This window comes from Tinamus guttatus, unplaced genomic scaffold (assembly GCF_059628265.1).
Source record: "Tinamus guttatus ecotype Peru unplaced genomic scaffold, ASM5962826v1 Tinamus_guttatus_pri_ptg000223l, whole genome shotgun sequence".
Taxonomy (NCBI): Eukaryota; Metazoa; Chordata; class Aves; order Tinamiformes; family Tinamidae; genus Tinamus; species Tinamus guttatus.
This window is the reverse complement of record NW_028288757.1, coordinates 1,482,986-1,743,390: the sequence shown is the minus strand read 5'-3', so window position 1 is coordinate 1,743,390 and position 260,405 is coordinate 1,482,986. Positions and strand designations below refer to the sequence as shown.

Genomic DNA, 260,405 nt, shown 5'->3' with positions numbered 1-260,405 from the left:
GCTGCCTTGCGGGTGTCTGGATGCTTCATTCCCAGGGGAGGCCAGCGTGATGATTGCCGGCAGGGATGGAAACCGGCTGGGAGCCGCAGGGAGCCGGGAGCGGGGCAAGGAGTGGGGGCCCTGGAGCTGCTCATGGGTCGGAGTGAAAGCCTCTGTGCCCAGCGTTGTTGGGGTGGATTTGGATCTTGCCAAGGAAAGCAGGAGCGGGGAGGGTTTCTCCTGCAAGGGACACACAACCAGGGACACACGGGAGCACCTGGCACCAGGGCTATTGCAGGGGCACGTGCCCTCCTTTGGGCAATGTGCTCCCGGGGTTCCCAGGGCTCCCGGGATGCTGGGAGGTGCCCGGCAGCGGGGCTGGATCCCGCGTGGGCACCGTGGCAACCACAGCGGCACCGCGGTTGCCCGGTGCGGCCACAGGTGAGTGCGGAAAACCCGGTCTCCATTGGCACGTCCTGGGGGTATCGCGGCACGGGCTGGGGCCAGGATCACCCACGGGGGCTGCCCGTGGTCCCCCCATCCGCGCAGGGCAGGGGGTGATCCCAGCACCCAGGGGGTGATCCCAGCGCCCTGCCGGAGGCAGCGGGGCCCGTGGCCCGGGGGGCTCTGCGCGCGCCGGGGGCGCCTGGTCCCGCTCGAATTTCTATGGAAACCCGGGTACTGAACGGGTGGGAATAGCTCGAGCCATCTGTTCTCTGCCTGCTTCTAAACTCGATGAGGGGAACATGTTTCGCGGTGACATCACTGCGAGCACTGCTGCTCCTCGCCGTGCAGCCATCTGTGACTGCTCCCCCGGCGCCAAACGGGCGAGCGGGCGCTCAGCGCTGGGCAGGGGGACGCGGCCGCAGCCTTGAGATGTGTTTGAGACCTGCTGACCCAAACACATCGTCTCCTTAACCACGGTTCATTTTTCCCCTTCCAAACCAGGCCTGTCCCTGCAGAGGGTCTTTCATTCCTGACTCTTGGTGTTTGCAGAGCAAACGGCTGGATTAGCTGGGAAAGATGAAGGGCTCGAAGGTAAGTGCAGACCGGAGCTTGCCCAGCAGCAGGACCTGCCGTGGGGACAGAAGTGCCTGTCCCCAGGACAGCGCATGGGGAAGAGACTTTCTGCCTCTGCCTTCTCCCAGCGAGTGGTCGCGCTGCTCTGGAGACCGATGCCGATCCCCCATCGTGGGGATGAGACTGTCCCGTAATGTGGGTTGTGGGGGAGCAAGGGCTGGGGATACGAGCTAGCTCAGGACACAGGTGCCCTGATGTGATTCGAGCTGCTGTGGCCTCAGCACCACCAGCTGGGCCGTTTTCCAGCTAGGAGCTGCCTTCCCGGTGCACATTCCTGCTCAGCCGGTGTCACCCGCAAGGGCCTCCTTCAATGAGCTGGAGCCGGGGATGCCTCGGACCTCTCTGGTCACTTGGGTCACGATTGCCTGTGTCCAGCTGCACTCTGTGTTTTCTTAAGTGATCAGACTCTCCCTCTGCAGTGGTGGAGAGGGTCCTCGTTGAAGAAGATGGCTTCGGACTTCAGCGCAAAGGAGAAGGAGAAGATGGCTGAGGCAGAGCTCAGGAAGCTGCAGCAGCGGTTCCAGATACTGGCGGAAAGCAGGAAATCTTTTGGAGCCAACCTGAAGCACCAAATATGCATCCAGGAGTGAGTGCAGCCTCAGCCGGCCTCCCTGCGACCGGGAGGTCCCTCCAAGCTGAGATCTTCAGGGCACTCTGACACGGAGACGGGAAGGGGTAAGAACCTGCCCTGGCTGTGCAGGCAGAATGTGCTAAATGTCATTTGTTGTTATCTACAGGAAAGAAATAAATTCACTGAAGCAAGAACACAAAGAGATGTCACTAATGCTGAGCCATATCAAGTCCCCAAGAAATGTGATGCTGGATGACAGAAATCGTGCGGAGTTTAAATTCCTTTTGCAGACCAGAGATCACTATGATGCTCTGATCAGAGCCAGAAAAGACATGTTAGCTGACCTGGACAAAAAGGTAAGAGCATCTGAGCCATTCCCCGAGCGAACACCACGGGGTGCTCTGAGCAGCCCTGTCACGGTGTCACCACAGCCTGGACGTTCAGTTTGCAGCCAAAGAGGAAAAGCAGCCCCACGTAAATGCACCTCATGGAGCATTTCCTAAGGGTCACCTCCCCCTGTCACACATCTTGGTAAATCTCACCCGAGTAATAGCAAGGCCGTCGGTCGGGTTTCTTGCACAAGCAGCAGCACGGGTGTTCTCCAACGGGGTTAAAGAGGGTTTGGGATTGTGCTCTGGGATTAACCTATGGCTATAGAAACCATAGTTTCTATAACTATGAACTCATTAATGACATGATTTCTACAGCCCGGGTCAACCAGAAGGTATTTTCTCTGGCTAAGTGTTCTGACATGAGTCTGGACTGTAAGACTAGAGATTGTGCTTTAAATGTGTGTGTGTGTGTGTGCAGATAATGGAAATGGAAAAAAAGATCGCAAGACAAAACCTGATAGCGGTGAAGGTGAAGCAAGCAAATAGCGGCAAATGGCTGCAAAAGCAGATTCAGACACTGGAGATGCGTCTAAATCACGTAAGCAAACGTTTTGCAGAGCTTTGTAAACCACGCGGGGTGCCAGGCTGGGGCCTGCGTGCAAAATGCTTCTTGAGGAGGATAAAAGATGGTTGTGCAAATGCATTTGGTCCACACAAGCTGCCCCAAGGGTTCAGCTTGGTGCCCTGGCCTGAGTGCTTCCCGAGTACCTCAAAGGCTCCTTCAAGCCAGGTGACCCAAATGCAGTGTTTACACCATGCTGAGAAGCCCGAAGGTCTGCACCTGTTTGGTGATAAAACAGAACTTTGAATCACCGTTTTAGTGATAAAACAGAAGCTTGAATCCAGCCTCGCTTTGGACGATGCTAGCTCCAGCTCTCTGCCACCATCGTCCTTGCCTGGGGGGCCCTCCCCTGTCTTGGGGATGGGGATAGCACAAGTCCTACTGAGGACCTTTTGGGCTGTTTGTCCTGGTTGTGGTCATGGTTTTTCATCAGGGGCCTGAGCTCTCTAGTCCTGTTCCCCCACAAACCTTCTGCGTCCCTCTTGCCAGGTCACTGTGCATTTCGACACCATCCTGACCACCAACAGCAAGCTCCGAAGAGAGGTTGAAAACTTGCGAATCCAGAAAGCCATTCTGGACAACTTCTCCTCCAACCTTAACAAGAGGCTGGATCAACAGAACAGAAGGATGAACACTGTCATCGAGCGGTCCACACAAGCCTACGAGCAGCGGTACGGGGCCTCCTTAGCCCTTCATGGTAAAGCCAGCAGCAAAGGGTGACTTCAGAGAGAAGAGGGTTCATCACCTTCTTGTCTAGAGTGGGTGCTGTGAAAAGGTCTGTCCTGGTCAAAGGAGAGACACTTGCACCTCTGGGGAGCTGTGCCTGGAGCAGAGCTCACTGCTGTGCCCAGTTTTGCTGGGTCAGGCACAGCCGTACACGGGGGTAATCTTGAATTTATATTTATTTATTTATTTGTAAGCTGTGCTGCTTTCTACCTGGTGGTCTCTGGGGTGGCAACAACTGCAGCAGCCAAACCGTGGGGACCCCAGGTCCTCTAGGCCCAGCCTGTGACGCAGGAGCTGTCTCGAGTTGTGCTCTGTGGCATTTTTGCTCAGTCTGTGTCCATGGATGCCTGGAGGAAGGATGGATTTGCAGGTGTGAGCGGTGTGTAACTGCTCTGTGTGCGCAGGGCGGAGGCCCTGGCAAGGACTTCTGCCATGAAGGAAAGGCACTGCAAAGACACCGTGCAGTACAACATCGAGCTGCAGGAGCGCGAGCGTATTCTGGAGCAGGAGACCAAGCTGAAAAACTTCATGCTCATCAAGTTTATGGATCGCTCTGAATTGGAGGAAAAGGCGAAAAAGGAAGAAGGTATCACGTGAGAGAAACCGCGTGCAGCTGCAGGAGCCCGTGGGGATGGCGGGGGGCTGAATGCAGAAGTTGGCAGCACCCAGTGCAGGGGCCCATGGCTCCGGTAAGGGGAGAACCTGCACTAGGGGCTACGAGGAGGAGAAGGACGAACAGCCCTAACGTGACACCACCCAGCACTGTGTGTCTCGAGGGGAGGCAGGGAACTGGCCCCACGTGCACCTTAAGGAAGACTACGGTTCTTCTTCCTCAGCTTTAGGTGCTTTTCCCTCGCAGGGAGCGACTCCCCCGTGTTTTTCTCATTCCCATGCAGACCTTGAGCTCCTTGAGGAGTTTCCAGGGGAAGCAGCTGCCCCGAGCGCCCCCGGGTCGGGCTCTGCCCCGGGCCTGCCGCGGGGGAGAGGTGCAGCCCCGCGTGTCTCTGTCCCGCAGCCCTCAAGGCCGTGCGACGGGCCAAGCGGCGGCGGGGCGAGAGCTTCGAGAGCCGCGAGGTGGCCTACAGGCGCCTGCTGGAGCTGGCCGAGAACGGGGACATCGACCAGCTCGTGAAGGGCTTCATCGAAAAGGAGGAGAAGAATTTCGCCTATTTCAGCTACGCCACCGAGCTGAACAACGAGATGGAGAGGCTGCAGAGGAAGATCAAGGACCTCCAGGTCTGCTCCCGCGCTGCTCTGAGGCTCCTGTGTCTCCTTTTTCTCGCTTAGTGTCATTGGGTTGGGGTAGGCTTTGCCTCTCCTGCGTGTCCAGCACCACCAGTCACACCAGGGCCCAGCTCACAGGCCACCGCACCGGGGAGAATGCAGAAATGTAACTCGGGGGGACAGAAAACGGCTTTCAGAGCCAAAAATGTCGCAATGCTGCCACCGTGCACCCGGCAGACACATTGCAAGGGGAGCTCCGGGATGGGGAGGCCTCTCCAGCCCCTCCGGGTGGGCTCTGGAGCGAGAGGAAACGTCCTGGGGACCAGGACCTGCCCTCGGGGCCTGGGGACGACGGCTCCCGGAGGGACCGTGCTGGTGTCCCTGCTCCCAGGGCACCCGTCCCCAGGCAGGAGGACCTGCTGGAGGGGACTCACTGCTGCAAAAGCAGCCGCGTTGGGAGGGTCTGGGCCAGCTTTCCAAGCAGGCGCCCGATCCCAGGGCAGCGCAAAGGGAGAGCTTGGAGCCTCCGCCTCACATTTAGCCTCTGCCTCCCGCTGTGCTCGTGTCTCTGCAGAGCGAAATTACGCTCCTTGAGACGGACCAGGAAAACGCAGAGAACAGTGACCTTCACGTCCTGAAGGAGCTGGAGGTAGGGAGGGCTTTTGCAGTCCTCTTCCCTGCGAAATCCCAGTGCGTGGTGACAGGATCCCTGCAGGGCTCCTGCCAACCCCGGTCTTTCGGAGCCGGGGGCCTGGGCTGTGCCATGGGAAGCCCCTTCGGCTGTGCCCTATAGGGATGGGAACATCCCAACCCCTAGGGAATCTCCAACATCCAGCCTGGAGCTGGCCAGTCTGGATGGGGGGAGCAGGCAGAGGTTTCTCAGAACACCTCGTGAAACATTCGCTGATAGGAAAAGCTGAGGAAAACCACTGAGGAAGCCAACCAGTACGAGAAGAGCTGCAAAGAGAGCAGCAAAACCCTTGGCCAGCTCAAATCTGCCGTGGAGTTCCTGTTCAAAGAGATGAACTGCGATGCCACAAAGATAAAGGAGCAGCTGGGCGAGACGGGGGAGATCACGGATCTGAACCTGCGGCAGTTCTTCGGTGCGTCCGGCACCTTCCCCGCCGCGTGGAGCGGGCTTTTCCCCACTCAATGGGAAGCGGGGGGCCAGCTCACATGGAGCTCACCTGATGGTACAAACAGCTTGGTGGGTCCCCAAGGCCTCATGTTGGCTCTGGGGAGGGATCTGGCGCTACAGGGAGGTCTTGGACTCTCATTCCTGGCGCAACACGTTGCGTGGTGGTCAAAGGACCGACTCTGGACTCATGTCAATGTTGTGCCTGCTGGAGCCCTGTTCAGTTTGCATCAGGCCCATGCCCAGTATACGGGCTCAAGGCAGAGGTGGCCAGAAACCTGGGTCAGTGCAGGGAGTCCATAGTGGGGCCCTGTGGGATGTCCGCTGCCCTCCCCATGCAGATATCATAGAGAAGAAGACCAACGAGCTGCTGCTGCTGGCGTCGCAGCTGCGCTACGCGGAGGCGGAGGCCGAGGGCGAGCAGTACGCGCTGCCCTTCACCAACCCGCTCCTGGGCGGCACCGGGCTCGTCCGCACCATGGAGCGCGCCCGGCTCTGCCCGCCGCCCCCCGGCTTCGACCGCGCCGCCGAGAACACCGAGGCCTGTGAGTCCCGGGACGGTGGGAGGGGCATGGCAGGGCAGCCGGCCAATCCGCAACAGCCGCCTCGCGCCCCTGGCCAATCCCCGCCTGCCGCCTGTCCTGGCATGGCCAGCCCCGCCCCGATGGGTATATAAGGCTGGTGGCCCGGGCGCTGTGGTCACTGTGGGGCGGCCATTTTGTTGGGGCAGTTGAGGAGCCACTGGAGCACGGGCGCCTGCGCGAGCTGATTCTTGAGAGCCAAGAGGAGCAGAACAACGCCGGGGACAAGGGCAGGAAGGCCAAGGGTGACGCCAGTGCGTGAAAGACGGAGGTGCTGAATTAAACTGAGACCTTCCTTCGCTCCTGTTCTCCTCCTGTGCTTGGGTAGTGCCCATCTCACTGCAACTTGCCTTTCCCTTCCCCTCTCCCTGTGTTCTTTGCGGGCGTCAGTGCTTCCCCGGATGATCTAGTGGCAGTGACAACTGCTCTGCCATAGCAGTGCAGACCACAGCTCCCCAGCATCACTGAGAAGCTCCACAGGCCAGGGAGGAAGGGGTTGTTGAGCTGATAAGAGCTGGGGTGGCCCCCATTCCACTTTACCCTGGTCAGGCTGAGGCTGGAGCCAGAATAAATCAACACTGGGTTTGCTTAGCATGCTTGACATATGCAATGCACCCCAAATGGCCTTGGAGAGGGTTGTAGGCGAACTGTAGAGAGCCCTGAGGGCCAGGTACCCCAGCCTCATGGTCATTTCTCCTCCCTGCACAACCCAGTGTGTGCTCAGCACAAGGGAGCTGCTGCAGTCCCTGGTGCTTTCAGTGGCTGCTAGGAGGGAGATGGGGCCCGTGGTGGGGGGCTCAGAGTCCCCATCCTGCTTCCCGCCTGCTCCCATGGCCTCGGGGAGGGTGTGCTGGGGATGAAGGCGCTTGCTGGGTGTTCCGGAAAGCCAACAGCTTCCTGCTGCCTTGCAGAAGGGGATAAACCTGCCTGGTCTTGTGCAGGTGGGTCCAAGTGGATGCTAGTCCTAGCCCAAGGCGCAAGGGCAGTAGCTGGGTGTGCACAGGGCATTTGGGACACCGGCAGAACAGGGCACACAGGGGTGGTGGAAGCGGGGCCCAGAGCCTGGGGAACAGCGGTGCTGGGACAGCCAGATCCCACGGCAGCCAGCAGGAGCAGGGCCCTTGTAGCCTCCTCTGGACCCGGGAAGGCAAACACCATGCACGGACACTGCCCACCAGTGCCCACGCAAACCCAAGCACTGCTCACACCAGCATTTCCTCTCACCAAAATGCAGTTTAATGTTTTGCTGATTGCGTTTGGACTCCCCGAGATGGAGAGCTGGGCCAGGGTGGGATCAAGGAGAGGAGCTGGTGATGGAGGGGACAAAGAGACCCCGGTATGACACAGGGAGGGGTGATCCCATGATGCCGGCCCCTGTGCGGAGGGTGTGAGCGGGCTAGTCCTTCTCTTCACCGTGGGTAATGACGTGGACGAGGTTTTTGTAATCGAGGTTACCGGAGACGTCTGGAGGGAAGGCTGCGAACATCTGATCAATCTGCAGGAAAGGGCCGGAGGTGAAAACGTGGCACGGGAGGGAGAAGAGCTGGGGGGCCACCTAACCCCCCTGGGAAAGAAACCCCGGGTCTCTGCCCTGCTGAGCTCAGGGCTGCCGGGTGAGTGGTGGCTGGTGGACCCTGGCAGCCCCCTCATAGCTCCGTGGCCAGAGGGTTCCTTGGGGATGTGACTTTGCTCTGCCACCCACCATGGGGACAGCTGGACCGTGAAACAGGAGAGAGGACCCGGGAGAGGAGGGGAGGTGAAGCCAGCACAGCTTGGATGTGGCATAGAGGGGGCTGGAGGCTGGAAACATGGGAAAGGGTGGGAAGAAACTTGTACCTCTTCCTGGGAAAACCTCTCGCCCTGCGTCATCAGCATTTCCTTGATGCTGCAGATGAGAGGGGATATTGTGAGTGTGAGTGTGCGGGAGGCCTCTGTGCAAGCCGCCTCCCTCATCTCCCCAGCACCTCTGCACTTACTAGGCTGATTTCAGGCCTTTCCCCTCCGGATCGAACACCTTGAACGCGTTCAGGATGGTCTCCTCTGGGTCAGCACCTGTGGGTGACAACACCCCGTCTGTTACCATCGGTGGAGGAAGAAGCCAGGCAGAGCCTTCTGCTTCCCGCAGCCTCCTGCACGAAATCCCGGGGGCCGGATGGTCAGGAGAGTCGGCTCCCGCGGAGCCGGGAATACCAGACTCCCACACTGGCCGGAACCTTAAGTGTCGAGGCACGGGGAGGAGCAGATGCACGGTCGTGGCGTGCCCGCGGAGCCGGCTGTGTCGCCACCGCGCTGGCATCCGGCACATATCTAATCTCCGGGTGTATTTATAGCGCTGCAGGCCTGGGACGCGGGGCCGTGGGGCCTCCGGGCGCCCCGCGGGGAGCCTGCGCGCTCGCCTTGCAGGGCGGCTGGGTCAAAGTCACGCCGTACCGGTGCCCTTGCGGGGGACCATTTGGTGCCACCGCTAGCATCAGCAGGCTGAGAGCCGCCGCAGGCTCTGCTCTTCCTTGAGGACAGCAGCACTGCAGCCTTTTGCTTGTTTTAAATACTGGAGAAACTGAGGTGCATAGGCTTGCTCATAACCCCCAGCCCATGAGTTTCTCACCCTTGAGTTTCTCTCCAAACATGGTCAGGAACACAGTAAAGTTAATTGGTCCAGGCGCCTCCTTTATCATCTCGTCAATCTCCTCGTTTTTCACGTTCAGGCGCCCTAGGGGAGAGCAGTGTTGGGTGAGCCGGGGCAGCGCTGGGTGCAGACCTCCAGGGTCTGCTCCATGCATCCAGGGGCTGGAGGTGCAGGAGGGAAGTGGATCCTTGGAGGACTTTCCTCTGCTTCACTCCTCCCTGGAAAGCGCTTGTCCGGCGGCTCTCAAAGCCACCGGTGCTCAGGGACCCCCAAGGGACCTGGTCACTGCCGTGATCGTCAGGAGCTGGATTCATTCCTGGCTCCACGTGTCGGACACAGCAGGGCTGAGCGCCTGTGTCCTTGTGCCTGGGGGTGTCTGTTTTTGCCTGCCCCTGCACCCGTCACTGGTCCGTGCTGGCCTCACTGCTGGGAAAGCCAACCCTGCAACTGCACAACCCTCCATAAATCCTGAAAATCCCACTAAAGCCTTGAGTCCCAGGGATGCCATGGAACAGGTAGAACATGGTGCTTTTTAGCACGAGGGAACAAAAGCACCACGGGGCTCTGAGAGAGCCACGAGCTGGTGTTCTCTGTACAAACAGGCTGAAACAGCCTCTGCTGCAGGAGCTGCTCTGGTTCCCCATGTGAACAATCTGCTCATCTAAGAGTGATTCTGGATCAGGAGGTTTTCAGCAAAACACACACAAGATCCGCTTTAACTGGGGCTGCTTAAACGGAGACTCCCGGGGGGTTTCTCAGTCAATAGCTTTGCTGGCATCAAAGCTTTGGGGAGAGGAGCTTCCTAAAAGGGGACTCACCAAGCGCAGCGAAGGTGTCTCTCAGATCCGCCTTGTCGATGAAGCCGTCGCGGTTCTGATCCATGATGGTGAATGCCTGGGGAGAACGGGAGGAGGACAGGGAATGCAGGGATGGGGGCCACGTGCCAGCCCTTGAGAAGGCTTCAGTGCCCCCCTCTTCACCCCATGGCCTTTGGGGGGCACAGACCCGCACAGGACCCATGAGCTCCTGGTGCTGCGGGCGCGAGGGAGCGGGGAGATGCGTCCCTGCTCTCCGGGTGCTGCCGGCTCCACTGTCCTAGGAAGCTTTGCAGTAATTCCCCATTTAACAATGTCTCCAAATGGTTATTCTCACTTTTAAACTAAAGCAGCTTGAAAACGGGCACGCCGCCTCCCGTCACACACTGGCCATCACCAGTGGCAAAGCGCCGAGGCAGGAGCTGAAGGTCAAGCTGTGTCAAGGACCCTTGGTCATTTCTGCAAAATCCACCTACCTCTTTGAATTCCTGGATCTGGGCCTGCTCGAACATAGAGAAGACGTTGGAATTAGCACCCTCGATCCTCTTCTTGGCTTTCTTGGGTGCCTGCAAGGATTCGAGTATGTAGCACTAACTCACTGTCTTTTTATAGTGTGGAATAAAAGCCTGAAACTCTCCTACTCTCAGTCCTCCGTCCTCCGTGGTCGCTGCAAGCGGCACCCGCTGTGCCTCGTCCCGTGTGATCACGGGTGACGCTGGGGACGCTGCGGGGTTCGTGCGGGTTTCTGCCTACGCTGCCCCTCCATCCTTGCTCCCCTGATGAATTTTGCCAAATAGGTGACAGGAAAGCCGAGCAGGGGGATCGCAAGCAAAGCAAAATGCTTTTTTGCTCATTAAAAAATCTGTCTCCTACTGCACTGAAGCTTGAAACAACCTGACCTGAGCAGTGTTTTGGGGAGGAGGTGAGGATGACCCGCTCCCCGTGAGGCCTCCGCGTCTCCCTGCCTTTCACCCGCCGCTTCTCCCTTCCAGCCGAGCCCTGCTGCCAAGAGGAAGCAGCGGGAGAGTTTGGGGGGACAAAACTACCCCCTCATGGCAGAGTGGAAGGAGAAGGAAAATGGTGGCGTTTGGAACCTGGAGTGGTTTGTCCCAGGTAGGCAGCTCTGCTCCCTGCCACCGGCACGGCCGCCCGCGCTGCTCCCGCTGCTCCGGGCAGGGAGGAGCAGGGATGCTGCCGCCGTGTCCGGGAGCTCCCCAGCTTGCTCAGCCCTTCTCCAGAGCAGGAAGGGTCCTGGCCCGGGATCTCTGGAGCCTCCATGGCTCCCTGCCCGTTAAAACTATCCCGTCAAAGAACTCTAACCCCATGGATGCTGCCTCCTCCCTTGGCAGGCTCGGGACTCACCATGACTCCGCTCGGCCGCTGCTGCTGCTGCAGGAGGAATCTCGGAGGCAGTCCCTCCCTTCTCCCCCGGCCGAAACAATAAATACGGCCCCTTCCAGTTTAAAAATAACCCCATGCCCACTTTTGGCTGTGATAGGTAAGTCGGCCGCCCCCAACTCTCTTGTCTCTGGCTTCCTCCGTCCCTCTCCCGCTAATCTGGGAGAGCAGCTTGTTGTTGTCAGCGGCCGACGTGACATGTGAGCCACAGAGGGTTTCAAGGTTACCGACGCGCCCGGCGGCTCCCACACGGGAGATGCCGGCGCGGGCCGGGCTGGAGCGCTCCCACCTGCGTTTGTCACTCCGTGGGCAGCGCCGTGGCGAGGGGGATTCGGCCCCGGGCCGTTTCCTGCACCCCCAGGCCCGCGGCGGAGCTGGTGCCAACGTGTTGAGATGCCCCATGGGGTGAGCAGAGCCCCAGCGTGGCCGGGCGCCTTCAGAAACCTCTTTGGCCACGGCTGGGGTTGCTTGGCCGCTGGTGACGAAGAGCCCCGCGGCCGGGGTGCAATGGGACCCCGCGCTGGCGATGCTCCAAGAGCTACAAGAGTCACCGTCCCCATCCAAAGGGAACAGTCCTGGTGGTGCCGCAGCTCGCTCGGAGGCCAGGCCACAGCACCATGCCGGGGAGAGGCCGGGCCCTATCCGGAGGCGGGTGCTGCGGCCCACCCGTGTCCTCGGCCGTGTGTCACCCCCCGCTGAGGCTCCTGTCCCCCGGCTGAGCCCAGCGCTTGCTCACACCACACACGAGACGTTAACTCTTCCCTGGCGGGCCCTGGCCAACGGCGCCGGCTCCGTCCTGCAGCGCCTGGGCAGCCTCGTCGGAGGCTGCGTTTGCGCCCGGGAGCTGCTGCACCCTGCGGAGCGGAGCCGCCTGCACCTGGCCAAGTGCTGTTTGTCCGCAGTGTTTTTAGCCTGTTAATTTTATTTCTCTGGGCACCAACGTCCTCTGTGCACCCGGGCAGGCCGCAACATCATCCTCCCGGTGCGCTGGGTGGGCCGTGCGCGCCAGGCCGGGCCAGCTGCGCTCCTTAGCAGCGGCTGCTGCTTCACGAGGCCGGCGGTTTGGCAGGCGAGAGCCGGGACGCGCTTGGGAACAAAAGGGGCCGACGGCCTCATGCCAGTGCTGCTGAAACCAGATCCCCTGGCACCAAGATGCCGCTGCCCTTGCTCGCCCGGAGGACATCGCTGTGGTCTGTGCTGCCCGGCACCGCGGCTCCCGCTGGCCGCGCGCCTGGGCCGGCGCCGGGGGAAGCCGGGTGGCCCCGGGTCCCCTCGCTGCCCGCGGGGACGCGGGCGGGTGCCGAGCCAGGGGCCTGGTGACGCGGCCGCGACCTCTGCACCAAGCGCAGCTGAATTCATCGCCCGGCCGAGCCCAATTACCTTAATTTGTGGCATTAGGGAAAAATCCATAAGCATCAGGGCAGCGATGCGGAGCAGTTTAACGGGATTGGAGCCGCTGGCACTGCCCGGGCGCTGCCGGGAGCCGGGAGAATTCCCCCAAATATCCCCCGGGGCGGAAGCACCGTTTCCACCCGCGCAGCACCCGGCAGCGGGTCCTGCCGGGCTGGGGCACGTGGGGCTCCCACTGCAAGTGCCACAGGGCGCCTGGCCGCGCGCAGGGTGCAGATGGCTCCGTGCGGATCCGCCGGCACGCGGAGCGCGGTGCATCTGCTCGCTGCCACGCATAATCCTCGTGCTGCTGCAGGGGCCGCATCCGGAGCCCGCTCCGAGGACCAGGCTGCAAGCCGGGGCTGGAGGCGCCTTCCTGGCAGGCCCTGTCCTTCCCTGCTGCTGATATTCAGGGACTTGTCGGCATCCAGGAAAAAACAAGTGCTTAAAATATATCTGTCCATCTCTGTGCATGTGTCGTGTTTATGCAGAGCTCCGTAGTGGACAAAAGAGCTCTCGGGAAGCGGCGGCGGCACGTGAATGGATGTCAGGGAATAACGTATGTGTCTGTGCAACGGTGAAATCAAGCATCGTTCCCTCTTATCTGCTCCAGAACCGCTGTTTTACATGAAAAAGCCTCTCTAATTAATAGGACAGCCCCTCTTGAGCTCCATTTAAAAAAAAAAAAGAGTCAAAAGGATTTGATTAACCCCCGCTCTTCCCAAGGCGCGTGCCGGCGCGGAGCCAGCCGGGCTCGGCCTGGCCGCGGCCGATAACGTCCGCCTTTCGTGCGATGCATCCCGGCACTGCCACTTCCCAGGGGGCTCCCATGGGATTCCTGGCATTGCTGCAGCCCGGCAGGACACGGCACCACTCGGGACGGGGTGACACCAGCCCCTGCAACGCCACTTCCCAGCCCTTGCGCTTTCCTTATGAATACATTTTGCTCCAATGGATATTTTTTCCGCTATCAGATCCATTTGACTAAACTAATACATATGTATATGCGCTGATACATTCCCATTCAAACTCATGTAAATTTTCTTTGACCAATACATTTTCCTGGGAAATCAATGCATTTTAACACAGGATAATATTTATGAAATTGAATTTTTTATTGAAGCTAATGCAATTCCCTTCTATTTTATGCATTTTTATTAAACTAATGCATTTTAAATTAAACTGTTGTATATTAACTAGAATGGCTCTTGGTACTTACAGTAAAATAATATATGTTTCCTGAAATCAATACATATTCCAAACCTAGGATTTTCCAGTTAACAAGGCTATATCAAATATAACAAATGCATGTAGCTACTTAATTTGATGCTTATATACCCTGGCCGGTGTATTTGTTTATTGGTAATGATTATTTTTAAAAGGCAAAAGCTTGTTCAAGGGAGAAAGATGGATTTCTGTGCAGCTTGGAGCCGCAGGTTGGGGCTGGTGGAGACTGGTGGGGACCAGTGCTTGGTATCGAGGTGTCTTGGAGGCCACATCTCCCCGTGATGGCTTCTGTCATGTAGGGGTTTGGGCACCTCTGTGACCCGTTCCTTGGGGCTCGTCCTTGCTCGGCAGGGTGGCCGCTGTCGCGCCATGTGCAGGATGTGGCCCCAGCCATCCCAGCCTCCGGCGCGGCGGCATCGATGGGCAAAGCCATAAATAGCAGCATTACATGCCGTGCGCGCACCGGCCGGCGCCACAGTGGAGGTAATTTCGGCAAAGCAATAAAAAAGGAAAATTAATTAAAGAGGCTGTACTAATTGTAGCAGGAATGTGCCCGGCAATAAGCAGCCGTGGCAGGAAAGTGGCCAGAGGAGTGGGAGGCACCTACCCCGTGTACCCCGCTGTGGGGACTGGCACCGTGCACGGGGGCACAGGGAGCTGAGCCCGGGCACAGTTTGGTGCACACTCCGCTTCAGAGCACAGTGGCACCCAGGGGGTCACCGTGTCTCCTGTGTCACACTTGCTCCCCCAGCAGTCCCGGCGCCGTCCCACGGGGCAGTCTCCGGTAAATCCATCCCCCATGTCCCCGTGTCCCCCCCGGTTCCTCCCGGTGCCCCCCTCTGCCCGGGGTCCCTGTGTCCCTCTGGCCCGAGCTGGCGCTGCAGCTCCCGGCGGCGGCCGCCAGGTGGCGTCGTCGTCGCGGGCGCTGCGCGGCGCGGGCGCTGCCCGGGCCTGGGGCGGGAGGGACAGGGACAGGGATTGGGAGAGGGATTGGGAAAGGGATTGGGAGAAGGGTTGGGAGAGGGGCAGGGAGAGGGACACGAGGGAGGGGGACAGTGGCCCTGTCACTGTATCGCCCGCTGTAACGGGCTTCAGCGTTAACATGTACAAGCTGAAATCATCAATGGGAAGGCGGAAAAGGCACCAAAGTCAATCCCCATCCCGCCGGAGCAGCCGTGGAGGCCGGGGGAAGCGGCTGGGCCCGGCTTCGCTTCCTGCTCCAGGTCAGCTGCCCCATCCTGCCCGAGGCCGCCCGGGAAGGTGGCAGAGAGCCAGGCTGGGACTAACCTGCCCGCGGCTCCCTGCGCTCTGCGCAGGCCCCGCCGCTGCCCCCTCCTCTTCCTCGCAGCTCCCATCGATTCCCTAACGATTTGACCCAAGAGTAACGCGCGGCCAAAGGCCCCGGTGCTGTTTGCTCAGCGAAGACGCCAAGTTGCTTTTGGATCCAATCTACGAGCCAGGCTACAAGTGACAGGGGACACGGGCTCGCTGGCCTCATGACGTGCTCCCATGCTCACGGGTTTCCTTAGGGAACAGTCTGAACAGGAATGCTAAAATGCTCCAAGCCTCTTCAGATGCGGGTCTTGGACTCATTGAATCACTTAAAAGCCTCACAAGCTAGAAACAACCCGGATTATTGATTTTTTTTCCCCTCATTTTTTCCATCCTCTCCCTCCTGGCCACTGGTCGCGGGGCCAATTCCTGCTCAGGCCAAAGGTGCCGGGCACAATGGTGGGGTAAAATCTGACAAAGTTTATCTGCTGCTTCCAAACACTGCTTTTTGCTTTGCCAAGTATACAAATATATATATATATATATATATAAAATGGATAAATATATATTTATATATATATATAAAAATGGATAAAACATATATCTAAGGATCTAGATATAACTATAAAGCTGTATGTATCTCCACGCAGGCTCCCAGAGAGATGGTTAACGAGGATCCCAGCAGCACTTAAACTTTTATTATTAATAATTTCGGTAAGAAGGGGGTACCAGGCGGGTTCCCCGGAGAGCCGAGGCGGATCCGCGGGGCTGGGACCTCGAGGAGCCGCCGCTGGGGCCGGTACCCGGGGGAGCCGGGGCCGGTACCCGGGGGAACCGCGGCCGGGGCTGGTACTCGGGGGAACCGGGGACGGTCCCCGGGGGAGCCGGGGCCGGTACCCCGAGGAGCCTCCGTCGGGGCCGGTCCCCGGGGGAGCCGCGGCCGCCGCCGCCCCGCGGGGCGGGCCCGGGAGGAGGGCGGCGGGCGGGCGCGGAGGGCGGCGCGGCGGCGGCTCCCGCCCCCGTCCGGCGGCGGCTCCCGCCCCGCCGCTGCCCGGCGCGTGGAGGCGGCGGCGGCGGCGGCGCTGCCCGCAGCGGCCCCGCGTCGCCGGGGCTCCCCCAAGATGGCGGCCGAGGTGGGATCGCGGCTCCGCGGCCGGACGCGCTTCGGTCTCCGCCGTCTCCAGGTCGGTGGCGCCGCGCGGGGCCCCGGGGACGGCGCGGGGGGGTAGAGGGGGGGTGTCCGGCTCCCCCCGTTCCCTCCCCTCGCTCCCTCCCTCCCCTCCCCATCGATAGGTATCAGCGATCGATCCGCCGCCGCCGCCGCTCTTTGTTCGGCCGAGCCCGGCGCGGAGCGGCTCCATGGAGCCCCCCGGCGCCGCCAAGGTGACAGCGGGGCCCCGGGGTGGGGGGACGCGGCCGCCAAGTTTCCTCCCGCTGCCCCGAGCCGCAGGTGCCGGCGGGGAGGGCGCGGGGAGCCGAGGGGCTCGGGGGGGGGGGTGTCACCGCGGTCCCTCTTGTCGCCGCGGCCCCCCTTGTCGCCCTTTGTGGCCGGGGTGCTCGCGGTGAGTCCTTTGTTAGCGACGGTCCGGGGGGAAAACGGTGGGTAAATGGAGAAAAAAAAATACGGGGGAAAAAAAAATATATATATATATATATAAAGGGGAGGCGGGTGTTTGCAGTTGGTGACCTCAAGCAGGCACCTGTGTCGCGGGGAGGTGGGTGGCGAGCGCGGTGCTCCCCCCGCGGTGCCACATTGCGGGATGCAGCGCGGCCGGGATGGGCTGCAAGAGCCGGAGCGCTCGTCTGCGCGGGCACGGAGTGGGCTTATCCCTGTGGGAGAGTGCGGAGTTTCCAAAAAAAAAAGAAAAAAAGGAGAGAAAAACGCAATTTGGCGTGTTTCGGAGGGGGTCAACAACTGGCAAGGCGCTTGCGAGGCTGCAGCAACAGTTCCCGGGGCCGCTAAGCAGATTACGGGCTGCATCTGCGATACCCAGCCCTAAAAGTGGTGCAGGTAGCGGGCTGCTCATTTACGGCATTGTGGCTGGGAAGGGATTAGCGGGCTAAGCGCTTCGGATACAAAAACATTCCTTGGTGCATCACGCTAATGACTTCCCCCCTCCCCTGCATGCAGGGACCTTGATTTAAAGGAAAATATTGGCGGCTACTTTTGGGTAGGGGGAAGAGCTTGGGGAGTTTGCCGAAGCGCGGAGCCGGGAAGCGAGCAGAGGTGAGCGGGGGCTTCGGCCGGCCAGCGGGTCTGCCGGGAAGGTGACCTTGTGCCAGCTCGGTCTGGTACCCCCATTAAATAAAAACATAAGGGGGAGACACAACAATCTTTATTATTCCTCCAAGAGCCTGTTTTTCTTTTATTTCTTCATTTTCTTGACGTATCCACGGGCCAGGAGCCCGAGCAGCCCCGCTGAACGGCGCCGTACGTAAAGCACGCAGCTGCTGCGATGCTCGGGAGCACTTTGATCAAAATGGCATTGAGCCCTTTCCCAGCAAAATAGTCTCGGAAATGAGCAGAGATAAAATTCTATCGGAGATAATGCCGGGCATATTTCACTTGGTTATGAGATTGTTTTATTGTGTACATTACTAATGCTGTATTTTTTTACAGCTTTCTTGTGTATAATAGCCATAACGAGGCTCATACCTTTATGTTTTTTTTTTTTGGTTTTAATTTGCCAGTGTTTTATTACGTTCGCTTTACCATTGTATGGATTATCCCCTCTGCATCCTGCCTGCCTTCCTAATCTCTCCGTTCTGCATTAAAACGGCAAAAATTGAGAAGAGTTGCGAGCTGATGATTTGGGCTAATAAATGCAAGCGCCAGCGAAAGGGAGGGAGACCCATTATTGCCATCTTTTTTATGAACGTCTTCACATTTCATTATGCGGATCAGCGTCGGCTCCGTGGAGTCGAGCGGGGTTCGTTTTCCCTGCCGGAATGCGGAGCAGGGAACAGGGCAGGAGCCTGCGCTCCTGCCGCTCGCTGCGTTTGCTGGAATGTTTTCCCTGTGCAAAGTTTAGAGAAGGGTGGGGGGAGTAAAAAAGACGTGGATGTGATTAAAATATTATAACCTTATGATATTCTGAAGTGCATAAATTTTACATATCAGCTACGGAGGGAGTTTAGACATCCATTAAATGATATGACAGCTTGACTTATCTAAATGTGCTATCATTTAACAATGTGTCAAAATTCTTCTTTATATAGATGACAGCAGTAAATAAGCTATCAGTCCTCTTGGCTGCAGCTTAATTCCTCAAGCTTGGACTAATAAAGGGAACCGTGTTGCTGCGGCAGAGCCCGTGGGCTGGGGAACTTGGGGGCTCTGAGCAGGGGGGTTTCACTCCTCGCATCCCTGGATCCCGCATGTGGCTTTGGAGTGGGGAGATCCATGGGGTTCTCCTGTTGGCTCTGCCTCGGTAGCGTCTCCCCAACCAGGATTTTTAGCATTTTCCAGCCCTGCTTTGCCAAGGGGAGGTTGGTGGCGGTGCTGGTGGTACCGTGCCTGGGGTGGCTCCTGTTCCTGGAGTCTCTCCGGCTGCCGGAGCAGGGAAGACGGAGCGCCGGTTTGTGGATCTAGCTGCAGCGAGAAGGTCCTCCTGCCCCGCTGTCCTTGTCACCCCTCACCAGCCACTATGCTGGCTCTATGGGGTGCTCAACCACTTTCCCTGGAGCCAGAGGAGAGGGATGAGGCTGCCTGGTGGGAGAGGGTTCCCCTGGAGAGGTTTTCCCGGGCGCACGTTGCCACGTGTGCGTCTCCTGCTGCGTCTCCCGCCGTGTTGAGCCGCGGCGCTGCAGATGGGTCGGTGCGTTGGGACCACCGAAGGTTTTTGCACAAGCTCTCCCGTCTTCCCCATGGTGCAAGGGGGGATGATAGGGAGTGCACTCCGTAGCTTCGGAAGCATGTGGGAAATGCTGGCGGCTGCTGCCTGGGACCTCCGAGCACCATGAGACGCAGAGCGGGTTGCAGGGCTGGTGCTGGTGACTGGTGGTGGACGTGTCCCGTGTTCCCGTGTTCCCGGGCGCCTCGGCTCCCGCACATGCGGCAGGGCCGGCCGGGAGCTGGGACGTGTGCTGGAAACCATCATTTCTCCAAGCAGGGAGCAAGGATCAGGGAGGCCTGGCTCTTTGCAGCTCTCTTCTGGTGGGTTATCTGGTGCCTAATGGGCACCTGCTCCTGCCGAGGGGTTTCCAATGGTACCGTCATGCTTGGAGCATCCTGTGCTGCCCCCTTCCTCCAAGCAGTGCTGTGGTTTAAATACCCCTGTGTTTTACATAAATACCCCTGTGTTTTACATAAATACCCCTGTGTTTTACATAAACACCCCTATGTTTTACCTAAAGGAGAGGCTGTGGGGGGCCATTCCTGGTCCCACCTGCTGTTGGATGTCAGACATCGCTGGAGAACGTCAGGCCGTGAAGTTCCTCAGTGCAACGTGGGCTTTTTCTTTCTTTCCTCTGGTTGAATAATTGAGACGCTGCCAGACGAGAGGAGAACTGCAGAAAATGAGAGTTTATCTTTAGCTCTGCAGCTCTCACTTTAGAAACCGGTGACCCCAATTCCAGCCTGAAGAGTGACTCCTTCCCTAATTAATAAATCCATTAATTAATTGTGTGCATGCTGCAGCCCATTAGAGATGTGCGTGCTGGCCTCCTGATCCAGTTTAGTGGATTGTCCCTGTGGCCTCAGAGCGGGGAGGGGAAAAAAGGCACCGTGACCAAGAGGGAAACAGGGGACATGGATGAAAATATAATTTGCACCGGTGGGACAGGAGTGAAGGACGTTGCCCTTGCAGCCCCCTGGCACGGCCAACGGCACGCTCGGCTTTGCCACATCCGCTTTATTCCTTTATTTGCGCGTTGTTCCTGCTGGAAAGGGGCGATTGCAGAGCGGGCTCATGGAGTCCGGAGGAGGAGGATCCCCGGGCCCCCCGCGGCACTGGACCCCGGGGCCGCGTTGGAGCATCCCGGTGTCGCCGAGGCGGGATCAGCCGGGCTCGACGGGGTCAGCCGGGCTCGGCGGCGCTCCGTGCCGCACGCTAAAGCGGTTGGTGCTCCGCGTTGTTATTTACGAGCAGCTTTAGCGAGCAGCTCGGCGCCAGCCCGAGCGCCCTTCGGGAGCGCAGCTCCCCTCGGCGCGCGCCGCGCTCGCGCTGCCTCTCCCTCCATATGCTGCGCGGTAGCTGCTCCCGTCAGTTAATTTTTCTCGCTGTCTGCAGAGACTCCCAACAAAACCGCGGGCAGAAGCGTCGTGCGTCGCGGGCCCCGAGCTGCTCTGCTCGCTGCCGAGCGCGGTTAGAAGAATCGCTGCTTTTAAAGGGCGATGGGGCGGCCTTGCTCGTCTCCGAGCAGCCCATCCTCATCCTCTGCTTCACCCTCCGGGTGTTTTTCGCTGGCCAAAGGCCAAGGCAAAGTGTTGAGAGCTGCCTTCGGGTCCCCATGGGTGGCCCTGGGTCTCGGTGGGGACTTTGCAAGCCCCAAGGGAGAGCTCAAGCAGTGGCAGTGAGCCAGGAAGGCAGAACGTCGTGGGTCTGGCCGCATCTCTTTAAATTGATTTTTGTCAAAACTTAATTTGGGGGCTCATTTTTATCCCAACCTCTTCCACCCCCTGCTTGCATTTGGGTGAATTATCCCCTCAGCTGCTGATGCAAAGTTACAAATGGGAAATGTGAGGCTGTCGAGGAGCTGAGGGTGCCGCCTCTGGAGCACAGGCTCGGTTTCAATGGGATTAATCCCGGGTTTGCACGCAGCAGCGTCCTTCCCGCCGGCGCCGTGCCGGAGAGCGGATCTGCTGCACGGCCCTGCTATTACCAGCCTAGAAGATTCCCCCTCAGATTGGAAAAGGAGCGTCGGAGGCATCCAGCCCTCCCCAAAGGCTCACGGAGCTGCTCCGAACGTTTTGTACCATCCTGCTCCCATTATAGAAAGATGTAATTCCCCAACTTGGGAGATAATAAGCAGGTATTGACTTCTGCTGGGGTCATTATCAAGATTTATTCAGTCAATATGGCTCCTTGGGTCAATAAATCTTGAGGTTGATAAAGGAGCCATATATACTTGCAGACTTTATTAAAAAGTTTTCCCCTTCCGTAACACTTTCCTGTGTATGTAGCACTAGGATCTATGACCGAGCTTGCTTTAATTACTTTTTTTGTGTGTGCGTGCCCATTTTCCTGCAGTTCTTGGTGCATCTTGCAGAGGTGGCAAAAACCAAGAGGGAGCCTCTGGCCCAGTCCATTTTGCCGGGATTTGCAGCCTTTCCAAGACTTTATTCCCCTTGGCGATGGCTGGAGGGGCTGACGGGAGCCGGGGATCCCGCAGCAAGGGCAGGGTGCAAGGGGAGCTTTAGCTTTACCTGGATATTTAACATTATTTGGGTTAGTTGGGGCTCCCTGGGAGCTGCTCAGGAGCATCCCCAACATCGGCTCAGTTCCCTGCCCAGCGCAATGGAAAGGGGGAATTTCCCTTAGCTTGAGCATCCCGATTTTCCGCACACAAGCGCTTGCATCCGCACGAGCGCCGACGGCTTCCAAAACAGTTTCGGTGCATAAATATTCTTTTGCCTCGTTCAGTGCAGCGCTTAATGATACCCCAAAGCCCAAAGGGGACCCCGGAGCACGGGCTGCGCTGCGGTTTAAGTGACTCCGCCGCTAACGCGGGGCCGTTTTAATATGAATTGGCCGGGGCGCGCGTGCTCGGCGGCTCCCCTGCGCCGCGGCGCGCGCGAGGAGGAAATAACCAATTTGAACCCCGGGTAAATATTGGCCCGGCGGGAGCTGCTCCGTGCGTCAGCCGTTGCCTTTGGAAACGCTCCCGCTCCGTGTGCACCGGGACCCGGCGCTGCTTGGGCTCCGCCGGGACGAGGGCGTTTTGTCCGATGGGCTCCGGGAGCTCATCCGAAGCAGCTCCCCATTTCCCCCGAATCCCGGCAGGCTCTTGGCTTCGGCACAGCCGAGGCTGGAGCATCGGGCACCCATTGGACTGTGCAAGGTGCATGCAGAACCCCCTGGTTTTCCTGGTTTTCCAGGAAAAGGCGGGGCTGCCAGTGGGATTGGCTCTGGCACCTACCCCATTAGCAAAGCCGGCCATGGAAATCCAGGGAAAAGCAGCCCTTCCTTTTAATTCCCCACCAGGAACCTGCAACGTTCCCGGAGCCACGACGCCTCCCGTCACTGCGCTCTCCTTTCAAATAACAGCAGCTAATTAACATTATTCTTTAATTATTGCCTTTATCAACAAGGGGTCTGGTTTATACCAGCAGGATCTGCGCTCAGCCTCGTGCTATCCATGCGGATGCTCCGGTTCCTGTTGCTCCCGAAATGAATTTGATGTCATCTGCCCGTTGTCACTTAATGGGGACACTTGGGTAATGATGGCACGTTCTCGCCCTGTTAGCAGCACTGCGAGCGTGTAATTTAGCCCCTTAGGCAACGGTACTTTTGAAATCTCTGGATAGTTTTGAACTCTCTGTTCTTAATTAAATATGCAATTTTTCACGGTAACCAGGTTAATTCTTTTGTGTTGTGTTGTAATACTGTTAGGAATTTTCATAGTTCTTATTAAACATTATTCAGGCATTGTGGATTCCATAATTAAAAAAAAAATTGAAAAGAACAAAGCTTGATTCACTTCTTCCTTTTCCCTGGTTAATTTATCAAATGAATTTTGCAAATTTTTCCCTTTGTCCCCAGCCGGCGCGCCAAGTGTTTTAAAGGGGAAGGATTTAATTGCTCTGTGGGGATTGGCTGGTTATGAAGGATTTGGCTGTTTGATTAGGAAACCCTACGGGGAGCGGTTTAATGTGGCGCGATCTTAAAACGCGCCTGATTGCCGGGCTCTCCGAGGATGCCTCCGCCTTGGGAACGCGGCGCCGGCTGCGCGGATTGCGCCGAGCGGAGGGGCCGGCCGCGCTCCGCGCTGATCCCATGGGAGTCTCTGCCCCGGAGCGAACAGCGGAGGTGCCTTTTCACTGCAAACCTGCTTTATTTTCCCTCTTTTTTTTTTTTTTGCATGCAACCTCTGCATGTTTTCCCTCTCTCTTTGCATGCAGCCTTTGACATTCCCCGCTTTATGTGCACCCTTCGCATGTTTTCGTGCAACCTTTGCATGCGACTTTTGCATGTTCCCCCCTCTTTGCATGCAACCTCTGCATGTTTTCCCTCTCTCTTTGCCTGCAGCCTTTGACATTCCCCGCTTTACGTGCACCCTTCGCATGTTTTCATGCAACCTTTGCATGCAACTTTTGCATGTTCCCCCCTCTTTGCATGCCACCTCTGCATGTTTTCCCTCTCTCTTTGCATGCAGCCTTTGCACATTCCCTGTTTTGCGTGCAACCTTCTCATGTTTTCATGCAATCTTTGCATGCAACCTTTGCATGTTTTCATGCAACCTTTGCATGTTCCCCCCCGCTTTGCATGCAACCTCTGCATGTTTCCCCTGCCTTTGCATCCAACATGCAACCTTGGTGTGTTTTTCCCCCGCTCTTTGCACGGGCCCCGGTTCCTGGCACCGGAGCGTCGCGGCGGGCGCTTCGTTGGGTTCCTCGCCGGGAGGACACGGCGTTTGCGTCTCCGTATGAGGGATCCTGGGCCCGAGCGGCTCCGCGGGCCGGGGTTAAAGCGCTGCTGGACTTGGTGTAGGCGGCAAAGTCAGTATCTGGCTCTGCTGATGCTGCGGCCCTAATACCTGAATTTCTGGATAAAACAAGTGCTTTTCCTAATTACACAAGGTGTTGGAAAACCTGGATCCGGGAGACAGGGAGGAAACGGTATTTTATAGCCTTGGCTTGAGTGTCACCTCGTCCCCATGCACGTGGCACCTCCATCCCTTGGGATCCGTCTGTGGGGACAGGCTGCAGGGTGACATCCAGCGCTGGCATCGCCTCGATCCCGATTAAAAGAGAAATCCTAGATGTTCCCCGCCTTTCCCCGCTCTTTGCATTCGATGCGGCGCCGTCGGAGCCGTTTTGGCGCACGGAGCGGGTCCCGCGACCCCGGCCAGGCGCCGGCCGGGCCGTAAATCCCTGCAGCCGCCGCCTCCGGAATAATTTACGGTCGCGGTGCCCAGCCGGGGCCGGGTCGGCAGGGTTGGCGGGTTAATAACAGGTTTGGTTTTTGTTGTCAGCAGCTGCCTTGATAACATATGAAAGAATCCTATTCCCTTGATTAGATTTTGAAATGGATCAATTTTTAATCAGCAGAACATCTGACCCACTCGATACGGGCAGCGCGGGGCTCGCTGCCTTCGCGCCGCTCTTTGCTTTTACCCGCACGCGGATCCCCGCCGGCTCCTGCCCCTTCCTCCTTGTCGCCCCCAAAATAGGTTGTCACTAAATCCATGATTCCCCTTATGAGATAAGAGCCCCCGCTAACGGCTCGGTTTTTAGCTATCCGTTGCTATCGATGGGAAAATATTTACTTCCCCGTGGCAGAATTTGGCTGAAAAGCTGTAAAACGGCAGGTGAGATCACATGGGGATGGGAGCCATCGCCACGCTTAATTCCAGCTCAGATTCCTGCCTCTTAAAAGCCACGTGGATACCGGGTGGGGAGCTGGGCACGTGCTGGTTTTGCAGAATTTCTGTTGGATTTTTTTTGGAGGGGAAACCAAAAGGGTCCCATGGACTTGTCCGCCCGTGTCGCTCCCTTTGCGTGGAATAATTTTTCTCCGAAGTGGAATTCGGTGCGTCAGAATCGTCCCCTGCAGCGAGCGCGACGCCGGGAAAATTAAACTCCGCTTCCCTCCCTCTCTTTTAATAACGGAAAAGGTAAAAGTCTCATAAATACAACTTTGCAAGCAGCGTCGCGAGATTAAAGCCTGCTCGGCGGCTGCTCCGCGCGCGCCGCGGGGACGCTCCCTTGCTGGCGGATGTTGATCCAGATGGGAAGTCGGTTTTCATGGCAATTTGCATAGTTTTACCCGGGGTGCTCGGAGACTTCCCTTCTAAAACTCGTGCCTCCTGGCAGCCTCCTTAACCTAAATAAATATTTTCCCCTTGGCCACAGATCAATTAGGATCGCAGCTATGTAGGGCCTTGCTGGCCGTGTATATGTTATATATGTATTTTTCCTTAAGATTTGCCTTGCCTTAAAGCTGCTGGAAGGCCCTTCCTGCCCCTCGTGCTGTCCCAGGGGTGACTGATGTGCCACAGACTGGGATGAGCCGCGTGGTCCTGGGGCGCACATGGGATCTCCCCTTTGGAAAGGGATTTCTCCTGCCAGCTTTTCCCTGGAAAACCGCAGCAGCCGGAGCAGGGTCTTCCCGGGAAATCTCCCGAGCTCCTGCGGAGCAAGGAGCCTGAGCTGAACGATGGGAGCTTTATGGTGCTGATAGCGGACGGGCTCGGACCCGGCACTCCCTCTTTTTGGCTAATAAATGAAAATCTGAGTCCTGACACACCGCAAGGCGCTTTTTACTGTTATCACCAGCGTGGGGTGATTTTTTGGTGACAAATACCCCATAATGGATAATCCTGGTGTGCTGCTTGAGAAGGATATGAAGGAGAAGAGCGTGAGGCTGCGGAGGTTCCCTTTGCTCCATAGGGCTTCCTAGAAACCGTGGTGCTCTCCCATCATCTGCACCGATTCCTCATTGAAATGCCCTATTTTTTTTATTTTTAAAGTAGCCGCAATTGATAATTTAGCTTTGGCTAAAGCAACCTCAGAGCTTTTATTTCTCAGAGGCCAAACATTGACGTTGTGTGAAATGGGAGCTTTGAGAGGGCTTTGCATGGAACTTAGCTTCCTGAAAAATTTATTTACTGCGACTGTGATCTGCAGGAGCGAATTGATGCTTATCTGTAGCAGTTCTAGCTGGAAATAATAAAAAAAAATGCATAACTGCAGTTTCTTCAGAAGTCTTGAAAGGCCTTTTAAATAAGTGTCTAATAGTGGGCTCTCGGTAGCAAGCAGCCGCTTGATAGACAGCGTGCAGTGTATTATTAACTATAAGCAGGCTTAATCTTTTCCTCATGTTTTAGGGAACGCTTTGTAACCTCGTGGCCAAGGAATTCATGAGCGCCAGGTAGCTGGAGCCGGCGGAATCGCGGCGGCCGCGCGATCGATAGCGCCGGGAGGCGGCGAGGCGGGACCGCCGCTCCGGAGGCAGCATCCCGGCCCTTCCCGGTGCTCCTACCCGCTGGCACAGCTGGATGGAGACCCCGTGGCCACCGTGGCTGCCCAGAGGGGCAGCGCGTGGCCCGGCTCCGTGTGCGCGGTCGGGTCGCTCCGAGCGGGATGAGCGGGAGCCCGGGGCAGGCGCTGCCTGTTGCAAAGCCCTGGCTCTGCTACCGCCTCGGATCGCTCCGGGGATGGGATCTGCCATCCCGCTCCATGGTTGGGAGCCGGTGGTGCTGCCCGTGTGGCACCCGTTGCTGGCGGATCCAAACTCCGGGATGTTTCAAAGCGCCGAATTGCAGCCTCATCTGCTAGGATGTAAACGTGTCTCAGGAGCGGCTATACGATCCGGAAGACAAAAAAACAGAGTTAATGATGTAAATATGTGCTGATCCTAACCCAGCTCCTCGGCTTGCAAGGCTCAAGGTGGACAAGACCAAGGAGCTTCTGGATTTTCTCTGTTGGGAGAAGCCAACCTGCTCCGTGGCACAGAGGGCTCTGGAGCCACCGCCAGCCCCTGGGATAACCCCATCCGTGAAGGATCCGCACCCTGGGACGGAGCTGCATCCTCCAGGACACGTCTTGGAGCTGCACGTGGACCTTGCGGAGCGACGGACACCCCCACGCTCACCGGGATGTCTCAATTACCCGAATGGCCCCGGGCGGCCGGGAGCAGTTGTTCAATTTTCCTCTTGCGTTTGACCTCAGCTCGTCTTCTTGCAGAGTTTTCCATTTCCCTGCTGAAAATGTAAACCGGTACCTAAAAAGGAAACCATTTCCTTCGGCTTTTCTACCTTGTTTGCTCCTAAAATGTGTTTTAAGGGCCTCCCTGCCCCGCCAGTGGGACGTGAAGCAGGATGGAAGGAAGGTCTCCTATCTCGGCACGTGGCCACGTGGGTTTTGGTTTCGGGGCCCGGCTAATCTGCGCTTGTGTTTTTCCACTTGCCCTACCCGGCTCCGTCGGCTCCTCCGAGCTCCGACCCGGAGTCGGGAATCGATAGATGGTGAAGGTGATAAGTGGCTTTGCTAAAAACCAATTTTGGAAGGAGCCTTTGCAAGGAGGGAGCGGAGCAGCTTCGTGTCCTGGCCCCAAGCCGCCTGCTTTGGGTGGGAGCACCTTGCTTGGCCGGCCTGGATTCACCCGTGAAAAATCCCACGGCACTGGGATCCCCAGGGATCTGCAGCATCCGCAGCATGTTGGTTCTCAGCATGTTGCCTTGGATTTGAAGCAGAGATGGATATTGTTTCCCTAAAAAAGGAAAAAAGAACAAATTTCCGTTGTTATTTTTTGATTTCTCAGTTTGCTTCAAGCTCATTTTTGGTGTTTTTTGCCGCCCCGTTGTTCATTCCTGCATCGTTATGCAGCGACGCTCCCCAGGCGCATCGGGAGCCGCGGCTCTGACTGAAACCCCCTTATTATTTAATTTATGTTTTAATCACAGGGGGAGCTGCTCCCGAATGCTGATTGATGGGAGCTGCTCCTGGCTCCCGGTCTCCCTCTTTGTGCTGGCGTGACACAGTCTGACGCTTTGACACGCGGCGTCACCCGCCTCCCCGCCGCTCTGATCCGGTGTCAGTCTGTTTCCAGTGGTACAAACAGGCGCCACTTTGATCCGGAGGAGATGAGGGAGGTTCAGTCGGTGCGATGGAGCAACTGCTCTTAATGCTTTCAAACATTAAGGGAAAAAAGAAGAAATAAAACACACAATAACAGAGAGGTTAAGTATGAAGTAGTTGGAGTAACAGGCAGACAGTGGTGGAATGATGTGGCCAATATCGGTGCATTCTCCTAAAGGAGAGATTTATCTTTTGGGAGAGGTTCAGGGTTGTTCCCAATATTTCAATAGGGGATGTTTTCAGGAAAACCCTGTTCTGGTGAAGGAGGACCCTGTTGTTCCAAGTGTGCCATTTTCTTAGGAAAACCAAGCAAACCAACTTCGTATCCTCGGCAGGGCCACTGCAACGAGCGTCTCGGCGAGTAGCCGGCCTTCCAGGACCCTTTCCAGAGCCTTTTTCCATGCGAGAGACGGGGCTGTTCATTGGCATCCCTTAAAATACCTGGAAAATCCTGGCGGGGCGACCCCAAATCTACCTCTCCGTGGTCCAACTTGTTGCTCGCGGGCAGCGGGGCTGGCGCTGGATCGCGCAGCCAGGGCTGAGCATCCCGGATCCTCTCGCCTGCTCTTTTGGGGCAGAATGCCAGGGATTTTCTCCAGGGTTTCGGTGGTGCCGCCCCTCCGCAGCCGCATCCTGCTCCGCGGCGCTGCCTCCTCGGCATCCGTCCCTGCGCCGGCCGCATCCCGGCGTCGCCGCCGCTGAAGCCTCCGTGTTCGTCTGCGGCGGCTCCGGAGGTGCCAGCACCGCAGGAGAGGCAGGGCCTGCCCTGATGGATGCCCTCCTCCATCCGCAGAGAACAGGGGATTTGGGAACACAAAACTCGTTTTTTAGATGCTTCTCAAGCAAATCATGGTAGTTTGGTGAGAAGAAATCCAAAAAGGCGCCGCGGCGTTGGCCGAGGTACGAGCGGTTACGGCGTTTCATCCAAGGCGGCTCGGAGAGCTGCACGCTCCGCTGCGGAGCGCCCGGAGCGCGCGCTCCAGATTAAAACTCACATTTCATTTTTATACACTGTGCTTAATCCAATAATGATTTCATGTTACAAACGGCAATAATATCTTTCAGCATAGTTAATCAGAATAGACTTAATGCTGTCACTATTTATTAACCTTTGTTGAAAAGCAAGAAGTTTTCATACTAATCTGCGATTGTTGCTCATGTCAGAGTCTATCAAGCGCGGAGCGGCTCCGGCGTTCCTTAAAGCGGGCGAATTCCGGCGCGACGCTCGGCGCACCGCGGTGCCCGGCGCGGTGCCTGGTGGCCCTGGTGTCTTGTCCCCAAGTCCCCCGCGTGGGTCTGGGCAGTGTCACAGGGCTCGGGGATGCAAACGGGGCTGGTTTTGGTGTCTTGGGAGATGTCCTGGATGGCCCTGGGTGAGGCAGGATCCCAGCGGGATGTTCGGCATCGGCCCCTGCAGCAGGATTGGGACCGTGAGATGGATTGGGACCGTGAGATGGATTGGGATTTGGATTGGGATCGTGGGGCAGCTGCCCGGGTTTGACCTCCGGGATCAACCCAGGGGCTCTGGAGCACTTTATTCCTCGGCACGCGGGAGGACGTGCGTTCCCGAGGCTCGCCCGTGATGAAAGGTCATTGCATGAAGGAATTTCAGCATTCGATATTCTCCTGTTTGTCTCCCGTCGCAAAGCCGGTGTTGGAATTGGCTTGTAGGAGCACCTGGAATTAATGAGCCGGCGTGGTGCTGTGCAGAAATCAATGTTTCCTGCATTAATTGCACCGTGTTGGAGCTTTGTCTTTTTAGTCTGAGTTATGGAGTTACAGCCAGAGATGTCTCTCTCCGGCAGCTGCCTGAGGTCCCTCGGGAAAAGGGCCCTGCGGGATGCCCGGCTGTATCCGTGCGGGATGCCTGGTGATATCCATGCGGGATGCCTGGCCAGGAGGCCGAGCAGAGCCGCTGGAGCAGCCTCTTCCCCCTTTTTTAAAAAAATACTCCAAATCCCCATAAAAATAACCCCCCAAACCTCCCTCTTTCTCTCCGCTTTCCTCCTGGCCACCGCATCCTTGGAAGCTCGTGCGGGTTGTGTCTGCGGGAAGCGCACAGGCTCTGGAGTGTCTCGAGGTGGCTTTTTTGGTGGCTTTTGGGGACAGGGTGCCAGTGAGCGCGGGGGAACGAGCCGCGTGATTATGCCCCATTGCAATCGCCCCAGGAGGAAAAATGGGAGGATTTGGGGGCAGCAATGAGAACATGGAAGTTTGAATTCCCAGAGATGGGATCGTGTTCCTGGGCCTGCCTGGAGCAGCTCTGGAACAAACTTGAGCCCCTTGGGCATCGCACGGAGTTGGGAAAGACGGGAGGGAAACAGAGTTTGGAGTCTCTTGATGAGTGGCTTGCGATGGCTCGTGGCTTTTTGGCAGTTATTTGCACCCTCTGCCCCAGCACATTCAGTTACACTGGGGACAGGTTTCCCCCAGACCCTCCATTCCCGCTCCTTCGGGAGAGCCGCCATTCCCGCTCTTCCGTATTTCCAGGATCAACTCACATCCAGTATTTCTGCCGGGTTATTTTGGTCCCTTGAACAGGTGCAGTTATTTTACATGCAGACACTCGGAATCCAACTTTGCTAATATTATTAAAGCACAAACAGGGTACTTATATTTTTAGCAAATTGTTCTTTGCCGTATTGATTTACACGTCGTGTAGCCCTTGTATGAAGAACTACCAGAAATCCGCACACATTTGTCATCGGAAATAGCGGCAAACTTTTGTTCGCCACCAACGCGAAGCCTCAGCTGCAAAATTGAGAGCAAAACGTAAAGAGCATTTTCTGTAAAGAGCTCGGGGTTCCTTGCAGTGAGCCCATTGATCCGTGTGGGAGGCAGGGTTGGGATAAATTGGCGAAACGGAAAAACTTGGGATAAATTTTAATGAAGGGGAGTTTGGCTTTGCTGGCCTTACTGGTGAATGTGGGTGCTACTTCCTCCTGGCTGGAAGAATTAAAGTCTGAATTTCATGTTTGGGATTTTTTCCTCTGGGCTTTCCCGCTTTGGGCTGAGGGGCGGCCGGAGCAGCCGGTTATTTGTGATCCTGCTGGGACGGAGCCCGGGAAAGCCAAGTTTGTGCAGAATAGTTTGTTTGGTTCATATTTTTGTGAGCATTGATCATTTTTTAAAAAGTAAAAATAATAATAAAAAAAATTCCCCCTCCCCATTTCTGCCGGGCATGTGCAATGCAGAGGGCTGGGGTTCCAGGACTGGAATCTTGTGCTAAATTTAGCCATTTAAAAGAAGATTACGGACTATCCACTTGGGACTTTTAAAAAGGCTTTCACAATAACTCTTGGAAGCTTGATGCCTTTAATCCTTAACTTTAATTTAAAATAAAGAAATCTTTTCAACTGCCTCCTTCCCTTCCCCCTCTCCCATTATTCCAGGCTAAGGTTCTTTGCAGCTTGCTTATGGAGCAAGGATGTGCTAAGCTGTTTTAATTTCTTATGAAGATTTTTCCCCCCTTTTTTAATAAGAAAATCAAGTCAACACTCAGGAGTCCACGCAGCAGTTTACCGCGGGAGGAGGAATTAATCAGTCTATGGAGTTCAAACCGTACAAAGAGGGAGAAGAAACCCCGGCTGATCAAACACGAGGCTCTTGGCGGCGCCGCCAAGATAAAAAGCCTCTCCCTCCGCAAGCCCCTCCGCTCGCGGCAGCCGCTGGGGTCAAGATTTTTTTGTCATGGAAAAGCTCGAGATAATTAACGTTGTTGAAAGAGGCCGATGCGCCCGGCGCCCGGCAGGCTGGCCCCGCGGCCGGGAACGGGAACGGGAGCGGGAACGGGAGCGGAGCCGCCGCGGGAGCCGCCGGCCGAGCCGGGCGATGAGGAGGAGCCGGGGATAAAATGGGCGCCTGGATATGGGAGCGCGGCTGCCGCCCGCGTGTGCAGTTGGATGGACCACGGCCCCAGACGTGCTCGGCACGCGCTTGCGGCGTTCCCGGCGCTTGCGGCATTCCTGGCGCTTGTGGCGTTCCTGGCGCTTGCGGCATTCCCGGCGCTTGCAGCGTTCCCAGCGCTAGTGGCATTCCCGGCGCTTGCAGCGTTCCCAGTGCTAGTGGCATTCCCAGTGCTTGCGGTGTTCCCAGCGCTTGCAGCATTCCCAGCGCTTGTGGTGTTCCCGGCGCTTGCGGCCTTCTCAGCACTTGTGGCATTCCCGGCGCTTGCGGTGTTCCCAGCACTTGTGGCGTTCCCGGCTCTTGTGGCATTCCCGGCGCTTGCAGCATTCCCAGGGTTTGCTGCATTCCTGGTGCTTGCTGCATCCTCAGGGCTTGCTGCGTTCCTGTTGCGGCACTGTGTTGTGTTCCTGGTGCTTGTGGCGCTTGCAGCATTCCCGGCGCTTGCAGTATTCCCGGCACTTGCGCATTCCCAGTGTTTGCTGCGTTCCTGATGCTTGCAGCATTCCCAGCGCTTGCGGCATTCCCGGCACTTGTTGTGTTCCTGGTGCTTGTGGCACTTGTTGTGTTGCTGGTGCTTGCGGCATTCCCGGCACTTGTTGTGTTCCTGGTGCTTACGGCATTCCCGGCAATTGCGGCATTCCCAGTGATTGTTACATTCCTGATGTTTGCAGCATTCCCAGCGCTTGCGGCATTCCTGGCACTTGTTGTGTTCCTGGTGCTTGTGGCATTCCCGGTGCTTGCCGTATTCACGGTTCTTGCTGCATCGCTTGGTGCTTGCGGCATTCCCAGCACTTGTGGCATTCCCAGTGTTTGCTGCGTTTCTGGTGTTTGCAGCATTCCCAGCACTTGTTGTGTTCCTGGTGCTTGCCGCATTCCCGGCGCTTGCCGCATCCCCTCGTGTTTGCCTTATTCCCAGCACTTGCTGCATTCCTGGCGCTTGCGGCATTCCCGGTACTTGCCGTGTCACCTCCTGCCAGTGCTCTGGGGTTTAGTGGGTGGTAAAGGGCTGGATGGCTCCGTGACGGGAGCAGTGGCTGCCGAGTGCTGCCGATTGGGGAATTTTCGGAGTCTTTGGCTGCTCTGCACTCCTGTCTGGCTATTCCCTGCTGTATGATCTTGTGTGTCCCCAAACGGAGGTTTTGGGTCCATTTTCCATGGCCATGGGAGCAGCGCTGGGGCCCTCAGCCCAGGAACAGCAGACAAGGGCATCCCAGGGATGCAGCACCAAGGGAAAACTGTAGGAAAAGAGTCACAAAAAGGAGGGTTTTGGGGCCTCCTGCTTCTGTGGGCCCTGGTCTGAGGGGGACGAGTGTTCAGGGGTCCCGGGGGGCCAGGGGTCACCCAGGGGGCTGCATGGAGCCTGTTCCCACGTGCTCCGTGTTCCCGCACGCTCCGTCTCCCTGCGCTCCGTCTCCCCGCACCAGCAGCGCTTGGCGGCTCCTGCTCCGCAGCTGCAGGATTGCGGAGCGGCTTCCCGGCGGCTCGTGCGCCTCTTCCATGAAGGCCGTGACAAGCCGGGATCACGGGACAGGCTCCCACATGGAGCACCGATGCGGGATGCATTAATTACCAGCGTTAATGACGGGGGAGAGACTTCAGGAGGCTTCACCTGATGGTTTGGAGCCTCTAACGTGGAATAACCCCAGGAAGCGGCAGCTCCTGGTGCTTCCCATCCAAGAGGCTGAGCCCAAGGACGCGGGATGGCATCTTGGGAGCCTCCCAGTCCTCCCGACGGGACCGCGCACGGTCACCGCCTGCTCACGTCAGGTTAATTATTCCTATTCCTTCCTTTCCAATTGCTCAGGGACATTTCTGTCCTTTCCCAGCCCCTCATGGAAGGAGCCGAGACGGCTGAGCGGATATTCCCGGCTCCGGCTGCCTCTCCATTCCGGTTATTCACTATGGAGCTGTGCAGTGATCGCTCATGGACAGGGCCTGTCAGCTCCCCGAGACACGCGCGCATTTTGGTAGTTGTCAGAAGGGTTTTTTTTTCCTTTTTCCCTTCATGAAAATATTAAAAAGCCATTTTGGTTTGGAAACCTAATTTTAATTTAGTTAGGTTTTAATTTAATTTAGTTTCTAAATTCATTTTCTGACAGAACTCAATTTTTCAGCCGTAATTTGATGCCGTCAGTGGCCATAACATTTAACGGCCTCCCGATAAATTGCTGGGATTGCTTCAGGATGATTTACGGAATCGGGGCTGATCCGGTGCTTGGGAAAAGCCACCATGTCACCCTGCGACGACCACTGCTTTTACCCAAAGAAAGATGGGGAAAAACCTTAATTTCCTTCCTGAAATTAAGAGTTGCAGGAGGGAAGGAGCTCGTTTGAGGCCGATGCTGCTTGGGGGTCTGGAAGCCCCTTCTTCCCGACCCCACAATCAGGGCAGAGCCCTGTGCAAAATCCAGTGCAATTGCATAAAACACCATTCCCATTTAATCCATCTATCTAAGTGTTCCATCTAATTACGGTATTAGAGAAGTCTTCCGACCATGTATTGAGCATTATAAATGGGGATAAAATGATTCTGGTAATGGCTTAATAAAACAGGTGAGGTAGTCGGGTCTGGCCGCTTACATCCTTGGATGGGGGCCAGATTGACTTGGCAGAAGGAAAAACCCCCTCGGTGCCTGTGTTGTTCCACTTTGGAGAGCGTATCCATTAGGAGGCTTTGATTTTTGTCCCGTTTTTTGGCTTAATGAGCACCAGCTATTGGCTCATTTCATTACTTAGGAAGGGGTGAGGGGATGCAGGAACCCTGGAGCTGGTGGCGGGTGGAATTGGGGCGTTTTCTTCCAGAAATGGCCAACTTTGCTCCCTGGAGCCATGAAAATCCTGTGGTTCCTGTGGCTCCCAGCAGCTAATCGGCGTTTTCCCTGTGGCTTGTGCAATGGATGGGAGCTCTCAGCGTGCTGGGATTTGGGGCAGGAAAGGAGGGTTTTGTAGCCCGTGGTCCGGGGATGCAGCGCTCGGCTCTTCCTGGATGGCTGCCTCCTTGGAGGAGCTTCCCAGCTTCTCCAGCCCTATTCCCGCGGGAGCGAGGCCTCCTGCGCGGCGCCATGTCCGTCGCTCCCTGTACCTTCCGATTCCGGAGGTCAATCTTAACCAGATCACGGGAGCTGGAGGCATTTCAGGGAGAGGAACTTCTGCAAACTTCCATGGAAATGGGCTGCCGGAGGGAGAATTGCCCTCCATGGCGAGCAGGGGTGAGATACTGGAGAATCCACTGGGAAGGCGGCGCCTGGGGCTCCCGCAGCCTCGGAGGAGCCGACGGGAAAACCCTCCATGCCAAGACCTGGAGAGAAACCACCAAATCCAGGCGTTTTGGGTCCCTGCCACGTCCTTGGCTGGGGCAGAGGGTCTGGATGCCAGCAAGGTCCGGCTCTCCGGGAGAGCTGCCGATCCCGGCCGGCGTCCCCCGGGTTGTCATGGCGACTAACGCATGGGACCCCGGAGACCGGCCGGGAATTAATGGCAGCCCGGGATAAAGGATTCCTGTCGTGGCGCGGCTGATGGATTGCATTGATGTGCCATTTGTCATACTGTAATTGTTCTGGCAAATGTAATACCCACTAGTATAAACATTGTGCTGCTTTGCTAATAAAACCGAAAATAGGAAGAGAAAGGATGATCCAGTGCCGCGCTCGCTTAAAGAGACAGCGCCGCGATCCATGCGCCTGCTCCTCGGAATCCCATCCGGCAGCTTTGATCCGGCTGGGAATGCGCACGGGGCGATGCAAGCAGCTGAACACCCGGCTGGCTCCGGACCCTGCGTTGGCCTCCGTCGGGGTCTCATCCGTGGCCAGGCTTTCCATGCCGGGTGCTGAGGAGAGGGAAATTTATTCATTTATCCGCCCTTTTCCAGCGGGCAGAATCCTCTGGCCATCGCGTTGTGTTGGGAAGCACCAAGGCGCATTGGCCAGGGTGCTCCCTGCTTCCCTCCCATCCTTCCGGGAAGCCCAAATCCCGGTGTTTTCCCTCTTTGACTGACTCTCCTGCCAATGCCAAGCACGGCACCAGCCCCGGCTTTGCCACCGAATCCCTGGCTTATGGCTGACCTGATCCATAGCAAAAAAACCCCAAACAAGATAAACACCCTTTCCATGTTTGCAGTCATATGTAATTTTTATCTCTTGACCTTTAAACGTAAGCAGCAGTAAAATGAAGAACTATGGCAGTCATTTAACACCCTGCCTGTACTAACTGGTTTCTGCCTGTGAGCCGTGGTTTTAAATTGGCTAATGCAGAATACTTGCAGAGCTAATAATAATTCAGATTACTCCTGTCAGCTATTCCGGTTTCATGGGTAATTTAGTAGTTGAATAAATTTTTAAAAAAATTCATTCGTTCCCATGCACTGTTATGAATCAGGAGATGGTTTACCATTGGCAGCAGTAACTGTAAGAAGATTTAAATTGCTACTGAAAAGGATTTGAGTGAAGGTAATGTTTTATAATGTTCTAAGCCATATGCACTACTTTCAGGCCTCATCAGTTTTACATTGATTCCTAGTGAAGTGTTTAATTGCATCATGAATGCAATATAATTCAGTTCTTTTTGCTAATATGGGATATATCTCAAAGTGATCTACAGCGCTGATGGGAGGCGCGGGCTCTCCGTGGGATTTGGGGAGAGGCGCGTGCGTGGCCGGAGCGCTTTTCCCGGGATAGCTGCCCGGCTCCGGGCTGGCGCGTGTTGAGGGGCTCTCCGGAGGCGCCTGCATGGGCATGGGCAGGTACGTGGAGCTTCCCTGTTTGGGAGTGTGGCCATGGATCTTCGGCGGGCGCAGGGTTTTATCCGTGCGGATGTTTGTTGGGGTGGATTTTGCACCGGGCCTCGGTGCGATCCGGCGCACTCCGAGCTCCCATCTGCGCTTAGAAGGGGATGTTGGGAGACTTCGGCATCCCTGGACGCTCCGGGATGTGGCTTTCCCAGCTTTCCCAGCTCCCTCGCCGTCTCCATGGCTCACTCCTTCCCGGAGCTGCTGCTTCCTGCGCCCCGCGGGGGATTAAACCGAAGGCATTTCCGTGATAACGTGCAGGCCTCCCTAAAAGAGCTAATTCCTGCCGCAGCCCCGGCAAGGCTGTCCTTGGAGCGATGGTGCCGGATAACGGCCGCATTCCCGAGCCGGCAGCGTAGCCGGAGGCGGCTCCTGGCCCCGCTCCGCGTCCACACCAGCCCTTTGCATGCGGTGCCCTCCCTCCTCCTCCTCCTCCTCCTTGGCCGCTCGCTCTATTCTTTGCTCATTGCAAGTTAATTGGGTAATTAAGGCTTGGGGCTGGATGGCTCCGACGGGTTCACGGCGGGTCAGCGCGCGCCGGGTCGCCGCTTCCCGGCTCCGTTGCAGGAGAGCCAGATGCTCCCGCGCCGCCCCCACCTTCCCTCCATCCCGCCTTCCCGCCGTCCCTCATTCCCTCCTTCCCTCCATCCCTCATTCCCTCCTTCCATCTTTCCCTCCATTCCTCCATCCCTCCTGCGACTCCACTGCTGCTCGAGCTGCCTCGGGCACCCTCTGTCTTTGCCCCTCTCCCCTTTCCCGGTGCCGTCTCCTCTCTCTCCCCAGTGCTCCTGTTTCTGGGGATGCCGGAAGGTTTCCTGCCATTCCCGCGGCTCCGAGGATGCCACATCCGTGCTCACGGACCCAGCCCCGTGCTACAAAACCCAACTCCCTGTTCCCAGCAAAGTCAAACAGGGTCTGCAGGAAATCCCTGTCCCGGGAGCGTCGCACGGAGCGTTTCAGCACAGGGTTTTGCTGCCCATGGGCTCCTGCTCGGCTGAGCACGGCTGCATCTCGCTGCACCTTCCAGCTGCAGGGCTGGTTCTGCACTGAGCCTTGCAAAGCCAGCAATGCCGGCATCCCGCATCCCGCATCCCGCCCGGAGCAGCGCCGGATCCCCGGTGCCGCAGGCGGCAGCAGGATGCGGCCCCGCGCTCGGAGCATTCCCGCCGCCGGGATGCATTCCAGTTGCATGGGCTAATGTGATATCAAAGTCACTAACGCGATTACGCTTATATATCATATTAGGGAAAATGAATACTAATTCAATACAAACTCCTAATTCAGTAGAACAGAAAATTGCTGAGAGAATAGAAAACTGCTGAGCGTGGTGGCGCGGCGCTCCGGGCACGCGCGGCTGCTCGGGAGGCTCCGGGGGTTTTGCAGGGCTTCTCCGTGGCCCCGTGGGCAGGAGCCGCTCCAGATCGCCGGCGCTGTGTGCGCTGCTCTTCCCTGTGCCGTGTCCGGAGGACATCGGGACAGACGGACCGGCTGGGCAGCCAGAACCAGCTCTTGGCTTCCGAATCCAAGGCTCCCAGCGCAAAATTGGGAGGTTTTAGGTGGAATTTGCAAAAATGAAAAAAAAAAAAGAAAGAAGTGGAAGGGCTGGAAAATTGTTCCAGGCGAGTGGATTGGGTGGAGGATTTTGCAGGATGTTTCCTTGCCGACATGGGCATCCCATGCGTCTCCAGGCTGGATCCGGAGCCCTGGGTGAGCTCCTGGGCTCCCCCTCGCTCCGGGGCTTTCGGAATGGGTCTGTCCCTGTTCCATGGGGTCCCTGCAGCCCCGTGTGTCACCAGCGCCTGCATGAGCAGCCTCAGGTTGCGCTTTGGGGCTCTCATTGCTCCTTTTTGGGCCAAGGTGGCTGCATGGGGACCGTTTGCTCCATGATGCCTCCACGGGTCGGACCCGTTGGCTTTTCCCTCCCGAGCGGACACGCGGTACCCAAAGTGCCCGGCTATTTTTGGAGCCCGGTGCCGGGCCCGGAGAGGCCGTCAGCGGCACTCGCGTCGCTCCTGCGCTAACGCGGCCGCGGCCGAGTCTTATTGTATTAGCAATTTCCCATCAGATCATGTCATATTAGTATTGTATTGTATTAGTATTTGTTTCCTCTAATGTGATGTGAAAGTTGCTAATATGATAAGACTCCTGCATTGTATTAGTGAAAACAAATATTAATATGATAGGATGGAAAATAGCTAATAAGAAACTAAGTTGCTAATCCGACGTGATGGATCTCCTCAAGGAATTGGTTGCAGCTTTCCTGTACTTTTCCAGAGCCACCTTCAACCGTGTGCGGAGGGGAAACGGGAGCGTTGGGGCAATGGGCTCATTGTTCTGCTCCCTTCCAAGCTTTGGGGCTTGGAAATGGCTCCAGGTGGGCCCGAATCCCGGAGCCGGGTGCTCCGGAGGCTGCCGTCGGCTCTGCAGGCCCTTCCCGCCCTCAGATTTTCCAGAGCGAATCCCTTGGTGCCGAGTCCTCCATGGAAAACCGCTCACCATGTTCCCTCAGCGCTTGCAAAAGTGACCTGTGAATACGGCGGGACCTAGTGAACAATTTCCTAATTTCTATCTTTATTTTCAAGCTGCCCAAGCAAAATATCAATTTTTGACATGGAGAGACAGGGGAGGTGAAGCAGAACGGAATAAAAATAAGCATTAAACAATTATTGGAATATGGGGCTTATTTAAAAATCAGCAGGACTGAGTGAATGAGCCTCAAATGAGCCGGGAGAAGCTGCCGGGCTGCTCCGGCCACGCTGCTCTTCCCAGCGAATCCGGGTTCTGCTTGTCCCCAGCGGCACCTGGACCGCCCTTCCCAACCTTAATTTTGTGTCGTTCCAAAAATGCCTGAGTTTTATCGACCAAAGCGATGCAGATCACGGGGGTAGCAGGTTGCCGGGGGAGTCGCTGGCTTCCCGCGCCGGGACCGTGGGGATGGAAACTTCCCGGGTGCTCCCAGAAGTTTCCGCACGGCCTCTCTGTAACGTGATCAATTCCTGCAGCTCCCTAGTGCAGCAGCAGCGTTTATGGAATGTCTTTTATGGAGCAGCAGAGTTTTCTCACAAATCGCATCCGTTCCCATTCCTGGGGGACCCCTTGGAAGCAGGAACCCGCTTCCTTTCCGCGGAGGAAGTTTAGCCATTCCTCAGTGGGAGCCGCTTGCCTCCCCATGGAAAATTGACACATTTATTGAATATTCAACATCGGAATTTATCGAATATTCAACATCGTCCGCCTTCCCGGGTGCCTCTCCCACTTGGACCCGCTCACCCTCAGCTCCCATTCCTGGAAATTTCCTTTTATTTAAAATCAGAGAAATCACCTCGCTGCCAGGCAGAGGCCGGGCTGTGTGAGGATGCTCCACGTTAACACCAGGTAGTTGAGCTGATTAGCAGGAGGGCCAATAAAGCAAGTTTTTTTTTTCATTTATCACTATTACTAAGTGCTCCTGTAAATCAATTAAATATCTGCTGGTAATTCTGCTCCTCCTTGGGCGCTGGGGTAGAGAAACAGCCGCCACGGGGGCTTGGTGCAATGGGGAGCTCCCCAGCGCAGCGTCCGGGCGGTTTTGAGCCAGGGTCTCTTCTCCTCCTCCTTTTCTCCCATCCAAAAGGTTTGGTTTCAAGGAGCACTTGCAGAATTTGTGAGAATTTTGTGGCTTTGGTGAGCAATTTCTCGCCGAGCAGAGCAGGATCAGTAGCTCGTGGACAGGACGCGCTTCATCTGCCGGGGGAATTCCTGATTTTCCAACATGGGCAGAGCACAAATAGCCATAAGGAGAGCTGGCCTGAAATTCCAAACACCAACAACCTGGTCTATCATGTCTCTGGAAGACGAAGGCTCTAGAAATTGATTCCTTCTGTTTGGTTGGTTGGTGTTTTTTTTTTTTTTTAATTTTGGATTTGTAGGATTTATTTCTTGGGATTTATTCTCCCACCCCAGGAACAGCCTGACTGGTGCATTCCTAGGGCTCTGGTTCCCGGGACCGGTTGCTTCTCTGCATGGCGGGTCCTTTCCTCCTTCCTGGCTGTGACTCCAGCTCCATCCCTAGATTCTCACTTAGAATCCAGGGTTGGAAATCAGGGTCCTTAGAGCTGAGATGCCCTGAGATTGTTGTAAACGGGAGATGGAAAAATGACCTGCTGGCTGCTGCCAGCTCCACTTTCTGCTATTTTTCTCCCCAGTTTTGTTTCTCCCTTTTGCATCCTTGCACAAAACGGTGGTTTAGGAGTGCTGCGATGTGACGCGCTTGTGCTTCTCTTTCCCCAATCCGCTTGGATTGGCCGGAGCCTCCCGGCACAAGGAGGTTTGGAGATCAGGAAAGGGGCAGCTCAGCTGGGCCTGGGGGGGACATTTGCAGCGTGTGGGACCCGTCCTCCTCCTGGGGACCCTGGGTGTCCCAGCACCCGTGGGAGCCCCTGTCCATGGTTGGGGATGCAGGAGGCAGCAGCGGCGCCGCGCGCAGCGAGGCCCCGCGTTACGGGCAAGGGAAAGCGCTTGAGATGCTTAGAGGGAATAAACAGCTTTTAATGAAGTTACATTGCCGCATAATGGGTATCATAAAACTGCCTGCACAGCGCAGGGTCCCAGGATGGCTTTTAGCATCGATGCGCCGGCGGCCGCGGGGCCCGCGCGGAGCAGGGGCCGCGCGGCCGGCGGGGTGGTCTGTCAGAGCCGCTTTGCACATCGCCGAGAACACGGGAGCTTCATTGCAGCAAAACAGATGTTCATCTTGTTTCTCTATCGGCTGTTTGATGAGAAATTTATTGCTCTTCTGCTGGGCTGGAGCTCCCGCGCTGCGGAGTCTATTAGCCGGCGCGGAGCTGGCGGGGAGCCAGCGGAGCCGCGTTTTGATGAAACCCATGAAAGCTCCGCTTGGAAGGCGCCAGCAATAATGCACCGGCTAGACTCTGCTGATTGGGCGATTGATTGCCCTGATTTGATTTATTGATCGATCCCCTCAAATTTGGCGTCCGAGAAGCTGAACTAATCTTTAACTGCTGCGAACATCTCTGCCTGCTGGAGAATTAGGGCTGATAAGGAATGTATGAAAGGAATCGGAGCTTATCTCCATGGCGCAGCGGCCCCGCGCCGCGGCGGCCGCGCGCGCCGGGATGTGTGCAGAACACAATCCCCGGGCAGAGCCGCGCCGATCCATACATTGATGGGATTCAAAGCCTCCAGCATCGATTACCGCTATAGCAAACAGCGGCGCGCGGAATGTCTGATTATTTTTAGACAAAGATTCTGTGCTCTCAGCAGCAATTTTGCTGATGCTGTCACTGTGTCAGATGTCTGTTGTTGATTGCAATTAGATGCAATACAAAAAAAAAAAGGCGGGGGGGAATTTTTAAACTATCTCTCTGCCTATAGTTTTATTTCCACTTATTAAATCCCCTCCTTTGTTTGCCTCCGCCTAATGTCTGCAGCTGGATGAAATATTGCATTACCAGAAGAGATCTCTTATATTCAGGCGGGTATAATCACTTTACAGATCATTGGATTATAGCTGATATGGTTCAGATAATCCTGGGGAAATGTGGGACATTTGCTCTGCCTTGTCTGAGCGCGCCCTGGTTTGGGAGGTTTTCAAGGAGCCGCAAGCCTCCGAGGGGTCTAATTCCATTAAAACACTAATGAATCCCCCCTGGCGTCATCCAGGCTGCCCGGCGCGGCGCGTGCGGGGCCCAGCGCGGCCTCGGGCCTCCCTCCTCCAGCAGCTTTTGGAGCTGCAGCAGCTCCATTAGCTCTAAGGAAGGAGGATCTCCTTGCGGAAGGCTGGTTTTGGGAAAAACACCGGGAACCGGCGGAGGAACGGGCCGCCGCGGAGCAGGGATGTGTTGCTGGCAGCTGGTGTTTTCTTTCTTTGGGAAATCTGATATATCGATTAGCTTTCTTCAGCACAGCAGCAATAAAGGGAATAATGGCCGGGCCGGTGCCGCCGGCGGCTCCTCCCCGGGTCAGAGCCGGGAAGCCGGAGGCGCCTCCGGCTCCTGCTCCCTTTCCTGGCAGGGCCGGGGCCGCGCGGCCTTGGCTGGGCACCCTGCGGCCTTCATCCTCCTCCTCCTCTTCCTCCTCGCATCAGGATCCCCGTCAGGTCCCCACAGTGCAGCCTTCCTCTTCCTCCTCCTCCTCTCTGCACCAGGATCCCTGTCCGGTCCCCATGGTGAGGCCCAGGCCATGGAAAAGACACAGAAAAGGGAGGGAGAAGACGAAGCAGTTTCCATTAGAGGGTTCCGTTAAGCACAGGCGGCGGCTGCTGCTTTCCAAGCGCAGCCGGACCCGCATCTCCGCCAGGTCCCCATTTCCCGTAGGAAATTTCCCATGGAGAAATTCCCCACAGAGAATTTCCTCGGAACTGCTGCCGCTGCCCCAAGCGCGCTTCGCAGAGCGGCAGGGAGATCTTCACGGGGAAAAGAAAGAAAAGAAAAAAAGTGACAGATGATGGCGCTGGGAAGATGTTTTTAAAAGGCGAAACAATTTGCAATAATTAGAAATTTATAAAATGTCTTTAAACATGGTGGTAGTGGGGATAAGAAAACACTTGCTGCAATGTAATCAGTTATTAGCAGCTGATCGTTTATCTCGCCGGGTAGTTGCTGCGGATAGAGGCGCCACGTAATAAAAGGGCTCTTGATTAACTAATTTGAATATCTTTTGAGCACAAATCCCGCGTTCTCGTCGCTGCCCATTGTAATGGAGCCGTACATCTGCGCGAGGAACATGCCGTGCCTATGGAAATGAACGGGGCCGCGTCCCTCCTTGTCCCCACGTCCCTCCCGTGGCCCTGGCCTCCTCGGGCACTCGCTCAGTAGCCACCGGGCCAGCAAAAGACGAGGGCGAGGGAGCCGTTTAGCTGCTTGCGAGCAGCCACCCGCGCCGTGCATCAGATAGCATCGCTTGGGCATGTAGATATTTATATATATATATACGTGTTTTTTTTTTTAATGCAGCCTTTTCCTATCTGCCGGGGGCTGGAAGTCGGACGCGCGTCTCGAATCTCGGCCCTCATGGAGATCCCATTACGGCCGCTCTGATAAGGCGCCGTCGACCCGATTCCATTTCAGATTAGGAGCTCGCGGCGACGCGCGGCGCTCTGCCCGCTGCCAGGGGCGTCTCGGCATCTCCCGCCAGGAAAACATACCCCAAAGTGCCAAAACAGCCCCAAAATGAGTGGGTGTCGCTGAGCCCTGGTGCTTTTACTCACTGACGCGTGGGGCCGTGGCTGCCTTTTACAGGTAATTAAACGCGGCTCGGCGAGGACTATGGCATTAATATTGATGCTAAAGTTTTTAATAAAATATAGGTAGAGAGACAGAGAAAGAGGTATCGATTCCTCAGGGCTTTCTGTTTTTTCATTTTTCCCTTTCTCCCATTTTATTGCAGCAGGAAGGGTTGACGTTTGGGCCCGCGTCCTGCACTGGTGACGTGGGTGAGCGCGGACGGGTACGCGAGCAGGGAGAGCTATTGGGAAACGCATCTCCTGGGATCCATTCCTGGGGCTGCCTCCTCTTCCTCATCCTCTGGGCTGCTGGAAAGGCAGGAAAATGTGCAGGAAAATGGAGCAAAACTGCCCATGGGACCAGGACGCACTATGCCTGCGTGTTCATAACGCCTCGTGTTTCCCTCCCTGCTTCTCTGTATGCACCCAGGTTTGGCTACTTTCTTGCTGACACATATATATTTTTATATATATCCCAGTGCAATATTTATATGGTCCAATAAGAGGCGTCGAGCTGGCCCCTCATCCGGCTGCCATCGCCGCCGGCAAAGCCCCATGCGCCCGAAGCCGCCTTGCCGGCAGGAGCAGGCACCAATTTATCAAAAAGCAATTAATAGTGGGGCTTTTGCAGCCCTCCCCGCTCCGATTTTACGGCTTGCGCCTCTGGCCGCGGACGGAGGGGCCGTAATTAGCCTCCGTGTCGGCAGATAAATCCTAATGAGGTTTGCGCGGCGGGAGCCGGCGCGGGGCCGTGTCTCCCCGCCAGACAAAGGCCTCCCCGGGTTGCCGCGTTTTATGGCACCGGCGTCATTTTTTACCTTTTCTTTTACCTTTTCTTTTCTTTTAACCTATTTTATGTTGTTTTTTACAGATGGTGGGCCCCAGGGGGCAATTCCCTGGAGAGGGAGCAGTGGGAATGGGATTGGGCACAGGAATGGCACCACTCCCCCACACACCCTGACGGGATGTACCTGGCTGCTGCTTCCACTGATTTTTTTTCCCCTTTTATCCCAATTTTCCCCTTTTATCCAAATTTTCCCCCTTTTATCACATTTTCCCCCCTTTTATCCCATTTTTCCCCACCTCAGCCCCGTCCCACAGCTCTTTCCCCCTGCGGGAAGGAACCATCTGTGATTTACCGGGGGTCCTGACAAGGTCGCTTTACTTATCCCCGGCGCCTCCGTTTCTCCCAATCCCACCCAAATTAAAAAGCCATATATATATCTTAAAAATCTTATTTATGAGTGCTCGGGCGCGAGCGAGGCGGCGCTGGCCGCCTTCCCTTGGCGCTGATGGATGCGAGCTGGCAGCCGAGGGGCTCCCAATAAAATCTGGCAACACAATATGCTGCGCGCGACTATTTTGACACGCGGCGTGCGATGTTTTTTTACAGTTCGGGAGCAGCTTATGGCGCTGCTCCTTTCGGAGCGGAGCGGAGGAGGCGGCTTCGGGATCTGCTCCGCTCGCCTCTGCTTTCGCCACGAACCCCTGGCTTCTTCCCATTATAGTTATTCCTATATAGTTCTATATATTCAATATAGTTATTCCTATAACCCCCCACGCCATCAACATGGGCAACGTGCCAGAGCTGCATGCAGCAGAGGGGAGTCATTCTGGGGAGTTATATTGGTACCATTTTAAAAATAAATGTGCCGAAACCTACGTTTTTTTTTTCTTTCTTTCTTTTTATTATTTTCATCCCATTTTTTCCTTTTTTTTTGTCTTTCCTTCCTTCCTTTTTCTCCTTTTCCCCCCTTTATTTTCACCCAGACCGCCCAGTGCCCGTGTTGCCCGTGTCCCCTTGGTGGCTTTTTCCATACGCGTTTGCTCCCTGCAGTGGCTTTTGCACCAAGGCACCGAGAAACTGCAACCCGGTGAATATATATATATATAAAATATATATGTACACATAGTGTAAAGCCCTTTAGCTCAGGTCCTCAGGGCTTCATCCACCACTGATGCACCCTGAGCCCGTGGAAGGTCTCAGCAGGGCTTTGGCCACCTTGGATTCGCATCCCTGCAGAAACACAGCGGTGTAAGGCAGGAATTGCACCTCAGGATGCCTCTTCTGCCTCTTTTTTATTTATTTCCCCCCTTTTTTTTAAATCTCTGTCTTCTGGGGGTTGCTTTTCGTGTTCCTCTAATGTGCTTGGATTGAAACCCCCAGAGAGATGTAGGTACTCGGAGCTTGCCGGCAGCGACACATTAGAATCTGTCATCTGCTGCGCATTACCTTATTTTAAATCTGTCTCTTTGGAGCCACGTAACTGCATAAGAAAATATTAAAGTAAACAATAACTGGATTTACACAAATGCGCCTGATTTCCATATTTTTCATCACTTCATTTTATTACCGAGTTTACTGATATGCTCATTTATTTATAGGGCAATCCAGTATTGATTCATTCCAATGCACTATGCATAAACACATAAAAGAGAGTGATAACAATAGGAATACATTCCCGGTCTTTTAAATACTGCCTTTTTTCCCGTTAGTTTCCATTAGATCCGCGCCAAGGCTGAGAGCCGGGCGCTGCGGACACAGATCCTGGTCCAGGGCATCCCTGTGCTCCCTCCATCCGCTCCAGGCTGCCTTTTCCAGGAGGTTTTGGGAGGATTTAGCCTGGAAAAGGAATTCTGCTCCCTTGCGTTGAGGTTTCTCAGTGGTTTTGGTCCGAGCACCATCTCACCCAGCTGCTCTTTGGGTGCGCGCTGGAGGCAGCAGGACTTTCATTTCTGGACCTGCCAGCAGGAGATTTGCCCCTTTTTGCCCCATTCTGGGGGAGTTTCCAGCGAGAGGAGCCAATTTCCAGCTCTTTTTTGGGGCTGCATCCCGAGCCATCCTGTAAAACAGGAGCAGGTCGGAGGGGCAGTGAGGGCAACTGCCTGGAAGACCCCCGTTTCTGCTGTTTCTCTCCTTTTTCTTTTTTTCTTCTTTTTTTTTTCTTCTTTTTCCCCCTTTTTTTCTTCCTTTCGTGTTTTTAACTTTTTTTCTTTTTCTTTACGCCCTACTTTGCGCTCCCCATCAATATTCAGCAGGGAGAGCACAGAGCTACATCATCCTTGGAGCCACGGGAAGGAGCCCATAAAACCGCAGTGATGGATGGCGAGAGTTCCCCCTCCGCGCCGTCTCGAAAATGGGAAGCAGGCAAAAAAATACAAATATATCACCTCAAAATATTAACCTGTGCCAGCACGGATGAGCTTCTCTAGGCATTTCTGCTCTCGTTTCCACAAGGAACTTGTGGACGTTTAGGATGCTGTAGCCTTCACCTCTAATTTCTTCCTTTGGGAAGGGGCCGGGTGGGAGAAATGGGATAAAAACAGCTTTGGTTTTTCGTCCTGATTAGATAAAGGGCAGTTTATTTTGCAGAAAGCCGCCCGTGATGGCAGCTTGATGGCAACAGCTTGAAGTGGCCCAAGTTTGAATATCCTTGCACGCGGAGAAAAGAGCAGCGCCAAAGCCCTGCTAATTACAAAAGTTGCTTTATGAAAGATAATTCAAAGCAATAATTTAGCAAACATAATCAAGTAGCGCAGATGGGGATTTTGATGAATAGTTTGCAACATGCAATTAGCAGCTCTTGCAGTTACATATCATTAACCCTCAGAGCACAAAAATTATTTTCTCATTATTAGATGAAAAGGTAAAATTAAGCTGACTAGACAGTAAAGGAACAAACTACAATTAATTACCTTCATTTATTACAGTCATTATTTTAAACTTATTTTTTCCCCCTTTTTCTCTGATAGATAGATGAAAACATCTAAATTAAAAGTTTTGTTAGGCTAAATGGGAGGTGAAGCTTTGCGCTCCCGGCCGGCCGCTCCGCCGGGGGCACGTGGCCGGAGCAAGGGAAAAATGGGATCAAACTGCACCCTTGGGAATCCAGGAGCTGCTTGGACATCTGAGCCCAGGTGTTTTGGGGAAAACATGTCCCTTTCCTGCACCCGGCATTGCCTTTTCCCGTTTTTTTTTTCCTTTTTCCCTTGCTCCAAGCTATGGGCTCTGGGCAGCCGCCCGCCCTCCAGTCCAGCTGGCGCGTCTCTCCCAGATGGGTTACAGGTGCCAAATGTTGGGAGAAGCTGGAAAAACAAATTATGAGGAAAAAAAAATAACGTTTGAACCTGTCACTTAAAAAGGCAAAAAAAAAAAAAAAAAAAGGTGGTAAAAAGGGTAAAATCATCTTAGGAGGTTTTCATTGGCCAGGGCAAGATGGCCCTGGGCCAAGGAAAAGCTGCCAGCTCTTCCAGGGGTGGCACAAGGGGAATTCCTTGGAAAACAGGCAAAAAATAAAAGGCAAAAAAACCCCAAATCTCATGAGCTTAACATCCTCTGACTCCGACATCAGGAACTTTGCCAAAGCGTCATTGAACTTGTCAGGAAGTATTACAACAAAATTAAGAACTAGCAGCAATTTTCTCTCATTCGGGATCATGTGCTTTATAAAGTAAATTATTAATGCATTTTTTTTTCCCTCAGTTTAGCAGTTATTTGCAGCGGCCGCGGCAGATTTCTCATTAGAAATAACATCATCTAAAGAACGGTATCGATTCATAGTGTGGGGTTTTTTTTGTTTGTTTCTTTTTTTTTAATCTCGGAATCGCCAACGTGAACAACATATTTATTCGCCGTTGCCTTTAACTAGGGATCTCGCGCTTTATTTTCGTATTATTGATCCTCTGCAGGCGAGTGGCTTTTTGGCCGCGCGAGGGGGACGGACCCGGGTGCGTGGGTGACGCTGGCTGCACAGTCACGCTTTTCCATAGCTTTGCAAAGCCAAGGAATACTCCTCTGGAAAAAAATAGGGATATCTCGCCTGCGTGGTGCCCTCCAAGGGGTTTTTCCGCCCCAGGGGCTGCTCAGAGCCCTCGATCCTGGATGGCATCGGGATGGAGCCACTGGCTGCTCCTGCAGCTCTGCCGTCCTCCTCCTTCTTCCCAGACTTCTTTATTCATGAGCAAAAAGAGAGGAAAATAGCAAAGCCTGGAGGTTTTTTTCCCCCAGCAGTTATTTTTTTCATCGGTTTTCTTCAACGTTTGGGGTCTCGGCTGCCGCTTTCTCCCTTGGCAGCTGTTCCTCGCCTTTCTAAAAAGCGCTCATTTGGGTTTGACTGTTTTCCCGAGTATTTAGATGGAAATAACCCGCTACTTATCCAGCACTTGATCTCGCGCGCGGGAGAAGAGCCCCGCGGCGCGCGGAGCCGCGCGATGGGCCGGGCCGGGGCGGCCGAGCCGCCGGCGCCGCTGCGTCCTGCCGCCTTTGTGTCAATCCTCATAATATTCCTGCTTCCAAACGTTTCCAAAGTTGGCTGCGGAAGGTATAATCACGGCGCGGAGGCCAGGCTGACAATAGTAATTAATTAGGCTATTACGCATGCCGCGGTGATAATTGCTTTGCTGGAAAGTCACCAGCCATGAACGAGCCCCGGCGCGGAGCCGCAATCCATCACGGCGAGCCGCCCCGGCGCCGCTGCTCACCTTGGGCCGCCCCGGCGCCGCGGCCCGCGGGACCCTCCTCTCCCCAGGCCTTAATTTGGGGTGGAATCCGCTGCTCCCGGGGGTTTGTGCAGCACACGGGGACGCACGAGGGCATTTTGGGGGTCCCCGAGCGGCGCGCTCCGTGTCGAGCGCGTCGTGGCCAACCTCGGCCCTCGCTCGCTCCGCACCGCGGAAAGGCCGCTGGAAGTCTCCAATCCTCCATTTGCGAGGCCGTCCTGCTGCTAAAACACCCGCCGGGGCCCACAGCTTTCCCAAGGCCTTCGCGCCCTCTCTTTATCACTGCTATTTTTTTAAAGCACCCAAAACCGAGTGTTTTGGGGGAGATGCTGCACAAAGCCCCCGGGTGCCGCCAGCGCGAGGAGGAGGAGGAAGGAGGCTTGTGGCCTCCGCGATGTCCTGATCTTTGTGCTCCGGCGCGTGCGGGAAGGCGGGTTGCTCAGGTGGCTGCTGAATTACAAATGAGCCGTTTGCTTTTGTTTTGAATGACAAGCGATTGCGGCGCCGCCGGAGCGGGGAGGCTTTTCCAGCGAGGAGGAGGAGGAGGAGGAGGAAGGCGGGAGCGGGCGGCTGCCCTCTCCCTTGCAGCCGCACGACATGGCGGGCGCTGCCCCGAGTGCTTCGTAGCCCCTCGGTTACCTCGGGTTGCCCGGACCAGCTCTTGTGCCGACGCTCATAGCGGCTCCGGCCACGTCCCCCGCGGCAAAACGCAGCACGGGAGGAAAACCCGCCCGGATGCACCGGTGCGTGCGGAAAAATGCACGGGAGTAAATGAGTCGTGCTCAGGAGCGTCCGCGAGCGTCCGCGAGCGTCCCCGCGGCCGGCCTGGGAGCCGCTGCGGCCCCGCGAGCACGAGAAGCGGCAAAACTCTTATTTCTTATTTAAGCACTGGCATTAAATTATAATTTTCATTTACTCAGAGCGCATCAATGATTTAGAGCGGCGTGACATTGCAGGCGCGCTAGGAACGGAGCCAAAGGCAGCGTGCGCCCGGCCCCGCGCTTCCCAACGGAGCCGGCCGAAGCCGGAGGTGCTTCCACATGGCAAACGGTGCCGGCCTTGCATCCTGCCCTGCATGCAGCAGAGCCTCATCCGCCTCAGGAAAACCGGGATGGCAATGGGATGCACCGCGGGCAGGAATCCGCGCGCTCGCGACGCGCTCCGGCGGAGCGTTTCCCGGCTCGGCAACCTTTGGTTCTCCCGCCGCGTGTTGTCCCGCAGAGGAAGCGCGCGAAGGGCAGCGCCGGGCGACCCCGCTCCTCACCGCCGCCTCCTCTGCTCTCCCCGCAGGCCATCGCGCTCGGTGACAGCGGCACGGCGGCCGCCGCGGCTTCCCGGAGCCCTCGCGAGCAGCTGGTGGCAGCGGCAGGTAAGGAGCGCGCCGGCGCGCGGGCCGCGTGACGCCGAGCTCGCCCACGCCGCCGCCGAGGAGCACCGCGCGCCGCCGAGCGTCCGCCGCCGTCCCGGCCCTGCCTCCGGCGCTGGCATCGCCGCCGCTCGCTCGCGCATGCTGCTCTGGCAGCACCAGCCGACCAGACGAGTGGGAGCAGCTTTGGCCGTCGCTGTGCGTCAGCCCCTGAGCCAAATGCATCTTGACATTAGGAAAGGAATACATTTGCTCAGCCCTTGTACTAACACTGCAGCTATCCCCAGTTGTCTTTTTGACGGTAAGTTCACTGGAGCGGCTCGGCTCCGTCCTCCGGCGAGGCCGCGCGTGGCTCGGGGCGGCTTCCCGCGCGCTTCCCGCACACTTCCCGCACACTTCCCGCGCGCTTCCCGCGTGTTTCCCGCACCGCTCATGGATCCCACGACTCGGAGCCCCCCGAGCGTGGGGCAGACACGGGCAGCCCTGGTGCGGGGCCCGCGGTGCCGGCTGAGCGCGGGGAGGCGCGAGCCACCGCGCACAAGGGCTCCTGCAGGGCCCCTAATTCATTTTCCAGACGTTTAGGAATAACAAAATGTTTTAATGATTTCTTAGGGGATTTAGGGCGAATGTTATTTTCGTCCTCATTAAATTTTATCCTGTGCTGCGAGAACCAAATGTCAGCTCTGCTCCCCCAGCCCGGTTACCCACCCTCTTCCTCCTCCTCCTCCTCATTGTGGCGGGCGCCCTGGCGATGCTGCCCTGCTCATGCACACTCGTGCACACTCGTGCACACTCGTGCACGCTCGCACCCCGGTACACACATGTATCCGCACTGCGCTCCCGTGCGAGCTCCCTGTGCGCTCCCCTTCCCCCTTCCCTTGCTCCCGCTCTTCCCAACCATCCCGGATTGCTCCTGTCCCATTACGGCTGCTCCCCCGTGCCCGCGGGTCCCGCGCGGGGCGCGCTCGGCTGGCGCTCCTTGGCGAGCGCCGCAGAACTCCTGATTCGACGTTTTTTTCCCCTTTGAATGGCTGCTGTCAACACAAATCTCGGGCCGCGCCGGCAGCGGAGCCTGATTGCTCAGCAAGTATTTTGATAAGCGAGCCGCCTGCGCGCCTCTAATTACGGGAGAAACCCGTAAATCTCGGCGATATTGTTCCCACAGATGTGGCGCGAGGCGGGGCGAGGGGGGAAGCAGTAAAATGCGTTAAAAGCATAATTAATGTCACCGGCGTCGGGGGTGATTTGATTTAAGCCCCACTTCGCCTCGTGGAGGGCTGCGGAGGGCCCTGGTGGGTGGGTCGGGATGGGGGACACGGGGGGTGTCCCCACGGCTCCCGCTGTGCGCGGGGACGGGATGCCGGGATGGGGACCAGGCTGTCGAGGGCGCCGCGTCCCGGTGAACCCCATGGGGCTGGGATGGTCCCGCAGCGCCACGGCCGCCTCCAAAGCACGTGCAATATCGCCGGCTAGTGGTAAGACATTTCATAGATGCATTTTTATACATATATTTTAAATATATCGATGTATATACGCACACACTTTATGTGTTAATATAGAGGAGAGAGCGTAACACGGAGAGATGCAGAGCCCAAGCAAAGCCACTGCTGCCCATGAGGGTGTTGGCACCAAGGGTGCTTTATTGCTGGTTATTCCTGGTGCCAACGGGATTGGGGCCGTTTGGCCAGCACCCCAGGGTGCTGCCATCCCTATGGAGGCGGGTGCCCATCCCCGTGCACCTCCAGCCGCGGCCCCACGCACGGCGTTTAATTACCCGTGTCGTTAGCTCGGCTCGCGTGGTTACCACCATTATTAATGGCTGTAAAATCAGCCCGCGATCACAACCCTCCTCCAGGCGGACCAGCCAAGCGGGAATCCGGGAAGAGCAGGGAGAAATTGTGGAAGGTGCCTGGAATCACCTTGCCAAGAGCTGCCTTCCCACCCCGCTCGGAGCGCGGGCAGCCGCTGGGCTCATTTTTTTATTCCTCTTTTTCCAGCATTACCTTTTTCCCCGCCGGACTCGTGCTGCCCACGTGAGCCGCGCGCCGGCTCCGACCCACTTCCCTGGTTAGCTCGCTTCGCCCCTGGAGAATTGGATTCTATTTTCTTTCCTCTTGAAAAAAAGAAAAAAGAAAAACCCCAAACCTATATTAACCTGGCTCAATAGGAGGCATTTTCCTGAACTTATTAAAAAATCCAGACTTGTAAATTAATTTGTTCGTGTTGTACAATGGCAGTGCAGATGGACTCATTAGCATGCACACAACAAATAATTATAGATGAATTTTTAGCTGGCCTGCTTAATGGGCTTGCTGGGTTAATTATGTCAATGTATAATTACAGCAGCCCTGGGAGACATAACGGCGCACCCCGCCGCGCCGCGCGGGCTAATGACGGGGTAACGCGGCAGAGCAGCTCTGCATCAGGGGACACCGGCCTCATGGGGTGGCCACCGAGCTCATAGGGTGACCACCAGGGTCCTGGGGTTGCCCCTGGGGTCCCAAGGTGGCCACCACTACGGTGGTTCTGTTGTGGTCACCAGGGTCCCGGGGTGGCCACCAGGGTGCTGATGTGACCACGGGGGTCCTGGGGTGGCCACCAGGGTGCTGGGGTGACTAGCAAGGTGCTGGGGTGGTCCCTGGGGTCCCAAGGTGGCCACCATCATGATGGTCTGGTTGCGACCACTGGGGTTGTGGGGTGGCTACTGGGGTCCCAGGGCATTGGGGATGTCAGGATGGTCACTATGGTCCTGGGATGGCTGATGATGTGGAGGTCCCAGTGTGGCTGCTCTGCTGGTCCTGTGGTGGCCACTGCCACAACAGTCTTGGGGTGGCCACTGGGCTGACAGGGCGGCCACCACCACACGAGTCTCAGGGTGGCCACTGGAGTCCAGGGCTGTCAGGGTGGCCACAGGGTGTCAGGGTGGCCACTGCAGGTCCCAAAGTGACCACCACCATGAGGATCCCAGAATGACGACTGGTCCGTAGGGACCTGGGGTGATTTTGGCCCGGCAAGGGCAGGTGGGCAAGGGCCGTCCGTGCTCATCCCGGCCCCTCACCAGCTCCCTGCTCCTTCCCGCAGACCCCGCGCCGGTGCTGGAGGCCGCGCGGAGCTTGGAGGATCGGCTGCAGCAGCTCCAGCGCCTCGAGCCCCCCCGGGACCACGGACGCCAGTGGAAGAAGCACCCGGAGCCTGTCAGCACCCAAGGTACCTCCCGCAGCTCCAGTGGGGCCTGGACGCTGCGTCCAAATGCGCTGCATCCCAACGCGTTGCATCCCAACGTGCTGCATCCCAATGTGTTACATCCCAACACGTTGCATCCCAATGCGCTGCATCGCAACGCGCTGCATCCCAACGCGCTGCATCCCAGTGCGATGCATCCCAGCGCGCTGCATCCCAACGCACTGCATCCCAACGCACTGCATCCCGACGTGCTGCATCCCAATGTGTTACATCCCAACGCGTTGCCTCCCAACACGTTGCACCCCAACGTGCTGCATCCCAACGCACTGCATCCCAACGCGATGCATCCCAGTGCGCATCATCCTGCTGGTCTCACAGCTGTTTTGGGGCACCCATCTGGCCCTGCTTTCCCCCCTTTCCTTATCTCATGCCGCATCCGTGAGATTCCTTCCCCCACAGAGCAGCGGGAGGGAGCGTCCCCGGCCCGGCTCGCTGCGCCGGACGACAGCAGCCCCGCCGGCACCAAGAGCAAAGCAGCCTTCGCGGAAACCTCCCTGCAGAGACATGAGGTGGAAAAGCAGAAGTACGTGAGTACGGTCGGGGACAGAGTCGCACTTGGGAGGAGACCCAGGTCTGGCTACCTGCACATCCTGCCTCAAAGCCGGCCCGCAGCTCGCGGCAGCCCCGCGCTCCGAGCGTCCCTCTGTCCCCCCGCACTTGCCAGGGGGTTGTTGGGTGTCTCGGAGGCAGGACGGGTCCGGGGGCTGCCTGGGCAGTTGCGTCCAGGTGGGTGGATGAACCTCATTAAAGGCTCTGTTGATTTCTCTGCCGCTGCCTTTGCCGGAGCTTCATTGTCATTCCTTAACACGCCGCAGCCGCAAGCAGGCGCGCAGTCTTTAAACCCTAAATTACACATCCCTCCGAGGAAGTTCCTGGCAAGTGCGAGCTATAAATAATGTAGAACTTTCCCCTGATTGCTTCCCCCCTCCAATTAATCAAAATTGCCGTTCTCCCTTGGAGAGATCCCAATACGCGCTTCCCATCCCAGTTACAAGAAGCCCCGTGTCGTCCTGGGGACACAGGATGTCCCTGTGTGTGTGTCGGGGAATGAGAACGCCACCAGGGAGCTCTCGGTGGCATGGAGGGAAGGCTGCATTGGAGAATGGGGTGAAAAAGAGGGAATTGCAAGCCGGGGAGGCGAGCGGGCCCGGCGCGGGGCCCAGCAGCCGTCCCCATGCGCTGACGCGTTCTTGGTGCAGGGGGCTGCAGGAGGCTCAGCTCACCTTGGCTGCTCGCCTGGGGGAAGCCGAGGAGAAGATCAAAGTGCTGCACTCAGGTAGGGGCGGCCGCGCGCGCCGACCCGCCGGCCCCGCCGCCGCCGCCGCGCTCACCCGCGCTCTCCCCCGCGCAGCGCTGAAGGCCACGCAGACGGAGCTGCTGGAGCTGCGATGCAAATACGACGAGGAAGCTGCCTCCAAGTAAGCGGCGGCCAAGCCCCGGGCGCTCTCCCGTGCCGAGGATTCCGGCGGGAAGCGCGCGGAGCCGGAGCGCGCGGCGCCGCCGCGGCTCACGCCTTTTGCTTTGCGGCGGCAGGGCAGACGAAGTGGCCATGATCATGACGAACCTGGAGAAAGCCAACCAGGTGAGGAGAGCGTGGCCACCACGTCCCAGCCAGCGCCGAGCCGCGTCCCTGCTTCCCCTTGCTGGGCTCAGCCGCGACCCTGGGGCCCCACGGAGCTGCAGCCACCCCCAAATCAGGCTGCTCCTGGTGTCTCTCCCCCAAAATAGTCTGGAGCTCTGCTTGGGATGGTGCCACCAGGGCCAGACTCCTGCTTGGCTTTGCCAAATGGCAAAGCCCTATGGAGAGGTGACCTGCTGTGCTTTGCAGTGCAGGACCTGCTCTGCACCAGCCCCGTAGAGCATCCCATGGTCCCCACGAACCCCTCACCTCTCCCTGATCATAGAATCATAAAATCATAGAATGCTTAAGGTTGGAAGGGACCTCTAGAGGTCATCTAGTCCAACCCCCAGCACACGCAGGGTCACCTAGAGCACGTGGCACAGGGCTGTGTCCAAGCGGGTTTGGAAGATCTCCGGAGAAGGACACTCCCTTATATCTCTTATATACTCCCTTATATCTCTTATATATACACACACACCAGTATGTATATAGATATATGTTTATATATACCTTATGTATATATGTATGTATATATAAATTCCACGAGGCCATTTTTTGGCTGCTGGCTTTTGCACGTTTAATGCCTCCAGCCTCTGCCTTGGGTGCAGGAGGACCTGCCAGAGCCCTGCGCCCACCCGTGCTGCTCTCAGGCACCATCATTTCTACCCGTTTCCACTTCCATTCGTTCACTTCCCTGTTAATCCCGAAGCCGCAGGCGCGTGGGGGCGACGGCAGCGGGGCCGTGCCGGGGTGACGCGCGGCTCCGTGCTCTCTTGCAGCGCGCGGAGGCGGCGCAGCGCGAGGTGGAGAGCCTGCGGGAGCAGCTGGCCGCCGTCAACAGCTCCCTGCGCCTGGCCTGCTGCTCCCCGGCCGGGGCCGCTGGGGTGAGGACCCCCCCGTGGCATTCACGAGCCCCCCTGGCATTTCGGGGTGCAGCCGGGACCCTGAGCAGCGGCTGTGCCCTTGCACGGCGCCCCGTGTCCCCAGGGTGCCGCGGCGCTGACCGTGTCCCCTCTCCCGGCAGGACAAAGTGAACTATTCCCTGTGCTCAGGCTCGAGGCTGGAGGCAGCTCTGGCCGCCAAGGACCGGGAGATCCTGCGGCTGCTCAAGGACGTGCAGCACCTGCAGAGCTCGCTGCAGGAGCTGGAGGAGTCCTCGGCCAACCACATCGCCGAGCTCGAGGGGCAGCTGGCTGCCAAGAACGAAGCCATCGAGGTGAGCGCCCTTGGAAGCCCGGGATGCGCTTCGGAGGCTGGTGGCACCTGCGGATGGGGCTGCACGAGCCATTGCTGGGGCCTTTGCCCATCACCTGAGTGCTGCGGACAGGCAGAGATGGGGCTCGCAGACGGATGGTGGCCAGTGGCGCGAGGGGAACAGGCAGGTGATGGGGACACAGAACTATGCTGACCCCCATGTTGCTCTGCAGAAGCTGGAGGAGAAACTGCAGGCCCAGGCAGACTATGAGGAGATCAAAACGGAGCTGAGGTAGGGCCCGCTGGGCGCCAACTCCATCCCTGCAGCATCCTGTGGCCTCACAACGCGGTGCCCAGCCAGGTCCCCGGTGGTGCAGAGCACCTGCACCTTGGTTGATCTGGTGGCTGCCAGCACGGACACCCCATTGTTTGACATGGCCACTTCCCAGTCCACCTAAATGCTCTCTTTTCTCTCCCAGCATCTTGAAAGCCATGAAGGTGGCCTCAGCGAGCTGCAGCGTTCCCCAGGCAAGTGCGGCTCCAGCCCGTGTCCGTCCTGCGCACGTGCCAGCTCGGCCTGGCCACCCGCTCCCTAACCCCTTCCCAATGCAATTCCCTCCTTCCAGAGCATATCAAAGCCAGAGGAGTCTCTTCTCCTGGGCAAGGAGGCCTTCTATCCCTCTCAGAAATTCCTGCTGGAGAAGCCCAGCCTGCTGGCCAGCACTGGTAGGGCAGCAGCCGTCGCCTGGCGGCTTTTCCATTTGCGCTTCCTTTCGTGCTGGTTGGGCTCCTTCTCGGATGCTCCCCTTGCTTGCTCCCTCCTGCGCGCAGCCGAAGGCCAGGACTCCGCGGTGCCACGAGCGCCTCCGGACACCCGGTGCGGGACACGCCGCTATAGAGCCTCGCTATGTCTCTCCTTGCTCTCTAGAGGAGGACCCCTCCGAAGACGAGGCCGTGAGGGAGCCCCTGGGCCTGGAGCCGCCGTTCCCGTCCCCGCAGCCGCTCCCGCACGCGCCGGCCGAGGAGCGCGCGGCCTCGCCGGCGCCCGGCCCGGCCCCCGAGGGCCCGCGCACCTTCTCGCCCTTCCCCGGGGACGCCGCGCTGCCCAAGGCGGCCGGCTACAAGAGCGAGAGCGCCGGCGGGCCGCCCTTGGGCTGCTCGGCCGGCAGGGCGAGCGGCGCCGGCAGCCCCGGCGGCGAGCAGGGCGAGAGCGGCGCCGACGAGGAGCAGCTGGACACGGCCGAAATCGCCTTCCAGGTGAAGGAGCAGCTGCTGAAGCACAACATCGGGCAGCGCGTCTTCGGGCACTACGTGCTGGGGCTGTCGCAGGGCTCCGTCAGCGAGATCCTGGCGCGGCCCAAGCCCTGGCGCAAGCTGACGGTGAAGGGCAAGGAGCCGTTCATCAAGATGAAGCAGTTCCTGGCCGACGAGCAGAACGTGCTGGCCCTGAGGACCATCCAGGTGCGCCAGAGAGGTGAGTGGCCCTGGGGAAGCTGGGGCATGAGCCGCTTGCTCAGACCTCTGTCTGTTCCCTTGCCCCAAAGCTGCCTCCTTTCCACACCTGGAGCTCCTGTGCAGCTCTTTGGCACAGGCTGTTCCCCCTCTGGAAAGCTTTGCACATCCAAGCAAAGTACCAGGACCCTGTGCCAGCGTTAGCCCTTCATCCAGAGGGCATGGAGCCGGGAGCCCTGTGATCCAGGTGGTCTCTCCCCAGCTGGAGACGCGGAGGCGAAAGGTGCCAGCGGAGCTACCTGGGCTCCCGTCACTCTGGCTGGTGACTAATCGGGAGTGACATTTTTCTTAAAACCAACATTCCTAAAAATAACTGAACACGAGCAGCAGTAAATGCTTCCTGACATACGAGCGGAGCTTGTAATACCAGCGCCGGTGACAGCTCTGTTATGGGACCTCTTTGATCAGGTAGCATCACGCCGCGGATCAGGACGCCAGAAACCGGCTCTGACGACGCCATCAAGAACATCCTGGAGCAGGCGAAGAAGGAGATCGAGTCGCAGAAGGGAGGTAGGGGCAACCGCGCTGTGATGGGAGGCCCTGGAGGCCCCCATCACCCCGTTTGCACCGTTGACTCTGCTCTAGGGACCTAGGGACACCCGTACACAACGTTTGGGGATCATAGTGGCAAGAAATGTGAAATTCTGAGTGCTGTAATTGCTATGGGGCCTCCCTGACTTCACGTGGCTGCTTCTGAAGGGGCCCCTTTGCCATCGGGTCTTGCAGAAACTTCGTCCCTCGCTCCTCCCTTCCCCCCTCCCGAATCAGATGATTAAACGGGAACGCGTGATCCATATGGCACGAGGAATCATTAAACCAGCTGTGCGCACAGTCAATTACAAGGAATGAAATACATTAAAACAGGTAGTCTGCTGAGAAAGCAGAATCCCTGAGAATGAAATTAGAGAGGAATGGTGCAAAAACAGTCAGGGAAAACAAACGTGTTTGTGTATTGCCGTCGTTGGTAATAGGATTTGCCTTGCAAGCGTTAGAACAGCTTTCCGGTGCCGTATGCGGCGTTCTGAGCGTTGGCTTTGTCGTGGCTGCTGCCCGCACGGCCCAGCCGATTCCCACGTGCGAAGCTGCAGAGCGGAGCAGCGACCGCACCGTTAGCAAGACCCAATAAAATGCCCGTCCTCCTGCACTTTGAACTGCAGCAACGTTTTAAAACAACGCCCTAAAGAGAAGGAAGGAAAGCTGCTGTACTTAGGGGAGTGTTTGGGGACAAAGATGAGAGTCCGTGCCATGCCAACAGCTGTGCTGGCAGCAGGCTCATGCCGGCCCCACCAGTGGCCCGGGATGAATTTTCACAGGCAGCCTGGAAATGCCCGTTCTTTCCAGCTAGGTGTGAACCTCCCGCCAGGCTGCAATGATTTACATGGGTATCATGCTAAGCAGGAGCTGTTCCGTTAATAAGTAAAGGCAGAGGAAGGAAATGCAGTTAGGAGCCCGTCTTGCTTGAGTTTAGGGGGCTTAAAAAAAAGCCACGAGCAAAACAACCCCCCGAGCGCTCTGCAAAGCCTCTGCCCTGCTCCCCGTGCTGCCTGCGCCCTCACTCCCGCTCTCCTCTTTTTCCCAGGCGAGCCCAAAACCGCCTCGGCGCCTCCGGCGGTCTCCAACGGCTCCGGCGGCCCCGGCTCCGAGGACGCCATCAAGAGCATCCTGGAGCAGGCGCGGCGGGAGATGCAGGCGCAGCAGCAGGCGCTGCTGGAGATGGAGGCGGGCGCCGCGCGCGCCGGGGCCTCGCCGCCCGCCGAGCGCGCCACGCTGGCCGCCGTCAGCCAGAACATCGTGCAGGCCTACATCAAGCAGGAGGAGGGCGCCGGGGCCGCGCAGCCGCCCCTCGCCGTCCTCTCGCCCGCCGCCTTCGTGCAGAGCATCATCCGCAAGGTCAAGTCGGAGATCGGCGACGCCGGCTCCTACTTCGACCAGCACTGGGCGGCCGAGAGGAGCCTGCTGAGCCGGCCCTACGGCGCCGTGTCGCCTTCGCTCTCCTCCTCCTCCTCGAGCTACTCCAGCATGGCCAACGGGCGGCCTTGGCCACGAGGGGAGCCCGGGGAGAGCGGCCCCAACGACGAGGAGCCGGCGGCGGCGGAGGACGAGCCGCACAAGGCCACGGAGATGAAGTCGGAGGGGGCCGGCGCGGAGCCTCCGGCCGCCGGCCGCCTCTCCTACTACCCGGCGTACGTGCCGCGCACCCTGAAGCCCACGGTGCCGCCGCTGACGCCGGAGCAGTACGAGCTGTACATGTACCGCGAGGTGGACACGCTGGAGCTCACCCGGCAGGTCAAGGAGAAGCTGGCCAAGAACGGCATCTGCCAGAGGATCTTCGGGGAGAAGGTACCGGCTTGGGGTCCGCGCCGGGGGGCTCGTCCCGGCGTATCCCTCTGACCGAGCTCTCTGCCGTCCCCAGGTGCTGGGCCTGTCGCAGGGCAGCGTGAGCGACATGCTGTCGCGGCCCAAGCCGTGGAGCAAGCTGACGCAGAAGGGCCGGGAGCCCTTCATCCGCATGCAGCTCTGGCTCACGGACCAGCTGGGCCAGGGCCTCAGCCAGCAGCCCCCGGCCTCGCAGGGTAAGTCCCGCCACCCTCCCGGCATCCCGCTCTCCGGACACATCCAACTCGATTGGAACCCCGCTCCGTTAGGATATGAGACGGGATGAGGATGTGCACGCATCCTGCAAGTGTTAGTTTGCCAGAAATGGGATTTCGAAAGTCATCTAGTTATGTAAAAAAAAAAAAGGAAAAAACCCCACAACAAAATCCTTGGCTATGTGCCTAGAATAAAGAAGTAACTATTTGGGGTTTTTTATGTTGTGTTTTTTCTCTTTAATTATTCCGCCTTCACCTCCTGCTCTGCAATAGCGGCCTCAGGGATTCTGCTTGCTCCCCTTAGGAAAGGCAGAGCCGCCCGTGGGCTGCGCAGGGGCCAAACGCTGGCACTGCTGGTTGCCGAACGCCGAGTTTGTCCCTGTCCTCGGCCGCTGCCTTCACGTCTCCTGTCCCCCAGCTGGGAGTTTTCCCTAAACCCGGAGCCCCTGGGTGCCGGCGCCGCAGCCGGAGCGGGCGATGCGGAGGCCGGGGTGGGCAGACCGCTGCGTGCTGCGTTTTGGCGCTTGTAAACAGCTGTGCAAGCAAAACTGCGAGCAAAACGGTCACTAGGGACGTGGCTTTGGAGGAACCCTGTGCTGGGGCTCGCAGGGAGGTTGTGGGGGCGGAGCGGAACGCTGGGGTCTCAGGGTCACTGCTCGCGTTGGACTCCCCGTGGTGACGCTGGCGGCAGCCTCACGGGCGCTGCTGACGCCTGCTCTCCCGTGGTGCTTCACAGGCAGCCCCGCGGAGGCCCAGGCGTCCCCATCGCCGCCACCCAGCCCCTCGGAGCAAGACAAGGGCCCCCACGAGCCCCTCACCCTGGCCCTGGAGAGCAGCAAGGAAAACCAGCAGCCCGAGAGCCGCTCGGCGCCTGTGCTCGGCGGCAAGGTCTACCCCAACAGCCAAGGGCCCGTGGGCATCCAGGAGATCGTGGCCATGTCCCCCGAGCTGGACACCTACTCCATCACCAAGAAGGTCAAGGAGGTGTTGACGGACAACAACCTAGGTGCGCACTGCCGCGGGCTTGGCACGGCCCGGTGACAGGCTTTGTCACCCCCTCGGGGACACCTGCCCGTGCGCGCTCGCCGGGTTGTCCGTGCCCGGTGCCATCTCCACCGTGGGGGCAGACGGGCTCCGCCAGAGCCCCGCGGCTCCGGCCCCACTCTAACCATCTTTGCTTCTCCTCTGCCAGGCCAGCGGCTGTTCGGGGAGAGCATCCTGGGCCTGACGCAGGGCTCGGTGTCCGATCTCCTCTCCAGGCCCAAACCGTGGCACAAGCTGAGCCTGAAGGGGAGGGAGCCCTTCGTCCGCATGCAGCTCTGGCTCAACGACCCCCACAACGTCGAGAAGCTCCGCGACATGAAGAAGCTGGAGAAGAAAGGTGAGCGCCGGGACCGCTCGGGGTGCTCCGCGCTGCATCCGCCGCCACGGGGCGGCCGGGCCGCAGGCTCCCAGGAGTGCCGCACCGTCCCCTCTCCCGCAGCCTACCTGAAACGGCGCTACGGGCTCCTCGGCGCCGGCTCGGACAGCGAGTCGCCCGGCGCGCGCTCCGAGTGCGCCAGCCCCGGCCTCCCGCCGCAGGACCTCAGCCTGCTGCAGATCAAGAAGCCCCGCGTGGTGCTGGCGCCGGAGGAGAAGGAGGCCTTGAAGAAGGCCTACCAGCTGGAGCCCTACCCCTCGCAGCAGACCATCGAGCTGCTCTCCTTCCAGCTCAACCTCAAGACCAACACGGTCATCAACTGGTTCCACAACTACCGGTACGGGCTGCGCACGGCTGTTGCGTTACGGGGCTCTAGCACCTTTCCAGATCCCCTGTAGCCCCCCTTGCCCAGTCACACATCCCAGAGCCACTTCAGAGGCTCAGCGGGCACAGGAGATGGCCCAAAAACTGGTGTGTGGCTTTGCCATCGGATACCCATAGGAGATGCTCGAGAGGGCCCCTACCTCCTGCATCTTCCTCCTGCAATGCAACCTGGTGCCACTTTACTGCTGCCCATGGGCGCAGTGAGAGGCTTTGGGGCCTTTCCAGATATATAAAACAGCCTAAAAAGGCCCATAACTGCACGTGTCAAGTCTGCTTAGCCTCAAGCTCTCCTGGGGCAGCCCAAAGTAGCTGGTAAATATTTATTGGAGCCGGCCCTGGTTTCTTTCGTGAAGTAACCGCTCATCGGAAAGACTCAGGGGAGTGAGGGGGAGGTCTCAGAAAATCTGCTTTTTTGGTGAAAATGGGACTGAGGTTTCTAACTCAAACAATTTCTGCAGCCTTTTCCTGTGCAGGGGGTTGTTTTTAATGTTGCAGGAAAGCTGCTCCTGTTCTCAGTCCGTACTGCAGCCACCAAAATAAGTGTTTGAAAGGACAAAAAAAATATGTTAAAAAAAAAGCAATTTAGAAGTAGTACAAAATATTTATAGAACTGGGTCAGTTGGAAGGCTGCAAATTGGAAACAGCTCAAAGTGCTGCAAAAACCTTTCCCCGTTGGCTGACCCGAGGTGTTTTCCAGACCCTGCTGTGGGTTCCGAAGCCTTTCCAAGAGCTCGAGCTGGCGTTGGCATCGGAAGGGATCTCCTGGGGCTGGGAAAGGGGGGCGCTGGGGGCTCAGGTCATCACCCAGCACCTCCGTTGCTCCCTGCAGGTCACGGATGCGCCGGGAGATGCTGGTGGAGGGCACCCAGGACAACGACACGGACGCGGAGACCAGCGGCCGCCCCGACTCGGAGGGCGAGGAGCGGAAGGCGGCGCCGGGAGAGGACGAGGCCCGCGAGCCGCCGCGAGCCGTGAAGGAGGAGCGCGCCGAGGCCGAGCCGGGCGGCCGCCCCCAGCAGCGCCCGCGCCAGCGCCGCCGGGACTCGTGCGGCCCGGCCGAGCCGGACGCCGCGCACGGCGCCGGGGGCCTCCCACGGGACCCCAACGCGGCCTCCTCGGAGTCGTCGCGCGGCAGCCTCGAGCTCCCGCTGCACTCGCCCTCGGCGGCCTCCTCGCCCGGCCTCGCCGCCTCCGTGTCGCCGGGGCCCTGCTCCGCCGGGGCCGCGTCGCCAGCGCTGCCGCCCGGCGCCCCGGCCCCCGGCGCCCGCCTCAGCACCAGCGTCCAGCGGCGCCACGAGAAGATGGCCAACCTCAACAACATCATCCACCGCCTCGAGCGCGCCGCCAACCGCGACGAGGCCCTCGAGTGGGAGTTCTGACCGCCCCGCGGAGCGTACGCCCACCCACATACATATACACACATCACATATATATATATATATAAGTATATATATATATTTTATTAAATGCACCGCGCACAGAGAGGCGAAAGGCGACCCAACCTGCTTGGTGGACGAGGAGGAGGAAGGGGAGCGCAACCCGCACCTATGGGAATGGGGGGTCCGGAGACCCCCACTACCAAGCGCCCCCGAGCTTTGTTTTAAATGTGAAAAACTGGGAACAATTTTAGAAAAAAAGAAAAAAGAAACAAAAATATTTATAGACCTCTTTTAGATATTTTAATAAAAGGATACTTTGGAATTTATTAACAGCCTAAGCTGCTTTGATATTAAAGATAGCTATAAAATCAAGATGATGTAGCAGTCGTGTCATTAAATGTACACTGAAGTCTTGTAGTTTGCCACTGGATGAGATTAAAAAAAAAACTAAACTAAAAAAAGAACAAAAAAACAGAAAAGACTTATTGAACAAAGCCATCACGAAGCACTATGAGACTGACCAAATTTGATAGACTTTTGAGGAGTGTTTTTCCACGTCCGTCTGCAAGACGCTGCATTCCTCGGAGCCCATCCGGAGACTGCGCCCTAGTCCGCGAAGACTCTAAACTGGAGCCGGCGGAGCGCGCGCCGCGCGGGGGATCCGTCCTTGCAGCCTGTGCGACGCGCGCGGGTGTTGGACGTGTGTCTGCCGTAGCCTTCTCGAACAAGACGGAGCTGCCCTGCGGAGCGGGAGCGCCAGAGCGACCCACGCCGGCGCCGTAGCCCTGCTCCGAGCGATCCCGGTGCGGAGACGTGTGGGAACGCCGCGGTTTTCCGGAGCCGGTCCGGGCGGCGGGCGCGATGCCTCGGGCGATGCCGCCGCTCCGCGCTCTTCATGTGGTGTGAGGGGAAGAGCGAAGGAGAAGCAGCCCCTGCCCCTCGGGCGCTGCTGCTTGGGGACGAGCGCTCAGGAACTGCGAAGCCGCCGGGGCCACGGGCGAAGCCGCTTCCCACCGCGGTTTCTCCACGTTGGAACCAGCTTTGGGGCTGAGGCGCTCTTATTTTTAGCCCCGCAGCTTAGGGAAGTGGAAGAGCACCCAGGGAGGAGGAGGAGGAGGAGGAGGAGGAGGGAGGTGCATCCTCCCGTGCCTTGCAAAGAGGCCGGGGCCGGCTGCTCCCTGCACCTTCCCCTTCGCTCCTTCCCTGGCTGCATTTTGGGAAGCACCAAGACGCGGCGGCCGCCCTCCCGCCCAGGCTATGCATTGACCAGTTTGCCACCGTATGCATTTTTATCAGAAGAGAAGGTATTTTTATATTTTGGTGGTAGCTAACGAGCAGCTCCAGTCGCGAAACCCGGGCACGGACCCGTGCGCCGGCACCGCCGGCCGCCCCGTCCCACCGGGCGCTACCCGCAGCGTTAGCGGACGGGGATCCGTCCAGCACTTAGGCCAGTCTCTGGAGCACGGAAACCCCGTCATGCCGAACGGAGCGGGATGTGCCGGGCACTTCTGGGGAGGCTCCCTACTGTACTTAAAAAGTTTCTATGCGATCGATGAACTTTGTTAACCAATTTTGGAAGGAACGAGTTCTGTAAAGAGCCACAAAATACAGATGTTGGGTAACGGCGCCTCTCGGGCTCTGTTTTGTCCGTGGATGCTCTGTGCTTGCCCTGTGCCATCCCAGCCACATCCCTGATGCAAATCCCACAGGAAAACCTGCTTGGCATTGCCCGGAATGTGCCAGCCCTGGGGCTCGGCTTGTCCTTGACCCCAGAGCATGGGAGCAGGGACTCACCCAGCAGCTCCATCACTAATTCCAGGTGGGAATTAGTGATCCCATGGGCTGCATAGCAGTTTATACCCAATTGTCAGCGAACCTGCTGGGTAGGATTTATTTTCCAGGGCTGTGGCAATGCCTGGAGCCTCCCACCCGGTAGCAGCAGCCCTTGCACAACCCCATGTGCAGCCAGCAGCGAAGAAAAATACCTGACTGCAAGGGCTGGGGTTACTGGGGAGAAAAACAAAACAAAAGGCCTGGCCAACAAAATAATATACATATAGAGACAGATAGACAGATAGATAGATAGATAGATAGATAGATAGATCGATCGATAGATAGATAGATAACTTAAAAACTGCAATTTCCAGTTTGATCCAAGGGCATGGAAGGGTTAACCCATATCTGCCTTTTTTTTTTTTAATCAGCGAGTGATTTTAACACCGATAAAAACGGTTGGGGAAGTAAAAGAGAAGCGGCCGCGCAAGCCCCCCCACAGCGCAAACGTGACGCTTGGTGCTACATGAATCATCCATCACCCAGCGTGACGCACAGGTTCCTGCGGCCGGCCGCGCTTCCCTGAGGGAGCGGCGCCGGAGCCGGCCTCACCGGGAATGTGCGGCCTCACCGGGAATGTGCGGCCTTGCCGGGAATGTGCGGCCTCGTTGGGAACACGCGGCCTCGCTGGGAGCACCGGCTGCTGTGCCGGCGCTCAGGAAGGGCTGCGCTCACAGATACTCTCATCTTTCAAACCACATCCTGCTGGAGCGGCGCGATCCCAGCCGGAGCGGCACGCTCGGCGCTCGCCTCTGCCCCGGGCTCTGTCCCCCGTGAGGGATGTGTCAGCCCCTGTCCTCAAACGTTGTATCCTGGGGCTGGTCCCCACACTGTGACCAGCGGGTGTACCCAGGGAGGCCAAGCCGCAGAGCCAGGGTGAGGAAGACGAGGAGGCCGAAGGTGGCACCGTGGATGACCCCGGGATGGCAATGGGAGGGACACGGTGCCTGGGGCTCGTCTGCCCCTCAGGGCCGCTGGCCCTGCCGCCTCTCCAGCCATTCCCGCCGCAGCCGGGCCACCTCGGAGCTGTAGCGCTCGTGGAGCCGGGAGAAGGCGGACGCCTCCACGGCGCTTCCGGATGGCTCCCTGCTGGATGCCCGGCGCCGCAGCGGCACCGGCGGCAGCCTGGGACTGGCCTCAGCCTCACAGCCGCTATCCCGGCGCGGGACGGCGCCGCGGGGCAGCGGGTCGGTGCCTGGCACGATGTTCCACACAGCACAGCCGTTCTCCCTCGGCGCCCGCCGCTCCGGTTCCCGCTCCGGCGCCCGCTCCCGTTCCCGCTCCGGCGCCTGCTCCAGTGCCCGCTCTGGTTCCCGCTCCGGCGCCTGCTCCGGTTCCCGCTCCGGCGCCCGCTCCGGTTCCCGCTCCGGCGCCCGCTCCGCATTGCCGCTCCACTGCACGCGGGCCAGCTGCTGCTCCAGCTCGCGCACCACGAGGCGCATGTAGTCGAAGCTGGCGCGCGACAGCGCCTTCACCCAGGCCTCCATGGCCGCGTGGCTCTCGGCCGCCAGCACGTAGGTGCGGGACTTGGCGCCGCCGAAGCGGATGGCGAAGGCGAACTCCTCGCGCGAGTCGCAGAGCTCCACGGTGCAGCCCTCGAGCACGATGACGCCCACGGGCTCGCGGCTCTCGCGCTCCTCGAAGTAGAAGAGCATGTTGCCCTTGAGCACGAACCAGCGGCGGTGGTAGGCGGCGTGCCGCTCGCCCCGCTTGTAGAGGAAGCCGGCGCTGTCGGCCGGGGAGTCGCACGTGGCGTAGAACGCCAGGCTGCGCTCGTTCAGCTTCATGGTCCTGCGGCGGGTGCTGCCCGCAGTGGCGGAGAGGCCACCGCTGTCCCCCTAGATGAGTCCAATGTCACCTCGGGCTGGCGCCTACCTGGCACTGCGTGACGCGGCCTCCGGCTCTTGCTCCAGGCTCCGGCAGCGCGAGCGTCAGCGGCAGCTCGTGGGTACCGGGGCCACCTGGGGGGCCGCGATGGCCATGGCCGAGGCGGCTCGGGTGTCCCCTGGCCGGGTGTCCCTGCTCCACGCAGCTGCGCAGCTCTCAGGGCTCCTGAAGGACACAGGACACGACGGGGGGGGGTCATTTTCCTACGCGGTGACACGAGCGCAGCCGCGCGCGGCGGCTCCGGGGCTCCCGGCGCCTCCGGGGCAGCGCGTTGCGGAGCGGGGCCGGGGGCCGAACGGGAGCAGCGCGGTACCGGAACCGGCACCGAACGGGGCGGCTCCCGCCGCGGTCTCACCTTGTGACCCGGGCGGCCCCGCTCCGCTTCAGTTCCGCTGCTGCTCCGGTCCGGCCCCGGTCCCGGTCCCGACCCGCTCCCGCCTGGCCCCGCTCCCGACCCCGGCCCTCCGGCCGCTGTCGCCGGCGGCTCCGCTCGGCCCGGCTCGGCCCGGCCCCCGGGCGGGGCGCTGTCCCGGCGCCACCGCCTCCCGCACCGCCCATCACCGCGGCCTCGCCCCCTCCGCCGGGCTCCGCTGGCCCCTCTGCCCCGCAGCCTGAACCCCCTGCCCGGGGCCACCCCCTCGGCCCCGAGCCCGCGGCTTCGTCACCGCCGATGTCCCTAGAAAGGGTCGTGCGCGGCCACCACGCAGGGACAGCCGGGGCAGAGGGAGCCGCCGTCCTTGTCCGGGGAGAAAATCCCCCTGCAGCTCCAAGGGCTGAGAGCCCCACATTGCTGCAGAGGGGAAGGACAAGGGGAGGTGGCCGGACAAGGTGATGATGACTCCGGCTGCCTCTGAGGGTGACGAGGGTGCCGAGCGCGGGGCGTTGTGCAACGGCCTGGGCTGCGCGGACCCGTCCCTCCCTGCTTGTCCCATCCAGGCCAGGGGTGACATGGGGGCTGCTTCGCTCAGCCCCTGCGTTCCCTCCTCCTCCTCACCCCTGAGTGCGCTTTCCCACCACGGCTCCGGCTCCGCCAATCTCTGCTGGTGGCAGCGGCGCCCGACGGCAGCGGGTTCCCTTATCACCTGCCGACCTTCTCCCTGGGGCTGCCGGGAGGGACTGGGAACGGCACCGAATCCGTTGCCTCTTTATCTTCCCTCTGTGTCCAAGGCTGCAAGGAGAGGTCTCCGGGCTTCCCCACGCGCTGCTTATCTGGCCAGCTTTGCCCAGGGAGCCCTTTCACATGGATAGATTAGGAGGAGCAAGGGCTGGAGGGAGAAGCAGGAGCTTTTATTAGAGCAGCTGTGATAACCAGGAAAAAAAACATGGATGTGGTCCCAGGTCAGGGTTTCTTGGCTGGGACGCAGGGGCCTCATGGCAGCTCAAGAAAAGGCTGTTCCTCCATTGCAGCCTCCTTGGCCCCAGCGTCCTGGCCACTTCCCCACTTCGGAGGCCACTTTGGAAAATTGCTCCTGTTCCTTGGAGACCTTGAGAAAATCCCCCGCTCCTGCTGCTTCCCCATTGCACTCCCTGGGCACAGTCGTGTGCTCTTGCATGGGCTCCAAAACTTCCCCTGCGGAGCAGCACGGAGTTGTTCTCATCCCTCCCTGCCACCCAGCATGTCCCTGCGGGCCCAAGCGTGTGGCACGGCCTCAGCACCCATCCCCTCCAGAGCCACTGGCAGCTCCGGGGTCTGGATCCCATCCCCAGCCTCCCTGCCTCAGTTTCCCCAGGCAGGCACTGTCCTCGCGGTGGGGGTGGATCAACCACCAGATCGATCTGCATCCATGTGGAGCTTGCCTGGAAAGCAGGGAAAAAAGAAGGAAAGGGGCCTACACGGAGAACAGGTCCCTCCCCCCAGTGCTCTGGGCTGCGCTGGGCCTCCGCTTCCTGCTTTTCCTGGATGACGGGTGCCTTAGTGGCGCTTACGCAGCAGCCGGTGCTCGAGGTGCATGAGGGGATCTCTGAGTCACGGGAAGAGCCATCACTTGCTGTCCCTGCACAAGCCCGGTGGGCTCCATGCGCCAAGCACCCGCATCCCGGGACAGAAGGAGGGGGATCTGACCGTGCTGCCCTGGAACCTCCAGGAGGGCTCACGAGTTGTGTCCTCCAATCGCCACCTTGCAAAGGAGTTTTTACGCTCCCAATACGGAGCCCCCATCCTGGGATGTTCCGAACTGGAGCAGGGCTGCCCCTTGGTGGGTGCACTGTCACCCACTCTAGGCACCCTGGTGAGGTCGTGCAGCCGAGCAGTGCCGCAGCGTCCCAAGGTGTGCGGAAGCGTGCGGAAGCGTGCCAGGAGCGCGCAGAGCTGCCCAGGCCATGCAGTGTTGCCGGTGCCCAGGAGATGGCAGCTGGAGCCCAGCGATGGCCTGGGCAGGGGCACCTCCTTCCCTGGCAGCTTCTGGCGAGGGGGACCCTGTGCCCCGGACCCACCAGGCTGAGGCCATGGGCAAAGCTGCACCTGGGTTTGGGGCATGTCCCACTCGGTGCCGGCCCTCGCGGCAGCCCCTTCCTGGAGCCCATCAGGATGTGGAGCTCAGCCTGGGGATGAGCCAGGGGCCAAGGACAGGGCTGAGCACGAGCGGCCTCGTGACAGGTGCTGGCACCGCGCCGCCTTTCGGTTTCAGTCTTTCCTAGCAACAAGGGGAGGGATGGGGTAGGGATGGGACTGATGGGACACGGGGAGTGCGCTGAGTCTGGGATGAGCGCCCCAATGGACCTCACCCGCTTGGCAAAGTTGAGCAGTGCAAGGGCCGGAGGAGGCCCCAGAGCTGCTCCCAGGCCACCAGCAAAGCGGGAGGATGTGAGAGGCCGGAGGCGACGCTGCAGCCCGCGATCCAGCCCGCTGCGGGAGGAAGGCGTAGGGGAAATTCATCATCTCATCGCTTCCCACAGCTTGGCTGGGTGGGCTGCTGCAGCCCTGCCACGTTGGGACCCCCTGGCACCCCTCCAGGGGACATCGGAGCCCAGAGACCCATCGGCAGAGCCAGCAGGGCCGGGGCCGCACGGGCCAGCTCCGAGTGTCCAGGCTGGAGCCCCACACAACAAGGGCCAGTGGGACCCCCCGGAACCCACTCGGGACACCTTGCGAGGGCTCCCGCCGAACCAACGCGGCCCCGGCGGCGGCGGGACGGGACGGGACGGGACGGGACGCACGGACCCATCCGGGCGCGCGCCCGGGAGCGCGCGGCGGGGCGGCCGCGCAGATAAGATAAAGGCGCCGCGCGGGCGCGGAGCTGCCGGCGGGGGCGGCGCGAGCCCCGGAGCGGCCGCTCCGCCCCCGCCGTGTCCCCCCCACCCCCCCGGTCCCGCGCAGCCTCCGCCCCCGCCCGCGCAGCCGCCGCCGCCGCTTCTTTACATAAGCGCCGGGCCGGGGTCCGCGCCCCGCGCCCCGGCTGCGCTCGGCGGAAATGCGGAGCCGCCCGCGCCCCTGCGCTGCCTCCTGAGCCGCCTCCGCGCTCGGGCCGCCCCGTCTCGTCTCGTTTCGTCTCGTCTCGTCGCGTCTTGGCCCGTCCCGTCGCGGCGCTCGGTGCGCCCGGGCTCGGCGCTCGCCGCGCACCCACCATGGGCGAGCGGCGCGCGGCCGCCTTCTCGTGCAGGTAACGGCGGGACCCCCGGGACCCCCCCTGCCCCGAGAACCTCCCCCTGTCCCGGGAACCACCGGCCCCGCTGCTGCAAAGCGAAAGCGGCGGCGGGTCCGGCCGGGGCGGCGGCCGGCGCTCGCGCTGGGACGGGACCCCCGTTCCCCGGGACCCGCCCTCATCCCGGGACCTCCCTTCCCTGGCACCCGGTTCCCCCGGACCCCCTGTCCTGGCACCCGCTACCCCTCACCCCTTCTCTGGCACCTCCTTTCCCCACTTCCACCCCCTTTCCTGTCTGTCTCTCCCCTCCCCGGACTCCTTTTCCTGCCTGCGCCGTCGTTCCCCCGCCCGGACTCCCAGGCCCCGCTGTTCTGGGCTCCTGCTCCCTCCTGCGCCACTTTCTCGCCTTTCCTCCCGGGGCTTCCTTCTTCCTACACCCCCTGTCCTGGGGGTCCCAGTCGCCCTCCGGGGCTCTGTATCATGATTACCTACTTGCCCCCCAGCACTTACTTCCCTGAGGACCCGTTTCCCCCTTGGGGACCTGCTGTCCTAGGTACCCTGTGAGCCAGGTCCCCATCGGGGGCTTCCCGTCCTGGGAACCCCCTTCCTCCCAGCACCCTTGTGACTCCCCATCGCAGGGACCCTGTTCCCCCCGGCACTCCCTATCATAGTGCTCCTATGGAACCTGTCCCCCCATCCCCTCCTTATCCTGGAGACCCCCCACCCAGGGGTGCTGGATGCATGGAGCCGCCCTGCCCCTTTGGCATGGGGGGGACATTCACCTGCCCCAGCAGCCCCTGTCCAGGGATGTCACCCGCCTTGCGGGCTGTGCCTCACGTGTCACCCCCCTCCCCTTGCACCAAAGAGCAGTGCCAGCCACGGGCCGGTCACATCCTGCCAAGCGGCTCCGCTGGCTCTCTGCTCCCTGGGCACTTCGCCAGCTCACGGGCAGCAGAGAGGCCCCAAACACAAAGCTGCTGCGTCGGCGGCCTCCCCATGGGGTGACGAGCCCCGTGCCAACCCCTGTGCCAACCCCTGTGCCAAGCGCCGCAGGGTCATCCCCCGAAGGAGCCATCCTGCTGGCTCCGGCAGTGGGAATAACGTGGTCGTGGCTGGGATTTACTGTCAAGGAAACGAGGGAGAGCTGTGGAGCTGGGATTTCGCTCTTGCAAATTGATTCCAGATGTGGCGGCATCGCGGGCCGGGGGCTTGGGGCGCGCGGCACCGTGGCCATGGAGGCAGTGGTGGGTGCCTGGGGATGCTCCTCTCCGCGTGTCCCGGGTGCTGTTGGGCTGTGCCAGCCGCGTTTGGAGGCCTGCGGAGCTGCTGGGAGGTTTTTACTCTGGTTTGTTTGGAGGAGGTTGGAGCCTCGGGTTTCTTCTCAGCCTGCCCCCTCTTTGTGCGAGGACAAAGCGCTCCTTGTCCCCCCCCTCCCAGTGCTTCCTTTTTCTGCTTTCGCTTTTATGCATTTATCGTCTCCATAAAGATCCCTTTTCGTTTCCCTGGAGCCGCTGTATCGCTCCGGAGCGGTTTCCCGGTGCAGGGGGCTGAGGGGGGGCCTCGCAGCTCGCTTAGCGCAAGCGAAACCCGCCGCTTCCTCCCCGCCGCTCCGCACGAGAGCCGGCCTCTCCCGCCAAGTCAGCCCGTGGCGTGAAGGCGCCTGGACAAATCCCAGCAGCGGAGTCGAAGCGAAAGCGCAAGCCCTTCGCTCCGGCAGGGCCGCGCGGTGCCGCCGCGCTCGGCGCCGAGGAAGGGCCCCGCGCGGCCGGGACACGGCGCGGGGTGGCAGGTGGTCCCTCGTGGCCTGGTTGCGTCCCCCGGGAAGAGCCGAGGTCCCTGCCTCGCTCCAGACCCTGTCCTCTCCCGCATGGACACAGCGGTGATGGATTTAATGCAGTGCAGCAGCCTCAGCCTGCGGAGCCTGTTGGAAGGGACCCCCAAGCACAGGGTGTTCAGGTGCAGAACTGGTGCCAGACGCTGCGGTGATGGGCACTCACTCCTGGGGTGATAGGCTTGTGCCAGGGGGTTTGTGTCCTCAGAGGAGCCAGGCTGGATGCTGCGGCTCAGCCCAGTTGGTTCCCGTGGGACAAGTAAATGCGGAGTTTCCATCCGGCCCGGGATCTGCATGGGAAGTGGAGCCAGAGGATTCCTGTGCCGTAAAGCGGCGTCGCGCTGGCCACATTCCTGGTGTCTGTGGGGTGGCCCTGGCCATGCATGGCCTGTGCGTGGGGGGCTCCAAGAACAAGTTTGGGATGAGCCACTTGTGGGGCTAGGTGGTCAAGCTGGAGGTGTGAGTGTATTGAGCTGGAAAGGGGGCCTAGGGGAAGAAACCATCCCCAAATCCTTGGCTTTTGACGCTTTTCTAATTCTTAAAATTGCAACTTTTGTGAGCTGTGTTGGGGGAGGTCTCAGACCTGCTTTGCTGCCACTTCTTGAAGCTGCAGGCTCAATTCAAGCTGCTTGAGCAGGGAAAAAAAGGGAGGAAAAATCCCCAAATGTGCTGGGGATTGCAGGCAGCGGCTATAGGAGCCGCTGGAGAACCCAGCTGGGCGGCTGCCGGAGCCCAGGTTGGCACAAAACCCCAGCGTGGCCCGACTTAGAGCAACCCCTGAACGTGTGGGTGCTGCAGGTGGGGCAGGTTATCAGCCGAATAACCCTCCTCGCCTCTCGTTAATTTGCGTCATTAACGCTGTGCGTGATGGCTCTGGCCATGCCGCGCTCCGCAGCTGCTCGGTCACACCCGCTCCGGGATAGTCGGCATCCCCAGGCTTGTTTTTCCTTGTCCTTCTTCTTGTTTCCCCCTCTTTTTCTTCTCTGCGCTGGAGCAAAGTGGCAGCAGTTTTGCCAGAGCCAGGACATGGAGTCGGTGAGCAGCGCGCTGGCTCCGGCTCCAGAGGCAGCGATAAAACCCCCGGGGCTTTCCAAGGGTGCGGAGCTGCTCCCAAAGGACAGCGCCCGACGGGACTGCAGCTCCCGGGCTCCCATTCCCTGCACGTTCCCACGGCTGTTCCCGCTTCTCCTGCGCTCCAGGACCACAAAGTGGCCCTGCAGTTGCTGTTATGTCCATCTGTCTGGGCTGCATCCAGGGTGTTGGTCCCTCCTGTGGCTTCAGGATGGGCACGGTGGAATGCACGGAGCGGTAGCAGATCCCACCCCGAGCTCCTTCCTTGGAACTCCCTTTACAAAAGAGCCTGGAGGGGGATTTTTTAATGGATTTGCGCTTGGTAAAGGGGAAAGAAGAAGGGAAACGGGAGCCTGGCGATGCCGCGGGAGGATCCGCTCGTGCGCTCGCCGCACGCAAATCAGGTTTCCCGCTGGCGCCGGCAGCTCCTGCTCTCCCCACGCCGCCGCCGGAGCCGCTTTCGTTTTCGGCTCGGCCGAGCCCCAGCCCCGCTTGGCTCGCGCAGATAAAAGGGGAGCCCAAAACACGGAGCGGGAGCCGGAGCGTGCGGCGGGACGCACCATGTCCCACGCAGGTCCTGCTCCGGGCAGCCGACTCCCTGGGCGCAATTCCAAAAACTGCTGCAGTTTGTATGTTTTTCCCCTGCCTTTTTCTGGTGCTATTTTGCATGTTTCTGGCTTTGCAGACCGTGCGCCTGGCATGTCCCTCCCATCATCCTGTGTCCAGGTCCCCTTCACCAGCACCACTCGCTTGGCCAGGCAGGGAAGCATTTAATTAAATCCCTTGGGATTTGCTCCTTGCACGAGCCCAGACCTGTCGGATCAAAGCACGCGGGCAGCCAGCAATCCCGCAGGGAAGTGGCGCTGGGGCAGCGGGAAGCTCACGGCTCCGGCGCCGTTGCTAGCGCAGCATCCAAAACCATCCCGAAATCCACGGGGGCGGCAGCGGCTCCCGGCTCGGCTGCAGGTGCGCGCGGCCCACGCTCCGGATAACGCTCCCCGTGCTCGCCCTGCCAGCTTGCTTCCCGCCGGGAAGCTCGGGATGGCTGCAGGGAGGGAGGCCGGGGCTCGGCGAGCGCCGGCTCTGCTCCCGGGACGGCTCCGCTCGCCGCAGCTGGAGCGGATGAGCTGCGGCCGGCAGCTCTTTGGCTGCTCCGGATCTCTCTTGGCTGCGCGCTGGAGCTCCCACGGGGATCGTCCGGGAGCGCGAGGCATTTGGAAGGCGTCCCGGCCTGGAAGCAGCTGCCGGCTGCGGTTCGGCAGCGCGATGCGTCCAAAGAGGAGGACGGGCCCCGTGCCCGGCGGCCGTTCCCGCTGGCCGGAGCGCGCGGTTGGAAGGGATTTCTGCTGCTGGCTCCGAGGCTGCGGCCAGGCGGGAGGATGGGATCCTTGTGGGAGATGCTGCTTGCTGAGAGGGAATAGGGGGCTGGTCCGACGGCGGGGCCAATTCCGGCCTCTCCCGCGTTGCTCCTGCTTCCGAGGTCAAAAAAACACGAGCATCGAATGCGCTGCAGTGCCAAAACCTTCCTGGCCACATCCTGGCGGTTCCAGCGAGCGCCTCACGCAGGGCCGGATCCGGCGGCCATCGGAAGCGGAGCGAGCGCGTTTCCCGCGGTGCCGAGGCAGCCGGGAGCCCCTTGCCATCCCTGTTGCTCCCTGGGGATCCTTCCCGGTGTGCCCGGTTCCCGCGGGAGCGCCGGCGTCCCTCCGGCCGTGCCGGAGCCGCAGGAAGCGGCAGCGCGCGCGGGGTGCTGAGTCACGCGCGGGCTGGCGGCGTCGATAGACGCCGGGGCCCTGCGGGGGGGCTCGCGCCCGGCACCACGGCCCGGCCCGACCCCAGATAACATCTCCCAGTCTAGAAACTTCTGTGGACGTAATAGGAAGCCCGGCGGAGATAGAGGTCTGGCTTCCCCACGGAGCCGGCTCTTATCGTCGCCCCGTGTGCGAGTGCCCGGCGCTGGCCAAATCTCCTCGCTCGCCTCCTCCCTCACCCGGGATTTATGTTATTTGTAATTATTATTTTTATTCTTTTCCCTCCCCATCCCCCCCAAAACACCAGGCACGCGCTCGCTGTTCCTGCGCGGGCCGCGCGCTCGGGGAGGCCGCGGCGGATCCGGCCCGGGAAGGATGTTTCCTGCCCGAGTGGCGTGCGCGGCGCCGATAAAGGCCGCGCGGGGCGCAAGGTAGGGCGGTAAACAGGGGCCGCGCCGCCGTATTCCCGGCCTTTCCCGGCCGCGCGCCTCGGGAAGCCGCCAGCGGAGCGCGCCGGGGTCGTCCCCTCCGTGCGCCTCCCGCTGCCTCGTGCCCTGCCGGTGTTCCCGGGATGCAGCGTCCCCTTCCCGCTGCTGCCAAAGCCGCTTCTCCATGAGCCCCTTGGGACCGGTTGCTCTGCCCGCTGTGGATATTGGTCACGCACGTGTGTCCCCTCCGTGTCCCTGCAAAGCTCTATCAGCTCCATGGATCCAGGCCCTGGGAGGAAAAGCCGCGAGCGCTGCTGAGCCCTGGCCAAGGGAAAGCGGATGCAGCCGGGCCGGCGCTCCCGCGGGAGCTGCCAGCAGGAAGCCCGGCCGCTCCGTGGGGAAATGGGGGCACGGGGACCAGGATCCTTGGAGCGTGGGGGTGAGGATGCTCGGAGCAGCTACCCGCACCGTGATTCTGGTGCCAGGCTGCTTGCTGGCCGTCGGGATGCAGCCAGCGCCAACATCAACATCCAGCTGCTCCCTGTGTCCATGGTGCAGGGAATGAGCTGCGGCAGGAGCAAAATGCTGCAGGGATCACCCAGGAAAGGGGATCAGCACCTTGGGCACTGCAGGGTGGGATCTGGGATGGTGCTGGTGGGTTGGGGACAGCAGGACGAGGCCTGTGGATGCTGACGCGGCGCTCGGTGTCTTGCAGCGGCGGCGCCGAGCGTGTGCGATGAGCGGGCAGGCCGTGCCGGCAGCGCGTCCCCGGGGCTGGAGCGAGTTCTGCGAGCTGCACGCCATCAGCACCGCCAAGGAGCTGGCGCGCCACTACGTGCGCTTCGCCCGCGAGCACCCGCAGCACGAGCCGCTGGCCGCCGAGAGCTTCTCGGTGCACTTCACCGTGCTCTTCCAGCACTACTTCTGCCACGAGGTGAAGGAGGGCGGCGCGCAGCACCCGGCGCCCGCCCGCGACTACCGCGAAGCGCCGCGCCGCGTCGCGGCCGCCGCGGCCAGCAAGGAGCCCGAGCGCGACGCCGATGCCGGCGGCGCCGTGCGCAAGGCGCGGAGCTCGGAGGAGCTGCCCGGCTCCGCGCGGAGGCCCTTCTCGCTGAGCCAGCTGCGGCGGAGCTGGCGCGGCCTCTTCCGCCGGCGCGCGGCGGAGCCGCCGGGCCCCGAGGCGGGCGGCAAGCGCGCGGGCGCCGTGCGCAAGGAGGGGCTGCTGCGCTACGGGCTGCTCGACGAGACCTCGCTGGACAGCGGCGCCCGCTGGCAGCGCTGCCGCCTGCTGCTGCGCCGCGGCGAGACGCCCCTCGACGACGGCTACGTCCTGGAGCTCTTCGACCCGCCCAAGGTGAGCGGGAAGCGAGCGGGAACGGGGCCGCGCGCGCGGGACGGGATCCGCAGGCCCTTGGGCAGCTCGTGCGTCCCTCTTGCTTTGCGCCAGCGCGGGGAGGAGGGCGCACGGCGCCGGGTGCCTTTTGCTCGCTCAGCGGCGACGCTGCAGCAAGCAGGCAGCCCCTGCAGCTGGAACGGCACCGTGGCTCCTGCACGGACGTGGTCGTGTGCTTGGAAATCCCTTCTGGATGATTTTCCTCTCCCTCCTGCCCCGCATGCAGCTCTGCAACTCCGTGTGCGCTGAGCCTGGTTGCACGGCGGCTGCTGGCTCGCTTGGAACCGCCTGCTGCTTTTGCTCCTGGTGCCTCGCTGCTATCCCTGCCATGTGCTCCTGTCTGCACCAGGCAGGGAAAAATCGGAAGCTGGGGAGATCCTGGAGCATTTTGCAAGGTTTTTTTACAGTCTTGCTCTTTTGGGCGGTGCAGGACCAGCCAGGTGGGCACTCACAGCCACATCGTGCTGGGATGCTCCGGGATGGAGCGAACTGCCCTGCGTTCCCCATTGAGTTGGGTTGGGGATGGGAATCCTCCCTGCCTGGAGCACTGGCAATTGGTGGGGATGCAGAGGTGGTTTAATTGGGAATCTCTTAGGAGGCAGGTCAAAATAGGGGTAAATCCAGTGGATTTGTATACATTTTATACGTACATAGTTGCATTTATTTTCCCTCCGCTCACCCTCCCAGCGTGGCTGCAGGTTTCTCTTTTCTCGTTTTTGCTTGCATGCAAAGAGAGGTTTCTTTTTTCCCCCTGTGGTTTGGGTTCCCTGCGCCGAGCGCGGCCGCGAGCCCCGAGCGCGTTCCGCGGAGCCGGCCCCGCGGCGCTCCTCGGTGTTCGGGAAGCGGCGCCGCTCGCGCTTCCCCTTCCCTTCGGCAGAGGTGCGAGGCCGACTCCGGCTCCCCTCCCGACGGAGGGGAGCGCTCGGCCTGGGGCTCCGTTTTGGCCCCCGTCATGTTGCATTTCTCACGGCCAAGCCCCGCGAGCGCTGGGATTTGCAGCGGAAACATCCGCGGCCGTTTCTGCCCGCCAGATGTTCCCGCAGGAAGCGGGAGGCCGTCGGGATTCCAAGGGAGGCCGCGACGGGGCCCGTGGCCTCCTGCGCGCTCGGGGCCGGCGCCGCCGCTCACGGCCCTGCAGCCCCGCACCGGGGCGAGCGGAGTTTTTATCTCAGCGCGCTCAGCACTGCGACTTCCTCTTTTCTTTTTCTTTTATATACATATATATAGATATATATGTAACTTTTTTCCCCTTTCCTTTCACCTGAAGCGCGTTTCCGAGAAGCGCGGCTCCACGCGCAGGGTCGGCAGGCGCCGTTCTTCGACGGCACCGCCCGGCTGCTCCAGATTTCAGTGGTGATTTTCTAATTCTATTTTTTTTCCTCTCTCTTTTTTAAGTGTTTCAGGGCAGGCAGCGCCGGGGAGGGGGAGGGCTGGGAGACAAAAGGTTATTTGTCATTTATTAACCGCAACTTTTTCCATCCTTGGTCATGCACGGAAAAAACACTTTTCGCAGCCTAACCGCAGCCCCGGCGCAAATTGCTGAAGAGCGGAGGGAAGCGCCGGGCTCGGGACGGGCGCGCGGCTCCGGTCCCGCTGCGCTCCCGGCCGGCTCTTCCCACGGGAGCCGGGGTCCTTCCGCACCCGGAATAGCCATAACTCCTCACTTGGGCTTCCCCCAGCTCCTCCGGATGAGACTTGCCGCCCAGGCAGACCCTTCCCATTTATTGATCCGTTTATTTATCAGTTTATTTATCCGTTTATAGACAAACACGCCCCTCCTGCAGCGACGCGAGGAGGAAATGCCGATTTGGGGGCGCCGGGCGCCACGGGAAGCCGCCACCCGCCGGCGGGTTTGGGCTTGTCTCTTTTTTTTGCCTTTTATTTTTTGCTTTTCTAAATCTTTTTTTTTTTTTTTTTTTTTTTTCCTGTTCTGGCTCGGTCCAGGATGTGGTTGTTTCGGGGCTGAGCGCCTCTCGCGAGGGTAAATATTTAGGCGAGCGCACGGGGGGCACCGGAGCCGTTCGGAGCAGCGGCAGCGCCACGAGCAGCTCCGCTCCGGCACCAAATCCCTACGTTTTGCAGGGATTTTCTCTGCCTATGACCGTGGAGCCACCAGCTGCATCCCATTTTCCAACTGGGAGCAGCCCCACGGCTCGAGGGCGCCTCGGCCCCGGCTCCGCTCGCTTGCCACAACCTTGTTTACTTTCCGTGCTCTTTATTTATTCCTGGAAATTATTAGGGCAGTTCCTGCTGGAAGTGAGCCCGGCTGGGACTGAAGCGGAGGGTGAACTTGCCTGCTCAGAGCCCCGGCCCTTGAGATGTCATTTGTGACACCAAACCCAAGCGGGGTAGCAGGGTGCCCCAATATCCCAGCACTAAAATTCCCCAAAATCGGTGCTTTTTGGCTCCATGTTTGAGGCTGGAGCATCCCATCCCGCATCCCTGCTCACTGTCCCCACCGCGGCCTCGGCGCCCCGGGGCTGTGTTTTCTTTCCTTCTTTTAAATGCATTTATTTAGCGCGCCGCAGCCGCTGGTGCTGCGGACAGAGGGGCTTTGTGCCCCACCGTGCACAATCCCCCGCTTCAGAGCCGCACAAGGGCGCCCGTTGTGGCCGCCGAGCCCCTTCCCACGGGGAGCCGAGCTGCTTTCCCGGGGCTGGTTTCCTCTCCGGTATCACCATTCCTGTGGGAGCTCCGCTCTCGGCATGCCGGACCAAGGCAGGAATCCTCCTCCACCCTCCTCACCCGAGCCCATGGCAAATATATAACCCTAGGGAGGCAGTCTTGCCATCATTATGTTTCAGAGTAAACAGCCCCCATGTGCTGCATCCCATGTGCAGCAAGACAGGCCGCACTCCCGCCTAGCTGGGCGCAGGGGTTTCTTTTGGGGTGCTTGCTCAGCACCGAGGGCGCGAAGGTGGCAGGACACCCCGTGTGCCCCTCCTCAGCCCGGGAATCCATGGAAATCCCTGTCCCAGCAAGGGAGAGGAAACCAGGGAGGAAGAGGCTCCGGGGACGGATGAATTAAAGGAAGAGAGACGGGGCGGTGCTCCCGGGAGGCTGTGACGAAGGAGGCTGCAAAGCCGAGAAGCCTCCAAGGGGCCGCGGTGCGGCAGAGCCCTGGGCTCTCCCATGCTTTTTCCCATGTATTCCTGGCAAGCTCTTCCACCTTCCTGCACGGCTCAGAGTAGCGCATGGTGCCTCGTGGCCAAAGGGAACTCCCTGTGCTCCTTCCCAGGCTGTTTCCGCTGGATTAATCCCTGCTTTTCCATGCGCAGCCCCCGCTGTTGGCTCAGCCGGAGCGCGTGGCCGGGCCGGGGCCGCTCGGCGCGTGCTCTGCGTTACCAAGAAATCCCTTTCCGAGCAGCGAGGCCGGGCGGGCTGCGGCGGGCGCCTTCCGCGCGCCCCGGCTCCCTATCGCGCTGCTGCATCGCTTCCTTCGCGCCCCGGCAGCGCCGCGGACCAGCCCGGGCAGCGCCGGCCGCTTCGGCGAAGCCGGTGCCGTTCCTGGAATTCCCGCCCCCTTCCGCCGCGCGCTCCCGGGAAAGCCGGAGGCCGGGCTGTGCGTGCTCAGCCGCCGCGGTCGCTCCGGCACGCGGCACCGGCCGCTTCCAAGAAATCGGCTTCGGCGCAACGCGGTGCCGATAAGGGCTGCGCCGGCGCGGGCGCTTCCGGCCCCGGAGCGCAGCGGGAGCGAGCGGGAGCGAGCGCTGCGGGCAGGGAGAGCAGAACCCCCCGGCCGGGCCCGGGCGGCCTCCGGCGCCGCTCCGGAGCCCGCGGGACGCGGAGGGCTGCGCGCGGAAGCGCTGGCTCAGCGTTTCGCCGGGCGCCTGCGTCAGAGCCGGGCAGGATGCACGTGCCCCGGGCAGCATCCTGCTCGCTCCCGGCGCATTGCGAGCGAAGCCGCCGCAGCCTGAGGGAGCGTTGCGGATCCGCCGGCGCCGAGCGGCTCCGAGGCCCCGTCCGTGCTCAGGCGCCGCGCGTCCCCTCTCCGCAGGCGTCCAGGCCCCGGCTGCGCGCCGCCTGCTCCGCCGTGCGCGAGGTGCGCCGCTGCACGCGCCTCGAGATGCCCGACAACCTGCACACCTTCGTCCTCAAGGTAGGAGCCGCGGCCAGAGCTCCCCGCATGGCGCTGGGAGGCTCCGGAGCGGGGCGGGAGCCGGTGGGATGGGTGCGGATGGACGCCCGCCGCCATCCCCATATCCCGCCGCTCCTCTTCGCCGCCGGCAGGTCCACAACGCCACCGACGTGCTCTTCGAGGCCGGGGACGAGCAGCAGCTCTGCGCCTGGACGGCCGAGATCCGCGCGTGCGCCTGTGCCCCCCGAGGGTGAGCAGCCCCATTGCGCCACGACCCCCCCATGCGGGGGGTCCCTCTGTGCCAGGGATCCCCCCGGCTCAGCCTGGCTTGTCCCTGTCCCCCTCAGGTCCGACGTGGGCGACCCGGAGCCCCTCTCCAGCCAGCGCCTGGATGGAGCCTCGTCCGTGGCCGCCGCCGGCAGCACCGACTCGCTGGAGCCAGGTGAGGCCGAGCGGTCCCCGCGGCGATGGGGACGGGGAAGGTGGCCGGGTGCTCACGGGTCTCCCCGCCGCAGGGCCGCCGGCGGAGGCGCCGGGCGGGCGCGCGGAGCCGCTGCTCGCCGCCTTCCCCTGGTTCCACGGCCCCATCTCGCGCGTGCGGGCGGCGCAGCTGGTGCAGCTGGGCGGCGCGCGCGGCCACGGCGTCTTCCTGGTGCGGCAGAGCGAGACGCGCCGCGGCGAGTACGTCCTCACCTTCAACTTCCAGGGACGCGCCAAGGTACCGCCGGGGCCGCCCGCGGGGTCCCCGGGACGGCGGAGCCGCCCGCCCGTCCCCGTCGCGCTGATGTCCCCCCCGTGCCGCCCCCGCAGCACCTGCGGCTGTCGCTGACGGAGCGGGGCCAGTGCCGCGTGCAGCACCTGCGCTTCCCGTCCGTGCTGGAGATGCTGCACCACTTCCAACGGTATCCCATCCCCCTGGAGTGCGGCGCGGCCTGCGACGTCCGCCTGGCCAGCTACGTCCTCGGCGTGCCCCAGGCGCACGGTAGGGGCTCGGGAAGGGGAAGCGCCCGGGCGAGGAGGCTCCCGGGCTTCCTCTTTCGCGAAAGGAGAAGTCTCTTCCCGCACCGGCTGCTTCCCGCTGCCTCGGGCTCGTCCCTGCTGCCACCATCCCCGCCGCTGCAAATACCCCCTGCAACCACTCAGTGACCCTTGCAGCTGCTTCTCCCTTGCAGCCAGTTCCCCTCTGCAGCCAGAACTTCCCCAGCAGCCAATATCCCTCCTGCAGCCACCCTTTCCCATGCTGCAAATATTGCTCCCTGCTGCAGACATCCCCCTGCAAATACTTTTCCTTGCAGCCAATTTCCCATTGCAGCCAATATTTCCCCCTGCCGACAATATTTCTCCTCGCAGTCTCCCCCCCTACAGCCATTGTTTCCTCCTTGCTGCAAATATTTCCCCTTGCAACCAGTATTTTGTCCTGCAGCTGCTATTTTCTGCTGCTGCAAATATTTCCCCTTGCAGCCAGTATTTCCCCATCCCCGCAGCTACTTTTCCCTTGCAGCCAATATTGCCCCACAGCCAATATTTCCCTCGCTGCATCCATTATTTCCCCCCTGCAGCTGCTTTTCCCTTGCAGCCACTTTCCCCTTGTTGCACGTATTCCTTCCCTGCTGCCAGCATTTCCCAGCTAGGCAAAATCCAGCTCTTTTTCCCAGGCATTTTTCCCCACATTGGCCCAATCCCTGCTTGCTAACCCCCTCCTGCACCTCTGCCTTCTCCCGCAGCGTCCAGCAGCACCGTCCCTCTCACCCTGCCCATTCCCGGCTGGAGCTGCGACACGGGGCCGGTGTCCGGCTGTCCCCACGGCATCGACGAGCCGGAGCTGATGGAGCCGCCGGAGCCGATGGAGCCGCCGGAGCCGGAGCAGATCTTCCACCTGGTGCCGCTGCCGCCGGAGCCGCCGCCGCTGCCGCCCGGGGCCCGGGCGCAGGACGGGGACGTGGAGGCGGCCGGGCCGGGCCGGGGCCGCGTCCGCGCCGTGGACAACCAGTACACGCCGCTGTGACCGCGGCACCGAGCCCAGCGGCACCGAACCCGGGTCAGAACCCGGCGGCACCAAGTCCAGGTCGGATCCCGGAGGCGCGCGCAGCACGGACTGTGACTATTTGTCTTCCTTCTGGGTAGGGATTTTATTATTTTTTTCAAGGAAGGGGCTCATTTTTCACTCCAGTACGGGTGTGCTCCCTCTGGTCGGCCTGTTAAAGGGCCTTTTTAAATTGTATTTTTACAATTTTTTTGTTGTTCTTATTGAAGCTTTCTCGTTACTGTTTACACGTGCGGTGCCCGTGGCCTCCTCCCGCCTGCCCTGGATGGGCTGGATCCCGGGAGAGGAGCCGGGCTCCGGGGCTGCACCCACGTCACTGGGGCAGGGGGAAAAAGGATGAGAAAGAAGGGCAAAAACAACCCCAAAAAAGGCTTAGAGAGCCCTTGTCCCGTGGCTGATGTGGGGCTGGGGCTCCCTTCCCACTGGAGCTGCGCTCCTGGGCACACCGAGCTCCAGCACCTGCCAGGCTTTGGGCTTTACCTTTTTTTTAGATAAGGAGAAAACTGGCTTTTCTTGCCTTTTTTTTTTTTTTTTTTTTAGTAATGAAAACCAGCACCATCGCAGTAACTCCCTGCACCAGCAATAACCGCCCCCCCCAACCTCTACCCCCAATTAGCATCGCTAATTAAGAGGTGAACACTAACGTGTCCCTGGGGACCAACACGCCCAGCTGAAGCCTGACCCTTCGTCACCACAGAAACTCCACCCTGCTGATGGAGGTTTTCTTTCATTTTGTTTTTTTAATGCATAAGTCAAATGGAGATTTTTTTTTTTCCCTGCAAATTATTATTTTTAACACCACGGGGGGGGGGGGTTGATTCTTAGAGCACCCCCCCGCTCTTGTGCTTGTCTCAACCCCTCCCTGGCTCGTAGCAAGGTGAGATACGGAGCTATGCAGAGGGACAAGGAGAGGGGTTGGGGGTCCCTGCTCCTGCACTGCCCCTCCAGCCAGCTGGGCTCAGCAACAGCCTCACGTTGCTTTGCAAAAATCCCCCCCAAAACCTGCTGCCCCCCCCAAGTGGGGGACCCTTATGAACTGCCTCTTCTTGTGCCTTACTGGGGGTGCTGGTGACGGCCAGCGCTGGTGGCAGCCCAAAGCTGCCGTTCTGGTGCTTGAGTGTTTTCAAGCTGCCACCGTCGCTCCCGTTATTCTATTCCAGCGGTGCCGCCTCCTCCTCAACCCTCCCTGCCAAATTAACCCAACAGGGCCGGCTCCCGCTTCCCCCAGCCCCGCACAGGCCCCGGGAGCAAAGCGCCTCCAAAGGAGGTTTTTTTGCTTCCAGTTACTTGAAGGAGGAAATGCCTGAGCTCAGGACTTGGTGATTCAGATTTTAGAGCGAGCGGGGTGGATGTGACACCCCGGCCGTGTCTCTGCTGCCAGCGGGTAGCCCGGGACGGGCGAATCCTCCCTCCAGGCCGGGCGCAGACACAACGTTCCCTCCTCATCTGGCTCAGGAAAGCCCAGCTTTGCTGCGCCCTTGCACGTCCCTTGCTGAGGACGGGCGCCGAGGAACCTCGTGACGCCAGTGCCAAGCACCGTCGAGCCCCTTTCCAGCCACTGCCGCCTCATCCCAGCCCCGGGAGCGGGATGGGAACAGGTCACCCAGCGCCACCGTCACCTCTGCGGTCACCGCACCGGCGCAGCGTTACCTTAACGAGCCTGCAAACCCTCGGAATCTCCACTAACAGCCTTGGATTCAGCATTCCAGCCTTTGATTCCAGCTGGCTCTGCCCCAACAGACCCCAAACCTTTGCCACCACCAGCCGTGGACTGGACTGCACTTCCCACACTGTCTTCACCAGGCAGATCCAACCCAGTCGGAGCGGAGCGTATTCCTTGGAAGTTCTACTTTTCACCTGCACAGAAAAGTTCTTCTTGTATAGTAGGTTTTCTACATATTGTTTCTGTATGTACTGTACATGTAACTTATTCTTGAATAATGCAATTTTACCATAATATAAAAGGAAAAAAAAAGATCTGCTCTTAATAAACTGTTTCTAGAATATTTAGCCTGGGTGTCTCTTGCTGCTTTAATAGATTCTGGATTAGCTGCTGCTAAGAGCCAGAAACCATCTAGGAGGTGAATGAGCCTCGTGAACAAGCTGATCTTTCAGCAGACACAGAGCAGGGCTTGCTCGAAGGCGCTGGTGCTGTTTGTAAAGGTCTTATGTCCCCTACTGCCCACCGGGATTTATTTGTAAAAAATCCATCACTACAGGGTGATAGTCCAAGGAAAGACTAAGAAGTTACTGATGATACTTGCATTCCCCAGCGTTTTCTCTCCATGCCACAAAATAACTGTTAACTGTTGCCCACGAGAACTCACATATACAGGAGTGACTTGCCTTTCAAATGCAACTAAAATTGAACTCGGCTCTTCTTTTTGCTGATTTTGGGTGCCTGCACCGTGCAGAAGGGGGAGGAAGACCTCGGTATTTTATAGGCAGTGAGGACTATCCAAAGGATGGGATAGGCTCTTCTTCTCCCCTATGGTTTTCCATCGTTTCCCCTGTCGTTCCATTAAGTTAGCAATGCTGATCCCATTGGCTTCCTTTCCCCTGCAGCACTGCTGACTTGGGCAGTTTTATCATCGTCACCGTCAAGGCCAGCACGTGAACACGTGAGAATACAAGAAATAGTTAAAATCCTTCCCGATTTTCCATCTTGAAACCTGTCGCTTACTTTTGCAATGGTCCTGCAGGTCAAACACCCCCGATTCAGTTTCACTGGAGGCAGAAAAAAAGCAAAAAAGACCCAAAAAAGCCCCTACCCAACCCACAAAGCAACAAAATAAAAACAGAGCGACGCACTCTAAATAAAGAATTCCTTCCAATGTGGATCATAAGCTGGAAAACACATTAGAGAAAGCTGCTGGTAACACAAGACACAAACACTAAGCGGATCAGTTTTTAAAACTTTTTTTATTTTTTAATTTTTTTTTAGTTTTTATTTTATATTATCTACAAAGTAAAAGTTTTCTTAACTTAAAAGTTACATCACTGTCTCACGATAGTGATCATCTCATCAAACGTGATTTATAAATAATAATTCATCAGTTTGACGATTAGAATTTTTTTTTTTTTACTGAACCTGTTTCAAGTTTAGTTAGAAGTAAAAGGGATCTCCAAGTCTTGATTTTTAGTGATAATAGCAGCAAGAATCACTCTTGTTACTTCTTTTGCTAGCTGATGAGTTCATAACTTTGAAGGGTCATTAAAAAATAAATAACTTCCAGTTTTCAGCAAGCAGAGTTGGGGCATTTGCAGGACTCAGATACAGTGCATGGAATTATGGAATAGCCCACAAGTTCCTAAATGCCTCTACTCAGTCCGAATCTCTCCCACTGCAAGATGAACTGTTAGCATTCCTAGTGGATGTTACAAGAAATCAATTTTTTTTAAACAAAATAAAATGAAATTCTAGTTTTCTGTGCTTCCAGTTGGCAGAAGCAGTAGAAGGAGGGTATTTGGCCTATAAAAGGTATCCAGCCTTTCAGTTATTCCAGATGAGCCTTACAACTGCTGTTGGTGGTGGGCTTGTACTGTAAAAAAAAAGTTCAAATGTAAATAATAAATTGGCAAGCCACACAACAGTTTGCTAGTAAAGTGGTCACAGGACAACTACTGAGCTGAAATTCCTTTTTTTTTTTTCCTTTTAAAAAAAAAGAAAGAAAGAAAGAAAAAACAAAACAACCCCCTGCATACTAAGATGCCCTTTGTTTGCTTGCTTTATTTTCCTAGCCCCTCAGAAAGCATCCTTGTTCTCCTCACACATCCCCCAGGACACAAAATGAGGTATCTAGTTCCCTACAAGAGTTCAGAGGCTGTTCAGAAAAAAAAATAAAAATAAAAATAAAAATACAGACACCTAGGTACGAATTAAATTTAACATGGAAAGTCATATAGCCTCTACTTTTCCCCAAAATAAAGCTGCAGAATGTTGCTCTGAATTAAAGAACAGACTTCAAATGCCATTTTACTTCAGCTCTCGGAAGTCTAACGGCCCTACCCCTTTGGGGGTGTTTCCATTCCTATCTTCAAGACCAACCGCTTCCAATTTGGTGAAACCCCGGATCATTAAACACGGCCACGCAGTCCAACCCCCACGGCCAAACCTGGAAAGGCAGAGCCAGGCCAGGGCCTGCACATTTGGGGAATTCTGCTAGACCAGGTCTTTGCTAAATCAGCTCAATCCTGTACGTAGAGCTGGGCCTGCACTGGGGCTGGCACTGCCTAAACGCTCCCTGCAGAACAAGCTGTTTTCTGCAGAGTGCTGCTGCTAAAGGACATTTTCGGGGTTTTTTTTTTGCTGTTCTCCTTTTCCCCACATCTGGCTGACACACGACCTGGCTCGGTTAAGGTGCAGGTCTCCCGGGCACACACTCCTCACCTGAAGGGTGCGTCATATAGGGGAAATGTGTTGTTGTCGAGACGGGAATGGGCTGTAGTGCACTTTGAGCGATGGCCGCTTGGGGACCACTGGGTGGCTGTGTCGTCATTAGCATCATTGGAGCATGGGCAGTTGGGTGAGAAGGAACCATTCCTGACTGTACATGAGCCTGCAACAAAGAGCTCTTTAGTATCGAATGGTCACAAGGAGGCATCACTCCTGGCCACATGACTAGCAAGTTTTCTCCAGCTGTACCAGTAAATCCAGAGATTTACTCCATTTTAACTAGCTCAGCTAAAGAGTAAAAATAGGGATTAAGTCAGTGATCTTAATGCAAAAATAATAATTTAAAAAAAGAAAAAGCTCAACTCGCTACAGCTGGCTCTAAGTAACATTCTCACCTCTAACAATTTCGACAGCGGGCACAGAGGCTACCAGCATTAAACGGTGGGATTAAAAACAAAACAAAAGAAAAAAGGCCCAGCAACAAATCTTCAAAACGTTATTGTTAGTAACAGAGATCAAAGCACTTCCTATGCAGAGACGCTCTGGCGAGATATGAACTTCACACGCACCGAGTCTGGCCTCCCCTTCTCATTTATTCCACAGTTCCACCCTTCCACGGCTGCCTGCCCTAGAAACCACTCTCTGCAGTGACCTGTGCCCATATTATCTTTCATCTAAGCAGTTACTCCAAGATGAGTGATTTCATCCCTTGATGTTGTCAGGGCAGCTTTGTTCTGCTTCCAGTTAAGCTCATCACATTTGGGTCCTTGTGTAATCGAAGCAATCATAGGCAAGTCTCGGGGGAAGGAGGAGATTAATCTTTACGATGGCTGATCAGCTTCTGGTAAACAAGTTCAGAATCTGGTCAGTCGGCTTCCTCAGCTCAGAAAAACAAGAGTTTACGATTGTGGAGATTGTCAATATTTTGTTTTAAAATCCAGCAAGTACTGGTTTCTTAAAAGCACAAAACATTAAGGAATCCAAGAGCTGTCAAGTGGGTCTGTCTTGGAAAGAAAATGCGGTTGCTCTAAAGGGTTGATTTATCCTCCTGCCCTGTCCCGTTAGCAGAGCACTACAGTGCACTAATTGCAGCCTAGCAGGTCTCACATGTCAGTAAAGACAAGTAGCAGGTAGCAGCTACAATTTTATTTCTTGAAGACAAAAGGGCAGTCTTTTATTTGACTCATCACAGACATTCCTGAATTTTTTAATCAGACTCAGGATTAATTATTAATATCATTCAAGATAGCTTTTTAAGACAGGAACTGCAATTCAAATCTTACTCTTGTTCTAGAAAAAGTTTAAAAGATAACGCTGTGAAACAGAAATATCTTTGAGGATCAGCACCATTTTCACTTTGATGAACCTGCTATTACAGCAGCCATAAGTATAAAGCAGCAGCTGTTCATATAGCAGCTGTATTCGATATAAAAATTTCTGCTGCGGCTCAAAGCTTCGCAGATTGGGAGCTGACAGTACTTTGCAATGATTTTTAAAATACTGTTTCTCAAGTGAGATATCTAACAGCTCGAGATCCATCTGATAACCTCAGGGGAAAGTCAATTGATCCCCTGTGTTGGCCTAACAAATTCCTACATGATGAGAATTCACAATGGTGTTCAGCAGTTGGAAATCACACTGCTGAAAAGCTATTAAATGCAGTGATTAGTTTCCCCACAATGGAATAATTACATACATTTAAAATTTCTTTAAGAACTGTAGTTATTCCTTCATTAGAGATTTTTAGGAAACTTCTTCCTTTCAAGAAGTCAGTTAGTATGGTATAAATATCATGGATTATATACTGTAGTTTTCATCCTAAAAAAATTTACAGCAGAAGAGACTGCGTAAGTCAAAAATCAAGGGTTAAAGCAAGCTTTGCCTGCGACTGCTAAAAAATCCTGGCTAGGCAGCCTTTCTAAAACTTGTATTGCATTTGCTTTAGCAAGGTTTGCTTGCGAAGTGCTTGACACACGAAGGAAAACACTGGCAGCATCGTCCAGTGCAGGCCTGGGTATTTCATGTGCAGTTTTACCTCCAAGCTGACCTTGGAAGCAACAGTGCTCCAGGTGCAGGACTTAACCTGTCACTGACGAAAGAGCTTCCAGCAGGACCCTTCCAAGGGGTCCCATGCTGGAATTTCAAGGCATCCCAAGCAGCTATGCAACCTAGGCATTCACAGCAGTACCATCACACCAGGTCACAGCAAGAGCTCGCTTAAATCTAGTATCTTGCTTCTGGCAAGAAAACAGAGCCCGAGAGGATGTGGCAAGATGCCACAATAGCAGTATATAAGTTTAGACATCCTCTCTTTGCCCTCCAACAGGGGGGGAAAAAAAGCAGAGAAATGAAAAGCCTAACAAATAAAAAGCTAAAACTTCAACATCAGTAAAGCAATTCTTAAACAACAGTTAATTCATTTGATTAACTGAGCGTCCCAAGGACCAAAGCAAAGACTTTTATCAGAATTCATTAAGGGACTGGACACCTATTAGGCTAACATCCCTAATTAGAGTTAGTGACAATATCCCAAACTATTGTCAACCTGTATGAGAAGACAAAAGCCAGACACCAGGTGCTTGGTTCTAAGAAATTGTGCAGACAAATTACTCAACTGTCCACTCATTGACAAAACTCACTACATCTGTGAGATTTAGTACCACATTAGAAAACCTTTTAAACATTGCTTTATGTGGGGCTCTTGATTAATAATGTGCTTTCCTTTCCTCAGTGAGCTGACTACAAGAGAGCAGTTAGGAGTAGTGGGATTCTGATCCTGAAGCAAGGATTGTGGTGAAGTTGTCCACCAAACATCAGGAATTTCCTGTCCATTTCGAACCCGACACACACACACATTCAGACTTTTCTTTCTCAGCAAGGATTGCCCTGCACCTATCTGAATTGAATCCCATTTATCTCCCACTACCCTGCTGCCCTGATACTCACTCCCTAGTATTCCTTTGCAATATCCTTTACTGGATGTACCTGTATAATTTTGAATAAAACGCAGAGTCTAACACAGCCACCAGAACTAGCAACTCAGCCTTCCTCAACTCAGCTCTCACCTCCAAGCCTTCTCAGTGTGATCACGCAGCAAACCTGATCGGTGAACTGATCTGACTGAAAAATAGCCTAAAACAGGGGCGAGGGGCACACATTAGCAGAATCAGGTCCCCGGTCTGGTTTGCTGCATGACCAAATAGTTCTGCGAGCGGAATGGTGGGGCAGGACAAGGACGGGAGGGAGGAACTGGGCAGAGAGCTCAATTTTTTTTAGCAGCAGTGCTAGCTTCAGAGGTCTTCATTAAACTGCAGCTGTAGATGTACTGAGTGGAAGCTGAGGCCCCCATATCTTGTAAAACTCTAGAAAAAAGGCAATGTACAGACAGAAATCTAAAAAAACATAACAGGTAATTTGTGCCGAGAGGTGACAGAATGGAAATCCCTTCAGCAGGCCCGACTGTCCTATCTTTGTGGCATTAAGACATTTAGTCTTGAAGGTTGTTAAACTGTGTTTACCTGGGGGACATGGGCCATGTGTGGCGGATTGGTATATGCAGGTTGAACATGGGAGGGATGGATGGTGAAGACTGTTTGTTGTGCTGTAGGAAAACTATTTTGTGGAGACTGCGTATTGGAGCCTGGCGTCATGGAAGGTGGGGTTGGAGCTAGACCTGCATGGTAAATCGCCGACTGCTGCTGGGGGTTTGCCAGGTGGAGTGCCTGAGCAGCCTGATGCTGATGATGCTGCAAAAAAGATTAAAAAAAAAAACCCAGTAAGATGAAGGCTTTGGTCTAGAAAAGGTATACATTCTTAGACAAGTTTGCAGAATAAAAGGCTTGCAAAACTGCTCTTGATATTGACTACCTTAAATGGCAGATACAAGTATTATCACACCTACGGGAATGATGAAACTCATTTTTTGCCCTTGCACTAAGAAGTCGTATGAACAGAGGCCTGGAAAATGGATATATTCACTATAATGTAGGAGCCAGCTATAAACAGGAAGGAGAACCTGCAACCTGGGGGTGGGACACACTTAACCACTACATTTACAGCAGTCCATAATCCTTTCTAGCGACTAACACCTGCTAGCTTCCTTAAACTAGACCATGAGCCGACTACCTTTTGACTTCTAGGCACTGCAAATGGAGAAAAATGAAATATCATTTTACTCTCTCCCTTCTAGGGAACAGAAGGAGGATCTAGACAGCTCCTAAAAGAAGTCTGCCATGGAGAATTTGTTCAGACAACTCAGTTTTATGATTTTTCCTCTTAAGACCCATCTATCAATGCAAAGTAACAGATTGACACAATGCCTTCTAGGGAAGGGGCCAAGTAAAGTTTCCAAACATTCCCTCTCGAGGTACCTGCACGGGGCTAGGAGCAGGGTGGCTTCCAGCATGTTGGCTTTGCTGCTGGCCAGTCGGTGTGGCAGAAGGCTGCGGATGCGGAGGATGCGGATGCAGGGTAGCATTAGGGTGGGCATACTGCTGAGCAAGTGAGCCAGTGGAAACTAGGATGAAAAAGAAAAACGTTCAATAACTTGCACAGAATACGCACCAAATCATCTGCTCTTGAAGATTTCACTCCATCATACCGTAAATCTATTCCCTCCCCCGTCTAAAAAATAACATTTATCTTAAAATTGCTGAGTATCTTACCTTGTTTTCATGTAGTTTGTTTTTTCAGGAAAGTATAAATAACCATAATTAGACAGTTCATCTTCCCTAGTCTGACAATGTAACAGATACTTCTTATATAAGAGCAATATTTCAACTTTTGTTTAGTCAAACAGACAAGTTTAAAATATCAAATTTATCATTTCCACACAATTTAGTTTTTCCTGAAGTATACCTTAAAAAGGTGTTACAAGCCATTTTTATTTCCACCATCCAAAAAATTCTTTGGCCTTATACCTGGCTAACCTCACCATGCTACTCTTCTGGAAATTGCTCACAGCACTGTCAGTGTAAGGTATACACACTACATGCATAGGTAGGAGCTATAGGGTCAGCATATACCCAAAAATCTAAGAAAACTAAGGCTTCCTGAGACCAAGTTTTTGCTGAAGCCAGCATCTTATCCTAAACTACCATATCTTTCTCCTCAAAACCAATTACAGATTCTTTTCTGGATCACCACCATCCACTGAGCTTCTCGACATTGCTATGAAATTCTTCATTCCTTGAAACAGTAGCAAATTAGATATGAAATTCCATAAAAGGAAAAACAAAACAATAACAACGACGACAACAACAAACCCAACACACACACAAAACCACAACAACACGAAACTTTCACACAAGTGAAACCACATCTGTCGCTACAGCCGTATCGGTCTCCAACAACAAACTAACTTCAACGCATCCTCCTTGAGGAGTCTGCCCTGTTTTGCTTCAGAAATGCTCAAACTAAATTGCTTTTTTGATTTTTTTCTGAATGAATATAAGAAAATACGAAAAGCCACAAGAAAAGAAAGACTGCTCTCAAACTCCAAGCATTTCACTAGAGAGCGAGATGCTGAGGAAACAAAGCTGCACTGTCTATTCCCCTACATTGCTCTTAGATCTTGGGTAACATCCAATCCACAGCTGGCAAATCCACCTGTGCAGGTGGTAACACGCGCTGCACTCTGCAGTATCCCGGCTGTCAAAACTGAGGCCAGTTCTGCTGCCCACAGGGATGAAAGGGAAACAAAGCAACCATCAACCTGCTCCTCAACCTGTGCCGTGCGACTGCTGCTTACTCCTCCAAGTAATTTCTGACTAAATTTAATTAATTTTTACTATCAGGGTTACAGCATTCTTACAGGGTTTGTTACACAAGAGAGCTTGATGGCCATATGCAGAGCCTCTCTGCAGCATGTCTTTACAGGTAATTTTTTTTTGAGGTGGGCTGGTTACAATGTTTTTTTTCCCTTTTCTATTTTTTTGGTCTGAGTAAATCATCTGGAAAGCAAGCACAGGGTTTGAGAGGGAAAGAAAAAAGGGAGGTAAAAGGAGAAACTTTAAGGGTAACTGCTACCCTGCAGACACCTCCCCTGGGTATCTGTGGCTAGTGACATGCAGCATCTCTGCACATAACTGTTGGCTGCAGGTTCTGAAGATTTTCACCGTGCTGGACTACAGTGTTCCAATTACAAGAGATCTGCCCGAGTGTATAAAGGATAAAAAAAAAAAAAAAGCAAGAGATGAACAGAGAAAATGGCCAAAAAAGGAGCTGCATCTGAAAGCACATTGGCATTCAGCACGAGGACATGCAGCCACGTGGTGCTCTGCTAACTGGCCTTGCTACATTACTACTCTATGCACATATTGGTTTTCCTCCAGTTTGGCTTGCTGTGAAGCTTACACTCCTAGAAAACAGTCAAGCTCACACACGGAATCTTTTCACTTAGCTGAGCCCTATACACATGAGCCTTCTGCATTAATCCTTCTAATTTAATTTAATGCCACCTTGAAAGCTCTACGAACTCTTCAGTGAGCAAAGGGTCTAACAGGGACGTGCCACTCCAGCTCCACGTAGTTCTGCAGAGGATCTTCCTATGTGCTTGCAAACCTAAATCCTTTCAGACTGAGTCTTAGTTTGAGCCTATCATACTTTACATGATAAACCCTCACGTTCAGCATTTCTCATGGGGAGAATTTTTTCGAAATTTAGCCTTCAATGTTTTCTATTTTCTTTTGCAAGATTACGTATCTTTTGCCACAGCACTTGGCTTTTCATATCACTATTAAAACTTATTTTGCAGCAGCATCCCCAACAAGTTCCTATTCAGACACGTGTCAAGCATTATTCCTCGCTACAAAGACTAGGTGAAAACGATCGGTGGAAACACAGACCATTTTTGCAGCAGAAGTTCATAGTTTCATCGAGTGGTGGAATTCCTCAACCTCACGGTTGTACAGCACTGAAGGAGGCCAGGAGCACGATCTTCACCAAAGCAAAGACACGTGAGGACGGAAGGACATGCAGGTTTGCCAGGGGCTCGCTGCAGACATCTGCCTTCCTCGGCTCTCGTGGCAGTGCCAGCCACTGCCCTGGCTCTACGCTTACTTCAGCTTCTCCATTCAAGAGGTTTTTAAACGAACATGACATTAATTGCAGGTTGTAAGAGATCCAAGGCCTCCCACATCCTGCCACACTACTTGGTAAGAGCCCCGGATACGTGGTGCTCCCTTAAACCATTGGTGCAATTTCTCTTGCATTTCTTTACAGCTAAGAGAAAAATAAAATTATTCTGAAGTAGATACATTATGCAATAAGACTTCACAATGAAGAATTTCTCTCTTAAGAAACTAAAACCCAGAAATAGTACCCCTCTTCCCCCCCTTTTTTTTTCTCCCTGTGGTATCAGCTCCTCCACAACCTAGACTGGCATTTAAAGGAATTTTTCAAGAAAAATTTAAATTAGAAATTCAGAATTTTCATTTCCATAACCTAGACTGCTGCAATAAGCTCTAACTTGATGCCAGTTCAGATGCTGCTGCAAACTATGTTTTAACAGTAACATTTAAAATGCCTTTTAGAAGATGTTATCTGCAGACTTATCCCAGATAATACAGATATTGTAAGGCAGTCAAGGAGGCTTCAGGAAGAGCTGGAGCAAGTTTGAAATTAAGTGCACAGACTCTGTCAGCTTAAAACCAAAGTTCAAATTTAACTCTGGAGGTTTACAAGGTTCCCCATGTTTACCTAGTGTAGTTAAGAGCTCAAGGCAAATAAGTAAAATCTGATGGATTAGCCTGCCCGTGAAAGGGGTCTTGCAAAACAGTCAGGAGAAACTCACCCACTTAGCCACAACTCCAACACTTTCACTGTAACTCTTCCAGGAATTTTCTTTTCTCCTGCTCATCAAAACAGCTACTCATATCAAGTAGGAAACGAGACAAGACAGGGTGAGAGGGGAGGAAATAAAAATCACAAATTATCCAGTTTTCCTCAACGTGTCAGCACTTCAGAGATTGCCCTGATGGCCACTTAGTATCCAGGAAAGAGCTGAGCAAGCCCTAGGAAGGGACATAAAAGCTCTGCAAGGCTCGTAGGTCTAAGTCATGACAGCTCATCTGAACTCCAGGGAAAACACACCACTTCTCACCCTCTACGCCGTGGGTTTCTCTTCCCAGAAACACTCCCCGGGCTAACTTGCTTCACTCCAGCACCTTCTCATCAAGCAGTTTACTGACACGAGATATTAACTGAACTAGCCACTGACCTTGGGAGGATACACAGCGAAGACAAGCAATTCGGTAATGCAGTGAGCAAAAACAGGTGCATTTGATTACCAAGTTCAGCTCTACAGAAGTGCAACCCTGACCGTCCTTCTGAGAGGTAAACGAAAAGAAGTCACCTATCAACCTCACAGCTGACATGAAGAGGTCAGAGCAGCAGAAATCAGGTAGCTCTCTCAGTTACAAGGGCACATGCAGAAATCGTATCGTGTAATTTCATATTTTCCCTGGTAGAAACTTCAGTGCTGGTCAATGGCCATAGCGGTCAACACCCAAACATCAAAGCACTGAAAGTTTATTCTCAGGAACCGACCACAGAACAAACCTGAATTTAAGACTATTGCCAGACCCAGTAAGATGGTGAGGATAACTACATTTAAAAGACCTGAATGGTAGGAAGCAAAGAAATAGCAATGTTTCTTTCATATTACAAACATTTGCAGAAGTCATTTTATACATGTAGAGTGGACTTCATTTAAAAGAATATCCACTAAAGGAACGAGTTTATTCAGATTATTTCAGTGCACCAAACCTGAGCATAGCACAGGCCGACCTCCTTCTACAGTGGTTCACACAAATGCTTTTCTGTACAAGAAACACACAGGAAGTTCGTTCCAGATTTTGGAAGGACAAGGGGTAGTTCTCATATCCCTCTTGCAGGAGGTAGCTCAAGAAGGAGAGAAGGAAGCCTGGCACAGGTTGCACGGAATCACAGACACAGCAACGGGTCTCACTGCAGGACAGGAGCCAAGGCCAAACAGAGACAACCTGGAACTGCAGCCTCTTTCCCTACAGCTTGATGACACCTATAGATCATCCTGTAACTACCTTCCCACTCAAAGCCTGACCAAAAGCAGCTTCCTCAAAGCAAAGCTCTGGGTAAATAGCAACGTAAAGGGCAGAATTTTTAATTATTCACCTCTCCTGGTACTCACATGCAACTGAAGCCTGGATTAGCACCTAGAGTATGGAGCACAACAGCCCCTCTCACGTTTCTAAACCCACCTGCAACTCAGTTCCTTCCAGGGGCTCCGAACTCGGGCCACAGCTTCCTAATGAGACTACACCTAAGATATTTTTCCTTTCAGGATATTGACTAACTTGCAGGCTTAAAATCTCATTTGAGCTATGAAAGATAGGAAGCAAGGCAGCTCACCTAGCTTTTAAGCAGAGATTATCCACACAGAGCACTAATCTCTGAATGTGGAGGAGCGACAAGGTAGTCAAGTTAAAGACTATTTACTATGCAAAAATGCATTTAAACATCTGACAAATCACCTTTTGTGGCAACCTAATTCCATTCAACAGCTTCATTCCCCTGTCCATTGATAGGAACCTTCCTGTGTTTTCTATATACTGGTTTGGTGCAAGGAAACTTGTTCCCTCAACACGTCCCATTCCTTTAACATCTATTCTTCAGAAAGTGCTTTTCTGTACAATCAAAATTAGTACAAAAAACCCAACTCACTGGCAAAGTAGAAAGAAGGGCCTGTCTCCTTGCTGTATGGTATTTTGGGACATGCTGAATTTGGGAAATAGAAAGGTAAATTAGCCTCTTGCCACGTGCATACTTCTCGTCTTCTGGATAGGTCAGCATCTGCTTTTTGTTTTTGTTTTTGGTATTTTTTTGAAGATTGTAGATTCATGCAGTTTTTTTTTTATTTATTTACTTAGATGCTATTAGAGCTGGATATTTAGTTTTACAACAGGGTGATGATGAAACCACTTGAGTCTCAGGTAAGCCTTCCTTCTGAATTGTGACTTCAGCTCTCAATTTAGTATTAACACAAAAATAAAGTCTATGTCAATTAACGATCTATTACAGTCCACTGTAATGAGAAAGTTAAAATATAGTTACATTAAAACACAAATTGGCCCCTTGCTTTTTCACTATACCACTGGCATTCTTAACAGTTCCAAGACACCTTTGGTGACTGGTTCACTCTTAGTCCCTGGAGAATCCTTGGAAGTTTATATTATATCCACCATTGTACTATCGGGGTAATAGAATTTACTCTACTGCTGAGACAGAAACCAGATAAAGTTAGAGACAATACCAGACCAGTAAAACATATGCAGAAGGGAAAAGGGAAGGGAAAGTAGGGACAGGAATGAGAACATAAAAACAAGAAATGCATCTGTGTAAAACCAGGGTCTGGTTTTGCAGAAGTTTGCTTTTAAACACAACAGTTTTTCAGAGGACTCCAGTTATCCAAAACACAGGCAATTTAGCTAGACGGTAAAACTCTTAGGAGTTAATTGTCACAGGAATACATCCACCTGCAGCTTAGGTACCCACATTTGCCACTGACACCACAAGACAGACTCGTAGCTTTATGCTACACACATTGAGCAGCCTAACTGCAAACCCCGGGCAGTCAATTCTAGCAGCCCAGGGATGCCAGGACGATGGAGACCCCGCAGAGCCAGCACCTCAGAGAGACACAGGGGCTCAGGATGTCAAACTCCAAAACCAGCGTGTAGTTTAGCAGGGTGAGAATGACAGATGAGCATTAAGGTATTTGTACACGACAGGTAAAGGTGCGCGCTCCGCTCGGCTCCGGCAGCACGTGCGTTTCAAACTTCCCAGGATTAAGACATTTAAATGGGTCACATCTCCAGAGGTTACAAGCTGAAGTGTATAACAGACGGTCTTAATGTCTGGCTGGTAGACAGGATGAAAGATAGTTGTTTGAATACTGTACTTCCCAACTGTGTTTTTATGGGGGAAAAAACCCAACAATTTAAACATTCCTCTGTCATATGCTTAGACACCATGTTAGTGGCAACACAGCTTAGCTACCCTGCTGCTCTCTTGAGCTCTTGTTAACTCCAGTTTGTGAAACAGAAGCAGGACATACAAGGACTGACAAAGAAACCCCAGAGGTGCAGAAATATCCTGTTAAACAGTATTAGACAAACATTTTGGTTTTGTTTTTAACTGAATAGTTGCATATCAACAAGTGTAAGTCACTAAATTTTTTGGACTGAGATCTTTCTTCATAAGACCCGAAGGAAAACAAAAAATATATACTTTCAGCAGTCAGGAAAATTCACTTAATGGATAAACAGGCATGTTTCTTCATTGACAAGTAATTCCTATTTGCCACAGATTTTTACTTCACTCAAACCATTGATGAAGATGGAGTTTCAGATCTCACCAGAAAATATTTCACACCTTAAGAACACTAAGCAACTCCCCCAACCCTCTCATCTCAGTGTGGTTGTCCTTGCAGACATCTTCTTTCTACCACATGCATAGAAAAAAAAAACGGAGTGAATTTTGCAAGAGTTATCTCAAAGAAAGTACCAGCACGTTGAAGGCTAAGAGTATTGTAACCCACTTAATACTGACAACCGTGGAAAAAAAAGAAAAAAAATCAGATCACAATTTTAAAGAGCAAAAAAAGGAATCGGAGAACTCGATCGAGCAAATGCTCTAGAAATCAAAAGCAGCAATGGCTGTTGTTTCTCACTCCATATTTTCTATCAGTCTTAAAAGAGGACCAGATCAGATTCAGAATCAATGTGTGTTGGTATATTTAACTCAGAGATGCTGTGGGCAAATGTAAGATTCCCCAAACACTGAATGTAAGTTGTAGATATGTTTCACATTACTGTTCAAAGCTATCTAATACCACCCAGTGAGACTATGAATGAGCCCCGTAAGTTGCCCTTTAGCAATCTGCTCCATGAGCAGCATGGAGTCATCACCTTAAGCAATTCTACATCTTTTTCCAAGCAGGAACATATTGATAAATGGAAGCTGAAGTAATACATTATAGATGGATATATTTTTGTGGAAAAGCAACCAGTCTAGGCAAGGTCTTCAAGAATTCTGCACGTGGAAGACTTGCAAAAATGTGAATTGAGACTGTGCTGCACTACAGCACAGTCATGCGGTGTGTGGCTAACTGAAAATCTCACAGGTTAAGGCACTGTTGGGCCAATTCTTGTTAGACCAGGCAGTAAACATGCCTGCACATGGCAAGAACACACTCTCACCCCATGAGTGACACATACAGAGTTGTTCATGATGCTGCACCAGTATCCAACTGGTTTGAGCGATTTCTACAAGAATTTCTAGGACTTGATCATTTACTTGAAAGAAGGGGAAACATCTAGAAGAGTCACCAAGCAGCTGTTGAAAGGAACACAGGAGCATGTGCAATTTCTGTCAAATGAAGCGCTCTTGGAAAAACAGCATTTAATCATGTGGAAAGAAATACCAAACGATTTTTCCAAGTTTGACTCGGCTTCTATAGTGTGCAGTGGTAGGTAGTCACATACCTACAACAGACCAGCTGCAAAACCAACACAAAAATGCACAAAATAAGAACAGTCATAAATTAGAGCACCAGTGGAAAAGCGCTGTACAGAGATTTGATCAAAGCCAACCAAGGGAAGAGGCTTCAGCACTACAAAACCCACAGGGTATGGAAGATAAGGATGGTGCACAACGGGATATTGCTAAGTCGTCACACACATCCATTTTGAATGAGATCTCAGAGATTATCTCATACCTGGTTTTATTTCAATTAGGATTTGAGAGGAAAGTTTTCACCAAAAAAGGTCTGAAAGCCTTTGATCGTTCACTTTATCTGAATTCTATTTAATCTGGTGAAAAAGCAATTGGAAGATCTGTTTACACGAACACCTCATGCACAAGAGTTGAAAGGATCAAAGTAATACAATTAGCTGGACCTGTGGGTGAAAGAGACTTAAGCTCTGCAAGTAACTTCCATTTCAGCTTTATTACAAACGAGCTGAAATGTTCTTCCTCCAAGTGCCCAAAAATGTTTAATATCTGTTATTATTTTTGTTTCTTAACTATGTTTATCATACCACTGCAGAGGTCTGACAGGAGGATGTTTTCAGATGAGTAAGACACAGACTTGGTTAAATCAGAATCAATTCTGTACTAAACTTCAGATAGATTCTTAGGCTTGCAAGTTTTCATGATACATAATGGGCATCCATTAAGTAAAACTAAGCACCGTAAAACATACAAAGATGTCTAAAGGTACAGAAAATCTTTTATTAGATTCTAAGTCAATAATATATGTGACCGAATAAAAGTCTTCCTCAGATGCTATAACAAGTATCGAAATGCCATGTTTTCAAGAAACCATCTGCTATTTTGACATTTTATGACAATTTCCAAATCTTTTAGCAGCCTTGGATCTACCTGCTTCAAAGCATGTTATGCAGCAAGTTTTTTTTTTTTTTTTTTTCTTTCCTCTGAATTGGGTATTGATTTACCATACATTTATAGTGCTTTAGTGTTCTTCATCATATTATACTTTGTCACAAGGTAACCCATATATTCAGGATTTCACTGTAAGTGAAATATGCCCATCTGGTAATGCTGGAGACTTGTTGTCAAAGTCAGAGCAATTACATGAGTTGTTTCATACGCTTATTTTCTTGACTTACCAAAAGAGAAAGGTAAGCAATACAAGTTTTATTTTGCTTAAACAGCAGCTTTCATACTGTTAATAATGCTAGTAGTATCATAAAGACAGTATTTCATTAGTTGTCAGAACTAAAGTCAAGTTTTGAAACTGAGACCATAGCCTTGCAATAAAACCAGTCCTAATTATAATCAAGGAACAATCAAGGGATGTTGTATCAAGGGCATCAAGAGAACTTGAACAAACTTCTTTCAGCAGATATTCTTTAGCAGCTTCCCAGGTTGAAATTTCATCTTGGTCACTGGCATCTTACTGAAATCAGCATACTTGAGTTTTCATTTTAACCAGGTGGCTCAGTTTTCAATGATCTGCTCATCATATGATTTATAAACCACATCTACTGGTGTAATCTGAATGATACCCATGTTTGAAGCTTGAGATTAAAGATATCCCTGTGCAATTTAACAACTTAAAAAGTTACATATAACACAAAACGTTTCCTACCATACATAGCATGCGTCTGTTCATGCGCACCATACTGTGTTGCAGAAGAAGATACTAAACCAGGCTGTGCATGTGTTGGTGGTGCCATCATTCTAGCGTTGCCCTGTATTACAGGGCTATAAACATGAGGGTGCTGCATTCAACAGAAATAAGAAAAAAAGCAGACAGTTAATTGAAGGACTGATACAAAGAAAATCATCTGATCAAAACAGTAATTACATATGTAGAGACAGAGTGAGCTTCCTTTACTAAAATGCAAAGTGAACTAAAGATTTTCATCATTAACACAATTGTTCCTAAAGACATAAGGGCTAGAAACCAATAAAAAAGCAACAGTGTGATTAATTTCTGCCACTCTAATTATGTAGCAAGCTTATATACATAATTATATACCCATTCAACTATATATGTACATTCAAAAGCCTTTAAGTAACAGGGGTAAACCAAACAGTTAATTTTTAGAGGGCAGGAATTGGGAGATTCCCTGTCTGTGATCTGAAAGGAATCATTTCTGTCCTTTTAACAGAGTAATAATAAACCAATAGTTTCAGTACCAGTTTACCAAGAGGAAGCACCAGCTCCCAAACTGACTTTACCCTTTGTCCCAGGCTTTAAACCCATGACATCAAGACCAAGTATTCTCCAGAACACATTAACTGCTCATTGTGGCTTACTGGAGGCAGAAGACTGTATTTAGAACTGAGCCATTTACTTATTTCTGCTTTGACTAAGCACACAAACCAAAGAGATGCTTACCTGAGACTGGTAGTGTGGCACATGCTGCACAAGAGGCTGATTAGGAAACTGCTGGGGACTATATGCAACATACTGGGTCGAATAAGCTGGTGGCGTAGCTACAATTGGCGGGCCTGCGGCCGAGGCAGGATGCATCATGGTGCTCTGATGATGCTGGTCTTGCCGTTGCTGGGGCATATTTGGTACTACAAAGCAAAGAGGACCTCACGTTAGAAACACAGGGTGAAGGGCAAGGGTCCTCCTGAAAGATTTTGCATTAAATGCGACTGTGACAAAGTGGAACTTTTGCATTCTCCGCCTTTAACCACTGTACTGGAGTTCTACTGCAAAGGAACTGCATGAAAAGGGGCTCTCCTGTTTAGCTTTGTGCATGACCTGCTTTTTCATGATGTAGGGAAGGGATGAAGGGAGAGAAAGACTGACAAGAAGCAAGAACAGAAGAGAGAGGTTTTATCGGAATACCTACATTAATCAAATTTGATCCTGCCCTCGTCAAAGGGCTTAATTTACCCTCTAGGGCAACTGTTCCATTGACTGGAGAGCTGAGTCTATGAAAGTTACTTGTGCTCATGGCTGTGGAGAGCAGAATAAAAGCCTCTGTGCAGCCACAGATTTAGGCATTCACCTCCTGAGCTCTGTGCTGTGCCTCGGGATAGCAGAAAGTAACTTCGAATCATCGTCAACACAGAAGGGGACAAACCATCCTATAGGAGAAAAAGGACTAGGAAAAAAATAGACGGAAGGAAAGAGAGCAGAGCACTGCAACGTGGAACTACCTGAGCTACCCTGAGAAGAAGGCAAACCAAAAAGTCCCACAACGAGGCACTCAGACTGATTTAACCTATTAAGTAACAGAGCAGGATAGTTCAAGGAAAACTCCACCTTGCTGCAGTGAAACAACAACTAAAAGCTAAAGTAACTCAAGCACCTGTAAGCGCCACTGCAGTGTGCAATGCAGACAGACCCCTTAGAGAGAGGAAAAGAGGGCAACATTGAAGGTGTCACTAAATTCACTCCATAATTATATTCACATTGCAAATCAGCAATAGAAAAAAAGCAAAACAAAACACCTGAACAGTAGTGAACAGCACTGAACCCAAACACATGTAGTTCCTTCACAGCCTTGCTGTGCACAGGATGGATATGCAGAAAACTGTACTGAAACTTTCAGGAGACCTGCCTCACCAAGCAAATGAGAATGTTTATCAATATACATTTGATAAAAATAATCAATATTACCAACCAAAAGACTTCATGAATCAGGCTACTGGATTGTTAGGGTATTTTAAAACAGAAATACATTACAGTTTTTTGTCTTCCCTACATTCATAAAGGCTGCTTGTTAACAGCAGCATAGCTGCTCTTTCAATCCATTTCCTCCCGTGACTGGAGCTGCAGGACTGAACTGATCATCACAAACCGCTGCGCAGAACTGCAAGAAAGCATGTGCTGTGCAGAACTAGTGTGATCTGAAGCAGGACTAGGGAAACAAGCCCAGCATTTTTCTGCTGCTTCGCTTCCCTGCAGCGCTCGGAGCGCATGTCAACACACCCACACACATACGGGTTCTCATCCCACAGCCACACGTGTCACCCCCTAGAAACCCAATAGCTGGACTAACAAATACCACATTTGTGTCACAGAAAAGATGCAGAAGAAAGAACGGGAATCAGCAACAAGCCCTTTTCAAAACAGAGTGAAGCACTCTTTCTGAAGAAATACAAATTGTTTTTGCTGACAAAAATGCTCTGTTAAGGCATCATTCAGGGCTCTGCTGCAAACTAGTACAGAAAGGTCCTTTCTGAACAATACTATGGTATTTAGGAAATATAGGAGACACTCAACTTACTCAAATGTTCCAAGTAACAGAAACAATTTCCAGTTTATTAAATCCAATTCCAAAATAGGCAACTTTCCATTACCAAACTTAATGATGTTTTGACTTAATTAGCCAATCTAGAAACACCTTGATATTTCCATTTACTTTCTTTTATTGAAATAGCATTTTAGGTATCAGCTGAAAACAAACTAGCACAAAACAGGCAATATACAAGCAATTGTTATTTTATTCATGCTGCATGCAGACTAAGAACCAAACAGGCAGTATTATTCTCACCTTTACCTGCTCTATATGTCTTGGCTTGGTTCACAGGCATGGGCGTCATGGGAATAGGATACAGAGGCTGAAACAGAAGGAAGAATTTAAGTTATGATATTCCTTTAAAAATTGTGTAATGAGGGAGAACTATGTCCTAGTGTATTTTACCCTGAGCCTAGAAATAAAAAAAAAAAAAAAGAGAGCCTGTAATGATATGAGAAGTGATTATTTCTTCCTGTAACTTTACAGCCATAATTAGATACAAGCTTTACAGATACGATAATTAGAGCTCTCTTCTATAGAAGTGTCTATTATGAAATTAATCTCAATAAAAATTATCTTATCCTAGTTTTCAAGCTGTAATTGAAAGGTCCAGAGGAAGAAACAGTAAAGCTTGAAGATCACCAGAACGTTTTAGGCAATTCACACAAAGGTAATGCTTTATGATAAAATATTTAACAGCTCAGCTCTTCACCAGTGTCATACACACTAACAGAAAAATTTGCCATTGCTAATCAAGTGAATAACATTCTGGCATATTCTATGTTAACATTAGGGATGCATCTACAATTTGCAGATGTTCACTGGCTGTTTTAGAGTTTTATTATAACATTTGTTATAACAAGTTTCACACCAGTATCTTGCAGATTCCTCCAGTTCAGGAGGAATTCTTGCAGCCTTTTTCAAGCTGACAACTACATTACTAAAGAAATCCCCCTGTGTGTCCAAGAGGTGTTAACCAACACAGTAAGAGAATGAAGTTAACAAAAGTTTTATCCCTCTCTTCCTGGCAAAACTGTACCACACAGGTAGGACTGTTAGCCACATCTCTTTAATACCAGCAGCAATTTTCTCCAGGACAAGGAAAAATAAGCTTTACAGATTTTAGACATGGTGACAACTATGTCACAGCTAACCTACCTATGATATTTTCTTGCATCATCATGATTAAGTCTGCATGTACAGACAACTAGGACCATGTGGTTTGCAACATCCTTTCTCAAGTAATGACTGGATATGTTACTTCAAGCAATATATTAAGTCAGACAGCTTTACAGCAGAGTTAGGTTTAAAATCCTGGTAATCCCTACAACTAGAAATTAATGGGAAACAGCCAGAAGCAAAGGACAGAAAAAACGTTGCTTAAAACTTTAAGAGTAAGCTCTTAAACTTTGCAGACTGCAGAGTAAGTCTGCACAGATTAACAAGTGTGAGAAGAGCTGCTAGATTTTACAAGTATTTAAATTCTTGTTAACATCTAGGTTGAGGGACCGTTAGGAAAAGCTAGTATTTACATAGCTAGAACTTAACAACAATGTAATCATGCCGGTCTTTACAACAGTAATATAAACTGTACTGGCTCATTGTTTTAACTTGGTCGCCTACATCTCCTTGACTCACTAGCAACAGTGTAAGCAAGTTTCTGTTACACGCTGCACTTTACCTGCACGCCTGGGCTCACTGGAACCGGGTACATCATATTTGGTGCAAAACAAACAGGCTGAGTGTACACTGGAGTTGGTTGCTGATGACCCACCATGGAGGGACTAGGCTGAGCTTGTGGACGAGGTGAGGTTGGTGTAGTAGAAGGCTTCGGCTACAAACAGAGTTCAGCAATGCATTTGCAGAACTAGCTTGAATATACCCCCCAAAACCTCCCCGCCACCCCTAGTCCCCTTGAAGTATTTGCCTAGGTCTGAATCTGACCAGGGAGCTCACTGGTCTCTGTGGTTCTGCTGAAGTTATTGCCTTGCCTGACTTCTAAATGTGATTAGAATTAGGCTTGGATACCAGTGCCTTAAGTGTAGCCCTTGTCTACCAGTCACACTGTCCATAAGGCACATGGCAAGAGCAGCAGCTATCACACTGGTGAAACCATGACTTGAGAGAAGGCCCCTCCACACTGCACTGCTTTAAGGCAGTGATTTAAAACTGCAGAGCTCACTACAGCTAATGTTGTCCTTTTTACCCTACATGGCTTCATAGTGAAGTGAAACTTGACTGCCTTGTTCCTCTCATTTGGATTTTAAGCCAAGGAATACCTGCATTAGAATTAGTGCTTTCTGACTCCAAGTCAGAGTTGTTGGCATTAGTCAGTGTTATACTCAGCCATGAGAAGGGTTTTAGAAACAGAAGCAAACCATGCATTTGTAAAATGCATCACAGATGTTTTGTGCCTCCCGTAGGATAACCCAAGGATAACTGCAATTTTAAACAAAATAAAAAACAAAACAAAAACCACCCTCCTCTCTGCCCAAACAACCCTAATAACCATCAAAATCAAAGAGATCTGTCACATACTTAGCACTGACTTTGGGGATATCTACACAAAATTACTGTAAACTTGGATCAGACACCCCTAAAGAAAAACGATATGAGTAGATCTCTATAATAATGTTAGGCCATATCAAATAAATAACTTACCTGAGCAAAAGATCGAGGATTGAACTCTTTTGCATTAGGATTCAGTGTTGATTTCCTAACTTGTCTAAACAAAGAACAACACAAAAAGACATTCAGCATCATTCCTTTACAAGCCTACCTGCAGAGCTCTCTAACAAAGACAAATTTTAAAAGATGAAATACCCAATTTTCAACTATAAATTAGATTTTTTTAGAACTCAGATGACATGCAGCGTACAAAAAGCTACTCTCCCTGAGAGTACTCTACTATATTTATCCATAATAAGTTTGCCAGCTGTTGATACTCCAGCTCACATGAAGTAGGGCAACATTTAAATAACGTTTACATGAGAATTAGGCATGAAGAGGACCCGAGTTCTACATGCAGCTCTGTTGCTAACTCATGAGATGTTTAGCACACTCACTTCACCTATTGCTCTTAATGCATAACTGACAATATATCAATCATATAAATATTTACAATTTTACACGTTTATAATACCGTGTTCTACAAATAACTAAATGCCAATAACAGATTTGCTTATTTTTAAGGGCATGATTACTCACTCAGAAGCATCCTTCTTCTCTTCTTTATCCTCTTTATCTTGTTTACTTCCAGGCCCAGATGTCTGTACACCTTGTGAAGTTACCTCTGGCCCTCGCTTTTGCTCAGAACTATTACTTATTGATGGAGAAATACTTGGACTATTAGGTTTGCTACTACCACTGTTAGAGTTAGTATTACTGCCAGTTTCTACGATAGGTTCTTTAGGGGCTGATTCTGTCTTTTCTTTAACCACTTCTCTCGATTTTTCACTTTCTCGAGTTTTGTTTAGCAGCTGATCCACTGCATCTGAAGAGGAACTCGACTGTAACTGAAGATAAAAAGAATAAAATAAATAAACCACCAAGGTCTACTTTCAGTAGTTGCTACACTTAAACTGAAGACACTGTTTAATGCCAGTCCATACACAACATAAAATACAATCTCATAGGCTTTCATCATCCCGAAGTGACCATTTAAAAAGCACACTTTCTTTTTTTAGTAATAAATTCTCTGAACATTGACATTCTGCTAAGTCTACACTGTGGAAGCAACGATTTAGAGTCTCCATTGGTCCACACATTGATTAGAAAGTAACAGGAAATCTTAACACAATCTTTGGACTCACTGCATGATTTAAGAGCAACACTGGAGAAGTTAACCCAATTTAAAAGACCACTTTAACAAGGAAATATATTATGAAATAGTTGATAATCATCTTTAATATTTCTTCATCCAGGCTCTCCATTTTGCTTTGAAACAACTCTTCCATATGAAGCATGAATATGATAGGCTATAGTAATTTATAGCTAATTACCAAGTAGGCTTCAACTAGTGTTTCCAGTGTACATTATCTAAGTCAATATGAATATTTACCAGTATTAGACAATTGTACTAAGACAAATCAGCACCGATTTTGTAATATCCACCATGAATCCTTATAAACATTTTCATAAATTAATCACAAGTATTAAAGAATTGTTAACGCATGCAGTATAATTAAAAAAATTCGGATGCACAAGAGAACTATGACATCCTTAAGTCAACATGCAGAGGAACTTACCCTAAAGTCATTCTTAAATTTCTTTAAATCATCAATCTGTTTTCTATGTTCTGAAACAATTGGAGATACACCTGCCAAACATAAGACCAGCATTATCCAAACTTTTTCCAATATAAGTCACATATATAACACTACATTTTTAAGCTTATCTAAGGGACAATATATTTCATTCTTAAACATGCAAGAATCTGTGTCATTTTATCTGTAACTGGGTATGCTGCTACAAACTACATACATGAGCATGCATAAGTACTCTGTGAAAGCATGGCATTGCAGAAGGATTTGATGAATGTATACAGAAGGATTCGATGAATGTATAGCTCTACACATCACACCAAGACAGAAGTCCTTAGATGCACGGACTACATCTCATCTCGGAGCACAAAGTAGCACACACTAAAAACTTCAAACTATAACTGCTTATGCTGGTGCTTTAGGACCCAGATTTAAGCTGAAATACTGATCAAATTCAACAACATGAGAAGATTTAATCTTGAGAACTGAACGAACACGCATGGCTGCAAGGAAAGTCAAATTTAAGATATAATAGCAAGAAGCAGCATTATAAAACACAGTGCTGACCACAAAGCTCTGGCATACTATGAGCACAGCTCCTAAAATGAAACACTCCTCTAGTCTTTGGGGAAGTCTTTCCTTTGGGGAAGGAATTGCACCACCTCCACATTTTATGATGATGCTCAAATGAGCCAAGAACAACACCTAAGGTTGTAAACCTGTCACTACAAACCTGCATGACCAAATACTCCTTGTAGAACACCCTAGATGGATGATCTCAAGTCTTCTTTAAAGTGTTAACTTCACTAAATACATCTAGATCAGTGCTTGGAATTCAGTAAGTTATTCACGTATGTATGGAAGCTTTTGATACAAACCTTTGCTTTCAGGTTTAGGAAAACTAGGAGAAGTCTCACTGGGCTTTATATTCTCCTTGTTTCCAGTTGCAGAATTTTGCCTCTGGTCCTGAAGCCTAGTATCTTTAGCTAGAAAAGAAATTCTCAATGTCATTTTCTCATAGCACTCTCAAGCTGATAAAAAAAAAAAGACAAGATAGGAACAGAAGAGATTTAATCACATCTAGCTTACAAAAAAGAAACCATACATTCATTTTACACTATGGAGTTTTCACCTAGAGAGAATCTTACCCTCCCTACCTACGATCACTCAGTCCAACCAGAAAAACCCAGTACCTGTTCTTCCCTACCGAACACACAGATCCTTAAACAGGCAGAAAAAAAAATACAAACCAAGAGTGGATTAATTTCAATAGTCCCAGCTCTTCAAATAAAACGCTACACAGACTTGAGAGTTCTTAGACCTCTGTGATGGCACTCTTGAAGGGTTTTCTCCTTTCATTACACTCAAAATATTCCTTGAAAGCAGAGGTCTAGATTTCCTCTAATTAGAAAATAGCCAGAGAATCAGTTTAAAAAAAAATAAAATAAAATGATTTTCTGGCTGAATTAAGTCAAACACCTATAAGCCTATATGTCTTAAAGGACATAAGAAATTAAGCAACCAAGCCTATCAAAAAGCCTTTCTCCCAGCCTGAAAGTTATCATGAGAAAAGGGAACTGGCTAAAGTTTCTATTTGTATCGGACAAAAGGTTTCCCATCATTTAGACAGCAGCTGCTTTTAGGACATCCTCATTTCCAGGAATTAGAGACACAGGCTATTTGCCAGCTAGCAAGAGTGACTTACCTTCGCTGGAAGGGGTAACTGCTCTGTTGGATGCAGGGCTGGCAGGTGTGGGAGAGGCAGCTGGAACAGGCATGGCAACAGATTCAGTAGGAATAGTACCAGGCTGAGGAGAAGGCAGAGCTGGTCCCGTGGGAGTACTGCTCTGCCTTGGAGACCTAGGCCTGTGTGTTTTAGGGGATAATCTTGGAACTAGAAACAAACAGGAAAAAAGAGCTATAGGACAAATTTCCTCATCTGCTCAGCAGCTTGCTTATTTTCAAAATGAAGCTAAAAAAGCATGCTTTAAAAAATACTCAGGGCAACACTACATAGTAATTGAAAACCTGTTTACCTTTCAGGTACATCTCCTAGTTATTTACAATGGAGCATTTCAGATAAGTGGTACAATTTTCCTGCAGATTGTCCCCTAACACATTCACTGCCTTGCAGTGCCACAGTGAAACTGCAGTATCCTCCCTGGCCCCGCATGGGACAACTACAAAAGCTCACATTAACACAGTTTCAGGCAGAACAGAAAAGGTGGCCAATCTCAAGACAAACAGATGTAAAATATCTCTGAAGGGACTAAAGAGCACATCCATTTTACACAGTCCTCTTTTGGAGGGGTGCCAACTGGAAAAAAACAAACATATCCTATGTTGAAAGAACAGTATTTGAAATATATTTTTGCTCCCGTGTTAAAGCAGCAGGAGAAACTGCAGATTGTTTAAAGAACGAGTTGTACCTCCTGCTTCCTGCTCATCCCACTGGGGCTAGTTATTTGCTTTACAACATGCATAAACTTCAAGTGAACAAGAAGAGAGGTAACTTGTTTAACAGCACTGTTTGCATGTTAACAATATATAAAGTGAAGGTGTGAAAAGATGAATCAGAGTGAATGCCAAAACAGAAGAGTTTAAAACTTTTCCACAGGCAGTATGTCTAGGGGGTTGTCTATGCATTAGGCGGACAGTAATTCCTACCTTCTTTTTAAAAAATGCTTCCCACTTTCCTAAAATTCTTGCACTGCTAAATAGTGTCAAACTCCAAACTATACCTGAGTCGCTCTCACTCAAGAGAGCACCCAACTGCTGACAACTCACTGCAACATGGTCCCAACTACAAAACCTCAACACTAGGGCAGGGGTCACAAGATTGAGCTTTAAATTGAAGAGACAAATATTAAAAAGACGATAACTGATTTAAAAAAAAAGAAAAAAAAGAAATTATAGACTATATCTGCTACTACACTACTAACTCATGACAAAGGCAAAACAACTACTTAGAAACCTAGATCATTTTAGAAGGAAAAATACATCCAACTAACTGGAATATCCTTTCATCTTTTAACTCCAACCTTTCCCTATCCAAACACCTCATCAACTCGTAAATTACATCAACTCAGTTACATACCCGTTCTCCAAATGCAGTGATGTAATGGAACGTGTATAACTTGTCTCTCTCAAAAACAGTCCTTGAAATGGTTTCTTTCCATAACTAATTCCCACTTCTTTTCCCTCCTTCCTTTTCGTACAGCAAAACTGACTTAACTCTCTGCAGTTAAGACAAGACTGCACTTCTAAGGACTGGCTAGTCGACCATTTTACTAAGCTAACCCTTCTCCCACTTGATCTAAGCAAGCTAAGTTAGCAGACCAGTGTTTACTCGGGGCCTGAATTATCTAGAAATGCAGTATTCTGCTTAGCATTAAACTCTAAAATCCCCCTGGCAAGCCATCTGCAATAAGCCAAGCTTTACCTACCCCCACTGACAACTGATGACCACGTCCCACCTGAAGGGCTGCCTCGTGCCACTGCAGTAGTAGATGCTTCCCCTGGTGCATTATGAGATACAAATTCTAAGCCACTTGAAATTGTACCCCTACCAGTAGAGACTCTGTGACCTCGAGGGTGCCGTTGTGCCTTAGGAGACATCCGTGGAGGCCCTGAGAAAAAGAAGACAACCCCACACAATAAATACTTAACATCCATCACCTGGTTTATCCAAACATGCTAACTGATTTTAGAATTGGCTTTAATCTTCAGTTCTAGTAACTTTCAATATTGCAGGCAAGCAAATTACACTGACATGGACTAGAATCAGGGGTCTGTAGGCCTAAAAAGGTCAAGCCATTGGTCCAGTCAGCCTATCAACATACTCTTGGCCTTGCTACAAACGCTCATATTCACTGGTATTTAGTGCTAGATCAGAATGGAAACAAGTGCTGGACTTAAAATATTTCAATTCAAACATTCAATATTGTTTACTGCAAGACAAACCGATGAAGTTAGTGGCCCAGCTCCCTCTAAATGAGCCTAGGTCTTTATCAACATAATTCTGGGATATTCAAACATTTTTAAGAAAAAAAAAAAAAAGCTGTTTTCCATCACTTTTGCGAGGTGGTCAGTAATACCAGGGAATACTCTGGGAATTGCAGCACAGTATTTTGCACTTAGGCTAAATTGGACGTCTGCAGCAGGTCATAATTCATTTAGGAGCCCACGAAACTGCAACTTAATAAGTTATTGCTATCCCAAGGTTCAAGTCATGCATGTTTAACTACAAAAGCTAAAGCCATACAGTGAACACAGTAACTCTGAACAGTTTATACAAGCTGTCACGGAATGGTTATGTTCAAATCTGAGTAGCAATACAGTAACTACACCCTAGTAAACATTTTCTTTAATGAAAGTTCACACTAAAGTATACATACTTTAAACAGAAAAACTGCATTGCAATGGACAACCTGGCTGATTACAGCTCTTTATATTTTTAAAGTAGAACAATAATAGAGAAAAAAGCAGGTAATGGCTTTCTACTTTGAGACAGAAAATATCAAGCACCTCTCTAGTTGTATAAATCTTTAAATGCCAACCTCTATTTTAACCATGAAGCTAAAGTACACTTCAGCCCAAATTATATGCAGGCAAGTATTGTAAAGACTTATATATACTTTGCAGCAATCCCATCCCTGCAATTGAAGTTACACCCTGCAGCAAGCAACAGTTCATTGCATGGTTGACAAATGAATCACATCTGCTAATAAAAAAAAATGAATTTGCACGTGGATTCTCAGTATCTTCCTTTTTTAAAAAAAGAATTATCTTGACAAATGGACAACACTGCATCATGCAGACGTGCACAGCACTGCCTGGTTTTCTAGCCTGCTGCTCCTAGGGAACCAGCTACAGCAAACGGTCTGCACGTTTGCAGTTAGTTTAGGAGAGCCAGTTTGCAGTTCTCCAGCCTCACTGGGCAGGCGAGTCTTTGAATGGAGGGAGGAAGGGGAGAAAAAGTCTTCCTCGTTGTCCTCGGAGGACAGATAAACTCAGTGCATGCACCTGTGCATACAGTTATGGAAGACCCCCAGGTTAACTTGCCTCTGCAAATAAGTGACCACTAGGAAGCTGAGCAAACTCAGGTCTGAAGTTTTCTATAGATTTATCTTGAAAGCAACTTACCCTATCTTATTCCATGGGCCACTTCTCTGAATACAATGTTTTTACAAAATGCAATTATATTAATTCATTAAATTTGAAATTGCTTTGAGTTGAACTGTATTAAAATAGGAGATTTTATATGAAGTAATATTCCTAAAAATGCCCTCTATAATTATCAGGTTGTGCGTGTTGCTGTTTGTTAAGACACTGAGCAGCGTTTACAAAGCTGAGTTGATTTCATACCAACTTGGGAAATTTCACAGCTTTATTTTGTTTTTGTAAAGTTCTTCAAATAAAAAAAAGGTTAATAGAAATAGTCTGATAAACTAAAGTTAAACACAAATTATAGGTTAAGTAATGAAGAGGAAAAACAATTTTGTAATTAAACTCACAAAGGAGTTAAACAAAGACAAACAAAAACATGAACAAATCGTGGTATTGTACCTTCTGAAGACATGCGTTTAGGCATAGTAGAGACAGGAGCTGGAGAACCATGAGCAGAGGGGTGAGACGGGGGCCTGGAGGGCCGCGAGGGGGGCCTGGAGGGCGGCCGTGTAGGGGTGGCTGCCCGAGGTGGAAGAGAGTTGGGGCCTGACTGGTAGCGAGAAGGTGGGCGAGAGGAAGGAGATGGGCAAGGCGATGGCCAGGGAACACCTGACAGAACAAATGATATGAAGGAAAGTATAAAAACTAAAGAAAAAAATATGGGGAAAAAGGTCAACAGAAAAAAAAAAGTAAAATATGACAAAATGATTTTTCATGTTTAACCCTTTGGGGACAGATTAGTTTGTTTGTGCAACCGATAAAACGGGCTCTGCAAGGTCATTTCCTGCACTTCAGGACTGGTCAGTTTGAACATCTGAATGTCGCGTAAACTCCCCAAAGGGTTAACTAGGATCTACAAATACTACTAAGGAATAGACAGTAAAGTTTGATCTACTGGCCTATCATATGTTCTACAGTACACATCACTTGACAAGGTCCATAAATAACTACCAAAGGATCCCATACAGCAGTTCACATAGAGTATTGACTATACAAGCTACTACTTTTAAACCAAATGATGAGCAGTATCAATTCTAGGAACTGTATCTTTACAAAAAACAGCGGTGTTCAGTGTCTGAAGCCTGACATTTATGTCTTTATCAGTTATCTTAAGTATTAATGGAGTATTTTAATATAGCAGATATGGGGGTCATTATTTCTGAAACAAAGAATTTAAAATATTCAAAATAGCTTGTGAATTCTCGTATATGATGTTCATTCAGCAAAATAATAGGATGACGGAAACCACAAACACTACAAACAGATTTTAAAGTCAGCAACATTTGGGCAAGACTCAGTAGCCTTTTATTTTATGCAGTTGACACTGTATTTAAGACAAGAATACCACTTACCTTTAGGGGTTCCTCAGACTTCAGAGGCACTTGAATATCGTGCATTTTTATTTATACACAACATTCTGAATAGTAACACTTCTAACTTGTAAAAATAATGCCTTGACTGTGAATTTTTGCTGAAATCTATCTCAAAAACAGCATTTGGTTTATTTCCTTACTTGCCTGTCAATGACCTCTCCCTCATATCACAGTAAAGCTGGTGATCTGCCTTATTCTTGAATGGGAATTGATGCAAGTACCAAGGAGGAAGAGTGACATTTCCTCCAACACGGCTACCATCTCCCCTTCACTAGATGTCAGTATTGCTACTACTCAACACAAAGCTTAATAGTAATAAAACAAAACGAATTTTTAACCTTTAAAACTGTAAACCACGCCATCATCTAAGGAAAAGGTTTTTTTCCTAGAAAAAAAACAAGTGACATCTCTGGATATGGAGCTACAGACAATTAAGTCAAATGAATTTTTCATTATCAGTAAGTTATACCAAATGAAAACCACTGCTGTGTTAAATGATGAATGCTAATCTATCTTATGAAAATACCCAGCACAGAACACATCACAGGCAGTTTCAACAATTAGATAAATGACTGCACTTGTACGACACACATTGATGTAGATTTGAGATACTTGCCTCCGTTAACTACTCTCTGGTCTGCTCCAGAGTTAGAACTGAAATCCGAAGTGTGGGATCCAGATCTTGAAATCGGGGGGCCTGATCCAGACTGGCCCATCCTTGGTGAGTTTTGTCGTCCACTCCAGGACAGGACATCTCTGTTTCTCTGTCCAGGTGGAATGTATTTATTTTCCCTGAAATACAGCAAATTTCTATCAGTTATAAGGCAGAACCCGGGAGATAATGAAAAGCACCCATTTAAGTGCTCTGATGATACTTATCTTTCTCAAATCAAGTTAAGCAGGGGGAGGAATGAAAATGCAAATACAAAAACAAATGTTGACCTCATTTAATATTGCCTTTTGATACTGAATTCACACTGTGTTTGAGCCCACGGACACTGAACGGTTTAGCGTTAACACCAGAAATCCACTACCCTTTCTCATAATTCTGTATGAATTTACCACCATGAAACTTCAGAATGGAGAATTTGGCCGAACTGCACAGATGAAGCAGGTCCAAACAGAAGTGCACAACTTAGCACGAGCACCAGAAACTGTACATGATCATTAGCACAGAGCTTCGAACCTAATCGACCCTGCTAAAAAGCATAGTTTCCATATGCAAATTACTACGGTATCAAAGTACCTACAGCACTTAAGTATTTAAGTACCTAGTGTTGACACCATGTCCTTCTCGTTCACTAGCATTTCTCTGAACAGCAGTATATTTTTCTTCTTCTGTCCTCTCATCATTTTCCAAGGCAACTCGAGCTTTGTATTGGGCACTTGATTCAATTTCCTCTGCCAATTGAGTTGCTCTGGCTTCCCGTTTTAAAAACTCTTCTGAATTATCTCTTTCTAATGGCACCCTAAAAGACAAGGGAAAGGAAAAGAATTTATCTGAATGCATTCAAAGTACCCATAATCTACAAAAACTATACAGTGCAAGAAGGTCAGTGTGGAGAAAAAAAAAGGTTATAAGCCAGAAGATTATGTTTTTTAGTATAAGTTAGACCACTCCAGAAATATTGCTAATACATTACGTGCAAATTCAGTGCCAATTACCTGCCTAAAAGAGTTGAGGTCAAGGTGCATTTTTTTCCATATGATTAGCATATAACTATATTAAAGCTGTGCAAAGGCTCCATCTCTCAACATCACTGAGTATATTAATAATAATAATTAAAAACAAAATCTTAGTCTACTATTTAGATAGGAATCTAATACACAAGAACAAATTTGAAGTTCTTTAGCTATTTAGACTCTCCCAACAGACATCAGTATCACCACAACCACTGAGCAGACTTTATTCTTTGGTTACTCCAGCCACAGCATTTCAGTTCTTCCTGCTATGAGCGACTCCAGAAGAGATGAGTTCAATGCAGTAAAGCATTGGACGAGAAGTCAAAAAATAGTTTAAAAGCACAGAGATGCAAAATAAAAAACCTACCCCTTGTTTGCCACGTTATAGGATCTCAAAACCATTCAGTGTAGCTATGATTATGTATATTGTAGGAAGCAGACAGCTTCCTTACGAAAGCCCCCAAGTACGAATTCGCTACACGGAGCAATGAAGCACTAGAGCTAGCTGGTACTTCCACTGCTTTTGTACCTGTTCTGTTTTTTGTGCAAGTGTTGGGTTTTACAAGGCAACTTGGTGCTTTGCCTTTGATGCAAATTCAGAGTTCTAGAAGTTGTTTCATCCAAGCTTAGATTAGAATAAACTACATAAAAACGCCAAACAAGGCAGAAGCTTGGACCACGCTATGCTGGGCATTAGATAATCACTGTTCTACATATTATGGATAATACAAAAAAGAATAGAGTGGGTGAAAATACAGGCCATGTTTGAAATAATATATGCACAATTACTCAGGTGCTGGAAGGAGAACCAGGAAAACAGATTCCAAACCCTCATTCCCAGCTACTAGACCACAGGTTTTCCCTAACACATGTACACTTTGTCCAGCCCGTAAATCTACTGGCCTTATCAATGGAAACTGTTCAAAATTTTAAATAAAAACACTGACCTTCTTCAGGGCGAAGCTTTGGGCTACAAGTAATAGATGCAAGACCACCATGTATGCAAACCCTGGGGCCTCACAAGCTACATTTGCTATGCATGCAACAAAGCAAAATACCCAATATTTCCTCATTTACTTAATGACAAAACAAAAAACACAAAGTGATGCCCCCAGCAGCACTCACGGCAACTTAAAACAGGCAAAAGAAGGTTTTTCCTTTTCCTAACAGAGAAATGGCCATTAAAGATGAAACAAAGGCAATGGGCAAGGTGACCCTGCTTTAACCCTGGCAATACTAAAAACATGTACAATAGCTCATCCACACGCTGTTGTAGCATACAAAGTTATACCTTTATGTGGTTTCCAAACTGAATCTGCTCATATTTAACTCTAGAAAGAGAAAATAAAATCCTCTGGCACCCTTCAGACACATGGTAGCCTTAGCTGACCTGCTGCTTCTCGTGTGCTTGAAGGATCCAGGTAGAGAGGGAAGTTGCCCAGTTGTGAGTGAAGTTTCCCAGTTCAGCAGACAACGTAAAGCCAGTTGCCTAACCAGGAAACACCAAAATCTGTCTCCAAAGATTTAAAGCTACCTCATGTTTTAATCTCTTTCTGTTAATATCCATAAAACAGAAAGATGGAAGATAACAGTTCAAAATTACAGAAACTTAAATCCACAAAGTATTCTAAAGAAAAGCTTCCACAGGATTCAGTTATAAGCTGATTAAGAAACTTTGTTTATCACCATAATATAGATCTAGTTTAAAAAAAAAGGAAAAATTAAACTTTTGAAGCAGAGCTGCAGACAAATATTCCAATTCCACATAAGCACCAGCAAGTTTACTGCAATTCCTGGACATTCAAAAATATCTTTATGCCTCAAGGATGAAAGAGTGGGAGAAAGTTAAAGACACTTAATGATGGAGGAGCAACATCTGCAACGGATTCGTTTATGTAGTTCCGTTAATGTTATAGCTGGAGACTCCTGGAACGGGTCCACACTGCCAGAGCGGCCAGAAGGGGCTTTATGATTCTATTTGCAAAGTCCTAGTGTAGCTAAAACTTTATGTTAGGACAAGTCCACTAAACAAGTTACTCACAGCACACAAGACCCCCTGAAAATAATGATACGTGTTTCCAATATACAGAAAAGCAATTATCTCAATAAAATGAGGATTTAGCTAAACTGTTCTGACAGGTTAGACACAAACTATGGGTACTGTAGCTATCTAAACAGATTGTAGTTTTAAATTTTATTATTTTCCACCTTATTTATAAGAGCTTTTGTAAGAAATAGGCATTACTGAATGCCTGTTGCAATGGGAATGCATTGTGCCCATTTAAGGGAATATATAGCGATATACCACATGTAACTATTAACAGAAAGCTGGCAAGGTTTCTTAAGCACTACTTCACCCATTGTGTTTTCAGTGATTTGATTCCACAACCTTAGAAAGCATATAAAACTAGCTTCAGAATATAAAATTTAATCAAACCAGGGAGAACATTAAACACAAGTCTAATAACAAAATATTTTGGAACTTACGTATAAGAAGATAAACTGCTGTCATAAGTTGATACTACACCATAATTTTCTTCATTGTAACGAAACATGTCATTGGGATCCCATCCATTAGACTAGAAGAAAATGATGCTTGTTTTTCAAAAAGACACTGGAAACACATTCCCTTAAAATTGAGGGCTGATGGCAGAAGTTAAACCTTTTGCCATTTCTCCTGGGCCTGCAAACGCACTGTCCATTTAACAAAGTTATTAAAGCCACGGTTTTATTTCAGGGACCTTCATCTATCAGATACACAAATTCTGCCCTCAAAAGCCAGTGGTTTGGGCTTTTTTTGTTTGCTTGCTTTTTGAAAAAGTACCATGCTCACTCGGTACTAGATTACTGGCTAACAAGAAACATATATATAAATGCCTTTCCAGAAAGTACAAACAGACACTTCTGAACATTCAAAGTGTGCCTCGCTGTGGCAAGGGCTGTATCTTTTCAAATGCCCCATTAATACAACTGCCATGATGCACCACGGGCAGGAGACCCTGCTGATCTGCACATCTTCCCCACTTCAGTAAAATTGCTCTTGCAGCACTCAAGCGTTTAACTTGGCAAATGATAAATGCTTTGGACGTTTTATAAAGGCAATGATGATATTAAGCATTCTAATAAATCTGAGCTATACAATCTGTACACTAAAATTGACAGGATAACTGTTCTATCCAGACAAAGTTAATATTCTCCACGGTAACATTACTAGATTCTTCTCTATCAGTAATATCATCTTTCTTCCCTCCTTCACATGCTGCAGTCTGAATGCCTTACTAAAAAGAATACATGCTGGAGTAAAAGCTGATGCCTGTGAAATACAAAGAAACTTCTTTTGAGAATATAATCTTTATCAAACAATTCAGAATCTACTGAGATTGTCCATGATTAAGTCATGGATCAGATTTCCATCAATTTCCTCGTTCTTAGCTCAGGGACCGTTCGCTAAGCACAATTTCACCATAATTTCTGATGTAAAAATACTTAGATAAGGATGCTCTGATTACGCACAGATCATTTCAGTGCAGTTCTGAATCTGGAGTCCTTAATAAAAGCTCCTCTTTCAGTCAGACCATAAGTTAAACACATCCCTTGCCACAGCAGCTGCCATCTGTCAATATTGGCCAAAAAGTGGCATTTGAAATCCAGCTATTCTTATTCAAATTGTAAAAAAAACTAGTGCAGCAGCTGCTAGCAAAGTTTGAACATACACTTATACAAAGTAGTCCTGCAATTTTGGTCATTACTAGATTAAAGTAAGCGAACGCTGCAAGGCATGTGCAAATAAACAACTAGTTTTCTAGAGACTGTCTTAGATGATAAAAAAAGCTTTACTTACAACATCTGTCTCTAACGCCTCAAGCTCCTCAGTAGCAGTGGTCTCTCCTGCATCCCATGGTTCAAGATCCTTTTCTTTGTGCTCACCATTTACTTTAGCACTGATGGCTGAATCAGTAAAAGCATCTACAATGGAGTGGGGAGGGAAATCAAATTCAGTTAAGTATAGGAAGACATTGTACACACTGGTGAATCTGAGGAATAACCAAGTACAGCTGAATTACAGGTATATGAACATCATTAATTTCCTTTCCTGGTTGCTATATTCAATGAGTTTACATTTAGAAGAGCCTACTACATACTTAGGAAAAACCATGGGAGAACAGACTAACTTATCTGTTTACAGGTCTCTGCAACTTCTACTATGAGGCAAAAGGCAGAGAACAGCAGTTATTGATTTCAGAATATTTTACACAAACTTCATGCATGTTTTTTCACTAAAAAACAGGGCTGAGTATCCTCATTCCTCTGTATAATCCAGCGCTTAAACAGTATGCTTTTCCAAACAGCCTACATAACTGTACATTAACATATATGCTAAAGTCAAAAAAGCATCAGTGCAAACTGATCACATTCCCCAAATGCGTGCAATAAAGGCTTTCCTTCAGATATCTGCTTCTTCCATTTCCATAACTCCTCAAGATACCAGAATACCCAGACTATTTTGCTCCCTTCACAGTGTCTCTCTGAATCAGCTAGTAGCTGGGTGCACCCATTCATTGTGACATGCAAAGAGAAGCCCTTTTTTTCCTGCAATAGCTTTTTCAAGTACACAGGTCACAGCAAGATTCAGAAACTCTCTACCTCTTGTTCTCAAAAACATACCCAAATAAACCCACCATTAGCCTGGTGCACTAAGCAACAGGGTTCTGATGCTATTTATATAAATTATACAACTTTAAATGAAAGAAAAAAGATAATGAAGTTTTATTTTCAAACTCGTTCAAACCAGTCTTTAAGAAAATAACTGAGGGAATAATGCTAGGATATGAAAGTACTTAAGAAATTGTACAAAGCCATTCAACAAGGAAGCCAAGCTTGTGCATTTGTAAGCAACTAAGTCTTATAGCTGCTTGCAAATTACTGAAACATAGTGAACTTTGCAAAAAAAATTAGAAAAGCTTGTTAGAGTGCTTTCAGTCCAGAATTTCTCATTGTCATTTTACAGACAAAATAAGGAACAAACATTTCAGATCTTTATAAAAGATGATATAAAAGCACCAAGCAGTGCTAGATATGGAAAAACATGTTTTAATTAAATTTTGATGAGATATGAACTCTTATTGGAGATAAATGAACTTCCAAGTCATCATGAAAAAAATTTAAACCATAAAAGTGATTTGTTAGCCACTACTGTTAAGTTTTAAACGCTCACCTCACCTATTTTTTTTAAAAAATAGTAACTGTCAACATAATCTATTATTCCTGCTTTATCCAATTTCACTGTCAACTTCTGCACATCTATCGGTATGATCTGTCATAACAGTTAACTGTGTTCAGTCTAATAACATTCAGCACCATCTCATGAAATGCTCAGTCAACTCATACACATCGAGTATGAGGCTATGAGACTAAAGCAACTATGGGTAAGCAATTAAGCATTTAAGCATTGTTAATCAGCACGTATGAAACGAAACATTATAGAAGATGTATGAGAAGTAAGAGGAGTTTATTAGCTAAACATTCATTTCAAATAAAAAGAATCAGTAAAATAAGAGAAAAGCAAATGAAAAGGACACCTGATGAGGCACACCACTGTTAAGGCTCGTGTGAAATTGCAAAAACCTGCATCAATCACCTTGAGAGGTGGCAGCGCATGGTCTGCCAGCGCAAGCACCTTTGTGGTGGAGGTGAACACTCCCAAAGGAGAGGTTTTAGCTTGTCACTAAATGCACTGCCTTTACCAGGCACGTGCTGGGATTATTTGTAAACCGTTCCGAAACGGTTGTTGTAGCATTGGACTACCTATTAGTGCTGATGCAATATTTAAATTGTTGCATTTTCAACTGTTCAGCATAGATAAAAATCAAGGGTGAGAACAGAAGTCATCAACTAACTGCAAGATACTCTAAATGATTCGGTGAAGTTACGCATGCAAGTTTCATAGTGCCATAAATGTGCGAGCAAGGAGAGTAAGTTTCCATTATATATTATGGTAACAAAAGCATTATGAAAGGCAAGATGCAGAGACAGAGTGACTGCCAAAAAAGTTACCTGTTTCTGAAGGAACTACAACAGATATGGAGAGAGAAAAAATTGGAAGACATCAGATATAAATACAGGTGGATATTTTACATTATATGGCTGAATTCAGACAAAAATAAATGTTTCTATGACACTAACAGTCATATTCAACTGACTATTCCTCTCCCACCTTAATGAGCTCATTTCTGTAGGAAAACTTCAGGTATATTCCCATCTGTCCACAGACCCATGCATTTCCCCAGTTCTGCTTCACAAAATTCCTCCAACTAACCTACAGATTTCTAAGGTACACCAGTTTGGAAGAAAATCTCTCTCATATTCCTCTGCATGCAAACAGCTTTTTAATTAAATGCACTTTAAAAACAAAAAGTATCTTTAAATTTAGCTTGAAACTATACAGTAACAAAGTGCTACCTCAATCCACAGATAAGTGGCAACAAAGAGAAAAAATTCAACAGGAAGGCAAAAGACAGACACTTGTATTTGGAAACTCTACCTCTACTCATCAATACCTAGTTGCTCACCAAGCCTTAACCTGGATAGGCCAGACAGGCTGGTGCTTTTTTTTTTTTTCCCCCCACCTCTGTCTAACACCATTAATTCAATGTTTCATGTTTGATCCTCTCCAAACAGACATCTTATTACAAATACGAGTTGGAGATTGCTTATGTCGTTCAGCAAACAAAAATTTGCATCTAAGTTGCTTCACTGCTGGCAGGGGGAAGTCTTCCTCAATGGGATTAGATAAATCAGAAGAATAGGAGTGATGATAGCAGCTGCCAGTGGTTATTTTTTGTAAGTTGCACGGGTGCTTCCCTTAATTTCTATGGGATGATTTCATGACAAAAACTCCATACAAAATGGTGCCATCTAGAATACTGTGAATAAAACACTACCTAGACACACACCTCCACTGGACACACAAATTTTCCTATTTAAAAAGCCACATGGAAAGCATTTAGCAGAGCACTGTTAAAAAGCATGATTATACAGAGGGACTCGGGCAAAAAAAAGTCAAAATAGGAACTAAAGAATCCTTCAGAAACAAGCGAGATCTGTACAGTCAATCTTAAGTTTCCCAGGAGAATCCAGTATATCACGGGGCAAGGGAGGCCTCACTGCTCTTCATTTGTTTCTCACTTTAGGACACGAGTTGCAAGTGAGACTGTGACCTTTACAGCTCAAAAAAATCCCAGTTAGGAAAAAAATCATACTACAAACGCAAACTTCTGGTCACACAGTACAGTCTCCTGAGGATCCAGGCAAAGTTCAAACACTGCAGAAAGATACCTCAAGTCACAGCTCACTATTTTCCTGGAGATAAAAACAGCCAGACAGGCACATGGGACACCAAGATCAAAAACGTAGCGAGTCAAACAAGACACTGCCAAAATTAATGAGCAACAAAATCAAGAACACACACAAATAAACTCTGCGAATAACTGTTTCCAGAAAAAAAATATTGCCCTTAAGATTATCAGTAAAATAGAACAAAAATTGCCACTACAAATGCCAACTGTCAGACTAGTAACAGACAAGATACTGACTGGACAGACTCAGCCTCCACCTTATCTGATGCCTCATATCTCTAAACTGTTGAGCAAACAATTCACATGGCACCTTAACAAAGGCACATTTTTAATCAATTCCTTTTATAATGGTAAAAAAAAAACAAGTCAAAGATCAAATGAAAATTGGCCATACAAACCAAGAGCTCAAGTTGTAACACCCAGCTAGCTCCCTGTATGTGCCTTGCATGTGCTTTCCATGAAATCTCCTTAGCAAAGAACCTGTATATGTAAAACCTCAAAGAACCTGTATATGTAAAACCTCATCTCTTGTTTCAAAGCTGGCTGACAGGGGAAAAAAATCCTGATGACTTTTCTCTTGATGTAGACAAAATTCACATTAAGCAAAGGCAAATTAAATATACATGTTCTGAGGAAAAAAATCAGCTTGGGCAAATTCTTCAACTACTATTAAGCCATTAAGCCACTTTGAAAAGAAAGAAAAAAAAAAAAAAAAAAACAGATTGAAGCAATTAAGTGCCCATGTTTGATTAACTTCTGTGTTTTCTCCAACATGTTTTAGGATAGTAATGGTCGATAGCAGAAATAGGCATTCAAGCGCAACTCTGAGGTTCAAATTCTATTAAACCAATCTGCTTTATGTTCCAAAGACTTGCAAACACCACAGTGCAAACAGCTAGTCAAGCTTAGCATGGCTTGAAGTAAACTGAGGTTTCAGCTTAAATGCTTCAACACTAAACTCCTATTTGTTTTGTAACTACTTACTACTGCTTGGACTGCTTTGAAACATTAAAACCAGTTACCACCAGCTTTACAGAGCTACATTTTCTTTCTTTGTTCATAATACGCCTACTGCTATTCCCCTTGCAACAGTTTCTCTGGAAGGATGCCACTTTCACTGCTAACTCAAAAAACTCTTAAATAGCCAATTTTCTTTTGCCTTTTTCTCCACTGGATTTGCAATATTTTTCGCAGAGTGCCAAAAAACAACAAAAACATTGTAGAAGGCTATTACTTTAACAGTAATGATCTTGAATTGTCTTGTCTTTAAAGAGAAGCCAAGGAGGCATTTCTGAAGCCTTAGCCAAATTTGAATCACACGCAAACTAGCACTGTTGACTGATTCAAAAAAACGTTTAGGTCTATAAGAAACACTGCTAAAAGCTTCTTCTGGAGTGATACATGGTAACTTACTGCCAAGGATTTCAACTTGCATATTTGAATGGATTTTTAGCTCCTGATTTCCACTGGCACAGGCAGAAGACAACTCATTTAATGTGGGCAGAATATTCAGGTAGGAAAGATGGGTAACATGCATTTTTACTCGAGTTTTCCAATGCATGTTTCATTCATCAGATAGTCAGTACTGCAGAAAACCCAAATTCCACAGTGAGAGGTATTTAATTCATTCTGAAGGCTAACAAAAACCTACAAGAGCAAGAAGGTCTGCAAGCTGACACCATTGGAAATAAGGGCCCAGAACAGATTTATTCTATAAAATAAACAGCTCACAAGTCCCTGTCTGCACAGATCTATTTTCCCCCCTCATCTTTTCGAAATTCTGTAATCTGTGTAGGCACCACTCTCTCCACAGATGCATCTAAAGGTGTGACATTATGCTTGGCACAAGCAAATCCAAAACTGCTGCTTCCAAACAAGGCAGCTTCACCCACCCTGAGCTTATGTTGCCATCACTGTCCCTGCACCTGCACTGTTGATGTAGCTGTAGGGTGAATTACCTGCTCACTGCTCCACAGCTGCACAAGTACTGCAATAATGAGAGGTGCTTAGCAGCTTATTTAAGGTATTTCTTTCAGAGTCAACTCTACCTGCTACTCCTGACAAAAGGAGAATCCATCCCACTCTCTTACTCCCCTCCCTCCCCACCTACTATTCTTTTCTAGTCCTCATTCAACCAGCTTTTCTATTTCTGTCTTTGGCAGAAAGGCGGAGTGAGAAACAGCAGCATTTCTGCTATTCAAGTCTGAAGATAACTCAGACTCAAAATCTAAAGAGTCAGGAGGAGCAGTTGTCCATGCTCTGATTCAACAGAGAGGTAAGTAGCAAATAAAAAATTGCAAGGCTTAAGAAAATACTTCTACTGAAACAGAACACACAAACATTTCTGACATGGTACCTTCTGCCCCAAAAGAAAGGTTACTTCAAGGCTTCCAACACCCTAATCTAGGAAGTCTCTCCTCCAGCCAAAGTGCCTGGGGAGTGCTTTTTATTTAAAAAAAAAAAAAAAAAAAAAGCTTTTTGTACATGTCATGAAGTTTCAGTCTTATTTTTAAGAAAAAATAAAAAGGCCCCAATAAGGCCCCCAGTTTCTACATGTGTGTTTGTACACTTCCACTCTCCTAAATCCTTAGTTTACCCAATACGAATCATCACCAAGTTTTGCACCCTTCCTCTTAATCCTGCTCCAAGACCCTTGTTTCCTCCTCTTCAGCTACTTGGAGGTTTAGATTCAAAGAAATCCCACGTAATAAAGCGAAGTGAGTGACTGTTCAACCCAAAGCAGTCATTTCCTTCCAGACAAGTTTCTCTGAGCATTATTCCTGGAAGTAGTAAAACGTTCTTCCTTCCCTCTGTTTACTAAAGCTCTTAAAGCTCTATAAAACCCTATAAAGACTGGGTAACGGACAGCCCAGTCTGCACTTATATTAAGGTGATATTTGTAACAGATCCATTATAAAACAGCCTTAGGGCAATTTAAACTCAAAGTTATGGTCCAGAACCTGGAACTAGCACTTTTCTGTATTGCAGTGCTACTCTGGCTCTGACACTATGCACCATCTTCTGGAAAAAGCAAATTCCTTGAAACAACAAGCCTTTCCTTCTTCAGTTTTATATCAGACAAAAACATGCGCATGTATGAACAAAAGGTGAAAACAGCGACAGCATTTGTTGAGCCTTGCAGCGTGCAACTTGAACATACACATATTTGCCCAGGAAATCAGGAACATAAGCAAAGAAACCTCTGAGATTTGCCACCAAAAAAAAAATTGCAAAGGACCTGGAGCTGTCTGATTACAAGCCTCTTAGGCTGAGAAAAATTATCAGGGTTTTGGAGGTCAGACATTAAAAGAAAAAGTACAAAGACTGTCTGACTGCCTGTAAGTCATTTAATTCTGACAGCTTCAGATCAAGCCATGTCTTGAGATTTTAAGACTACCTGCCTAACACGTCATTAGATTTCTCTGCATTTTGGACAACCTAAGCTACATACCTAAGGAAGAGACCAGAAATAAAAAATGAAAATAATAAAAAAATGAATATTGGATTATTTTAAATAATTTTAGGCTTTGTTTACTGTAGTATTTTAGAGTTACATTTACAAAAATGTGTGCATAGAGATAAACAGATTTATATAAAAGGGTTATCTTCAGAGCTGGTTTACAGACCTTATGTATTCTTGTTTTCACATATAACATTTAATCAGCTAACTTAGAAAGAAATTTTCAAAAAGATGACTCCCACAAGATCTGTAAAATATTTTGTGACACTACCAAGAATTTGCTTTCCAGACATTGAAAACAGCTACTCAAAGCTCACTACAGTCAGAAAGGCTCTGCAACCTATTTTAAAAACTTAAACTGCTGTTACTGAAGATGCTCTTTCTATCCCATCCACTGTCTTCAATGGGATATTCAGATGTTCAGAACTTTATAAGAATAGAGAGTCTTAAATACGATTTTGGATCCCAAACCACCTAGCTTGAAAATCTTGACTTATGATTTTTAGCCAACTTAAAAAAACCTTTAAAAAGAAAGTATACCTCTTCTTGCATAATTGGTATCCATATCCTTAAAATGCACCATAACAAAATCCGAAGACTTGAACAAGATACTCTCTAGGATATCTTCACGTTTTGGCCCCAGACTGGATTCTGCAGTTTTCCTGTGTGCAGCATCAAGCACTAAATCACACTATTAAAATATAAAAAGAGTACACTAATTTAACACACAATAAGCTATTTGCTAACTTCACATTCTTGCAGAGAGCAGATATTTATAAGGGTTAGAAAAAAATAAACCTCCTTATATAAACCTAGATATTAATAGCCAAAATAATTCATAATAAATATTCAAATATAATCCTACTACTGAATAAACAATGTTCGGTCTTTTAGAGTAAGGAAGAGTCAAAAAGGAAGCAAAAATTACCTTAGGACTGTAGGTTTTAAAAACTCCTTCATATATACCTCCATTTTTCACCTGTACTTCACATTTGGATCCCTAGAATGCAAGAAATATATAGTTTTCTATCAGTCTGACAAATGAAATCTGAGCATTTTCCCCAAACATGTATCTATCTTTACATAAATATAGCATATAAAAACATGGCTTAATTTTTAGTTAAATCTATTCATTCAGCATTTGGGAATTTATAAATATGCATCTGTGCTCGGCAGACGCATACAGCTGAGTGCACCAAAGTTGTTCTGAAGGGATTTAAAGATACTCATAGAATCATTTTTGCTACATTGCTCTTTACCAGTCCTATGCCCAGACAAGCTTTTTCAAGAACATGATCTGTGCATGTGTTGGTGCAAATAAGGAGGAAGGCTTAACCTGGATTCTAGCACAAGGAGGTGGGACAGTCTTGGTTACTCACTTTCAGCATGGCAGCATTTCCTTTAAAATCTAGTGAAGGAGGGCTTGCATTACTTGTATACAGTCTTATTTTACTTATTCATAATCTCTTTAACAGTAAAAAAGCCAAAATATGGCCAGCATCCATACGGTTTGCAGCTGTTCTGTACTTTGGCTTATACAGCTATTATTGCAACTCTTTCAAAACTCAGCCTTGGCAGAAGATGCCTACCATTTAGTGTTTGCTCCATTACAATTAGTGTAATATTTTACAATTCTATGTCACTATAAAAACTGTTTACCCTCCTGCCAAACATGAAGACTTACAACAACTGATGTAAGTATGTGAACCATTCTCATGTTTGCATAGATGCCATCAAAAGAAATCTGAAAAATAAAAATGATTCTGTCAGGAAACATAGATATATTTCACTGTAACAACTCAAAAAGGCAGTGCCTCAAGAACAATGAAAGTTGCTGGGCTTTTCTTTTCCTGTACATACTTGTTCCTAGAAATGCACTTGGACAAGACTTTACTCTGATAGCGTGCACTGAATTTAAGTCACTCTAGGGCCCTTACGCTTTTCATTAATCACTTAATCTGTACACCAAGCAATACCCTCTCAAACAACATCAAGCTTACGTGTCCCAAATGTCACTCAACAAGGAAATGCCCTTGCTGGTTAGGTGAAATTCATATAGAGACACTCACAAGTGAAAAGACTCTGCTATCATTTCTATCTTGTTTCAGAACTATCAGTGGGTAAGATACTTCAATGGCTGTAGAAATAAAAAGTGCTTTAATGCATGCTGGATTACATCACCTCAGGAATTAGCTAATGGTCCTGATTACACTCATTAACAGAGGGAACCAAATCATGAAGTGCCAAAGGAAAAATATACCATAAAATTAGTCAAAACTAAATTCACAGCAGTACTGGAATCTGAGACCCTACACTAGAAAAGGTGACCGTCTGCTGCTCAGAGTGCTAGGTAAGTTTGCATGAGTACACATGAGGCTTGTTGCAACTTCTCATATCTCCTCCATTCAACTTCATGACTATGAACTAGAAGATACTGGAAAATGTAAGCACCCCATTATATTTAGAGTTTTTTAACTGATAAATTCTCTTCTGAACTCTCAAGCTTTTTAATCCACTTATGCCTGCAGGTTAACCACACATTCGGCAACATCAACCACTGCTCTGAAGAGACATGTTTAAAGATGCTCAACACTCAGTCTGGAGGATGTAAAAACTTCAGCACTCACACAACAGTCATCATTTGCATCTGACCTCTCTCTCTCACCTCTCTCCCTTCAAACATCTTTTCAGTGGCTGTGAAGAGACTTAAGAAACATCTATGCAAGTAAACTACAGTCATTCTTGATGTTCCTACTCCTGCTCTGTTCCCCAGATAAGCCATCCTCAAAAACCAGAGCACAAATTCACAAAGGCTTGCTTCTTGCAGTTCAAAGATACATTCTTTAAACTGAGAACCAAGGTTTTGATAAAATTTTGTTCTACAAGTTATCCCACACCTACTCTTTAACACTGTTTAGCCTTGACAATAACTAAAACCATACAGCCAGACCATTGAGAACCCTGGGCCAGCTATTTCATAGCAAGACTATTTTGTTACTTTTCTTCAATCAAATGCTTTCTTGCTCTTTTGTCAACTGCTTAATGACGAAGCCAATGTTACAATCTTCAGATAAGACAATGCTTTTCAATTTGCTCCTATTTATTCCCACACATCTACAGCTGTAACTACAATCCAGTAGTTAGGATTGATACTTAGGTTCACTGCAGGCAAGTAGTGTCCTCATACCTCAAAGCGGTACAATGAAAAAAGACATACTTACTGTAGGCTGAGGTGGTCCTTTGCCACTGCTGCGACCTCTGAAATTAAATTTATACATCAGATGCAATTAAAAAAATAGAATTGCTGAAATTAACCAGTTCCGTAACAAGCAAGAGTTCAAAACCCCATCTTTATTTAGTATTGATAGCAGAACCAAAGAAAAAAGAACCCTACAGTGGAGTAGAAATTGATGTAGTTACAGCCCCACTCTTAACATTTATCTCCCTAAATATTTGCCTACAAGCAAACAGTGTTCTTTAACGGGTAAAAGGGCTACCTGCAGCAAATCAAAGAACAAAAATAGAGAAAATCCTAAAGCCGTGTCTTCACGAAGATCTAAAAAAATATTGCCTCTTTAGTAGAATCCTATAAGTAAAATTCCCACACTATCTGTCATGTAAAAAACCTAAATGACTTAATTTGCATTTTCAAGATCAATCTCTGGCACAGGATCACTAATTTAGGACTAGAGGATTAATATATTGCCATTGTCTTTAAGATTGCACGTTGTTAGCATTGTCATTACACAACTAACTGACCCATGCTGCAAACTGCGCAGCCCTGATTCTGCACAGCCAACCTCTGGGGCTTGAGTACTGCTCCTATCAGAACCGAACACGTTAACTCACTTAAGTCTGTCCACCCCTCAAAAATAGTCATTATTTTTAAATGCAAATCATTCAGTGATTAGCATTTAGGCCACGCAAAGGCTTTTAACGTGTATGTTCCCAATAGGTTGCAACCTGAGATGAAACAGCCTGCAGTGCAGTGATGAGTCCCCATGTCCCCGTGGCTAACAGCGGCGCCTCCAATACAGAATTCCCTTTAATCTCAGTTATTTCCCCGCACTAAGTCCCAATTTTGATACAAAATTAACACTAAGACATATATTAAATATTACATGAACTGTGGAAAAGGACACCAGATTTTTTTTCACCATGATAAGCACATTAATATAACCAGCTTTCCTAAACAATGTGATATTGAAAGAGAAATTATACAGGTATGGTCAGATTTGATTCAGATTTGTATCAAGAGAATGACCTTAAGAGCACAATGAAGTAAGGCAAAATGAAGTCTTCATGTTCATTAAGAGAACAGTTTTGAAACAGACCTACGGCACAGATGCACATATTTGAAGAGACGCAAAGATCACATTTATGTTTCAAAATATTCAAATATCAAAAATTGAAAGTCAACTGCATTCAATTGCCTTTGAAAATGTTATACTGCACTTGAATACAGCTTCCCTCTCAAAGCAATGTCCAATGTGGCTCAAGAGCTAGTCCAAACATCAAAGGAACTGAGGAACTTCCCCCAGTGAATGAGAACATCCCTCAGATATATTTTGCAGAAATAAGCTAGCAAATCCATCAGAGAACCATGAAAGTGTTTAAAGAGGAAAAAATGAAAAACCCTGCCCTATCACCTATCTCGTTTAAGAAAATAAGCTTCTGGAACAGGAACTGAGTCTTCCTATAGGATCACACATAGCAATGGTACTTGCTGACTGGTAAAAACTGCAAATTTCAGATGTCAAGCTGATACATTTAAAGTACTTGCAGAGCACTAATCTAAATATGTACATACATATACATGTGTGTGTGCGCGCGCATGTATTTTATATATATAAAAACACATACCAACGCCTAATGCAAATTGCCCTTATTTAATTCCCCATCAGCCTTAACATTCCATAAGGTAACGCCGTAACCTCACACTTGCTCCAGCAACAAGCAATTTCACAAGTTAGAGTTGCCATTTGACCTTGTCTTCCTAAAAGTCATTAAACCAGAGGGGAGATCCCCCCGCAAAAAAGAAGTTACAGTCCAGCTCTGATTTTTTTTTCTTTTATCATAACCAAAGGCTTCAACAAGATACCGTCTTTCAAGAAAACGCTCTGCCCAAGTCACCCCAGCATCCCTCTGTTGGGCTCAGACATTTTAGTAAGATACTCGAGATACTGGCTAACCCCAAGTGAAAGAGTTCAGTGTCTTCTAAATGGCAAGCACTACCATTTTTAGTGACAAGCATTCTTTGAACTTAAATAATTGAGTTGCTGGACTGGTCAGGAAGCTTGGAGTATTCCCCTTAAGCATTTAATCAGTAGTATTCTAGATTCTCCATCTCCTAACACACTTCCAAAGTCACTATTTCTACCCACACTTCTTTAAGAAATACTATAAGCATCTAAGGTTCCCCGCATCCACATTGGCGAAAGATGGTAAGTTATTAAACAGTCCAAGGGTTAAGATATTTACTGAAGCTCTATATGCCACACTAATCTACCAGATCTCTTTACAGACTTGAGCTCTTGTTTCCCCACTATAAGTATTAAATACAGACTCTAAAAGGAAGATGTTCACCAAGATTTTAACCAATTCTGCCAACACTACAATACAATCAAAGCCACATACTTTATGCTAAAGCCAAGACCATCAACCTGAGGTTTTTATTCCAACAGATGAAGACTCAAGCTCAGGGTATCTTATGGCACATCTTCGATGATGAAACAGATAAAAGACAAACTATGACCTTTACAGAAGTAGAAGATAGACTGTCTTTACCAGAAAAAGTTTACCACAACTTAAAACAGGAGAGTAACACTTAAAAATTAAGAGAAGGGGAGGAAGGGGTTGTGACAAAATGAAAATTCCATTCCAATGCTTCAGGGTAGGGAAATCAGTCAGACACCAGACAATACTGTCCAAGCAATTAATCTTAGTAGCCAACTCTTTGCAGGGTAGTACTTATATCTCAAGAGTGAAAGTCTACAGAAGCACGTACTCCCATATGCTGCACAATAAATATTATTCCCCGATAGTAACTTGCTTTTTTCCCCCCTATTTTTATGAACATTTACTACCCTACTTCTCAACAACCCATACCTCCCATTCTAGTGTTTACGTGCTGAATGGAGTGCTGCATAAGCAAAACGAGGTCATGCTTTCATATAGTAAAAACTAAAGCAAGGAATGCAAGTCTTTCCAGAATGCAAAAGGTCTCAGGTTTTCTCTCCAACAGCATCTTCACTTTGAGACCAAAAACAGATCCATCCACACTGCAATTAATGGAGATGATCCTAGCCTACAGTGAATGTGCAATTACAAAGAAAGTCGAATTTAACAGAGCGAATAGATGTTTCTGGAGTACTGACTGGCATTACTACAGCTTTGAAAACAATTTACAAGAGACTAGAGAATTTCCACTATTAAGAGCAGAATTGGTCTATATAAGACACAACTGAAGTCAAGCTGTCAAACTAAATCATATAAAAAGTTCTGCAGCACAGTTTTCAGGAGTTTTTCCCTATATTGATATTAGTAATGTGGGTTCTTGTCTTCTTGTAAGATGACAACTTCTCTAACTAGGTAAGTATACCTGAATCAAGCTTGACCCAGTGCACACTGGAGCCTGCTGACAGAATTAGCCCCTGTAGAACCTTCTTTAGCAATACTACCACAGTTGTTGGGTAAGTTATAGCGCACAAAATGCCAAAGAAAATAAAATTTTAAAAAAGCCCAAAACGTTAATTTAAGAAAGACACCTGCAGGTTATCCATTAATTTTGCTTAACAGTTTAACACAACTCCATCAAAGCTAAGTTGTCATTTAACAACTGTCTGTAACACTGAGCTGTTATAAACCTGGACCTCCAATAAGGTTATATATAAGGCCTGAAAAAAAATATATCTGCTATACAAATAACTTTGTGATTTCAAGATGTTAAAATGCTAAACTGAGAGAAAAAAGTAAAGTCATCTTCCTTTAGGACTCTGAAATAGCAAAACAGAAGTAGTTCATTGAATTCAGTTACATACCTCATCAAGAACCTAAAATTAACTCTACTCAGAAATTTTAAAGACTACAGATAGTTTTATAAATAAAGAGTCTGTTGATGTTTTTCCTTTTCAGAAGCAGGTACTATGCAAGTCAGAGGTATGCAACCAATACAAGACACATCAAGTGAATAGTCTCCATTTTCAGGAATTGCTGTCCAAGACGGCTGTCCTAGAATGAACTAGAAATTCACTATTGAACGACAGGTGACAATCTCCAGACAGTCGCTTTCACTGTGTCAGAGAGCCTTGCTAGTCCCAATTAGTTCTCTGAGCAGAAGGGACACCCCTCTTCTGCCTTTTATTTAAGTCTTTTAGTTAGTCTAATAAAAAAGGTTGTTGAGGACAATGAAAACAGGAGTAGGCAATAAGCATCAAATCTCAAACGCAAGGTGCACAACAGGGACATTTTGGTTTTAGCATGTTAATCGGTAAAGCAATTTATAAGAGTAATTTATGGTATTTTAAAGGACTCTCAGGTCCAATTAGGCAAGAAAGTTACAAAAGCGAGGGGAAAAAACCTTTTGTCACAATTGTAACCACACATGTAACCATCCAAAGCTTGCACCAAGATGTCTTGCCTTCAAACAAAATCCCATGAAAATATTGATAATAAAGAAGGATGCACTGCTTGCAGGAATACTAAGATATATGCACCTTTCCATCACAGAGCAGGCTAACTCGGCTAAGTCTCTGTGTTTGGATTTGGATAGAACTGAACACTAGAAGCAGACGTTAGATAATATTTTGACGAGAAGAGTGCAGCAGGTTCATACATGAAGTTTGCTTTCCCTACCAGTACAGTTTAACATGCTTATTGGCACCCCCTACAACCCGATTTTCCATCTGCCATATTCCACATGCAGCTACTACTAGATAAATAGCATTTCACTGAGTGCCTGTTTACAAAAGAGTTAATCATCTTCCTCGTTCTTTTATAAAAAAAAAAAAACGCTTTTAAAGACATTTTCAGTTTTCATTTTTTTCCCCTAATACCAAAGGAAGAAGAATATAATGAACGCATAAACATTGGAATTTCCTATTCACCCACACAGGATTTTAGCTTTTCTAGTACAAAAAACATATATTAATCATGGCAAGATGATGGAAATCAGCACAGTGAACAAGCAAAGCTGACCTTCCTATTGGCCATCAGGTGCAGAAGGACCAGGTGCTTAGCACCATTAAATCTTACATTGATGAGCTTCCATCGTAAAATTAAGTCTTGGACAGTTTTACTGCCAATGGAATTTCTACCCAAATTGAAACTTTCAAAAGAAACTTAGCCAAGAAAGAAACATTCCTTTGCATTTCAAGGAAATAAGAAAAAGCTAGTGCTGCAGAGTAATGGGCTGCAAAATTACTAAGAAAAAAGGCCCTGACAAACTGAGACAGCTTATGTTCAAGTTACTAAAACCACTAAACTAACCAGATGCAGAACACCTAAAATCAAATTGCATTACTTACACCCCACCATCAATCTTGAAGCAAAAAACAAAAAAATTCCCGTGACATCCATGTTAACAGACCCACTCATCTGTACTCCAAAAAAAACATCAAGGCTCTTCTTTAGGATAGTCACGGGAGGACTTTTCTGATAGGTGAAGCTCTATCAGCTCCAGGACTCTGGTTTTACAGACCCTTCATACAGAAATTGCTTGAAGTGACTAACAAAGAACAAGGTGCAGCCACCTTTGAGAGAACGTGTCGGTTCCCAAAAAGTTTTGGAGCAAAAAAAAAAATAAAATAAAAAAAGATTTCTCCTCCAAGGGTTGCCTAACATCTTTATTTTTAACTTGACAAAGAAATTGAAGCCTATGTTCCTTAATCTATAAAGACAAGTGCTCACAAATAAACTGAAATTTCAAAAAAGGAGCTATAGGCTTTTGTGTCCTTCATGTTAACCTCTATGGTGCCACTGTATTGGCAAGGAGAACTGTTTAGCAAAGAACAGCAAACATGAAGGGTCCAAACTGGACACCCACGTATGAAAAAAAAAAAGTTAAATCATTTCAATGAAGTGCTGGAAGTATTAGCATTTTTTTGAAGTTTATTTTGTTCTTTTTCAGCCCTACTAAAGCTTTTCCGCTTCCAGTCCCACAGACCAGCAACAAAGTAAAACCCTATGTTCATGGATATCCAGCAATGGGACCACAGTATATTCTGTTTTACTGCCAATGGACAAAACTGAGTAAGGGCATAAAAAGTCAGGTTGAAGAGCAAAATGAAGACTCAAAATGAAACTGCTCTAGGAGGCTATGACCTTCAACATTGTTGCCATCTAGCTCTGCCTTTTTGTTATGGCCCAGGAGTGCTGAAAAACCCTAGGAACACACAAAAGTCTGTTTTTTTTTCCCCTCCTTTCCTCCCTCTAAAATACGTGGATTTTTATAACCAATGCTCCTGGATGAGGAACGCGAGCAGCGCCAACCTTCCAGAGGCAGCAGGAGACAGCCAGGCCTCAGGAGCCTGCATGGGAGGGATGAGGGAAGGGGAATCCGAAGCCCTGATTCCTGACACTCCTCCTCCAAAAAAGGTGAAAAAAAAAATATATATATATATATATATATATATTTAGTGTTCGGATGACGCGTCCAGCGTATACCACTGAGATCCCCCCGTAATGCCCAGCAGCGCTCCGAGCGCTCTGTGGGGGTTCCGCAGCATATTTTATTGAGATTTCACAAAAAAAAAAAAAGCATACAAATATATATATATTTTTCTTTATAAAAACGCTCCCAGCAGAAGGTGCGCTGCAAAACGCAGATGTTCGCAGAGTTTTACATTGCGGACGTGCCCCCCCCACCCCCCCGTTAAAAGATCCCCCCCGGGGGGGGGGGGGGGTCGAGGCAGCGGGAGGGCCCCGTTCCCCCCGTCACCCCCCCCCTCCGCCTCGGGCCCCTTCCCGCCCGCGGCGGCTTCGCCCCGAGCACGTGCGGCCTCGGCCGCCCCCCCCTCCCCGCGCCGCCGCCGCCGCAGGGGGCCCCGCGGGGGCCTCGTCCCGGGGCTGCGCAGCGCTCGGCTAGAAAATGGTCCCCACGCGGCGCGGCCCGGCGCGGCCTCCCCCGCTGAAGGGCACCGCAGGGGCGGCCTCGCCCCGGCGCCACTGCGGAACCGGCGGCGCCCCGCCCGCCGCCCCCCCCCCCCCCGCCTCCCCGCGCCGGGCGGAGCCCCCCGCCGCGCCGGGCCTCCCCCCCCCCCCCCCGCTCCGCCATGCAGCAGGCCCCGCTCCCCCCGCCGCCGCCCATGGAGGCCGCTGCGGGGAGATGGCGCCGGGGGCCTCCGCACCCACCTGCCCATGTTCTGCCTCCCGCCGCCCGCGCCTGACGGGAGGCCGCCGCTGCCGCCGCCGCCGCCGGGGGGCTTGCGGTTGTTGCCGGCGGCCTGAGCCGCCGCCGTGGCCGCCTGCTGCTGCTTGAGGGACATGGCGAGGGGGAAAGAGCGGGGTGGCCGGGGAGGCCGCGTCCGCGCTGGGGGGCCTCGCTGCGCTGCGCTCGCCGGGGCCGGGGGCAGCCGCTGTCTCGGCCGGTTGCTCCCAAACAGTGTGAGCGGGAGGAGGGAGCGGAGCGCGGAGGGATCCGCCGCGGGGAGGGAGGGAGGCCGCCCGCGGGCGGGGGGAGGGAAGCGGGGGGAACCGCCGATGGCGGCGGCGGGGCGGAGGCGCCTCGCGGCTTCCCGCCTCCCTCCTCCTCCTCCTCCGCGGCCGCGGGCGCTGCCGGCGGCGGCGGCGGGGCGGGCGGCGCGGCGGGCGGCGCGGACTCTTTACGGGAAGTCGGAAGGCGCCGCGGCGGCGCTGCGGCCGGGTGAAGGGGCGGGGAGGGAGGGAGCGGGCGGGGGGGGGGAGCAGCGCGGCCGGGACACGTGAGGCGGCAGCGCGGGGCCGCAGCGCCCCCCCCCCCCCCGGCCTCAGCGCGGCGGGAAGCGCTGAGGTAACCGGCGGGTCCCCCCGCGCTAACGGCCGCCGCGCGGCGCCCGCCCCGCGGACATGGCCGCGCCGGCGGGCGGGAGGTACCTCAGCGCCCCCCGCCGAAGTTGCCCGCTTTTTTTTTTTTTTTTTTTCCCTCCTTAAATCTCTCTTACCTTTGAGCACAAAGGCGTTAAATGCTCCTGCCGGTTAGCGGCTGCGTCCCGCGGCCATTGTAGGCGGCCACCGGGCGAAACACAACAGAAATGGAGCCGGGGTTGGGGGGGGGCGGAATTGTCACCTTCTTCCACTGAAAATCCCTCCGGTGCTAACAGATGAAATGAAAACCTTTACTGAAAGAAATACACACACACACAAAAAGAGGTATTTAGTCACAAAATGCAGCTCGCTCTGCTCTCCCGGTCTGACAACCCCAAATTTCACACACGAGGCTAAAACGCAGCCACCGGCCAGCTCTGCTTTGTGGGTTTTAGCTGCTTTGCTGAAACCCGCAGGCCTTGCGGGCCCTGCCGATCACCGGCGTCGGCGCGGGAGCAGGTGTAGCTTCAAAAGCAGCCGCTAAACTGATTTACAGCCATGGTTACTCAAAACGCCTCGCGTTTACGCTGTCCATGGAAAGGCTGCACAAGCCCCAGGGGCCTGGGGCGCTGCGGAGAGGAGCGGGGCTGCGTTTTGCACCCTAGAGCAGCGGTGGCAACGCACAATGGTGCGAAGATAACAATATTTAGCAGCTTTCTTGAATCGGTGTTTTCTCCTACACTTTTGACTGCAAAAATGCTGCTTTTGTTTTACACAAGTAACCCGTGGATCAGACGTTATTAACTAGACAACAGACACCAGACGAAACAGGCTCGGGAGAAGGAATTGCTCCATTGGAAACCCTTCCCTGAGCAGTGCCAGCGGTTGGAGGAAACTGGGGTTTCCAGCCACTTGTCACTTTGCTATTTCACAGCCACAGAGTTGAGTGCCCCAAGGACACTGGGAGTTTCAGCAGTCCACGAATTGCTCTAGGACGTATTAATGTGCAGCTAATGCTGCCACCAGTTTAGGACTGCTTACTGTAAAGGCAGAAATCTGTCTTGCTGCACGTACACGATAGCTAAGATCACCTAAGAGAAGCCTTTATATAAATATATATATATTAAGTTGAATATACATATATTGTTTGCATATGTTTTTATATATATGTGTGCTAGCATACAGAAAGTTTTTACCATGCTCTTTTGCAAGGCCTCTTACTTGGGGCCACCAGACCCCAAAGTGAAGGCATCAGTGTGCAACCACCACACAAGAAATGTAGCAGTAAGGGAACTCGCTTGGATTACTTAATGATATGTTTTATCAGCATGCTTTGATTTTTAAAATAAAGTTGAGAAACAAAAAAACAACAACAAAAAAGCAGCACAAGTCAGTCTGGTGAGAGACAACAGAGCAAAACATACCCAGATCACTTCATAGTTTTCTTTAGATGTAGAGAAAGTTTCTTTCAATATTTTTTTCAGCTAAGAGTGTTTACAGAGCACAGCAATTAGTCACTATTTATGGGACTAAAGGTTAGGACACTTTTTTAAAGGGACTGCAGCGTTTTGAAGCAATACCACATCGTGGGATCCCGCTAGCTGGGATGAAGCCCCGATATTCAAAGATGTCAAAAGAACTAAAATAGGTTCCCTTGACAGAGATGGTTTCTAAGAGCTGACATGACTCTCTCTGGTTATGTTTTGGGGTAACACTACATGCACTTGTGTGAATAAGACTCTCTTGAGTCATTAAGTCAGTAATGACTCAAGTGCAGTTGCAGTTTGACTTGGTTTCCCCTTTAATGTACTCATTGTTTTGTTAAGCTCTGTTTGGCTTTTGTAGTGTTTTCCCCTGCTTTGTTTGTCTAACATCTTCATACAAACACTTTAAAAATAGATATAGAAATAACCACATAAAATAGCTCAGATACTGATGTCCATTAGAGGGTTTACAGTTATGTTTTTGAAACCGGTGCTTGCCTTCAGTGGCTGCCCGTGCAGATACTGCTTTTGTGAGCTCACTTCTGCAGCAGACTGCTCACAGTTCAGTGAAGTGGAGTGAATTCTGGCATTATGGTGGGTAATACCCTTCACCTGATGCCTGCTTCCTCTGCCTGCACACAGTTCTTGAAGGTCCTGCAATTCCCAGTATTCCATATTTATCCTTTTATTATTTGAGTCTGTTTTGTTGTTGTTGTTGCTATTCCTTACCATTGTATCTGCTAGTTTAGCTGGAAATTATTTGTGTCAAAGGACAGACAACAACCTGCAGCGCCAATGGTCCAGCTGTAGAATAGTTCAGAGTTCAAATTTGTATGCTCCGTGGTTGAGAAAGAAAAACGACTATTTATAATCAATAATCACATTCTATTTTGCCATTCCCATTCTTACTCCAGGTGTTTTTGAAGGCTACTGTTTTCATTCAGATGTACGACTACACAGGCAAGCTGTATTTGCATGTGAAGACTACAGATTATGATAATATCATGACTTAGCTGGAACTGTTGCTGCATGAGGTAACATTTCCTTGACATAACCTGCTTTTAAGTGTTGTGCTCTCTTCCTTGGGCCAGCCAGGGTGATCCTCAACAGCATTCAGCAAGGTGAAACACACAGTGGAGGGATAACTGACACTTGGCTTTTATTTTAAGCAAAATCAGCTATTAGAAAAGCTCACAGAACTGGGTACTTCTACATATTTTCTCCCAAAGACTTCTATTATTTACTTCCCTATTCCTAGTCCTCCCTTGGAAGCTGAGGTGTTGCTGACAGTGCTACAAGCACAGGAAAGGCATCAGAAAAACAAACCAGGCCTTCTAAGAAGAGAAGCACTTCCCAGAGAGATATGATGTTAGGCGGTCAGCAGGGCTGCAGGCAGTTTTAGCAGAGGGGTTCAATACTGGCCAAATCAGAAAGGAGTCTGCAGGAGCAACAACACCAGCTTCAAACGCCTGCTAGATGTGAGAGCTACTGCCAACTGCTGTCCCTTTTCCCACTTTCCTCCCCGCCTCAGCTGCTCCATGGTGCCTTCTCATTGCCAGCAGTGCTGGAATCCACAGCTGGATTCCAGGTGGAGAGCAGCTCCCATCAAACGTGTCTCCTGAGGCGCCCTGCACTGTTCCAGCTGCTTCCCCAGGGCTCCCCGTGTCCCTGCAGCCCATGGGAGCAGCACGAGGAGGCTCCGAACAGCAGCCTCCAGCCCTCAGCCGCTCCTCAGCCTCGCTGCAGACAGGGTGCAGGTTAGGAAAATGTCCACAGAGCTTCAGGGAGCGGGTACAGAGGTGCCAGAGCTTCTTTTACCTATTAGCAACGTTTCTGAAAACCTTGCTCTCCGTTTCTCTTGCTCCCAGGCACCAAACGAGAACATTTTCTTCTTCAGGAGGCGAAGCTCCAGGCTCCACACAGCAGCACAGGATTCCATGGCAAATGTTTCAGGACACGGCTGCAAATCGGGACACAGCGACTCTGCCCCCCACTTCTGCCAAGCAAACTGCCAGGTGATCTTCAGCCCTTTCTGCTCTTAGATATAGCATGTTTGTAAAGGTTGGGGAAACAGCACTAACTCTGGCTAAGCAGCAGCAGACAAAGCAACCATTATGCCAAGATTTAGCTCCTAAACCCCTCCAGAGCTGCTGTTCATGGAGCACAAAGCCCCTTTGCCTCACAGCCTTGTCAAGCAGCACCCCCGCGTGTCCCAAGCGCTGTCTCGGGGCCCTTCGGTGCCATCCTCCCCCTGTCCCTTTGCTGAGATCCTTGTGCCAGCAGCAACGCCCGTTGCCATGGCATTTTGTCCCCTACAGACACATGTCCATTAAAAACCAAGTCAGCAGCAGGTTTGCTGCACAGAACAGCTTCCGGTTACTATTAGGAGCCTCCGAGGAATTGCCGTTGTGCCCTGTCACCTCAGATGTTGCAATGCACTTTACTATTAATCCCTAGGGATCAGACTGCACTGCTGCAGAGCAGGCACAGGTACTTTTCCAATCCGCACGGAGGATCCCAGCCTCGTTCCTGGCAGCTGACGAGCTCATGGCAGCCTTGGCAAAGGGCTGAGCTGGGGACCCTTCTCCCTCCTGTTCCCAAAATAATGGGAAGGGAGATGCAGATTTTCGCCGGCTCTGTTGCGTCATACCGGCTGCTCAGAGCAAGGCTCCTGGAGAGCAAACCGGCTTCTGAGCAAACCCGCCTGCATTAACCGGGAGCTCCGGCAGGAGCTGCGAGCGCAGGGAAAGGGCTTCCCGGCCCGGCGCGGGAGCCCCTGCCCCCATCCCTGCGGCATCCCAGCTGGGAGCAGCCAGGCCGCCCGCGGGAGCAGGGCCGGCGTTCCCGGCAAACGTGCCTGCGTGCTGCATAGTGATGTCTTCCTCCTTGGTTACAGGGCGCAGTCTTGTTTAAGGCTGGAAAGGAGCTTAATGCTTTCCATACTCATCCCGTCCGCGCCTGGGGCCGGCGGCTCATCGAGGTGTCCGTCGGGAACGCAGCGGCTTCCTGCCAACGCGCTGGCAGCGCAGCCCAGCTCTCCGCAGGCCTGGGCTGCGGAGGGAATTGTCAGGTATTTGTGTTTGGACGGTAACAGCGCTAATGGGTGAGAACCAGAACTGAAACTGGGCTGGGAGCGGCACTGCGGTGCAACCAGGTTTCGCTGCTAAAGCCCTGCAGTGCTAAAGCCACCCGGATAATGGCAACGGCGCTGCTAAAGAACCCCGTCCCTCGCGTGCAGGGAGGGATCTCTCCTCATCCCTGATTTAAACCCGGCAGGGTTTCTGTCCCGGCCTCCCTCTGTGCTGTGACACGCGGGAGCCGCAGCCCTTCTGCGCGGGAGGTGGCACCGGAGCCTCCGGCACAGCCGGGCCCTCGCGCTGCCCCCTCCTCGTGCACCGGAGCCCCCAGGCTGCTTTTGTTCCAGCCACGGCCTGCAGCAGCCACAGCCCGTAGCTCTGTGAAACAGCTGGGTGCTAGAAGGCACCGAGAGGAGGGTCCCGGCGGGGGGTTCCCTCCCAGGCCCATTTCCCAGGATGAGGCGTTTGGAATTCTGCGTGCAGATCAAGAACACCTAATCCTCTTAACGGCTTCTGTAGTTTGACTCTGATCACTGCAGAGGAAAGTGCTGCGATCCCAGCCTGCGTTTCCACCCAGCTGCTCAGACACTCGGCATTTACACAGTTCATTCCTCCCCGTGGATTCCTTGGGAAGGAGAGTAAATGTTTCACTCGTTGCAGCGGAACTGCAGATGTGCGCGTCGTTACAGAGGGGAGCTCAGAGGCGCCTGCTTCCCAGGCCTGCGTTCAGGTGTTTGCTCTCCCCCGAGCAGGCAGGATCCGGTTCAAATCTCCTCTTCTCTCTGGCGAGGAGGGAGCCCGTTTGGGAGCCAGCAAGGAGAGTGTTTGGAGAGCGCCCCGTGCTCCTCGTGTTTGCCGAGGGCACCCGCTCGCCGCTGCCCCGTGCGCCCGGTGCTCGGGCTGAGCTTCCCCAGGGCGCCGAGGAAGCGCCCCGGTGTCTCATCGCGTTTTACACAGTGCAGATCTGCTGCTTCATGGGGGAGGCAGCCCCGTGTGGGCTTGTTCCTCCTGCTCGGACTCCTCTGCTCTACAGGGCGAGCGCACACGTTTCCTCACCGAGCAGAGTCACGCGTCCAGAGAGACCTGGGAATGCTGCAGAGAGCCACACATAAACAGGGATGAGGAAAGAGGAAGGCTAGAAGGCAGGGACATGCAAATAGTCATTAACATCCCCTCTCTGCGTGCAGACAAACAGAACACGCTCTGCGCGCTCCTTGTCCTCCAAGCACCCAAGAAAATCAACCCTCACACGTGTAACACGAGTCTGTCCGCAGCGACCAGCGCAGCGGCCGGTCCTGCTCTCCGGGAGCTCCCGAAGCTGCTCCAGCCAGAGCGGCTGCAGCCCAAGCAGCGGGACAGGCGCCCTGCGCGCAGTCACTCGCGTGGGGAGTTCGTGGTTGGGAGGTTGAGGCTATCGGATTTGCGGCGGGGAGGCCCTCTCCAGTGCACGGTGCAAGGAGCAGTTTCCTGCCAGGAGAAGTTTCCAGCCTTGTTTCCCTGTATGTGTCTGAGGCGTTTAGCTAGGCAGGGGATGGAAGGAATTCCTTGCGAGAAGGCAGAAGGGAAACACTCATATCCCAGCGTTTGTTGCCTGGCTCAATTACCTGGCTGCTTCCAGGTCACAAAGGGACAAAGCCGTAAATGCTGCTGCGGTTGCTCACTGCAGGCCCAGGAAATGTCACGTGCGGGGCTTCAGCTTGGGCATGGAATAAGAGCAAAGGACCGGGCTTGCTTCCCGGGTCAGGCAAACCCCTGGCTTCTTGCCCTTTTCTCCCCTTGGATGTTCACAGGATTCTCGCAGCCCGTTGGAGGCAGCTGAAGGCAGCGGCTGAAGGGAACCGACGCACGGAGCTGCGTCCTCGCGTGTAACGTGAGCTGAGTTCCTGCCCGGCCAAGACACGAGCATCATCCATCCCCCTTCCCCGGAGCCCCCTGCAAGCACCGCCGGGCGGGCGCTGGTGAAGGGCTCCTTGGGGAAGCTGCTCCAGAGGGAGGTGTCTGCCTTTAAGTTACAGTTATTAGACCAAAATGCCCATTTATGTTAAAAAGGGAAGAAAAAAAAATAAACATACGAAAAAAAAGAAAAAAAGCGTAGGAGAAATGGCTGCAACTTTCTTGGAGCTCAAACGAGAACAGACAAGTCGGTCAACGCAGATGATGGCAGGAATTCTCCCCGCGGCCTTAGGGAATTGGCTCCGCTGGAAGGACAGAGCTCGGCCGAGAGGAGCAGGCAGGTGTCGATTCCCCCGTCCTGCGGGATGAAGAGCCGGGTCCCGTGTGGGCAGGGGCTGCACGGACGGTGCTGGGAGCCCCAGCCAGCAGCGAATCGAGAGTCTGGGCCACCTTAGCACACACCAAACACAGGAGAAGCTGGAGGAGCTCCTCAAGGACTGGCGGTAACTTGGCGACTAGCTCGAACAGGGGGGCGACCTTAGAGGGCTTTACCTCTGGCTTAAAGCCTTGGAGAAGGGGGCATGTTTCATCCTTCCACCCCATCCTCTCTCCCCTCCCTGTCCCCTTGAACACACAAATACTAATACTGAACACTTTTATTATTTCAATCATATTTTTTGAAAATGAATTCCAAGATACAGTACAGCATCTTCGTGTTCTACATAAAGCAAGCTTTCAGCAAAAGGTTGGAGGATCCTCGATGGTGTAAAAATATATCTTAAATAAAATAGTTTCTATAGGAGAGCAAGCTGTGTTGTGTGTCTCTAGCTCTTTAGAATATTTTACAGAAGGCAGAGGCCTGGTTGTACAATCCCACCCTAGAAAAGAGTTAGTGTACATTCATGCTACAAAATTAGAAAAGGTAGAAGGTCCAGGTGGTCGGGACAGATCTTCAAACCAAAGCAATGGATGCAACAAGTACCTTTTAACAAGAGCCACATATTTCAAGGTAAGGAAGCTTAATGCTTCCCGAAAGAAATAAAACCTGCCAGTCAATAGAGTCATGAAGCAGATTAAATAAGAACTCACCTTACTAGAGCGTTTGTATTTATTCTAACTCCTTCCTCTCCACTGGCCAGATGGGTTTATTGTGTTTCGGGTTGGAGCCGGTGAGGCACAGCTGCGTTTTGGGGGTTCCCACAGCTCCAACACCCGCAAAGGATCAGACCATGATCCCAACCCGGCCACTGGGCTAAGGGGCAGCCTCCAACACCCGCGTCCCGAGCACAGCGCTTCTCCAGAGGGAAAAGCTGCTCCTGGCGCGTCAGGGAACTGCCCCACCGCGTTCCCAGGGCAGTGGGCGAGGGAAGCGCCTGCAGCCCCTGTGGGAGAGCGGGATGTGGCTGTTCCTGCTCGGGGTCTGCCGGTCTTTGCAAAGAGGGTTCTGTTTAACGTAGAGAAACGCCTGAAAAACGACCACGTTAAACAACTGCCAGAGCAGAAAGGCTTCCGCGCCCTCCGCCCCACGGCGGCCAGCACTGGCCTTTTAAAGGCCGTACTTAAAATGAAGAAATAGCAGCTCAAAGCCCCTTAAAGCATTTAATATCCTACATAGGGCCCTTTAGGACTCATTTAGTTTCTTACACCACTAAGAGTTTATTTTCCACACCACAATCCGTTTTATTTCCAAACTACAGTCCTACTCCCGCACTAACAACTCCGCAGGTTCTGGACTGTAGGCGCTAAAGAGATGTACACAGTCTAACTCACAGCCTTTCTTAAATAAAACCAGGGATTCATGGATTTGCAATCCAAAGAGGTGGGAGAGAAGGGCTCGGGAAGCCTCAAACCCTGGGCTTAGCCTACAACATCGCTGTGGAGAACGTGATGTTCAACCCACGCACATCCCCGGCCCCAGAACAGCACATCCTCCAGGAAGAGTCAAACACACGACAGGAGGGGCTTGGGAAGGTCGGGAGGCAAAAACGGTCACCAAGATCTGCCTAAAAATAGCTAAATAGTGCAGGGAAACGCTTTTAAATACCACAGACACCTCTGCTGACTGGCAACCAGTTTTATGAGAGGCTCTGAGGACCATATCCGAGCGTGACTGCGCTGGGCGTGGGCAGCCGGAGCGCCCGGAGGCCGCAGCCCGGAGCGTGGCCGGGCTCCACGCGGGAGCGGCGGACCCGGCGCTCACTTGCCCCTCTTCCCACGGCCTCTCCGGGCACTCGGCTTCCCCGTCCCCGCCGTGGAGGAGCCGGCCGAAGACGCCACCGCGATGTTGATCTGTCCCTCCTGGATCTCCTGCCGGGTCTCCGCTGGGAGGTGGTTGATTTTCTGTTGTGTCTCTAAGTAGAACATGACATCGCGCAACTGCTCCTGGATTTCCGAGATCTGCAGGTCCTTCTGTTCGCAGGTCTCCTTCAGCGCCCTCTCCTCCTCCTTCAGCTTGTTCTGAAGCAGGGCTTGATTCGCTCGCAAGCACTTGTTCAGTTCCTGCTCCTCTTTCAGCTCATTGGAAAGTTTAGCCACTTTGTTATTCAGCTGGGAACACCTTGGGGAGAGAGGCACAAAGTCAGGACAAAAAGGGCAGTTCACCTAGATGGGACATCACCACCTCCTTCCTCCTTTCAGTCCTCGCCCCCAGCAGGGCCACTATGGGGAGATGAGCAGCATCACATCACCCGGATGGTGCTTCCCTGCTCTCACCAACCACCCCGAGCTTCTCCCCCAAACCTGCTGCCTGCTCCACTCGGCCCCTGGAGCTCTGTGTAGCTGCGTGCTGGGCGAGAGGCTTTTCCTGCAGCACAGACCAGTGTCTGCTACAGAGCAGCAGAGCACGAGGCAGGTTTTCCCCATCAACCACGTGCAGGGCACCAGCATCCCCAAAGCTGCATCCCACTCCAGGGGCACATCCCCAAAACACCCACAGAACTGAGGGCTCTTTTAAAAAAAATAAACTGAGCTTTCACTCTGCTAGTTTAAATAGCTCAAGATCGCCCAGGAATAGCATGATTTTTTTCTTATTGGATGCGTGGTGAGTTTCAATGGCTGCATGCAACTCAACCTGGCAGCGGTACCCACTTCCTCTCGACAGACTGCTTTTCTTTGAGCAAGTCATTCAGCCTCTGTTCCAAACTGTCACACTTCTCAATGGTCTCTTTAAATTTGGTCTTCATGTTGTTAATCTGAAAACAAACACACAGACATTTCAAACAGATCAAAGTCCTGTGCACTTTCATTATGACATTCATTTTTCGGAGTGGTTTCTAGACTTTGACCAATTACTGCACCCAGGTAAGCAAAAGTTCACATGAGCGAGAAGAGCAAGTGCTGCCAGTTTGGATTAAACCCCTCTGTGTGACACTGCAGTTACCCCAGTGAGACCCGTGTTGCCTTGGAAGCTGCTCATGCAGGACAGCAACTCGGGCTGCTGCTTGTGCCAAGGAATTTCATTCAAAAAAGGCTGCATCAGATCTGTAACTTTTTATCTATTGCACTTCAGCATTCATTTAGCCCTTCCCCTCACTATTTTGTGCGTCCACCAGCTAACTTCAGTTTTCATCCCAGGGCTTTCCAACAACAAGGTTTTTGCTCATTTTGAGCTAAACCTCCCAAAACTATGGGCAAAGTCCGAAAACGCACGTGCTGCTCCCGTCAGCGTTGACTCAGCAGTTTGCTGTCATAAGACAGTGACCTACTGACATGAATCTCTTAGTCACGCACAGCGCAAACAGAAACGCTCACACGGGCTTCCTCTTCCCGCGATTGCGGCACCAGAGACCGTTGCTGTCCAAGGGAGTTGTGCTCTGGTCCTCTAGGCGTTATGCGGAAGGCACAAAAACACCCTCTGACACAAGGTTTAGCAGATCTATAGGCAGAAGTCCCCATTTTCCCTATAACCATGACAAGAGCAGGCTCGCGTGTACCGAGGACAGGAATTAAGATGAAAAAAGCCCTCCTGGAGGAGCAATTTGGATGGATGTCGGGGGCAGCGACGCCGGGGCAGCTCTCAGGCCTCCCGGCTTTAATCCCTGAGCGCTTCTGCAGCTGATTGCTAATGTGGGGAGGTGGCCTGAGCCCTCGTAACGGAACCCGCTGCACAGCGGCACCGACCCAGGTGAGACCTGCACGGACACAGCGCCATGAACAAATCCTGAGGGCTTTTGGCATAAAGTAACAGTCAAAGCATTTATAGGAGTTGTTTCAGTCTAACATTAGCTGGGGATCATGTTTCCAGGTCATGTGCAGGATGATTTTTACTACAGATTTTTCTTCTATAGGCATTTCTGTACTATTTATGGGGCTTTCTTTAAACCGGGATTGATCACTATTTTGATGGTTTTAGAGGTCATGACTTCTATGTTTATGACACTGCACAACTGCAGAACTAGAAATAATGCAGACGGTTAAGGACTCAAGTGCAAGTCCTGACTCACCTTAAACCTACTTAAAAGGGTCTACAAAGAGTGAAAAGCAGGACTCTAAACTTCTCCTGAAGGGGAAAAAAATCATACGTGTTTGCTGCAGAGAGACAGCATCCACTTCCTGCATCCAAGTAGATTAGAGCCGCACTGTCTGTGCTACACTACCCTTCCCTAGAGATACCCTTCAGCAGGAGACAGATTGGATCAGCAAGCAGCATCCTGCAGCAGCACAGACTTATTTTCCCCACTGCTGCAGCTTCCGGAGCAGCACATGGAAATCAGCCCTCACTCTGCACGACCATCCGAGCGGCAAACCGCGGGTCTGAGCGCCGAGATAAGGGATGCGCCGCGGAGCCAATTCCCTCAGCTGGTAGTGAAACAGCCTCTGCCAGGTCACACCGTGCAAAATTCGGGCTCTAGGAGGGGCTGAACGGCTCCAGCCCCTGAAGAGCCCAGAGCAGAGCTCACCTCTTCGGCCGTATCCTTTTCTATCCGGACGATCTTGTTTTCCCAGTAGATCCGCTGCGATTCCAGCTGGCTTGTTAGCAGATACGAGTACTACGATGACACAATACACAGAGCAGTCAGCTTTTTCAAAACAAAATGATCAATTTAATCAAAATTGAGCATAAAGGGTGTTCTGAACATACATGCAAGCTAGAGCCCAAAGCCCAGAGAAGAAGGGTTAAAAAAAAAAAAAAAAAAAAAAAAAAAAAAAAAACACATCTCTGGCTTGATGGAAGAGTGTCTTTGGAAAAAGCATCTTCAGCTTGAGAATACAAGTGTGTGTGTATATATATATATAAAATATATATAAACATAATATTTATAATATTATATATAAATATATATGAATATACACATACTTGTATTCCCAAGTATTGTTCTCCAGTGTTACTTTGGCCCTGGAACAAGGATGTAGTGCCTTACATCCCATCCTCTCCCTTGTGGTTCTGCAGTTGAACTATGAGGACACTGGAAAATGAGACCATTTCTTAACATCAGGCTAAGCAGCACCAAATGAGGCCTTCACTTTAAACAGGGGCATTAAAAGCCACAGACTCTCCGGGTAATATCAGAGACCAGAAAAAACAGACTGCAAAGTCCACTCTCTGCAAACATTTAGATTTTATAAGCTAGATAGAGAGGTATTTTATATTTTACATACTTTAAGCAACAGGTAGCTAAAAATAAGAGTTAAAATTAGCTGAGTTAGCCTCTAAGTATAACTCAAAAAATTCATGGAAATCAACTCCTTTTCTGAGCAGCCCATTTACAGAGGCTGCTCTCTGCATTGCTCCTCCTCAGGCTCGTTGGTGTGTGATGTGGCTGGAACCACGCTGTAGTATATCCCCCAGCAGAGCAGTAACTTGAGTTTCTCCTTCCTTAAAGATAGATCATGGGCAAGGGAAAAAACACAGCACTTGGATAATCGTTTCTGAGGCTTCCACACTCGAAGTTTGTGAGGGAGAAGCTGGAGGGAACAGGTACTGAACAAAAAGAGCCCACAAATCTGCTCAGGGGAAGGGAGCAGAATGAGGCTGCTGCCAGAGGAGCCTGTTGGCTTCTCTAGGAGCCAGGACGCGCTCGTGCTGCTGCACATCTGCTCTGTTCACACGCAGAGCTGCTCATGTCGGCCCTTCCCTGCACGTCCTGGGCTCTTAAGCCAGGTCAAAGATGCGCCAACGTGAGGAAGACTCTGGCAAGTGCGTTGGGCTCCACTGACCTCTGCTTGCAGCAGCGCAACCGGCTAATCCTGAACGTGCCGGCGCGCTCGCCGGGACTGCAGCAGCTCAGCCCTAGCTGCATTGGCTCTGCAGAGCCAAGAGGAGGCTAGCAGGGAGGGAGAGAGGAGAAAAACAAAACGAAACAGTAAAAACACCCTGCTTGTGCACGAGGAGGATTGCCAGCACGCAGGAGGCAGCTCTGCTGCACAAGCTGATGTCATTTTCCTATAGGCATATCTGTATTTGAAGCATTTCATTTGACACAACAGCACGGAGTCCAAAGAGCCAAAATATTTACCTCTAATTGCAAGGCATCGATTTTCTCTTCCTGACACATATCTCCCTCACACTCATACTGAACTATCTTCCCATCAGTTTTACTTGCAACCAGTCGATGGACATAGTTATCTGAAAAGAGAAGATTCATCCAAAGGGAGTTTAAGTCTAGGAACACCCAGGCTGGCACCAATGGAAATACTTTATGCAGCACAACTAGCCACGCAGACTGCTGCAACAGCACATTAGTGCAGCAGGAAGCCAACAGCAGATGTATCTGTTGTTTAGCAGACTTCACACAGACACCTCCCAGAATATTTATTACAACAGCCAGTTTTCAAACCTCAGGGCAAATTGATGGCAAGGGAGTAACAAATGCATTCTGCAGAGGCTCCAGGACTGCCCGGGCTAATTACGGAATCACATCCTCCCTCTCCCACCTGGTTCAGTCCCACAGAAGCTGCTATTAGAGAGGATATTCCCAAAAGACAAGATGTTAGCACGGACGCAAACCCCTTGATGTCCAAGAAAGCTCTAGTGCAAGGAGCTGGAGGTTGCAAAAGCTGTTTTACCAAGAGGGCTGTCCCCCAGGAGGGGCAGGAGGCCGCTCACCTCCGGCGTAGTCCCACACGCGGTGGTTGGTGAGCTGCATGGCGTAGGTGTGCTGCGTCTCCTCGAAGTGCTTGTACGCGTGGCGGCTCACGTAGCGGCCGCAGCCGATGTGCCCACAGATCAAACAGATCCACAGGTTCTGCCAACAGAAGGAAGAAGCCCTGTGCGTACGAGCAGCGGGTCCAGGGCTTAGAGGGAGCGGGATCGAGGACACAGATGCGCTGCTCATGCTGGGTGTTCCCAGGCACTTGCTTGGGAAGGGAACAGCGTTTGCTTTTTCTCCTCTTTGAGGCCCCACTGAGATTAAAGGCTATGGAAAAGCACTACCTGCTCATTCATGCCAATTATAAGCCTGTAGGTGCCAGGCACTTTGATACCAGCACAAGCATGAATGGGAGAATGGTCTTGATTAATGAACAAGGCAGCACAGCAGGACCATGGAAGCAAGCTTGGAAGAGCACGGACTAAAACTGTTCATTGTTAGTTTAGTCCCCCATGATCACACAAGCTCTCACGAGCTTATACTCTACTGTGTCCCTAGGAATTGGAAACATTTGCCAGAGCAGGAAAACCTGGGTGGTAACATCCCTCCCCAGGACCGACCAACTCAAAGGGAAAACAGCTACATCACTGACTGGTAAAATCAGTCCAAGAGCAGCCACAGAATTAACCCCAAGAACAACTGGAGCAGCAGCACAGACAAATCTAGCCTAGATCTCACCATCCACCCACCTACTTACTTCTTGAACTCCACACTCAAAACACTTGTTCTCTTCCACTGGCTCAGGTGTTTGGCAGTATCTGCAGACAGGACACCTAGAGGGCAATAAGCATCATCATTAGATATAAGGAGCTCTGTCTTAGTATCATGGTAATTAAAAATAGAGGCAGAGATCTCAAAGGGAATGCTTTATGGAGTGGGGCACTCCCTATACACACACCTTTCGGCTCTCATTTTCCCAACTCGATTCTCTCTCCATTCTACACCTTGTTTTTACAATGTTCCTTGTTTTTAAGCTAAGAAATGACAGAACAAGCATGGGTGCTTCTGAAACCACGCCGTGGGCTCGGTTTGGCCTGGTTTTGCTGCAGTCCAGGTGAGGAGAACAGCTGCAAACCAGGAGCAGCAGCGGAGCTGCTGGGGACCTCTTCACTGAGGGCTCTGATGAGCACAGGCACCCTGGGCTCTGAGGAGGACGGCTGGGAGGGCAGCAGGAGCCTCGGTGCTCTGCTGAAGCAGGAGGCAGGCACAGAGTGAAGGGTTCTGTAGCCTTCTCATCAGATGAGATGAGATGAAGGCCTCTCGTCACCACTTTATTTCTTAGACATTCTCCACTATCTACGTCATCTGCAGGACTTCGTAGAACATCTACACGTTGCTGCAGAAAGGTGTTGCACACACTGCGGAGACTGCCCAGTAAGACAGGGAGGTTCCTGCACTTTGCAAAGACAGCCTGATCCTCAAAACACCCCTCAGGAAATGAGGGCTCTAGCTTCAACTTCATTCCTACCCCAGGGATTCAGCTTCAGCACTTCCAGGAAAAGTGATCCACAACCAAACCCCGGAAGAATCATTTCTGATGACACTATTCCACTGTGCTGTCAGAAACACAGAAGATCTAGGACCAGAAGGAACCTTTGTCCAGATCAGAACCACTAGCGGACTCAGCTAGCGAGGAAGGCAACCCTGGATCTGGGCTCATTGCCAGGACTGCTCATGTATTTTTCATTAGCTGCTGGATGAGCCATAGAAGTAATCATGGGAGTGGACATTTGCATTGCAATAAGCTCCCTAGACAAATTCAGGTGCTGTGATGCCTAAGCAAAGAAGGCAGGAGTCTTATTCTGCTATTCTCCTAGACTGGGAGCTTAAGTTCTTCTCAAGGTTTATATTAAGTGCTACTTTCATCTTGCTCCTACACTGGCTAAGTTCCACTGCTCCGAATTAAAGCTGGTTTTGATTTATGGGACAAAGTAGCCAATAAACTAGAATAGCTAAAAATGCTATAAATCCCACTGAAGTTCTGTTCCTGTGGCTTACAAGTGATAGGCAAAGAGGGGTTTAAACCTCCCCTCCTGGTCTATCAGCTGGTCAGTCAGCCACTGGCAGCAAAGAAGAGAACAGAGGAGATGGGCTCCAGTGCAGCCACCTTCTGCTGCAGTATCCGTGACTGCCTGATGTGCAGCAAAGCAGCAAACAGCATCCATAGGAATGTGAAACACAAGTGACAGGGACAGTGATTAGCACCGAGTGCTGCTGCAGGAGACGTGGACACATTGACCATCCAACTAAGGGAATGAGCCAGTTACAGCAAGAGAAGGAAAAAGCAGTAGAGGGAAGAGCTACTGCCAGAGGGAGCTGGCAGCAGCTCCGGCCCCCATGCTCAGATGGGCAGAGCCAGTCCGGTCAGCATGTAACCACCACACTCAAAGCAGGGCTTTATGTTGGGAAACGAGGAGCAGCCTCTTACGTGGTGTCCTCCCAGCGCTGCAGACACTGGCTGTGAAAGCTGTGGTTACACAGCGTGGTGAGGATCCCGTTCACAGACTCGTCCATCCTCTCCAGGCACACCGTGCACTTCGGGAGCTCCGTCAGATCCATCACAGGCAGGCTGGCTCCCTTCAGAAGAAAAAAAGGGGGAGACAAATTGCTCAGCATCCTCCAATCACTAGAACTTCAGCACCCACGTTATAATGAATCTTAAATTTCTCTCTCATTACTCCTGGCACTGAGGTGCAAAAACACTCATAGGCATCCCTGCAAGTCTGCAGTGGTTAGAAATTCCCCAGATGCAAAAGGAAAGTGATCTATGACTGAATAGACCACATCCTCCTCGCTGCACCACAGGCTCAGTGCAGCCACTGCACCTGCAACCAGCCTGATTCAGCACACCCCCTGCACAGGGCAGGCTCAGAGGCACCACAGCGGTGAGCCAGGAAGCCCATCAAGTGGCCCAACAAACTCTCTCACGTAGGAACAAATAGGAAGTGAGCTTTGTATTCATGTGAAGCAGTTTTTACAGTGCACCGCCCAGTGCAAAATAATCCTGTTAAAATTCTCTCAAGTCCAGGGGAAAAGCAAAAAACACACACACCGAAAACAAGAAAATAAACAAAACCCCAGCACAAACCAAAAGAAAAGCAACTCCTCCAACACACACACTTACATCTTCTGATTTGAAGACTTCAGCCCTTTCCACGTACACCAGCTGGCAAACATCTTCCTCTATGGAGTTGAACTGCCGCCCGTTGCAGGCCATATAAAAGCTGTCTGCATCAGCCTAGACACAAACGAGGGGGAGGTGGTTAGAGAGAGAAAACCCTGCAGCTGATACTGCCAAATGAGAGCAGGAGAAATTCACGGTATCCTCCCATTCCCGCTCCGCCAAGTCCCATGGTATCAGAGGAGATGCCTGAGTCAGCTCCTGCCAGCACACACTGCATCTCCTCGCTGCTTTAGTGCCATTTTCTACCACTCGAGGTCAAGAAATGAAGTTCACAGCAGCAAAGGCTACTCTGATATCTGAGCACTCAGCAGCAGTAACAGGCTTCTCTTCAGTATGAGTGTTGCCCCTCGTCAGCAATTTCAATGCATTTGCAAAGCAAATTTGGTGTATTTGCAAAAAAAAATAAAAATAAAAAAACATGGGACGAGGGCTGTGTTCCAGGGCACACAGACTTGCGTCAGAGAAAGTAACGACAATTTACCCACGGGAAGGGATCCATTTCACTGGGAGCAATTCAGGCATCTGAACCATCCCCGAGTCTACCTCTTGCAAAGAGGCAGAATCAAAACAAAACCTGTCAAACGCCTCATCCATATTCACTGGGTGACCTCACCAAACCTCTCTGGCAAGAGATCCCACAAGAGGCAAGGGAGCCGAATGCCAGGTTCCCACATTCCCAGTTATCCCAGCTAAGACAGGTTTTTGCTATCTGCAAAAGACCTGGGAAATAACTCATGTCGCATTCATGGTCGAGGGAAGTGCTGACCAAACCATCTCCACAACCCCAGGATATTTTGTTTGCAGCTGAGAGAAAAAGATGGCAAAGATGAGAAGGTCCATGTGAGAAGTGGCAGAGGGAATTTCTAAAGGGGGTTAGGAGGAGCTGGGAGCAGCCGCATGGTGCCTCGTTAGCAGTTCGCCCCTTGCAGTCTTCTGGGGGGACACTGCCCTTTCACACTACACGGGCACTGCCTCGAAAGCCACCCAGCTCCTCAGGAAGACTGGTCAAGGCTTTTCTAGAAGGAAACAAAGCCCAAGCCCCACTGGCAGGATTCCTTCTGATCAGCACAGCACAATGCACCACTTTCCCTGTGAGCACATGGAGACTTCTTCATGCTCCTTTTTTGAGAGCAGGAAAAACATCCTGTACAGAGTATTAAATCCAAGGAGCTCACTGACCTCTGAGGTAGCAGCGGGTTTGACAACAGTTTGGTCTACATATCCTTAATATATATATTTTTTGATATCTGCCAGAAAAAAGAAGGGGATAGGCAGAACACGACCCACACTTGTTGCCAGTTCAAAGTGTGGGTCTAATCCTAGTCAGCAGCCCAGAAAAGAGCTAGGCACAGGACAGGACTGTTTGAAAACAGATAAAGTGCAATCTCAGCTAGCAGGAGGCCAGCAAAGCCAAAGAGCTCCCCTAAACAGTGGGGTATAGCACCGTGGCACCCCCTTCATGAGAAGGGGATCTCTGGCTCTTACCTGTGAGCTAAATTTTATCAGCACCATGTACTGGTTTGGAGTAGAATCTCTGATGATTTTCATGTGCTCGATTACTTCATAGAAGGAGGCCACAAACTTCATGAGGTCGTGGCTGGTCATGGTAGCAGGGACGGTGAGGATGCACAGCATGGCACTGCGCCTGACGTCCTCCTTCAGGGAGGTCATCTTACTGGTAAGACAACAGTTAGACAATGTCACGGCATTTCACAGGGAGAACAAAGGCACAAGCAGGTGCAATAACTGCAGTTCTTAGAATAATTGTGGTACTAACCTCAGTCCTCTTTTGTGTTTTTTTTACTATTAAGAAGGAGAAGCAAGGGGTTGTGTAACTGTCTAAAATACCCACATGGAACTATTCCTCTTTAGCAAAGGATTAAAATGGGCAGCTCAAAACAAAACAGAAACCACTGCTATTGTCAGGAATAATTTGTTGTCTGTTTTTCTATAGAAACAGTTGTAGCTGGCAAGCCACAGATGCTCATAGCTATTCCTAGAATGAGCAAGCAACGCTTGTTCTCATTTCACATGCCCATTTTGTGTTTCCTGAGAGCTTTCAGGAAGACCTGAGATGGAAGTTCTCATGCAGCTATACAGGAATAACATGGAATTGTCATGCCTGAAATAAGGGACGAAATCTCCAGCTTTGGAGACCTTGTGAGGGCGTCAGCCAAGACCCAAGAGGCTACATTTTAACCACGGGACATCTCCTGAAGCTGCTTTCAGACATCCTCTTTCAGGAATGAGCATCTGTTGGATGCTCCTGTGACCAACCCTCGGGACGAGCCGGGAGACCTGAGCCAGCCGCAAGCTCTACCGGTCACACAAGGCAGCGCCTGACACCGCAGGCGGGATTGTCACCCGTCCGCCTGTCCCTGCTCAGCCGGCTCAGGAGCCCGAGCCCTCAGGTGACCAGCTCGCCCTTCTGGATGCTGGCATGAGTCAGGAGCACCATTCCCACCAGGGCTACAATTAGCCGAGCGTTCTTACTTTGTTTTGTACAGGTGCATAATGCCGTGAACTATTTCGACCGATGGATTTCCGCTGAAGAAGGAGATCTGGTCGGGGAGCTGCTTGGAAGGCGAGTCTGGAGCAGCCTCACGCTCTTTACTTTGATTGTCCTGTTTGCTCTTGTCCTCGGCAGATGCAGCCTCTGATGATTTTCTCTCTTCCATGGCGGTTTTTGTTGCATCTTTTACAAATCAAAAGCTTTCAGGTTACTAACCACACATCAGGACCAGCTGCAGTTCTCTAAATCCAGCTTGTGTGTACACAACAGCCCTCCAAGAAGCCAAACTACCCCTAGTAGCCAAAAATTACCCCCTAGTAGCCAAAATACTCCCTAACAGGAGCAAAATACCCCTAGCCTTAGCTGATCGCAGCCAGAAGTGCCCCAAAATCCCCAGCGCCCCAAAATCCCCTGAGGCAGCTCTGCCCTGGGCCAGGCTGGGTCCCAGGGCACACGGACACAGACTCTGCTTTGGGGCCACTTTGAGAGGATTTGGCACTGCTCTCCCTAGCTTCCCCCCTACCGGGGAACACAGCAGAGCTGGAACATTCAGCTCCTTCGGGCCAGGCAGTGCAGCCCAAATAAATTAACGCTTTAATTAGCAAGCAACATCAGTGCGATCCCACAGCATTCCCAAACTTCCCCGCTCGTTTCCCAAGGCGAGGGCTGACTAAAAGCCCACAACCCCAGAAGCAGTTTTACCACCCCAACCTCCGGGGCAGGTTTCCCCACCAGGCCCCCCGGGGGTCCCTCTCCACGTTCGGGGCCGGTACCTGTGCGGGGCTGGAGGGTCTCGATGATCACGTCCGTCATCTCCCTGCGGCCCAGGTGCTGGTGCAGGATGGCCGCGCGCTCGCCGGGGCCCTTGCCCTGCAGGCAGGCGGGCACGGCCGCCCCGGGGCCCTCGGCGGCCATCTCGGGAGCTGCGCGGGGGAGACACGGCTCGGAGCGGGGCCCACCGGGGAGCGAGGCCCTCCGCGGTGCTCCATACCCGCCCGCCCCACCATGGAGCCCCAAGCACCGGGGCCTCGCAACGCGCAGGGCCGCCCGCTGCCCGCGGGGCGGAGGGACTCACGGGCCGCGCTGTAGGCGAAGCCGGCGGGCAGCGGCGAGCGCTCGTCCAGCTCGAGCCGGATCACCACGAGGGAGACGCTCATGGGCCCGAGCACGGCGGCCACCGGGGACGACGAGGAGAAGCCGCCGCCGCTTCCGCCTCGCGCGCCTTTACCCTCTGACCCGCCACACACAGCGCCGTGACGTCGCGGGGCGGCGACGCGGGCACCGGGGCGGAGCGAGCGCCTTCCGGGCCTGCTCTCGCGAGACTCGGCGCTGAAGCCTGCCCTCTTCCTGGCAAGGCAAGGCCTGGCGGGTGGGCACCGGGGCCCGCGCGGGGGGCGGGCACCGGGGGCCACGGGGGGGGGCCCGGAGGGGACGAACGTCCCCTCCGGGCCCCCCCCCGTGGCCCCCGGTGCCCCCCCCCCCCCGCGCCGCTCCACCATTCCCTAGGGATACGGGGCGGGGGGGGGGGGGAACAGGCTGCGTTGCCATGGCGACGCCGCTAGGCCCCGGTGCGTGTGAGAGAGGCCCCGTGGCCAAAGGGTGGGGGGAAAAATCCCCCGTTTTCCCCCCGTTTCCTTTATTTCTTCCCCTCATTTTCCATCGTTTCCTACTATTTTCCCTCGTTTCCTTTCATTTCCCCCCTCATCTCCTGTTTTCCCTCATTTCCCCCTCGTTTCCCGCCATTTACCCCCTCGTTTCCCGCCATTTACCCCCTCGTTTCCCGCCATTTTCCCCCTCGTTTCCCGCCATTTTCCCCCTCGTTTCCCACCATTTTCCCCGTTTCCTGCCATTTCTCCCTTGTTTCCCGCCATTTCCCCCTCATTACCCCTATTTTCCCCTAATTTTCCTCTATTTTCCCCCTCGTTTCCCATCATTTTCTCCTCGTTTCCCATCATTTTCTCCTCGTTTCCCATCATTTTCCCCTCGTTTGCCATCATTTTCCCCTCGTTTCCCTTGGTTTTCCCATTGTTTCCCCTCATTTTCCCATCGTCTCCCCCTGTTTCCCCCCATCTCCCCCACCCGCAGCTGGTCCCTGTTCACCCCACACTCAGTGATGCCCGGGAGCCCTAAACACCGTGTTTCTCTTCCAGGGATCGTGCAGTACCTCCCCGCTTTGGCTGCGGGGTCTCTCCCCATCGGCGCCATGTACCTGCGGTGCCTCTCCAGGGCCATGAGCATCCCGGGAGCCACGAGCATCCCGGGAATGTCGGCTCCAGGCAGGTGCTGGGCATCGTGCCCCTACAAAGCCGTGATCTTTGACGTGGGCGCCGTGCTCCTGCCGGCCCCTCACAGGGTGGCTGCAGGTTTGTATCCTCATCCCGCCTCGCTCTTCTTACACGTCCAGGCAGATTTCACATCGCTTTAGTGCTTCACTCGGCTTCCAGTCGGATATTTAAGAATTTGATGATTTTGCTGGTAGCCCTGCCCAGCTCAATTGCACCATTCACAGAACTAGCACTGACAATTGTCATTTTGTGATGTCCCCAGGTCAGGGCCTGAGCACATTGGCAGATTAAACCGTCCTGCAATAACCCCAGCAGATACCGCCTAGCAGTGGCACCTGGTGCTTCAGGACACTTTAAGGACAAGACGTTTTCACCCCCAGTTCACCCCATCTAAAATGGGGATGAGGCACTTTGATTTGGGGGATGCCAGAACTTCTCTCTGCAGCTGGATAAATGGCTTTAGTCCAGCACGTCTCATGTGGCATTGTCTGAATCAGATTTCAGGGATTTCTAGCTAGTTTCTCAGCTCTGATGATGCCGTTTGTGCTCTCTCCTGACTTTCTTCCTTTCCTCTATATAGACTGGGAGGTCCAGAATTGTATTCCAGCTGGCACCGTCCAACAAGCTGTACTTGCTGGAGGGGAAAATAGTCCCTCTCTGAAGTACACCAGAGGAGAGCTGTCGACTGTGGAGTTTTTGCAGGAATTTGGACAGCAGTGCTTTGACATTGTAAGCCAACTCCCATCTCCTTTCTTTGTGCTTCCTGACTATAGGGAAATGGGATCCTGCGATGCAGGAACATGATGGTTCAGCAGGGAAAAAGGAGCTTTTAAAAGAAAATGTCCTGTGGAAGTTGTTGGTGCTTTGTGTATCGAGCAAGAACGGGCTCAGATTTACTGTCTGCAGTTTCCTAAAGGCTTCTTAGATGTTTAGGAGGTATTGCTATCAATCAGGGCAGATTTTTCACTGCCCTCATCCTCCTGGTCCCTAGACAGCATTCTGAACAGAATTTGCCTTCACTTCCTCCTGCTTGAACACAATGCAAGAGTCTTCTTTTCCATGAAGTCTTTCTAATGCAGCTCAATTTAAAATGCAAGTTCCTTTCTTGCCTGCTGAATAGTGATGTTGCATTTAACTCCTCCGTGCCTTGATTCAATGGCAGACACAGTTCTAGTGTACTTCCCTTTCCCCAGATCAGCCCTTTAGCTTTACTGCTTTTCTGTAGAACCAGTAACATGAGAACTCCATTTTGTTCGGTCTCAGCCAAGAGATTCCCTGTCTGCCTACCACTGCTAAAGGAAATAAGAGAGCAAAATAAGGTGATCAGACAGTATATCTACCCAGCCATTCCTCATCTTGCCTTTTCCTCACTGTTTAAAAAAATATTTTATATATATATATATATAGCTAATTATCGTTGTTGGGATTTCTCTGGTTTCTTAGGCAAATGTTTCAGTTCCAGTGGATTCCTTTCTCTTGCACTTAATCAGAAAGGAGATGATAAAACAGCTCCCCATAATGGCAGAAGCAGTACAGTGTATTCGTGCGGAAGGTCTGAAGACAGCTGTTCTAAGCAACAACTTCTGTCTGCTGAATGAAGAGAGCGTTCTGCCTCTAGACCGAAAGCAGTTTGATGTGGTAAGCCTGGACAGATTTCAGATTGCGTTTCTCTGCCTAGCTTTATAGATCTCTCTTTTTCTTTCTTTCTCTATTTTTTTTTTCTGCTGAAAATCCAGGACTGTTTAAAATCATCTTGTCAACATTATATCATTATTAATTCATCTTTTTGCATATGTTAACTGCAATTATCTGCCCAAATCTGGATCAAGAAGATCTTGAGTCCTTTGGGGGTGCAATAATTACTGCCAAGGCAGTCAGCACCCAAACAGTAACTTGCAGCCCATGTTATCCAGCTGTCAGCCCTCCACCTCTTGTGTCCTTTATTTTCACATTACTTTGCCTGTCAGTCTCACACCCTCCTGCCTCCGTTTCCAGCGCTGCTCAGGTGTTTGTGATCACAGCAGATTCATGCAAAACCCACTGTTTGTCACTGCAGATAGTTGAAACTCGCCGCGAGGGAATGTCCAAGCTGGATCCTCGCATCTACAAGCTCTGCTTGGAGCGCTTGGGTGTTCAGCCCCACGAATCCATCTTCCTTGATGACATCAGCCAGAACCTAAAGGCAGCAGCCCAGCTTGGCATTAAAACAGTGAAGGTACAAAGCAATGCAGCCAGGGCAGACTTTAGGTGTGGTTTCCAAGTCCAGAAACTGTGTTTGACCCGAGTGGCTGGGGACTTGGCGTAGCAGTGCAGCCCCATGTTGCCGTTTGTTTTAGCCGGTCGTTATTTCTGCAGGCTGTAGCAGGATCAAAGGAGAGCACTGCTGGCAAAGTCTGCACCAGCCTGTTTCATTCCCAGCCTTGTACCCTGCAACTAGTGTAACCTTGGAGAAGTTGTTTCTACTTCATAGACCTCAGTTCCCTGTTACAGAAGCAGCCCTAACCGTGTGGTTGAGACCATATTTAATAACTTCCTGGAGGCTCTTGAGTCTTCGTGTACCTGTCACATGAGGTCTGGATAACCCCCAAGCTTTGGAACTTTATGTGAACACAGGGTTTTTATTAAAGTGAGGGGCCCTGCGGGGAAAGTGCAAGCACAGGAAAAGTGAGAAGAGTAAACCCTGCTCCCGTGTACACAGGGAATTCCAGCTCTTATTCCAGGCACCGGCATGTGCCTGTGCCATTGGAACTGGAGCAAGACTAAGGCGGGTGGCTCTGCGAACACTGGTTCTCCTTGTTGCCTGTATGTTTTAGAAGATCAGGGCCTTTGGACTCGCAGATAAACGTATCGCAAGCATGCAGGGCTCTCTGTTTTATCTTCTCTCATCCAGTCTTCCTCCCTCCTGCTTTCAGGTTGTTGATACAGCAGGAGCTCTCAGAGAGCTGGAAGCCTATCTGGGTTTTCCTTTGCAAGGCTTCGTTCCGTATACTCGTTCAGTGAGACCAACCATGGACATACCAAAAAATCGTCTCCAGAAGTACCTTGAACATGTCCTTGGTGGCCAGACAACAGGTACTGCAGTGCTTTCTTCAGCCTGAACGTTCACCTATCCCTGAGTGTTTTGTTCTTTCCATCATATGACAGGTAGATTGAAAATACTAATACCAAAAGGCTTCTCACTCAGCAAGAAAACATTGCAGCCTTTTAATACGCGGTGATCTCTCACTGTTGGACTGGGAAGCAACATTTTAGGACTTTCTTATGTGGGAGGGATTGAGCAAAAGTTGCCAAAGAAATGTCAGGCATGTTCCTAGCGTACTGCCATTAGAGAGCTACTGCCATAGTCCCTAGGGATTTGGGACAGAGAAGGAATGGGTGGGTTCCTGGTTGCTGCAAAGATTCCAACCCCAAGCACAGAAAGGGAAACTAGACCTGGAGAAGTGGTGAAAAATAATCCCAGCCCTTGCTTCTAGCTGCTTATGTTTTGCTCACAACTGCTCAGGTCCACTGGTGTTACGGCAGTTTGGGCACAGAGAGCCTCCCCTCACCTACTACGTCAAGCTTGGAGATCACTCGCTGGTGCTGAAGAAGGAGCCCCCTGACGACCTGCTCCCCACGGGCCCCGCTGTCACCAAGGAGTGCAGGTGAGAAGGCAGCTGCTGTGCCTTGTCCCTGGTGCACGCTGTGCTGGGAGATCCCCGATGGCCCGGCCAAGGGACAGCGCAGTGCCACAACCTGGGGCTGCTGCCCTGCAGCTCTGGGGGAAGGCGCAATTGGGACCCTGTGCTCAAAGCCCCATGAAGGCATTTTCCCTGCCACACCATGGATCCTCCCAGGCCGTGTGGCATAACGCAGCTCTCCCAGCATGTCAGGTGAGGCAGGATCCTTTTAGAAGTCCCTGTGTCCCTTAGAAAAGCTGCCAGCTGAAAGCTCAGGACTCCTGGAGGAACAATGGCTGATCCTGCCTGGTAGATAGGGGCACATTCCTCTTGTTGCATTTAAAGAGCATTGTGTGCGATTCCAGAATGACACTCTTTGTTCGGAATGGGTGCCCAGCCAGGCGTAGTGAGGCTTTGCTGCTGTTGTCTCCTCTCCTAACTAAAGCCTGGCAGGATTTTTTGCCAAGTAAACATGTTGGTTGTTCCCTCTCGGGCTGGCTCCAAAGATGGCGCTCGCATTCCTGCCCGGGAGTTTCACACGGATGCTCAGGAACAGGTTCTGGCCCCTCGTCTGCCTCCTTCCCTTGGCTCGCAGTGGTTCAGACTCCCTCAGCTCTTCTTCCTCCCACACGTGAGCCCCTGTGCAGCGGGGCTCGCGCTGCCAACGAGGGGCAGGAGCCCAGCGGGGCCTGGCCCCCTTGCAGGGGCTGTGCTGCAGGGCAGGCGGCTGTGCCACACACTTGCAGCAGCAGCAGCAGCAGGATGTCTATCGTGCTCTCCCCATGGCTTTCCAAGGAGCGTGTTGGATGGATCCTGGGGTTCTGGGCCTTAGGAAGATTTTGGTGTGTTGCTTTCCTCCCAGCCACATAATTTTAGTGTATTTAACACTGACCACAGGAGTCTTTAATACTGTGCATCTACCTAGCAAAAAATGCAGCTCTGCTGTGGATTCCCCAATGCCTTTCTGTGCTGACATGGCTCTCTGGCTTGCCCTGGCAGGGTGCTGAAGGCGCTCGCTGAGGCCGGTGTTCCTGTGCCCACTGTACTTGCTCTCTGTGAGGACAGCAGGTAATCCTGTCCCTTGGCTTTCACCCTGTGCGTGACAACCTCAGCCAGACCCCGCAAAGGCACAGGCAAAAGAGAAGAGGGAGTCTGGTTCAGGTGTGAGAACCCAGGCAGGCAAACAGGGGTGTTGGTGTGGACTAGCACGGTGATACAAAGGAGGCCTTTGACCTGGAAGGATCCCTGGCCTGGCTGTTGGTGTTTTAAAACATGAGATCCTGGTGACTTGCAGCTCCTAAGACTTTATGTAAGCAGAGTGTTTCCAGAGTGGTCCTGGCCCTGTCCTTCCCTCCTGCCTTCCCTTGGCTGTGGTGCTGGTGGTCTCCGTACTCGGCTGTGGTTCAGCATCGCTGGGTGCTGTTAAACAGCTGCTGGGGTCTGTCCCAGGAGCTGCTGTGTCTCCCAAACCAGGGATCATGAAAGTGCCGTGGCCTAAACTAGCATTTGCCCAGTGTTGGCATAGAGCCTCCAGAGGTTCAAAGGACTGTAGCGTTTTTATTTAGTTTGTTATAGCTGTGTCCTTATTTTAGCAATTAATTAAAATGCTGACTTCCTTTGAAAAGCAACTGTAACTCAGTTTTGTGGGGCCTCCTGCAGAGACTGTCTTGATATGCTCAGGTTTCCAACAAGAAGGTGGTTTTCCCCACTGCCAGACCCCAGGCAGCGAGGAGAGATCCGAGCTTCTCGCACAGGCAGCGGGAGCTGCTGCCCAGCCCGTGCTGCCCGGGGCTGTGGGGACGCAGAGCGATATCCCACAGCCGGGTCAGAGCCGTGGCTCCGGGCCAGGGTGGCAGCACCTGCGGAGCGGGATGGCCCGTGGACACGCCGGTTCCCCCTTGTCCCCCCAGCGTCCTCGGCTCTCCTTTCTACGTGGCGGAGCACTGTGCTGGCCACCTCTACAGGGACGTCGCCCTCCCCGGGCTGCTGCCCAGCCAGCGCAGGGCTGTTTACGCTGCCATGAGTGAGGTCCTCTCCAAGATCCACAGCGTCGAGCTCCGAGCAGCCGAGCTGGAGCACGGCGGGGAGCCTGGTGAGAGAAGGCTACGGATCCCCTGTCGCTGCTTTCTCATCCTGCGTACCAGCATTTCAAAGGACAGGTTGGGGGACAGGACTTGGGGAAACTTGGTGGCAGGTGGACAGGCGTGTCTGCCCCCCAGGCCTGTGCGGGTGTGGAAAGCTGCTTGGGATCCTCCGTGTCTGTGTTTTGTGGTGCCTGGAGTTTCCTTCCTTTGGCTGCACTGTGGGCTTGGGGTCGCTCACTTGCTGCTGTGTCTGACTAAACTTCCTCAGCTTGTCCTGTCTCTCTGCAGGGCTATCTGAGAGCTGGTAGGTAGAGAAGTTGCATATTCGCCCAGAATTGCATTCTTCGCATCAGAATATCAAATCCAGAGCCTAGTTAGGAATGTGTGAAACCCTTGGAAATTATCATTAGATCCTTGGAGCTTATCTCAGGGTGCTGGGCAGAGACCTGCTTGGCTGTTTGTTTCTGCCTGCACTTTTTATGTGTCTGTTTCGAAGCTCTTTTTGTGCCTATCCCTCTTGCTGAGAGCCTCCATTCCCTTGTTGCAGGTGGTTACATTCAGCAGCAAGTTCAGACCTGGACAAAGCAGTATCGAGCTATGGAAACGCAGGTTATCCCAGCCATGGAGAGACTCATTGAGTGGCTGCCTCTGCACTTCCCTGAATCCCAGAAGACAGCAGTGGTGCACGGTGACTTTAGGTACTGCTTGGCTGGCAGCACCTCCCTGGACAGACAAGAGAGGGGAGAGGGTGTAAAACAATGCGCAAGACCTAAAAAGGTGCTGAGCTGGGCTGGCCCAGCAACCTCAGAGCATAAAATCTGTGGTTTGGGTCAGATTCAGCATGTCCTGAACAAGGAGGTCGGGGAGTGCCAGGATCCCCTCGTGTCCTTCCTGAGGAACCTGTCGCAAGAGCTCCGGCTGATGCTTGCACCCAGAGCTCCCACATTTCCCCCGTGCTCCGAGCTCCTTCAGCAAGGGCAGTTTTCCTCCTGTGTTGTCAGCCCCTAGCTGCGAGAGCTGCGAGGGAGGTTTTTGCCCATTCTGGGCCAGGGCTTCTTCGCACATGCTCTCCTAGGCAGAGTTTCCCTGTGCCTGGAAGCCAGGGAGTTCTCTGCTCCCTAGCAGGGATGTTGTTCCCTGTTTTTTCTCCCCACTAGGCTGCTGCCCTCTCCTGGGAGTCACTGCCACGGAAGGCTGTACTGAACAGAATCTATAGCACACACCAGTGCAGGGCTCTGAGTTACTGCTTGTGTTAAAACGACCAGCAAATCCTCCTGGGCAGGGACTTGTCTGCATTGCTTTCTGGCTAGGCTGTCCTGTAACATCTGTTAATGATCTGAGGCTCTAAACTGTCTTATTGCATTCTTCAAAGCACAGTTCGGTTCATTATTAACCGAGGAGTTCTCTGTTGAGTAATCTCAGTCCTTCCTGACCCACGCCTGCAGGAATTAATGTTTCACTCCCAAAGCAGTTTTTGCATAGAGCAAAGGGCATCAGAAGGCACCTACTGCTGCTGAGCGCTGGCATTTTTCCCCCCTCTTGGAACTTTTCTGACCTGTTTTCCCTCTGATACAGGCTGGATAACCTGATTTTTCATCCAGAGAGGCCAGAAGTCCTTGCTGTTCTTGGCTGGAAGTTTTCAACTCTAGGAGATCCCATCTCTGATGTGGCAAATAACTGCATGGCCTACTTCCTGCCACCTCCCTTTGGTACACTGCGAGGTACAGAGAGGGGTGAAGTCACATTTGACAAGTGGCGATAGGAATCAGAGTTCAGAAACAGACAGGCTCCTCTGCAGAGGGCTCAGCTGGCAGTTGGGCTGACTGCTTTTGAAAATATCATATTTCCCCCTCTGCCCTTTTTACTCTTCCTGAAGAATCCCCCATCCAGGGCAGAGGCATCTTCCTGTATGTGACGTGACTGCTCTATCGTGGTCCCCGTCCCCAGTTTGCCTGGGATCTGCCACCTGTTTGATGAGAAAACGTTGGGCTGTGGAGCTGGCCAAGTGCTCCCTCTCCCAGCTGCTTCTGTCCCCCTGTTCATGAACAAGGACCTTTGTTAACAGTGGTGCCAGGGCTGGCCCCCAGGAGAAGGGCCCTGGTTCACAGCTTGCAAATCTGGGTTTAAAAATTCATTTGGATTATTTTCTCTCTCACTTAAGCTGTTAAACTTGGGAACTTCTTTTCCAGAGGAATGACAAGAACCAGATCTCCCTTGGGTGGAGGAATGAACTGTGGACTAAGCCAGACCAGAACAATTTTGCCCAGGAAGCTATACACTTACTAAAGAGTAAAATCTACGGGTAAAGAGTTAGGAAAATCTCTGCCGCCACAAGTTTCCTGCACAGGGGGGAGCCACGTCCCTGGCGAGCCCTGCCAGGGCCCCTGCCTGCACTGCCTCCAAGTAGCCTCTCACATTTGTGGTGTTCAGAGCAGTCCAGAGCTTTGGGGCTAGGTCTAGGTGGCTGCAGAGCATCAGATCAGCCCACGCTTAGAACAGAGCGCCCGCCTCCCCCGCGCCCCCAGCCGCGCTGTCTGCTCACCCACTGCTGCCCCTTCGTGTCTTCCAGGCCTGCGGGAGCGCGAGCTGGAGCGCCTGGGAATCCCCACAGCAGAGGAGTATTCCTGGATGTACTGGGACCACGCAGGAATGCAGCGCCCCGAGAACTGGAATTTCTACATGGCCTTTGCCTTCTTCCGCCTGGCCGTGAGGCTGCAGGGGCTCCACAAACGCTCCCTGAGAGGTGAGGAACCCGGCTAGCCCCACGCGCTGCGCTGGGACGTGGGACACTGCTGGCTTCTCGGGCAGACTCTGCAGTCAGGTTGTGTCCTGTGAACACAGGAAAGGGCCCAAAGGAAGCACAAACAAGGCATTTCCCCATTTTTTTGCTGTTTGCTGGTTGCAAGCTGCAGTTGGCTTTTTATGAGAAGTTCTTGCATTGTTGCTTTTCTTTCGCGGGGGGAAAGGCCGAACTTCGGAGCTCAGAGTTGTGTCCTACAGGTGGAGCTCTGAGCCCTTCCAACTCTGCTTTAGCAGGGAGACTCGCAGGTGGTTGCTGGGACATCTCAGTGGAGTTTTTCTCCATGCACCTGGGAGCTTTGCTCAGAGAATGTTGTTATTTTCCTCTTCCTTAGAGAGGAGTCTTTGGGTCCTACAGGGCTGGCTTTGCCTAAGGCCCATGGAGGTGTTTGCGGTGTGGCTGCATAACCGCAGAAGTGACAGTTCTTCCCTTGTCACCAGGCCACGCGAGGCCAGCCCCAGGGGAGAGCTGCCAGGAGCATGCAGAGCTCGTGGCTGACCTGGCTTGGGATTTTGCCATAAAAGAAGGATTCCGTGTGTTTAACCGCCTCCCTACCACGAAGCCTTTCATGCGACCGTACAGTACGCGAGCCAGGCTTGGGCCGTCCTTCAGCAGAAGTTATGTTACCCAGCCACGTCCTGAGACAGCTCATGTGCTCAAAATTCCTCTGCTTGTTCCCCCCACTGGCTTTTGGGGGACAGCTGGAAAGCGGCATGGATGTCCAGTGGGGTCACCAGATTTCCCGGCACAGTTGGACTCCACATTTTCTTCTTGAAAAACCTAAGGTGAGTCACTTTCCTCCCCAAAGTCACCTTACTTTGCTGCTCCTGCAGCAGGGTAGGCGCTCTGGGCATGTTTCTAGGTGCTCTTTGCATTCCTGATCACATCACACTGTTGCTCGTAGAGTGCCACACCTAGGAGCAAGGGGGCAAGATGCCTTTGGTGGCAACATTGAGGTGACAGAGTTCGTGTTAGGGGCAGCCACAATTTCCAAGGCTTAGACTCCCTTTCAGGAAGAACAGATTAATGCCAGGTGAGCTGTAACCACTGACACTGCTCTACCAAGGTGCAGGATCCAACACATGCTGTCACCGAAGTTGATGGAGTCCCCAGAGCCTGGCTGGGCTTGGGCTTTTGGCACCTGCCAGTCACTTCTTGGTCACTCCCTTCTCCTGGCAGGGCTCTGGAGCATCACTGCTCTCCCTGTGGGAAAGACGGTGTCCATTCTCCTTGCTCCAGATGTGAGCGTGGCTGGGCCTCTTGCTGTGTTGCCTTGGGAGGTTTCCCCGATGTGCAGGGAGCTGCTCACTGCTGCACAGCTTCATTTCCTTCCTTTTGTTCCCTTATCCTGCTCGCCCTGCAGGCACCCCCATCAGCAAACAATGTCCTGCCCAGTGACAGAGCGCCCGGCGCTGCTCTCTCTGGTTGCTGCTGGAGTGGTATTATTAGCTTATTCTAGTGACGTTATCAAATTCCAGCATGTTATTTAACTCCCTTTTAGCTGCCCCATCAGTTGTTCAGTCTTTAGGAAGCAGTTCCTTGTGCTCGGGCAGAAACCAGTAGGAATCTTCATTTCGGGCTGCTTAGCAGCTGATGAAGGCAGAAAACGAGAAGAGCAGCCCTAGGGAACCTGGAAGTGCCATTCCTGGTGTTCAGAAAGGGCTGGCTGCTGCCACGCTTCCTTTCTTGCCCCACGTGGTTTCTCATTTATTCTCCCGCAGGTCCGTGGAGCAGAGCGGCGCTGACCCCAGCGTGGCGCCTCGTGGCCTCCCTGGAGGCAGCTGCGCAGCCGGCCTCGGCACCGGGCAGGAGGCTGGAGCTGCTGCGCTGGCCTGGCAGTGCTGGGGGTCTCTGAACTTCAGTGGTGTCACTGCTATCTGGTTCCAGTGCCTCCACTGCCAGGCCCATTAACGGTGGGGCAGAATCCATCCCGGAGTACTGGGCTGCCACCACTCAACATCAGCCTTGCGAGGGGGAGAGCAGGTCGGGAATGACGAGGTGAGGATGCAGATCTCGATTTTGTGGTAAGGAGATGGAAGGAGGGTGTCTCTTCTCGCTCAGCGCGATGCCTCCAGCAACCTGCAGCGGCTGGAAAAGCTGCAGTGAGTGGCAGCAGGAGTCAGAACAGGACAAGGAGGGCTCTGGCTTCAGCAGAAAGTGCCGCGGAGCTGGAAGGAACTCGAAAGGTCCCCACACCCCATGACTGCAGTGAATATCTCTCAGTTTCATCGGGGACCAGGAACAGTGTGGACCAGATCAGCAGAGGCTTTCAGTGCTTCAGAGACTTGGGCGTGGTTAATTCCTGGGCTCTTGATGTGTAATCTGTATTAACGCGATATTAAAATGAGGGACCCGCTTGATATAGTGACAAGTTCAAGTGTTCAGCATCTGACGCCACTTTCGCTCTGTTGGAAGCGCCGTGTCCGGACAGTGGGATACACAGCTCGCAGCTTCCCTAACCACCCAGTAGCCAGCCCGGCCTGGCCCTCTGGCAGGTCCCAGCAGTGACCCGTGTCACAGCCCCGGGGCTGGCGCCGGTTCCTCCAGTACAGATCCATCAGTGGCCGAGGTGGACACTGGGTCCTGCTCTTTGGGGTGTCCCGAGATGGCCGTGCTGGGAAGTCAACACAGGAACAGAGCGACCAGAGAGCAGGAGGGAAGCCCCAGACCTGACCTGCGCTGATGGTTTCTCAAGGGATCCAGGGTGAAATTCCCCCGTCCCAGGCATTTGGCCGTGCCGTGGGAGAGGGCACAGCCTCTGCCGGCACACGCAGCCCGGGTGCTTTCCCAGCACCCAACGCTGGCTCTGCGCCCCCAGCGTCCCGTCTTCCGCAGGGCCCAGAGCTTGAGCCTGGCAGCTGGGGGTGCCAGGAAGGTGTTTTCTCCCTTGCATGGGTTTTAATTTGCTGAGTTTGTCTGCTCAGCCCCAGGGAAGGGAAGGGCTCTGCTCAAGAGCAGCAAAGGTGCCAGCTCGGGGCTCGTGTCCCGGGTCACCCCTTGTCTGCCCGAGATTGGGCAGGAGCCGCGTGGAGGCCAGCGCAGGGGAGCTCACCCCGAGTGAGCGCGACCGCAGCTCTCGGAGGGCGTCTCCTCACGGGCCCAGCAGGTCTTTCCAGTCTGTCCCCACAGTGCTTTAGCACGTCCAGGTCTGGAAGGGGGGAGAGAACGTGTTGGGACAAGCAGTTCTCACAGGGCCACCTCGTAAAGGGCTGCAGGGCCCTCTGCTTGGGCACGACTGGGAATCTCGTGTCCTGCAGGAGACACAGGTGACTGAGGGATGCTCAAGAGGAGCACAATCCCAGCACAAGAGGATTTCTTTGCAGCTGATCCAGGTCTAAGCTGAGTTCTGCTGGATAACCTTGGGCAATGGCTTCATGTTGCTGATTTTATGGTTCCTACCTGCAAAACAGGGCAGTTATTTTCCTCCTGAATTAAATGCCTGGACACTCTGCAGGTGCTGGAGTTACAGGTTACCACCAAGACTCCAGGAGCTTTCAGGACAGTGGATTAAACTATTTTTGAATTGAAAAAAGATGCACAATTCTTCAGTCCTCTTAAATCAGAGACAGCCACTCACAGAGCCCTCCGCAGCCACCCTCGAGTCGGAGAACTGCTGCCGGCAGGAAGGCACCACACGTTCGTTCGGATGTTACATGTTCTTTGAGTCTTTTCAGTCGGTGGTTTCCTTGGCGATGACAACGATAGCTTTAAACTGCGCCGTTTGCTGTCACGTGTTGGACACGCTGCATTGTGCAAGGCATCTTGAGCAAGCGAGCACAAAAGGCCTTCAGCCGCTGCTGGGAGGGTTTGGCAAAGGCCGGAATGTGCAGGCGCTGAGGAGAGCCCTGCAGCACAGGCCCTGCCGGCCTCCCTCCTCCTCGGCCTGCACACGAGGTTCTTGTTCAGCCTCCGTGCGCTGGAAACAGCAGAGAGTTTGGGCAGCCAGGGATCCCAGCGCTGCTAGTTGTGTAAACCAACCAAGCTGTCATGCTTTCCCTGTACAATTAATGGAATTAACAGTAAATTAACTGAAGAGCACAGGTGTTCCTGGTCTCCCTCTGCCTTTATGTCCTCGGTGACGCGCGGGTCCCTGCTTGGGGAGCCCTGTGGCAGTTGCCAGCGTGTTATCCCGACGCTGTTATCCTGCACAGGCCATGGACACTGCTCGCGCCTCAGCCCTGATCTCCGGGTCAGGGCAGTCCCGGGCCTGTTTGGTGCTGAGCCCAGTTGTGCCAAACCGGGCCGGGCCAACGCACGGGAGCGGAGTGGCGCTGAAGTGGGCGTGGGACAAGCTTGTTTGCTCTGAACTGAACCACGCTGAGCCCAGCTGAGCCAAGCGGAGCGGATGGGAGCCGGGCCAGGCACCGTGGCGCGCGCCGCCCCGCGGGGAGGAGCCGCCGCAGAGCCCGGAGCAGCCGCCACAGCACAGCATGTTGCGGGCCGCGGGGCTCAGCGCGGCCCGGCTCTGCCGCGGCCCGGCCCGGCTCCGCGCGCCGCTCTCGGCCACCGCCGCCGCCATCCCCGCGCCCAACACGCAGCCTGAGATCGCCTGCACCAAGGTAGGGAGGGCCGTGGCCCACTCGCTCGTTTGCTCGCTTGTTTGCTTCCGTGCTCACTTCTCTGCTCGCTTGCTCACTCCCTTGCTCGTTTACTTGCTCGCAGCCGGCTCAGAGGGCAGCGTCCGGAGCTGTTTGTTCAGAAGCGAAGGGGGTGCCGGGCATGGGGGCTCCGCAGCTCGACCAGAGCTTGGAGCTTGAGGGGCTGGAAGCAGCAGAGCGACAGGGGCTGCGAGGCCCCAGCTGGGGCAGAGTGCCCGAGGTGCCCCCAGGTGTGTTTTGGCCCAAAGTCCTGCGCTTCCCTGCAGGAAAACGATTCCGGACGCAGCAGGCAGGCTGGGCAGAGGCTGCTGGTATCAACTCGATCCTGGATATCACCCAAGCGCTACTGTCGGTGCGAGCGAGCAAAGAGCAGGAGCTGCTGGGGCTGGGGGGCACAGAGGGAACCTGCTCTGCCCAGCTCTGTTATCTGCAGAGATTAGGTGGCTCCATAGGGCAGCTGGGTGCTCCACGGGTGCCCCGGGGCAGCAGGAGCACGCTGGTGCTCAGTGAGCACCGTAATCCTGGTGCTGACGCCGTTGGCTTCTCGTGGGCCTGACGTGGAGAAGTTCACTCTGGTGGAGAAGGGAAGTGGGTGGTGGAAAGCTAGCGCCTGGCCTGCGGTTCTGTCCCTGTGCAAAGTAATGCTAAAATTGTGTAAAAGTTGAGTAAAAATTGTGTCTATTGCATAAAATAAGCTGAGAAGTGCTGCAAAAGCTCAAATACCACATATCAAACTATGTTATGAAGCATTTTTATGCCCTTGAGTCTCCTGAGCATCCTGGCATCCCTGTGCAGCTCCAGCTAGACACGTTCCCATCTCGGAAGGACCTCTGAAACGGGAAGCACTTCCAGCTCCCTTGCTGTTTGCTGAGCTGTGGTTTCTTTTTATTGCTCCCTGACTTCGTCATTGGTTGCGTGCTTCAAGACTAAAACATCTCCCTAGTTAAGCAACCTGTGAAGTTGCCATCAAGCAAAAAAAGTCCTCAGTGATTCTGCCTGGGTCCCACTCGGAGGCTTAACACTGCTTTGTTTTTTCTATTTCAGATTTTTATAAATAATGAGTGGCACGATGCTGTCAGCAAGAAAACCTTCCCTACGGTCAATCCGGCCACAGGAGAAGTCATCTGCCATGTGGCTGAAGGCGACAAGGTAAATATTGTCTTGGCGAGATCAGAGTCTGTATTGAAAAGAAGAGGGAGAGAGAGCAGGGAATGGATTTTCCCTGTATCTTATCCAAGGCTCTCTGGGGATCCGTGGCAGAGCTGAGGATTTTTCCCAGTCGTTTTGGTTTCCTGCTGCTGTGTGGAAACTTGTCCCTATTCCCCGGTGGAGTGGAGAGAGACGGGAATCCCTAGCTGTGTGTTTGGCCATGGGAGACTGGTTTGTCCTGGTGGGAGTGATTACAGCCCAGCCAGAACAGTGAACTGACTAGAAGCAAGTCGATGCCGTGGCAGAACAAAATGATGGGTTAGGGATATTTGATCAAGTTGGGGAAAAAAAAAAAAAAGGGTTTTGGCTGTGCTAGTGAAACCAGTATCAAAGCAACCTCTGCAGCTTTTGATTTGCCTCGTTCTGGAGTACAAATATTAACCCAGCAGCTGGCATTGTGGAAATACCTCGATGATGTTTGCACTGCACGTAGCTGAAATCGTGCAATGTGAGCAGCCGCGGTGGCTGCGGCACCCACCCGTATCACGGCACCCTCAGCTGGCTCTTCCCAGGGATTCCCTGGGCGAGACTCCCACAGCAGGGCCGGTGGACAGGCCTTCCGAAGGCCAGGGAGGGCTTTATCCGTCTCTCGGATTTGGATCTGCTCGGGAGCGGGGCGGGATCCGTGTGCGCAGGCTCCTCTCTGCTCCTCGCGAGCGGCCGTGTGGCTGCTCCTTGCTCACCCTCCTCGTCTGGGTTCCTCCGCAGGCCGATGTGGACAAGGCCGTGCAGGCAGCCCGGGCGGCCTTCCAGCTGGGCTCGCCCTGGAGGAGGACGGACGCGTCGGAGCGGGGGAAGCTGCTCAACCGCCTCGCCGACCTCATCGAGCGGGACCGCGCGTACCTGGCCGTGCGTGTCGGCGCCGCGCGGGGCTGGGGGCTCCCGGGCTCCGCGTACGGGCGCGGGGGCCATGGAAGATGCAGCCGTGCAGCAGGGAACACCGGTGTCCTCGTGCCAAAGCCACTTGTAGCGGGCAGGGAGATCTTGTGCGGGCTCTTGTAGGCTTTCAGGGTAGGGAAGCGCTGGAGACTTTCATGGGTCGATGGTATGAGGCCATGAGCAACCTGGTCTGTCCTTGAAATTGCTTCAGTGGGAGGTTGGACTAATTAAGACCTTCAGTCCCTTCATTCTAATTGTGAGCATGTCCTCGGGTTAAATCACATCTTCCAGCCTGGAGAACAGAGCCAGCCAGTGCCATTGTTCACTACGAGTTTGGTTCAGTTTGAAAATTTCCTCCTGTGTCATTAGAGATCCAGAGCTCACAGACTGCGCCCCGGGAAGGCGGGGAGCACCTGTGCTCTCTGCCCTGCTTCTCAGATAAGGCAGCTTCTTCAGAGGTCTACAAGGGATGGGGAAGTATTTTGGGGAAGCTGAAGGTTCTGCACAAACATGCAGAACGGACCCAAAATCAAACCAAGGTTGCACCTAAACCTGCATGTGACTTTCCTTTCCCCACCTCCTCTCCAAGCAGTCTCCCTGTGTTTTGTAGGCGCTGGAAACTCTGGATAACGGCAAACCGTACTCTGTTGCCTACTTGGTGGATGTGAACATGGTGGTGAAATGTCTCAGGTAGGCACTGAGCCAGTGGCTCGTGACGGGTTCCAGCCTGTGCAACCAAGGTCCTTCATGGGGGCTCTGGAACGGGCCTTCCTGGGGTTAAACACATCACTGAGAGACGTTGACGTGGCTCAAATCTCTGCCTGGAGGTCCCCAAGAGATGTTAAAGATCATGCGAAACAGAGCAGGTCACATTGTGGTCCAACTGGACCCGCTTTGTGGTTGGGCTGGGTAGGATGATCCAAAACCCTCCTTCGTTTCACAGGATGCTCCTGCCTGCTCTCCAGTGTGGGGGCTTCTCTCCCACTATACACAGGGCCTTTACAAGTGGCAGTGACCTATGTCACACCACAGCAGAATTACGTTATGCGAGGAACGGCCAAGCGCAGGAGGCAAATGTCTGTATTTACTGTCAGTTCTTCAAATCACCTGCTTGGGAAACATTTGTCTGAGTGTGTATTTTGAGAAGTACCTAAAAATGTGAGGGAAAGAAATAGCTGGAGGAAATTTCTCTTGTTTTCTGTTTGCAGGAGGCTTGTTATTCTAAATTCAGTAACTGAAATGTTGCCATTGCCAGATATTTTGCAGGCTGGTCTGATAAAATCCATGGAAAAACTATCCCTTTAGATGGAGACTACTTCTGCTACACAAGACATGAGCCAGTGGGAGTCTGTGGACAGATAATCCCAGTGAGTAAAATGTATCTGTAGTCTCTGCAAGTTATTTCAGGAATTCAGTGTTGCCATAAAGGGCTGTCTTAAAACGCAAGATATTATCCATAGCTGATTACTGCTTCCTTGCAGTAGGAAAACAAGTTAAGAGCTCTTACTTTGCTCTGGCAGCACAAAACTAACTTGTTGATTTTGTGGGCTATCTGCGAGGGTTTTTTTGTGTCTCTCTTTGTGCAGAAAAGTAGAATTTAAACATATTTGTAGAGTTATCCTGCTACCATAAGCACCTTCAATCCTGCAGTTTGGTGACAAATTATTAGCAGGAATCACAGTTAAATTTTAAATTACTGCTTAAGTGAGCATTTAGCATTAAAAACAAAACTTTGCATGATGAGGAAATGAAGAACTGCATGGAAAACTCAACTGCTTGTGCCTGATCTTATTTCCGCGAAGGTAAAAAGCCTAGCAAGGTGGTTTGGTAACAACAAGGCCACATTATGCAATGATTCATGGATAGTATGAGCTGCTTATAGGAGTAGCTGGGTTCTTGTTTGGCATGTTTTATATTTGCATTAAGTAAGAATGGAATGCAAATGCCTGGCTTTGGAATCGACACCTCTCTGAGGCCTGCTCAGTCACTGTAAACAGACTTTCTTTCAAAACAGTTCAATAGAGCAGAACAGCGCTTCACGGCTAAACTGACAGTGAAAGGTAATTCCAGAAAAGTTCTTTTTTTGAGGTGTTATTGAGAGACCTCAGCCTTCAGGTTACAGCTTTCCTGGACAAACAGAAGGACTAGGCTGCTTAAAATGGAACTGAACAAGTTGCAGACCAGCTAGGGAAGGATCAAAGCCTGGTTCCATGGGTGCTGCCGCAGACTGTAATGCAGCTCACCACTTACTGACTGATAAACTGAAAATGTGCAAGTTCAGACCAGCAAATACGTCCTTGTTTTATAGTGGAACTTCCCGCTGTTGATGCAAGCTTGGAAACTCGGGCCTGCCCTGGCTACTGGGAATGTGGTTGTGATGAAAGTGGCGGAGCAAACACCCCTGAGCGCTCTCTACATCGCTAGCCTCGTCAAAGAGGTGAGCAAAGAGCTGCTTCGCATTCCGGGAGGGGAGAAGGCTTCTCAGATCTGAAGAAAGACCCAGGTGTCTTGTGTGTCCTCGTGTGCAGTTTAGCTGAATGCTCCAGGTCTTTCCAGTGCAGAGGCAGAGAGTGTCACTGGGGCTTAGGGAAGGCCTCTACGAGGCTGACACAAACGGCCCATCCTCTACCTAGAGGACGGCTGAGCTTCAGGGTGAGGGGACAGCTAACGTTGCTCCAAGCGAAATTTGGGGTAGCGGGGAAGAAGTTTAGAACCCGTAAAGCTGAGGTCCTGGGCAATGAAGTGAGCTCTGTTCAGAGCTGCTCTGTTCTTCTTAGCATCTGGAAGCATTGCTGTCAGCTCAGGGCAGGTGCAGCCTCTGATTTGTGAAACGAGTAACATGGTTGTGTCCCCTCGAACTGGCAGGCGGGATTCCCACCCGGCGTGGTTAACATCATTCCTGGCTACGGGCCCACGGCAGGGGCTGCCATCTCTTCCCACATGGACGTTGACAAAGTGGCCTTCACTGGCTCCACGGAGGTAAGGGACTGCCTTAACCTTCAGCTCTCCGGGATGTAGAGAATATGCCACTGTTGTGAGGCCTTGCCTTCTACAACTTCATTTAAAAAATACACCTGGCTTCAAGGCGTGACATTTATTTTTACTTAAGACTCTTTTCAGGTGCTTTCTTTAGAGCATTTAGGCTTCCCTTGAGCTGCTCCTTACTGTAAGCGAATCCCTGTGCAGACTCAGCGGTTTCCTTGATGCCCTGACAGTGAAGAGATTATCCCTAAACTGCTGGCTGAGAGCAACCGCTCTGCCTGTTCCTGCGGTTCCCGGGAGTTTAGTTCCTAAAACGTGTTCTTCTCCTGGTACAGGTTGGGCATCTGATCCAGAAGGCTGCAGCAGAGAGTAACCTAAAGAGGGTGACACTGGAGCTTGGAGGAAAGAGTCCAAATATCATCCTGTCCGATGCTGACAGTAAGCACCTGCTGGCTTCACATTTGATCTGCACATCTTAGCTGGCCTTCCTGCACGCGGAGCTCGAGGGGAAACATTTCTGTCACAGGAGCCTCCAGCTCTGGCACCTCCCGGCTCTCCTCACCCGGGAAAGGCCGGTGCCTCCCACTGCAGCCGCTGTGTTTGTGCATCGAGGCTGCTCTGCTCCCTCTTCTTTCCCACTAGCGCAGTGAAGCTCAGTTATCAACAAATAGGAATTGTTTTGATATTTTTCTTCAACCTCCTCTTTTCTGTTTTTTTTTTTTTCTCTTAGTTTGCACATCTTATTCCCACTCTTTTCTAGTAGTGTCAAGTAATAGTTGTCTCTCTTGTACATAAACACCCTTTTGGGAGATACTTTTTGAAAGGCAGAGGAAGCAAACTACTAGGTCCAAAAACACCATGTCCTTAATACCCGGTATTTTTTAAAGGAAACTGTAATCTGCCTCATCTCAGATGCTTTTTCATCTCTAATATAGGGTGCTCATATGGATCTTTGTACGAAACCTGTACTTAATTTGGGCCCTCCCAAAGCACTGAAAGTGGCTGTCAGCTGGAAGGACTTTGTATCATAAGTGTTCCAGTAGTTGGCACGAGAATTGTTCAAAAGAAGCCACCTGTCGACTCCTTGGAGGATTTTGCTGTGTTCATTTATTTGTTTTCTCTTCTCTCCCCAACCTTAGTGAGCTGGGCTGTGGAGCAGGCCCATTTTGCCCTCTTCTTCAACCAAGGGCAGTGCTGCTGTGCTGGATCCCGAACGTATGTCCAGGAGGATATCTACCAGGAGTTCGTGGAGAGGAGTGTGGAGAGAGCCAAGGCCAGGGTGGTCGGCAACCCGTTTGACTTCAAAACTGAGCAGGGCCCTCAGGTGAGAGCAGGAAGCCTCTTCACCTGTCAGTTCATGAAATAGCCCCAGTCCAGAGGAGCTGGCAGGGCTTTCATTTGTCTTAATGGCTTTTAGGTAGATGAGGAGCAGTTTAAGAAGATCCTTGGCTACATTAGCACTGGGAAGCGCGAAGGAGCCAAACTGCTGTGTGGTGGCAACCCGGCTGCAGACAGGGGCTACTTCATCCAGCCGACTGTCTTTGGAGACGTGCAGGACAACATGACGATTGCCAGGGAGGAGGTGAGTCCTGCAGCACCTTTCGGTCCGTCAGCTTCCCACTTCTTGGTCATTTTGCCCCATTTCATGCAAAAAGGAACAGGTCTGCAAGTACCAGACCTTGATGAGCTGCAAGGGGAAATGGGAATTCAGTGCTTCTTGCAAGGTGACCACCGCAAGCTGCGCTCCGGATTATACCTTGGCTGCTTTGTAATTCTGGAAGTGACCGCACTGGTACTCGGAATTTGACCTCCCGTGTAACTTACAGTGAACATGTGCAACTCCAGCATCAACCACGGCCTGCCCTGATCCATGCACAGAGATTTTCATGTGTTCTGCTTGTATTTTTTAGATATTCGGACCAGTCATGCAGATCCTGAAGTTCAAAACTGTGGAGGAAGTGATTGAGAGAGCAAATGACTCCAAGTACGGCCTAGCAGCAGCGGTCTTCACAAAGGATCTCGACAAAGCCAACTACGTGTCGCAGGGTCTGCGCGCCGGCACCGTGTGGTGAGACCCGACGCTCCCCTCGCCGCTGGCGTTTCTCTCCCAGGCTTTCTCTTTGACAGCTTCTCTTTTCTTCCCACCTAGTTTTACACTTCACTGAATATAACGTCATGCCTTGAATTTTAGTCACAGTTTTGGAGATCTGAATCTCACTTAAAATTAAATAGTTCTAACTGAACTTCAGGTATTGACTGAAGTAGGTGCTTAATATCTGTCTGGAAAGGGAGGTGTGAGTCGCAACCTGGACACTTGGTCCTACGAGATGAGATATGAATTAGTTTTATGATCTTTTGTTTCCTGATGGTCCATCAGGAAATGTTTTTTATCTCAAGGGTCCAGTATTTCCAATTAACTCCTTAGAGTTGCCTTAGAGATCTAACAGATGTAGAAATCCAGCCTGGGAATTCAGTTGCTTCTCCCCTCCATCAAGCACTTCCGACACTACTGACGCTTAACACTTTGTGTCCTTTCCAGGGTAAATTGTTATAATGTGTTTGGTCCACAAACTCCGTTTGGTGGCTACAAGGCGTCTGGGAACGGGCGAGAGATGGGAGAATACGGTCTGGATGCATACCTGGAAGTGAAAAACGTGAGTCGCCTTCCATCTGACTGCTTCCCAACCATCTTCTGTGCTGCCAAAATAAAACTTAGCCAGGATCTTAGCACTTAGCTACCAGCTGCCTGCACCACTCGGTGCTCTCAGGCGCTCAGTGTAGCTGGTTCTTGGTGTAAAGGATCCAAGCGCATCGGTCCTTGGTGGATTTATTTCGTGGAGAACAGGATTGCTCCCTGAGGAGCGTGTGCTGGGGGGCACCAGCTGCAGGGAACAGCCTTTATAGCAGCGGGTCTGGTTCTCCCGTGATGCTGCTGCCTCTGTGCTCCCACTTGTGTAACACTGAGCCCTGTCTCCAGTGAAACTAACAGCATTTTTCTTTTTCTAGGTGACAATCAAAGTCCCACAGAAAAACTCCTAAGAGGCAGTAGCTTCTCTGTGCATTTGACCTATGCAGCTTCATGAGATACAATGCAAGGAACCTTGTTCTTAAAACACCTTAAACTTAGATGGACAACACACAGCTCCACCTGTAACTTGTGAAGAAATGATTCCTGAAGGAGCTTTTGTTTAAAACCTTACTTGGCTTTAACCATTTAAAAAACAAATACGCTCTTATACAATGAAATACTCTTACTGCATCTGTATCTAAGAATGTGCTTTTTTTAAAAAATCATTACTTTTCTAAACTGCAGGAGGCTTTATAGTTACATCACATCTAGCTGCATAAGCAAGCTCCTTAACCTCCACACCTACATCCCTCTCTGTAAGCAAAATAAACTGAGACAAAGGTGTGTAACACAGCAGGACAATAACTCATCGGTGTGAATTTGTGAGGTAAAAGTTGGTTCTCAGTTGTAGCTGCTCTCATTGTATCTACTCATAATAAACGTTTTTGTCTCCGTAAAAACAGTGTTGGATTTTGTTGCAGTGTCCGCCTGTGCGCTCAGGAGGAGCTCAAGTACCTGCGGGGGGACGGAGGCTTCTGAAGGCCGCGGCCCCCTCAGGACGGAGCGACCGTTAGCGCCTCCCGGCGGCGCCCGCCCGCGCGCCCGGAATTCTCGCGAGACCTCCCGCTACCGCGCTGCTGTCGCGAGGTCTCCCGCGGTGGGCGTGGCCAGCGAGCGCGGGGGCGGAGCCATCGTTGGGCTCAGCCCCGCCCCTCCGCGCCGCCGCTTGCTCCCGCCCCGCTCCTGACGTCACCAGGAAGCGCCCGTGCCAGGAAGGCCCCGCAGGGGGCCTTGGCGCCCGCGTGGCGCCCTTAGGCGCTTCGGCGCGCGCCTGTAAGCGCCGCGCCCGCCGCGGCGGCGGCTTCCCAAATCCCGCGGCGGGAGCGCGGGGGCAGCGGCGGCCCCGGGCCGCCCCCGGGAGCGGCGCGCGGCGACGGCGGCGGCGAGCGGGCGGCGCGCGGCGGCCGGCGGGGCTGCCCCGCGCGGGGTGGCGGCGATGCCCGTGCGGCGAGCGGCGGCTCCGCGGCGGCGGCTCCCGCGCTGAGCGGCGGCGGCTCCCGCGCGCGGCCTGGCGGGCGATGCGGGGCTGCGGCGGCGGCGCGAAGCCTCCCCCGGGCCGGCCCGTTGCCTAGCGCGCCCCGCCGGCCCCGCCGCCGCGCCCCGCCCCGCGCGGCCGCCACCGCGGGCCATGTCGGAGCAGCGCGACATGGACAGGACGGTCAAGGTAGCGCGGGCGCCGCGCGCCGCTCCGCGCCCCGGCGCTGCGGGGGGGACCCGCGGAGCCGCCGCGGCTGCTCCGCGCCCCTCCGGCCCGGGGGGCGGCGGGAGCTTCCCGGGAAAGCGGGGAGCGGGGTGGGCAGCGAAGCCGCGCGTTGGGGACGGGCGAGGGGGGTGGTTGTCGTGGGGGTCGTTGTGTTTCGTTGTTTCGGTTTTTGCCTTGCACAAAGCGTTCCCGGCCGCAGGTTCTGGTTGTCGTAGTAAAAATAGAGCAGGACAAATGATTGCCAGAAGAGCATAGATTGAGGGGGGAAAAAAGACAAAACAACACCAACAACAAGAAAAGGAATCTGGCCCTTTCTTTTTTTCCCTCAATTCCGTTGTCTTCCCCGCGGGGTTTGGCCTTCCGTGGCTCCCGGGGCGGGAAGGCCGCGCTGCAGCTCGCTCCTGTGTTGCTGAGCTCTGGGTTGCACTGGGTCCCGCTCCCGGGGTGGCCGCCCGCCCGGGGGCCGCGTTCGGGCCGTGCCGGGTCGGTACCGCGGCGGCTCCCGGCCCTTCCTTCCGCACCTTGGCGCGGCGCAGGAGGAGCGCCCGGCCGGGAGCCTTCCCTGGGAGCGCTTTGTTGCGGATTTCAGCGATGTTGCCTGTAAAGGTCGGGGTTTGTGGCACAGCTCTTGGTTTTAAAACCAACAGGGGGGTTTCTAGCTGCCCTGCCCCTTGCAGATTCGGGGTGACCGTCTTGGCTTACCAGCGCCGTCCAAAGCGGAGGTGTCATTTAGCACATCTGGGTGTCACGCAGAGCCCTCTGTGCCGCTGGTATTCACGTATTGCTCAGGTTTGGTTGTTGTCATCCGAGTGTGCGGGTTTAAACCCTGCGACTTGGGGCTTTGGGCACTGTTGGTGAAGCTGAAAGGCCAACAGTTCCGCAGCGGAGCCAGATACCTGTTGAATATGTGGCATTTGTCCACATAGTCTGTACGCTTTTAATCAGCTTTGAACATGCATTATTATTCTTGAAGTGCTTTTTATGTCATGCTTTTTCCACTGGGAAATACTTTGTTGTACTTTTTTCCATTGGAAAAAAAAGAAAAAAAAACATTATTTTTGCTTATTAAAAGCTGAGCAGAATCTGTTTCAGGAATAAATAAAATAAATAATGGCTTTACTATTTGTAGCTGCTGACCTTACCCTTCAGGTGTTGAGAAATACCAGATCTCATTTTCTCTTCTGATTCATAGATCCCAAACTTGCCAGTTCCTGGTCGGCTTCTCCTTGCTCAGCCAAAATGGGGAAAACGGTCCCTGTTGTAGCAGAGGTGGCTCTGTTTGGTCGAGCCCAGGCTTGTATGTAGAGGCAGGAGCTCTTTTAGGCCTCCTCGTGTAGTTGAAAAGATTGGGTAAGTTTTGGGGCAGGCTCACAGGCTCCTCTTCATTTTTGAAGCAAGAGCAACAGACTTCGAAGCTGCCTTTTTTAAAAATAAACTGTTTTCATTTAATCAAGATGCAGTTGGAGGCTGCTTTGGCATTTGTTTCTTGAATTCAGTGGTTTGACTTTTCTTCAAACCACAGACAGTGAGTGTGATCCCAAAAGCATGTGCTGAGAAACACTGCACATCCCAGAACCCTTTTTTTCGTCATCTTAATAATGGATGGGCTTTTTTTATTTGTTTTGCCCTTTTTTTTTTCCATCTGTGATGATTTCAATGCTCTGTATCTGAATAGTGGGGAAAAAATGGATTAGCTCTTCCCAGCTACACTTCTCAAGGCTCAGTGAAATTTGCGTTAATTAACTTTGTAAGAGACAAAATTTCCTGGAGGTTTCTACTTGAAAATAAGAGGCTACATGCCCACTGATCCTGGACTGTTGTCCTAAGATTTCCAATCATATCATAATTAATTCTTTATTTTAGGACCTTTTATACTAGTCACTTTTATAATGCATTTTGTAACTGTGGCTGTCACTTGCACAAAAACTTCTCTTATTCATGCAAATCTTGCCTGAAATATCTGCTTTCTTGCTTTGTTACATCATGAATTTCTGGTAGTTCGTGTCATGAGCAAATCCCAAAACGTAGCAGGTTTTGATCGGAGACTAATGCACGGGAGGAGCTGATCGAAGTAAAGTTTGACGGGGACACAGGGATTATAAACATGAGAGCCCTTCACTATCAGACAAGCTAAGACTAGTCATGCATTGAGTTTACAGCATAATGATTCCAGGGGTTTGGAAACTCTTAAGAAAAGAAGCAAAGTGATTTTGTCAGTTGTATTTTGTGATCAGAAAGTGAATAATAGTGCTGAAACAGGGGTCCTTCTAGCCAGCTGCAGTTGATTGTTTGTATTCAGGAAAGCTGGATTTTGGAGTCAAGAGGGAACGTTTCCTGGATGAGCTTTCTCTATTAAAAGCCCCAGCTCCTGTTTTCTGTGCTCAATAATCCTGTTCCAAAATACCAAGGTGAGCAGATACTACAGCTGCACAGCAGTCGCTTTATACGAGCACTTCTGTTGTTAAGTGAACAGATGTATTTATGTGTGATTTTCCTAGGTGAGGCAAAACCTCCAAACAGACTTTCTCTGTGCTGGTGTCTTACAGTTCAGGTCTGCTGAGTTGGGGTTTTTTGAAGGGATTTAGTAATTCCTTTTTTTAATCTCTTTTCTCCTCCCCCTGCTCCTTCTTGACCAGGAAACCTCCATTTTAGAGGAGTACAACATTAACTGGACTCAGAAGCTGGGAGCTGGGATCAGTGGTCCTGTTAGGTAAGAGAACACACTGTGGATTTGTCTAATCTCAGCCTGTTTGGTTACCTGGGGAGATGCGAGTATGTTTAAGCGTGCTGATAACAGAAGGATGCGATATCTTGAAAACCCTTTTTATTAAAAATAAATAAAGAAATGTCTCCATACTCTGTGTGCTTGGTAGCTGATGTGCAAGGACGGTATTGCCTTCTCCTGGGCGTGCTTGAAATAAAAATTCTCCTCTCTGCTCTATCCCGTCTCGCTGTTGTATTCCCAAGCAAAGCAGCAACGGGAATGGGCTGGGAAAAGATGGCAGCAGGGAAGGCTGCTCGAGCACCTTTGTCCTTTTGATGCTGCGGGCGGCCCGGAGCAAAGGTCGCTGCTCCCATCTCCGGTGTCCTCGCCCAGGCGTCAGCCCTGGGTGCCATTTAGCTATTTTTACCGGCTATTTTTTTTCAGATCATCATGTGAGGCCAAAGCAGATAGTGCCACGAGCGCTGCGTCTGATGCCAGACCTGCTTGTCCCCGATTCCTGCCCGTTGCAGGAACCGGGCGCTTTCTGCAGAGCAAAGCGTGGGCTCCCCTTTCGGGGACCGTCTCCCTTCTGGGAGCAGGAGCCTGTGCACGAGCTCTGCAAAGCTGCAGCCGGTGCCCCTCTGCTCTTGGCAGGGTCATGGTCTCTCGCCACCATTTATCTTCCTGTCCAGGCACTTGGTTTCTCCACATCCATTTTCCGCTGCCGTGTTGTCCCGATCTCTATGAAAACGTCCCTTTGTTCTTGTCTCTCCTGCTGCCCGTTACTAGGTGGGCCCGTCCCTGTGACGCAGCTCAATTGTTAGTGTTAAATGGGGGAAAGAGAGAAGAAAACGCGCGCGGCCGCGGCCTCGTCAGCCCGAGGGTTTCCATTAGGCAGCGCTTTGTGCGTTGCACGCCGGGCTCTGATCTCCAGCGGAGATGTCCAGGCTCCCACTGAGCGATTCGGGCTTTTTCTTCACAAGTGTCTCCTAAATCGAACGTGTGCAGCAGTTACCCCGTGCCCTGAGGTGCTCTTGCTGCGTGGCTGGACATGTAGTCTTGTGTGAGGGGTTTCTGTGTGTATTTGTTGTAGAAGACGGTGACGCTCGAGTTTTGCGGGGCTGGGTGTCGTGCCGGGGCGCTCCCGCGGAATGGGAAGGCGAGTGCCTGATGTCTCTGTAACATTCCTGCTGACTGAATGATTTTATTGCTGTAATACCAGAGTCTGCGTGAAAAAATCCTCTCAAGAACGCTTTGCACTGAAAATTCTTCTCGATCGTCCAAAAGCTAGAAATGAGGTACGGTTCCTGCTCGCACTGTCTGCCTGCCGACACGCTGCAAAGTCTGCCCTGGTTTCAGGGGGGTGTAAAGCTTTAAAACTTTGCTATGCAAATCCCACCATGCAAGATTCCTTGCATTTGATCCGAGATTTGCTGCTCGAGGTGGAGGGTGGAAGGAGATGAGGGCCCTTTTCACCGTGCATGTGCTGAAGGGGGCTGCGGGGTACGTGGAAGTGTGATTTATAGAGCTGTGTTTGAGCCTGGAGTTCTCCCTGCACCCTGCGGAACGGACCCTGAATTGTTTAGAACTAATTTTGTTCGTGCCCGTGTCACTTTCGTATGCCATTGCTGTAGGAATTGCTGCGGATGCTTCAGTTACAGGGGTCTGTATGAGAAACTAGATGAGCGCTGTGACACCGCGTGTGACGTGTCACCGTGGCTGGTGCACGCCAGCGTAACCTCGCTTCCTAAACTCAATCTGTTTAAAATGGTATGCAGTTGTCAGAGCTGCCGTAAAGCAAGAGAAATATTCATTGTTTCCAAGGTTTAGGCAACTTCCATTTCCTGTTACTGAGTGAATTTGCATTTAAAATTCTCAGGGAAGAAAATCTCTGTATACCAGTGCAGGTGGCTTTAAACAGAGTGAAATTCCTTAGGTTCCTGTTTCAAAAAGCCTGAAGAGGAGATGAGTTTTTTTACTTATTGTGAGCAACTAATCCATCTGGCCGTGGAAGGAAATGGGCTATGGAACTTCAGCTTTTATTCATAGTTTTCCAGACATGCACCAGTTTAAAAGATATCTTATTGCCACTTCAGTACAAATTCTAGCTTTAGATTTTTAACAACAACAAAAAACCCTGAAGATTGGGTGTTTTCTGGAACCCTACTGGGTTTGATTCCACGATCTGTAGCAAACAGGTTGGCGAGGGATGATCTTTATGCCTTTGCAGGCCGAGTGACGTAACGGCTGTTGGTTACTCACGTAAATGCTTTCAGGCATCGGGTTTTTTAAAATAATTGGAGTCTGTTTTAACGTGTGACTCAGCGAGCAGCGCCCGGGCTCCTGCGTGCTGGGGTCTGGGGGCACAGGGGCAGCAGAGCGGGGCAGGCGCTCAGCGCTGTGTACAGTAACGTTTCTTCCCTTCTCTTTAAGGTACGTCTGCACATGATGTGTGCAACACATCCAAATATTGTTCAAATTATTGAAGTTTATGCTAACAGTGTGCAGTTCCCACATGAATCCAGCCCAAGGTAAGATTGCATAGGGTGATTCATCCCCACAGCTTGCTTTCCATGTTTAGGCCAAGGTATAGTGGAGTTTGCTTTTTTTTATTATTATTTTTTTAATCACAGTGTGACCAAAGCAAATGGGTATTTGAGAGTTTCAGACATGGCATCTATACTTCAAACTAAGCAATGCTTGCCCAGACCTCTGCATAGTGAAATGAATTTGCTTCCTTTGGTATTTGTTTTGAGCACTTCATTTCCGAGGGTTTTCATGGAAAAGAGCAATAATTTGGGATACTGGCATTGTCTGAGAGGACAAAATAACTTCTGTTCTGCTTAAATATTGCTTTAATAGCCTGAGTTGATTTTTTTTTGTAATATTTGAGCATCTTTCTCCTTTCAAAGCACCACTAAAGCAGAATTAGAGCTGGAGCTTTCATTGCTACCCAGAATAAGTGAGGTCCCTTTTCGCAATGGTGGTGACTTAGATTGCCAGTATTAATTAAAAAGGGAGATGGGAGGGGAGAAGGCAAGAACAGCTTCTAAAGCTGCTATCCTGTAATGTCAACACACTGCCTTGGCTAAAATGAATACAGCCAAACAAGAGCCAGACCAATTATTTTGCATATTGTAATATGATCAAATGTTGTCTTCTAATTAGATGAATTAAAGAACTGAGACCTCTGTTAGCCTCTGAGGTATCTGATTTTCCTGTGTGCTGAGAATTAGAGGTCATTTTGTGGAGAGCCCCTCGGTCCTGCTCTCAACACTTCAGGACGTTGGCAGTAAAACTTTTAGTGAAGCCAGGAGGTGCCATGGAGAATCCTGATGCAAAAGCATTAAAGGCAGCTCTCCACCTCCTGCTGCGATTGCCACGAGTGTCTCTAGTTGAGGAAGGCAGCTGAGCACATGGGCACGTCTGGAAGGATGGGTGCAGGCAGGTATGTGTTGTGCTGTAAAGCAGCTCACGTTTGGAAGGGTTTTAGCCTGCTTGCTGCTGGTCTGCACCCTCTCTGAGGGTGCAATTACATGTTGAGGTGTCTGAGCGGCTCCTGGGCTCGAGCTGGCTTGTCCGTGAGGAGCTTGCAGGTATCTGGCTGAATCCATCCGTGAAGACGTGTCCATGGTCTGTATTCCTGCTGGAAGTGGGAGCCCAGCTTGAAGAGCAAACAACCTTCCTGGCTGGAATCATGTGTCAGATTGTGCTGGGAGGCGGAAAATCCTGCAGCTTACACAATTAAAGGCAAAATTATTGAGGCAAAGTGGCTAGAACAACTGTAGAAGAAGCAACTATTTTTCTCTCTTTTGGCCTGTATCGATAGATATGAAGTATGCATTATTAGCTTAGCAATTCTGTTATTCTTTGATTATTTTTAATGTAACGAAATGCTTTTAAACAGGGCACGGCTTCTAATTGTAATGGAGATGATGGAAGGGGGAGAGCTATTTCACAGAATCAGCCAGCACCGGCACTTTACTGAGAAGCAAGCAAGCCAAGTAACAAAGCAGGCAAGTTAATTCCCATGTATAAGCAAATCCATGAATGATAATGGCTAAAGTATTTAACAATTTTATGGGGTGGGGGGAGGGGAAAAAGGAAGCTAAAATAATCCTCAGTTCTGATCTGATGATCATTGCCTGCTTTGTTATAACCTGACAATGCCAAAGCTTTGATAGAAACAAAGAATTGGAAGGTGTGGGCTGGGGCGCTGGGGTCTGACCTTGTGGGCTGTGGTTTTCCTGCTGGGGTCTGCAGAGCACTCGACCCCAGCGAGCTCTCTTCTTCCCCAGTTTTTCTGCTGTTTCCTCACCTCTGTTCTCAGTGTTTGGTCCTTCAGTCCCTCCGCTCTCACCGGGGCACTCGTGGCTCCTGTCTGAGAGCGGCTCTTGGCCATGGGGCAGACAGAGTTTCTCTTTCCTCTGGAGTGAGGAAGCTCTTGATAATGCTCATGTGTCTCGAGACGGTGCTTCTCAGCCTGGGTTCTGTATCTTATTTTGTGCAAGTTCTGCCTCTCATGGAAGACCCAAAAAACGATGTCCCAGCATAGTTCATATTTTCTGTGCTGTTTGTTCTGGTGTCGTTTCTCCCTCCCTTTCTTTCTAGGCACCTAGAGCTCACTCTTAAATGTTGTGTTTTAATACCTCACTGGTATTCATTACTAGAGATTTTGGTGTCCATCAGACTCTCTTCCTAGCAGTGCATCCACTGCCCGTGGCTTCTCCCCTGCTGGAATAGGCAGGGTGACGGAGCTGAAGGGGCTCCATGGGATTTGACGCAGGGATCCCCAGCGTCACTTCTTGGCTGTGGGGTGGATGTGCTGCCTTCCACTTCCCGGCTCCTGGATGAGGTGTGGAGCCCGGGACAAGCTCACGCTGCTGGGAGGGTTTGGGAAAGGCAGCACGGCTGCGTGTCGTGATGCCTGTGCTGGGCAGCTGCACGGGAGCACCCGCAGGCTCCCGGGAGGAATTTCGAGGCAGAGGGCACCATGGCATGAAGCTGAGAGCCAGAGTCACCCTCGTTTGCTCCTCGTGGAGGTTGTAGTGACGTTGCAAACAGGAGATGCATAAACTGTGGGTGAGAGACTCAGCAGAAGCGCCAGGCAGCAGCCGTCCTGCTCCCACACCAGTGATCACTGCAGCAAACAGGAACGAAAACATGAGACGGGATAGTCCATAAATTGACATGAGTGTTTAAGAATATATCACTATCCGGATTGTTCCTTCTGTGCAAGGGAGATGATGTTTGGTCCCAAGCAAAATGAGGGCCAAATCATTTCACCTTAATTTTCTGCCTCATGCTTTGACTTGTTTCTAATGAAGTGCTAATTGTGCAGCTACCTTTTGGGCTTCAGCCAGCAAATAAATTTGAGAGAGGAGCAGGATTATTCTTGATGGTTTCTTTTCATGGCCTTTTGGGTGGTTTGGTTTTGCAAGGGGATCTCCAGGATTAATGTGTCACCAAAAAATAGAAATAAAAGCCAAAGACAAGAATTTCAATTGAATTCCGACCTTGCGTATGGCTTGCAAGCTGTATCCGTGTCCCAAGTACCTCTTTGCTTTAATGTCCCCAGTCCCAGCTAAAGCTTTGACTCAAAGCTCTCTGGTGTTTTCTGAGAATGGGTTTGTGCTGGTTTCTGAGCTAAGTTAATGCTGAAGATCTCTCATCAGGATCATCTGTAGTCTTTTAAGGTCTCGGTGCTTCACCCTCCTTATTTGGTGCAAGCCAATCGGAGCACTTCCCAAAAAGGCTAATGTGGCTTCATCTTTTGTTTCAGTAGTGCTGTTTAAGTATTTATGCTTCTGTTTTCTGTAAATGGTTTGCATTTGCGAAAGTGCAGCCTGTAGAGCTTTGATGACAAGATTTCAGGTTTTCAAATGACAGCAGTGTAAGACGCTGTCTTTGGGGAAAAGTAAAGCAGGTAATACATTTCTGTGCAGTATCACACAAAATGAGTAAATTGCAGGCAGTCCCTTGAAGAATTAACGAATAAAGCTGCCTGAATGTTGACTCTTAAGCAAGTAACAAATGCGTTAACGTATTTACCAAAGTCTTGAAGCAAGAACTCATTGTTGACTGTTGAACAGAATGCGATTTCTGGGAATGGGGCAAGTAAGTTTAGTGACCTTGCAGACCTGGTGCAGCCTATAAAAGGAACCGTCGTGATCGGTGTAACTCCAGGGGCTTGCAATGTCCTGAGTTAGTCAAACTAAAGTGATTGGGAAGCATAATACAACTTTTCTGTTTGCTCTGAGTGAAATGCAGCTCAATAGTTGGGTCAGTTCCAGTTCCCAGTGTTCACGCTTTGCTGCCCTGTTGCTCAGTATAGCCAGGGATGTCTTAACTCAGGATCGTATCCAAGTGGAACGAAAATGTTTGGGACTTAAGCTATGTTGTCAGTGTCCTTTTTAAAGCTAAAATAACTGTCCAGGTGAAAGGAGGAGTTCTACAATTGTAGTTGATTTATTGTGCCCTTTTTCAGATAGCTTTGGCTTTGCAGCATTGCCACTCACTAAACATTGCACATAGAGACCTCAAGCCTGAGAACCTTCTCTTCAAGGATAACTCTCTGGTAAGGTGAAGACTTGGTAAATTCTGCTTGTTACTGAATTCTGTAACGTAGCTCTTTGATATTCAGAATAGCTGAAAAATGTCGAGTGGCACCAGCGCAATGTTTTGGTGACAAAAATAAATGACCTTTGGACTTCTCTATACTCTGATCTGCTTGGAGTAGAGCACGTCCATGCCACAGATGCTGAATGTGGGCCAGGTTCTCCATCTGCACATGGAATCCTGCTTTGCAGAGGAGAGACCCCTCCCTGCCCCACTTCTGACCCACGTGTCATCAGCGTGTGTTAAGCAGGCAGTATAGGTGATTTGACCTAATATCCATAACTTGTGGCCTGCTTCTTTCTTCCCTTGCTCATAACCACCCTGCATATGCAGTGACCTCCCTTCAGTGCATTTAGAGCTTTCCAAAGCTGCAACAGGGGCTGTTTTGAACCACAGCACCCAGGAGAGCAAAACCGTTGTTGCAAAGGTCATTTCTGACCTCACTAGCTGCTTTGTGGAATGACAAGGGTGTAAATACACAAGAGGAGTGTGAAGTGAAGGCAAGGTGAATGAGAGGGCAGTAAGGATGTAACAGAAAAGCAGATGCAATGAGATTTCCTAATGAAACCTCCCCTCTCTGTTTTAGGATGCACCTGTTAAATTATGTGACTTTGGATTTGCCAAAATAGACCAAGGTGACTTGATGACACCACAGTTCACTCCGTATTATGTAGCACCTCAGGTAAAGAGTAATTTCTCTTTTAGATTTTAGAGCAGTAATGATCATATTGCCTGTACCTGCAAAAGCATCTCATTTGGAAAGTGCTTGCTGTACTCTTAGGGGGTTGTGATGCAGGAGTCTCGAGTAAGTGAACAGCATAGGGTAGCTGCCTTTCAACATCAAGTGCCACTGTGATCAACTGATCACATCAGGGTTTTTGCAAGGCAAAAATCCTAGTGTTTCTAGTGTTCACTTGCTGCTGCTGCCTCCTGACTCTCTCCAGTGAGAGTCCTCCAGGATTTTGAGAGCTGCTGTGTGGCTGTGTTAAGCGGGTTGGTTTGTAGAAGTCCCTGCCTCCCAATCCTTCCAGCTCAGGCTCGTATGAGATTACCCTCAGCAGGACTGTGCTGAAACAATGAGGTTCTGTGAAGGCAATTGCTCACGAAGGGGGCACTGCCAGGGGGTCACCCATTTACCTTGACCTGGCCCCCTTGTCAGTTTGCGTTAAGACATAATCTATAATTACAGACAGACAGGCTGGTTTCTGTAGTGCTGCTTTCCCTGCTCTTTCCTTTGTTCTTTGTGTTCGAGTCCTGAAGAAAGCTTAAGAAAATTACAGAGACCACCGTTTAATTGTGGTCCTGGGCACTCTGGCAGCCTTTTATGACCGGCAAGAGCAATTGCAGACGTCAGACCTTGCAGCTGCAGGCAAGTTTGACCCATGCAGAGGCATTCAATCCATGGAAGTCTGCAGTGCAGGCAGGTTTTTTAAAGCAAATGAACTGCCACACTCTTGTTTTTTATTCTCTGAGTATATTTAAGCAGTTTTTTTTTTTTTTTTTTTTGTAGAAATTTGCTACAGATTTGAGCAGGTTTCCTTGGGAAGGATAAAAAGGGACGTATCTGGAGCTGGGGTTACCCTCCAAGCACATTTTAAATTCTAATTCTTCAGCATGGAGCACTCGGAGCTTTTCTAGAAAACAAGTGCGAGCAATTGTTTTAATTCAGGCAAAAGTAGAGTTCATCCAAAGCAGTTAAATATTGTAGCCAAAACTTTTCCTCTGTGTAAAATGTTTGTGTCTCAGAAAGAAGAGAGAACAGTTTCAGTTTGGCAGAGTCTTCAGTAGCTGGAATAATTGTACCTTATTGTAGAGCATCAGCACCTTTGGTATAGACCCTGCTGTTGTGCCTAGATGTATTTTGCAATTTTCTTAGGATTCTTCTTTCTTCCTTCTTGTGGTAATAGGTATTGGAGGCACAGAGACGGCATCAGAAAGAAAAGTCTGGTATTATCCCCACCTCTCCAACTCCTTACACTTATAACAAGGTAAGCTATGAACGAGTCCACACGCCAACATATTTTAAATAAAGTGTCTTCACTACCACTCCCCGTGTCCCCTCAGTGTATATGCCATAGAAGTAGTCTATAGACACAGCTTAATGCCTAAAGCAATAAGCTTTTATTGCCTTAAAATCACACGCTTGCAGCCAGGAGCAATAAAGTTGTTTTAGTTTCATTGTTTAGAGATGCATCTAACTATCCAAATACCTCCTGCTGAGTAAGAAGCAGGATCTACAAGAAACCATAGGGAAATGTGTACCTTTACTATTATATATGCACGTGTGTTTTCAGCAAGAAGGAAGTAATAACTTTCGCATTGTATTTCTCATAAGCAAATTTCATTCTGCTACTGTAAAGGTGTTGGAGAAATGCAGCGTATACCTGGTTAGACTCTCATTAAGTTTGTTAGGATCAGACCAGTTTTGCTCCATTGACATGAACTGGTAAATCAGAAGCCTCTGATCTCTGCAGATAGTTTTCTCAGGCAGTTTAGAAGAAAATATGCCAAATGGTGCTGCTGTCTCTGTGTTTTCTGGTGAAACGAATAAATGATTCAAATGATTGCTTGATCCAAGCCTAATTAGCGATCCTCTAATTAAAGGAGGAATTTACAAATGCTGTTAATGGAACCATCAGATATTAACAAGATTTTGGAGAGGGTTTTTGCTGGGATTGCCCCCATAAGAGATGGGTTCAGAGGAATCCTCCTCTGCTGTCAGCTGGGGTTTACATGCAGACAAGGTTAACACTGCAGCCAACGTGTTTTCCCCTTGGCTTATTCAGCTGCCTTCATCTGAGGTTTGCAAGGTCATACGGTGAATTTTGTTTTCACATGGGACAGAATCACCTAAGGAATTGACCAGTTCACTCTGAGCTGCTTTTGCCCGTGGCTGCTCTAGCTGGAAATGCTGCTGAATGAAAGCAGCCTCATCCTCCCTTGCCAAGTGTGACTCACTGCCAAAGCAGTGTCTGGCATGTGCCTAATTCCCTGAAATAGACTCCAACAAGCTCCTAGGTGCTCTGTCCGTCCACAGCGTTTTGGACTCTCCCTGGAAATGCCCATAATCCACCTTCATGATCAACAGCTTTCCCAAACATGTAAACTGGAGAAAAAAGCACCTCTGACTTCTTGATTATCCATGTTAAGCTGTGGGTGTACTGGATCAAATATGCACATGGATATCGTGGTCAGAGGGGGTTTTAACTACAGATTAGACTCTTGAAAATGAGGGCCCCAAAAACGTATTCACAAAGACTGTTGATATCTGATTCCTATTATATGCCTAAAATCTCACTGATTTCATTAGAAACTATCTGTAATCACCGGAGAAGCAGTGAGAGTTTAGATACTTAAATAGAAATTTGACCTGTGGATCCTTCAGGGGTTTGCTTAAACAACCTGCTCAAAAACATACAGGTGTGGGGTAAGGCCAGGGGTTTCTTTGTCAGCAGCACCATGTGTTTTGTAAAAGCCAAGGGTGCAACTCAAGATCAATATGAGCTGATCTCAGTGTCTCCCCCAGGAAGGTAAGCGCTGCAAACCCTTCCCCAACGTGGCCATTTGCTTCTTTTCAGAGCTGTGACCTTTGGTCCCTGGGTGTCATCATCTACGTGATGCTGTGCGGATACCCTCCCTTTTACTCCAAGCACCACAGCCGGACGATTCCAAAGGACATGCGGAAAAAGATCATGACGGGAAGCTTTGAGTTTCCAGAGGAAGAGTGGAGCCAGATCTCGGAAATGGCGAAAGACATTGTGCGAAAGTGAGTCAGCCGTGGAAAATGTTGTATTGCTCTTTACTTAAACTAAAAAATTGTGGTAATGGCCTTTCAAGTGAATTCCCAAAGGGCTCTGTTTCCCAAAGGTGAGGGAATTGCTTGCAGCATGTGCAGCTGATTTTTTTGTCATATTCAGCATGAAGTACAAGCTACACGTACAAGGACCATAAATAGAAAAAAGAAATCAATCCGATAAACAATTTTCAACAGTCACTGTGTCCTTTGAGATTCTATAGAGCCTCTGAGGACTTAAAAGAGCCTTTTTGGAAAGGGTGTGGGGACCTGCTCACAGCAGTGCAGGAGAGCGAGCCAGAGTCTTTCACCAAATAAACTGTGGATTATGTTGTAGTGAAGCTGCTATTTATGCCAAGGTCAGCTCTTCCCGTACAGAAGCTTCTCAGTCAAAATATTTCATTGTCTTTTAAAATGAAACTCTATTCACACGGTGTTGCTACTTGGATTCACTTGGTTTCATGTAATTCTCTTAATAACTCTCCCAGGGCTCCTGCTCCCGCTCTTCTGTCCTTTCCAGCCAGTGAATCTGAGTCTGGGTTTATGATGCAGGAATTCTTTGGGGCTTTTTGTAGCTTTGGAGAAGGTTAGATCTTGTTTAGGTTGATTGCTGTTCATGTGAGGTCTTGCTTGTGGAGGTTGTATTCTGCATTCAAGTGGCTGCTTCCTTTCAAGCATGTTGAGCTGATTGATTTCTGACCTCAGGCAAATTGGAATGCTTGAGAGAGAGATTAGGACTCTGAAAAAGGACAGAAAAGGAGTGGATGTACCATGGGCCTTGTATTAAAACTGGATTGGAGACCTGCTTGTGGCATGGCCTTGCAAGTGAAACTTATGAGCTGCCTTATGGTCCTCCTGACAGTTTGTAATTTTTTTTTCTGACTTTCTCAGTACATTGAACAATTCTGCTGTGCAGTCAGGAAGCTGATTTAGAGACTCTATGACAAAGTCATCAAGTCATTTTGTTTCTAGTGCAATTTCTTGCAATCACTTGTTAGCATTCGACCTGAAATTTTACTTCTTGATAGTTAATCACGGTTGTAATTATCATGAAAATGTGCGGTTTATCTGCAAAACCTTTTTCCAGTAATTTATTTTTTTCCTAGCAAAACCTAATTCCACTGGTTTTTCAGAGATCTCGGAACAGAGTGGGGTTTTTTATTTTGAGGTCCTGTAGCCTCTTAATTTGTCCATTAGTGGAGCCTTTGGCAGAGCAATTGCATGTCAAAAGCAGCTAATGCAGAAAGCAGCTCTCCCCTCCATCTTTGAGACTTTGCCATACTTCTCCATGGCCAGAGTCTGGGGTATGGGCACGGGCTATTAGCAGATGAGCTCTAGACGTGAATTTCCAGAGGTAAAACGAGGTGGTGAAATGTCAGTGAGGTAAAATGGCTCGTGGAAAGCCTGCTTTGGAGTCAGCTTAATATTTTACCTCTGAGTCGTGGTTTCTTTGGTGGACCTCTCTAATGTTTATAGATTGCAAAGTGTTCTGGTCCCATCCAGAGCAGCAGATCGTTACATGGAAGCTCTGAGCACGGGGCTCTTTATGGACTGCTTGATTCCTCACCCAGGCTGCTGAAGGTCAAACCTGAGGAGCGTCTGACCATTGAAGGGGTCCTGGACCATCCCTGGCTCAACTCCACCGAGGCACTAGACAACATCCTACCCTCCGCCCAGCTGATGATGGACAAGGTCTAAACAGTGTTTGATTTTTATCAAGAATGCTGCACTGGGCAGCTGGGGAGCTCCAGGGGGCCCTGAGTATTTCCTTTCATGGAGTGTTATGCACAAAAAAACCTCCCTTTCTGCTTCAGTGAAAGCCTGCAAATACTTTTGTATGCAAATGAGAGCAGTTTCATTTGCAATTTGGGCTCGGATAAGATGCTTGGAGATGGGTGTTAAAGAGCAGCAGCTGTGTGTTGACAAGGGGAGAACAGAATATGGCAGTAGATGTAACCAAGGATTTCTCTCTAAATCTTGTCATCTTTTTCAGGCAATGGTTGCGGGGATCCAACAGGCACATGCAGAGCAGCTTGCGAACATGAGAATCCAAGACCTCAAAGTCAGTCTCAAGCCCCTTCACTCTGTCAACAACCCAATCCTGCGCAAAAGGAAATTACTGGGGTAACTCTCTAAAGCTGTTTTTGAGAGATGGAAATAAAATGGTCAAAATGTCAGCAGCTGTGATGGCTGCAGAATGACTGTAAGCCCTGTTACAGGTTATTCCCTTGCAACCATGCTCCCGAGCTTCCCGTTTGGTTTACACACTTAGTTTCCTGCCGATGTGGATAGTTGTCAGCTGAGTAATACTTGCATAATATGTTGTGTCTTCTGACACAGCAAAGGCAGAAGGGCAATGGAGTGAGCTGTTAATACACTGTAAAGAGCGGAGCAGATCTGGTATGAGAAGATGGATTATATGTTGAGTAAGGTAGAGAGAACTGGGAAAAAGACTTCCAAGATTTTGTTCTAATCCTGACATTTACTCAAAAGGTCACGTAATCTCTCTTTTGCTTGAGTTGCCTGTCTGGAAAATACTATGATAACTTCTAGGATTGCTTGAAGTAATTTAAAGAAACATTTGCTTTTTTATTTCAAGTGGTCTCATAATGCAGGCCATTGTAATAATTAATCCTAAATCTGGCTTGCTTTTCGGCCAGTGTAAGAGTGTGCTCTACTGGTTCCATTACGTACTGAGCAACGGAGTTAAGTTCCGAGTGAAGTGGAGTTACATTCAGATTGTTTTTGTGTCTTCCTTGTTCTTGTTTTGTTGCAGCACTAAGCCAAAGGACGGTGTTTATATCCATGACCCCGAGAATGGAAGTAATGATTCCAACGTGGCTCTGGAAAAGCTCAGAGATGTGATAGCGCAGTGCATTCTACCGCAGGCTGGTAAAGGTTGCCACTTTTAAGAAAGTTACATTCCTAAACATTCATGGCACTGACTTTTTGTTGTGCCTCAAGATAAGTCTGTATTAGTAGTGAAAAATGACAAACAAATATTCTGTTGTTATAACTCTAAGGGGAAACTCTTATCTGAGGACTGTAATTTTGGTGCATGCATGATACTAGTGTTAAGTCACATGCAGAGCTCTTGAAATGACTTTCAAGCAGGAGTGTTTGCTCTCAAACCAGTTTTCTAGCTTGCGTGAGACAAGGCGGAATAACCGCACGTACTGTTTACTGCAGCTCTGAGTGTTGTGGAGAGCAAGAATGACACAAACCTCTTGTTTATCTGTGTTCCCCTAAATAGGAGAGAATGAGGATGAGAAGCTGAATGAAGTAATGCAGGAAGCCTGGAAGTATAATCGAGAGTGTAAGTTGCTGCGGGACACTCTGCAGAGCTTCAGCTGGAACGGTAAGGAGCTGCCTCCGGCTCCTGGAGAGCAGTGCTAAGGCTGGCTGAGGAGGGGAAGCAGCATCTTAGATGGAAATAAAAGGAGCTGCTGGTCTTTGTACCAGAATGATGTCAATTTTAACACTTTCAGGCCCCTGTATTGTCCTTGTGGGTGTTCTGTGAATGAGGTTTAAAGTCCTCTTGAAAATTTGTGTTTGACATTCAGAATAGCGTTTTCAAAGTCATTTAGGAACTTAAGACCATGGACAGATGATCATTTCAGAGACTGCCCCAGCAGTTCTGAGCCTGTTTCTTCTGGCTGTTTTTTTATTCCCATTCTAGTGGTGGTTGCTGCCCTTGCAGCCAAGCTGTTTCAGCAGATAGTACGAGCAGCCTCACCCGTGTCAGCACAAAACCTCCTCTGCTCAGTTTGGAGAGCGAGGAGCCCTAAAACAGGCCAGCTGACCTGGGGGCGACATGGCCTGTGCGCTCAGGTGCTCCCTGACCACACAGGGCTGCATCGGCCTCAGGAGAGGATGGTGATGAGCAGAAGGTGGCGGCTGGCATCAGCCAAGTTCTCAAGGGCTTACCCGTGTCTCTTCCCTTACCTTGATTTTTAAGTGTGCTTTTTTCTTTCTCAATAGAACTTGGTCATAAGTTATTTTGGTGCCCTTGCAAATGTCCTAAATTTCTATATGAGGCATTCATTATTTTGTGTTCAGTCGGTATATGATTCTAGCCATGATTGATTTCCTCATTGTGCCCGGCACCAGCTGACAACCTGTGCTTTTCCTTTCAGGTAGAGGATTCACAGATAAAGTGGATCGACTAAAACTGGCAGAAATAGTAAAACAAGTTATTGAAGAGCAGACAAACTCCCATGACTCTCAATAGCTGGAGCTTCTTAATCTTTTTTTTTTTTTTTTTTTTTTACCATTTAAGATTTATTCTTTAACTGTAAAAAGTATTTTTATGTAAATTAATAAATCATAATTATTTCATTAAATTTCCATACTGCTTGAAAATGCTGTATAGTTGTAGATAAAAAAAATCATTGGTACTGTAATATTTTTTTAAAACTCAGTTCCTTGAGGTATATATGATCACTTATGTACTGTTAATCATTGAGTCCCCCAGCTGGGGTAAATTATATTGTTAAAGACCATTTCTTTTCTTAATAACCAGTTGCAGAAGCTGCCTTCCATCTGCTATACATACAGCCAGCTGCAATGACATGTATGGGAATGAGACAGCCACAGTTTCTCAACACCCTGCTCAGTAAGTACTTGAAGCAAGTGCTGTGAAACACAAACTTCGTAGCTACCCTTTGTACCTAAATTCTGAGTCTTTTTGTAGAGGCAACAAAATAACCTTCTGTCTTGCTAGATGCCCCCAGAGCTGCGCTTGGCCTTGCCAAGGGCACCCGACTCCATATGGTTGCTGTGTTTTTCAGTTCTGACCAGTAGCCCACTTCCTTCTGTAACTCATCATCCTCTGACCTTCTTCAGCGTTATTCAGCGTAAGACTCTTTTTATCATCTTGTTCAAAAGTGGAATAGAAGAATGTTCTAGTTACTTACACAAGTTATCTTTATTTTCACGGTGGGATCTTCTACAGACAACCATACGTGGGGGCCTCATCCCCAGATGAGAAGTTGTGTGTGTTCCACCCGCATCCTCTATTCTTTTCTCTCTAGAAGATCCCACACTTGGTTAAAACTTGACCTCTTGAATGGAAGAGATCATCCTGGCAAGGGTCATAGTGCTGCTGTGTGATTCCACCAGTGATCCTTCTCTTGTGTCACTCTGGAGTCCAGGCTTCTCATGTCTTCGATGCCTTTGAGCTCCCTCTGGAGCACAAAATGCAGGGCTGCTCCTTGACACATGTCCTCACTGCCTGGACCTTGAGGCCGCCCAGGGCAGGTTCTTACACTAGTCTGAAACATTGGCTCCAGAAGCTGCTTTTTTATTTTAATTAAGTGAAAAGAATCTGTACATATTTCTAGTTTTCTACCTTCTGACACTTTTCTTTCTTTTAAGACTGGTTGAAGGCTTTTTATAGAGATATTTTGGTACTAAACCTGTGCAGACGTCGAATGAGTCTGGTCTGCAGACTGAAGTGCCAATTCAGGGCTATTAGTAATGACTCTTGAACATTATTGTTACATTTCATAGCTCGTTAAATTTTGGGTTTACATTTACAAGCCTGAGCCATGAACCTCCCAGTTTACTCATATGGCAGTCCAGCCTTGTTCTATTTTTGTCTTTTTTTCTGTAACAGAATTTCTTGTAATCTTTAGCTTGGATGGCAAATCAGTGTCTGACTCTTTCTATAAATTTTTGTAAGCAGTGACTTAGTTTTCCTACATGAAGGAAAAGCTTCTTTTCCCATTCCTTGTCAGCACCTTGTCAGTTTCCATTTTAGTCCTGTTTTCCAATGGCTGATTATGATGTGGCAAGAACCACAGTCCCTCTTTAACCATCATTTCCTCTGATGTAAACAGGGAGTTTTTGCAAAAGCCAGAATTGTACCTCTAACACTACTTGGAGTATTTGTGCACTGACATGTATCGATGACAACAGTAGTGAGCTATCAAGAACTAGAACTTTCTGTACCAGAAACATAATTCTGGGTGGAAAGGGAACTTTTGGCTCCCAGCTCTGCTACCCTACTAGACAGTACAGCTTGAAAAGAACTTCCAAGTTCTTGGTCTGCAGGACAGAATTAACCTGGGAAATAAGTGCCCTCTTCCCCAGAAGAGGTGACTTCCAGTTAGGGTATCTCTGCAGGACCAAGGAGTCACAAACAGTTGTCGTTTCTTGGTAGTATTGACAAGTTTGCAGGCCTGATGCCTTTCCATCCTTGTCCTAAATCCTAGGTCATCTAGAACATCCTCACAGTCTTTACATGTTTATAATTTTCTTTGAAATCAGCGTTTTTCTCTGGGACATCTCATTGCTTTGGAACTTTCAGGAACGGCAAAAAGAGAAGTAAATAAGAAAATCGCCCTTCTTTGAGCAGAAGGTTCCCCACAAAAGCACTTTAGTATCCACTAAAGAGGGGAATCTCTGACAGTATCTTGGCCAGAACTTCCTAGCATAAAAACGGATCTGGTTGTAGCTGCTCCCCTTGTTAGGGCAGACAGTGCCTGTGTGATTGACTGTAAAGTGTTTTGGTGTCTTGGAGGGAAGTCATCAATCCCAAGGGTTTTTGTGATGAGGAATTGCTTTTTATGTGTGGACTATTGGTTTTTATTGTCTGTGATAAGTGAAAATGGCCTGATTGAAAATGGAGGCAGGGAGGGACAGATAAAGAAATGTCAATTTGATGATTCAAGGTCAAATGGTTTTATTTATGTGAGGAAGTTGAGCATAACAACTTTATTATTTAAAGCGTTAAGCTACATTTCAGATTTCAAAATTAAATACCAATTTTAAAGTTATATTTTACTTTCTCTTCCCTATGTTTTTAATTATTATTATTACTATTTTTCAGTAGACGTAGCGAAGGTAGCTTGTCTAGATTATGCAATGTTTGACTTGGTAATAAATCTACTGATCCTTTATAGCAGACTGTGAATATTGTAAATATCTCGAGATGGGTCATGTGGGATCAAAGAAGAAATTCTTTGTAAAAACACTAACAGGATATGGGGAAAACATGTAGGGCTTCTTTTTTTTTTTTTTTTAGTAGAATTTTATTTAAGAGAGAAATATCTGAAATCATTTGACCTTTTCAAAATTTTATGTATATCTGACTTTTCCTGTGACTTGACTATTTTCAGTTATATATATTAAAAGAAAAAAAAATAGAAGAACTTGACTAGGAGAAAGAGGTTTTGATTGGAAATAGCAACACGTCAAAGTTTCGCTGTCATCACTTCAGGTTTTTCTTTTGGAAATCTGAGTCTCCCCTCATCTGCCATGTTTAACTTCTGTGTATTAAAATGTTTTCATTTCTCCTCTTCAGTGTTAACTGTACTATGTTAGTTTATTTTGGATCAGTATTATAATGTAAATATTATGCATCAGTGTATATAAATGATTTTACTAAACTCAAAAGTTACCGGTGTCTTCTGTTTGGTGTCCAAGTGCCCTTAGCGCAGCAGGGGACGGACAGTTGTGGCCCGCGCGACACGGCAGCGCCTTCCTCGTGCCACCCCGCTCCCGGGCCAGGTGCTGCCTCCTGAGCAAGGTGGATACGTTGCTGTAGATGCTGTGCGAGTGCCAGGAGGGGCTGTATTTTGTAAAGCACTTTGGATGCCCAGGCTGGTGCTGCAGCACAAGGCGCCTCCTTCGCTCGCTGCCCTTCCGGAGGTGGCAGCAGTTTGTGCCCAGGGCTACGTGTTAACCCTGCACAGGCTACAGGTGATTGCGGTAACTGCATCTTGGAGGGGATTGATCCGCTCTGTGGGCAGGGCAGCCCCCTGCCCTGGCACGCAGCTAATTCCCAGTTCTGGAAAAGGCTTTCTGCTCCCAGCCCCTGCTTTGCTTGGCTTTGTGACAGCAACCCGATGTGTCACATGAGCGTTGGGGAACAAACTGTCACATTGAAAGGGAGGCAGCAAAGCAAGAGAGGGGCCCCCTTCCTTGGGAGGCTTTAATTAACAGCTCTCTTTGGCCATGGGGCTGGCAAGGGAAGGGGGAGCACTAAGCTCTTCCTGAGCATCCCAGGCCGTTTAAGGAAGCTGCACAACCTGCGATGTCCTAGCAAGTGCTGCAGAGATGTGGCAGAAGAAGAGATGCTCCCCTGCCTGGCAAAGGCAGCTGCAGGGCCCAAAGTGCATCTCCAGTGAGAAGAAAAATTCCCCATAAATCGCTTAAGCCTTTGGTGACAGGCAGAGCACTGTGCCCTCCAAGTGCATCTGTCAGCAGCGGCTGAGGCTCTCCCTGCTGAAGCCAGAAGTCCCATTAGCCTTATTATTTTCCCTGTAATCTCCTACGGCTTTCTGCTTAGGAAAGCTTAATCCCCTTTCAAACTAATGGCTGCGGTAGTGCTGGCTCGTGGGCAGGCGCAGGGGCAGCCCCGGGAGGGCAGGGGAGGCCGAGGCCGCGCGGAGCCACCCAGAATGTTTGTGTTCAAAGCAGAGCGGCAGAAACGGCCGCCGCGGTGGCCGAGCGGACGCCGTCCCCATCCCTGCCGTGTCCCTCCCCGCGTCGCTTTGCCGAAGGGTGACTTACCTGGTGGTCAAGTAGCTGAAGGAGGCCAAGACGAGGCACGCTGGGCACTGTGGGCTGAGCAGGAGGCAGGACGGGTGGCCGCGGGAGGGAAGGTGTCCGGGATCTGCCCAGGGCGCGCGCTGAGGCCTTGTGCAGGCTGCGGAGTTCACTCTTTCTTGCTGAGCTAACGGCAGCTTTTCTGTGTCTCGAAGGCCGCGTGTCCCTCTCCTCCCCGCGGCGCGGGAGGCAGCAGCCATGGTGGCAGCCGCGTGTCGGAGCGGGGCGGCCGGCGTCGGGACGCGGCTCCTGCGGCTGGGCCTCCCCGTGGCGCTCCTGGCGCTCGTGCTGCCCTGCGGCGCGCAGCCCGCCTGGGGCTACGCGGCCTACGACATCGTGGTCCCCAGGAAAATCAGCCCCAGGGCAGGGAGAGCCAGCCGGGACAGGGTGTCCTACGCCATCAACATCCAGGGGATGGATTACACCCTAAAGCTCCAGCAGAAGAAGGACTTCATGGTCAAAAACTTCCCGGTATTCACCCGCAACGCCCTGGGTGTGGTGGTGGCCCAGCAGCCCCGGGTGGCAGCCGATTGCTACTACCAGGGCTACGTGGACGGCAGCCCCGACTCCACCGTCACCCTGAGCACCTGCAACGGCCTCAGGGGGCTGCTGCACCTCGGCAACCTGAGCTACAGCATCGAGCCCCTGGCGGGTTCCTCCACGTTCGAGCACGTGCTGCTGCAGACGGAGGACGTGGCGCTCGGCGCGATCATGTGCAGAGAGCCCCCGGCGGGGTGGCAGTCCGCAGGCGCCGGGGCAGCCAGCAGGCAGTTCCAGCCCTGGGGCCACACCCGCTACCTGGAGCTCCTGGTCGTGGTGGACAAGGAAGGGTTCGACGCCTTCGGTAAAAATATAACCAACGTGACGCTGGAAGTTATCGAAATAATCAATCTGGTGGATGGGCTGTTTTACCCCTTCCGCCTCCGCGTTTTAATAACCGCACTGGAAGTTTGGGCAGAGCAGAACCCTATCGGTATTTCCAAAAACATAACGGAGGTTCTCCTTAATTTTAATTCTTGGCGGAAGCAGAAAAGCCTCATGCACACTGGGTATGACGTGGGGTGCCTGTTCGCCGCGCTGGATTTCAATCAGGGCCCCAAAACGTTGCACCTGGGCGGCAAGTCCAACTTCGCCAGCGTGTGTGACAGACAACGCGCCTCTGCTGTGGTGTCATTTGCAAAGCTGCCTCCTCTGCACGCGGCCGCGCACGTCGCGCACGAGCTGGGGCACGTGTTCGGCATGGAGCACGACGGCAAATACTGCAGGTGCGGCAACACCACCAAGTGCATCATGAATGCGCACAGCATCGTCAACTATCAGTTCAGCAACTGCAGCACCCAGTACTACTATGATTTTATAGCATCGGGGAAAGGATTCTGCCTCAATAATGCCCCGGAGTCAATAATGCCTTTTCTACCGCAGCGCTGCGGGAACGGCATCGTGGAGCCCGGGGAGCAGTGCGACTGCGGCTCCGCGGCGCGGTGCAGGCTGGACCCGTGCTGCGATAACACGTGTCGAAAGAAAGAAGGAGCCGTCTGCACTTCTGGAGGCTGCTGTAGGAAGTGCAGGCCTCTCCCCGAAGGAGAAGTGTGTCGGGAGAGCACCGGGCCCTGCGACCTGCCGGAATATTGCAGTGGGAAATCGGAACATTGCCCGGCGGACGTGACCATGCAGGATGGGACTGTGTGCGCTGAGGATGGGTACTGTTATGCAGGCAAGTGCCGGTCTCACACGCTATTGTGCATTAGTATCTTTGGCAAAGAAACAAGACCCGCTCCATTTAAATGTTTCAAGGAGGTGAACATGAAAGGGGATCGGTTTGGCAATTGCTGGGGGAGTGGGTCAGATGGCAAATTCGAGAAATGCAAGCTAGAAAACGTCCTGTGCGGGAGGATGCAGTGTACAAACATCAGACGGGTCCCCTGGCTGCAAGATCACACAACCATCATCCAGACGCCAGTGGGGGACACGTTGTGCTGGGGCACAGACTACCACCTGGGGCTGGACATCCTGGACGGGGGCGTTGTGGAGGACGGCATGCCGTGCGGGGAGAAGAAGATCTGCATTAACCGCACGTGCGTCCCTGAGGCCGCGCACCTGACGTCCCCCTGTTCTTCTAAGAAAACGTGCAGAGGGAATGGAGTTTGCAACACGAAAGGAAACTGCCACTGTGACGACGGCTGGGCTCCTCCTTACTGCAAGTTCGCTGGCTTTGGAGGGAGCATTGACAGCGGGCCTGCACCGGTCACTAAAAAGGGGCTGTTCAGGTTGATCATGGCTACTATAGTAGTAACTGTTGTTATTCTCCTGGTACTTGCAGCACTCGGTGTTTTGCTCATGAAAGGGCTCAGGAGCGCCCAAGCATTAAGCAGCCTCACCAAATGCTTCCAGCCCAGAGAGCAGCCACCCACAGAGGCTGAGCAGGAGCAGCAGGAAGGAGACGGTGCTGGAGCACAGGAGAGTCGAGGGGCTGGGGCGGAGGAGGCAGCCGGCAGCGGCAGCGAGGCCGGAGTCAGGCAGGCACCAGCTGCAGACTCCCAGGTGTAGCGGATTCATGTTAAATTGATTTGGATGCCTGCGTACAGCTAGGGGACCCCGGGTTGCAGTGTGTAGAACAGCAAAATGAAATTGTTTTGAAAGACCTCTGTGGGAAGAAGAAAACCTCACTGAAGTGACAAGGAGACTCGGATTAACTGGACACCATCCCAAAGCTTTGCATTGACACAGGAGGAGAAAGATGGTCCCCGGGGGGGCGGTTCTGCAGCAGGGAGGACCCTCCCCATTTGCCAGGAAGTCCCAAGAACTCCTGGGTCCTGGAGCATCCCTGATGTCTCACTGGAAGGGCTTCAGACCGTCCACGTTATCCATCAAGCTCTACATATCAATCAGAGCTGCCTCCTGCTCAGGACCCAGCTGCCTTCAAACTCATCCTGGGGCCCACAGGCATCTCTTTCCTCCACTGCACAGACAGGAATAGATGGTGCAAACCTCAGACCCCGCAGGAGGGAGGAAAGGGTTCTGAGGCCTGCATTATGAAAAATAAAAAAATAAAAAATAAATAAAAATTTTAAAAAAGGAAAAATAGTTGAGATCCTTTGATGTAGTATAATTGTGCTGAGAATAAGCACAAAGACAGTTTGTTATCTGCTTGGATGGCCGCTTCAGTGCTGGGCTGGAGCAAACGTCCTGGGCACAGGCTGGACAGGAGGAGGAAGGGCGTGGGTAAGGCTATATGGCCCCCGCAGCTCCCTGCATGGCAGGGGATCCTCCCTTGGGGACAGGCTCGGCTCCCCGGGCTGTGCCGTGGGGCCGCGTGGCTCCGTCCCTGTCACTGAGGGGCTCCTCACCCACCATGACGCAGCCTCTGCCCGCAACATGGCGGTGCCTGGACCGCTCACAAAATGGCGGCCAGGCGGCGCTTCTAGAACCTTCCCAAGGCAGAGGAGATGCGTTTCAGGGTGCCATGTACCTCGGTGCGGTGCCCACAGCTCCCAGCGAGGCTCGAGAGCCCTGGGGGGCCCGCGTGAGGATGGCAGGACCCTCTCTGCCCGCCCCGAAGGTGAAAGGGGGGACAATGAGGTGGCGGACGGTCGCCCTGCTCCTCACGCTGGGGGTCTCCATGGGCGCCTCGGCAGCCCGTCTCCACCCTGGCGCCGCCGGCTGGCACCCGCCGCGGGGCTACGCCACCTACGAGATAGTGCGGCCGCGGCAGCTGAGGCCCTGGGCCGGGCGAGCCATGGCGGGCGAGGCGTCCTACGCCATCACGGTGGAGGAGGAGAATTTGGTGGTGCACCTGAGGAGGAGGAGGGGGCTGCTGCTGCCCAACCTGCCCGTCTTCACCTACAGCCCCACAGGGGACCGGCTGCTGGAGCAGCCCCACGTGCCCGAGTGCTACTACCAGGGCTACGTGGAAGGCCGCCCCGGCTCCCTGGTGACGCTCAGCACCTGCTCGGGTCTGAGGGGGCAGCTGCGAGTCGGCAACCGGAGCTACGGCATCGAGCCCGTGCCGGGATCCCTCACCTTCCAGCACCTTCTCTATCGCAGGGAGGAGAGCCCAGACATGTCGCTGACGTGCGGCCTGACCCAGGCTACCCCGCGGCAACAGGAGGGCATCAGCGCCAAGCTCAGCGCGCAGGACTACCTGCAGCAGCTGAAGCACACCAGCTACGTGGAGATATTCGTGGTGGTCGACCACTACCTGTTCTCCTTCTACAGGAGGAACGAGAGCGCCGCTGTACAACTGGTCGTGGATGCCATCAATTTGTCGGAAACGTACTACTACCCCCTCAAGGTCCGCATCTGCCTCATCGGGATCGAGATCTGGACCCACAGCAACCTCATCGGATACAGCCAGGACATCGAGTATGTCCTCAACAACTTCAACGACTGGGCAAGCCAGGATCTCTCGCGGAGGATGAAATATGACCTCACACATTTATTTACCTACAGGGACTTTGGATTTGTTGTTGGGCTGGCGTACGTAGGCAGCGTCTGCTATGCTGGTTATAACACAGGCCTCGTGACGCACATACGGGGAGACTTTGTCATCTTTTCTATTATTTTTGCCCACGAGCTTGGCCACAATCTGGGAATGGAGCATGACGCAAAGCACTGCGTGTGCGGCAAGGCCACTAAATGCTACATGACTGGAGAATCGCTGGAAGACAGCAAGGCCTTCAGTAACTGCAGCATTAAGAGCTTCCTCGACCTGCTCCAGAGAGGGGACGGCAACTGCTTGCGTAACGTCCCGGAGCCTCATAGACTTTTCTACTACCAGCTTTGTGGCAACAAGGTGATAGACGAGGGAGAGCAGTGCGACTGCGGGAGGCCGCTGGACTGCCAGCGCGATCCGTGCTGCGACCAAAACTGCCGCCTGAAGCCGGGAGCCGTCTGCTCCATGGGACGGTGCTGCCAGAAGTGCCACTTCCGCGCCGCAGGGCACAAGTGCAGGACGGAGACGGATGAGTGCGACCTGCCCGAATATTGCAACGGGACGTCCGAGTGGTGCCCGATGGACTTCTACGTTCATGACGGGACGCCGTGCAGCGACAACGGCTCCTGCTACCAGGGAAAATGTGCCACCTATGACAAGCAGTGCAGGAAGATCTTTGGGAAGGAAGCCCGGGGTGCTCCGGAAAGTTGCTTCAAAAAGCTGAATGTGAAAGGGGATCGATTTGGCAACTGTGGAGGCGATGGGACCTCCGCTGCTTTTGTGGGGTGTAAACACCAAAATGCTCTGTGCGGCCGGCTGCAGTGCGCAAACGTCAAGAGAATACCCTTCCTGCGGGGGCCTGAAACCATCATTCAGACGCCAGGGCCCCAGGGCTGGTGCTGGGGCACGGGCTACCACGCCGGGATAGACGTACCTGACATTGGAGGTGGCCTCGACGGCACCAAATGCGGTCCACAGAAGATCTGTATCAACAAGACATGCAGAGATGCTGCAGCCAGGAAAGAGTGCGATCCGAAGGTTTTGTGCCACGGAAAAGGGGTTTGCAACAACCTCGAGCACTGCCACTGTAAGGCTGGCTGGGCTCCTCCGGACTGCCAGTTCCATGGGCTTGGAGGCAGCGTGGACAGCGGCCCGCCGCCCCCTCTCTCCATGTCCTTCTCGGAGGTTGTCCAAAATAAAGCTTTTGGGACCGCAATAGGGAGCAGCATTGCTGTTGTCCTCACTCTGATCGCGCTTGTCGTTGTTGTCATCAAATACAGGACGGCGATGGTTGCACTTTTCCGTAGAAGACTAGCCTAAAATGGAGCTAAGATTGCTGCAGTGGAGGAGCAGAGTATGTAAAAAGACGACAATGTTGGAGGAAAACGAAGCAGTGGAAAATCCATCAGCCGCAGGCCCCTCTGGGCATGTCCCTGAAGCTGGACTGCTAGGCCCAGGAGATGCATATAAAGTGATAAACACAAAGTCGCTGTGTAAATTGTATAAAAGTTAATTGCACAAAACTTGAGTGTTTCCTCTTCCTGTAATACCTACTATGTAAATAAATTCAGTTTGGATCTAAAAAGTGAACCTATTAGAAAATAAAATATGAAAATTATAAAGTTGTTTTCATTTCATTGCAGCTAAAGATGTGCTTTATTCTTTAAAAAATTGTGAGGCCTTAGTAAGTAATTCACTTGAGCAATTCGAAGAGTATAGGCAGATTCACTCTGAGCCCTGCTCACCTGGCTCACGAGAGCTGCTCCCTTGTGGTATATAAGCAAATTTTTCCTAATACTGTAGCTGACCCGGAGCTGATGTGAAGAAGTGAAATGTGTGAAAAGTCAAAGCATAGAACTGAGCTCTCTTTTTTTTGTGCTACATTGTAATTTTTCTTTCCTGTGTATTTGGGTATTAGTAAGGTACTTTTTTTTTCATTTTTGTAGTAAATAGAAAGTCATAGATTTAAAAATATCTTTTCTTTACTGTTAAGTTGTAATGGCAAACACCTGACAAAGAGCAGTAAAATATGACCACCTACCTTGAGGAGCCATACCAGACCTCAGAACTGTTACATGTAATTTGCTGCATTTCTAGAGATATTTCCATAAGGAGAGAGTCCGTATTAAAGATTTACCACATTTATAGAATCTATTTAAAGTCCGTACAAATCTGTAAAATAAATAATGACCCTGAAAAGCAACTGTCTCTGACAGATCTGCTCGGGCTTTTCCTTCATTACATTTAACTTTGTTGATGCTGAAACAGTTCAGACCAAGGAAGTCAAGAGCGTTTCTGGCTGATGCTGCTAAAACAAGACGAGGCCCCGCGAGGAGGCTGCTCAGGCTTTGTCCCACGCAGGAACTCGTCACAGCAGGGTGGACGTGGGGGGCAGCTCTGCGTCCGGGGGGCTGGCAGGGAGGGTGCTGGCGTAGAACCTCTTCTGGGAGCGCAGCAGAGGGGTCTGCGTGTCGACGTCGCGGCAGGCGCCGCGTTTGAGGGCGAGCAGGACGTGCTGCGTCCAGCCGTACACGAGGCAGTTCAGGAGGCCCTGGGACGCTGCGGTCAGAGCCTAGCGGAGACCACAGGGGAGATCAGGGCTGTCTCATCACGACGCCTGGACGGGCTGTCCACCCTGCTGCGTCACGCCAGGCCTGCACTTACAGCACGATTTTACCTAACTGCATTCCCACGTGATACAGGGATCTCTCCGTTATTTTAATCATCTCTGCTAATTGCAGCCTCCTCAGTTACATCAAGCAGCTGGACAGCGCCAGGAGGGAACTGCATTTGCAGACTTGGTCTTTCATAGGAATGGAACAAAAATCACTGAATTCAGGGGACCCCATCTAGTCATGTTTTCTATGATTTCTCTGACATTGTGATTTTAGTTAGGGTGGCCTTTACAGGCCCATGAAAAACATAAAACAACTAAGAAAATATTCGCCAACCAAAGTACAAATCAGATTTAAGCTCACACTGCAGTGATCTTTGAGGCTAGAAATAGGCCTTGTCTAGTAGAGATTAGAACCAAGCAAACACCAGTATCACTGCTCAAGTAGAGAAGGCAACACATAAGTGATTGCAGACTTTTACCTGTAGAATAAAGAGAGCCATGTAGACTTTGTTGTTTGCTGAAACTATCAGCTTCAGTATTCCAAGGAGAACAGCTGTGAAAAGGAATAGACAGAAAGGTGCTGCTTTAACCCAGTGTTTCACATTTCATTGTCATGTATCAGGTCTTAGAAGGATATTGTGGAAGTAACTGAGGATTCTGCTCACCTGGGCCCCAGCAGCAGAAGAACGCGATGGGGTAAAACACCACTCGCTGCTCCACCACCTTAATCATTGCCCACTGTTGATCTCCCAAGAATCCTGTGGAGTTTACAAACCTTTTGTACAAACCACGGGCTTGAACGAGTATAACCTAGAAAGAATAAGCATATATAGCTTGTATTTTATGCACATGCTCTGATCTGATTTGTTCATCTGCTACAGAGTATCCCACACTTTTTTAGCCAGGACTTCATTACGGTCTTTCAGACCTTTTCGTGCCATGCACAGTGTGCTCCTGCAAGGGTAGCAGTCTTCTGGCATGTGATCTTTTCCAAACTGAGGAATCTTAACTGATTTGGTCTCTTGCTGGACAGAAGCTTGCCCATGCACTGGGTGATCTCTGCTGTCATTCTCTGAAGCCTTTCCCACTTGCTAAATCCTTTTTGAGGAAGGGTGACGAAACCCAGGACTCCAGATGCAGATATATGGTGGCACAATTATATGTATTTTCTATTTTCCCACTCTTCCAGAAGAGAGGCAGTACCACAGAGTTTTTCCCCTGACACTGGCTGGTCCATGGTACCATTCAAGCAATCCTGGGAGGCCACTGAACATCATGCAAGCAAAGGGACCTGTGACCCACGTAAAGAGGAAAACAGGCAAAACTCCCTCTCACAGGGACGTGTTTCTTACCAGAATGGCTACGAAGCTGATCAGAAAGGAAACGAGGAAGACGCCGATGCCATAGTAATACATGACCTGGCAAACAGAGCTGCTCAGCGCTGGGAGCTCGCTGGGGGACACGGCGATTTCTGTGTGCATCAGGAGGCACCTGAGGGGAGGACAGGGACACGCTGAGCTCCTGCTGCGGTGCAGCGCGGCGAGGCCGGCGCAGGGAAGCCTGCAGCTCACCCGTGCTTCTGGCTGAAGTTCTGATAGCAATTACTGCTGTTTCCCAGGCAAAACACGGGCACCATCAGAAGAAAAGGGATCAAGCTAAGGAGAAGAGAGGACACCATGACAGTTACTGCACCACTACCCACACACCGTTCTTGCTCCTGCCACTATACTGTATTTTACACTTGTTTTTACTGATACTGTTATGGAAGAGCACTTTAACAGCCTAACTTTTGCCATTGCATTCATACTGGAAATATATTGTTAAAGAGAGCAGTATTAGAAAACCTACATGAAGCCATATAGTTCTAACTCTGTTGGATGGAGAAAAGCCCTGACAAACACAGACTTTGGCTCCAACTTTGCTGGTTCACCCCTGTCATTGATGAACACAGGTCTTACTAATACTTGCTTCAAAGGACATAGAGGGCAGGGATCAGAACACTCTAGTTTACTAAAACTGCATCATTCTGCCAGGGGGAATCTAGTCTTACCTGGACAAGATAGTTGCTGCTCGGCCAATGTAACTGGTGTAGTCTACAACCTGCAAAGTCCAAAGATCTTAATTAAATCATCATTTCAATATAGCCATTGGTGCACAGGAAATGGCTCTCATCGAGCATTTTCAACAGCTCAGAGAGTTCAACAAGTGCTGCTTAATCCTCGGGCCGAGCACAAATGTTTGTTTTGCCTCTCAATGGCCACGCAAGCAAAATTTGGAAGTGCTTTCCAAGGTAGGATTCATGGCAAGTCACTCTTCACCAAATCAACACTGCAGAGTTCACAATGCCAACGATTTGCAGTGTCCTGGTCTCTGTGCACTGGAAATGTACCTTGGCAGCTGGCATCCACACGCCAGGTATGACCTCTGCAGTGCTAGAGAATTTATGATAGATGATGCATTTTGAAAGAGAATTTAGTAAAAAAGAAACTGCTCCTACAAATGAACCCAAATCCTACAGAGGAGAGTCCTAGAAATATGGTCTGATAGGTGCTCCTGCACAGAGACATGAGATACCTGGGCATGCAGAGCATGCTGTGCACATCAAATGTCCAAGGAAGAGAAAAGCTGCATGCAGGGATGGGGCTGATGATTTCATCAAGAGGAGGTACATAAACCTGTTCTCTGGCAGCAATATATTTGGAGGAATTCTAGTTACAGAGAAAAAATGGCGCCTCAGTATTTAGCCAGGTGTGAGGAATGAAGCAACTGCAAGGAGAGATTTTGGTCATGCAGCATGTGGAGTGTTTGCTTAGCCTGTAACTCCAAGGGTGGATTTGTGAGTACTGTGTCCTTGTTCTTCGGTTCCCAGTGATTGCACCAGTTCATAAAAGGGCTTTTATAGAGGGCAGTGATGAGGAAGTGAGGACTGGCCTTTGTTCACAGAACCCGCCAGTCATTCCATTGCTACCTCACTGTGTCACACCTTCCATCTCAAACTCTTACCGTCTATTACAGATGCTCTTGAAAGCTGTATAACGTCAAGGCAAAAATTGTCACTTCTCAGCTCCAGCTTGTCCAGGTACCCCCTCCTTTTCTGTCCTTCTGAGAGACTCATTCCTCTGCTATGTACTAGCAGAAGACTGTGAAGCAGCAAACCAGGTGCTCAAACTGCTCTGCCTCCAATTGTGGAAACACTTCACCAGTGCCCAGTCTGGAACCTTCTCTGAGGTGTCCCACTGCCTATTTTGGTACTGCACACCACATCTTTCAGACCTAGCCCTAATTCTGCTGCTCGCTCATGACATGGGCAAGACACATCAAACCCATAGAGCAGCAGGGCCTTCGGAGTCCTCATGGCACGATTTGTATGCACCTCCTAAAGTGCCACAACGCCACAGTCAGACCTTGGCACCCAACAGTTACCGTACAAGAGTCCCACTTACCGGGGGAGACATCCTGTAAAGGTTCTGGTTGTATTTCATCTTTAGGTCCACGTAGAGATGCCAAGTGTAGTTGACAGTGTACAGAAAAGAGGCCACGTAGAATATCTGAGAAATAGGAACAGGCAAGATTTCAGTCCTAGGACAAGTTTCTGCAGCGCTGACCTTAGCTGATGACCATGAAGGCTCAGCTGAGGTCCCCCAAATATGGGACATGAAGCACCACAGTGGCCACCAAAGGTGAGGTTCCCTGCACAGCGCGGGATGAATGTGCAGCCATGGGCACGTGCAGCCTTCCTGAGCCCCTGTGCTCACATCTGCTCGGCTGCAGTGGGACACAACTGGGAAAAGTCAGGTTGAAGAGACATTCTCACCTTTAACTGCTCAAAGGAAGCCTCATTTTGCCCTGCATACAGGGATGGAAGAGCTGATGACAGCAGGACAGTCCTACATACAAAGTCTTTCTGACTGGGCTCTCTTTTTGGCCACAAACCTTTTAACACAAACTGCAAAGGCTGCAAAGGCTCTTTGACCCTCCTTATGTTACATTCATTAGGAAATGCAACAAATGCTGCACTTAGATTTGCTCCTCACATAACGGGCTCATTACACAGTGAACTCACAGACTCAGAAAACAATAGTATATTTAAAGAAGAAAGTGAGGGAAGATAACACAGTTTCTGCACAGTGAGCCTGCGTTAATGTGCTAAGTGCCCTTTTCTCCTCCATGGGAAAAACAGGAGGAAAGAAAAGATATAAATTTTCTCATGGTGAGTTTCATGGCCCAGGATTCTAGTTTAGGATGACACCAAACATATGAAATCTCCTATGACAGAACAAATTTATCTTGCATCTGCTCCTGAAAAGCCAGTGCTGGTTGCTTCAGGCAGCCAATATAAACAGTGCTGCCTACTCATTATATCTGTGTGTTTTGTTTCTTACAGGAAACACATGTTTCAGCAGCAAAGGCAAAGAGGAAGGGCTGAACTAGTGAATTTTTCTGTTGATTTGCTGTCCTCTGCTTAAGGAAGGAAGCACAGATTTGTTGTCGTGGTATCATGTAAGCCCGGGAAAGCAACCACTAAATAAAGAAACCTGCTCTCCTTCACTGAGATTGCCAATGCTCTTGGCTGGTTTTCTCGAGGCTGAGACCGAAGGGCTGCCGCGCTGCTGACGGAACATTACAGTGGCTCTGCAACTCATTAGAGGAGGTTTAATGAGGGTTCATTGCCCTTCCTCGGTTATTCCCGAGGAGAAGCACCAAAACACTCCACAAAGATAATTTCCTAGTGCTTGAAAATACCTCAGAGAGCTCACAGAATGTCAGCTCTGCCTTCTCTTCTGGAAGAGGAAACCAAAAGCCGCTTGAGAAGCTGCTGGCGAAAGGAGAAGGGAGTTGTGCCCTCCCGAGAGCCGGCTCGGGGCTGCAGAGGGCTGAGCTGCTCTCAGCACGAGAGGATGAAGCTGGGGGACGCGTGAGTCCCTCATTAGGAGCCTTGTGCAGCCTCATTGTGCCCGCCAGCACGAGCGCAGCCTGCCAGGACACTCGACAGCTGCTGGAATTGAGCTGGGAGAACGGCAGGGAATGGCGTCATTAAAACCGAATCGCTCCTCTGAACTCAACGCTGCACAAAGGCAAGGCAGGGAGGAGAGAAGGACAAAGTCGAGGGACAGCAAAAAAAAAGCACTATTGACATTTATTGTCCAATAGAAGAAAGCACTATTGACATTTATTATCATGACTTCAAACAAGAGTCTCGCGCCTAAACAAGGAAAGTCCACGGAATGAAGCAACCTGCTCCCGGCACGGATACGAGGGGACTTCCATCTGCATTAACTTTAGCCCTTGGTAATAAAGCAATGGGGAGCAGTAGGGTGAGCCCATTGCCCTGCTCCTAATGGCAATTCCCCAAGGCAGCCTTTTCACGGGGAGGACTTCAGGGGTTTTTCCAAGGGCTGCCAACTGCAGACGTCACTGCTACACAGTCCTAGCCCGCCCGGCTCGCATGGCACATTCTAGAGTTTCTAGGTGTTTTTGTCACACATGTTTATTAGACTGTTTATTAGCAATGAAACCTCTGCAAGGCTTGTGTGCTCAGCGCTGGCAGGACAGGGCCAGGAGCTGTTTATTCACCTCAGCTGGTTACAGATCACTTGTGCTCTGCAGAAGGCGCTCGTCAAACCTGTTGCGAGCTCCTGCCTACGCACAAGGTGTTCCCAGCACGCAAGGGTGCTCGGGACGGTGTCCCGCGCCGTGTCACGTGCGGGCACAGTTGCTATGGCAAGTGCTCCGTTTGTTTCAACTCCTCCCAGAGCAAACAGCAGCGGGAACACTTGCCAGATGCCACCTCTCCTGCCAGGAGCGGCCACCAGCCTGGGCAGCACACGGGAACACAGGAGAGGGGCCCGGCGACCCTGTGGCCACCTAGGGACGTGGTGGCACCCTGGACACCCCTACACTGCCCTGACAGGTGGGAAAAACCATCAGTCCCTCAGGCTCTGCAAAGTCCCTCCTCAGCTGTCCTTATTGTCCCCACTACCTTCTTCTAGAAACTGTCTCTGATACCACCTGTGTCATTCCCAAGGGGCCAAATTACACACTCCTTCCTGCTCCCTGACTCCAGGTGAACAAGTAGCATTGCTTCTAAAGCAGTACGAAGAAAAATCAGAGGCAAACAAGAGAAGCAAAAGCTGCTCTGCATCTGTGGGTCCCATCACACTCCCTGAGGATGCAGCCGAGCCCACACGAGGAACACGAAGGCTCCTGAAAACTGCTCGTCCTTCCTAGACACTTTTTTGTGGGCCCTTTTAAAAAGAAACTTAACCTCAAAGATCACCACTTGCAAACCACGATTCTGGCCCAGGCTAGGTTGTTTGCTGCAGGGCTTTTGGAGAGCAGTGACTTGCAAACCCTAAAGAATAGGATAGGAACCCGAGAGACAAAGGTAAAACATTAGGAAAGGGACATCTCACTCATTCCACTTCAGTTAGGCTGAAGCACAGGAAATCATCCCAAAATCCTGGAAGGCAACCAAATTGCTGGGGCACGAACAACCAGGGAAGATCCTGGGAATTGCATGAGAGGGGATAGGGCCAGAGCAGCAGGACCACAGGGTCATTTACATGAGTAACATCAGAGATCCATAGGTCCAGGCTGAGGCAAATAGGAAAACGTGTCTGTTCCTGCCCAGAACGGAGGAAGCATTAAGAGGAATAGAAAAGCGGCAGTGCGGGACACGCGGAGATAATCCCTGGCATTTGTTCAACAGGAAATAGATTAAGACCCATCAACTCACTTTACACAAGCAGCCCAAGCACTGCAACCACAAGATCCCATGCTCCGCTTGCTTCCTTTACCGCCTCCCACAAACCAGACCTACCTAAAAACCAAGCACTGTTATCTCAGCTTTACACTTGAGGTGAAGAGACCTGATAAGTCCAATTCCCACAGGGAGTCTTTGCCAAAATTTGTCTGGAAATGATTGCCCGTGGCCCTGATCACCAGGGGTGATACCTGCGGCAGCGAGGGCCAAGCAGCAGCAGGAACCGCGACGCCGGGGCTACTCACTTGCCCCGTGGCCTGCAGGTTGTAGCAGATGAGATCCTCCTCGGGGGCCGGCGTGCTGTAGAGGAGCGCCCCGGCGAGCCAGCACATGCCGAGGAGCAGGTCCGAGAGGCTCAGGTAGAAGAGAGGGCGAACCTGGGGAAAGGGAAGGAGCTCAGCGGGGCCGGGGATCACCCGCAGCAGCGGCGTTACCCCTTGTCCGGATACCCAGCTATTCTGCTAGGGCAGATCTCCCCACACAGGAGAACTGCCCTCATTCCTGCACTCGGGGCTTTTTCCATATAGATTCCCTGCCCTAAGCACTCTCTAGGGCGCCACTCATGTCCCAGGATCCAAGAACAGCATCAAATCACACAGAAAACATTTTGATCCTGCAGAATGGGTTAAATGAGCTAATACAGAAATCAAACTTTTGGGAAATTCAAATTACTTCAGACCTGAGGAAGCCTTTAAGTCTCTCTTTTTTTTTTTCCCTGTCTCTTCCACGTAATTTCAGTTGGTGACTAAAACTGAAAGCATTTTATATGCCAAATTAATTCCCACTGTGAGAGGCGCTGGTCTCTGCTCCACCGTGCTCATCTGCAACAATCGTGTCTTTTCTAATGGCATTTTCCAGTCCACTTCCAGTTCCCATGCACTGGCCAAAAGCTGAGATATTTGGGACTGTAAACAGCGCAGGAAAATATTTGTGCAAAATTCTGGCCAACATTTTCATTGTTAGCAGGAAAGCAGCTGCTGAGGAGAACTAACCTAATTGAGTACGTTCTTAATTGTAGTCTTTGGTACCTAATTTTCAGAATCCTGGAGAGAAAATGTTGGTTTTTTTTTCTTCCCCCCCAAGGGGAAATTATAATGCTAAACACAGCATGAAAACATTTCAAGAGGCCTCTGTTTGGGGAAGATTGTTTTGTAGGACTGAGCCTTTGGGTGAAATTTGCCCCAGTATTGTTCTTTAAGTAAAATTTTGCCACCCATCACAGTGTGTTAGACTTGTCTCTCCCCCTGAATCAAGACAAAGAGCTTGGTGAGATGGATAAGTGATAAATCTGCTAGAACCAGACCTGTCCTCATGGCATCATTTTAGGGAAGATCCCGTTTGGGCTCTTCCTGGGCTCCATGGTGCCATTAAGCAGCAAGGCTGCTCAAAGTGCTGCCGCTAACTAAATATCCAGAGCTAGTTTCATCATTGCATTTACAAACGCCTCTTTTAACCAGTTATAAATGCAGTTTTCCCCTTGCGAGTGCAGAACTGAAGCGCAGGCGGTCACAGGGGTGACAGCCTGGGGTTGCCATCCAGGTTGAGAACGTGGCAGGTTAAAACTAAGCAGCTCTGCATAAGCAAAGGGGCAATTTTTGCAGAGGAAAAGGTGGCGCCTCCGGAGGGAAGCAGTGCTGCTTGGCTGAGGAGCTGTTTCGGCACAACCCTAAATAAAGAAGTCAATGACATAATCCGCAAGTAAAAGGCAGATGAGTGCAAAAGGGGGGGAAAAAACAAGAATAAGAAAAAAAAAAAAAAAAAAGTATTTATAAAATAGAGGAAGGGAATGTGGGGGCGTAACGGTTCGGATGAGCTGCCTGGCCAGAGCACACACGTTCGTCCTGCTGTGTCCCAGCTGCCCATAGACAACCCACTGCCACGATGGGGAAAACCCACATTTACTCCCTGCCATCACAGCTTCTGAACGAGTTAGCACGTCCTGAACGTGTAACTGACCCCACTGAGACAGAAATTAAGCTTCAAGAATTCAATAATTGATTTCCTGGGCTGGGGTTAGTAGGGGAAGTTGTAATAATACTGTTCTCCTCTCAGCCTCGGGAGTGTTTTGTTTTGAAACGTCTTCCTCTGGAGTCTCATGACTCAGGGAATGAGCTGTTTATGGCCAGTTTAGATTTCTCCCAGCCTCTTTGTTTACAAATTTCCCACCGGACCAGGACAGCAGGGCTGAGGGGGAGACATTTTGCTGCTTTCGAAACAGCAGCAACGCATCCCCCAGGCAGCAGGGCACGAGCCGGGTGCCAGCGTGATGCCAGCTGGTATCCATCGCATCCCGGGCGGATTTGCAGTAATAATCTGAGCTGAAACATCTGGGCCCGCTCGGACAGGAACGGCCCGTGTGTGGCTAGCACCATGTGCAGCTCACAAGCCGCTCTGGAGCCATGGCCCCGTCATATGACCAGGAGCACCCAGGCTGCTCGCCGGGGAAGCAAAGCCGCGACGGGACACGAGTCCCCGGGGCACCTGCCAGACCCGGCTCCATCCCGCAAAACCGCGGAGGACCCCGGCAGAGCGACGCACGTCTGCAGCTCCCGGCTTTCCATGGCACCTGGTGCAGGACAACCTCAGCAAGGTTGCTTGGCGTGTCTAACTCCCCCTTTTTTGCCTTCCTTCCTTCCTGGGATCTCTGTAGCTCATTCCCAACATGCTGGTCTCCATGAGGCTGCCCACCCGGGAGGCAGAGTGTCCATCTTACTGCAAGCAGGGCAAATTCACCCTGCAAACCCAGACCCGCATCCTCCTTCCCACCCTGCTACATCCAGGGCCTGATTGCACGACCGCCCTTCTCCGAGGGGGATTTACTGACTTCCCTGAACGCCCTAGTCCTTGGGTTGCCCAGCAGACCTGCAATGTATGAGGAGCTCTGAAAACAAGGAAAGCACAAGGCAGCTCTGCCATAGCAGATCTGTGCTGTCCCGCTCTCAGCAGCAGCCTGGAAGGTGCATGGTCCACACACAGACCCTGCATGAGGAGCGTGGGCTCCGCAAGATCAGCTCCGCGCACGCGCATCCCGGCAGGCTCGCGATGGAGATCCAGGATCCCTGCAAACACGGCAGCTGCTCAGCACGACCAGCAGCGCCGATACCCTCCAGGCACGTGGGATTCCCTGCACACGCGAGCTGTGTGTGCGCGGTGAACCCAGACACACCAGGCTCTCACGGCACCTCGGATTGGCCTCCAAGTCCCACCGCTTTAGCATTAGAAATGTTGACGCTGTCTGGGCATGGCCAGAGCAAATTTTTTCAAAGTCAGGACTTGCCTCACTGTAAAATTCAGCACAACAAAAAACGCTTTGCAGCCTGTTCTGTTTGCAACACCGTTGAGCTACGCTAGCTTTCACAGCATACCAGCCTGTAAAAACTACTCAGAAATGCCCAAAGCCAATGACCTGCAAATGCATTTCACACAGAGGCAAATCGTCAGCAGCTTTCTACATGGAGATCCTCAGCCCTCTGCACTCCTTGCCCCACAAGGGAGGTAACTCCAGCAAATCCCCATTCCCAGGCACAGCACCTGAAAGCCTCAAGGGCTTTCCCAGGGCTGCAGAGAGCACAGTGCTGAGGAAGCTGCTCTCCCCAAGGGAGCACAGTGAGTCCCTTAAACCTGTTGTGGAGAAAGAGCCCAAATCCTGGGGAGCCCTTTGCCTCCCAGGTGCAGTAGAGCAAGTCCAAGACCTGCTGTCACCCCTAGCAGGACACCCGGCTCTCTGCCACCTGCGCTGCCAGCACCCGACCCGGCGAGAGCAGAGGCGCAGTCCTTACCTCAGGGGACCGCACGGCGTTTTGGAAGACAGCGTAGGCAATGATGGAGCTGGAACCTATAACACTGACAAAACAGAGCAGGGGTTGGAAGAGGGCCACGTCTGGGGCTCCGCGGGCTCGCTCGTTCCTGCGGAAAACGGTGTCACAGAGACAAGTCCTGTCGCGAGCTTGGTGGCACGCGCTACCTCAGCAAGGCCATGGTGAACTGGATCCACTGCAGAGCCGAGTAGACCTGGATGGGGGGAAGGAGAGCGCGAGCTCAGTGTTTTTTTGCCGTCCTTCCTTCCTGGGATCTCTGCAGCTCATTCCCAACACGCTGGACACCATGAGGCTGAGCACGAGGCTCCTCGCCCTGGAGCCGTCCTCTCGGGACGCGGGGACAGGACGGGGATGGCTGGGAGTGCATGGAAGGGATGGGGCATAGGGGACAGGACAGTGTCCCCACAAGGGGACAGGTAGCGTCCCTGTGGGTAGGTTTCCCAGAGAGGGACGGGAGAGTGTCCCTGTGCAGGGAAAGGTAAGTTCCCCACAAGGTGGGACAGGGCGAGATCCCTGTGAAGGGAGAGGCAGAGAGGGAACAGGGTCCCCATAAGAAAAGACACGACAAGATCCCTGTGAAGGAACAGTGTCCCTGTGAGGGGACAGGCAGGCTCCCCATGAGGGAAGACAGCGCAAGATCCCCGTGAAGGGACAAACAAGGTCCCCACGAGAGACCCGCAGGAGGGTCAAGTCAGACCCCCCATGAGGGGCCAAGGAAGGGTCTCCATGCGGGGCGAGGACCGTGTCCCCAGGAGGCAGGTGCCCCAGACTGGGGCCAGGCTCCCCCTGAAGGGCCAGGGCTGTCGCCGCAGCGTCTCTCACCTCCTGCCACCCCCCGTCCAGCGGCGCCGGGAGGGCCATGGGCAGCAGCCGCCGCTCCGCTCCGCGCCGCTCCGGGGCTGCCCGCGCCGCCGCCCCGCCCCGCCCGGCCCCGCCCGGCCCCGGCGCGGAGCGGGCCCGGCTCGGGGGCCGCCGCGGGGTCCCGCGGCCCGAGCACGGCGGCCCCGCAAGGGTGAGGTGACACCCGCCCCCCTCCCCAGCACATTGCGCTGCATCAGCCGCCGCGCCGGGTCGCCCCTCCAGCGCACGACCCGAGGCGACCCTGCTTAGCTTCCCCCGCCTCACGGCAGCCCCGGCCGCCTCGCGCCGCTCGTTCCCGCCCACTGGTGACGTCACGGAGGGCGGGGCCCGCCCTGATGGCACCTGTGGGGCTGCCCTGAGGGGAGCGCGCGCGGCCGCCGGCGGCCCCCGAGGAAGGGAGCGCGCGGGCAGCTGCTCCTCGGCAGCAACGAGGGAAACGGCCCCTCAGCCGCGCCGAAACGGTAGCAGACGCAGGCCCCCGGCCACGGAACCACTTTCCTCCCCAAGGGAAAGCGCTTGGGGGCAGAGGGAGGTGCTGTAAACCTCCTCTCTGGGGCGTTCCTCTCTTCCAGGTGACAGGTGCCTTCCCGACTAACTCCAGAAAAGAGCAGTCGATTCTCAAGAAAGCAGCGTAAGCAGCAGCTGTTACTTGGAATCAGATTTATTAGTGTAGTATTCATTGTTAATACATTTTATCTCACGGGGGTATCTGTTCCTTGCACCCAGCCCAGGATTCAAAAGGCAGCAAAGCTCCCACAGAAAGCGCTTTTGCTTAGGTTAAAGCAGTTTTCAGGCAAAAATGCATAAAACACGTTTCTCTTCAAACTGTGGTCAGGAGGACAACAGAAGCCAGCCAAACTGCAAGCAGCAGGGGCAGCACCAGCTCCTGGGCCTCAGCAGAGAGGGAGGGTAAGGGCATTAATTCTTTTAGTTCCTGTTATAAGACCTTATTTATAACTGCCCCATGCTGCTGCAGGTTTAGGTTGATTATATGAAACATTGTTGAAGACAAGGTTGGAAAAAGTTATTTTATTGGTGCAACTACTGCCCAAAACATCCTAAGTGGTCTTATTTGTCTCCTCACACACATATTTTAAACTTGGGAAGTAAAGTCAGAAGGGGAAGGATAGGTAAAGAAAAAAAAAATGAAGGAGATGTGGCTGAAAAGCACAGGAAATTCACCTGAATTAAATTATAAGCTTTTGGGGAAAAAGAATAAAAATCACAGTTCTGCATAAACTGGGGCAAGTCTAAGCGTAATAGCACCTTGTTTAGGACTTAACTCCCCCTCTATCAGAGTATCAAAAAGGGTTTCAGATATGGAAACCATGGAGGGAGAAAGCACAAAAAAGGGGGAAAACGGTCACTTAGTCAACAGCACGCAAGGGAAACAAGACAACACGCAGCACTACCGGGAAAACAGCAGATACGAGGATGAGAAAATTAAAGAAAATAAAGCAGACACTAAAAAACAGGGAAAGGTGGGAATGAGACAGGCACCAAGCCCTTCTGTACCTTTTAAAACATTAGGATGGAATGTGAGACCGAGTTTTGTTGTTGTCAGGGAACGGCTGTAAAAATCACCAGGAATGTGCTTCAGGCCAATCCAGTGCTTTTTTGTCTACTTTAACACTGTTATTTAATAGTATTACACAATACTGTCATCTTGCTTTAAGGTAACTTTTAAAATACTTAGAATATTTTTTTTTCATTTGAGGAATGTCTTCCTCTTGATCTTCTAATGAATAGAGAATATCAGAGGAAATCTGCTGCTCTCTTGAAGCCAGGGGGAAGTTTGCCTGTATAAGGAGAACTGGTTAGGATTCTGCCAGTGTTTCACAGCTTGTACAAAGTTCTCCAGCATACTAGAGCTCATCTTTTTCACTATTCTTCTTCAGGAAAGAAGCAAGGATATTGAGACTTTTCTGGAGCTCTTCCTTCTTCCCATCACTCATTTTGTTCTTCTCAATCAGTTTTGTGATTCGGACAACTTCATTAGCAGCAAATTCTTCTCCCTGCTCCACTATCTTGCTCATAATTTTCAAGTATTGCTCAGCTGACTTCTTATCGGTTTCTTTTGTTTTTGCTAAGGTTTCTTGGCCCTTCTTCAGCAGCGATTGGCGCTCTGACTTTTCAGAGGCGCTCACAAACTTGCTGGCCAGCACATCGTACTCTTTCAGGCAGCCTGGCATGCCCAGGTAGATGCCATTGCTCTTCAACCAGCGCTGAATAGCCCCAACTTTGATTTCCCCCGTGTAAGGTAAGGGATTGTCAAAGTCACCATCTTGGAATAAGTAAAAAATAGGGTATTTGTCCTTATCCAGCTTGTATTTTTCACCCAGATCAGTGTTCAGTTTATCACCGTAATCTGTGAAGAAAAAACAGAACATGGCACATGTTGTTAACAAAATAAAAAACAAAAACAATTAGTATCTTTCCTCCTCACCCAAATCCTGAATTTTCATCTCTATAGTTTCCACATTTCCTAATAACTTCCTTGCAGGGAAAGGCTGTACACTGAAACACAAACACTCCAGAAAGTCATTTGTGCAAGATGAACTATTGCTAGATTTTTCATACAAAAATACAAGGCTCCCGTGGTACTTTCTTTGTGACCGTGATAGTGTAAAGACATCAGCAGGACTCTATCCACAAGCTGGGTCCTTACAGAAAATCAATAGCATTTTTTTTTTTTTTAGCCCTATCGATCGATTTGATTTATGGTTGGAGGTTTTTTTTTTTTTTCCAAATTAAGCACAGCGAGTGTACACATATCCATTTTATTTTGACAGCATGCCAAACTACAAGAGATGATCTGATCATGCAGAAACTGCACATTTCTTCAGGACCAAAAGCTTTAGAGATTTCCACTAGGCTACCCATGTAAAACCATGCATGTTTAGAGATATCAACCTGGATGAAATTTTCCAGTAAGAAAATTCCCCTAAGTTTAAATTCTTAGTCGACCTATAGAGCAAGAACAAGAAAGGTGACAGTGATTAACTCTTCTGTGTTTTTCTGTCACAGAGAATCACAAGAACATCAAGTCATTCCGGCTGCAGTGCAATAATCACTATCTGTGCTTTATCAGCAATAAACGGGAGGCTCCCTACACTGAATTAATAACATAGTGATTGTTTTGTTTGACCATGTTAAAACACAATTCTCATGACGCCTCAGTTCCCCAGAAATGAACCAACAAGATTTCTCTCTGGAAATAAATAAAATAAAACAGAATGAGGGTGGCATTCAGCTTAGCCATGTGCGCTGGCCTGCTTCATTAACGAGATGTAATTAGATAATTGACACTCCTACGCTCCCCGCTGGAGCCCCAGGCTGGGCACACACGCATTTCACTGTGCCCAGGCTGCGCCAGCCTGACTCCTCATTATCGGAATTACCTCAAAGCCTGTCTGGAGCAGAAATCCCAGGGAATTCTATTTCCTCCCCACTAATCCCTAATGCACTGCTCTGTTGGGAGCTGCTCACCTGATATTCCTACTTCAGCCACCAGGAGATCTTCGCTGGAGCCCGAGCTCTCCGCCAGCTTTTTAAACTCATCTTGTTTGTCACCGTAAGGGTATTGGGTATCAAATTTCACAAGGGCAAACTTATGCTTTGGAATCACCTGGAAAAAAATAAAAAAGAGCAATCCTTAACATGTCAGGCTTGAACAAATAAGTTATATATGGTTGCTGCAGCTTGTTCTTTCCAAAGCAATGGGGAGATGCAGAGGTAGAATGGAAATGTAATAATCAGCACTTTGGAAAATGACTCACTGTGGAGTAGAAGGAGGAAAGAGCGAGCACATGCATTCCCACGCGGTGTGATAAAGATTCTACGCGGTATATTTTGGGAATCTGATAATACCTTTAGTTATACCCACGGTGTGCCCACGGTTGAGTTAAAGTCTGACCGTCACCCCGAAAGGAAGTCAGAAGTTGGGCATCAAGAGGCCGAAAGGAAGGTCCTCCCTGAGCCTCTCTGCACGAGGGGCCGCGGTGCCCGCAGGAGGCTTCGATACACCGAGACCTGGCGCCTCCACCGATTCCTGCGTCCAAAGGGGCTCGGGGACGGCCCTGCCGCCTCGTGCGGGCCCTTCCCTCCCTCCAGAAGGGCCCTGCAACACGCGGGAAGGCGGATTGCGACACCGGCAGGCGCCGCGTGAGCACGGGCAGCGCGGAGCCCCGCTCCGGGGCCTGCTGAGCACCCTCCGGCTCTTCCCGCCTCCCCCACGAGGAGGGACCCTGGTTACGTTAAACCCGTGCCGGGGCTGCTGGCTTTGCGAGCCCCTCTTGACCGCGCGATTCCCCTGCCCCCTACGTGTTGCCAAAGCGCCAGAAACTGCTGAGGGCTGCAGAACGCACTCGTGTAAAAGCATCCAAAACTGCCAGCCGTAGCAAAACCCGGAACGCTCGGGGGGAGGCTGCTGCGTGGCGAGAAATAACCTGCTCGCTCCTCGCGGGCTGCGCGGGCGGGGCGACTGCAACCGGCTCGGCTGGTTGCCGCCTCTCAGCCCTTCGCTCCTCGCGGGCTTCTCCCCTGTCGCTAACCTGGGCTCGTGGCACCGCGAGGCTCTGCGGCAGCTGCCGAGAGCCCCTGCTCGGACACCCAGACCTGGCCCTTCCCGCTCCGCGCGGCGCGGCGGGCCCGGCCGGCGCCGCAGCGCCTCTCTCCGCGGATCCACTTGGAGCGCGCCCATTGGCCGCCCGCGGCGGCTGCCGCGCTCCTATTGGCCGCGCCGCGCCGAGCGCGGCTCCGCGGCCAATCAGCGCGCGCGCCGGCGAGAAGCCGCCGGTGGCAGCGCCGAGCGCGGCCGGGCCGCGCCACCCCGCGCGCCGCCGTCCCCGGAGCGCCGCCGTCCCCGGAGGCGCCGCCGCGGTACCTTGTAGAAGGTGACGCTGTCGAGCGGCACGGAGCCCTTGGTGTGCAGCGCGGTGCCGCCCGGCAGCGCCAGCCCCAGCAGCAGGAGGAGGAGGAGGGAGCCGGCGGCGGCCGCCGCAGCCATAGCGGAGCGCGGAGCGAACGCGGCTGCCGCCGGGGCGCACGAGGGCGGGGCCACGGGCGGCACCGCCCCCGGAAAGGGGCGGGGCCAAGGGCGGGGCCTGAGCGCGACTTATCGCGACATAGGACAAGGAAGGAGGCGGCGGAGCCAACGTGTTTTCCGTGTCTGCATTTAGGGGGTATTTTTTAAACCATGTTTTTTTTTCAATTCATCATCAAAAGCAGCGTGGGCAGAGGGTGAACAGCAGCAAGGGGATGTAGATCCACCCCTACCACGCCCTGTAGGATGTATCCTGGGGTGTAACACACACTTCTTAAAAGAAAGATATATTTAACGGTACACCCTGAGCTCCCCCTCGACCAAGCGCGGGTGCACAGCCCCTTTTGTACCCCACAGTGCCTCCTCCCCAAGAAAACAGCATAAAGAGATGGTCCCTGACTCGGTAAAACATTTACCAAGAAATCCCAGAGCTTCATGCCTGACATGCTCATCACCCATTAACCCCTGGAGCTGGGAATGGGCTGGCGTTCCTGACTGGAATAGTTTTGTGCTGTACTAGTACAGGAAGGAGCCGGCCAAACACAGCCGTGGGAAGGGACCACGAGCCCAGCTCGTGCACAAACAACCACCCCCAAGTTTCAATTCTGCTTCTAAGGGAACCAAGACAGAAAATGTTTCTTTTTGTAAAAAAGGAAAAAAAAAGGGGAAAAAAAAAAGAAGAAAAAAAGGGGGAAAAAAAAGAAAAAAGGAAAGAAAAAGAGAAAAAGAAAACAAAGAAAAAGGAAGTTCTGCTTTCTGGTGCATGAAAGATTTTAAAAGCTTGGCTGTGTTAAACTCACTTCACTTACGTGTTACCGTTGCTCTTGGTGGGACTGGTTCGGTTCCACCCATGGTCGCAGCAGCACGAGGAGACTCCGACGTCCGTTGGTGCCGGGACCGGCCCGTCCACGCGCGGGCAGCGCTCGGCGCCCAGTGCCCGTCCCGGCGGCCCGTCCTCTCCTCTGGCGACCGGGCAGTGCGGCGCGAGGCTCAGCGCTTCCTCCGAGCTGCGCACCCGGAGCACCGGGGCTGTTCTCACTTACCCCACGTACTCCAAAGGATCAACTTGAGTCATCAGTCTTGCTTTAATTTAAGTAGCACACCTTTCGTTCCAAAAAAAGGTATTTTTATACAACGTATGAGACAGCTCAGTTTGTTCAGGGAAAGTGTTACTATAAAACAAACTTAACACATTTTGGTACTTCTCCAGTCCAGAGCACTTACCAGACATTGCAACTAAACCATCAGCACATCCCTCTTGGTTCAGACAGTAGGGAGGCAGCCTTCCTTCCCTTTAGGACAGGGCAAAGGGAAACTAAATCCAGCAAGAGCAGCAGTGTCAAATTTTACACAGGGGATTTATTTTAAAAAAATACTCTCATCAACATTCTAGCGTTTCTAACAAAACATATTCAGAAGAGATGACAAAGGTAGGATTGTCAGCTCTCTTAAAACTTTAAATATAGACTTCAGATAATAGCTGCTTTAAATCAGAAGATGAGGAATCTGTAGAAGCCTGACCTGTCCCTCGCATAGGAGGTGCAGCACGTGCTTTTATGCCTACACCAGTTTCAGGCTGCATTACTCCTTTAAAACGAGAGAGAAAAAAAGAAGACAGCAGAAATGCAGACTCGGTGGGAGCAAATGATGCAACTGCACTTTCTAACAGAACGCCTAATGAGCTAGTACTCGAATAATCAAAGATCAACTGCAAAAAGCAAGCGTACAGTTACAAAAAGCATTCTCAGCCTCATACCACAGCGGAAGCAAAAGTTACCTCTGCCAACTTAAAAACCAAAGCCAATAGGATTTCATTTCTATTAAAATATTTAAGTCTTAAAGTTTCAATAATCTAAATACACTTTTTAAAAGTCATGATGATTGCTGCTTTACATTAAACTGACATGAAATCGGAGACTGCAGTGTCAGACTTCACCGCAGCTGTTATATACACGGTCTCTGGCTTTTTTTGCTGAAACATTGATTCCCATCCTTCTCTCTAACGCTTACGGGCCAAGTTTGCTCTTCGGAGGCTTGCTTCTCCGACCGGGAAAACAACCTGTGCGGGAACTGACACCACCCACCTCTTCCCTCCAGCGGTTCTCTCCGTGTCAGTCCTGGGAGGAACCTGCACCACCACCAGGCCGGGTGTAGCTGGGACGCTACAGCCGAAGGGCTGGGAGCTGCTGGAGGCTGTAGGCGGAGGGTGTTTCTCCAGTGCAAAGTCACCTCTCCCACTGCACCCGCACACGGAAGGCGGCGGGACCGGGCGGCTTGTGGATAAAACAGGCAGCTCCAGAACTGGCTCATTTCAGTGGAGGCGGCTCAGCGCGGGCATCTACAATTTCGGCATTTCTAAGGCAAGGACCATACAAAAAAACCTTATAAACACTGTATGGTGATGAAAATACAACTCCTCTGAGATGTACGCTTTACACTGGTTTCTATTGCTGCTTCTAAAGACCATCTCCAGTTGGTTCTAGAGATCAAAAGGGAAGAAAGTTAATTTTCTCCGTCTGTAATATGCTTATGAACATGTATAAAAAGTGGTCAAACCCTGACGAGGGTCCCTGCTTCTGGTTTATGTACAGTAATTCAAATCAGCTGAATACATCTGTAATACCTAAAAAAAAGTTGTTTTAAGATCTTAAGTCCTTCATGCATTATGAGGAAGTTCTGGATTAAAGTGATGGCATATCGGATGTTGCTCGTCTGGGACTCTGGTGTCACTCTCCTGGAATCTTTGTCAAAGATGCCTTTCTTAAATCTTTAGTTTTTTAATGGTATCAAGTCTCTTTTTCAGCAGCTCTCCAATTTCCTGAATTGAGTGATGGTAACTGCTCTGGACCTTCCCTTGCACAGTCTTTGTAAACTTTTTTTCTTCCTGCAAAGCACAAAGAGATACAGGTCACTCACTCCACTGCAATCATTTAAATTCTCTTTCCAAGCCTTTTCCACCATCCCTACAAAGAGTAGGGAGAATTTCACTGGCCCACAATTGAAGATTACAAAGGGAATCTTCTCAGCACAGAAGCAGCAGCAGTATTTGTTCAAGTCTGTCTTCTGTAGTAATTGGATGCCTTACATGTAGGGTTTTGCTCTTATTTAAGAGCAAAGGCTCAAGAAGCCAAGCTGTCTCATTAGGCACGTGCTCCTCAAGTCTAAATTCGGCACAGGGCTTGCCATGAGTCCTATTATTCCTACCTTTGGTTTTCTTTATATAGCTAAGCAGGGGAAAAAAGTCACCAGTCATTTTTTCATATGTATCCAGTAAATGTTTCCAGGGAAGTGGCTGATCAGCAGTTTGTGAAGTCTCAAATTTCCTGTAATACTTCTACACCATTATAGAGCATCATAAAATATTGATGATAGAATAGTCACACCACTGACAAGAAAATGATACTAAAAATCTAGGATTTTTTCTTCTACATACCACACTAAGTGAAAACACTTTAAAGTTGTTGTGTTTAAATCTCATTTTCTAACACTATTTTGTGCAGTAAGCAAAACCTGACAGGATGAGGCAGTGACGGCACCAGATATGAAAAACTAACTGCACCACTGCAAAACCAGCTTCTAGCAGCCAGGTCCCTCACCTCTCAGGAGAAGATCTAAGTCAATCATAAGAGGCTTTCTTCTTTCTATTCCTTCCAGTAAGACTTTTTTTTTTTTTTTTTTTTTTTTTTGTGGAAAATGCATTCGCTCAAGCTATTCTGTGAGTAAGTATGCATTATTTTCTGTCACAAAAAAACATATAGAGCACAAAACTCACAATGCAAGTTCTTACCTGTAAAAGCAGAGTATCCTTGAGGGATAAGTCTTCAAGTTTTAGTGCAGTCAGAATGATTTCAAGCCCTTTGATATGATCTATTACATTGGAAGTTAATGTCTGTAGGTCAGTAACATAATCCAGAAAATGCGTAAATACAGGAGGCTACAAAAATAAATACATATTTTAATTATAAACATGTATTAATGTCTATGCAAATTACTATTCCATAGGCTTTACAAAGCGAGTTGTTATACAAATGCTATTCCCCCGTGCCACTGCTAAGCTATCCATATTGATCCATGTAAATGATAGTAGCTAGCCAGGTTACTATAGTGCACTTGAGACAGGAAGGTCTGAGATACTCTGAACCTGCCATGGGAGCTCAGATGCGGCACTTCTACCATTAGATATTAAATAGAAAATAATTTTAAACATCAATACTGAGCAATTGCTAGCCTATATCAGATACTACAAGGTAGAGCTTAGGAAAAAAGAAAAAAAAAAAAACCAGCATCTTAACACATCATCTGCCCAGATTTTGTCCTTCAGCATGAGGACAGTTGGATTTTTCGGGGAAGAGTAGAGGGGTTAGGAAAGAAGTGCTATCTACCATAGCTACACTGCTTTCTTTTTTTTTCTTCTTCTTTTTTTGCAAGTTGGATTTAAAAGGTCGCAGGACACTGTCACAGTAACTTGATACCCACAAGGTGATGGAGATCGTCTGGAAAAACAACAACAAAAGGTCCCTGTATGTCACAAGTTGCATTTAAAGGTGCTCCTGAACTCATTTTAGCATTATGTACCAAAAAGACTCTGAATAATTACATAAGATGCAAAGAACACGGCTTCCACCAGTGACAGATCAAAGAACTCTCATTTTACTTCAGTCCCAGAATTTCTACTCTGAAGTACTGCAATTTTTTTTTTTTTTTTCCCCCAGAAGACCTGTGTTGATCCCACCTCATTCCCAGCTCAATGAGTGGATGTGGACGCTTCCAAAAGGCAGGTCAGATCTTGGCTCAAGCAAAGGGCACAGTGGAGGAGACAAGCTCTATGCTGAGGGATCCTAAAAGTAACTTCAGATGCACCAGGAAAATGTCTAACTGCATGTGCTTAACTGTGACTCAAAACACTCTCCTTGCCAAGAACAGTTCATCATTTCACCAAGAAAAAAAATGGCTTTGGGCTTGAGATTATTCTCCAGTTCTAGTGTGAAGATGAAAATTAAGGTTTATATTCAAATAGTGCAATTACATATACAGTTAATAGCAACAATCTGCGAGCAGAAACGGGAAGGGAACTGAGTTTGTGCAGTTCCAGGATGTCAGATGGAACTTTGTTTCTGTATTAGGTGGGTGAAAGTCTGCAAAGACACTGAACGGCAGCAAAGAAAAAAATATATATATACCTCAACCAAGAAGACTAAGTTTTCTAACAGGTTTGCATGAGTTTTCAAGGTGCCATCTCTGACTTCAATCAAGTCACCTTTACATTTATTGAACACACCTGAAAAGAGAAAAGAAAAGCCTTATTTGGGACACACCAATCAATTTAAATGCTTTATTTTTTTGTGCAGCCTGCATTGCTTGCACTGCACAAAGCTGTTAGAGGACTGATTGTTAAGCAATTAATGACAGATTTGGCCAAAGCTGCTTAAAAACATCCAATTCTAAGATTCTGCCCGAATTGCTCAGCATGCAACACACATACGAGAATCATTAAAAACAGCATCTTTGCAGCATTTATAACCACACCTGGACAAAGCACTGAGGAGACAACAATTGCAAAGACTGTAAAGTAGTGAAAACGCACAACCTAAGGACATTCTGTGGCATGCAACAACCTAACAACCAGGTAAGCCAAGGGGAATCTCAGTCTTGCTCTCAAGCATCTTTCAAGGGAGCCTGCAGATGCACTAATGCACTTTCTCAAAGTTCCAGCACACTCTAAGGGACATATCCTTATACTATGGAGCACCTGCTTAACTACCTATGTTTGTTTATTATTTACCTGTCAATCGTTCTATTAATGACTTGAAACTATTCCCTATCCTCTCCTGGACTTCTGCTGAATCTTCTGAAAGAAGAAAAAAAAAGCAGGTTTAAACTGTTAGTTTGTTCATTCTCTGCTTCCAGAAAACCAAGAGACATTGAAACAAAACTTAATAGTAGCAGTTAAAACCAAATGCAACTGCTTTCAGAAAAGCCCCAGTATTACATTAGTATACTGTCCAGAAAGTCAGACTAAAAGATGAAATTATTGTATTCTGGATAATGTGGTATCGTTCACAACTTTACACAAACAGTTTAACAGTTTGGGGCCTGATCATCCAATGCTCACACTGAACAGACACATCCCACTCCCTCCCACCACACGCCAGGACAGTCTGTGAAGCCCCTGCCCCTCAAGCACTTACCTAGGCCACTGGTATCTAGTTCATAAATATCACTAACAAGATAAAACAAGCTAGTCTGGCATTGACAGCTGCCATTACTGAAGAAGCCAGCCATTCGGGTAGGAGGAGGGCCAAGGACAGGATACTAGGCAAGAAGCAAAGAAAAAGATAAAGGTGTTGCAGCTTTTCCTTATCCAGAAAACAGTGTTTGTCTCTGGCACATCTCTCAGTCAGATTCACACACTACAAACTCGGGGTCAGTTAAGTGCATTCTGCAGCCTGTTGGACGTTACAAGGTGCATTCAGTTTCTCTGCTTGCATTCACGTTCATTTAATATTTGGGAATAGCTTTTTCCTTAACGGATACCTGAATTTTTTGTTCTAGAAACTTCTTCCCTGAATCCACTGCGGCTTCCAGCTGTTGAAGCAGAGATCGAACTGTGTCAATCTTGGACGAGACGCCGTTCTCTGCAGTCTTTTCAGAGTTCTTTGGTTGAATAGAGTGACTAAGAGTTGGGAGTCCGCTTACTAGCCTTAAAGTTAAAGACCGGATTCGCAACCACAGGGTTTCTTCCTCCAATGAGAGTTTCCTATGTTCTTCAGAAATGTCCCTGGAGAAAGGCACCAAACGTTTTCAGGCAAAGGCTTCATATTTGCAAAGTAGCAAGCTTCGCTCAGGTACAAAAGCCTATCCAAAGATTTGGAACAATGTATGAAGAGGAAGGAGCAGTCAGAAATTCAGAAAACTGTATTAATAGGTAAGATGGCAGCACTGCTAGAAGTGATGAATGATGCTCGTTAAGTTTGCAGTTAGCTAGTCTAGAGAACATTTAAGTAAGGGAGATCCCAAAAAGGATTTTCTTTCCCCTTAAGCATTATCAAAAGAGTGCAACTCCACAGCTCAGGGGATCTCTACTCACCTGTCCTTTGGATCCCAGTTAAACAAGACTGTCAGGTCTCTGTTGTCCCGCAAATCTTTCCACGGAATGTCATCCTCCTCTGGGCTCAGACTCATGGACTTTATACTTTCTTCTAAACTGGTTGTTCTACAGATAAGAATTAGCAGCATTAGAAATCAAACATTTGTTATTTAGAATGAAAAAGCAGAGCTCACTAGCAGGTCACATTCTCTTCAGTATAACTGTAAAACATCAGCAGTGTTGTATATACCTAGGATGCTGCTGAGGATGCTGGAGGGCAGAGTGAATTGGAAGCAGGGAGAAGGGGCTGGCAGTATTTGACTGAGGAGGTGCAAGTGTAACTGAGCAAGGTGTGAACAGAGCCACGGTCTGTCCACACACAAAGTTCCCCTGCATGGGACTGCACTTGCTGCTGTACTTACATATTTGCTTCAAGTAAGAGGTCTAGCAACATCCGCTCCGTGCGAACTTGCGCAAAATGCAGGGAGGAGTTCAGCCTGTTTCTAAATGCAATGAACTCGGGGATCTTCTCGAATGCACCATACTTGTAGGCTTGAATGATATATTCTGAGGTCTAGAAGGAAACACACACCAATTGCTGTGTTAGTTACTTCTGTAAGCTCAGAACAACCAGAGTTTAACAAGGTCATCGTGAAGAAATTGCATTTCTGGGGCTTTAATTAACTTAGTGGTACAGAATCTGGCAGAGACTCATTTTCTGGGACAAGTCTGCAGTTTTGCTTTTCCAAGTCATCGCAGCAGTTTTGCTGCTTTAAGATGCTCAGATGCTGCAATGGGCAGCATTATTTAATAAGCAAACCAACGCTGAGAAGCATCATGTTGCCGTCACCACTACGACTGGAAGATACTTAAGGAAAGAGGGAGTTGATTTTGGAAGTTTGTTTGTTTTTTCCTTCTTTTTCAATTTTTTGAGAAGCATTAGTCAAGTTATAGCTTCATTATAAGGACGTTCAAGCAAAATAAATAAATATACTACAACATCAGTTTTTTTTTTTTTTAAAAAAAAATACTCACACTTTTTTTATTTCTCTTTATTGGATTTTTGAATACAGGATCACAGGATATCATCATGCAGCATACACTTTACAGTACAATCTAGACAGCAGAGAAAAGTGCCAGGATCCACAGGACAGTGTGTTTTCCCTCTGAGCAAACGCAGCAGTACGAGACGCTCGACCGTATTTTGCATCAGTCCAAGCGATCTCCAAAAGAGATCAAGACGATGAAGAAGCCCCAATCAAGCACGATATTTTAATGAAAATATCTAAATGTAGAGAGAGGAGGAGGAATTTATGCTCCCAGTGAAGACAGTACTATATTTTGAACCAAAATATCTCCATGAATGTCAAACTTTGGCAAATCAAGCATTTTCTTCTGAACAAGATTCAGATGCACTGAAGATGAAAGGCACCCAAAAAACCTAGTCAGCTGTACACTACTCTAATAGATCAACCTGTCTGGAAGCTAGTACCCACAGATAAGTCACTATATATATATATATTTTCCTTTCAAAAATAAGAAGTGTCCCCTAGGTAACTTTTTTTTTTCTTCCCCAAAAAGAAATTTGGTTATTTGCATTATATGAAAAAAATATGCCAAATATTCAACAACATACCCTCTGTTAAACAGCCTTGCAGAGTTCATGTCAGGCTGCGGGACTGCGCTATGGGCGCTAATTCAACTGCATCCACGTGGCTTTTAAATCCCCATGGGACCCGCTGCTGCTCTGTTTGCCTGCAGTATCTGGAGAAATTAAAGACGGACGGACACAAGAAAATTAGAGAGATTACTTGTGATTCTGCATATTTAAAGGAGGACTATCTCAAAAAGGATGAAGTTGCCTTTTTAGTACTGTTGAAGTAGAGCAACGCTGCCTGCCTCTCCTGCCTGTCCTTGGCATCCTCTCTCAGGACAGAAATGTCAGCATTGCACAACATCCTGGACAGCTGCTGCTCCTGGGACCCCTCTTAAATACAATTCATTTCACCACAGGCTGCAAGTCCGAAGGAAAACGTATTCAGGTGAAGTGATCAGTTTGAATCAGCAGCTCTGTTTTTATGCCAGATCATTTAAACCCTGGGCTTCTGTATTAGGCAGAGCCTCATCTACACAATGCTGCAGGATGCATATGGGACACTATATATCAGTTACTATGCTGTATATTTAACTGATATCTTAAAACGCCAGCCTAGAGAGGAGGAGGCAGCATCTGAAATCAGCTAACAAGGTAACTTTGAAAGGATAGTCCTCCTTTAACACTGCAGTTAGATGCTGTTACGGGATTTGAATGGGACTGGACCCTTAGCATGAAGGGGCAACCCCAGCAGAACCACAGAAGCAAAGAAACTGGCGGCAGATTCTGACCTTGTAATACTGAAGACACATCCCAGGGTAAGGAACCTTTTCTTTTCCCCCTACTCTCTCCACTCTCGATACGTCACCATCCCAGACAAGCTGTACTCTGAAATGGGCCTTGACCAACTCCAGTTTGCACCTCAGGGTTGGTTTTAGGGACACCCTGTTTGTAACTTGCAAAGCTTTTGATGCCTTTCCCATGAAAAAGGACTTCAGGTGGTAACTACTGGCAGCATCCACACCAGGCACGAGAATCTCGAGCAGCAGGGTCAAGCAACAGCTCGTGGTCCTTTGGTTACAACAGCATCTCCAGAAGAAACAGGCACAAGTTGGTTTCAGAGATGTATTCTCACCTCACAGCACAAAGAACTATGCAATGCTGATTGCATTGTTTTCCTCCCTCTTGCAATTCCAGCCTTCCAAGGTGTGGCAGTGAAGCAGATCATTCAGGCACCACCTTTTGGCATTTCTGGAGCATCGCTGAAGGAGCATTTTCTTGGCAAGAACACTTTCGTTCAGTAGCTCTTTTTCTGCACATAGAGGCTGAGTTATGAAGACATCAGTTCTCTTCTGCAAGCACCATTATCATCACTCACGTCAAAAACCTCCCGAGGTAGAGCTCACAGGCAGGAGCCACACCTGAAATGACTCCAGCCGAAGTGTTTTTCCAGGGAAAGACGATTCCCTGCTGCTTTACAGTGCAGTGCTCTCAGGTGGATAAGTCGCAGCAGGGAGTCTCTTTGGGGCACTTCCTTGCACCTGGCACAGCGCACTCAAATGGTTGATTTGGACGGCTGATTCTTGGCACATTTTTCATTAATACCCACCAAGTGATTTTCAAACAAGACTGAACTAGTTACTCCTCATCAAGAAGGATAAGGAGCCACTGCAAGCAACAGGTATGTAGGAGAAAGCTGTTTGGATCCAGGCTTTTACTCCAGCACAAAACATTGCACTCGGGAATACACAGCAAGTAGAATTAGTGCTTAAACAAAAAGTAGTTGAAGGAAGCAGATGAAAACAAGCTCCCAATGCACCACTCATGCATCTCTGTGCATCCCCCTCTGCATAGTAAAGTGTATTTTCTGCATCAGATGCAGGTCACACTAAACTCAGCACCTCTACCTTCTAGGAACAGGAAAATGATAACTGGTATCCTGAACATAGGAATAACGAAGGTTGCCAAAAAAGCAAGAATTACTCCGTGATCAGTAGTATATGTGAGCATCCTTATTATGGAGCACTGACAACCCCTCTGTTGTATCCAGTGCTGGAAGGGAGGGAAAGCAAGCTCAGATGCAGAGCCTCGGGAGCCTGCTTAGCCAGGGGCTCATGGAAGAGTTGCAGTTGAATTGTACCGTAGCTTTTTTACCAGATAGAATCATTTTTTTTCCACCTACCTCTCACCAATGAGCAAACTTTATTAAGTGTATATATACAGGATGTTTTCCCCCTCCTCAGACAGGACTGCCTTCCAAATTTTAGGGAGGTGGACCAACATTATGTTGACAATTCTAGACTATTTGTTTCAATGTATTTGCACTAAGACTTCAAGAAATGTTATCTTGTTTCACCATTCTCCTACCTAGATCATTTTTCAAGATTCCACTGGAATTCTGAAACAGCACAGTGTGCTTTCCAGGGGAGATCCCCGACAAGAACCATTACTAACCAGCAAGCTACATGTGTCCTAGATTCCCAGTTCATGGATCGTATTTTAGGAAGCACCTGATGTCTTAGAGAAATTCAACTACTCTCACCTCATCATCTCTTCCATTCTAGTCCCAAGCCTCTCAGTCAAACAGACTTTAATTCTCATCACCTCGATGTGAATTGGATAAAGCAGGTCGTTTCCATTAGCACAAGACCAGCTTTTGCAATTTGACTCTCGCTTCGAAACATAGTCAAATCTCAAGCTCTGCTGTCAGTGAAACTGAGGCTTTCTGGAGTCATTTATTTCTCCCCACCTCCCACACAAAACTCTTTCACGATGTTCTTTCCTCTTTCTCTACCTTTTATAATGCTATGCGTTCCTCACCAGCCCTCGTTATGCTGCTCCAGTTAAGTGTAACACGAAGGATTCATATGTTTGCCAGCAACACCTGAACACACCATCCCTGGCTGCTGCACAGCCTTCTAAAATGCTAGAGGCTACAGCAACAGGACTCGTCATTTGCTATGTATTTCACTTAGTGCATAAATCACAATCTGTTCATTTAAGAGTGATCACACACAGTTTCTGAGGAGTATTAACACTGACGCTGAAAAATAAGAACCCTTATAACAGTAAGTTACATTTTTTGGAATGAGAAACACAGGTGGAGGCAGCCTTTACTGCAATCATACAGCTGCACACAGTAATCCTGGGTGCTGTAATTCCCTCCAGGCCCACAAGGCCCCCACAGGGCACAGACTTGTGCAAGGCATCGCCACGCAACTGCTCTGCTACTAGGACAGAGAGGTTTCTTTCAACTTACATCTTTCTGGTTGGAGTGGAAAAACCTGAGTGCAAAATTGCAGGATTGGGATGCAGCAGCAAAATGGCCCAGTGCCTCCGCATAGCGCGTCAGGAGATAACTGCAACACAACACAGAGCAAGTCAGGCGTCAGCGCGCGCGGGGCGCCCCGCGTGCCAGCGAGGGCACCCGCGCTCCAGAAACGCAGCACTCTTGGGCTTTTACAAGAAGTCTGGAAGAGAGGGCATTCACAACATGCACATTAAAATGTAACCTTAACAGTAACGAAAGGAATTCTTAATATTTCTAAAAACAGGAAATGGGGGCATGGAGTTCCTCCATGACCTTGTTAATTGTGCAAGAGCTTCATTGAAATAGACACTCACAGATATGTTATCAATACATGACAAACTAACCAAGGCCATTTGGTGCATGGGTTTTACCTAGTGCTCCCAAGCTTTGCTGAGCAGAGACACAAGCCAGAACACCAAGCTATGGCTGGCATGGAGATACACTTTTCACAGCTTTCTTTTACAGAAAAAAAAAAAATCCCTTGTAGTTAGTGCTCCCAAAACCCAGAACAGATGCTCCACTAGAAACTGAACTACAGTAGGTTTAATTCAAGTGTTATTTGCAAATCTAAAACTGAAACACTCTCAAAGTCTAAAAATCTGTTAACTCTGATTAGTGAAGGAAGCAGATCTCGGGGCTGGCTCGCAGAGGGTCACTGGGACCAATTATTCTCAGTATATACTACCCACCCGATGGTGTCGTGCTGTATGTGTTTCGCATCGAGGCTGGAATACAGTTCTGCAACAGGTTCAAACGCACCGAGCCTGCAGTAGATTCGGATGAGCAGCAGCTTGAACTGAGCATTGGAAGGACTATGAGAAAGTCCCTCTTCTAAGAGGGTCAGGCACTGCCACACAGCTGTCTCTTCACCTGGTGACAAAGACACAAAGACAGGCATGATCAGAGGTGCTGAACACGGGCAGCACAACCCACTCGGGCACTGAAGTCTCCTTCCTCGCATTAGGCACCTCTTCCAGAACAGTCCCCTGTACTCCAACATGCAGCCTGAATTCAGCAGTCCCCTTGCTGCCCTTACATATAACACCCACATGGCATTTCAGCTGCGCTCTACAGGGAGAGGCAGAGAGAAAAACAAACCTCAAAACACCTCTGCCATCAATAGGGAGCTGGCAGAAGAACTTGTGCAAAAGGAGGGAAAACATCCGTGCAGGAAAGGCAGAAAAAGCTTCTGAGGACAGCAAAGCTCTGCCAGCACTCCACAGGGATTAAATGGAAGAAAATTAAGTCTCTTTAGGTCTGTGAGTGAGAACTGGCTCAGGCATTACCTGATCAGAGGGACTCCTGGACTACCTTGTATGGAGAAAAACAACAAGTCGTGGGACTAGCAAGGCCTGCCAGGTCCACACTGGCCACAGGGGCTCGGGTCTCCCTGCCAGAACCAAGCTGTGTGCTATATTTCTCGGTTAAAAATTGAGATAACAAATCACTAGGGAGAACTACTATTTATAAATCATGGATAAAAATGGATGATTGATAAAAATAGATCCAAAAGAAAAAGGGGGAAAAAAAGAGACACATATGGTTCTGTTCTGGAACCATCAGGCTAGAAGAGAGTAACTCTGTGGGATTTAGCAGTGACATTTCTTGTCCAAAAAAGCAGCCCTGTATCTCCAAAGGAAGCAGGATTTGGCCATCCTGCTAAGAACACGTATGAACAAAACACAAACTGGGAGTAAGAAAGACAATTTTAGAGACATACCTTCCTCTAGCCACAGATCAAGCAGCAAGTGAACTGCAAGCAGGCAGTAATAATCTGAAAACTGCAGTTCAGTTTTCAAACAAGATTTCCCTGGAGAGGAGAAAAAAAAGTCATTCTTGAACTGCACAGTTAATACACTTCATACAATAGTTCTGTCAGCTGTTTTTTTACATTACCAGCTTTATCAAATTATAAACTGCCAGGCAGATGATAATCACAGCTTATTTATAAAATCCACAATTTTCTTCAAGCTGAAACAACTGTAAATACGGTGTATTTCTTCATTTATTTTGACTTCATTTTGTTTGAAGTGCCAGATGGGCACATTCCACTTTGCCTCAAATTACACTTCCTTGGCTCTTCTGTGTTTGAATTCAGACTCAGAATTGTTAAAATAAAAATCAAAGCTTTGCAAATTCTTTTTTGTGTGTGTTAAACAAAAATTCTGCTAAAGATTTTGAAATATACACACACACAAATGTATTTAAGAGCACAAGTGAATGCCGGCCACTTTATATGCCCACAACAGCTGGAAGAGGGGAAAAAAAAAAAAAAAAAGACATTCTCCTATAACTGCAAGATCTATAAACAAACATTACTGCTCCTACATTTGTCTTAAGTAGACCTTTAGTATAAACTGGTTTTGTTTAAAAGTTCTGGAATGTCTAGTTCCTCTTCAAAACAGATCCAAAAAGAAATAAAATCAAAAGGAAATTCACTGGTAAGGCCAAGGCTGTTAGCCCCCAAGGGAAGGTAAAACACTATCTAGCTGAGACGCTGGTGCTGGACCAGCAGCAACATTGGCCATGAGAACTTGCTTTTTCCCCACTCCAGAAAAGCTGTTCTCAAAAAGCAACAGGAATTTCTACGCTTTTCTCACCAAACTCCAGTCCATGACGGTATCTTAACATCAACTCCCGGACCACAGACAGCTTCTCTTTCTTCTCCATGGCATGGTAGAGCCCGAGCAACCTGGAGAGCTGCACCACACACAAGTGCTGCTGCAGGGCTCTGATGTCCTCTGGCAGAGCGGTCTCGCCCTCCGCTGCTGCTGACAGAGGGATCACTCCCAGCAACTGGCCGATGAACTGCGAGGGAAACAAAGGAGTCAAGTGCTGTAAGGCAGTGGGGGCTGTGCAAACAGCAAGCAGCCTCTCCTCCCTCAGATCGAGGAAGAATGAGGCAACAACATCAGTGTCAGCGTGGAAGTCCTATGGAAACCAGAGGTTAAAGTTTTTGCTGCATTTTTTTTAAACACAAGTAGTCTGCACACAATATGAGTTTAGCTCAATAGCTTTTGGAAAGCGTCAAACAGAATGAGGGGAAAAAACCCACAACATTATTCACAGATTTTCCAATACACTGACACACCAGGGACTTTTTAAGCACCTGTTAACAATCGCAGTAGTAACACCTGCGATTAAAATAATTAGTCACTGAGAAGCTTAAGGGCACACAAAGTAAACCAGGGTTTGTCCAAGTTATTGCATTTTCTCTCAGTCTTGAAGCCATGTGTTGAACCCACTGAGGTCACCACCTTTGATTAATGACATAATTCAAGAAATAAGTCATAAGAAGAAAAGCAGCCTCTCACTGTTTACAGTTCCACGAGGCATCAGCAGACTTGTCACAACACAGCCAGGACCGCAGAGAGGTTTATTGCTGCCCTAAGATTCAACCCAGTTTACCAACATAAAACCGAGGTAACAAAGCCAACTGCATCAAACACATGCCCTAGAAAAACCAAAAAAAAAAAAAAAAAAAAAAAAAAAAAAAACCCAAAACACAACAGCTAGGCGAGAGCTCCACCCACAGCAACTCCAGTTCTCCCACAGTCTTTGAAAGAGACTTTGTTGGAAATGTTTTCACTTTGACCATGATTTTACCAAGCTGGACAAGGCCAACCGTATTCTAATCTACCCTGCCAAGAAGCCAAGCCTGAAAGATCTGCACGTGTCTAGTGGTCCAAATGGATCACCCCCTTCTCTACTGAGCTCTTACACTCTCTACGGCTCTTAAAACTGATCTGGTACTTCACAGCCTCCGTGTGTCAGCAGAGACAGAGCTTCTGCTTTGCTCTTAGCAAGCTGGTAGTTCAAGCACTATCCTTTATGCTTGAAGGTGTCATAACCTGTGATGTGCAGCCCAGGCAGTAAAGCCTAGGTCACTGCACTAACCTTGTCCTGTTTTCTCATGCTCTTGCCCCAAACCAGCAAATACTCCATGCAGTGAAGAGCCCTGCATGACTTTTCTCCCATTTTTCTCTCCCGTATCTTTCCCAGCAATACTCGCAACAAGAGTTCTCAGTGAGACATATACGAGTGTTTCTGAACAGCCTTACTTGCTTTAGAGTTCACAGATCCTAAGCAAGCAGCAATAAGAATCAACTTGACTTTATCCCACTTGCTGTGGGCAGCTGCAAGGGAAGAATATCACTGCTCTGTTACACAGAGGACTTCAACATCTGTTGCTGTGTAACAAGAATCCATCTAAGCTAATCTAAAAATATTTCCTTTAAGAAGCTAAAAGACCTGCAGAAAGCTTTAGCAAATACATTTTTCTTCAATAGATCCAGCTGAGCTGTCTAGGATGTGAATTAAGAACAGTGATGGTGAAAGAAGATTCAGCTCTTGCCTGCTTTCCCTTTTATAAAGCAATCCTGCAGCATTTATCATGGTTAAAACCTCTACATGTTTTCTTAAACATTCCATCTGAATTCTTTGCTTTGCTTAGCACTTACAGTTACTGCAATGCTCCCATATGCTGAAATTAATTTAAAAAACAAACACCACATTCATCTGTGCTTTAACACCACTTCAGCCACATTAAACTGCAGGTGCTTCTGAGACACAAGAGCCAGAAGACAGTCACATGCTGGAAAGGCCTTCTAATACCATGTCGACATGCAACAAAATGAAACACTCACTAAGCCATCAATAATTTCAAGGCCAGTTAGCTAGTTTCACAGAATTTATTTAAACTGAGTCTTTTTACAAGCACAGGGAAACACCTGTTGCCTGAAATATTATTATTAAAATTTCTCCCAGGTTGAGAATTTATTTCTGGGAAAGTTACGACTAAACTTCTTTGGTACTTCAGGACTTAAGGGTGACTGCAAGATATACGCAGGTAGCACCATTTCCATACATCTGAGTTAAATATTCCACTGATCACACCTGCTGCCAGCAGGGAAAGAACATGCCTTTCAAGTAAGGACAGCAGCAGCAATCCATATGTGCAAGGGCCACCATTGTTAGTGAGGCTGCAGGAAGAGCTTGCACTAGCAGTAGGGGAATATTCCTTTTTTGAACAAAGAGAACAGCACTATCTATACTTCGCTCACACGTTTCATCAGCAGCCCCTGCCTGACCCAGCATTCTCTCTAGCCCAACCCAGCTCTGATATTTTACACAATGGTTTGGAAAAAAACAAAGGGTGAGTGACAGGATTCCCAGCTGTTGAAGTCATTCACCAAGCTGCTCATGACTTTGCACAAATAGTCCTTTCACTCAGAGAGAGCCTGTTTCGGAGAGAGGTTCTGGAAAGCTGCAGTTGGTCTCTTGGTCACCTCTTGATCAATCCATCTGTTTTTCAGTGCTCCAGCAGAGAAACTGCTCAAAGAAACCTGATGCCTTGAAATGGCAATAAAAAGGCCAAATGAATCCTGCACCTGGCTCTGAGGCTTTGCAAGATCAAACATACAAAAGCCTCCAGTCAAAATCCCTCAACGCCATTACTCCGATAATTCAGGTATTATATTTTCTGCAATGCAAGTTTTCAAAGTTTCTAACAAAGAATAACGATTTCTTATTTCCAGCTTTTCAATACAATCACCAGATGCCTTAAGTGGAAGGGACCAGTCTGTCATCAAGCTCTGCAGGTCTTCCCACTATTTCCTTCCCTTTCCTTACCTTTGTATATTGGCTGGATGGGAGGAGATCCACAAACACCTTGAGATCAGTAAAACAGCAGGGCTTGTCCCCAAATTTTTTGAAGTACTGGAACATGAGTTCTTCTGGATCACCTAGCAAAAAGACCAGTTCGTTTTTTAAATGCTCCATTAAAAACTGAGCCTGTAAAATCACTAGGAGAAATCTTCAGTAACACTTCTTTTTCTTTGATATTATAAAAGTGATTTATAAAACGGATAGCTGCGCTACTGCAGATTCCAACAGGAACTCAGCGCCTTTGGTAACCAAGGACATACAGGTAAGAAAAAAAAAAGGAAAAAAACAAGGAAAAAACACTGGAGTTTCATTCAAGCTACTTTGGCAGATAAGAGCTATGCAAAACAGGCATGCACATGCAGTCTCTGCTTATCGAATAGCAATTTATTTTTGGATGCAGGTATAAAAGGAACTAGCAAGTTGCAAAGGTTTTGCTCTATTCACATTATCTGCTTCAGTGACTCCCTAAATATGACTTTTAAATATGCAAGTTTTTAAAAATGAATCCTGGGATTACTAATAAAAAATAAATAAATAAAAATCTCCAAAGGAAAAATTATCGTGAGATTACAGCAAAACAGCAAGATTGACTTTCTGCACAAGCCATGCATCAGCAATGCACTTTTCACTGCCAAGTCACTGGCTGTGTGCTCCCACATTCAGCAGGTTCTTTTGAAAATTCTCTTCCAAGCTCTGGAGCAGCTAAGAGTTACTTGCTCTTCCTCAGGGTGGTGTTTCTAATACTTTCAAAGTTCTTTATACATCAAACTGCACACATTTTCATACTAGGAATTGGTCAATCATTGAGTTAAATGTAAAAAGCTTGGTGTAAGTTTGCGTTCTCTCCCTGAAATATTGTTATCATCCAGTCCGTGGCCTTACCTAGTTTATGTTCATCATTGCAACCTCTGTGTCGCAAACGCCTGATCAGCTCCAGTTTAGCTAAATATGGTCCCCGAAGCGGCCGAGAGCTCTTTGATTCTTCTGTTATTCTCTCTTCTACAAATTTCACAGCTTGCTCTATAGAATAGTGCACCTCTCCTTCCAAAGAGCTGTGCAATGAGAGAGACAAAAGAATTCTTTGACTTTTCCCATTCCTAAGGCATTGACAACACGTATTCAGCATATTCCCCAAGTGCTCTTAAGGAAGCCTGGCTCAATTCTTTTCCTCAGTCACTGAAAAGTATCATCTGGAAGAGCTCTAGAGTGTCTAAACCAGTATTTATACAGTGGTTTCCAGCAGGCTACTGGCAGCCTCCAAAATCAAATAGGGAGAACACATAATCTGGGGCCTGATGTCAGCAAGTCATCCAAAAACACAGACAGTATTATAATCAACTATGTGAAGGTAAACTTATTTTGTTTGTTTTTAAGCACAAAGGAAGGACAGGCTCTCCACAAAACAGTTAACTTACTGCTCTTCTTCAAGCGGCGGCGTCCAACATTCATCAATGAGTTGAAACACAGAATCGAAGTAAGTAATATAAAACTGCCAATCATCTGAGCTGAAGCAAAAACAAGGCACGGAGCAAAGTTTAGTGAGTGCCAATATGGTAACTCATTCACAAAACTGCATTAAAAAAAGGAATAGCACATATAAAGATTACAGAAAAAAACTGCCATCAAAATCATTTTTCTGTGAGATGTCACATCATAAAGAGTGTTACAGACAGGACTTTCTAATCTTTAAGAATACTTTTTTATTTTTGTTTAGGATTAAGGCACAACTAAACAAAAATAAAAAACAATAGTTCCACGTGCACCTTTCACATGTGTTCAATAGTCCTGTTCAATAGCTCCATGACACAGATCTGATCATACTGGCATGTTCTGTTCTGCTGCATCTGTTCAGATTATTAGATGCATTCCCCAGAAGTCTGGCAAAACGAGAGAAATGGATTTCAAGGGAATTCAACGTAAAAAACTCCCAGTTTCTCCCACCCAAAGAATTGTGGCTGGACAGCCATAATAGCCTTTAGAAGCAAGGAGGGAAACAAAAGTTTATTGCTTGAACATGTCACTAGAAGTCAGCAGACATTCAAAGAGAAGGAACTACAGTCATGACACTGACTCTCTGTATGACTATCACCATGTTCCCACCTTTACGCGACTCTTTTTTGCCTTTTCCATTGGGTTTTGAAGTATAAATGCTTGGAAGTGCTTTGAAAACTACTGGTGTTATTCTAATTTAACCATTCTTATCAAGAGCCACTAAGCAGGTAATTCACAACCAGCCCAGAATTCCTCCTTTATTCCTTTCAGCAGGATTGCAGGAATCTCTACTCACTTTTTCAGCAGCAGCCTTCTAGACAGCGCATTGCACTCAGGCCACCTCCGCAGCTTCTTGTACATCGCCATGCACTTGTTCTCCCGGCTTTGGAGCTCACTTGTCAGTTTCTCTAAATTTAAACAGAAGTGCTATTTTATTTAAACCACTGATTTCTTTCACTTTCTTTCTGAATAAAGCATCTTATTACAGCCAAGGGTGCAAAGCAGTAAATGTTAAGACAGTAAAAGAGAGGCTCAATGGAAAGGCTAGAACCTGTACTAAAAATATTGCTAAACTTTGTGATAAATCAGTAACATTTTAATATTCTGCATATTGCAGAGCAACAGTGCTAGAAATTAAGGTTTTGGCCAACACATAGCTGGAGAATCAGTATTTAACTGTGTTGAAGTTTGCTATCTCATTACATATGGTAGCACTAGAAACATTTTGACAGATCAGTACTTATTTTTGATCAGGGAAGAGTTGCAGACACAGAATGAATACAGAAAAAAAACAGCTGTCCACCTATTACTTGTGGAAAGTAAGAAAGCTACAAACATCAAACCAAATTTGATGTTGAGTGTACAACAGAACAGAATCCTATGGAAATCATTTCCATAGGAGCTGCTGCTCCTCCACACAACTGTAACTATCGACAGAATACGTTACCTCCTAGTTTTCCTCTTACAACATCTAAGGCTTCCCGATACTTCTCCAAACGTTCCAGAATCATGTAGTAAAGTTCAACCTTAAAAGAAAGGTTAGACAGCAATGATATTTGAGTTAAACAATATACAAGAGCACCAAGAAATAAAGTGGCTTGTGCTACAGTCACTAGAAATAGGAGAAAGCTAGGACTGCACAGCTGTCTTTAGCATCCAGCAGGGTATAACATTCAAGAATTTAGGTTTTTTTTTTTTTTTCCATTCTCAGTCCTGAAGTTTCTCTTGGGGCCTTCCAGGGAGCAAAATTAAGCTTCACCAGTCAAATCAAACACCAGAAGATTTCCTTGGTTATGCTCCTGCAAACCCCTCTCAATCCCTCTGTTCTTGGTTTTCCTTTTGTCCCATGCCATTCACTTTCAGAACACTACTTATTTTAACAGATATCAAATAAAAACTATTAATGAGTAATTATATAGTCATAACATATGTGGACATGTTCATATATATCTCATATAGCATACACAAATGCTATATATTATATGATATACCATATCCACACATATAACTAATATCCAAGACAGTACCCAACTTCCTTTAACACTACATTCCTTCTGTCCATAACATTCTAGTCAAGTTGAAAATATCTGCAAGTCTTACTTCAGCCTCAGCTTCAATCTTATCCTCTTTCACCATTTTTTCCACCATTCTTTCAGCTAAGGGCAAAAACATTGTCTTGGAGAGGTTTTCATCCTGTGCTGAAATAGACTAAGGAAAAAAAAGAATTATTCTAACAGCTCATCAACTTTGTATTGCTCCACTCATTGCTTTTCCGCCCCCATCATCAGAAGAAAGAAAACAAATTAAAGTCCTCCAGTTTCCCCCAAACCACGCATCTAGAGATGCCATCTGCCACGTGCAGAAAATGACTGCTCTCTTATATAGGCAGCAATAAAACTAGTAATAAGTGTAGATGCTCACTCTTGATTAAATGGTCCAAAGACTTATGAAACGAGGCACAAAATGCCCATAGCACATTGCAAGAACGAGTCAGCATTCTCTACAGCCCAGTACTGAGATGTAATTAAAATAACTAATGAGATTAATGCCTCCACGCTTGCTTTTTCATTGAGCAATATTTTGTCATGCAGCTTGATTAGTGCCTAAAATTTCTCTCTCAGCTAACAGCAGCACAGCTGATCTGCAGTACTAGACAGGAGAGTTTTGTACTCTGAAAAAAATGCTTTTTTTCAGAGTATTTTTTCCTCCCCTCCTAGAACCTTTGTAATCTAGTTATAGAGAAAATCAGTTCTGAGCTAAGGAGCTCAAATATTATTTGAGAAGAAAAACAAACAAACAAAACAGCACCTTTTTTTTTTTTTTTTTTTGCTCTTTAGCTAAATCAAAATAAACAGAGCAGGCTACCAGTACAGACAGGTGCTTAATAAATGTGAGAAAGTAAACTAGTTAAATTGAATTAAAAAAAAAAAAAAAAAAGCAAGCATAACATTCATTTTGGTCCATGTTAATGATGCTGTGTAAGGAAGACTCAAGTTTTCTCCCAGCATCATATATAAACAGTTCAAAATGATATTTTATTCAAGTTGATATCAAAACATTTTTATGCAGCATCAAAACATTTTATGCCCAGCAGCAAAAGCCCTGGACATATTTGCAGCACTGTACGTACCTGCATAATCAAGCTCATCACAGACCAAAAATAATAAGGATTTTTGGGTACAATTTTATAAAGTGCCATTCCAGCCTGAAAAAAACACAAGACAAAAATTCATCAGTCCTAAAACAAATATGTTTGAGCTTTCACAACAGAGACTGCAAACTAAGAGCAGCGAGATCAACAAACAACTCGGAATTAGCAACTATACAGGAGAATTTTAATCAATCTGTGAGCCCTTTCATTCTAACATATATTGCTAAAGAAGAAAATTACATAAAACTTGCAGGTTTCAAGGGTGGGTTTAAGGGCTATTTATTTTAAAAACAGCTACACAATATAGTAAGCAAGAATAATCCATGGCCTTCTCCATTAGGCTCCAACTCTGTGTTGACATATATATGATGCTGTTAATGACAGTCCAGCAATTTGGTGTTATACCATCATTAGTGGAATGCCACAACCTATTAAGAGAAGGGTGTAAGATGCAGTCATCAAGATTGTAGATTCATGCTTCCTTTTTAGATAATAATTTACATAAGTAATACCAAAAAGCAGCTCTCAGCTGGCTAATTAAGGACCAAACTTAAGATCAGATATATAGCAATACTGTGTATTTTCAACTTTTTAATAAACTTATGTGAAATTTAACAAGGTGACAAGCTTTATGCATAGCAGTAACTTTGCCTCCATCTACAGTTTGAACTAAAGCAGTTTACAATTTTAACTAGAATGAAGAATCTCATACTGCTCAATATATTTATTCAGCCATTTAGATCAAAACTGAACAAAAAACTCAAGTCACCTTTACACAGCGAGACTGAGACGGAGTTTAGAACTTATTTTCTTGGCTCTGTGAGTTTTTTTTAATACTTAAGAGGGACTGCGCATGCTTTGAAAAGAATCTTCCATTTATAGGCATTCTCTAGGCACCTAATTTGGAAAGGATGGAAACAGAACTAAACCAGCAAGATACTGCACTGCCAACTGAAAAGGAAGACCTACTTAGAAGCACTTTTGCTTTTTCCTCTACCGAATTACAACCTATGCAGCCTAACTATATGTTAGATCTCAGCAATAAGAGCTTGGGCAAGATTTTTTTTTTTTTTCCTAAAAAGGACAGTAAATTAAGGAATACCAAGTTTGAAAATCTGGAGCAGGAGATCTTGCTAAATCTTTTCACATATATTCCAGAATTCCTTTATCATGCACTGCTTCATAAGTAAACACTGTACTTATTGCTCAATAGAGATCAACAGAAAGCTCATGTCCCAAAATAACCAGCATACCCCCATCAGTTAAGAGAGGCACACAAAAGACACTGTCAATGTAGCTCATGTAAGAAAGAGAAAACATTTGTCTTCGTATAGCCCACCTCACAGCAGTCTTTTCAGGCAATAGTATTGCATGTCAAAGTATGATATAAAAAAAGAATCCAAGCGACTCCTAAAAACAACCAAAACACAAATTGATGATGGTACCTGTTGCATCTTCTTGTATTCTCCCACCCTGGCATAGGCCATGAAGAGATGAGAGTGATACTCCTCACTGTTGGGAACCTTCTTTACAGCTGCCTCATAAAGTTTAGTTACCAGCTCCGCTAAACCAAAAGCAGACGCTCAGGTTAAGATACATTTGTGATAAGGTTTAAAGAACAGCTACTTCAAGATGGCCTCAGGGATATTCTGAAGAGTAATCGAGTTAGCCTTATCGGCCACAGAAGCAGTACTCCTCTCCCAGGAGCCGACTGCTATGAACAGCAGTCAAAGGAAGAATGTGTTTCAAGTAACATCCAGAGTTAACAGCAGCAGCTGCCTGCTCAGACTCTAAGTCTGCTGCAGCAAGTTTATCTGTTTTGGATCATTAAGATGACTCAAGATTTGTACTCGTGCCAGACTACATGAAATACATATCAAAATACAGAATATTTTCAGAGCTTAAAATCCAATCAGTTGTTCTTACCACAGGTTTGTCTATGTTACACATATCCTATTATTTCCCAATTGCCTATTTGAATATTCTTAAACAAAATACTTTATAGCATATTAATACAGGTCCTTCACAACTATATATTTATGATACTATGATACGCAAAGCTTATCTTTCCCCCTTCAAGAAAAAAGATTTTCCCTTGTACACAAAACTATATTCCAGTATAGTATTAAAAATAAGTTTTCTTTCCTGATTTTAACACAATTCATGTATCTTCAACATGTACATAAAACATCAGTTATCTTACAAGACAAAGTGGAAGTGACTAACGTCCACTCTTTCCTTTCTGAAGTATACACCTAAAAGTTTAAAAATCCAACATTTAAACACCTTGTTTGGAACCATGGAGCCCCTCCTGACATATTCAGGACTCTACTCTGTTTTTGTTGAAGTTGCTAAAAAGCATTTCACACTTCTTAAACATTTATTTAACATCACATACATATATAAACATACATAATCACACACAAGTATATAGAAAGAAAAAAGCTAGGGTATATGTAATTGATACATGTCAATAAATGGTGCTGATCAATTCCAGATATTCCTACAGAAGTGGTTTCATCCCATTGTCATTTTCTGCTGCAGTTCAACAGTAAACACTGCTGAACCACAAGTTGCCAGAAACAACTGTTTAGAGCTACAGATAAACAGTATATAAGGTCTGCTTTCCCTCCGAAAAGCATGGACAATTTTACTTGATCACTTCAGTATTCACAACTTACTATGCTTTAAATATCCTATCACAACAACAAACCATATTTTGAAAAGATAACCCAAGCAAGTGACAGGCAAGGAGTTTCCCTCCATTTCTAACACAGCCTCTTAGGGCCTGCACTCAGGCAATATTAAGTGCCTACCAAAACACACTGTGCATGATCTGTCATCTTTACCATCTATTCTAACAGCTTCCAGCAATATTCATTTAAAAAGTGAAATTTCTTATGCTGACCATGATGGATGATTAATATATCACTCATTTAAACACTGTGTACTCAATAAGGTTAACGAGAAGAAACCAAAGTACTTTGCTTTATAGCAATCATCTAGAGCTTTATCAAAGAGGTATTTATAACAAGTGTCGAACAAGGCATTTAAATTCATTAACTCCCATAATAATATACTCTGGACTTGGCACTCTCCTGGGAAAACTGCCCCCCCCCTTTTTTTTTTTCTCTCCCCCCACCAAGAATCTAGAGATCACATACACTTTTAAAATAACATAATTGAGATTTTTAAGCAAGGACAAGAGGGAACAAAAAACAAGTAAACTTACGTCTATGCATTTCCCGGTAAAGAATAGTTAGTGCTTGCAAGGAATTGTCATCTGTGGGTTCAAGTGCTGCTACTTCTTGCGCCAGAGTATACGCTTCATCTTGCTTCCCCGTTCTCTGCAAGCCAATTGCCTTGAGAACCTGTTGATATAACACAGAAGCAGCTGTTAGAAACACAGTTGGCAGTTACCAGGGAAAATTCTTGCATTCCTGGTGAAGAGATTTGCCCATGCACCTAATTACTTCTGCAAAACTGCGGTTTTTAATAAATTTCTAATCCATGTGGGTGTGGCGAAAAACTGCCAGCTGTGAGCTGCATCAAATGCTGTCGCTTTGCACCTCTAACACACACAGGCTGCTCTAAGGCAGCAGCTGCCACTCAGTTTTTCCTGCCTGAAAACTGGCCAGTCCTACCAATTCACTCTTTCTTCTAATAATTGGCCAGGCAAAAGTGGCATAAATGAGATTCAGGTCAATGATGCTCACTTCAGCTTGGGAAATGTCCAACAAGTAGAAGCAGTATGAAGTAGAAAGAAAAAAAAAAACACAGGGGAAAAAGAGAAGAAAAGCAGAAATACACTCTAAAATCCAGAAAACTGAAAGAGGCTGAGTACAACAAGGAGAACAGCGAACAAGAGGTAGAAAGCAAATGCCTTCAAAATCACTTTGTTGCATTTTTCAAGGGAATGCACCTTCAAAGTAAATGTTTCCATCTAAACTAATTATCTAGGTTGCTTTTATGACCAACACAAGCATGCACCTCAACCTAAAGCGAGCATTTTCAAGGCAGAACTTACCTGCCACACTTGCCTGAAGTGGCTGTGACAGATCACTAGCTGAGGCAGAGCCACTCATACTTCAGTCATTAGAGGTTACTCACTCAAAGTACCTCTACAGGGTTTCAGGCAAACAAGAAACTGTGATTCAGAGCTGTCAGCAACGCTCCTGGACTCTGGGAAGCACCGTGACACACCTCAAACCTCAGTCAGTTCGCCAAGTGAAATAGTCAACAGCAGTCACACTTACCTTTGCACAGTGAAGATCCTTGTGTTTTTTGAGCAATTTATCTGCCTGCTGGATTGCCATTTTATTATTGCCATTGTCAAGATAATCTGTATAAGAAGAACATATACAGTGTTATATTAGAACGTAAGACTGTTCTATGCTACCTCCAATTTTATTGTGGAGTAGGCATTGTTACGCCAACAGTGCAAAACACATTTTCATTTTACATTTACTACCTAACCAAATGTTCAGGAAATTTGCTATTTTGTAGACTAAGTATTGCTCTCACTGCATTAGTTTTAGTCTTTAGAACAAACAAGCTTTTGTAATTACGCCACATAGAGCATTACAGCAACAAAAGAGCTATATAATGCAGGGGGTTCTATAGCAATAGCTCTTTGCTAGCAATGGAGTTTACACTCTTCGCTTTAGTAAAAGTAGATATTAATTTGGTGTGCCTTTGGGAGACTTCCAGTGACTTTTAACAGGCAGCAGTTTAAAAACTGGGCACCCGGTCTAGGCAGAATTCCCTAATGGAGTATCACCATGCATTATGCAGATCAGTTTTAAAGACCAAAAAAAGGTGAAGTTCCCAAACTTTCTAGGAACATATTCCACTACCTAGTAAAAGCTCCAGCTGTAGGAAAAAAAAAAATCAAAACCATTTTCTCCTCTTTTCTGCTTTCTATGATAATTTCCTGCCTTACCTACAACGCATGATCACACTATTGCACAACCACAGGTATCAAACCAACCAAGCAATTTTAGATTACAACGCAACTCTGTACCCTTCCTCTCCCTCAAAGATTAGTAACTTAAACTAGCAGAGAAGCTTAGCTGCACCTGAAATGCCAAAAAAGAACAGCTTCATTGTGAACAGAGCTAATGCTAGTTAACCAAAATTGTGTTATGCATCTCCAAGAAGAAAGTTCTCCTGGCAAGAGGGAATGCTCCACTGAGTTGAGAGGCTGTGGTGGCGTATGGCACAAAGCGCGTCTCTATATGAACGACTTCTTCCAGCAGCTTTAACACTTGCACATTTGAGGTAAAGTGAATAGGACTCATGGGATGGTTCAAACTAAACCTCAAAGAAGACAACCTGCCCACACTAACCAAGACGCTGCTGGATAAAATATCCAGACTTTTTGAAACAGCAGTATGTTGTTTTTGCATGGACCACTTTAACTTACAAAACCCTGTGCATCACCTTTAATGTTAAAGCTTAAGCACAGACTTGACACTGAACAGTATTTAAAAAAAAAAAAAAAAAAAAAGGCAAAGAGGGATGATCTCTCCATACACTGGCAAAGCTTCCTTGGTTTCAGGATCTGTGTTGCACAGTTCACAGTGACACAAATCATTTTCCAGCCTTCACCGGCTGCCTTGGAGTTGTTTTACAACTAGCTGCACTGATAAGATCTCCACTTTAGGTCTTCTGAAGTAAATCAAACAAACCACAAGCCTCCCCAAACTGCAGCAGGCTAAAAAGACAGTATTTCGCTAACAACAGTTCGTCGGAAGCTGAAGTAGTTGGCAAGTCCCAAAGGAATTTAAGAAAAACAGTGAAGTCTATATGAGCAGCACATCTGTAGGTGGAGATACAGAAACACTACATATTAAGAGGAAATCACAACGAATTAAGATGAAAGATAAACATATCCAACCGAGAATCGCAGGTAATCAAAGCTCAAGGTGCAAGCTGAAAAGCACCATCTGAAATGAAATAACCGGACCTCTACCCTCATGCTGCACATATCCAGTTTAGGACTTTTGTAAAGTCAAGCATTTATATCTTTAAAAATATACACTTCATTTAGGGTTCTGCATCACCAAGAGCTGAACCCAAACACTGCACTGCAGATGACGCTTTCTGGAACTAGCAGCAAGTACTTTTTAGTGAGTTTTAGCTATTTAACTCGCTAGCAGCTACACTCTCTGGAATTAAGGTGTTCGAATACACCTCAGCAAAATCTGGTTTCATCTCTGTTACCTTTTCCACACCTACTTTTTCCTCAAAAAGAACATTTAAAAAGTTACACGAATCGTAACGCAAATGTCAACAAAAAATGCCAATCTAAAAAAAAAATAAAATAAAAATAAGAAAAACAGAACTTCAGATTGCTGCCCGCAGGTGAAGTGCCCAGCTGCGGCAGCGGTTACATAAGGGACATTTCACCCGAGCGCGGCTGCAGATTCCCGCTCTTCCCCGCGCACGACCTGCAGGCCCGGCAGCAGCCGGGGTGCTCCGCCTCGCGCTTCTGAACGGATTTATTCGCCTCTTTCCTCCCTCATATTGGGAAAAAAGAAAAAAAGTTGAGGACGTTTCCCCGAAATCTCTACCCATTTCCCCCTCCCAAAGCCCAGGTGCCGCCGCAGCTTTTCTACGCCTTTACTGCGCGCTTTTTGCCTCACGGTACACGAGGGCGGCGGCGCCTCCGCTCCTGGAGGGCGCGGGGGGACAAGGAGGCGGCCCCGCTGCCCGGGCCGAGCCGGCCGCCCTCGCCCGCGCTGAGGGGAGCCCTGAAGGGAGGAGGAGCGCGGCCGCCGCGAGGCGCCGCCAGGCCCGCGGCGGGAGGGACGGAGGGAACCGCGGCCCCGCGCTGCTGCCGCCGCCTCGGAGGGGCCGCCGGGCCCCGGCGCCGCTGCTGAGGCGGGGGGGAAGGCGGCGGGGGCCGTCGCCGGGTCCGTACCGTAGATGGGCCGCAGGCGCCGGTCGTTGGGGTCCTGCACATGGCCCCGCGCCGCCATGATGAGAGCGCAGAACCGCAGTGCGCAGCCGCCGGCCGGGGCCGGGGCCGGCCCGGGGGCGGGCGGAACGGGGCCGCGCCGCCCGCCTCGCCCCGCGCCGCTTCCTCCTCCTCCTCCTCTTCCTCCGCGCCCCCGCTATCGCCTCGGACATGTCGCGATATCGCGCGCCCCGTCACCGCGAGGGAGGGAAGGGCGGGGAGGAGAGCGCCTTACCACAGGCTTTCCCGCCTTTTTTGCCCAGGCCTGTCGCGACAGTCCCGTGCCCCCGTAGCGGCCTGTCGCGACAGCGCTCGCGATCAGAAATTGGTGTGGGAAAAGGGAAAGGCAAAAGCGGGAGGAAAGATTAGCCGGGCGAGGGGACATGTGGAAAAGGGAAAGCGCGGTGCGACAGCTAAAGTTCTGCTTCGGGTTCGGCAACTCCGGGTAAATCTGAGTGCTCCAAAAAGCCACTCTTTAATGGTGTCAAACTGAGAATAAGTGCTACGTTTTATGTATTTTTACCCATACCTCATAATTTTCTATAAAACGCAAAAATATAGTTAGCATGCTCTGATCTTTACATATACAAACATTCCCCACAAAGTGAACACATTTCTGCTCTATCTCACTGAAGACAGCTAAAGGATTTAAGTGGTTTAAACGCACACATCCAAGGCTCTAGGTGAGAATTAAGGCTTGTGCCTTAAGTTTAGTGTATGCAGAATCCATTTTCTGCTGCTATTCTGCTGGGCAAAGCAGGGTGATTTCTGTAAGCGGTTGTAGGAAACCACCAAGGACATTTGAAAGCAGCTGCCCTGCTCCAGAGCACAGGGATCTCGGAAAGTCAGAAGGAGGAACATTGATCTATCTGACCAAACACAAATCCTGCTCGAAAAGAAACACAAGAAATGTTTATGGCCAGTTATACTCAATAACGCCCTGTCCTGGTAATCAAACCTAGATTGTTTCCGGACATGCTAAATGTCACTTTTCCCATCAGAAAGTCAGTAATTCATACAGATATCAAGGATACATTTTGCTTTAGTAGGAACCTGGAATAATAATTTAATACTCTGTTGCAAGCTGTACCTAGCTAATGCTTGCAGAAGAGAAGCGATAGGCATTGATACTCACTGGACTCCCCCCACACCCAAAAATATATATATACACACACACACATATATGTATAACATTTCATGATTTGGATTATAATTAGACTCCATAAGTTAAACTCTCTAGTCATTACATCTTATGTCTGCCAGCATCTTGAATGTCATGTACATGTGTTCTTTCACTTAAGGAAAGAGAAGGATGAAGACTGAAATCATCTATCAGTTCAACCTTTTCCCTCACTACAACTTTGGTTGATAACTGAGACTGAATATTGAATTGGATGCACTATAGATTTCTGTGATGATTTGACAATCTTTATGGGTGCAAAAAAAATATTATTAGTTTTGTATGTAAGTGACCAGATGTGGATGAATGCAGTAACAGGATGTGAATGGAACTACTGCCATGAAGTATTGCTCGGTTATATTTAATATTCAATCTTTAATTACTTCAAGTAAAAATCACATGTGCCTTCCAAGAAGCTATCGTTTCCGTGAAAGGTTGTAGCTACAATGACTATCTGCTCTCTTTTCCCTAGGAACTGTTTGTTCCATGGGAGCTGACTCCCTTTCCTCCTACTCGTTACAGCGATGCAGCTCCGTTCCTTGGTGAGCTCAGAGCATTTGTTTTGGCTTTCAGAAAGGGCAAGGTGAGGCATGACACAGAAAACAATTCCTGAGCCTGGCTTAGCCCTACTGTAGCTTGACTTATGTCTGCTTGTTGGTACAGAAATTTGTGCTGTGCTTTCTGTACCCACATCCTTCCAACATGCACCAAGTGTGTCCAAGTCCTCATGCCTCCAACGGAGCCCTTGTAACAAGTACCTTGGATTAGCTTGTGAGGAAATGGAAAAAATGCCTTATTTTTCTCTTTCGAATGTTTGGAATTTTAGGATTTTTTTTTCCTCTCTCTCTAATCAGAAATTCCATTTCACTGAGAGATCCAACTTTAACCCAGAGGGAAGAATAATGTGGGAGGAGAAAGGGATGCTCCAAATATTTACCAGCATGCCTTCATGCTAATTTCCAACATAATTAATGGAGAAATTCACTCTTTAGTCTACAATAGACTGTTAATCAGAAATCAAACATCAGAAATCAACTAATTAGAAACATTCCCCACTGAGCATCTTCCTATCTAGGGACCTTTTAGTAAAATCTGTGATACAGAGTGGCTAACATTAATGTAATTTTCAGAAAGCAGATTTTTTTGTGTGGTGGAGGGGCAGACCCCAAACCAGACAAAAGTTTGTCTTGGACCGTTTCTGTATTGCAAAGCTGTGAAGAGCCCCAGCGACCTTCTTACCCAGAGAGCCTGCTCAGGTGAAGGCTGCAGCCAACGCAGAGGAAGCCGGTCTGTGGTTGCGCTTGCTCAGAGAAGCTGGTTTCCTTTTACGAGATTACACAATTAGCAACATTCGTCAGCAATCTTTTTAAAGTAAAGGCTGGGTTTGACCAGAGGTTGCTTCTCTTACAGGGGAAGAGGCGCAGGGTGGCTCCCACCTTACTCCCTTCCTCCGATCTCTGCACAAGCCTTTCCCAGCTTCCTGAAATCCCAT

The 260,405-nt window shown here is 50.4% G+C and overlaps 15 protein-coding genes across 31 annotated transcripts; 8 read left to right on the top strand and 7 right to left on the bottom strand.

The window, feature by feature from the left end:
- Nucleotides 1–1,796: 1,796 nt before the first annotated feature.
- Nucleotides 1,797–6,521, top strand: CCDC63 (coiled-coil domain containing 63). The gene is made up of 9 exons (XM_088525164.1): nucleotides 1,797–1,986; nucleotides 2,441–2,560; nucleotides 3,074–3,255; nucleotides 3,715–3,896; nucleotides 4,326–4,546; nucleotides 5,109–5,183; nucleotides 5,445–5,637; nucleotides 6,011–6,214; nucleotides 6,400–6,521. The coding sequence occupies exons 1-9, from the start codon at nucleotides 1,834–1,836 to the stop codon at nucleotides 6,510–6,512; spliced, it is 1,443 nt and encodes a 480-aa protein (XP_088381290.1). The 5' UTR covers nucleotides 1,797–1,833; the 3' UTR covers nucleotides 6,513–6,521.
- Nucleotides 6,522–7,593: 1,072 nt separating this feature from the next.
- MYL2 (myosin light chain 2) lies at nucleotides 7,594–11,087 on the bottom strand. Its single transcript, XM_010211255.2, has 7 exons — nucleotides 11,054–11,087; nucleotides 10,168–10,257; nucleotides 9,695–9,770; nucleotides 8,856–8,960; nucleotides 8,227–8,302; nucleotides 8,087–8,135; nucleotides 7,594–7,745 (listed from the first exon to the last, which is right to left on the bottom strand). The coding sequence occupies exons 1-7, from the start codon at nucleotides 11,054–11,056 to the stop codon at nucleotides 7,647–7,649; spliced, it is 498 nt and encodes a 165-aa protein (XP_010209557.1). The 5' UTR covers nucleotides 11,057–11,087; the 3' UTR covers nucleotides 7,594–7,646.
- Nucleotides 11,088–50,636: 39,549 nt separating this feature from the next.
- On the top strand, nucleotides 50,637–63,847 carry CUX2 (cut like homeobox 2). Its single transcript, XM_088525143.1, has 19 exons — nucleotides 50,637–50,796; nucleotides 53,577–53,702; nucleotides 54,138–54,261; nucleotides 54,938–55,014; nucleotides 55,090–55,156; nucleotides 55,272–55,320; nucleotides 56,139–56,243; nucleotides 56,384–56,575; nucleotides 56,787–56,845; nucleotides 57,033–57,081; nucleotides 57,180–57,279; nucleotides 57,482–58,027; nucleotides 58,474–58,575; nucleotides 59,645–60,405; nucleotides 60,479–60,638; nucleotides 61,393–61,662; nucleotides 61,849–62,037; nucleotides 62,140–62,413; nucleotides 63,290–63,847. The coding sequence occupies exons 1-19, from the start codon at nucleotides 50,637–50,639 to the stop codon at nucleotides 63,837–63,839; spliced, it is 3,960 nt and encodes a 1,319-aa protein (XP_088381269.1). The 3' UTR covers nucleotides 63,840–63,847.
- Nucleotides 63,848–66,610: 2,763 nt separating this feature from the next.
- On the bottom strand, nucleotides 66,611–67,465 carry PHETA1 (PH domain containing endocytic trafficking adaptor 1). Its single transcript, XM_088525163.1, has 2 exons — nucleotides 67,022–67,465; nucleotides 66,611–66,928 (listed from the first exon to the last, which is right to left on the bottom strand). The coding sequence occupies exons 1-2, from the start codon at nucleotides 67,457–67,459 to the stop codon at nucleotides 66,638–66,640; spliced, it is 729 nt and encodes a 242-aa protein (XP_088381289.1). The 5' UTR covers nucleotides 67,460–67,465; the 3' UTR covers nucleotides 66,611–66,637.
- Nucleotides 67,466–71,122: 3,657 nt separating this feature from the next.
- Nucleotides 71,123–83,697, top strand: SH2B3 (SH2B adaptor protein 3). Its single transcript, XM_088525162.1, has 8 exons — nucleotides 71,123–71,158; nucleotides 76,937–77,575; nucleotides 81,612–81,713; nucleotides 81,845–81,942; nucleotides 82,040–82,134; nucleotides 82,208–82,410; nucleotides 82,503–82,674; nucleotides 83,417–83,697. The coding sequence occupies exons 2-8, from the start codon at nucleotides 76,958–76,960 to the stop codon at nucleotides 83,695–83,697; spliced, it is 1,569 nt and encodes a 522-aa protein (XP_088381288.1). The 5' UTR covers nucleotides 71,123–71,158; nucleotides 76,937–76,957.
- Nucleotides 83,698–86,651: 2,954 nt separating this feature from the next.
- ATXN2 (ataxin 2) lies at nucleotides 86,652–138,818 on the bottom strand. 14 transcript variants are annotated; one of them, XM_088525091.1, is made up of 25 exons: nucleotides 138,554–138,816; nucleotides 131,425–131,461; nucleotides 129,888–129,947; nucleotides 129,132–129,203; nucleotides 128,739–128,894; nucleotides 121,230–121,364; nucleotides 119,876–119,967; nucleotides 116,977–117,174; nucleotides 116,322–116,497; nucleotides 114,732–114,941; nucleotides 112,610–112,792; nucleotides 110,869–111,057; nucleotides 110,042–110,149; nucleotides 109,149–109,219; nucleotides 108,109–108,416; nucleotides 107,563–107,626; nucleotides 106,583–106,735; nucleotides 105,157–105,223; nucleotides 103,041–103,225; nucleotides 102,285–102,417; nucleotides 97,835–97,888; nucleotides 92,503–92,648; nucleotides 91,651–91,878; nucleotides 88,127–88,295; nucleotides 86,652–87,278 (listed from the first exon to the last, which is right to left on the bottom strand). In XM_088525091.1, exons 1-25 carry the CDS (start codon nucleotides 138,685–138,687, stop codon nucleotides 87,250–87,252), a joined length of 3,357 nt encoding a protein of 1,118 aa, XP_088381217.1. In that variant the 5' UTR covers nucleotides 138,688–138,816; the 3' UTR covers nucleotides 86,652–87,249. The 14 variants fall into 14 exon arrangements, with proteins under 14 accessions (XP_088381217.1, XP_088381218.1, XP_088381226.1 ...); XM_088525092.1 differs by having other exon boundaries at nucleotides 105,163–105,223; XM_088525100.1 differs by having other exon boundaries at nucleotides 110,869–110,928.
- An 8,405-nt stretch (nucleotides 138,819–147,223) lies between these two features.
- Nucleotides 147,224–159,617, bottom strand: BRAP (BRCA1 associated protein). Its single transcript, XM_088525084.1, has 12 exons — nucleotides 159,518–159,617; nucleotides 159,216–159,365; nucleotides 158,424–158,625; nucleotides 157,416–157,605; nucleotides 155,871–155,984; nucleotides 155,175–155,323; nucleotides 153,444–153,519; nucleotides 152,704–152,842; nucleotides 152,114–152,223; nucleotides 150,557–150,646; nucleotides 148,746–148,849; nucleotides 147,224–148,215 (listed from the first exon to the last, which is right to left on the bottom strand). Exons 1-12 carry the CDS (start codon nucleotides 159,597–159,599, stop codon nucleotides 147,855–147,857), a joined length of 1,767 nt encoding a protein of 588 aa, XP_088381210.1. The 5' UTR covers nucleotides 159,600–159,617; the 3' UTR covers nucleotides 147,224–147,854.
- A 1,028-nt stretch (nucleotides 159,618–160,645) lies between these two features.
- ACAD10 (acyl-CoA dehydrogenase family member 10) lies at nucleotides 160,646–171,015 on the top strand. The gene is given in 14 exon segments (XM_088525142.1): nucleotides 160,646–160,805; nucleotides 161,308–161,456; nucleotides 162,171–162,365; nucleotides 162,784–162,942; nucleotides 163,640–163,799; nucleotides 164,230–164,371; nucleotides 165,386–165,454; nucleotides 166,297–166,478; nucleotides 167,018–167,168; nucleotides 168,046–168,191; nucleotides 169,040–169,213; nucleotides 169,711–169,969; nucleotides 169,971–170,055; nucleotides 170,992–171,015. Coding segments are annotated over 14 exon segments (2,055 nt in total).
- Nucleotides 171,016–173,672: 2,657 nt separating this feature from the next.
- ALDH2 (aldehyde dehydrogenase 2 family member) lies at nucleotides 173,673–182,006 on the top strand. Its single transcript, XM_088525083.1, has 13 exons — nucleotides 173,673–173,829; nucleotides 174,913–175,017; nucleotides 175,786–175,926; nucleotides 176,567–176,646; nucleotides 177,212–177,323; nucleotides 178,265–178,393; nucleotides 178,822–178,935; nucleotides 179,274–179,376; nucleotides 180,078–180,262; nucleotides 180,356–180,520; nucleotides 180,849–181,006; nucleotides 181,478–181,592; nucleotides 181,945–182,006. The coding sequence occupies exons 1-13, from the start codon at nucleotides 173,701–173,703 to the stop codon at nucleotides 181,975–181,977; spliced, it is 1,569 nt and encodes a 522-aa protein (XP_088381209.1). The 5' UTR covers nucleotides 173,673–173,700; the 3' UTR covers nucleotides 181,978–182,006.
- Nucleotides 182,007–183,144: 1,138 nt separating this feature from the next.
- On the top strand, nucleotides 183,145–202,473 carry MAPKAPK5 (MAPK activated protein kinase 5). 4 transcript variants are annotated; one of them, XM_088525086.1, is made up of 14 exons: nucleotides 183,145–183,230; nucleotides 185,906–185,979; nucleotides 187,196–187,271; nucleotides 188,407–188,504; nucleotides 189,881–189,989; nucleotides 192,461–192,550; nucleotides 193,178–193,273; nucleotides 194,499–194,579; nucleotides 196,170–196,357; nucleotides 197,956–198,076; nucleotides 198,378–198,508; nucleotides 199,161–199,276; nucleotides 199,638–199,742; nucleotides 200,521–202,473. In XM_088525086.1, the coding sequence occupies exons 1-14, from the start codon at nucleotides 183,195–183,197 to the stop codon at nucleotides 200,613–200,615; spliced, it is 1,416 nt and encodes a 471-aa protein (XP_088381212.1). In that variant the 5' UTR covers nucleotides 183,145–183,194; the 3' UTR covers nucleotides 200,616–202,473. The 4 variants fall into 4 exon arrangements, with proteins under 4 accessions (XP_088381212.1, XP_088381211.1, XP_088381215.1 ...); XM_088525085.1 differs by having other exon boundaries at nucleotides 199,161–199,282; XM_088525089.1 differs by lacking the exons at nucleotides 188,407–188,504; nucleotides 189,881–189,989.
- Nucleotides 202,474–205,135: 2,662 nt separating this feature from the next.
- On the top strand, nucleotides 205,136–207,484 carry LOC104565910 (disintegrin and metalloproteinase domain-containing protein 9-like). Its single transcript, XM_010212654.2, has one exon. The coding sequence runs from the start codon at nucleotides 205,136–205,138 to the stop codon at nucleotides 207,482–207,484; it is 2,349 nt and encodes a 782-aa protein (XP_010210956.2).
- Nucleotides 207,485–208,289: 805 nt separating this feature from the next.
- LOC104565911 (disintegrin and metalloproteinase domain-containing protein 20-like) lies at nucleotides 208,290–210,689 on the top strand. Its single transcript, XM_010212655.2, has one exon. It carries the CDS (start codon nucleotides 208,290–208,292, stop codon nucleotides 210,687–210,689), a length of 2,400 nt encoding a protein of 799 aa, XP_010210957.2.
- Nucleotides 210,690–211,472: 783 nt separating this feature from the next.
- On the bottom strand, nucleotides 211,473–223,461 carry TMEM116 (transmembrane protein 116). The gene is made up of 11 exons (XM_088525161.1): nucleotides 223,390–223,461; nucleotides 222,714–222,760; nucleotides 222,529–222,592; nucleotides 218,995–219,126; nucleotides 215,430–215,534; nucleotides 214,037–214,086; nucleotides 213,558–213,641; nucleotides 213,339–213,477; nucleotides 212,652–212,796; nucleotides 212,466–212,539; nucleotides 211,473–211,941 (listed from the first exon to the last, which is right to left on the bottom strand). Exons 1-11 carry the CDS (start codon nucleotides 223,426–223,428, stop codon nucleotides 211,738–211,740), a joined length of 1,083 nt encoding a protein of 360 aa, XP_088381287.1. The 5' UTR covers nucleotides 223,429–223,461; the 3' UTR covers nucleotides 211,473–211,737.
- A 1,734-nt stretch (nucleotides 223,462–225,195) lies between these two features.
- Nucleotides 225,196–228,468, bottom strand: ERP29 (endoplasmic reticulum protein 29). Its single transcript, XM_088525082.1, has 3 exons — nucleotides 228,314–228,468; nucleotides 226,918–227,056; nucleotides 225,196–225,796 (listed from the first exon to the last, which is right to left on the bottom strand). Exons 1-3 carry the CDS (start codon nucleotides 228,434–228,436, stop codon nucleotides 225,294–225,296), a joined length of 765 nt encoding a protein of 254 aa, XP_088381208.1. The 5' UTR covers nucleotides 228,437–228,468; the 3' UTR covers nucleotides 225,196–225,293.
- A 1,070-nt stretch (nucleotides 228,469–229,538) lies between these two features.
- On the bottom strand, nucleotides 229,539–257,755 carry NAA25 (N-alpha-acetyltransferase 25, NatB auxiliary subunit). Its single transcript, XM_088525081.1, has 24 exons — nucleotides 257,698–257,755; nucleotides 255,029–255,114; nucleotides 254,005–254,143; nucleotides 252,218–252,336; nucleotides 250,752–250,826; nucleotides 249,722–249,829; nucleotides 249,069–249,147; nucleotides 248,418–248,529; nucleotides 247,546–247,635; nucleotides 247,013–247,182; nucleotides 246,095–246,207; nucleotides 243,064–243,271; nucleotides 242,184–242,273; nucleotides 241,153–241,333; nucleotides 240,413–240,512; nucleotides 235,982–236,133; nucleotides 235,560–235,685; nucleotides 235,007–235,250; nucleotides 234,661–234,784; nucleotides 234,255–234,320; nucleotides 233,653–233,750; nucleotides 232,855–232,965; nucleotides 232,260–232,406; nucleotides 229,539–231,356 (listed from the first exon to the last, which is right to left on the bottom strand). The coding sequence occupies exons 1-24, from the start codon at nucleotides 257,753–257,755 to the stop codon at nucleotides 231,234–231,236; spliced, it is 2,919 nt and encodes a 972-aa protein (XP_088381207.1). The 3' UTR covers nucleotides 229,539–231,233.
- Nucleotides 257,756–260,405: the final 2,650 nt, after the last annotated feature.

Bases quoted from the DNA above. Each gene is read 5' to 3' on its own strand.
- TMEM116 (XM_088525161.1), bottom strand. From the start codon at position 223,428: ATGGCCCTCCCGGCGCCGCTGGACGGGGGGTGGCAGGAG. The intron at 213,642-214,036 runs GTAAGACTAGAT...TCTTCTCCTTAG, and splicing joins GCAGCAACTATCTTGTCCAG to CTTGATCCCTTTTCTTCTGA. The intron at 211,942-212,465 runs GTAAAAGTCTGC...GGTCTCCGCTAG, and splicing joins TGGCTCTCTTTATTCTACAG to GCTCTGACCGCAGCGTCCCA.
- CCDC63 (XM_088525164.1), top strand. From the start codon at position 1,834: ATGTCACTAATGCTGAGCCATATCAAGTCCCCAAGAAATGTGATGCTG. The intron at 3,897-4,325 runs GTATCACGTGAG...TCTGTCCCGCAG, and splicing joins AAAGGCGAAAAAGGAAGAAG to CCCTCAAGGCCGTGCGACGG. The intron at 4,547-5,108 runs GTCTGCTCCCGC...GTGTCTCTGCAG, and splicing joins GGAAGATCAAGGACCTCCAG to AGCGAAATTACGCTCCTTGA.
- ERP29 (XM_088525082.1), bottom strand. From the start codon at position 228,436: ATGGCTGCGGCGGCCGCCGCCGGCTCCCTCCTCCTCCTCCTGCTGCTG. The intron at 227,057-228,313 runs GTACCGCGGCGG...ATTTTTTTCCAG, and splicing joins ACAGCGTCACCTTCTACAAG to GTGATTCCAAAGCATAAGTT. The intron at 225,797-226,917 runs GTGAGCAGCTCC...TTTTCTTCACAG, and splicing joins GGCTGAAGTAGGAATATCAG to ATTACGGTGATAAACTGAAC.
- BRAP (XM_088525084.1), bottom strand. From the start codon at position 159,599: ATGAGCGTCTCCCTCGTGGTGATCCGGCTCGAGCTGGACGAGCGCTCG. The intron at 155,324-155,870 runs GTAAGTGTGTGT...TTTCTTCTGAAG, and splicing joins AAGTCTTCAAATCAGAAGAT to GGAGCCAGCCTGCCTGTGAT. The intron at 152,224-152,703 runs GTGAGCGGCCTC...TTCTCTTTTCAG, and splicing joins CGTGTGGGACTACGCCGGAG to ATAACTATGTCCATCGACTG.
- NAA25 (XM_088525081.1), bottom strand. From the start codon at position 257,755: ATGGCGGCGCGGGGCCATGTGCAGGACCCCAACGACCGGCGCCTGCGG. The intron at 246,208-247,012 runs GTAAGGCCACGG...TCTTTTTGCTAG, and splicing joins CAATGATGAACATAAACTAG to GTGATCCAGAAGAACTCATG. The intron at 235,686-235,981 runs GTAAGTACAGCA...TCTTATCTGTAG, and splicing joins CTCTTACTTGAAGCAAATAT to AACAACCAGTTTAGAAGAAA.
- MYL2 (XM_010211255.2), bottom strand. The intron at 8,303-8,855 runs GTGAGAAACTCA...TGTCACCCACAG, and splicing joins GTTTGGAGAGAAACTCAAGG to GTGCTGACCCAGAGGAGACC. The intron at 7,746-8,086 runs GTACAAGTTTCT...CCTTTCCTGCAG, and splicing joins AGAGGTTTTCCCAGGAAGAG to ATTGATCAGATGTTCGCAGC.
- SH2B3 (XM_088525162.1), top strand. From the start codon at position 76,958: ATGAGCGGGCAGGCCGTGCCGGCAGCGCGTCCCCGGGGCTGGAGCGAG. The intron at 82,411-82,502 runs GTACCGCCGGGG...CCGCCCCCGCAG, and splicing joins ACTTCCAGGGACGCGCCAAG to CACCTGCGGCTGTCGCTGAC. The intron at 82,675-83,416 runs GTAGGGGCTCGG...CTTCTCCCGCAG, and splicing joins CGGCGTGCCCCAGGCGCACG to CGTCCAGCAGCACCGTCCCT.
- CUX2 (XM_088525143.1), top strand. From the start codon at position 50,637: ATGCTGCTCTGGCAGCACCAGCCGACCAGACGAGTGGGAGCAGCTTTG. The intron at 58,576-59,644 runs GTAGGGGCAACC...TCTTTTTCCCAG, and splicing joins GATCGAGTCGCAGAAGGGAG to GCGAGCCCAAAACCGCCTCG. The intron at 60,406-60,478 runs GTACCGGCTTGG...TGCCGTCCCCAG, and splicing joins AGAGGATCTTCGGGGAGAAG to GTGCTGGGCCTGTCGCAGGG.
- LOC104565910 (XM_010212654.2), top strand. From the start codon at position 205,136: ATGGTGGCAGCCGCGTGTCGGAGCGGGGCGGCCGGCGTCGGGACGCGG.
- ATXN2 (XM_088525090.1), bottom strand. From the start codon at position 138,687: ATGTCCCTCAAGCAGCAGCAGGCGGCCACGGCGGCGGCTCAGGCCGCC. The intron at 116,498-116,976 runs GTACTTAAATAC...GCTGTATTTCAG, and splicing joins GGACATGGTGTCAACACTAG to GGAAAATAAATACATTCCAC. The intron at 107,627-108,108 runs GTGAGTAATCAT...TTCTTTGTTTAG, and splicing joins GAGAAGAAGGATGCTTCTGA to ACAAGTTAGGAAATCAACAC.
- PHETA1 (XM_088525163.1), bottom strand. From the start codon at position 67,459: ATGAAGCTGAACGAGCGCAGCCTGGCGTTCTACGCCACGTGCGACTCC. The intron at 66,929-67,021 runs GCGCCGGAGCGG...CGGGCGCCGGAG, and splicing joins CGGAGCGGGAACCGGAGCGG to CGGGAACCGGAGCGGCGGGC.
- MAPKAPK5 (XM_088525085.1), top strand. From the start codon at position 183,195: ATGTCGGAGCAGCGCGACATGGACAGGACGGTCAAG. The intron at 194,580-196,169 runs GTAAGCTATGAA...GCTTCTTTTCAG, and splicing joins CTCCTTACACTTATAACAAG to AGCTGTGACCTTTGGTCCCT. The intron at 199,743-200,520 runs GTAAGGAGCTGC...TTTTCCTTTCAG, and splicing joins GCAGAGCTTCAGCTGGAACG to GTAGAGGATTCACAGATAAA.
- ALDH2 (XM_088525083.1), top strand. From the start codon at position 173,701: ATGTTGCGGGCCGCGGGGCTCAGCGCGGCCCGGCTCTGCCGCGGCCCG. The intron at 179,377-180,077 runs GTAAGCACCTGC...CCCCAACCTTAG, and splicing joins CATCCTGTCCGATGCTGACA to TGAGCTGGGCTGTGGAGCAG. The intron at 181,007-181,477 runs GTGAGACCCGAC...TGTCCTTTCCAG, and splicing joins CTGCGCGCCGGCACCGTGTG to GGTAAATTGTTATAATGTGT.
- LOC104565911 (XM_010212655.2), top strand. From the start codon at position 208,290: ATGACGCAGCCTCTGCCCGCAACATGGCGGTGCCTGGACCGCTCACAA.